The sequence below is a fragment of the Mytilus trossulus genome, chromosome 13 (assembly GCF_036588685.1).
Source record: "Mytilus trossulus isolate FHL-02 chromosome 13, PNRI_Mtr1.1.1.hap1, whole genome shotgun sequence".
In the NCBI taxonomy this organism is placed as follows: domain Eukaryota; kingdom Metazoa; phylum Mollusca; class Bivalvia; order Mytilida; family Mytilidae; genus Mytilus; species Mytilus trossulus.
The window spans coordinates 18,753,635-19,041,992 of NC_086385.1; the positions used below are offsets into that span (position 1 = coordinate 18,753,635).

The window sequence follows — 288,358 nt, forward strand, 5'->3', positions numbered from 1 at the left end:
GTGCTCAGATTTGTTGTATCATGTCACATGAGTATAGAAATGATAAAAAAAGACACAATTTTTTATTTCTTATAGCCTCAATATGCATTTTTTAATGTAAATATGTGGCACGGCCTAAATTGACCCTTATTTTTTTCCAGTCTTACTTGGCTTAAGACCCTTTTAAACTAATGTGATATGTTATTTGTGACTTTTCTTTCCATTTAAAGTACATTCAATATATATATGTAAGGATTATTTATAACCAAAAAGCTTCACAAATTTAAAATTGCTGGAAAATATTACAACTTCATGTAAGGCCCCCTTTCATTGAAAAACCTCAATTTTTAGGCTCAGGCTGATATAAATTTGACATTTGAATAATTATGCTAAGTCTGATAAATCAAATGAGTACTCTATTGCTTTTAGTACATAATAAATGATATATTAGGGCATTTAAAATGTATTTTTTTGCAATATTTTAATTTTCAAAGCCCAAAATGTTGATAGTTGAAATTATTCAATTTTAACGTCAAAATTTAACACGCAAAGATGAGTATAGAATTTAACATATTGTCTATAATATATATCCTATTGTTATGAAACTTTGCAAGCAGTGTTATAATTTATTAAGCTTTGGTCATACCAAGTTTTTTTAAGATTTGTCAACTCTTTCTATCCTATTAGGTCCGAGACCACAATTGTCGTCCCTTGATTTTCGTTGTTCACGAATATAGTCCCTAGTGTTAACAGTGGGTTACTTGCCAATAATTTTTATACCCCTTCCAAATTTATTTCTCCATGTTTAATGCCTCAAATTGTAAGTAGGGGGGTGAAACTACACTGTAAAAAAATTTGGGTCCAGAATTTTACAGGAAAGTAGTAATTTGGTCCAGCTGAAAAAGGTTAAAAATTAGCACTTCGGAAGCTGTCAAAAGATTTCAAGACACCCTAAACAGAAAATTGTCCATATTTTGAGTTAGAGGCGATGAAGTTTTCTATATTTTTGATATAATTTGTCCCAAAAGTAGTACAACACACTGTAAAAATTTCATTGAGAAAGCGCAGGTGGGATTTTTTTAATTTTCATTTATGTTCTAAAAGAAATGCACTACGAATTAATTGTGTTCTCGGACCATATTGATTTGTTCTGATATCAAGAGATGTGAGACAACTATTCTACAGAGACCAAATGATGTTAATGTAAAAAAGATTACTGTTTTGGCCAATAATGAGAAAATCCACTAACATTGAAATTTTGCAATATTCTGATTTAGAATGATTTTTTATACCTCCAACCTTTAATATCTGATATTTTTATTATCTAGAGCTCTGTAAAAAAATGAGAAAAAATATATAAAAAAGAAAATACCAAAAAATAATATGAAAACAAAATAGAAAACAGAGTTCTAGATAATAAACATTGAGGGTGGAATTATTTTGATATATTTATGACTCCTGCCTTATAGTCTTTCAAGTTGTCATATTTATAACAAACAAAAATTGAAATGGCAGTTTAAAAAGTATAGGTCCTTTCTATAGGGACAGTGCAACTCTGCACGTTAAAGAACCCTTGCCACAAATTTAACTCTTTTGAGGTGTCAGTAGGACATGGCTTGTGGCAAGGCTAACTTTCTGTCAAAAATTATCCTCCTCTCAGCTGGAAGTCAAAATTTCCCCTCTTTCATCATCGGCCCACTTGAGAGAACCTTCAAATTGATTTGTTATGATATCAAGAGATGTGAGACAACTATCCTTCAGAGACCAAATGATGTTAATGTAAAATAGGTTGCTGTATGGGCTTCAACAATGAGAAAATCCACTGAAATTTAATATTGCTTTAATATTTAGCAATATTCTAATTTAGAATGACTTTTTTATACCTCCAACCTTTAACATCTGATATTTTTATTATCTAGAGCTCTGTAAAAAAAAATAAAAAAAAATATAAAAAAGAAAATACCAAAAAATAATATGAAAACAAAATAGAAAACAGAGTTCTAGATAATAAACATTGAGGGTGGGATTAATCCGGATTATTTTGATATTTTTTATGACACCCACCTTAAAATCTTATAAAGTAATCATATTTAAAACAAACAAAAATTGAAATGGCAGTTTAAAAAGTATAGGTCCTATCTGTAGGGACAGTGAAACTCTGCATGTAAAAGAACCCTTGCTACAACTCTTTTAAGGTGTCCGTAGGACATGGCTTGTGGCAAGGCTTATTTTCTATCAAAAATTATCTTCCTCTCAGCTGGAAGTCAAAATTTCCCCTCTTTCATCATCGGCCCACTTGAGAGAACCTTCAAATTGATTTGTTATGATGATATCAAGAGATGTGAGACAACTATCCTTCAGAGACCAAATGATGTTAATGTAAAATAGGTTGCTGTATGGGCTTCAACAATGAGAAAATCCACTGAAATTTAATATTGCTTTAATATTTAGCAATATTCTAATTTAGAATGACATTTTTTATACCTCCAACCTTTTACATCTGATATTTTTATTATCTAGAGCTCTGTAAAAAAAAATTAAAAAAAATATAAAAAAGAAAATACCAAAAAATAATATGAAAACAAAATAGAAAACAGAGTTCTAGATAATAAACATTGAGGGTTGGATTATTTTGATATTTTTTATGACACCCACCTTAAAATCTTATAAAGTTATCATATTTAAAACAAACAAAAATTGGAATGGCAGTTTAAAAAGTATAGGTCCTATCTGTAGGGACAGTGCAACTCTGCATGTAAAAAGAACCCTTGCTACAACTCTTTTGAGGTGTCAGTAGGACGTGGCTTGTTGCAAGGCTTACTGTCTGTCCAACATTATCTTTCTCTCAGCTGGAAGTCAAATTTTCCACTCCCTTCACCATTGAATGGATCACTTTATGGAACCTACATATTGATTTGTTCTGATATCAAGAGATGTGAGACAACTATTCTACAGAGACCAAATGATGTTAATGTAAAAAAGATTACTGTTTTGGCCAATAATGAGAAAATCCACTAACATTGAAATTTTGCAATATTCTGATTTAGAATGATTTTTTATACCTCCAACCTTTAATATCTGATATTTTTATTATCTAGAGCTCTGTAAAAAAATGAGAAAAAATATATAAAAAAGAAAATACCAAAAAATAATATGAAAACAAAATAGAAAACAGAGTTCTAGATAATAAACATTGAGGGTGGAATTATTTTGATATATTTATGACTCCTGCCTTATAGTCTTTCAAGTTGTCATATTTATAACAAACAAAAATTGAAATGGCAGTTTAAAAAGTATAGGTCCTTTCTATAGGGACAGTGCAACTCTGCACGTTAAAGAACCCTTGCCACAAATTTAACTCTTTTGAGGTGTCAGTAGGACATGGCTTGTGGCAAGGCTAACTTTCTGTCAAAAATTATCCTCCTCTCAGCTGGAAGTCAAAATTTCCCCTCTTTCATCATCGGCCCACTTGAGAGAACCTACAAATTGATTTGTTATGATGATATCAAGAGATGTGAGACAACTATCCTTCAGAGACCAAATGATGTTAATGTAAAATAGGTTGCTGTATGGGCTTCAACAATGAGAAAATCCACTGAAATTTAATATTGCTTTAATATTTAGCAATATTCTAATTTAGAATTACTTTTTTATACCTCCAACCTTTAACATCTGATATTTTTATTATCTAGAGCTCTGTAAAAAAATTTAAAAAAAAATATAAAAAAGAAAATACCAAAAAATAATATGAAAACAAAATAGAAAACAGAGTTCTAGATAATAAACATTGAGGGTGGGATTATTTTGATATTTTTTATGACACCCACCTTAAAATCTTATAAAGTTATCATATTTAAAACAAACAAAAATTGAAATGACAGTTTAAAAAGTATAGGTCCTATCTGTAGGGACAGTGCAACTCTGCATGTAAAAGAACCCTTGCTACAACTCTTTTGAGGTGTCAGTAGGACGTGGCTTGTGGCAAGGCTTACTTTCTGTCCAACATTATCCTTCTCTCAGATGGAAGTCAAATTTTCCACTCCCTTCACCATTGAATGGATCACTTTATGGAAGCTACATATTGATTTGTTCTGATATCAAGAGATGTGAGACAACTATCCTACAGAGACCAAATGATGTTAATGTAATAAAGATTACTGTTTTGGCCAATAATGAGAAAATCCACTAACATTGAAATTTTGCAATATTCTGATGTAGAATGATTTTTTATACCTCCAACCTTTAATATCTGATATTTTTATTATCTAGAGCTCTGTAAAAAAATGAGAAAAAAATATATAAAAAAGAAAATACCAAAAAATAATATGAAAACAAAATAGAAAACAGAGTTCTAGATAATAAACATTGAGGGTGGAATTATTTTGATATATTTATGACTCCTGCCTTATAGTCTTTCAAGTTGTCATATTTATAACAAACAAAAATTGAAATGGCAGTTTAAAAAGTATAGGTCCTTTCTATAGGGACAGTGCAACTCTGCACGTTAAAGAACCCTTGCCACAAATTTAACTCTTTTAAGGTGTCCGTAGGACATGGCTTGTGGCAAGGCTTATTTTCTGTCAAAAATTATCTTCCTCTCAGCGGCCCACTTGAGAGAACCTTCAAATTGATTTGTTATAATGATATCAAGAGATGTGAGACAACTATCCTTCAGGGACCAAATGATGTTAATGTAAAATAGGTTGCTGTATGGTCTTCAACAATGAGAAAATCTACTGAAATTTAATATTGCTTTAAAACAAAAATTGAAATGGCAGTTTAAAAAGTATCACTTTAAGGAACCTACATATTGATTTGTTGTGAAATCAAGAGATGTGAGACAACTATCCTACAGAGACCAAATGATGTTAAGGTAAAAAAAGATTACTGTTTTGGCTTCAACAATGAGAAAATCCACTAACATTGAAATTTTGCAATATTCTGATTTAGAATGATTTTTTATACCTCCAACCTTTAACATCTGATATTTTTATTATCTAGAGCTCTGTGAAAAAATGAGAAAAAAAATATAAAAAAGAAAATACCAAAAAATGATATGAAAACAAAATAGAAAACAGAGTTCAAGATGATAAACATTGAGGGTGGGATTATTTTGATATTTTTAATCACTTACCGCCTTAAAGTCTTCTTAAGTTATCATATTTAAAACATAAGTTATCATATCTAAAGCATACAAAAATTGGAATGGCAGTTTAAAAGTATAGGTCTTTGTGTAGGGACAGTGCATTTCTGCACGTTAAAGAACCATTTCCACAACTCTTATGAGGTGTCAGTATGAGGGGGCTTGTTGCAAGACTATCTTTTTGTCCAACATTATCCTCCTCCTGATTGGCAGTCAAAATTTCCGCTCCCTTCACATTCAGTCCAATTTATAGAACCTACAAATTGATTTGTTGTGATATCAAGAGATGTGAGACAACTTTCCTTCAGAGACCAAATGATGTTAATGTAAAATAGGTTGCTGTATGGGCTTCAACAATGAGAAATCCACTTGCATTAAAATTTTGCAATATTCTGATTTAGAATGATTTTTTATACATCCAACCTTTAACATCTGATATTTTTATTATCTAGAGCTCTGTAAAAAAAAAGAAAAAAATATATGAAGAAAAGAAAATACCAAAAAATTATATGAAAACAAAATTGTAAACTGAGTTCTAGATAATAAACATTGAGGGTGGTATACAAAGTGGGCATTTATCAAATTTCTTTTTATTCAATATTTATGAATATAACTCTGTTGTTGGTGAATTCTTTTGTGCTGAATAGGTGTTTTCTTTCATTAGAAAGTTAACATTTTGATTTTGTAAAGCTGTATATTTTTTATGCCAAAAATGGCTTTAAAAGCGCATTTTTTTTCATCTATTAATTTGGAGACTTAACATCTATTTTCTCTGAATATTGCATGCTAACATTGTCGTTAAATTTGATTTTGACTCACTTTGTTTAAAGCTATTACCTTAAACATCTGATATTTTTATATTCTAGAGCTCTGTAAAAAAAAAATAAAAAAAAAAAATGTGAAAAAAAATAAATGACAAAAAATAATATGAAAACAAAATTGTAAACAGAGTTCTAGATAATAAACATTGAGGGTGGTATAAAAAGTGGGCATATTTAAAATTTCATTTTATACAATATTTATGAATACAACTCAGTTTTTGGTGAATTCTTTTGTGCTGAATAGGTTTTTTCTTTCATTAGTATATTTACATGTTAATTTTAAAATGGCTTTGAAAGTTCTTGTATTGAATTGGAAATACATTTTTTTCATTTTAGTAATTTGGAGACAACATCTATCTTCTCCGAATAATACAAGCTAATACTGTCTTAATTTTTTGTTTTTATTTGAATTCGAATTACTTTGTTTAAATCTATAATTTTAAACATCTGATTTTTTAATTATCTGGAGCTCTGTAAAAAAAAAAAAAAAAAAAATTGTGAAAAAAAATAATATGAAAACAAAATTGTAAACAGAGTTCTAGATAACATTGAGGGTGGTATAAAAAGTGAGCATATTTAAAATTTATTTTTAATCAATATATTTTTGAATACAACTCAGTTTTTGGTGATTTTTTTGTGTTGAATAGGTCTTTTCTTTCATTAGTATATTAACTTGTTATTTTTGTCGAGTTGTATATTTTGTATGGCAAAAATGGATTTAAAAGTTTGAATATTTTATTGGAAGTGCAATTCTTTTCATTTTAGTAATTTGGAGACAACATTTGTCTTCTTTAAATATAACTTGCTAACATAGTCCTAAAATTTTTTTTGAATTACTTTGTATAAACCTATAACCTTAAACCTTAAACATCTGATATTTTGTTATCTAGAGCTCTGTAAAAAAAAAAAAACATGTGTAAAACAATAAAGTAACTAAATAATAACATGAAAACAAAATTGTAAACAGAGTTCTAGATAATAACATTAAGGGTGGTGTAAAAAGTAGGCATATTTAAAGTTTTTGTTTATTATTATGAATAGTGCACTGTATAATTTGTAAAATATTTATTGTGAAGTCTTGGAAAATTGTGAAATTTTAGAACTGTTTATTTGAGATGTCTATATTCAATCTTCAATAATGGTCGTGGCAATGGAGGACAATTGAATATTATTGCTCTATGAAGATCCAACAACAGTTTATATCAATGATATCTGAAGAGACAAAAGACTGAGAAATACTAAAAGCTCAAATATGTTCAGTCAAACAACTGGCACACTCAAGCTAAAAGTAATAGCTTAATTAATAAGACTATATGAACTTATATAATAAAGTTTATGTTCTACATTGAAGACATGTTCCTATATACCATTCTATAGAGAAGACACCTTCCTACATAATGTTCTATAGAGAAGACGCATTCCTACATAATGTTCTGGAGAAGATGCATTCCTACATTATGTTCTAGAGAAGACATGTGCTTTACATACTGTTCTATAGTGAAAGACATGTTTCTACATACTGTTCAATTGTGAAGACACGTTCCTTGGTACATTTTTATAGTAAAGACACATTTCTACATAATGGTCTATATTGAAGACATATATTGTTCCTACATAATGTTCTATGGTGAAGAAAGATGTTCTATAGCACAAACGGATGTTCCTTAGTTGCAATGAAGTGTTCAGAAGACAGACAGAGTTTCCTTTTGCAATGAAGTATCCAGAAGATTTCCAGCTCTTCATAACATATTCTGCTGTTTTCTCAAGAAAAACACAAGGTAATGATAATTTAGGTCTGTAAAAAGTGTATTATTTGCACACAATTTAAATTTCGAATTTAAATGGCCAAACCTGTTAGTGTGGATTTATTGTGATATTCTAGTTCTAGATTTATGATCCTCTTTGAATATTTAGATTAATGTAAGGGACATTTCTCTCTTGTAATATCTTTTTGATAGTGTTTTGTAATTTTTTATTGTTCAACTGTGAAGAATTGTGAAATGTGTATGACTTGACAAGATACTGAAAAGAAAAGTTATATTAAAACTTTTGACAATTCTTTTCCTCAGTTGAAAATATTGAAAATGCCTATAAAAACAATAGCTTAATATTTCATCATAATGTATTGCAATGCAGCATGCTAATTTGAATGTTGGTTATCTGCATGATCAGCCTAAACTGATTTTGCATGTTAAAAAAAATGAATGCTAAAAAGGGGAAGTAATTTTACAAATTTTAAAAGAAAAATACCAGTAAGCACTTAAAAAAAGCGTAAAAGTAAGAACTGTACCAAGCTTACATCTTACTGCAATTTAAAGTTGGCACCAACTTCCAAACTGAGGGAATTCTATGAAAAATGCAATTCTTCTTCTAACCATTTATTAAAAACTTATAATGAACATAAGTAATATTGATAGAAAAAGAAAAAAAATATAACAATAATGCCATATCTATGACATTAAGATGATGTGGTATGATTGCCAATTGAGACATCTATATCGGAGGGACCAAATGAAATCAAATATTAAATAATTCAAAAGATTATTTTAAGTCAAGTATGTGACTGCCATTCATAAAAATGCATTATTTTAATTCCAGATTTCAATGTTCAACCTGAAAGTAGAAATTCTTAAAATTTATGCTGGACATCTCAATACTGGATATCTACAGATATAAGACTTGTGAAGAATATTCTGATAAATTAATGGTAAGTGTTTACATTAAGAAATTAGGTGTGTTGATTGTGGTCCCTTATGTATACAATCACCAGAATTAATATGGAATCGGAACCATTTTACAGCACTATAATAAAAGCCAGCATATGCATTTTAATATTCAAAATGAAAAAAAATCTTTTTAAATACCTAGTAATTTCTTGTAATTGAGTGTCAATCTGTTTGGCAAATTTGATTGGATTGATAAAAAAGTACTACTGTGGTAATTATGAGATGTATTGGACCAAATAATGAAATCAAATAGACCACTTTTGAGTTCATCCGTCACCGGTAAAAACTTGTCAATTATACACGCCTTTATGACGTCATTTACCAGATAGAGGGGGTCGCCTGTATCCCTGCACTATAGCTATTAACGTTCATCAAGGGTCTTAGTAATTGTCATTGTGCAGGATAAACTATAAATAATTGTTGTTCTGTAGGTACTTAATGACAATTCCCTAATGACAGCAGTACTGATTGTCAATTTTGAGAATTTAATTTGCCGAATAATTCGTACAATGTAGAATTATAGTTTTCCAACCACTCGCTCAACATTGGAACGGAAGTGACGACGCCCCTAAACGCACAAATGACGTTCACTAAAACCAGAGTTTTTGACGGAAATGCATCGAATTCGAAAGTTGTCTATTGTTTCAAGTATTATAAGGGTATTCTAACTGTTTTCAAAATACTGTAAAATTCTGAATGTCCTAGAGCGTGTCAAATTAATAAAGCAGATTAAATATTGGTTCCCAATTACCATCTTAACAATTGTTTTTGCTATCTTTTACTGAAGATTTCTTTTGTCTTTTCATATTGATGATATTGCCATTCCAAAACAATTAATTTTCAAGTGTATTCAGCAGATTTTGAAATATTACCTATGTATTGCAATTAAGATAGCAAGTTATATGATGTGCTAAGTAAACAATTGATGATTGGTGTATTGCTTTTTATCTATGTAAGTGGATAAAAAAATTTAACATTATTCAAATTTATCTGCCTTGCATTCATTTATTTATTGAAAATAACTGCAAAAGAAATAAAATTATTTATGTAGATGATCCCAAAAACTAAGAAATATTTTCTGTGTTTCAGATGTAAAACAAATTGTGCTACAAGTATCAAACCAGCAAAATAAATTGATGGAAGTAAAACATAAGTGCAGGATCTTACCTCATACAAGGTTGGTATTCTTGAACATTGGCAGTGAATTAATTATCTGTCCATCTGATGTAACAATGTTCATATAAAAATAAGAAGATGTGGTATGATTGCTGATAAGACAATTTCTCTCAATCAGAGATCATTTAATGAAGTTAACAAATATATCTTTCATGATTGGCAATGAGACAACTGTGTCACTCTGTCAATTTATGAACATGATGTACTGAAAAATAACCAGTTAATTTAAATAACTACTTTCATTGTTGTTCTTCATCATAACAGTGGCTAGAGTACTTCAGCTATGAACTGAAATGATTATACTTAGCAACAATGTCTTGTATACCTTACCTCTTTGTATTCAGTTCTGCATGGCTGTTTTGAGACTTTTAAATTTACCTGTGGTACTGTAAGTGTGCTTTAGGGATTAAAATCTGGGAATATATTTCTAAGGGGTAGATGTAGTTAAGTCTAAAAAATAGTACTGAACTATTCTTAATTTATTACTGTTAAACTTTGATGTTAAAAATTCAAGTGCTGTTCCCATGTTCTTTTGACATTTTTATTATCAAATTGAATTAACTAATTAAATTGTTGTTTGTAGTGAAGAGGAAGAATTGAACTGATGAACTTGAAAACATCTGAAAGATATACACAAGAAAAACAGACAACATAGAATAAGGAAATAGAACGCTTAACTCAGAGTCATAGAGTAAAGGGAAGACCTAACTAGCAACACTCTGAAATTGACAAGAGAAAAAAATCAACATACTAGCTGCCTTATTACCAACTTTATTAGAGCTGACTCGAACGATGAACATAGTCAACTGATGAACATAGTCAACTGATGAACATAGTCAACCTATGAACATAGTCAACCGATGAACAGTCAACTGATGAACATAGTCAACTGATGAACATAGTCAACTGATGAACATAGAACAAAAGTTTTACATAGTAACATCATAGTAAAACATTCAACATAACAGCTGCCTTCAATTACGAAATATTCTTGGCAACTAAAATATACGACTGAAATTAACAAGGCAAACAATCAATATAATAGCTGCTTCATCACCAACTGAGAGGTTTAATGTCTTTTTAAATTGACTCAACTGATGAACGTAGAACAAACTTTGACATATTAACAGTATAGTAAAACAATCAACATGTCTGAGACAAAATATTCTTTGCAATTAAAACATATGACTGAAATTTCTTAATTGTATACGATCAAGAATGGGAGAGAGAGAAAGATGTAGAATGGTCAGAGTGGAAGAGGGAGAGGGAGAGGGAGAACAGTTATGTTGATGAGAGAGAGAACAAATATTTCAACTGGTAAATTTGTCTTCAACCAACACATGGCTTGTGTTGATGTGTCTTACTAGACATTTGATATTTTTATTATCTACAGCTCTGTTAAAAAACAATGTGAAAAATAACATGAAAACAAAATTTAAACAGAGTTCTAGATAAACAATATTAATGGTGGTGTAAAAGGTAGGCATATTTTAAAGGAGTAGGCTCAGTAAGACCCTTTACTGGCCCCAAAATATAGCAGCTTTACAAAATTGTTAAAATGTAATCGTTCAGCTATTTATTGGAACACTCTTGTAACATAAATATGGGCTGTTTTTGACAATACAATGCACATGACTGTATCAGGTATTTGCACCATTAAGTCATGCAAAATTACTGAAATCTTCACATTATAGAATTTGAGCTAATTTTTAGACGGTTTCCGCCTCAAATGGAAGTGGCCTTATTTGTGTTCAGTCTTTAAATGTATGTTGAATTTGATGATTATACATAACATACATAAAGGTTGAGAATGAACACAGATGCAGCCACTTTCATTTTTGACCAAAAAAAACATCTGTAAAGTGACAAATTATGGCATGTTTGGTCGATTTTTCATATTTAAATTTAGTTTTGGGCATCTTAAATGACTCAAATCAGTTCCAATCTTTCACATGAACGAATTGAATTGACTGCACAAGACGTGTCTAAAAAGTGCTCAAAATTTGTCATCAGATGTTCCTGGAATTTGAGGCCAAAATTGGACCTTTTATTTTTCTGCCCCATTTATGGCCATTATGTTTTCTGGTCTGTTTTGCCATTTACTATTGACACATTCTTGTTTTTATTGTATTTATTAAATTTAAATTTTAAGTTGAGAATGTTTAATTGGATGTACAGTTCTTTAGATTTTAAATATTTAGAGATGGAACCTATTCTTCATTTATTGACACTCTAAAATATAATAAATTTGCAATATTCTTATTTTGAATGTCTCTGCTTATAACTCCAACCTTAGACATCCAATACTTTTATTATCTAGAGCTCTGTAAAAAAAATAATGTAGAAAAATAAAAAATAATATGAAAACAAAATTGTAAACAGAGCTCTAGATAATAAACATTAAGGGTGGTGTAAAAAGTGGGTATATTTTGATTTTTCAAATGGCCTTAAAGTTTGATTGTTTAAATAGAAGTAGAATTCTTTCAATTTTAGATGTTTTAAGATAAAAACCTATCATCTCTGTAAACTGTGTAACAGTGTCTTAAATATTGCAATATTGTGATTTTGAATGTCTTTGTTAACTCAAACTTTTAACATTTGAATTACATTCAGTATTAAATAATATGTGATGCAATTTTTTCTTGTTATTCTTTGTTATTAAGGATATAATTTTATTTGTATTAAATGTTTTTTTCTAACCTGCCACAAAAAGGATTCATACCATAAATACAGACAGATGCCATATGTTTGAAAGTTTCCGTCCATCACATTCACATGTTTTTTGTCCTTGATCTCATTTTCATGGTTCAGCAACACAGTAATCCTACATTCCGTCATCAGCATTGTCAGTGGTGGCGTCCACAAATATTCACTCTGTGTTTTTTTTTTAAATTTTAATAACTTTCTTAAACTAAACTGGATTTCTCTCAATCTTGTACAGAAGCCTTTTTATGATCAAAAGATGGTATCTTTGTAAAAAAAAAAATCCTGTTTCTACATATTTTACTAATAAATGGAGTTTTTCTGCCAGTTACCATTACCTTCACTCTGTTGTTAAAAGTTTTGTTGAGCCTGAAACTTTTGTCGCAGAAAGCTGGACATAGGGATAGTAATTCAGCGGCAGCGACATTAGCTAACTTCTTAAAAGATTTATATTTAAGGGGGTAGAAGACCTGGATGATTCATACTTTGTATATGGATGCCTCATGTTATGAAGTTCCTGTCAGTCACATGTCCAATGTCCTTGACCTCATTTTCATGTTTCAGTGGCTACTTGAAGAAAAAGTTATGAATTTTTGTAATGTTAATTTTCTCTTATTATAAGATATAGGATAACTATATTTGCTATGTGCGTACTTGCAAGGTCCTCATGCCTGTCAGACAGTTTCACTTGACCTTGACCTCATTTTCATGGTTCAGTAGTTAGTTAATTTTTGGGTTTTGGTCAGTTTTTTTAATACTGTATGCAATAGGTCTACTATATTTGAGTATGAAATGATTGTAAGGTGTAAATGTTTAGCTGGCAGGTGTCATCTGACCTTAACCTCATTTTCATGGTTCAGTGGTCAAAATTGAGTTTTTGAGTTTTGGTCTTTTTTTCTAATACTGTATGCAATAGGTCAACTATATTTGGTGTATGGATATATTTATGATCTATATTTCTGTCACACAGGTTTTATTTGGCCTTGACCTCATATTCATGGTTCATTTCTCAGTGTTAAGTTTTTTGTGTTTTGGTCTCTTTTTCTTACACTTTAAGCAATAGGTCAACTATGATATTAGTTGTATGGAAGAATAATTGTTAGCTGTACATGCCTCCCTGGCATGGTTCATCTGACCTTGACTTCATTTTAATGGTATTTTGGTCAATATTCGCAGTTTTCTTGCTTGTTAAGTTTGTGTGACTGTCAGACAGTTGTAATAAAGCTTTATATTTAGAACTATCAACATACTATCAATGATAAGTAAAGAAGGCGAGACATTTAAGCATGTGCACTGACTTGTTAAGATTTTAAAAACTTTCTTCAACTATCCTGGATTTGTACCAAATTTGGAAGAAAGGTTGTTTATGATAAAAAGCTGTTATTTAGAAGGAAATTTTGTCAAAAAAATGTTCTTGTTTTTCCGTAATCTACTTATATATAAATGGACTTTTTCTTCCAGTTAACATAACATAGTCTACAGTTAAATTTATGAGAACATTTATTTGATTCATAAACTATCCTGGAATTTTAACAAACTTGGACAAAAGCTTCTTACAATAAAAAAAACTGGAAAGTTTTTGTTATTTTTTTCATTCATTTTTGTTGAGCCTATGATTAACAGCAACAGTAAGCAAGACACTGGGTTCTGCAAAACCCTTACACACTTTTTTATTTAAATTTCTCAATGATGAGTATCAGGATTTGATATATTGGTCATTGCTATGTATATGTTCTTTAGACAGGGTTGGATCTGCTTCCCAGATATTGTAAGCAGAAGTTCGACTTTATTTGGTGTATGGAATGATTGTAAGGTGTACATGTCAGTCTGGCATGTTTTATCTGATCTTGTCAATGACCTCTTTTTCATTGTCTGAATGTTACTTTTAAGTTTTCCTTAAGTTATATATGAAAATAAGGGAATATGTTGAATGATTGCCAATTAACGAAACAACTATCCACTTATAAAGTTCAAATGAAGTGGATGTGAGCATTAACTGCAATTATATTACAGCCTTTGTCAGTGAGAAATACCCATACTGTGTATTTTGCTTTAAAAGGCCCTGACATAAAAATTATGAAACAATTCAAACGTCCTAATTTATAACAAAACTCTTTTTGAAAAAGAAATATGAGACATGAACCAAGTACAACATCCATAGAACTACATGTTCTTGACTTTGTCACAGGCACTTAAAGAATGAGGCTAGGATGAAATTTAAAAAAAATAGGCAAGACAGGAGTTTTGAGTAAAAAAAAAAGTCAGGATCACAATTTATATAAAAAAAGTCAGGATAAACTAAAAAAAAAAAAAAAGCAGGACCGGACAGAGTGAAAAATAAAAAGACAGGACAGAGATTACAACTAAAAAAAAAATGCAGGACAAAATTTTTCATCCTAGCCCCCCCCCCCCCCCCCCCCCCCCCCCCCCCATAAAAATCAAATGGTAGCTCCCTAAAATTGAAAGAAAAAAATTGTTTTCGACTTGTCGCGAAAAAAATATATCGTTTTTCGCCACAGGCGAAAAGAAAAAAGTTTGTCCCGAAAAAAAAATCCATAGGCCCCCAGAAAATCAAATGTTTGCTGCCTAAACAGCAAATACGAACTTGCACTGCATTAAGATAACACCTAGCAGCAGTTTTAGTGGAATTCATTGCAAGATGATCGCTTCCAATCGGGCATGATTGAAAAATGAACACACTGGTTATATGACATATATAAAACAAATAGTTACTTTACATCGGTGTAAATCCTTTAAATAATCAAACAAGCATACAACTCATGCGTAATCAATCTTAGTTAAAGGGTTTAATTGAAGTGCACATGAAAACATATTCAATGAGGTCGAATTATTCACTTGTAAGTGAATAATTCATCATTAATGTTTCTTAGCTTATTTTGACAAAATTGGATCATACTGGCTGCTAAAAGTGAATTCCACAATTTCACTTTCATTAAAGGAGCACTAGCTACGATATATATAAAAAAATAAAGTATGATTTTTTTTTAGATTAATCATTAATTAAATTGGAATAATGAAATAATAATTTGCTTTTAGCAATCAATTTGCTTTAATTTTGTTGAAATAAGCGATTATACACAATTTTTGACTGATTCACTTGCAAGTGAATACGTCATCATCATTCTAACCGGTATTCATGTGAACTTCAATTTAACCCTAGCTAGAGACTGACAACGCATGCATTGTACGTGAACTGGTTATTTACAGAAAAAAATGTCAACAATGAAAGTGAAACTACGGTAAATCATTTGATTACTTATTCGATCCACATAAATCATTCTTATACGGTTAAAAACAATGAGAAACTTATATTTTTAATCTATAAATTCAAATCAAACAGACCTATAAAAATCCAATTGCACTTGCTGGTTTAACCTATTCATATCTTTATTTGTGTTTACATCGCTTATATGGTCGTCTGAGGTCAAATCGATAGTTAATTAGATGGCATCTGGATTTAAATACACACGAAACGAATCTACATATCATCTACCCCATGCTCTGTAAACTGTTTATTTTAAACGTTTGATAGATTGGATAAATGTTTTACATTGTTATTAATCAAATATGAGAATTTGAGTCAAATTGGTGACCATGAATTTGACGGATACATGTCAACTCGTACTTTCGGCAACTCGTACTCAGCCAAATCGTACTTTCGGCAACTCGTACTTCTACCAACTCGTACTTCTACTAAGTCGTACCCTATATTTATCTCTTCTTCCTGTTGTACTAGCTGATTATACAACTCTTTATAAATGCCTATAAGAATTAAAATGTATTGGTTTAATTTTTTATAATTATGATAGATAATTTTATTTCATAATTCAATTTACTTACAATTCTATGCAAAGGCACTTGACATCACATATATTTAAACATTATTGATAATTTTTTACCCTATAAGAAATCACAAGTAATATGTGACACTTTAATAAACAAATTATGTATTGCAGTTCGCGTGCCGGTGATTCATTGATCATGCATTGTTTCACACCTGAAGCATGTCGATTACCAGTAAATCGGCCCTTATTCACACACGAAGTGTGCCATTAATTAACCGTTATCAAAACAACTTCATGTCTGATCTAATCTTTCTGCATGTACGTTTGCACAATATTTTAAAATGTATATTTCATCACAATACTACTATCATTTATATCAATTATACAGTAGCACATTTGGCTTGTAAAAATATAAAAGTTAAAACAAAAATTAAGCCAATATTTAGAAGAATTATGAGAGACGTATTAAAAAAAAACTACTAGTATCACTAATATTTACACACACATTGTAAGAGTTTTATCATAAAACATTTTTACAAGGCTTTGTTGCTATTAATAATAGTAATATGGGTTTCTCAAAACTTGATTTTTTCAACGTTTAAGCCATGCATTTTCTTTTCGGTGAGGATAGTGATTTTTTAAGTATAACTCAACGGTCTTTGATGTTCATAGTGCCGCACTTATACCGATTTTTTGTTTTCATTTACTTCTCTCTGTTTATTCGACTTTTAACAAATCCATTCTATTTTTGTAGGTATGTTATCCACTAATGACCACTGATTAGCATATTGTGTAGTCATAATTATTTTAATGTGCATATTAAATAAATTGCCGTCCAAACAATTTCAAACAATCGATTCTAAGGAATACCAAGGATTTGTATAGTCTAACTATACAAATCCTTGATATAAACTAGATAAATAATATCAAATAAAACATGGTTACGAGTTGGTATAAATAGGGTACGAGTTGGTTGAGTACGACTTGCCGAAAGTACGAGTTGTCGTGTACCCGAATTGGACAGCTAGTGCCCCTCTTTAATGTTTGAACAAAAAAAATCATATTTTATATTTTTTATGTATCTTGTAGATAATTAATGAATTCTCCGAATACGGGACCACCATATCACTAGCTAGTGATCACTAGTGGAAAGACGATAATGTTCAAGGATCTTCAATTTCTACTGAAGATTGGCTGTCAAAATGCTAACATTCCAATTTTCAATAACAGTTATCAGCAAATACATTCTCACAATATCCACGATATCAAACAGATAACAAAAAAAAGTTACTTAGTCCAAGGATTTGTATAGTTAACTATACAAATCCTTGCTTAGTCCAATAACAGCTAAAGCAAAATTTAATATCAGTTTCAGAATAACAGATTTTAACAAAAGAACAAAGAATTGAATTGCCCCCCCCCCCCCCCCCCCCAACAAAAAGGATAATAGTTAAACCACTTGCCCTTCTTATAATACTATCTTGGATAAAACGTCAAAAGATAATGAACATAGATCAACAACAATACCGAACTCCAATGAAAATTCTAATGAAAGTCCTTTATCAAATGGCAAAATAAAGAACACGTCATAAGTTGGTTCATAATAAAAAAAATTGAACGAAATAATAAACATGCATTTAGTCTGTAATGTACGACAATAAGGTACCGTGCTGAGTGATTGAAAAAGGGTAGTTTTGGATACGAAATATTGTAACGTTACGAACTGCTCCAGGTACGAAATTACCATAATATCTAGCTCGTACGTTCCTCCTCTCTGAGGAGCACCTCTAAAGGGTATCCTTTCCCCACACATCGATATACAGTAACACATACGTTAATTTATATCTACACAATCCTTATCAACTAAATTTACTATACACACTATACAATATGTTTCCAGAAACCTTTTGTAGTAATCCCTATTTATTTTGGTCTTTAGTGTTACCCGAAGATGAAGTGCCGACAACTTCCTGTTACATGTTGGGATCTTGCAAAATAACTAGATAAATAACTAAAATGGAAAGGCGTAGATATAGTTGACAATTTGATAAAAATGGAGGGCTTATCAGCCACAGAAAACCTGTTTGAAAAATGGATGTTGTTTTCGGCAAAGGTATAAATAAATAATAGTTCGAATTTTAATATGACAGTATATATGGTCGTTGACTATAGTAGTAGTAGAGCACTTCCACTTGTAAGTTATATATAAAAAGGAAGATTGCTAATGAGACAACTGTCCACAAGAGATCAAAATGACCCAGACATTAACAACTATAGGTCACCGTATGGCCTTCAACAGTGAGCAAAGCCCATACTGCATACTGCATAGTCAGCTTTTAAAAGCCCAGAAATGACAATGACAATGTAAAACATTCCTAACGAGAAAACTAACAGCCTTATTTATGTACAAAAAAAGAACAAAAAACAAATAAACACATACACTAAGGTATCACTCCACAGTTTGATGTGTAGTTTCGCATTTTGGCCCCTGTGGTTTTTCAAATATGAGAGCTAGTGTGCAATAAAATTCATTTTTGGATAGCTGAGTATTAAAATAACCTTTGTATTGGGTTTATATGAACATCAAGGTTATGTAATGTATGTAATATAGGCTGTTTTCTGTATGACAGTCCGTATTTGCATGTCCCTACCATACACTGGTCCCGCAATTATTGCAATGTTTTTTTCCAACTTTTTATCGCACGAACTTTGTGATTGGATTTTACGAAAAAATGAGGCGAAAGACACCCATTTTTTATTTGATCATTAGGAAGATTTAGGGAAACAGTTTCTGAAAAGGTATCACTCAAAGGCATTGAAATTCTAGTTTGATCCAAATTTTTGGGTGAAATGTGACATGTTCACCCCCCTTTTTGCAATATGTTATGGGAAATAAATGCAGAATGTTGCCATGGATACACATAAAAGGAATTAATTTTCACCCTTTTCACTTTTGAAAATCAAATCTATGGAAGATACTGATTACATACATATGCACATGTACAACACAAACAGTTAGGTTAATGTATTAGAAATCCAGGAATAGGAGATGATAAAACATTTTGTGGCTCATTTTTAATTTTATTTTCTAACTGTGGAGTGCTACCTAATACCAAACTACTGAATTACAGGCTCCTGACTTGGACTGGCACAGACTGAAATAATGTGGCGGAGTGAAACATGTTAGGGGGAAAATCCCAACCCTCTTCTAATTTCGTAATTTTATTCGTTACGAGGCATACAAGAAGCTTTAAAACATCCAGTATTAACATTTGATTTTTTGTTTGTTTATGGACACATACTTGTGACGTCACCTTGTTTCGTTGCCATTTCATACATTAATATCATTTCGAGGAAATTTCGTTTTATGAAAATTTATAACCATGAGGATAAAATTGAAATGGACTGATTTGTTTATTTTGCTGTAGAGTAGAGATAAATATTATTTATTGTATCTGAATCTTGGCCTTTGTAAACTTAGGTTTTGGTGTCGAAAATTGAGAATGTCTGGCAGCATAAACAAATTGGTTGTAACGCTGACCAGCCGTTTTTGTGTATTAGTGCGTTTGCCCTATACATGAAAAATAAAAAATGAAGATGTGGTATGATTGCCAATGAGAACTCTTCACAAGAGACAAAATGTGACACAAATTAAGAACTATAGGTCACTGTACATCCTTCAACAATTAGAAAATCCCATACCTCAGTCACGGTGATGACTGCTGTACCACTATTTTTCTTTACACATTGTTGTAAATATAATGGAATTTGATTTGACTGTTATACAAATTAGAGGTTTAGCGCTATAAAACAAGGTTCAATCCACCAGTTTCTACATTTGAAAATGCCTGTACCAAGTCAGGAATATATGACAATTGTCCATACGTTTGATGTGTTTTATCATTTGATTTTACCATTTGATTATGGACTTTCTGTTTTGAATTTGTTCTTGTATTTTTGTGATTTTATTTTTCACTATAAAAGTCCCTTAAATCTCAAATGTTAAACAATTCAAACGAGAAAATTAACAGCCAAATTAATGTACAAACAAGTGACAAATATGTAACACAGAAACGTCAATGGACAACCACGTGCACTGAATAACAGTCTCCTGACTTAGAACATGTACATGTTAGCAAGATCCCAACCCTCCCCTAACCTGGGACAGTAGTGTAATATATAGTACAACATTAGAATGAATTATAAACAATCAACTCATCAGATTGATACAAATAGAAATACATCTAACAAAAAACAGAGTGGATGTGGCCAGGCACTTGTACAAATATATATCCCAACAACAAAAAAGACACTAAGTACCTGGCTAAAAGACTCATGTGAATTGCTGTCTCACTAGATTATCCATGGTTTGTTTTAACCATTGAAGATGCCGAAAATTCATTGACAATATAAAAAAGAAGATGTGGTATGATTGTTAAAGTAAAAAAAATCAGAATTTTAAATGATTAGAGTTTACATAAAAACACATTGTTTCAGACTTTAATTCTATTTTCAGAATGATCGAGAAAAGTTAGCTGATTTTGTAAATTGTTTCCAGGAAACTTACAAACATTTAGTTGATTTAGAATTAACACATCTAAATGATGGGTAAGATAAAAGTCAATTATTGGACAACTGTAACCATGATAACAATGTCAGAGGAGAACATAATCTCCATACCACATGTCAAGTTCTAAATACATGTATACACAAGTCTACATACACTTAAACATTGGATTCATACCACATGTCAAGTTCCAAATACATGTATACACAAGTCTACATACACTTAAATATTGGATTCATACCACATATCAAGTTCTAAATACATTTATACACAAGTCTACATACACTTAAACATTGGATTCATTCCACATGTCAAGTTCTAAATACATGTATACACAAGTCTACACACACTTTAAAAACATTGGATTCATACCACATGTCAAGTTCTAAATACATGCAAACACAAGTCTACATACACTTTAACATTGGATTCATATCACATGTCAGGTTCTTAATTCCTACAAATCTACCAGTACATATGCTGAAACATTGAGTTAATACCACATGTCAAGCTCTAAATTACAACTATTCTAGATTCATTGTGAATAATATACGTATACCGACAGCGACTACTACAATGTACATGAAATCAGGTCTGGTTATTGTGTACCCCGACAGCGACTACTACAATGTACATGAAATCAGGTCTGGTTATTGTGTACCCCGACAGCGACTACTACAATGTACATGAAATCAGGTCTGGTTATTGTGTACCCCGACAGCGACTACTACAATGTACATGAAATCAGGTCTGGTTATTGTGTATACCGACAGCGACTACTACAATGTACATGAAATCAGGTCTGGTTATTGTGTATACCGACAGCGACTACTACAATGTACATGAAATCAGGTCTGGTTATTGTGTACCCCGACAGCGACTACTACAATGTACATGAAATCAGGTCTGGTTATTGTGTACCCCGACAGCGACTACTACAATGTACATGAAATCAGTTCTGGTTATTGTGTACCATTAGGTACTGCCAGTTTTTGGAAACTTAGAAAATAACCATATATGTGTTTCACCTCTTATGTTTTATAGGTATTCTGAGGAAGGACCACATTTTACAGTGTTACCAAATGGTGTGTTACAAGTGTTCAGTACTCAGTTGTATCAGTGTAGCGAATCAATAGCTCAATCATGTGATCTGGATACACTTCATTTTGCCAGTTCTATAATGGAATGTCTCATTATTATTACAAGGTAAAATTTCTTCTTGGAGTAAATGCCCTATAAAGATGATTTTTTATGCCCCATTTATGGGCATTATGTTTTCTGGTCTGTGCGTCTGTTTGTCCATTCGTTTGTTCATCCCTCCCGCTTTAGGTTAAAGTTTTTTGCTCGAGGTAGTTTTTGATGAAGTTGAAGTCCATTCAACCTGAAACTTAGTACACATGTTCCCTATGAAATAATTTTTCTATGAAATTATTTTTCTAATTTTAAGGCCACATTAGAAATTTCCTCCCATTTTCTCAGTCCACTGAACATAAAAAATGATGGTGCGGGTTGGCCATCTATGTACTGGGGACACATTTTTGTTTTCCTAATATTTTTTTTTACTAACATCTTGATAATTATACATGTTATAAGAGAGAGGAAAACTTTTAAAAGGCTAACATCAGTACAAGATCTACAAATAAGTGAGAATGTCTGTAATTGTTATTGAAGGCGACCTGTTGAAAGGCAAATCTATCAACTTAACCTGTATGCCCTTTGAAAGGGCAATGAGAAATTCCCTATCAGCCAGCTGGTGCTATCACTTTTAGATAAAAATGAATTCCTTTTAATTTGAGGTCCAATCGCTATGAAATTATAGGAAAATAATGCACAGTTATAGCATAATAATGATAATGGGGTATTAAAAATATTAAATATTACTTTAGAAAAGAAAATAATAAAAATGTCATGAATGTTCTATTTTCTTGAAAATTTTTGGAAATGAAGAAATTTTGAAAGACCCAAATTAGTATTAGAATACGTTGCTACTTTTAAAAGTAAAGAATGTACAGAAATTTTATAGAGAAATCAGAGCAATATTGTAAAAGGACAAATTGATATAGAAAGATTTATAACAATCACGCAGATATGACACCCAACGCCATGAGGCAATATCAGAGGAAATACATTTGATTGTCATTTCTTTTGGTGTAGAAAAAAATAAAAAAATTGTTACCTTGTGATTATGTTTTGGTCAATTTAACTTGATTGCAGTAATGCCAAAATTATACCATGCATTGAGCATCAGTACACTGTTCCATATAATGAGTTGATAGTTGTCTATTGTGTAACAGTAACCATGGTAACTTGGTGAAATGTATATTTGTGTATTTGACGATTCACTTTGTTTCAACATAACTTGTACAATAACTTTTTTACAACAAATTTTGCAGTTGTATATTGGTATCACATCATTGTTGTCTTCTGAAAACATTAGATTTTCCCAACAATAACTTCAATATAAGTAGATAGAAATCTATGAAATTTTAAGCACAAGGTTTTACCATAAAAAGAAGGTTGAGATTAGGGGTTATGGTCCCAACAGTTAAGGAATTAGGGACCAACAATGGGCCCAAATAAGCATTTTTCTAGTTTCCAGACAATAACTTGTGTATGGATCTCTCTGAAATTAAACCACAAGTTTCACACTATAAAGGGATGGAAAGAATTGGCTTTGGGGGGTTATGGCTCAAAACATTTAGGAATAAGGGGAAAAAAGGTTGGAAAAACAAGGTGGAAAATAGACAATTACCTAAGTACGAAACATAAATTAAAAGCAGTGTAAGGGAGGTTATTATGTTTTAGTACCCCTATTTGTGACATTTTATTCCTGCATCATGGTCAATATAATGGAAATTGATGTGACTGTCATACAAGTGAGAGGTTTAGTGCTTTAAAATCACGTTCAATCCACCATTTTCTACATTTGAAAATGCCTATACCAAGTCAGGAATATGACAGTTGTTGTCCATTTGTTTGATGAGTTTTACTATTTGATTTTGCCATTTGATAAGGGGTTTTCCATTTGAATTTTCTTGGAGTTTGAAGTGAGTTTTTTTGTGGTTTTACTTATATATGTATAAAGCAATGATGTTTTGTCTTGAGGTGATCAGCTGTCAATTTATTTTGATTACAGTAATTTAATTTTAGCCATGATCATGTATGTTGATTTCTATTTTGAAACTTTTATGATGTATTTAGATAGGTTATTATGGTTGCAAACTCCATTAGAAAGGACAAGGTATGATAAGGGCTATTTTTGGCCCCATCTCCAACTAAGTTTAAATTGATATCAATGATGGTCTTAGTGTAGACACTTGAAAAAATAATGATTTTATTGTGTTCCGGTGAAAGGAAGGTTGCCTAGCAACGGTTTTTATGAAGAATGAAAATTATCACATATTAATTGCTTTATCAGTAAAAATTTTAATATTTGCAAATGATATTGTTTGTCCAAGAAGAACTTGAAGTCACAAATGAAAATACCCTTTGATTTTGTTTGTTATATGCTTAAGGAGGCACGCGGGTATAAGATTTTCAGAAAAAAATTAAACATTTATTTTTTATTACAAACTTTATTTATTACCTTAAGTAGTTGTTACTATATCATATGGAACAAAACTCATTCAAAAAAATCAATTCGTGTGGACCCCAGGTGACTTTTAAAATGTAGATATGACTGAAAAAGCTCTAAATTATCTCCCTTTGGTGCAAAAATGCCACTTTTTGGCATTAAAATTGAAATATCTTTTTTAACTCATCGGTGACCTATATTTTTTATTGTTGTTTTCGAATAAGCTGTACATAAACTAAATAATTGTAAAATTTAAGCGATTTCTGTAATTTAGTTCTTTTTTTATTTCGATATTACTGCTTTTTTTCCCTATCAGTTCAACAGAAAAAAAGGACATTAACAAAAATGTATGATGCTTCTTTTGAAGGCTGATTGTGAGCGTAAATGAACGGTGACCCCATTTTTTTATTTCATTTTTCTATTAAGTATAAGATAAAGTTCATTTATAGAAAAATATAGCGAAATCCTATATTAAATAAAAAAAATGATTTAGACCCGCGAGCCCCCTTAATAACAACCTTGGCAACATAAATGTTGCCTAGCAACGGTTACAAAATTGGTGCTTGCCCCTCTTACAATGTAAGTATGAATTAAGCTGTTGTTTGAAGATTTTTTTTCCATTTGGTGTTTCATCCAATATTTTTTCATATGCATCTTTTTTTTTATTCTTTACAAATTCCATATTGAGCATAGCAACACAAGTGTTGCTTAGCAACAGCAAACCATGTTTGAATTAAAGCCAACTACAAATCAATAAGTCATTTTATTGAACAAATTAAATTGAATGCAATACGCATTGTCTTTTTCTAAACATGTTTAGTTAGAAATGAAAACTTAGTTCAATTGTAGGTCACCACACGCTGATCAACAACTAAATTACATAACAAGTGCATATCAACAATGCAATAATAGGTTCTTTATATTTTTTGAAGTATGAGCTAAGTTATTTTTTAAGAATATACTTCTTATACGGTGTTACACAATAATATACACATCTAGATTATCATTATTTTTTGGACGAATTCTATATTGAGTATAGAATCCCACATCTTACTAAGCAACATCAAACATTTTGTTTAATTTGTAGACCAGTACAAAATCTTTGTTTCAATGTGAAAGTCTTTTCATGAAAACAAGAATATATAAGATTTAATAATTTGAGATGAGTTTAAACAGTTTTTAAAGATTCTTAACAGTTAATGGAATAAAAGAGACGTGACTTGTACCACATACAGACATTGTGCGGAATAAAATGTCTAATCCAGGCAATTACGAATTAATATGATGTACACATGTAGGGGTTGGAATAAATGTGTCCTCTGCATGGGTACAAACCTATGGTGGATTAGAAACGACTTATCAAGGCAAAAAGGGGGGTGTATAAATCATTTTTGGAGTTATTAACGAGGCATTTAACCATGAAAGTTAAAGGTCAATTAATTGGACCTTGAGATCAACGGTAAATGTCATAATGATATTGAAATTGAGAATAGAAATGGAGAATGTATCAAAGAGACATCAACCCGACCAAAGAAAAAACAACAGCAGAAGGTCACCAACAGGTCTTCAATGTAACGAGAAATTCCCGCAACCGGAGGCGTCCTTCAGCTGGCCCCTAAACAAATATGTACTAGTTCAGTGATGATGAACGCCATACTAATTTCCAAATTGTACAAAAGAAATTAAAATTAAAAAAATTCAAGACTAACAAAGACCAGAGGCTCCTGATTTGGGTCAGGCGCTAACATGCGGCGGGGTTTAACATGTTTACGAGATCTCAACCCTCCCCCTATACCTCGAGCCAATGTTGAAAAGTAAATGCATAACAATACGTACATTTAAAATTCAATTCAAGAGAAGTTCGAGTCTGATGTCAGAAGATGTAACCAAAGAAAATAAACAAAATTAGACTGTTATGATATCTGAGTCATGGCTATACACTGTATGCCAAATATCACAAGTCAATGTATAAAAACTAAATAAGTGTAGACCAGGACAAGTGAAAACTGAGAACAGAATGAACTGTTTTCTTTCACGATGAAATGGACTATAGTTTGAATGGTTTTACAGTAGTAATTTTGAGGCCCTTTATAGCTTGTTGTTTGGTGTGAGCCAAGGCCCCGTGTTCAAGGCCGTACATTGATCTAAAATGGTTTACTTGTATAAATTGTTATTTGGATGGAGAGTTGTATCATTGGCACTCACATCACATCTTCCTATAACTATGGAACATTTTTGTTATCTGTAATTATGATGTGAATCCTGGCAATGACGGAAAATGGTTTCACTTTCCTGTCAGTGTCAAATGATTTGTGAAATATCATGTAAAATGCATGTATGTGACTAATTTGCATTTTGCATTTTTTCGTTTTGTTTTTGTGTTTTTGTAATTTGTTTATCAAAATGAACTACAGTTTTAATTGGACATGAAAGTTACTAATAAGAGTATACTAGTATAAGTTCGGGTTAGGGTGAAGTGTTGCCTGCGTTTGTTTGCAACTAGAAAGGAACCTGTTCAGTGGTTGTTGTGGTTCATACGTGTTCCTCGTTTAAATTTTTTTATATAAAGATTAAACCGTTGATTTTTCTGTTTGAATTGCTACATTAGCCACTTGTGTGTCCTTGATAGCTTGCAGGTTGGTGTAAGCCAAAGCTCTGTGTTAAAGGTCGTACTTTGACCTATAATTGTTTACTTTTTACATGTTGTGTCCTGGAAGGAGAGTAGTATCATTGGCACTCATACCACATCTTCTTATTTCTATAAATGTTGCAAAAGTTATTTCTTTTGGGTGGATGTGTATGTTTAAGCGCGGATTCATATAAGATGGATTCTTACAGTATGCACCCTTTTATTCATTCATTTTACAATTTTATAAATATAATAAATGAATTAAAACGCCTGGTATCGTGGGTTCTGACACCGGCCTGGTCAAACTTAAGACTTAAAAATTGGTATATTTGCTGATTTCCGTCAATCAATTGGCATTAAGGGGTAAGAACAAAAACTAGTTGGATCCGAGTGTCAAGTTAGGGTAATATGTCTTCCAACGGACTGTAACCTTTTAAGCTATAGCACACTAAAAATTAATGAAACAAACAACCCATTCAGCAACATGATGTCCAAAAGTGAGCACTTTGTGAATTATTATTGAAATAGTAACTTTTATGAATTAACTGTTAACAAAACTTTATATTGTTTGCAAAAACTACGGATAATATATTCAGGAACAAATAACCTTTATTCACAAAACATTCTGTTATTCGACCGTCACTGATGAGTCTTTTGTACGCGAAACACACGTTTTACAAGCAAGATATCTTTAATTATGATGCGTTTTTCTTCCTTTCATATTCAATACTTGTTTTATTTTCTTCGACGTGTAAATATCTGATTAAAAAATAAAAGAAGCTTTTATTCTTTTGAATATGTTTAAATTCATAATACATGAAGTGCTGTTATTTTAGAAGATATATGATTGATTGAATGTTATTTTCTGACCGTCCAGTGACAAATACTTTATGCATGCAAATTTTAACAGAAATATATAAAGAGAATGATTTGCAAACAAGAAATACGAAGTAGCACCAAGTTGTCGTCAAGACAGAACAACGGGAAGGCGGGTGACAATTACAAATAATAAGTCCAATATATTCAACGCCATGACCAAAAAAATAACTCAAGATACATAATTTAGATCATAAAAGTGTTGGATAGTTTTGTTTAATTTTGATTATTGTTACACTTACACAAATAACTAATAAAAATGGTCACATGGTGTCTTCTTATGTGAGGGGGAGGAAAGGGGGTACCCTTCTCCCTTCTCCCACCCCTCATCTCCTTTCTCCTACCAGGCCTCTTCTCCTTTCTCCTATCCCTCTTCTCCTTATTTGATTTTTTTTAATTTACCGGAAAAAAGAGAGATATTTTATTTTTTCATATTTTATTTTTTTTCTCCAACTTTTCTCCTTTCTCCCAGCCTAGAATTTAGACTAAGACCATATCTTGAGGGAAAGATTTTTTTGGGAAAAAAAGCTTAAAATAAAATTGGTTGGAGCAAGGGGGACGGACAATTTGTTCTCAAGATTTCAGAAATTAAAAAGATTTTTTTCTGCAAGAAAAAAAAACGGGGAAGGGGTCAATTAAAACAGCATAGTGTATTGCACAAAAGCAAAAAAAAATGTAATAATTCAAACCACATAACCAATTCAAGTTCTTTAACTACAGTTATACTGTGTCAGAAACCTATTATGTGTCAAATATTTAATTAAAATCCAAATTCAGACCTGTATCAAGTGAGAATATTGTGTCCATTTTTTGCCCCAACTGTTCAGGGTTGGACCTCTACTGTTGTATCCAGCTGTGCTGGGCAAAGCAATTAATTACAGATGTGAAGCATACACCTATTTTAGTGATGACTATGATATTATTATTTTTCAAGAACCAAACGACTGTTACTCACTTTCTGGAAAGGGATAGAATCTCTTATTCTTTACTTTACATGACTCAGAACTCCCGCAATGTGCATCAGTTTGAAGGGTTATTATTCATTGATGAAAGCAATAAATTTTTTACCCTCAATTAAATACATTCTAGTTTCACAAAGCTTTTAAAATAAAGTTATAACCATTATAACAGGTATGATACAAAGTGGTACATGCTACTTTCTGTTTACATGAATGTCTATACCTTATGTTTTCAGGAACTATGATAATGTCCCACTGGTAGCTTCATGTGAATTTGTCAAGTATATTGTATCAATAGCCAGTAAAGTCATCTCTAAGGTATGTGCTCAATTTATATATAAATATGCAAAAAATAACAAAATTTGTATACTTATTGACTGGGTATGAGTGGAATAGTAAATTTGTTGTCCCAAGGATCAACTATTGTCCTGAGGCGCCACGGTTGACAATGTTTTCTCAGGGTACCAATCTGCTCTATCACCTTCTCAGCTATGTGCTATTTATATATTATCATATACTTAGACTAAATAACAAATGATTTTTACTGTATGATAATAGCATTTAATTACGTAAATTCCATATTTTTCGAATTGGTGCTTAGCGGGCTGATATGAAAAGTTTATCACATGCTTCGAGTGTTAACACATGCCTTTCCGTAACGTTATCGCATGGCATTACGGTGATACTCGGCAAATTCTGGAAAATACACCTCAATGCTACGTTTTTACTGAAAAACATTACAAAGTAGTGTACAAAACAATTATTTGGATACTGGAAAGTATATTTTGTAAAATAATGAAGTAAAAAAAAAACCAAACAATCAAACTATCAAATAAATGCATTTTTAAAAGTTCCAAACATAATTTAAGAAGTTACTTAAAAAAAAGTTATCTTTTCCGAACAGTGTCCTTATGTATTCTTTAAATTATTTTTTTGTCGTTTCGTCCATATTAAAATGTTTTTCTTCTCTTTAATATGATAAAGATGTCATACCGAATGTACCAAATTTAGGATCCGAAATCCGTGAATGTTTAACTCTTTGAACTTCTATTTGGGAAACAAGTAAAAGGATCAATATATGAATCTCTGATTTTTCTCCATTGTTGAAGCATATGATAAAAAGATCATAAAATGTGATAATAGCATTAGATTAACGAAAATTTTGAAATGGTGCTTAGCTGGCTGAAAAGTTTATAACATGGTAGGATTTGTTGTTATCACATGCCTTTCCGTAACGTTATTGCATGGCATTCCGGTGATATTTGGCAAATTCAGTAAAATACACCTCAATGTTATGTTTTCAGAGAAAGACATTAATTTACAAAGTAGTGAACAAAACAATATTAAATACTTAAAAGTTTATTGTGTAAAATAATTTAAAAAAAAACAACAAAAAAAAACCCCACAAACAAATCATTCAATAAATGCATTTTTTAAAAAGTTTCAAACATAATTTAGAAAGATACTTTAGAAAACACTTGACTTTTCCAAACAGTGTTCATTATGAATATTGTTGAATAGTTTTTTTTTGTTGATTAGTCCATATTATAATATTTTTCTTCTCTGTTGAGGCATATGATAGAATGATTTCATATTGAATGATCTAAAGGAGTAGGTTCAGTAAGACCCCTTTTTAGCCCCAAAATATAGCAGTTTTAGAAAATTGTGAAAATGTAATCATTAAGCTATATCTTGGAAAGTAAAATGCTTCTGCTACATAAATAGGAGCTGTTTTTGACAATACAATGCCCAAATATGGCGTTCTAGCATCATTAAGTCATACTAAATTACTGAAATCATCACAATTTTAGCATTTTAGTAAATTTTTAGACAGTTCAGTGATATTGTTTGCCCTAAATTAATGGAGAATACAGACTTTTTCCCCTGGAGAAAAATCCCAATTTGAAAAAAAATGGCTTAAAATTATTCCCAAAAAGATATCTTTTTTCCCAAACAGTGCAGTCTCAGTAGTAATTGTGCATGAATACAAACTGAAATACAATCATTTAAATATTTTTCATGCCTAAAATGACTATATGTGCAGATTTGAGGGTCCATTTATGTATCATCACTGACAGTAAGGGGTCTTATTTCAAATGAGGGTTTACCTCTTGAAATGGGGTCTGCAAATTGAAGTTCCAGTCAAATTCATGGTTTATTATAAATTTCCCAATTTGATTAAAATGACGCATATTTTCCCAATAAAAAAGGGTAGAGGTTGTTTTGAAACAAGCCAACAATATCAGTGCAGTTGCCGTAGAAAATGAAATTGGCCGCATTCCTGTTCATTCATAATTTTGAACTGTTAGTTGAATTTATTGATAATACATATATAAAGGTTGAGGATGAACACAGATGCCGCCACTTTCATTTTTGACAAATCTGAAAAGTGACGTGTTTTTTGCATATTTGATAGATTTTTCATATTTAAGCTTGAATCAGAGCGTTTTCAATGACTAAATCAGTTAACATCGTTCACATTAACCAATCGAATTATTTGAAATAGTCATTTAAGTGTTTAAAAAGTGTCCCAAAACTTTCGTTAGATAAACCTGAAATTTGAGGCCAAAATCAGCCCTTACCGGACCTACTCCTTTGGAGTCAGATGTCCGTGAACTTTTTACTCTGAACTGCTATTTGGGAACCAGGTAAAAGGATCAATATATGATTCTAGCTGTTATTTTTCTCAATTGTTAAAGCATATCATAAAAAGATCATAAAATGTCATTTTTAGCTCACCTGGCGTCTGGCGTCCGGCGTTAGCTTTTACAAAAATCTTCTCCTCTGAAACTACTGGGCCAAATCAAACCAAACTTGGCCACAATCATCATTGGGGTATCTAGTTTAAAAAATGTGTGGCTTGACCCGGTCATCCAACCAAGATGGCCGCCACGGCTAAAAATAGAACATAGGGGTAAAATGCAGTTTTTGGCTTATAACTCAAAAACCAAAGCATTTAGAGGAAATCTGACATGGGGTAAAAATGTTTATCAGGTCAAGATCTATCTGCCCTAAAATTTTCAGATGAATCGGTTAACCTGTTGTTGGGTTGCTGCCCCTGAATTGGTAATTTTGAGGAAATTTTGCTGTTTTTGGTTATTATCTTGAATATTATGATAGATAGAGATAAACTGTACACAGTAATAATGTTCAGCAAAGTTAGATTTACAAATAAGTCAACATGACCGAAATGGTCAGTTGACCCCTCTAGGAGTTATTGCCCTTTATAGTCAATTTTTAACCATTTTTCATAAATCTAAGTAATCTTTTACAAAAATCTTCTCCTCTGAAACTACTGTGCCAAATTAATCCAAACTTGGCCACAATCATCTTTGGGGTATCTAGTTTAAAAAATGTGTGGCGTGACCCGGTCAACCAACCAAGATGGCCGCCACGGCTAAAAATAGAACATAGGGGTAAAATGCAGTTTTTGGCTTATAACTAAAAAACCAAAGCATTTTGAGGAAATTTGACATGGGATAAAAATGTTTATCAGGTCGAAATCTAACTGCCCTGAAATTTTCAGATGAATTGGACAATTGGTTGTTGGCTTGCTGCCCTCCAATTGGTAATTTTTAAAGAAATTTTGCCGTTTTTGGTTATTATCTTGAATACTATTATAGATAGAGATAAACTGTAAACAGCAATAATGTTCAGCAAAGTAAGATCTACAAATAAGTCAACATGACCTAAATGGTCAATTGACCCCTTAAGGAGTTATTGCCCTTTATAGTCAATTTTTAACAATTTTCATTAATTCGGTAAATTTATGTAAATTTTTACCAAATATTTTTCTCTGTTACTAATGGGCAAGGTTCATTATAGATATAATTGTAAGAAGCAAGAACATTCAGTAAAGTAAGAACTTCAAACACATCACCATCACCAAAATACAATTTTGTCATGAATCCATTTGTGTCCTTTGTTTAATATGCACACAGACCAAGGTGAGCGACACAGGCTCTTTAGAGCCTCTAGTTCATATTGCATGTATTATCAGCCCTTAGCCCAACAATCTCAGCCCTCGAGCTTTGCGGCTCTTGGGCTGATATTGAACCTACGGCTGGTAATACATGTGATATGAAAAATGCCATGTAATAATCTGATATTATATGCTATGATATATATCCTGATGTATGTGTATAGATTATACTTGGTTTATTTCACATTGTATATTGTATTTTAGATTAAAGACAAATCCTGTGATATTGATGACATCTGCATTTTTGTTAAGCTGGTCATTCACTTTTTTGAGTGTCTGTATGATCCTTACTTTATTTGGAGGAAAAGAATTAAAGGGTAATTAATCAAGTTTGTGTTAATTTCTCGTAATGAAAATTGTAAATGCAAAAGCCTTGTAATATTTGTCCTTTACTTTGAATCTATGAAGATGTGATCTGTTGCTTAAAATCAAAAGTAAAATCACAAAAATACTGAACTCAAAGGAAAATCCAATTGGAAAGTCCATGATCACATGGCAAAATCAATCGACAAAACACATAGAAAATGAATGGACAAGAACTGTCATATTTCTGATTTGGTGCATGCAGTTTTTGGCTTATATCTTATAAACATAAGCAGTCAAATCAAAACAGACATATTTATATATTAATCCAACTTTAAGGAGGAAGCTTTATTTAGAATTTTTTTCTGTGTAAAGTCAAACTTAAAACTGTGGAACCATGTTGCTATAAGGGGAGAACCCATATGATGAAAAAAGATCAAGTTTCTATTTTTATGAAATTGTTATGTAAATTTACTGATCTGAAGAATGGCAATACTGTAGTAAATATGCTGTATTGTTATATTATGTTTTGTTTGTATAAGGTGGTATGGGTGTCTTCCTCCATCTTGGATTGTAAAAAACAGTGAACCAAAGGTCCATATTTTCTATCAATTTAGCAAAATTTTATGCAGGAATGCAGATATTTAATATGAATTTTCATTTAAAAGAACCAATTTATAAGAAAATAACTTATAAATATTAATATTTTTGCAAAAATTGATTATTTTTGTTTGTTTTTTATTTTTTTTAAACTGCCATTTTAAGGGGAAGTAAATAGTGCATTTTTGAAGGATTCTACATGGAATTTTCCAATTTTGTATTTTAGCCAGAAAAAAACCATGGTGACCCTATCTTTTCTTTTGAAATTCTCAAATCATTGTCTGAAAGCTATCTTTTCCTTAAGTATTTAACAAATCTATCATTTTGTTTCTAACCACAAAATGGTGTTTTTTCCTGTATAATTCTTACATAATGTATCATTTTGCCGCCTCCTGTAGCTAGAGAAAATGCGCGATGACCTTTCATTTTTATTATATATTTCAACATATATCAATAGATACTACGTTTTGGCAAAGTATGAACAAATTCTATCATTTTTATTTTAGACTCCCATAGCACTTTAACACAAAACTTCAATATGGTTTGAAATTATGTACACAAGTCTTCTAAATCTTTACTCCATTGATTTCCATCACTTTAGTTTCATGTTGTCTTTTCACTCCAATGCATACTCTATTTATATATATATATATTCATACTTTGATTTGTTATTAGATGGAGTATGGACAAGAATAGAATGAAGAATAAGCCAGCTAATCTCCATGTAGAAGTTGTTCCTTTCTTTTTTGGTAAGACATGGATAATTTAACATGTTAATTGTTATGTACAGCAAACATTACTCTTTGTCTGGCAATGATTTGGTTGAAATGTGAAAAAGTATTATTTGATTGAAGTTCTTTAGAGAAGAAAAACAGAAAATGTTGACCACCAAGTAGGAATCGTTCAAGGCATGTTTTGTTCTGCAAATTTCTTCTTACTGGGGATTCATTTATTTTTCTTGGGTATCAATTTTTTCGTGGATTGATGAAAACTTGCATATATGTCATTGTGGATATTTGACTTAATGGTTTTGTCAATCGATGCCTACAAAGCCACAGAAAGTTTGTAATTTCGTTGAACATTTGAATTCGCAGTTCACTTGTACAGACGAAATCAATGAAAAAAGGTATCCAACGAATAAAAATGAATTCACAAGAAATTCATCAATTTTGGTAGCCCATTACAAATTAATAAATTATCAGTACAATAAATTATTTCTAAGAACTATAACTTCGGTTTAAATCTTAAAGTCATAAGAAACGAGTGACCGTTGAAAAAAATGTTCTTCCAATTCTTGAACCAATGCATACAAACATCATAAACTTAGTCTTTTATCATTTTTTTCGCATAAATTTTGTATAATCGTCTATTTTTTTTTCTCAATCGGTCAGTGTTGTTGTGAAAATATGGCAAGTAATTAAAGTTCTTGTTTTGAAGCCCAAGTTTAACGATTGTCACCTGTTTGTCAACAATCAACAAAAAATCAACAAAAAGCATGGAAATTGAGCACGTGTTTAACACGCTAATTCAGATAATAGTTTATTTTAAGGACATCCATGCATATTGCGATCATCAGATTTTTATAAGATGGGTCACACTGAGGTCACTTTGCATACAGAAAATATGTTGGGGGAATTGCTTCCTGGGAAGCAATTAAAATAAAGTAAACTTTTTCTAGATATGAGTAAAATAAAGAATTTTCTTCAGAAAAAAGTATATGTACATAAGTTTTATAAAGCAAACTATCCATTGAGTTATAAAAAACATATGCATTATTTTTTTTATTTGAGGTTTCTTATGACTATAATTTTAGAATAAAATAACTTTTATCAAATTAATACTTTGTTTGTATTTTCAGATTGTTTTGATAGGGGCCATTTGCCATTTGATTTGAGAATTCGTCTCCTACACATGTTTGGTGCTATCATGTGTGGTTCACAGGTATTTATATACATATAGTACACGTTTATATAGATATAAAGAATGTCATTTATATACATATAGTACATGTTTATACATGTGTTTACATAGATATAAAGAATGTCATTTATATACATATAGTACACGTTTATACATGTGTTTACATAGATATAAAGAATGTCACTTATATTCTAATTCGCCAGCTCAAACGAATATAAATTATTTAATAAATAAAACAACACGTAAAAAGGATAAGTGTGCCTACAGCTGTTGCAGCCTTTAATATTAACTTTACATTCAATATAATTCTCAAACTAAAGTCCTTCACTATAATTCAGGCACACTATCAATCCAATCATACACACAGTAATATACAGTTTACACACAATCATAAACTATCTACAAAATACAATAGCACAGTAATATACAGTTTACACACAATCATACAATAGCACAGTAATATACATTTTACACACAATCATACAATAGCACAGTAATATACAGTTTACACACAATCATACAATAGCACAGTAATATACAGTTTACACACAATCATAAATTATCTACAAAATACAATAGCACAGTAATATACAGTTTACACACAATCATACAATAGCACAGTAATATACAGTTTACACACAATCATAAATTATCTACAAAATACAATAGCACAGTAATATACAGTTTACACACAATCATACAATAGCACAGTAATATACAGTTTACACACAATCATAAACTATCTACAAAATACAATAGCACAGTAATATACAGTTTACACACAATCATAAACTATCTACAAAATACAATAGCACAGTAATATAAAGTTTACACACAATCATAAACTATCTACAAAATACAATAGCACAGTAATATACAGTTTACACACAATCATAAACTATCTACAAAATACAATAGCACAGTAATATACAGTTTACACACAATCATAAACTATCTACAAAATACAATAGCACAGTAATATACAGTTTACACACAATCATAAACTATCTACAAAATACAATAGCACAGTAATATACAGTTTACACACAATCATAAACTATCTACAAAATACAATAGCACAGTAATATACAGTTTACACACAATCATAAATTATCTACAAAATACAATAGCACAGTAATATACAGTTTACACACAATCATACCATAGCACAGTAATATACAGTTTACACACAATCATTCAATAGCACAGTAATATACAGTTTACACACAAGCATAAACTATCTACAAAATACAATAGCACAGTAATATACAGTTTACACACAATCATAAACTATCTACAAAAAACAATAGCACAGTAATATACAGTTTACACACAATCATAAACTATCTACAAAATACAATAGCACAGTAATATACAGTTTACACACAATCATACAATAGCACAGTAATATACATTTTACACACAATCATACAATAGCACAGTAATATACAGTTTACACACAATCATACAATAGCACAGTAATATACAGTTTACACACAATCATAAACTATCTACAAAATACAATAGCACAGTAATATACAGTTTACACACAATCATACAATAGCACAGTAATATACAGTTTACACACAATCATACCATAGCACAGTAATATACAGTTTACACACAATCATACCATAGCACAGTAATATACAGTTTACACACAATCATACCATAGCACAGTAATATACAGTTTACACACAATCATACAATAGCACAGTAATATACAGTTTACACACAATCATACAATAGCACAGTAATATACAGTTTACACACAATCATACCATAGCACAGTAATATACATTTTACACACAATCATACAATAGCACAGTAATATACAGTTTACACACAATCATACAATAGCACAGTAATATACAGTTTACACACAATCATAAACTATCTACAAAATACAATAGCACAGTAATATACAGTTTACACACAATCATACAGTTTACACACAATCATAAACTATCTACAAAAGAGGAAAAATTCATATTATTATAATGTAATATATGATGCATATACTCCCACTAATGATAACCATCTCATAAAAGGGTGGGTGGGTGGTAAACATAATAACGAATGCTGCTACTTTTAACTATAGGCAAATTTCGAAAATAACTTTACTTTTTCAAACTAACCCCTTAAGTAATACTTAATCATGCTTTTCACGAAAATCATTAGGGCATATACCTGTAAAACCGGCACTATGGGTATATGCCATCCAATCAAATTGAACGTAAACACACACCATGTGCTTGATATAAACACACACAAGTGTTTATAGTAAACAATCACTTGACCATTACATTGTCATGTGACCAATATCTTTAATAAATATATTTATATCCATATAGTACAAGTTTATACATGTGTTTACATAGGTATAAAGAATGTCATATACGAGAAGTTCTACAACCTGGAATAAAAGTATTATTTGTTATTCAGGTCTTAGACAGGGTATATACTGCCACATTCCCGTCTTAAAGGTTTATTCCCCTGAGCCCCTACGTCACATAGAAACAGGTTTTATGAGAATGTTTTCAAGGTTCCAATTGGGTAAAAAAAACAACATATATACCTTGGCAGTTCAGGGGTTAAGAAATCCACTAGCCCGATGCTCTGGACTTCAACATTTAGACCTCGGGCAACCAAGACTTGTAACCCAAAATGCCCGACGGACTAGTAACAAAAAATTCTTGGCGTTTATAAAATTGAAAGGGGAATATCCCCTCATCACTTTTCTATCTTATCCAATCAGATTTAACTACGTCACCCCGGATTCCAAGAATTTGAACTGATTTTGTACAAGTTTTAAAATAGAACAAATAACTCTGGGTGGATCTTGTACTTTCAATATCGATGTGTCAGTACAGGGGGTGGTATTGTACATTGCTTATGCAACCTGATTTTACCTCCTTCTGATTAATTTATTGCAATATAAATGTGAATCCCTTTTGACAGCAAAAACCTGACTTTTGTCAGATATTAATTTGAAACATGTGCTGATAATTCTTTAACACACATGTGATGATGCTATTGTATCTGATAAACCCCCTCCAATTCTTTTACATACCCACGTATAGCAGTGGTCAAGACTTGTATCAACCCCGGATTTGGTCAACTCATTATATCAGAATTTTCAGTGAATATTCAATTATTGATTAATTGAATATATATATATATACGAAATTTGTTTGACATGCACACGTATAAAAATTGCGGTTTTTATCCAACGCAGTCATAGGTTTGAACGTAGTTTTCAATTTAGACTCGTTTATATTTTTTGTTTGGGCATGTATCATATTTTCCCTCCGGTTTATATGATCCGTTCATCCTATATATTGACTCTTAAAATTCAAGAGTTAATCTAAAAATGAGGGTACTTTCTCTAAAAATGAGGGTGCTTTTTATATGGCCTTCCAAATACCGTTTCGATCCCTAACATCACTGAAGAGACATTTATTGTCGAAATCCGGATATGGTGTACTAAAGAAATATTGACACCGAATGTTTGTGGCACAACATCCTGTCCACAAGTTAACATTTTTTTATTTTTTTTTCTGTGACGTATTAAATTTATAATAAGATCCATTTTGTTACAACCTGTGATCAATTTTATTTGGCAATCGCCAATGGCAGTCAGCAGGGTTAAAGAACATCAGTTGTTCGACCTGTTAGTCAAATGCGTTTTGTTTAAATATACTTTTTCACTCTTTTGGTCTTTTGGAAAATGTTGTTTGTGCTGTTTTTAGACCCTTCTACAACGAAATTTGTTTGACATGCACACGTATAAAAATTGCGGTTTTTATCCAACGCAGTCATAGGTTTGAACGTAGTTTTCAATTTAGACTCGTATATATATATATATATATATATGCTACTGGAATATTTTTTTCTGATATAAGTTTTGAATATCAAATTTGCAAAAGCTACTGTACAATGCCATGAATGGATAAAAATGGTTAAGTTTATAGAATTCATTGTTATTGCAGCAAACTCTGAATTTGTAAGGCATACTAGGGCTAGCAGGTCAGTTTTGTTGGGCAAGAAGTTCTTCCAACAGGGCTAGTAAAATCTTGCAACCAATTAGACCTGGGCTAGTAAGCCACAACAAAATTTCTTAACCCCTGCAGTTTCCTGAATATACACTGACATCCAATTACAAAACTCTACACATTTGCAATCTGTGATATACTCACATATACACTTGCAGAATAGATGACTATCAAGTAACATACATACTATTTCTGAACTAATAAAATAATAGCGAATAATTTAAGATAAAATAAATGAACAAAACATTAACTTCAGTATTTTTTTTAGAATATCACACTGTGGATAGCAACAATGTATTCATAAGAATATGTATTTTCATGTGGTAAGATGACTTAAAATGAAGGCTTAGCATTTTTATTACAATGTAAGGTCTTCCAATTACAGAATACATAAAAATATTGTAAATAAATAATATAAATGGCACACATAAGTAATAGTTAATCCTATACATTACATGGTTCAACTATCTTATTGTAGAATAATGCATTGAAGGTGATAACCCCTGCTACTTTAGAGGTGTTACTCAAAATGTTATCAGCAGATCATGTGACTGGGCCGACCAATGAATTACGCCAGGAGTTGTTCTGTATAAAGGATCTGGTACTGAAATGTATTATATGTATGGTACATGTCATCAACTTAGCCAGTATTGACCAGGTACAAGTTATACAAACTAGGCTGCAGGAAAAAAAACAAATATATCTACTTTTTATAAAAACTGAAATTAAGGGATGAAGATTGTATTTCAAACATGGCCTTCATTAAAGTTTTTCAAACACAAAGTTTTCATGGATTCAATATGATTTGTGAGATATAACATTTTGTTGATTTCATTGGTAAAAGTACTGTTACTGTTGAACAAATTTTCTTTAGGCTTGTAATGCAGACTTTTAACATAGAACAAAATACAATATCAACAAAAATTGCAATTTTTACTCAATCCTGAATCAAGTGGGAAACTATTTTTAAAGTGGTTGTTTCATAATGTTCAGATACAAACTTTAACTAAATATTTTTAACCTTTACAATTATTGTTAGTTTATCATTTTGTGATTTCGTACCAACCTTTAGTTTTATACAGTTAATGTACTCCCGGAATCATGCAAAATGAACAAATTGTTCAACATTGAGTTGATACAAAAGTAATAAATCTTCTTTTCACTCTATATGCTGAGCTTTTGTTTGTGAGCAGTATATTATGTTGGTAGCTTCTATGCTGCATAACTATAGTATTACATAATATGTTTTTGGAAGATGGGTGAAGTTTCATCCATCTGACAAACAAGAACAAAAAATTGCATTTAATAATAAACTTATAAAGATGAGACAAAGATTTTATTGGTATGAATATTGAAATTGATTACAGAGACAGGTAGAGGTGTCCCATGTAATGGAGGATTATATAAAGATATTGTTAAAGAAAGAAGATGAACCACAGGATGAACAAGAAACACACATACAGTTAGCTATGATTGGTATGTTTATTTACCTATCACAAACACACATACAGTTAGCTATGATTGGTATGTTTATTTATCTATCACAAACACACATACAGTTAGCTATGATTGGTATGTTTATTTATCTATCACAAACACACATATAGTTAGCTATGATTGGTATGTTTATTTATCTATCACAAACACACATACAGTTAGCTATGATTGGTATGTTTATTTATCTATCACAAACACACATATAGTTAGCTATGATTGGTATGTTTATTTATCTATCACAAACACACATACAGTTAGCTATGATTGGTATGTTTATTTACCTATCACAAGCACACATACAGTTAGCTATGATTGGTATGTTTATTTATCTATCACAAACACACATACAGTTAGCTATGATTGGTATGTTTATTTATCTATCACAAACACACATATAGTTAGCTATGATTGGTATGTTTATTTACCTATCACAAACACACTTATAGTTAGCTATGATTGGTATGTTTATTTATCTATCACAAACACACATACAGTTAGCTATGATTGGTATGTTTATTTATCTATCACAAGCTCACTTATAGTTAGCTATGATTGGTATGTTTATTTACCTATCACAAACACACATATAGTTAGCTATGATTGGTATGTTTATTTATCTATCACAAGCTCACTTATAGTTAGCTATGATTGGTATGTTTATTTATCTATCACAAGCACACATACAGTTAGCTATGATTGGTATGTTTATTTATCTATCACAAACACACATACAGTTAGCTATGATTGGTATGTTTATTTATCTATCACAAGCTCACTTATAGTTAGCTATGATTGGTATGTTTATTTATCTATCACAAACACACATACAGTTAGCTATGATTGGTATGTTTATTTATCTATCACAAACACACATATAGTTAGCTATGATTGGTATGTTTATTTATCTATCACAAGCTCACTTATAGTTAGCTATGATTGGTATGTTTATTTATCTATCACAAACACACATACAGTTAGCTATGATTGGTATGTTTATTTATCTATCACAAGCTCACTTATAGTTAGCTATGATTGGTATGTTTATTTACCTATGATTGACTAAATTTGGGCCCTTACATCCTGTTTGAATGACAAATTACTTTTTTAGATACAATGTTAGCAACAAGTTATTTAAACAAAATATTTTACCATTTCAACAGTGATATTTTTATGCCCCACCTACGATAGTAGAGGGGCATTATGTTTTCTGGTCTGTGCGTCTGTTCATTTGTCTGTTCTTTCGTCCGTCTGTCCCACTTCAGGTTAAAGTTTTTGGTCGAGGTAGTTTTTGATGAAGTTGAAGTCCAATAGACTTCAAACTTAGTATACATATTCCCTATGATATGATCTTTTGAATTTTAATGCCAAATTAGAGGGTTTACCCCAATTTCACAGTCCACTGAACATGGAAAATGATAGTGCGAGTGGGGCATTCGTGTACTGGGGACACATTCTTGTTCATTTTAAATGTGAAGCTTAAAAGAATCTTATGTCAAAATGATATTATCTTTTTTGAATATGTAAATAAGAAGGTGTGGTATGATCACAAATGAGAAAACTGTCCATTAAGGTCAAGGAGATTTGTAACTAGTAGTCTACAGTTCACTGTATGACCTTCAACTAGGAACAAAACTAATAAGTAAAGTCTTCAACAAGGAGCAAATCCCATACTGTAAAGTAAGCTATAGAGGGACAAGAAAACAATTTTGAAACAAAAAACATTATACAAAAAACAATTATGGCAGATCTCAACCAAAAACAATTATGGACTACAGACTCCCCGGGCTACGAAAATATACTAGTGAATGAAGCAGGGTTAAACATGCTTGTTCAAATATCAACATATAAGTAAACTATGTTTTCTCAGACTAAAAATTCAATCATAAAATAGAGAATAGAAATGGGGACTGTGTCAAAGAGACATCAACCCGACTATAAAACAGACAACAGCAGAAGGTCACCAATAGGTCTTCAATGCAGAGAGAAACTCCTGCACCTGGAGGCTACCTTCAGCTGGCACCTTAACTAAACTCCAAATTATACACAAGAAACAAAAATTGAAAATCATGCAAGACTAACAAAGGCCAGAGGCTCCTGATGGGAACAGGCGCAAAAATGTGGTGGGGTTAAACAATTTTTTGAGATCTCAACCCTCCCCTATACTTCTAGCAAATGTAGAAAAGTAAATGCATAACAGTACACACATTAGAATTCAGTTCAAGCATACCTGTCAACTGATCCGTATTCTGCGGGTGTGACCCGAGATTTTCACAATTCTGAGGGATCACCCGGGACACCCGCCGGGTCATTGAAATAACCCGGGAATTCCGAAAATGACCCAATTTCACCCATATTTCTTAGCCTTGAGATTGATTTCATAAGTAATATTCCTTTGAAATACCGGCAAATTCGTAACTCTTCCTTGAACAGGAAGTTCATCTAGCTTTGTAAACTGGCAAATTAAGTGACCCATTAAGTGCATGGCTTCACTTGACAGCTTTGGTGGCAAACACACTTTTAATTAACACCAATTACCTTAGCTTTAGGTCGTAAATAAATTGCACTATTGGTTTACTAACATATTTCAACTACAAGTTACTCCCCCTTATTTGTCACCATTTAAAATTATTCCTTATATTTACGTTTTATGGGTGAAAAAGATTTAATCATAAAAATATAGAATTCAAATACATATTGAAAAATAACTTTTTATTATTTTTATACCTTTATACAATTTAAAAAAAAAAGTTGAAAATTATTTTTTACATTAATACTTTCTTTAACTGTATTACTTTATTTTATCATAGTCTAATTTCCTTTTCAATTGATAGATGATATGTTTATAGGCTACAAAGCCAGTTATCTCAAACATTTTAGAATTACATTTGAAATCTAAACTAAAGTATATGATGATATGATCACTATAAGTAAAGAACATATAAGTAACGACTGTGTGACACAAATTTATAAAAAAATTTAAAAGTGCAGTAAAATAATAATTAAAAAATGACTTAACCAAGTGAACATGAACTGATGTTTGGTATCTTTGATATACATTATAAGAAAATGTACCATAAATACTGAAATTCAGTTCGAAAAAGTTCGTACGCGTTATGACCTGAGATTTGATTCTTCAATTCAGGTCATGACCTGCATTTTCATCGTCACAGGTTGACAGGTATGGTTCAAGAGAAGTCCTAGTCTGATGTCTGACGTAGCAAAAGAAAATAAACAAAATGACATTAAAACATAAATAACAAGAATGTGTACAAAGTACACGGATGCCCCACTCGCACTATTATTTTACATGTTCAATGGACCATGAAATTGGGTAAAAAATCTAATTTGGCATTAAATTAGAAAGATCATATCATAAGGAACATGTGTACTAAGTTTCAAGTTTATTGGACTTCAGCTTCATCAAAAACTACCTTGACCAAAAACTTTAACCTGAAACCCACACTTTCATTTTCTATGTTCAGTGGACCGTGAAATTAAGGTCAAACATTTAATTTGGCTATAAAATTAGAAAGATCATATCATAAGGAACATGTATAATAAGTTTCAAGTTGATTGGACTTCAGCTTCATCAAAAACAACCTTGACCAAAAACTTTAACCTGAAGCGGGACAGACGGACGAACAGACGAACGGTCGCACAGACCAGAAAACATAATGCCCCTCTACTATCTTAGGTGGGGCATAACAACAGCTCCAGACCTCAATTTAACTGAAAGATTATGTCTTTGTCACATGAATATCAGGCACAATCCCTCCTGTTAGGGGTCTAGTATTATACCATGATAAAATGTGTGAAGATATTTTCTTGTAAAGAATTCATAACCAGTTAGAGAAAAGTTTGAACCTGTGCCAGGCCAAAATATAAGAATGGACAGGATGTAGGATCCCAAGTTGCACTCAATGGAAAATATTTTAGTTTAAATATTTTTTTTTTTAAATTGATTAATGAATGAAGGTGTTCTAAGAAAATGATCTCACTATGCCTGGAAGACAGTCAGTTTTTATTTATTTTGAAAATTTGATGGTAAAGTTAAGTCTAAATTATGCTAGCAAACTGATAACTGTTTTAAAGTCTTAATTATGCTAGGTAAACTTTAAGAGTAAACCTGAATTACATACCTTGTATAATAGATTTTTACTTTTTAGGTGCTATAAATGAAATGCTGTCGTGTCAGGACAAAAGCTCCTTACAAGTTATAATGGTCAGTGGTGGAACATTTGATGCATTTATTTCCTTGCTACAGAAAACTGCTGTGAGTTTACCAAATATAGTAAAAAGGGAAGATATATGGGGAATGTTCAGGAAATGTGAATGAAACAAAGATGACAAACATTAACCAATGACAACACAAGCTTCTGACTTGGAACAGTCACACATAAATTATGCCAATTTATGGTAGGGTTAAACATGTTGGCGGGATCCCCAACCCTCCCCTAACCTGGAAAGGTGACGAAACAGTACAACATAACTATAAAAATTACTTGAAAATAGCTTAACTCATCGGATGGAAACAAATAAAAATAACACCCTCTCCTCTCCTCCCTGTTAACACATGGAAATTACACCATTATATTTATTGAAGAGACCGCAAGCATCTTTGAAACAATAGAGTTCTTTACAAAGTCACTAGAGTTATCTTTCTTTGTACATTGAATTGATCATCAACATTAATTAAAATGTCTTCTTTTGTAACATAAATTAGTCTTTAAAATCATAAGAAACCTCAAATTAAAAAAAAATTATGCATATGTTTTGATAACTAAATGGATAGTTTTCATTATACAACTTATGTACATATACTTTTTTTCTGAGGAAAGTTCTGTAATTTGTCCACATTTAGAAGAAGTTTACTTATTTTTAATTGCTTGCTTCCAGGAAGCAATTTGCCAACATATTTTCTGTATGCATAGTGACCTGAGCATAAACCTCTTAGTAAAAATCTGGCATGAATCTGTCATTAAAATAAACAATTATCTGATTGTACATGTTAAACACATGCCCAATACCCATGTTTTTTGTTATTTGTTTATAATAAGGTGACAATCGGTAAACTTCGGCTTCAAAACTCAGCATTTAATGAGCAGCCATATTTCTTAAATCATTACAGACAGAGAGAGAAAAAAAATTGACGATTATACGATATATTTGCGTAAAAACCATAAAATCGTGCACAGAGGACTAAGTTTATGATATATACATACATAGGTTCAAGAATTTGATAAACATTATTCTTCAACACTCACTGGTTTCTTACAAAATAACAACACATTTTTTGAAGTGACCATCATTGGATTAGACTATCCTAAGGTCACGGGGATTATTTTGCCCCATTTCAGAAACAAAGAAAATAAAAAATATTTTTGAAGTGATCGTCATTGTATTAGACTGTCCTCAGATCACGGGGATTATTCTGCCATTTTCGGCAAACAAAGGTTAAAAATGCAAAAGTAAAATTGTCTTATTGTTTTTCACAAAAATCCTTCTGGCATTTTTCCTTTTTGCAGCATATTTAAAAGTTCAATTCCAGATGCCCCTCTCTTGGTCATTGAATTGCAAGCTGAACTTTTCCTGGACACCATTTAACTTCAACACAATTTTTCTGAATCATTTCAGATATAGATGCAATGTCAATTCTAAGCCTTTTATCTTCAACCAATTTTGTGGATTTAATTGCCTCAGTGACACTTTTGTTATCGATGAAGGCTGTTATAGGTATCTGTTCTCCACATATGTCTTCTACTATTTTCTGAAAATATAATGTGTCCAAACCCTCTTGCAAACTTAATGCTTCTGCTGGAAGACCGAACTACCCTTTCTATCTTATTGGCTTGCCATGAAGTGGGACGTTTCCATTTCGATCTTTTATCCAAACAATATGAGCTCCTGTACTTCCTTTCCTTTACCATAATTGAAATTTTCTAAAGCTGCATCACTTAAAACAAAGATTTCCCAGTCTTCTGTCACATGTCTTTTAATGATGGATATAATTGAATAGGCTTTATGTCCTTTAACTTTCCAATGTTTTTAATAGCACGTAGAAGATTGCATACTAAAGTACTAATGCACTTTTAAGTTTAGTACTTAAATCAACAAGATCAAAAGCTAAATCTGGTCTTAATCCTTGAACTGTCTAGTTCAATTGCCCTACCATTCTGCATTAATCTGTTTGCTCTTTTTGGGTAAGTTGTTTAAATTTTTGAAACGCACACTGTAGCTCTATGTGTTGGTGATCTAGTTTTTATACGACCGCAAATTTTGAAAAAATTTTCGTCGTATATTGCTATCACGTTGGCGTCGTCGTCGTCGTCGTCGTCGTCGTCGTCGTCGTCGTCGTCGTCGTCGTCGTCGTCGTCCGAATACTTTTAGTTTTCGCACTCTAACTTTAGTAAAAGTGAATAGAAATCTATGAAATTTTAACACAAGGTTTATGACCATAAAAGGAAGGCTGGTATTGATTTTGGGAGTTTTGGTCCCAACTTTTTAGGAATTAGGGGCCAAAAAGGGCCCAAATAAGCATTTTCTTGGTTTTCGCACTATAACTTTAGTTTAAGTTAATAGAAATCTACGAAATTTTGACACAAGGTTTATGACCTCAAAAGAAAGGTTGGGATTGATTTTTGGGAGTTTTGGTTTCAACAGTTTAGGAATTAGGGGCCAAAAAAGGGCCCAAATAAGCATTATTCTTGGTTTTCGCACAATAACTTTAGATAAAGTAAATAGAAATTAATGAAATTTAAACACAATGTTTGTGACCACAAAAGGAAGGTTGGTATTGATTTTGGGAGTTTCGGTCCCAACAGTTTAGGAATAAGGGGCCAAAAAGGGACCCAAATAAGCATTTTTCTTGGTTTTCGCACCATAGCGTTAGTATAAGTAAATAGAAATCTATGAAATTTAAACACAAGGTTAATGACTATAAAAGGAAGGTTGGTATTGATTTTGGGAGTTTTGGTCCCAACAGTTAAGGAAAAAGGGGCCCAAAGGGTCCAAAATTAAACTTTGTTTGATTTCATCAAAATTGAATAATTGGGGTTCTTTAATATGCCGAATCTAACTGTGTATGTAGATTCTTAATTTTTGGTGCCGTTTTCAAATTGGTCTACATTAAGGTCCAAAGGGTCCAAAATTAAACTTAGTTTGATTTTAACAAAAATTGAAACCTTGGGGTTCTTATATATGCTGAATCTAAAAATGTACTTAGATTTTTTATTATTGGCCCAGTTTTCAAGTTGGCCCAATTCGAGGTCCAAAATTAAACATTGTTTGATTTCATCAAAAATTGAATAATTGGGGTTCTTTGATATGCCAAATCTAACTGTGTATGTAGATTCTTAATTTTAGGTCCAGTTTTAACATTGGTCTAAATTAAAGTGCAAAGGGTCCAAAATTAAACTAAGTTTGATTTTAACAAAAATTAAATTCTTGGGCCTCTTTGATATGCTGAATCTAAACATGTACTTAGATTTTTGATTATGGGCCCAGTTTTCAAGTTGGTCCAAATCAGGATATAAAATTATTATATTAAGTATTGTGCAATAGCAAGTCTTATCAATTGCACAGTATTGTGCAATGGCAAGAAATATCTAATTTCACAATATTGTGAAATAGCAAATTTTTTTTTAATTAAGAGTTATCTTTCTTTGTCCAGTATAGTAAGCAAGAAATATCTGCAATAATTTTTTTTAATTGGAGTTATCTTTCTTTGTCCAGAATCAACTTAAATCTTTGTTATATACAATATACAATGTATATTCACTTTTTACTACCAACTGATAAATTTAAATAATCTTTACCATTCAGTGATAACAAGCAGTTTTTTTACATCTTAATATTTTATGATGTATTTAAATGAGTAGTAATTGTTGCAAACTCCATTAGAATATTTTAATTGAAATTAGTTTTGGAATAAGGGAAAGGGGGATGTGATTAAAAAATTGGGTTCAATTTTCTCATTTGAAATTTCATAAATAAAAAGAAAATTTCTTCAAACATTTTTTTGAGAGGATTGATATTCAACAGCATAGTGAATTGCTCTATGAGAAAACAAAAATTTTAAGTTCATTTGAATACATTCATTCTGTGTCAGAAACCTATGCTGTGTCAACTATTTAATCACAATCCAAATTTAGAGCGGAATCCAGCTTGAATGTTGTGTCCATACTTGCCCCAACCGTTCAGGGTTCAACATCTGCGGTCGTATAAAGCTACGCCCTGCGGAGCATCTGGTTCCATGTATATTGAATGATCTAGTTGTATACCTTCATTGTTTTGCTTTAGCATGAAACCAATGTAACGAAAATACACTTCTTCAATTTTTCCTGCTATGAACCTTTTCTTTAATTTTTCTATCAATTTTTCAACTTCTTTATGTCCTGCATGAAGAAAATCATCAACATGACAACAGAAAATACTATGGGCAGGTCCCTTAACTGTCAAATGTAATGAATATTCTAAAAGATCCTTTACCTATAATACGTACATCCTGTTCTAACTTGTTTCCTTGTAAAAATGCTGATTTTATGTCGGTAGTTTTTATTGTCCATTTCTTGCTTGCAGCAAATGTAAGGAATATTCTAAAAGATCCTTTACCTGTTGTAGGGCTATGTTTAGGAATGAAAGATTGTTCTTCAAAATCTCGAGCTACTAGTCTAGCTCTAGTGTCTCTCCATTTTTATTTGTAATCACCCATCTAGTAGAAATTGTCTTTTGGCCACCATCTCCAAACTTCCTCATAAGTGTTAAATTGCTTCAGCTTTTCTAGAATTAGAATTACATGTGGATATTGAGCACATGTTTAACATGTACAATCAGATAATAGTTTAATATAAGGACAGATCCATTCGTATTGCGATTACTGGATTTTTACGAGAGGGTCACGCTGAGGTCACTTTGCATACGGAAAATATATCGGCCAATTGCTTCCTTGTTTCTAGATATGAACAAATTAAAGAATTTTTTTCAGAAAAAAGTATATGTAAATAAGTTTTATAATGAAAACTATCCATTTAGCTATAAAAAAATATATACATTATTTTTTTTGATTTGAGGTTTCATATGACTTTAAGTCACAAAAACATAAACTCAGTACAATCATGAAAAATGAAGCAAGAAAAATCCTTAAAATTTTACAGTGTTTTATTTAATTTAATTTTCTTAATTTTTACTTAATTAGAATATATCTCAGTTTTTAGATGATGAAGGTTGTCAGGCTGTTTGAGCACCTATATATTAATTTTTTGGTTTATGGGTAAATCACTTGAGCAAGAAATGTATTTTCAATATTTGATGATATAGGAAAATTAACATTTTTTTTTTGCACTTTAGTTAACAGGAAGTGAAGGCCAGACTTTAGCAATGTCAGTGTTGGGAGTAATGAACTCAGTCCTGTCAGGATCTGTTAGTGCTAAGGTTTGTAGTGTCAGTGTTGGGAGTAATGAACTCAGTCCTGTCAGGATCTGTTAGTGCTAAGGTTTGTAGTGTCAGTGTTGGGAGTAGTGAACTCAGTCCTGTCAGGATCTATTAGTGCTAAGGTTTGTAGACTCGAATCAGTGTTTGGAGTAATGAACTCAGTCCTGTCAGGATCTGTTAGTGCTAAGGTTTGTAGACTCGAATCAGTGTTTGGAGTAATGAACTCAGTCCTGTCAGGATCTGTTAGTGCTAAGGTTTGTAAACTCGTGTCAGTGTTGGGAGTAATGAACTCAGTCCTGTCAGGATCTGTTAGTGCTAAGGTTTGTAGTGTCAGTGTTGGGAGTAATGAACTCAGTCCTGTCAGGATCTGTTAGTGCTAAGGTTTGTAGTGTCAGTGTTGGGAGTAGTGAACTCAGTCCTGTCAGGATCTGTTAGTGCTAAGGTTTGTAGTGTCAGTGTTGGGAGTAATGAACTCAGTCCTGTCAGGATCTGTTAGTGCTAAGGTTTGTAGACTCGAATCAGTGATTGGAGTAATGAACTCAGTCCTGTCAGGATCTGTTAGTGCTAAGGTTTGTAGTGTCAGTGTTGGGAGTAGTGAACTCAGTCCTGTCAGGATCTATTAGTGCTAAGGTTTGTAGACTTGTGTCAGTGTTGAGAGTAACAAACTCAGTCCTGTCAGGGTCTGTTAGTGCTAAGGTTTATAGATTCCTGTCAGTGTTGGGAGTAACAAACTCAGTCCTGTCAGGATCTGTTAGTGCTAAGGTTTGTAGACTCATGTCTCTTTTTTGGCTTTTAAATAAAGACTGAAGTAAACATTACAGTAATCTGGTTACTGTACAACTTGATTGTTGTGGTTTCTTATAAATTGACTGATAGATACAAGATCTAACTTAATTGTTAAGTTTATTAGTCATGTTAATTACACCTGAAAAACAAAAAGAAATGAAACAACAGAAAGGAAATAAGATTTTTATTTTCATGATTCAAACAAATTAATCCTTAATGTCAGTGTCATACATGTACACGTGTTTGATATTTAATAATTAAAGAATAAATGCCATCTGGCAATTTGATTGAGTGAAAAACAGTATAATATATTTCTCAGAAATTGAATTGTTCTCTCATTCTCAGAATATGTCCAAACACTCTTAGTAAATAGTGTGTATGTATAATAAGCAATGAAGGCTTTAAAGAATTTGTTAGTTTTTAGCTCACCTGGCCCACAGGGCCAAGTGAGCTTTTCTCATCACTTGGTGTCGTAGTCGTAGTCGTCTGTCGTCATTAACTTTTACAAAAATCTATTCCTCTGAAACTACTGGGCCAAATAAAATCAAACTTTGCTACAATCATCATTGGTGTATCTAGTTTCAAAAATGTGTCCGGTGACCTGGCAAACCAACCAAGATGGCGGCCATGTCTTAAAATATAACATAGGGGTAAAATGCAGTTTTAGGCTTATAACTCAAATACCAAAGCATTTAGAGCAAATCTGACAGAGTAAAATGGTTTATCAGGTCGAGATCTATCTGCCCTGAAATTTTCAGATGAATTGGACAACTTGTTGTTAGGTTGCTGCCCCTGAATTGGTAATTTTAAGGAAATTTTGCTGTTTTTTTGCCCCACCTACGATAGTAGAGGGACATTATGTTTTCTGGTCTGTTCAGTTGTTCGTCTGTCCGTCTGTCTGTCTGTTCGTCCGTCCGTTCGTCCGTCTGTCCCGCTTCAGGTTAAAGTTTTTGGTCAAGGTAGTTTTTGATGAAGTTGAAGTCCAATCGACTTCAAACTTAGTACACATGTTCCCTATGATATGATCTTTCTAATTTTAATGCTAAATTAGAGTTTTTACCCCAATTTCAAGGTCCAATGAACATGGGAAATGATAGTGCGAGTGGGGCATTCGTGTACTGAGGACACATTCTTGTTGGTTATTATCTTGAATATATTCATAGATAGAGATAAACTGAAAACAGCAATAATTTACAGCAAAGTAAGACCTAGAAATAAGTCAACATGACCAAAATGGTCAGTTGACCCCTTTAGGAGTACATTTGTAATTGCCCTTTATAGTCAATTTTTAACAATTTTCATAAAATTTGTTAATTTTTACTAACATTTTCCACTGCAACTACTGGGCCAATCCTGATAGATAGGGATAATTGTACGCAGCAAGAATGTTGAGTAAAGTTAGATCTACAAACACATCACCATCACCAAAACACAATTTTGTCATGAATCCATCTGTGTCTTTTGTTGAAAATGCACATAGGTTAGACCAAGGTGAGTGACACAGGCTCTTTAGAGCCTCTAGGTTTTTTGTATATTAGACATTTTGTTATATTTTACAGGAACGATTTCATTTAAGAGTTGGTTATGTGAAGTTTGTGGAGGCTTTAAAAAGTCTTGGTCAGCCTTCCATAGATCTATTGAAAGCTGTTTTAAATTTAGTGAGTAGTCTAAAAATAATCATCTATCTCCTCACTTTTACACATTTTTCTGAGAATATTTACCAGCTGAAGATAACATTTTGTAATCACTAGTCATATAATAGTTGGTGACCAATCAATTTGTTATATGTTAAATATATTGCACAGCTTGTTTGACCTAACTTTGTCTGACATCAGAAGTCAACAGATCAAGTTCTAACTAACATATACATTTATGAATAACTAATTCAACACATTACATCATCAATTTAAATTTTTGAGATAAGTTTGTAAATAATATGATATACTATGCTGATAACATTGCTAATGCAACATGTCTTGAAAAGTTGTTCTGTACATTAGAATGAAAAAAACACCTTAAAGGGGCACTAGCTACAAGATATATAAAAAATCTAATTAAGAAATAATTCATGGAAGCCATAGATTTGTTGGAAAATTTACACATGGCCTGGGCCGTGATATTCAAATTTTATCCTGAGCGTTAGTGAGGGATAAAATTAACGAATATCACGGCCAAGGCCATGTGTAAATTTACAACAAATCTATGGCTTCCATGAATTATTTCGATTCAAATAGGACAAATAAGTTCATTCAAATACTCAAGCAAGGATGGGTATGCCGTGTGTGTAGCTGTTCTTCTTTACTTCTGATTATATAGAGCTCAAATAATCACATAAATCTTTAGCTTGCATTTATTTTTTCGTAAATTATCGCTAGAAAAAAATATGTTTAATTCTCACACCCAATATTTGCGACTTTTAATTAACATGTTTTCTCGTAAGCTACCATCAAAATCAAAATTGACATGTGGTGGACTCGCTGAAATCAGTTAATATGCGAATAATGGAATAGAATAGAAAATAAAACAACACCTACCTCAGAATTCCATTTTAATACAATAGTATACAAACTTCAATGCTTACAAAACAAATTATATTGTTTTTATACTGCAACTTAAATTAGTTTATTGATAGCTTTTATAATCGTAACATAAATATCAAGATAATTTTCATCCCTTAATGAACCCCTGACTTTATAAAGAAAGCGTTCCATGATGAAATTGGCATTGCACAAAAGAAAGCTGTGTTACTATATAAAGAAATAAACACAACTAGTTGTAGTATATTATTTCTTTTTATTATGCATCCGAATAAGAATAAAAATTTGTTTGTCTTTTGTTTTATTTCGATTTTTAATACAATAAAATCGGCAATGCGTTTGCAAATAAGTTCAAATACATGTGGATTTACGTGGGAGGTATATTGTAACATCCATTATTTTGAATATTTCTGAGTGTGCGCTTAGTATAAATATTTTGAGAATTTTCACACGGCGTTTGTTTACAAAGCGAAAGGAGTCAACATATTAGAATATGTTATTTTTTTTGCTCAATCATTAATATGATGTGAATAGTGAAATAATTATTCGCTTTTAACAATCTGTATGATTCAATTTTGTCAAATAAGCTTAAAAACATTGATTAAGAATTATTCACTTGCAAGTGAGTAATTCAACCTCATTGAATCCATATTCATGTGAACTTTAGCTTGAGATGGATAACACATTAATTGTATGTGTATAGTTATTTAAAGGAAAAGAATGTCAACATTGAAAGTGAAACAAAGGTCAATCTTTTGATTGACTCATTCAATCCACAAAAAATCATTCTTACACAGGAAAAAATTATGATAAACATTTATTTTTCATCTATTATATAGAATAATTCAACAGCACAACTCTCTTAATCTTTTTACATCTATGTTTATGTTTACATCGATAATATGGTCATTGGATGACTTTAGAGGTCAACTTGATAGTTAATTACATGGTGTTTAGACTAAAATACACACACAAAAAAACTACGTATTTTCATGCCCTTGCCCTGTTAATTGTTTATTTTAGCCTTTTAAAAGTTTTGATAAATGTTTTAGTTTGTTATAATTCAAATATGAGAGAGTTTGATTAAAATTGGTGAACATGAATTTGACTGCTAGTGCCCCTTTAACGAATAAAAGGTTAGTTATTTTGGAATTAGTTAGTGGTGTTTAAATTTTTGTGGACAACTGCAGACAACTGCACGGACAACTGCACCTTGTTTATTTAGTTTCTGTCCAGAAATAATTACTAATTGTGGTTGATTGTGTCATAGATGATGTCATAGATGATGGTCAGTTATTTCATAAAGAAGATAATTTTTAACATCTCTGCTTTTGATATTAAGTTTGTATTCCTGAAACTTTGGGGATTATCTTGAAGTCAAGTTAATAAATAGGTTTGTTGTTTGAACAGGTTGTAGAGACAGAATTTGACAGTACAAAACATCTGGTGGTCCACAATACACAAGCTGCTATTATGTTACTACACTGGTTACCAGATATACAGTCACATGACTTACAGATGTGGTTGTCAGAGTGTTTAGGTACTCTATGTGCTAAATCCTACAACAAAATGAATTGCTGCAGAGATGGAATGATTGGTGCTATTCTACAGGTCCTAGAGAGGTTAAAACAGATCAATACTAAGGCTGTTGGTAGGTAAAGTTAGGTTAAAACAGATCAATACTAAGGCTGTTGGTATGTGAAGTAAGGTTAAAACAGATCAATACTAAGACTGTTGGTAAGTGAAGTTAGGTTAAAACAGATCAATACTAAGGCTGTTGGTAAGTGAAGTTAGGTTAAAACAGATCAATATTAAGGCTGTTGGTAGGTGAAGCTAGGTTAATACAGATCAATACTAATGCTGTTGGTAGGTGAAGTTAGGTTAAACCAAATCAATACTAAGGCTGTTGGTAGGTGAAGTTAGGTTAAAACAGATCAATACTTAGGCTGTTTGTATGTGTAGTTAGGTTCAAATAGATCAATACTAAGGCTGTTGGTAGGTGAAGTTAGGTTAAAACAGATCAATACTAAGGCTGTTGGTAGGTGAAGTTAGGTAAAAACAGATCAATAGTAAGGGTGTTGGGATGTGAACCAAGGTTAAAACAGATCAATACTAAGGCTGTTGGTAGGTGAAGTTAGGTTAAAACAGATCAATACTTAGGCTGTTGGTAGGTGAAGTTAGGTTAAAACAGATAAATACTAAGGCTTTGGTAGGTGAAGTTAGGTTAAAACAGATCAATACTAAGGCTGTTGGTAGGTGAAGTTAGGTTAAAACAGATCAATACTCAGGGTGTTGGAATGTGAAGTAAGGTTAAAACAGATTAATACTTAGGCTGTTGGTAGGTGAAGTTGGGTGAAATATATCAATACTAAGACTTTTGGTAGGTGGAGTAAGGTTAAAACAGATCAATAGTAAGGGTGTTATAATGTGAAGTAAGGTTTAAACAGATCAATACTTAGGCTGTTGGTAAGTGAAGTTAGGTTAAACCAGATCAATACTTAGGCTGTTGGTAGGTGAAGCTAGGTTAAAACAGATCAATACTCCGGCTGTTGGTAGGTGAAGTTAGGTTAAAATAAATCAACACTCATGCTGTTGGTAGGCGAAGTTAGGTTAAAACAGATCAATAGTATGGCTGTTGGTTGGTGAAGTTAGGTTAAGATAGATCAATACTCAGGCTGTTGGTAGGTGAAGTTAGGTTAAAATAGATCAATACTCAGGCTGTTGGTAGGTGAAGTAAGGTTAAAACAGATCAATACTAAGGCTGTTGGTAGGTCAAGTAGTTGATTGTTAGAAAGGTAAAAACATGTTAGGTAAATGGAAGGTATTATACCTATAACATATACTGGTATCATATGATGAGTCTGTGGATTCATTACTATTTCATTGGATATCCATGAAAATGAAAGTTTTTCCTCAATCCACAAAGATTGATACCCTGGAAGATAAATGAATCCAGAGTAAACTCCTAGACACCAGGATATCAGTGTAAGTTATAGTTAGTATACACTGATCTTAAGTTTTAGTGTCATAATGTATTGAAGCTATTGGTAAAAGCTTTTTCATTTTTTATAAATTTTAGAATTTACAAGTTATGGGATTCTTTTCTTTAACAAGGGAGATAATTCTAAGTTGAAATAAAAGCTGTTATATATTTGTAGGCTATTTGATAGGCTGATTAAGACAAATTTCTATATTTGTAGGTTATTTGATAGGCTGATTAAGACAAATTTCTATATTTGTAGGTTATTTGATAAGCTTATTAGAATGTTTGGGTACACAGTCAATTACAGCAACAGAACTCAAGAAACTGATTAGCCTTCTAAGACTTGACGAAGAAGAAAATCAGGTATTTCTAATTTTGGAATGAACATGGTTAACAGTTTTATATTCATGGAAAAACAAAGATGATAAAGTTTCAGGGGAGATAATCAACATTTTATGTCCTTTGTTTACTATAGTACCTAACAAGGGGAGATAATGAATAATTAATGTTCTGTGTTTACTATTATAGGGTGTGTTTGGATATACGCCTGAGGCAGCCTATGGTTACCCATAGGTATCTATGGTTACCCATAGGTACCTATGGTTTGATATGTTATACATAAAATTTCAAATTATAGGTACCAATGTGTAACCATAGGCGGCCTCAGGCATATATCCAAACACGCCCAATGTCTCTAACAAGGGGAGATAATGAATAATTAATGTCCTTTGTTTACTTTAGTGCCTAATAAGATTTTGTGGATAGATCTAATTAACCTTAAAATGATCATTTTGATTTTTTATGTCCAAAAATAAGCAGATCAGACATATGACCTTATTTACTGATTACTTTAGTTTGGGATTAATTGTAATTGATATATTCAATGAGACTGTAAAAATTATTTTTTTATTAAGGTGGTACCCAACACTTTCACTAAAATTAATTTGGCTCGTTTAATTTTTCTAAAATTTTGACAAATTATTTATTCTGACCATTTTACAAAAATATATAAAAATCAAAAAAATTGAACCAAGCGTTTTATCAGAATAATTACACTGGTTATATAGCAATTTGACAAACACCAATTTTGATCATTGTGAAGCTTTATATTGCCTTCACAAGGCAACGTAATTAAAAAGTTTAGCTGATATTACAGAGTTATCTCCCTGTAGTGTTAGGTACCACCTTAAGATAAACAATCATTTCACCTGGCATTGCTGTGTGTAAAATGTATTTCTGCAGTTTATAAAAGCCTTTCAAAAATTTGTCATTCATTGAAAATGGAACTTCATTATCCACCTAAACCTACGAAATCCACAAAAATTGGTTTCTAACGAATAATAATTAATTCACAATATAAAACAAAAAAATAGTAAATGGGGATAGACATTCACTCCACTGTAACCACAGACAAAAAACTCAGCCACTTATGTTTTTTGTGTCTGACCTCCTAAAGAAGGAAAGCATTTTAATGCCCTTCCTACGTACAATAGCAGAGCATGGTATTTATAGTTTGTGCATCTGTCTGCTGTTTTCGGTACACATGTTTATTATGATGTGAAGGTTTAAGCTAAATAAAGGTTTTGACGGGTTCACTGAACATGGAAATCAGACAAATATCCCTAACAATGTAGTTAAATGTATCTTTGTCTACTCTTGGTCAGATTGTTGTCTCTTTGACACATTCTCCATTTCCATTCTCAATTTTATTTGTATTTTAGAATCCTTACTGTAGCAGGCTTATGAGGGCAATGTCAACAATGGCTAGAAGAGAGGGAAATGAAGGGGCATTACATTTCTTAAGTCTACAGGAACATAATGATGTAAGTTTATCCACCACATTACTAGAAAACACCATCATTGTGGGGATCAAGGTTGACTTTATACTTCAATCATCTAACCTAGTACAAGGTTTCAGCATTAATGATATAGGACTAATATAGTATCTATGTTAAAGGTTAAAGGACAAGGTCATCAATTATAATAATTGAAAGACAGCTAAATCATGTTGTCTCATTGGCAGTTATACCACATCTTCTTATTTTTATAAAGAAGAGTTGTGTGAGAAAACAATCATTTAAATTTGTATGGTAATGGATTACTTTAATATATTGTGACTTGGATGGAGAGTTGTCTCATTGGCACTTGTACCACATCTTACTATATCTATGCCAAGCTTGTTAGTTTCCTTGCTTTATTGTTGATTATTGATTTTAGTGTGTTACTTTACCAGCTGGCATCAAGAAATGGCCAGGTGTGGCATTCTCATTCCATGCTTGGTTGTGTTTAGACACAGAAGTTGACCTTACCACACATAACATAGCTGGTATAACCTACAGAAGACAGCTATACAGGTACAGATTAATACAATAGACATAGGGGGTGGGGCAATTGGAGGGGCCTGATAATGAAATCCAGGGCTTAAAAACATGAAATCCCAAGTTCCTGATTTTGAATAAATGGTTTCGTAAAAAGAATTCCAAGATCCCGAAGGATCAATCCTGAAATCCGGAGCTTAAAAACACTCAATCACGTAGTCCTGATAAAGGTCCTATCCCCCCTCACATATTAACACATATAGCTGGTCTAACCAATATAAAACAGCTATACAGGTACATATTAATACAATATATATATAAATTAAACAGGTCATTCTATACTAGAAATAATTTTCAAATTGTTACCTTTCGTGTAAAGAGCTGTGATTGACTGTGTAGGCAGGTTGAAACATTATTTATATGCCTGTCCTAAGTCAATATCTTTTGGTTGCCATTGGTTGCTGTCTGACAAGCAGGGTTTTTATTTTGTATTGAAGATTACAGCAAATAAATTAAATATTTGGCAAATTCCTTATCTCAATAGTTTAAAACATATTATATTTTAATTATATTGATAAATATACTTAAGTGATAAATAAAGTTAACTTGTTTGAAATATCTTCTAAAAAAACTCATCATAGATACCAGGTCTAAATTTTGTATATACACCAGACGCGTTTTTCATCTACTAAAGACTCATCAGTGAATCCAAATAGTTAAAAAGGCCAAATAAAGTACGAAGTTAAAGAGCATTGAGGACCAAAATTCCTAAAAGTTTTGCCAAAAACAGCTTAGGTAATCCATGCCTGAAGTAGAAAAAGCCTTAGTATTTCAAAAATTTTGTAAACAGTTAATTTATAAATATAACTAAAAGGTCTTTATTGACCTACTGATGTTGTCTGTTCCATGGTGGGGTCGTTGTCTCTTTGACACATTCACCATTTCCATTCTCAATTTTACTTTGATATTTTTCAACAGCTTTATATCTAGTACTGGGTGTGGATTGGAAAGTTTTGTAACTGCAGAGTTTGACATTGTGATATCTGTATTCAACAAAAAAGAGCATTCTTCTGTTCTGGTGGCAAATACGACCATTGGAGATGGACATTGGGTAGGTTTATATATATATCAAGATACTTAACTCTGTTCTGGTGGCAAATACGACCATTGGAGATGGACATTGGGTATGGTTATAGAAATATCTTAAAAGTACTAGTATATCATGTCTATAACGGTTTTTAAGGGGATAAAGGAGTAAAGATTAGATTTTCAAATGATAATTTTGTTTTTAGTGATATTTGTTTATATAATGTAGTTTGAATAAATAACTAGCATTCTTGCATTCAACAAGTTTTATCAGGAAAATCATTTGGAAAGCTAGCAAAATGTATTAAAATAACTATGATTTTCTAAATTTTGTCTTACAGCCCATTCCAGCATGCATGTAGCTAAAGGTAGAATATTGTGTTATCAGATTCAGATAAATAATGCAGCCATGAAGAACAATTCTTATGTCTCTACTTCAGTTAGATTTAATCTGACCTCCATTGAATGATCAGGTCATATGTACTTTTGGACACCTTTCAATCTTTTTTACCTGTCCTGGTGTATTGTTAACATATGTGTATGTGTGAAGTGAATATGGTCAGCACTTGTCAACCATATCCAACTACATTTTATTAATTTGATGTAACAAATTGAACAGACAAGTAAAATCTATTATTATTTGTATTGTATAACAAAGAAGAAAAACATTAGAAATTTCAGCTTTCAGTTAACTTTCCACCATTTATCAAATAAAATTGGCAAATCAAACACACCTACAACATTTTTTGTGAATGAGCTTATAATTGTTACTAAATTTTAATTAGATTGAAAACTCATTTTTTAACTGACTTGCAAAACTAGTGTTACAATGTTTATATTCTGTCACTTAAATCTGATTGGTTCTCTGCTTGATTATTGACTCCAACCAAAGGATTGACGTACCTTACCTAATAATGATTTCATGGTTGAGCTAACAAGGAAGCTAACCAAAGATTCTACCTTTAGCTACACACCTCTTTCTGGCATGACATGATTACTTCATGCTAGAGGTTGGCAATAACGTAGTTTGTCACTACTTTAATCTAAAATCATTTCAAAAGTTTAACTACAACTGTATTTTTTTTAAATGACCATGGTAATGGCAACAGTAATTGGATTAATGAATATTTAAATAATTTAGTTAAATTCAAATAGGAAGACTAAAGAAACCAGTAAAAGTTTAAATACTAAGGAAAACTTTAATTGCTTGTCAAATTTTGCTATTTATAGATTACTGACGTAGTTGGATTAAGTTTGTAAATTTTGTATGTTTCAGCACTGTATAGACATTGTCCAAAGTAGTTCTCGACGACCATTTACAGTCAGTCAACTCAATGTTTACTTTGATGGAAAACTAGTACACAACTCACAGCTTAAGTTTCCAAGCATGACAGATGTAGGTGCAATCTTATTTCTAAATTTGGTAAAAATTACGAAAAAAAATTCCCAATTTTTAGAGAGAAAAATTCTGTCACGATATCAACTAATAATTTGTAGCTTTTTAAACATACTGAAGGCTTGTTTTGAATTATAAACACTTGTTTAATCCGGTCACATGCATTGGAGCTTATCCATGTTGAGTATCTTGTTTAAATGGTGACAGTCTCTTGTTACTTATACCATATAAGGGATTTTATAGCTGTAAATATGTTTACCCATATTCTCCCATTAAATTTCTGTCTGCAACATGGGTCACACGTGCATTTCATGATTTTGTATTTCACACATATTACAGTTGTTTGTAAAGTTTTTGAATAGCTTAATTGCTTTTAATTTATTGTGTATATATATATTTGGAAATTTATTCCCTTGTTTAGTTTTAATTTCTTAACAAAAACAAATTATTTGTGTTTTTTTTACTAAAGTAAAGTAAAATGGACTTTAATTTGAATAGTCCTTACGTTAACATTTCTGGTCCGGACTATCTCTGGATGGGTAACTTCCTTTAAGTCCCCCCAAACTACCAGTACATTAACCAAAGTTTTGACAATGGTGTCTGGTAATGGTATCAATCAGACCCTTTCACAAGGTTTGGCCATGCATTTTTTTTTGGGGGGGGGGGGGGGGGGGGGAGGTCCCTACGTCAACGTCTAGGCCTGTTAATTCATCAGGTACTAATTGTTCTGCCCCAGGTACGGCTATGGGCCACCAGTAGCAGTATCTTTGACTCCTGCAGTAGCTCCTTCTACCACACTACCTGACTCTAAGCTCAGTCTACTAGCTCTTCTTATGGTACTCAGGGTTCTGATCATGCATCACCTTTGGATGGTTTACAGAAGTTACTTTTGGACTTTGGTGAGTCTTTCAATGCTGAATTTAGTACTCTATCCAGTTGTATGACTCTACTGGAGAATAGAGTTGCTTCTAATCAACCTTCTCCAACTAAATATGTAGAATATGATGAGAGGGAGGATGATGAGCTTTCTGTTTCCCCTGGGAGTCAAGAAATGGCTTTCCTCATTTATTAGGATGTTGAAAGTTTTTCTTCTCCCAGGGTGTCAAAGAAGGCCACTGAGCCTACCTCTAAGTCAGTTCAACAACCTCCTACCAAGGTGACTGAGAATCTTCCATACTTGAAGGATCTTAGGGATAAGGTGTATTTCTTGATGAGGGATGAAGCCCATATCCCTTTTGCCTCTCCTTCTAATCCGACTAAACCCTCTTCAACTTTTAAAGCTTCCTGTGGTATTTCTCAGGATACTGTTTGTTCTCACAGTTCCTTTCCTGAATCTGGCCATATGGCTTTTGCTTTACAATTCATTAATGAAGGTATCACTTATTCTGCTAGTGGATGGTCTTCGTCTCACTCAAAACTTCATCTGCACATCTGGCTTCTCTCAGGGTTAGTCTCAGAAAGAGAGATTTTTCTGAAGGAGCAACCAAGCATCTCACAAAGTCTTGTCAGAGACTCCACTACCATTGTCTATAATGCAAAATGATCAATATCCTCAGATTGGTGTAGTGAGCGGATCCTTTCCAAGTCACTGTACAACAGTTAGCAGACTTTCTAGTTTTTCTTTTTGAATCCAAAAGATAATTACCTCTACTTTAAAGGGCTATAGATCAGCTATATCTAGAACTATTCATATTTCTGGTGGCCCAGATTTTGGAAACAATGAGCATATTTCACTTTTGGTTTCTAGTTTTAGTCTTGAAAGACCAAGACAAAAACTTTAGTTCCTAAGTGGGATCTTGGATTAGTTTTATCCTTTTTAAAACTTCCTCCTTTTGAACCAGAAGATTTATGGTTTCTTTCGTATAAATGCTGTTTTCTATAAGCTTTGGCTTCTGGTCGGAGAAGAAGTGAAGTTCATGCCTTCTCCATTTCTGATGCTTGCCTTCGATTTAACAGGGATAAATCTTCTGTAATTCTTTTAACTGATCCTGCTTTTAGGCAAAGAATCAGATTCTAGTTTAGGGTTCAGAACCAGTCGTGATTCCTGCACTCCCTAGTGATTTCATTTCTGTACTTTTATACCCAGTAAGAATCTTTTCAATTTATCTGGATAGAACGAATAGTTTAGGTTCTGTTTCTAACTCAAGACTCTTTATTCCTATTAAAAAAGGAATCTCAGATCTTTCTGTTAAATCTATTTCTACTTGGATATGTAAATAGTTCTTCAAAGGCAGAACTCTTGAAAAGTTTAAATATTAAAGCTCATGATGTTAGGGGTATCTCTACATCCTGGGCTCTGTTTAACAGTGCATCTTTAAAAGGTTTCTTTAGAAGGTCTGCAGGTTTCTGGAGAAATTAGTTTTATATCTCATTACCTTTGCTGAGAGCTTATACTCTCTTGGACCTTAGTTTCTGTACAAAGATTGAACTTTCCTCCTGTTTCTTCTGTTACAAGAGATTCAGTTACTCAGAATTTATGATGGTAATGTATTTATAGCGATAAAATATTCAAATTTTAAATGTAAAGTAAATGATTTTATTAGATAAATACTTACCATCATAAACTATAGGTCCCACCTGCCTGACCTTCATCCTCTTTCCTTACGTTTCTGTCTTGAGGAAAATGAATGGGAGAATATGGGTAAACAGAAAGATAGGGTCAGACCAGTGAGCGTACATTTATTTTTAGTCTGGGTTATTTCCATCTGACCTATGAAGCAATTGGGGTTATACTTCAATTTATGATGGTAAGTATTTATCTAATAAACATGATAAAATCCAAATTTACTTTAAAATTTGAATATTGTTTTGGTAGAATTTGTTCATTTCTGTTAGATTTGTGTCTTCTTTCAGTTTACCCTAGATTTCTGTTTATACATATTTAAATGTTTTATATTTTAGCCATTTTCATCATGCTATATAGGATCTCCTTGTCCAAAATCAGCTTTAGCTGCCATTGCTGACCAAATAGATTCTAACACAAATGCAGAGGTAAAGAAAAAGTCACCATTCAAATTCATCTTTCCTGGCCAATCAAAACCTAGTACTGAACCTGGTGTCAAAACTGTTGCTACTGGTACACAGAATGAAGAATGGGGTTCTCCTATAGTACTTTATGGACAAATAGGATCAGTTTGCTTATTTCATGATGTGATAACGCCATCTCAGATTAAAACACTTTATACATTAGGTAAGTGATGGTAATATAAATTCTCTTATGGTTGGGGCCTATTATCTATTTCTCGCATGAATAGATAATTCTCGTATCACACTGTCCGGAGTGTGATACGAAAAAGTGATACGAAAAATGCGTTAATTTGATTGGCCAACGAAACCTCCTGAAACGATATTGCGGCATTTTCATTGGCTATTCTTTAGGTCATTGTTGACAGTTAAAGGTCACAATGATGTACATTTCCTCCATTGCAACGGAGATAAGCGATTTCTTCAATAATATAGAAAATACGCACACTTTTCACCTTATTATACATTCTTATTCAAATATTATTACATTCTGAAGCGTAAAATGTTTAAAAAAGTCTAATGTTGAAGATTGACGACGAACAGGACATATGACGTCACAATGCAGTTATGTTCAAGCGACTGGGTCGACGTTTCGCGGATTTTTTTTATTAAGCACAAAAAGCATGTTTACCATAAGAGAAATAGGTTTCACAACTCGGGAGAATTAGATGTCGTTTGATATCAACTCTCTTTATTTAATTTAAATAGTAATAACAAACTCGCCACAGGCTCGTTTATTATTATATTGAAATTAAATAACTCGAGTTGATATCAAGCGATATCTAATTCTCACTCGTTATGAAACCTATAAGTATATACAGTTTGGGATCTCAGATAGTTAAAAATAGTAAGATCAACTATTGTGCATATTGTGTTAAAAAAATACTGTGCTTAACTATACCTACATTATATTCAGACGTAGATTACTTTTATTGAAGCTTGAATCCTCATATGGAATTTACTTAACCCATATATATCTAATTAGATGACTAGAACACTATGTAATGAACTTATCTTACAGACTATCTTAACATGTGATATTTAGACTAGCTGCCTAGGGAACTTATCGTACAGACTATCTTAACATGTGATATTTAGACTAGCTGCCTAGGGAACTTATCTTACAGACTATCTTAACATGTGTTATTTAGACTAGCTGCCTAGGGAACTTATCTTACAGACTATCTTAACATGTGTTATTTAGACTAGCTGCCTAGGGAACTTATCTTACAGACTATCTTAACATGTGATAAATAGACTAGCTGCCTAGGGAACTTATCTTACAGACTATCTTAACATGTGTTATTTAGACTAGCTGCCTAGGGAACTTATCTTACAGACTATCTTAACATGTGATATTTAGACTAGCTGCCTAGGGAACTTATCTTACAGACTACCTTAACATGTGTTATTTAGACTAGCTGCCTAGGGAACTTATCTTACAGACTATCTTAACATGTGATATTTAGACTAGCTGCCTAGGGAACTTATCTTACAGACTATCTTAACATGTGATATTTAGACTAGCTGCCTAGGGAACTTATCTTACAGACTATCTTAACATGTGTTATTTAGACTAGCTGCCTAGGGAACTTATCTTACAGACTATCTTAACATGTGTTATTTAGACTAGCTGCCTAGGAAACTTATCTTACAGACTATCTTAACATGTGATAAATAGACTAGCTGCCTAGGGAACTTATCTTACAGACTATCTTAACATGTGTTATTTAGACTAGCTGCCTAGGGAACTTATCTTACAGACTATCTTAAAATGTGATATTTAGACTAGCTGCCTAGGGAACTTATCTTACAGACTATCTTAACATGTGATATTTAGACTAGCTGCCTAGGAAACTTATCTTACAGACTACCTTAACATGTGTTATTTAGACTAGCTGCCTAGGGAACTTATCTTACAGACTATCTTAACATGTGATATTTAGACTAGCTGCCTAGGGAACTTATCTTACAGACTATCTTAACATGTGATATTTAGACTAGCTGCCTAGGGAACTTATCTTACAGACTATCTTAACATGTAATATTTAGACTAGCTACCTAGGAAACTTATCTTACAGACTATCTTAACATGTGATATTTAGACTAGCTGCCTAGGGAACTTATCTTACAGACTATCTTAACATGTGTTATTTAGACTAGCTGCCTAGGGAACTTATCTTACAGACTATCTTAACATGTGTTATTTAGACTAGCTGCCTAGGAAACTTATCTTACAGACTATCTTAACATGTGATATTTAGACTAGCTGCCTAGGGAACTTATCTTACAGACTATCTTAACATGTGATATTTAGACTAGCTCCCTAGGGAACTTATCTTACAGACTATCTTAACATGTGATAAATAGACTAGCTGCCTAGGGAACTTATCTTACAGACTATCTTAACATGTGATAAATAGACTAGCTGCCTAGGAAACTTTTCTAACAGTCTATCTTAACATGTGATATTTAGACTAGCTGCCTATCAAATTGATTAAGTCTTCATTACTGTTAGCATTAATCACCTACTTACATTGTTCTATCCAATAGTAAATGCCAACAATAACAACTTGTTAGCTTTAAATGTGTTTCATGAATTTATTTTAATCTTTCATCATAAATTCCATTGTCTGTTGAAACCTTTAAGAGATTTTCTCAGCACTGTGTTGTTTCTATAAAGGGATGTAACACCACTACTAACTGTGTATTGAAATAAGCCCCGCCTACCTACCAAATATGGAACCTACTAACCTAATACATGGTCTCCACTAGGTTGCTTTTAATCAATCACATTCCTAGAAATGTATAGGTGGTAAGATAAAATTGATTGATCAGTTACGCTTCAGTCTCAATCAAATACAAGCAGCAAAGCAGATTCAGGCTTGGTATTGGTCTTGTTTATATATGCTTTATCTTAACTTTTAATAGAAAACTAATCTTATATATTTAAAAATTAGGTTTGTGTAGAAACTTAAGGGCATATGATACAGTTACAGGGGATATAATGATGTTACAAACGTAAAATGTTATTTTCGCAACGTCAAACTGTGACTTATCAGGAAAAGATGCGTTTTTTCAACTGATTTTTATCATTCAAACTGATTTCATTTGAAAACTTTGGCAGGCTCTACCTTGTTTAACTATTTAGGATAGGGTGCCCTATTTTTAAATTGGTCTTCATGGACGTCCAAATAGTCCAAAAATTATTTGATTTCATCAAGAACTGAGTTATTTGGCTCTATGATACGCTGAATCATATTGTGCATTTAGAATTTTTAAAGGCAGTGCTTTAAGGCCTGACTTTTAAGTCATGAGGTTCATCTTTTCATACGCAATCCATGCTGGGGGTCTTTTGGCCAGAAATAGATCCGGAAATGTTCGAATTTCTCCTCTTCTTTTTATGGTATGATATGGTTTTTGTTTCTTTCATTTACATTGGGGACTAAAGAAACGATCAGTGTGTATTGTTCGTTTTATAGAACTTGTTATAAGTGTGTATTTTGCATTATAAGCAGTCAACCTGACTACAAACTATCATTATTTGTATATTCCGTGTGGAAAGAGATCGGGTCAATTTCAAGTGTTATCTGACATCTAAAGATTCTTTAATTAGTTCAGACGTTGATATAACAATGAAAAGTCAACTGAACATGATTAATATTGCATCTTCTATAATTCAAAGCGGAATTCGGTTTATGAACGAGAAACCGTAAAGCGTTTTCAATTTCGGTATTAGTTATGTATGTTATCTACGGTATATCCTGGTTCCCGGTACTACGTTCCGGGTATTAGCTATTTGATATATTTGATGTGTAACATTACAATCGGGTACCAGCCAATCTACGTGTGTATGTGTACATGATTTACCGCCAAAATGACCGACTTAAAAAATAGTCCATAAACGTTCCGTATAATGATATGCAAATTCATAATTAATCGTAACTTTTTTTATCTTTGTATAATTAATATAACAAAATGGATTCAACAAAATTGAAAATAGCATTATTTTACGAGGATTTCTCATATTTTTTTCACTTTCGGGCGCAGTAATACGTATGTTTTGAAGAAGCTCGAAGAATTTGACAAAGTGAATTGAGAAGGAAACGGATAGATATACGTTCTTGCTATCAGGTAAAACAATTTAAATGTACAGAACAAACACATTTACTTCACACAAATAGTACAGGCTTAAGCTTTTTATTGTCTAGCTTATACACGACTGTAGTCAAGTGTTTAAACGACGGCGGTGACATACTGGGTCAAGTCTAAATATGTAAACATATCCACGTGCTAATAGGTAGAACGCATCGTAATGCAATATCTACAATTTTTCCTCCTTTATACATCGTTTAACCAGATATATTTCTCCTTTTTACATCGTTTAACAAGATTTATTTCTCTTTCAAATACACTTAAACACGGGTTGTATGTACGTATCTTTTCTAGTGTTTTCTTGTTGTTATTAAAGTTCATTTGTTGATGTTAAGAAATTTTTGAACGACTGAACACAGGAGTGAATGAATGCAACAATTATATATAATGAAAACTTGGGCTGTACAATGATAGTGTACGTATATCATACTGATAATCATTCTAGCAGTTATTATGTTAATTTAGGATGTAATGTCTAATGACAGGAATTCATGAGCTATGCCTCAGGCTTTCTGAAAAAATATCAATGACAATGTAAACAGGAACAAAACATTGACACGAATGATGCTCTCTTCTATGTTATATAGTTATTTAGGTATATGTGTTGCACAAGTTTCAATTAAACTTAAGTTATAAAACTTTTTTTCAGGGCACAAACCCACTTTAAAGAGACTTGTCTACTGCCATACCCATCCTATTTTCATGCACCATTTGCAAGCAAGAGACTGAATGGTTTGCAAAATTAAAAATCAGGACGGTGTCCAATTAAAACAAAAGAACTAAACTGGATGAATATTGTAGGAGAAATCTAGACATGCTAGAGGAAAGTTTTGATTTGTGAAATTGGTTTTCCTGAAAAGTCATTCATCCTAGCTAGCCTGCAGAAAGGAACTATAACTGTCCACCACCAACTGACGAGCTAATGTTGAGCTTCACATATGGAATTACTCAAATACCATCAATGTCTATGTTTTCAGCACAGATTTCACAATTTATGACACAGCTGTGCTTTTTCTTATACCGTTAAAGAGTTGTATACTAAATTTTATTTTTTTATTAATAAATATATATTAAATTAATTGTGTCATCTAAGAACAAAGTCTTGTATTTTGCCAAAAGATGCATACTAGTGAATGAAAGTGGTGCAGTTCATTTTGCTTTGGTATATAGAATTGAATTACAATTGTTCATGTTATTGGAATGCATATAAAAATAAGGAGATGTGGTACAATGTATATGATATTTAGTGAGTTTATCAAGCAAAAGTGAATAAGAAATAGGTATAAGCAGTTACAGGTACTACTGTACAATCTCAAACAAGGAGAAAAACTCATACCGTAAAGAGAATTTCATATTTACAAGTAAGTTTTGTTTTTACGTTGAATAATTTTCTTCTATTGTTTTAATTGCAAATATGGGAAGTGGTTAAAATGCTAATGAGACAGCTGTTATGGCCACAGAGCCTTAATTGAAAACTTCTTTTTCATTCATACCGGTAGATTTTGCCTGGAGTTAGAAACATATCTGCCAACTTTTCAAAATGCACATGGGGGTTTAACGTGAAAGATGGTTCATATAGTCATACAAAACCCTCAAGGGGGCCTTCAAATGGAAGCAGGACAAGTCGCCCCACTGGCTAATCGGCCCACTTTTTAAAAAAACACCACAAACTGATTTATCAAATCACCCCACATGTGAAATTGGTTAAATCATGTTTAATATTACTCCTGCCAACTCGCCCCACATGTGAAATTGGTTAAATCATTTTAAATCAGGGTTCTCGCTAAGGATTTTTGAAGGCGAGTCCAGGGACTCGTCATTTTTGGCCACGGTGAGTCATGGTAACTGTGTTCAGTTTATACAAAATATTTCAATATTGATGTATTTGTGGACTCACCAGTTTTGAAAATGGTGAGTCCAGACAGATTTTGTTGAGTCCATGACTCATGGACTCGCCTTAGCGAGAACCCTGTTTAATATTACTCCTGCCAACACGCCCTACTTATAAAAAAACGGTAATTTTTAGATTAATATATATATAAAATTAAATTCCGCGAGGTGAACCAACGCCTGTGAAATCGTTTTGGTAGAGTCCCTGAAGTGGATACCTTGGTATGCCGGGTTGTCAAATCATGCAAATGAATGCAATCCTTAAATAATAATAATGATTAAAATTGACAACAACACTTCAAAAGATCTGCAATTTTATTATCTATGTCTACATGTTTCGCCTGCAAGGCAGGCTTCATCAGGACAATTTTTATACAGAAATTGAGCCCCTGAAGTACTCCAAAGTGGTGCATTGAATTTGACGTCGTCATGGTGAGAGAAACAATGAAAAGTGAAAGTAGCAATACAGAGTTATAAATAGATAAGATAAATATAGAAAATTAAAGTTTGTATACAATGTAACTTGAGTTCGTTATGCAATTGCCTAAGAATAGACTAAGATACGGCCTGCTAATCTTTGATGAACAGATGCATTGTATTGTGTATAAACTATAATTTAATAAATCAAATTTCCTTTTATACACAACACAATTTAAGAATAATGTTTATTATTAAAATATCAAAACATACTAAATCTACACATAATATTAAAATAAACTGTAACATAACAGTACATATCTTTCTACATGGAAAGACTATAAACACTATAATACATTATTGGCTTTCTTGGGGCTACTCATTCACTTAAAAAATTTGGCTTAATTTTAAAAATCTTATCAAAATATGAGAAAAAATGAATATTTCAAACTAATCAAAATATGAGAAAAATAAATTAAAAAAAATTGTTCCTGAGGCGATCCCCAGGAATGAGCCTATTGTTCCTCGGCAGGAATGAACCTATTTCCTGGGGCGACCCCCAGGAATGACTTATGTTCCTCGACAGGAATGACCTATTGTTCCTCGACAGGAATGACCTGTTGTTCCTCGACAGGAATGACCTATTGTTCCTCGACAGGAATGACCTATTGTTCCTCGACAGGAATGACCTATTGTTCCTCGACAAAACAGGAATGAGCCTATTTCCTGGGGCGACCCCCAGGAATGAGCCTATTGTTCCTCGACAGGAATGAACCTATTTCCTGGGGCGACCCCCAGGAATGAGCCTATTGTTCCTGGGGCGATCCCCAGGAATGAACCTATTTGTTCCTCGACAGGAATGAACCTAATTCCTGGGGCGACCCCCAGGAATGAACCTAATTGCTTCTGGGCGATCCCAGCGTAGTAAAAATACTACTTTAAACTACCTATTTGTTCCTCGACAGGAACCTATCTGATGTATTATTGAATTGGGGGAGTATGATTCCCCTGGAATTAAAAAGGCCAAATGAAATGAGTTCATTAATGAAAGAATGAAAGCCCCCAAGAAATAATAATGCTTAAAAACACATATGTAAAAATAAACAACATTACCAAAACATTAATTTCAAAAATGACACATTATCTGTTGTGCTTTAGAAATAACTCTCTTATCAGTACTTATATGTCTGATATAACAGTCCGATGACCAACTACCAAGTGTTTGTATGATATGATCTTCAATTCCCGCTGCTGCCGCTGAAGATTTTAAAAACAACACATTTCTGTTGTGCTTAAAAAAGGACCCTCTACCAGTTCTGAAAGAGTGATAACAGTAATAACTTCTCTCTAACCCAGACGGATAAAATAACTCTTTCTTACATAGTTAAAATTCTTGTGTTTAATGCTTAAAGAAGTGTGACTGTAGTTCTGACACATTAACTATGAATGCATGAATCAAGGTATCGTCCTCCTTATATATTCAGTTGCTATATAGTTCTGAAGTTGCTTCAAGATATTGCTGTCCTCATATTCCAGTGCTTAATAGTTCTGAATTCTGCATCCGAAAACGATAGGTTAATAAACAAAAGTTGAACTGTTGTCTAACACATTATACTATATATGAAGGCAGGCATCAGGGTATGTTTTCTATATATAACGGTGCTATAAAGTTCTGAAGTCTTCATCCGATAAAACGAAGGTTTTAATATCTGTATCTGTATTTTCCTGTAAAATAAAAGAAAAGAAACAACCTGGGAAGTCTTAGTAATCCTTAAACAAGAGAGTCTAAGTGGAAATACTAGCTGAGTTAAATATAACACATTAATACATAATAAAAGATAATATGACCTGTGGCGATCCAGCAGGCATAGTACAATACACATAATTAAATTAACCTGTAGCTATCCAGCATGCGTAGTACAGTATACATTAAGATAATGAATGATCTGTGGCGATGCAGCAAGTACCATACGACCTGTGGCGATCCAGCAGGTGTAGTACAATATACATAAAAAGAATGAAAGACCTGTAGCGATCCAGCAGGTTCGACCTGAAATATAATATATATAACTGTACTGTATGAAATGTACACCTGGAGAGATTTCTGCATGTGTGGAGCAATCTAGACTAAAGATATAAACATGATAAATACTGTGTGCTACATGTACTATGTGCTGAAATATAATACATATAAAATAAATACCTACATGTATGCATTACTATACTGAAATAATGAATGACCTGTGGCGATCCAGCAGGGGTAGTACGACCTGTGGCGATCCAGCAGGCGTAGTACAATACACATAGACAGAATGACCTGTGGCGATCCAGCAGGTGTAGTACAGTATACATAAAGAGAATGAATGACCTGTGGCGATCCAGCAGGGTAATACGACCTGTGGCGATCCAACAGGCGTAGTACAATACACATAAATAAAATTACCTGTGGCGATCCAGCAGGCGTAGTACAATATATATAAATAAAATAATATAACCTGTGGCGATCCAGCAGGCTTAGTACAATACACATAAATAAAATAACCTGTGGCGATCCAGCAGGTGTAGTGCAATATACATAAGAAAATGACCTGTGGCGATACACCTGGAGAGCCCTGCATGTGTGAAGCAATCTAGACTAAAGATATAAACACAATAAATAACTGTGTGCTACATGTACTATGTGCTGAAATATAATAGATATAAAATAAATATATACATGTATGCATAACAATACTGAGAAATGTCCATCTGGAAGATCCTGGAATGTGTAAAATAATCTAGTATAGAGATAGCAAATAGAATAGCGATATGAACATGATAAAAACTGTGTGCTTCATGTACTTTGTGCTGAAATATATATACATTTAAATTCATATAATTCTAATATACCGTACGAAATATACACCTGAAGAGATCTTGGACGGTTGTGGAACACTCAGGAATAAATATAAATATGATAAAAACTGTGCTATGTGATGAAATATCATACATATAAAATAAATACATATGACTGAGAAATGTCCTGGAAGGTGTAGAATAATCTAGAATAGAGATACATGTACATGTATCAATCTATAAAAGCAATATGAACATGATAAATACTGTTGCTTCTGTACTACATGTATGTGGAATATATACATGTACATAAAATATAAATTCATACTATATGTACGAAATGTTAACCTGAAGAGATCTCTGTCGGTGTGGAACAATCTAGAATAGAGATAAAGATACTGTGTGATACTATGTGCTAAAATATGAGACATTAATACATAGTATTACTCATTTAAATACATGTATGTGTCTGCTGTTATTACAGATGTAATTGTGCTTATCAATAAAATAAAAAAATAAAAAAAATATTACTAATATACTTAACAAAGGCAGAGTTTCCACCAATACAATACATTCAGTTGCATATCCTTAAGAAGTTCAGACATATATACGTGCTGAGTATACGTGTCTTCGAATCTCCATGCTGCTCTTCACACCCTACTCTGCAGTAGTATATGATAAACCTGTATACTAGCCTAGTATATGTAAACCCGGTGTGTCTGTATGCTCTAAGCGTTCCCTCAGTGCCCTTGGACTAGTGTTGAAGAACTGCGGAAATAATACATGTAAGGACTAAACTGGAACTATATATATCTATGTTGAAGCAAAGTGTCCACCAGACGCAGTGGTCCTGCATAAAACCATAACAAATTTGTATATATCTCATGTATCACGATCACTGACTTCCGAGCCTGGGCGGTAGAAACATGCTTATCGGCTGCTTATCAAATAAATTAAGCATTAAAGGCCGACGCAAATGGAATGTGTATGCATAGCTAGTGTGCTGATATAGCATGAGTTCAAACGTAGTGTTTATGAAATATTGAATGCCGTCGACATAGCGATAAAACTGGCGGGCATAATGTACGGGAAACTGTAATGATACTGACATTTGGAAAAAGCTGACCAACAGTTATTTATTAATTCAAGTTGTGTAGTAAATATAAAACGAACGTTTACACACTTAGTCTACTCAATCGTGGTTCTATTCCAATATTATATTGTTATTGTTTACATATATGCGTTGCATTGTGGGATCGCGCACTTGTAAATGCTGTCATGGCCGAATGTCTCCATATCGAAATAAGGTCAATCAGTCAACTCATAGCGTGAGCTGAACATCTATGTTCTTGTTCTCAACTCTACAAGAAGAGTTAATCCAGTTTCGAAATATTAAAGCTCATAATACGATATCTGTGTTTACCTGGGTGCGTACCCATAGCACACACTTGGAAAGTGACATTGAAGTGATGATAATAACTCAATCAAATGAACAATATCCAATCACTATTCCAAAGAAACGTATATCTATGTCAATATCCGTTTACATAAAAAGATTTTTTCGAATATGGTTCGAAAACAGTAAATAATAGCTAATTGTTCTTGCATCCGATACATCGATGCGTTCTCTCAATTTCATCAACAATACTCTAACCCCCCTCTAGGGCACTATTCCTAATAATCTAAAAATAAATGTTATGCAATTGCCTAAGAATAGACTAAGATACGGCCTGCTAATCTTTGATGAACAGATGCATTGTATTGTGTATAAACTATAATTTAATAAATCAAATTTCCTGGGATAACATCTTTTTCCGAGTTAGTGAAAAAGTGGGGCTATTTGCTAATGGGGCGATTGTCATGGATTCCCTTCAAATATATTCTAATGTGGTTTTTGGCTTCTTCTTGCATTAACAAGCTTATAGCCATTGTTGAATTAATTGTTTTCTTTAAATAGTCGACAAAATTGCTCTTACAAAATTTCCATTTGGGAGCCTCGAGCTCGATGGGGGAAATACTCTGCAAATACTGACAGTTGGCAGGTATGGTCATCAAAAAAGTTGACATGTTACTATGTACATTTACCATTATGTTACTAATACTTGATGTTCTTCCTATACACACAGTACAGAGACTAGTCAATCTTTGTGAACTATTTTTTTATGGGAGTCATAGAATATGCGTATACAATCAATAATTAAAAATAGTCTATTTATATTGAAAAAGAAAAGTTCTCATATGTCTAAAGAAGAGGGACGAAAGACACCAAAGGGACAGTCAAACTCATAAATTTAAAGCAAACTGACAAGGCCATGGCTAAAAATGCATTTCATGGCGAGGCACAGAAAATATACTGTAAACAGTAGACTATAGATATAGGTGAACTAAGTTACAAAAGAACTCTAAATCTTAAATTCTACAAACCACCTCTGTTCTATGGAAGATAATGATATAACTGGACTAGAAATACGCACAATCTGTAATTAACTGCCTTTACAGCGCTTTCGCGCTTTGATTTTATTTTGGACCCTGTTTTCAAATTAGTCCTTATCAAGGGTTCAAAAGTAAACTAAAATTAAATTGATGTTATATTTTTATATGCTGAATCTAACAATGTTGTTAAATTTTGGATATACACTTGGTAATTTAATTATCCAATTTTCACGATCTTTGATCACATTTATTGTGTTAGAAACCTGTTTTATGTCAAAAAATTTATCACGATTCAAATTCAGACAGTATCAAGCTTGAATATTGTGTCTCAACTTGCCACAACTGATCAGGTCTTGACCTGCAATCATATCAGGCTGCACTCAGTGAAGCATTTTATTGACAAATTCTGTACACAAAAATGACAGTAAATAGATATAGGATGATGTGGTATGATATTATGTTCTTATTTTGTTAGGGAAAGTGTACCATTGATTTAATGCAAATTCTATTTATATTAACAGGACCAAATAAGATGAATATTTTTGATGATGATGACCACACAGAACTGAATGATTTAGTCAATAAATCTGTACTCTATTACTCAGCCAAGGTCAGTGTATGATTTAGTCAATAAGTCTGTACTCTATTACTCAGCCAAGGCCAGTGAATGATTTAGTCAATAAGTCTGTACTCTATTACTCAGCCAAGGTCAGTGAATGATTTAGTCAATAAGTCTGTACTCTATTACTCAGCCAAGGTCAGTGAATGATTTAGTCAATAAGTCTGTACTCTATTACTCAGCCAAGGTCAGTTACAGATGATTTAGTCAATAAGTCTGTACTCTATTACTCAGCCAAGGTCAGTGAATGATTTAGTCAATAAGTCTGTACTCTATTACTCAGCCAAGGTCATTGAATGATTAAGTCAATAAGTCTGTACTCTATTACTCAGCCAAGGTCAGTGAATGATTTAGTCAATAAGTCTGTACTCTATTACTCAGCCAAGGTCAGTTACAATAAGTCTGTACTCTATTACTCAGGCAAGGTCAGTTACTGTACTCTATTACTCAGCCAAGGTCAGTTACAATAAGTCTGTACTCTATTACTCAGCCAAGGTCAGTAACTGTACTCTATTACTCAGCCAAGGTCAGTTACTGTACTCATTTACTCAGCCAAGGTCAGTTACAATAAGTCTGTACTCTATTACTCAGCCAAGGTCAGTTACAATAAGTCTGTACTCTATTACTCAGCCAAGGTCAGTGAATGATTTAGTCAATAAGTCTGTACTCTATTACTCAGCCAAGGTCAGTTACAATAAGTCTGTACTCTATTACTCAGCCAAGGTCAGTTACAATAAGTCTGTACTCTATTACTCAGCCAAGGTCAGTGAATGATTTAGTCAATAAGTCTGTACTCTATTACTCAGCCAAGGTCAGTTACAGATAATAGTGCAATAAACACCTTTATTGTGTTAACAAATGATTGGACAGTTCCTTTTTTAAACAGTTTTAAACTATTCAGATGATTGGATAATCATGTAAATTTGAAACACTACCTGTATCTTATATATTTGACATTAAAGAGGTTGAACTTAACTAGCGTTGTCTAGAAGTTGAGATAATTTAGTTATGTCATGCTGTCACTGAAGTTTATGCTAACACCTGCGTTTTTTATAAATGAATCAACTGATGTAAAAACTATAATTTTCTTAACTTGCTGAATGCACCCTATGTTCTTTTTGATTTTAAAGCCATCAAAAGAAACTAGCACTTTCATAATTATGTGTGATAGAATATTTGAATGAAGCCTTTAAAAATTTGTTCTAATGAATGCAAAAACCGAGTTTACAAGCTTAGTGACTATTCTTGACTGAGAATCCCAATGTTCCTATTAGCTATTCTAGAAACTTACTGATGTCTTAGTTTTTGGTGAGTGTGTTTAAAAGCATGCAACTGCTTAACTTCATTTAGGCAATGGAATTATAATCATGATTATTGTATTTTTAAGGCTCACAAAGATGGAGTAGTTGTTGATTTGACTGGAAATCAGCACCATGGACATTTGATTGGTCAGTGCTGTGTCACATGGGACATTAAGGTAAATAGTTATCAAAGGTACCAGGATTATAATTTTGTACGCCAGACGTGCGTTTCGTCTACATAAGACTCATCAGTGACGCTCATATCAAAATATTATAAAGCCAAACAAGTACAAAGTTGAAGAGCATTGAGGATCCAAAATTCCAAAAAGTTGTGCCAAATACGGCTAAGGTAATCTATGCCTGGAATAAGAAAATCCTTAGTTTTCGGAAATTTCAAAGTTTGGTAAACAGGAAATTTATAAAAATGACCACATTATTGATATTCATGTCAACACCGAAGTGTTGACTACTGGGCTGGTGATATATATGGTTAGGAGAATAAGGTAATATATGGTTAGGAGAATAAGGTTATATATGGTTAGGAGAATAAGGTAATATATGGTTAGAAGAATAAGGTAATATATGGTTAGGAGAATAAGTTAATATATGGTTAGAAGAATAGGTTAATATATGGTTAGGAGAATAAGGTAATATATGGTTAGGAGAATAAGGTAATATATGGTTAGGAGAATAAGGTAATATATGGTTAGGAGAATAAGGTAATATATGGTTAGGAGAATAGGTTAATATATGGTTAGGAGAATAAGGTAATATATGGTGAGGAGAATAAGGTAATATATGGTTAGGAGAATAAGGTAATTGTTTTTAGCAGAACCATGAAATTAAGTATCCAGGGAAATTCCATTTTTCCTGAATTCTCAAAAAGTTGATACCCATGAAAATAAATGAAATCTACAGTATTCAACTGTAGACAAGTGTCCTTGCAATATGTATGACCCAAATTATAGATAGGTTGTAAATAAATTTAATCCCATTGTTTTAAACATTTTTAAAAAAATCTTTTTTTATTAAGAAGTATTTTTTTTCTTATATGATATAACCTTTCTCATCTGATTAAGTCAAAGTCATAAGTATTAACCTTTTGATTCTTCTGGTTAGTTGCATAAAATATCATTTGAAAAAACATGTTCTCTGTATCATTTTTTTGTAGGATGTGATTAACTGTATTGGAGGAATTCAGGTTTTGTTTCCATTATTGGAGCAGGTCAACAAATCACCTATTCCTGAAAACGATGAAGTCACCACACTTTCTAATCCTGTAACCATTTCACCAACAGATGATGATTGGCTTCTGATACGTCCTAGCAGTTCTTATGCTGGTGAGTCATTAACAGATATGTGTTGTCTCCCCTGATTGGCTTCTGAAATGTCCTAGTAGTTCATATGCTGGTGAGGAATTAACAAACGTGTTGTCTCCCCTGATTGGCTCCTGATACCTCCTAGTAGTTCTCATGCTGGTGAGTCAAACAAACATGTGTTGTCTCCCCTGACTGGCTTCTGATACGTCCTAGTAATTCATATGCTGGCAAGTCATTTACAAATGGGTAGTCTTCCCTGATTGGCTTCTGATATGTCCTAGTAGTTCATATGCTGGTGAGTCATTAACAAACGTGTTGTCTCCCCTGATTGACTTCTGATACGTCCTAGTAGTTTATATGCTAGTGAGTCATAAACAAACATGTATTGTCTCCCCTGATTGGCTTCTGAAACGTCCTAGTAGTTCATATGCTGGTGAGTCATTAACAAACGTGTTGTCTTCCCTAATTGGCTTCTGATACATCCTAGTATTTCATATGCTAGTGAGTCATAAACAAAATGTGTTGTCTCCCCTGATTGGCTTCTATTACGTCAAATTAGGCAGATAATGTGTTAGTCTGATTAATAGTAGTTGTATCAATGTTTTCACATCTAATTCCCATGGTGATTTAAAATGGCTTAATGGGGAAGCAGCAAATACCAGTTTTCCAGTCTTTGATCGAGTTCTCCTTTGATGGAACCCTAGATCTCCTACATTTGAAGGGAACAGTCTACCCAGAGACTGCTCCTTTGATGGAACTCTAGATCTCCTACATTTGAAGGGAACAGTCTACCCAGAGACTGCTCCTTTGATGGAACCCTAGATCTCCTACATTTGAAGAGAACAGTCTACCCAGAGACTGCTCCTTTGATGGAACCCTAGATCTCCTACATTTGAAGGGAACAGTCTACCCAGAGACTGCTCCTTTGATGGAACTCTAGATCTCCTACATTTGAAGGGAACAGTCTACCCAGAGACTGCTCCTTTGATGGAACCCTAGATCTCCTACATTCGAAGAGAACAGTCTACCCAGAGACTGCTCCTTTGATGGAACCCTAGATCTCCTACATTTGAAGGGAACAGTCTACCCAGAGACTGCTCCTTTGATGGAACCCTAGATCTCCTACATTTGAAGGGAACAGTCTACCCAGAGACTGCTCCTTTGATGGAACCCTAGATCTCCTACATTTGAAGGGAACAGTCTACCCAGAGACTGCTCCTTTGATGGAACCCTAGATCTCCTACATTTGAAGGGAACAGTCTACCCAGAGACTGCTCCTTTGATGGAACCCTAGATCTCCTACATTCGAAGAGAACAGTCTACCCAGAGACTGCTCCTTTGATGGAACCCTAGATCTCCTACATTTGAAGGGAACAGTCTACCCGGAGACTGCTGACACAGTTGAATAAAGTATGCACTGTGAAAGTATGAAGATAAAGAGTAAAAATTGGATAGACATAGTTAGTATATTGGATAGACATAGTAAGTATATTGGATTCAATTGTATTACTATTATCTGTTTCAGATTCTAAACTAGAACAGAATCAAGCAGCAGGGTTTTTGACACTTTTAAGACATATGTTACACACAAGTTCTACAAACAGGGACACTTTCACCAGAATAAATGCGGCGGCAACAATTGGAGCAATATTACAGAAGGTAAAGCACATGTTACAGCATAAATTGTAGGTATCAAAATCCTAGTCCAAATCAAGATTTCAATATCTACTAGTAAAAACTAGGATGATTACTGGAAAAAAAATAATAAAACAGTATTTTGATTTACTTGATAATGGAATTATTTTATAATTAAACTTGTCTTGTCTTTTCTAAGACATTCCAAACATTTGAACAAACCTGTATGTGGTAAGTGTTAATGAACTTCTTGAACAACTTTACTTTGCTTCAATACATCCAAAGAAAAATATAACAAGTTACTCCTTTACTTTAAATCTATGCTAGTGAATTACTCCATAATCTCCGTTGGTAGAGTTTTAGCATGGGTACTGGGATGGATTACTCACTTTACAGTAATTAATTTGGAAAGGCAAATCATGCTCTCCTTTTAAACTTTTTTTTCTTGTTTTCTTGTAGGTGAACTGTAAGCTGATTGACGTGCATGTTCTAATGTCTGCTCAGTTATTGGTAGATATGGCCACCACCACTAGTCGTACTCTTCTGCAACACTTATACCAATACATTTTGTTTGACTTCAGAATCTGGAGCAAAAGTCATTTTCCTATACGAATAGGTAAGAAAATAACACTACCTGTCAATAGTTTGGTTGTCAAAAAATACAAGAACACTTTTTTAAACAGATATATCATGTTAAGTTGGGGTATTTGCGAAAAAATACCAGTTGAGAAAAAGAATGTTAAATTTTGCGGGCCCTAAGGTGAGGGAAATTCATTCTCAAGACTGGTATTTTCGCAAATACCCCTCAAGAACATGCTATATCTGTCTTATTACACCAAATGTTAACGTTCATAACTATGATTATGACATTACAAGAGTCCAGTCGAATAGAGTATCTTTTTTCAAATACTACAGCAGAGTAAAAAAGGCATATTCTTATTGCATATACCCCGGCACGATAATGAAATAAACAATATTCATTTGATAACAGTAAATTGGTGAAAAATACACTAGCTATCAACCAATCAAAACCCAGGATTCTTACATAAGGTGTAATTACAATAAAAATTCAAACTATATCGATATTAAAACTGTATTGAAAGTGGAACATAACCATGTCTATTGTAAATAAAACTGATCTTTTTTCATAAACTTAATCATTTTAATTATATGAAATATTGATATTTATGAGTTTTTTTACTCCCACTTTAAAAAAGGTGGTTATACACCCACTTTATAAAAGTGCTTTTGAAAAGTGGTGGTAAACTGTTTAACCTCTGTCTACGTTTGTCAGTCCATCAGTCTATCCATCTGTGTCCCATGAATATTTTTGTTGCATCTTTCTCAGCAACTGCATTACAAGGATTTATGAAAGGAGTAGGTTCAGTAAGACCCCTTTTCGGCCCAAAAATATAGCAGTTTTTCAAAATTGTGAAAATGTAATCTTTTAGCTATTTACTGGAAAGTAGAATGCTTGTACTACATAAATATGAGCTGTTTTTGACAATACAATGCACATATATTGGGTACTAACATCATTAAGGCATGCTAAATTACTGAAATCTTCACAATATTAACATTTTAGTTAAATTTTAGACGGTTTTCATTTTAGATAAAAGTGGCCGCATTCGTGTTCATTCATAATATTGAGATCTAAGTTGTATTTGATGATAATACATAACATATATAAAGGTTGAGGATGAACATGGATGGGGCCACTTTCATTTTTGATAAAAAAAACATCTGAAAAGTGATGTTTTTTTGGCATATTTCATAGATTTTTCATATTTCCGCTTGAATCAGAGCGTTTTTAATGACTTAATAAGCCAAAATCTTTCACAAAAACGAATTGAATCAATTGAAATAGACACTTAAGTGTTTAAAAGTGTCCAAAATCTTTCGATCAAGAACCTGAAATTTGAGGCCAAAATCGGCCCTTACCGTACCTACTCCTTTATTTTCAGGTTTTATACAAGTGAGATATATAATATTGTGTGATGCATTTTAAGATTCATCACTCAATTACTTCCTATTTACCAAATTAATTGGCTGGGGGTATCATCAGTAAGCAGTAGCTCGCAGTTTCACTTATTTTTGGAAAGTTTGCTATAGCTTGCTATAGCAATAAACTTTCTTAGGTCATCGGCCTCTAACCGGAGTGAAAGGTTATCTTACTTTAGGAAGTGTGTCTTTCTTCTAGACAATGTAGTTCTGGTGTTTGAAAACTAATAATAGAAACATGCTTTTGAAATTTTGAGCTTTCCAATTTTGATGGCATACAGTTTGAATTAAAATATACTGAATTTTTATCGATAAACCAAATAATCCAACTTCATTTTGACGAACAAACAATACTTCGCAGATCTGCACTTCGCGGAAAGTAAATCAATACACACACGAGACGGGAGATTCTACGTTATGCTTTTATCGGTATTCTCCAGACATGCGTCAGATCCATATATGTGTGCTTCCAGACGGGAGTACTATAATTCCGGTTTCTAAGGTTTCTCCGGTTAAAGAGAAAATTAAAACTGTGTTAAAAATATTTTATGAATGAACGTTTTTCGACGCTGATTACGATTTTTATAAATGATTATGCAATACCTAAAAGCCTGAGAGTATCGAAAGAATTATGGTATATCATCTAATTTCGTCCCACAACAACCTCGGACTATAATAAACTCGGCCTTTTACATATTCGGCATTACAAAATGGGATTACAACAGATTTCGTAAATGAACTACATTGTACTTGCTATTAAAACTCATAATAAAGTTTTTGCTCAGTCTTCTTATTTTTTCTTGGGGTTCATTTAGGTGTATTTTGAGGGGCAAACAGAAGGGAGTAACTAACTATAAAAGCCTATAGGATTTTTTTTTAAATTTTCAAATGACTTAAACTTGAAAACAGTAAGTGACGGACACATATGGTTTTCAGTAATGTTCACAGGACCATAAAATAAATCAAGTTAAATTTAGGTTGAGTCCATGGGGTCACCCAACCCAACCCGTCATGTTTGATAACTTGAAAACAGTCATGATCCCCACCCCTAAACCATATATATGCTTATACAGTACAATAAAACAAATCAAATGAAATAAAAGGTGAGTCCCCAGGGGTGACTATTTTTTGGGGTCAGCCCCACCCCCTCATGTTTGAAAACTTGGAACAGTCAAGATCCCTACCCCTAAACCATATATATTTTTGTATGGGGCATCAAAACAAATCTAATGATATATAGCGGGAGTCCCTCTGGGTCATCCCCACCCCCTTATGTTTGATAACTTTTAAACGGCTGAAATCCCCACGCCTTAGCAACATATATTCTTGTATTGGACAATAAAACAAATCAAATGAAATTAAAGGGGTATCCCTAGGGGTCACTCCCACCCCCTTGTTGTTTGAGAACTTTTACGGTTGAGATCCCCACCCATAAACCATATATATTTTTGTATGGGGCAACAAAACCAATCAATTAAAATACAATGGGAGTCCCTTTAGGTCAGCCCCACCCCTTCTACTTGAGAACTTGGAAATGGCCAAGATCCCCACCCCAAACCATATATATTCTTGTACTGGACAATAAAACAAATCAAATGAAATTGAAGGCGAGTCTCCAGGGATCACTCCCACCCCTTTGTTGTTTGAGAACTTTTAAATGGTTGAGATCCCCACCCATAAACCATATATATTTTTGTATGGGACAATAAAATAAATCAAAAGAAATATAGAATAAGTCCACCAGGGTGACCCAAACCCCCACCCCTTTTTTTTTGAAAACTAGTAAAGGGTCGAAATCCCCACCCCTAAATCATTTATATTCTTTTATGGGGCAACAAAACAAATCAAATGATATAAAGTTAGAGTCCCTCTGGGTCATCCCCACCCCCATATGTTTGAGAACTTTCAAACGGCTGAGATGCCGACCCTTTAACCATATATATTCTTGTATAGAACAATAAAACGAATAAAATGAAATACATTTATAATTAGAGTCCCTCAGTGTCACCCCACCCCATCCTGTTTTGAGAACTTGTAAATAGTCGAAATCCATCCCTTCTTTTCGAAAACTGAAAACTGTAGAAATCCCCACACTGAAACTACATATATTCTTGTACGGAATAATAAAACAAATCAGATGAAAAAATGGTAAGTCCGGGATCCCTTATGGTCACTCTTACCCCTATCTGCTGCCTGTTTAAGAACTCGTAAACTGTCTAGATCCCCACCCATAAATCATAAATATTACTGTACAGGATTTCAAGAATATTTGAATGACATACAGGTGTATTACCTAGACATCACTTTACTAGACCAGACCACTTTGCCAAATGTCAGGCGACTGTTGGAATGACTAATTTTGAGAGCTTTGTTTGGGAGACTTTCAAGCAGCATCCTGTTTATTTCTTGATAAAGTTTTTTTTTCTTTCGAAAAGTTAACCATGCAATCTACACATTTACAATCTATTTGAAATATTACAATCTACCGTTGCAAACTTTACACAGGTGCTATCCAGCTCTTTGATTTTTTATCCCTTGGGCCTTGCACGATATGGGATAGAGTAAGAGTCTCTGTTTACAGTTATTATGTCATACATTTCAAATTGTTATACTTATATGACACAGTTTATATTTGTATTCTAACAGTGCACATGTCTGTATTTTGTAGGACACAGTTTATATTTGTATTCTAACAGTGCACATGTCTGTATTTTGTAGGACACAGTTTATATTTGTATTCTAACAGTGAACATGTCTGTATTTTGTAGGACACAGTTTATATTTGTATTCTAACAGTGCACATGTCTGTATTTTGTATGAAACAGTTTATATTTGAATTCTAACAGTGAACATGTCTGTATTTTGTAGGACACAGTTTATATTTGTATTCTAACAGTGAACATGTCTGTATTTTGTAGGACACAGTTTATATTTGTATTCAAACAGTGCACATGTCTGTATTTTGTAGGACACAGTTTATATTTGTATTCTAACAGTGAACATGTCTGAATTTTGTAGGACACAGTTTATATTTGTATTCTAACAGTGCACATGTCTGTATTTTGTAGGAAACAGTTTATATTTGTATTCTAACAGTGAACATGTCTGAATTTTGTAGGACACAGTTTATATTTTTATTCTAACAGTGCACATGTCTTTATTTTGTAGGACACAGTTTATATTTGTGTTCTAACAGTGCACATGTCTGTATAAACTTGTGTTCTAACAGTGCACATGTCTGTATTTTGTAGGACACAGTTTATATTTGTATTCTAACAGTGAACATGTCTGTATTTTGTAGGACACAGTTTATATTTGTATTCTAACAGTGAACATGTCTGTATTTTGTAGGACACAGTTTATATTTGTATTCTAACAGTGCACATGTCTGTATTTTGTAGGACACAGTTTATATATTTGTGTTCTAACAGTGCACATGTCTGTATTTTGTAGGACACAGTTTATATTTGTATTCTAACAGTGCACATGTCTGTATTTTGTAGGACACAGTTTATATTTGTATTCTAACAGTGCACATGTCTGTATTTTGTAGGAAATAGTTTATATTTGTATTCTAACAGTGCACATGTCTGTATTTTGTAGGACACATCCAGTATCTCTCTACAATAATTAAAGATGACAAGAAGTACTTCAGGAAGAAGTTTGGTGTACAGTTCATATTGGATGTAATCAGAATGTATTATAGGTAAAATAACTACTTAGTTTTATTATAATAGAAAACAGGCAAGTTATTTTTTTGTGATATTTTTTTTAAACCAAAAAGGAATAAAGAAATGTATAAAACACATTATAACAATTCAACCAAGTCCAAGTTGTTTGAAAGCTAATCCCCCAGGGACATTAAAAATGTAACTTTAAAAGCTCAGTAGATTATTATACTATACAAAGTGACAGGATAATGAAATTGAGAAAGGAAATGGGGAATGTGTCAAAGCGACAACAACCCGACCATCAAGCAGACAACAGCTGAAGGCCACCAATGGGTCTTCAATGTAAGGAGAAACTCTCATACCCGTTTTTCTGACCCAAATTTTTAAATTGGTTTCTGTCATTTCAATAGACAACTTTCGAGTTCATCCGTCACCGGAAAAAACTCGTCAATTATACGCGCCTTTATCGCAGTCATCTGTGCGTTTAGGGGCGTCGTCACTTCCTTACACGGTTGAGCGAGTGGTTGGAAAATTATAATTCTATATTGTACGAATTATTCGGCAAATTGAATTCTAAAAATAGACAATCAACACTGCTGTCATTAGGGAATTGTCAGTAAGTACCTACAGAGCAACCATTATTTCTAGTTTATCCTGCACAAAAACGATCACTAAGACGCTTGATGAACGTAAATAGTGCAGGGATACAGGCGAGCCCCTCTATCTGGTAAATGACGTCATAAAGGCGTGCATAATTGACGAGTTTTTGCCGGTGACGGATGAACTCGAAAGTGGTCTATTTAGAAAAGGTCACTTATGTCAACTATGATCGTTTTCAGATCATTAGTTTAAGGTAAATTAAATATAAATATAAAATTGTCAATCCTCCACAAGACAAACAAAATAATGAACAAATGACACATAGAAATTAAAAAAAAAAACAGTTTAAGGAAACTGGCTTGTCATGTTTTGGATTTTTTGTCAGATTTTCGGAATCCTCTGGTTTTATCCATTTGTATGCCTTGAAAAAATTTGCCCGGTGACCCCCATTTTTCTTTTTATAAATCCTTTACATGTATAATGATAAGCCATCTGTAAAAGTCTTATTAAATTTTTATTACTTTTTAACAGTTTTTTAGAACTTCAATTGTCAATGATAAAGCTATGAAAAGTCAAGAGAGAATATTTTCCCGCCAATATTTCAATGGCTTATATCTCGAAAACAAGCACGGTGATCTTTATATTTTTTTTGCTCTTTGGATTCCTTTATTAATTCCCTATAAAAAAAACTAGTGTTTTGAAAAGTTAATTACTTTGAAACTGACAAGCGAACTCCCTTAAAAAAAAACAGAAAAAAAACATCAAATTTTGATGGATATTAGAATATGGAACTACATAATACTAAAGATCATATTAGACCACCAAACATTTCTATATTTCATATTTTCCAGTTCTGTACGAGATAGTGGTCTTTCATCAGAAGATTCTAAACAGATCCGTGTATCTTTATTTAGTCTGGTGAAGTTTTATATAGCAAGGGAAGTAACTGCTGATGAACTTTTACACATAATAGGTTTTCTTGTGGTGGCCAGAGAGGAAAATATGGTAGGTTCCAATATGTGTCTTTTTTTGTATCCACCAAATCAACATTTATTTTTATGATTGTTTGGCACTATATCAAAATTACAAATTACAAAAAAAAAACACTTATAAGAAAAAGAGAAAAGGCATACATTTTAAAATCTAATAGAAACAGAGTTCTGTATTGCTATTCTTTACCTTAACAACTACTAAATCACTTACAGTGATGAAATAAATTAAAGGTAATTAAACATTTTAAATGTCAACTGAATTATACCACATCTAGATTCAGGCAGACAAGAAAGGCTTGGTTAAAAACCATTGCAATTATCAGTGAAACATTTTAAGGCTTTATGACCGATGAAGCAAAAGATATTTATCTTTTGAGCCTCTGCGTCAATAAAGACGTACTGTACAGATGGATTAGTAGGACAGCTTAACTGATACAGGGTATGATGTATCACTACTAATGTTAGAGAGAGCTAGATAAACATTTTTCTAATGCAATTTGGATGTAACAATTTTTTTCATTGGCTAAAAGTTGCCGTTAAATCCACAGTTGACTAGACGTAACTAAGGAGGGACCAGCCATTTTGAATTGGTGAATCAACAAATGTTCGATTACTACTATATAATCGAAAATAAAACAACACCTACCTCGAATTCGCCGTTTTAATGTAATTTTATCCAAATTTGAAGCGTACAGGTAACGTAATAACGTCCAGTTTGCAAGTTTTCATTTGTATGACGTCACGTTTAGCCATGACGTCTTTGTGCCAAAATCATTCAAGAAGTTTCGCGGATTTTTTTTATTTGACATATTTAGACATTTTTTCAAGTTTTATCGGATTTTTTCTTTTTGTAATGCATTAGAATCGGAATAACAGTACTGTAGTTGAAGAGTTGCCACCGTCAATTTTGATTTAACGGTCGCAAATCTCCGTTTTACTGTCTCCGCTACGCGTCGCCAGTAAAACTGCATTTGCGACCATCAAATCTACAATTGACAGTGGCAACTCTTCAACTACAGTACTGTTATTCCTTAATTTGAAGAGAACTCAAACAACACAAAATATCAAAAAAATAGAATAGTCACCATAATGTTTTTATAGCAGAACAAGTGCACAGTTCCACCAGAATAGAAATACATTTTGTTAACATGTAATTAGATTCTACTGGAAGGTTTAAAATCATATGGACAATGATCTGGTTTATATCCCAGTATTATGGAAGTGGATTTTATTGAAACACTTTAGTTTCAGGGATGTTTTGTTTGTGTATACATGTGTACATACCTTTGAGATAATGTACAGTACAAAAAAATAACCAGCTTTCTTACCCTCCTTTATATAATTCTGGAACTGTCCTCAGTATTTATAGATAAGAATGAAATAAGATGTGGTCATTGATACACCAATTAAATAATATAAGTTGACACAAAAAGTAATTGAAATAAAATACCTGATGGTAACATGGATTTGAACATCATGCATATAAAGATATAGTGTGAATCATCAAACAGATTGCACAGTACAAGATACCACATCACCTCTTTGTGTGTATTCAATACTTCCTCATATAATTTGTATTTAGAAATAATTTTATTTTCTCGGATTTGTGGTACTACAATGTATTTGAAACATTCCACTTATATTTGTTTCAGATCTGTGAGATTTTAGACGTATTGATATCACTTCTAGAGAACCCCCGTAAACAGGACCAGTTATTTCTGTTGTTATTTGAGGCAGACATGGGAGAGATGTTATATGGTTTACTGGTACACCAAGGATACTCAGTTGTATTCTATGAAAAAATTGTCAAGGTCAAATTAATTTTAATGTTTCCAAGTGTACATATTTTAATGTTTACATGTGTACATATTTTAATGTTTACAAGTGTACATATGTTATTATTATACTTCATGTCAAAATGCAAGATTTTGATTGGCTTATACGAGGGTGTCAATTTACTCTATTACCCTTCATGGAGACGCTTGATCAAGTGTGCGCTTTATTAAATACGACGCTATCCTATGACAAATACTCTATCACCCTTCACAGAGACGCTTGATCAAGTGTGCGCTTTATTAAATACGACTCTATCCTATGGCAATTATTCTATTACCCTTCCCGGAGACGTTTGATCAAGTGTGCGCTTTATTAAATACAGATGGTTATGTACAAGATGTCAAAGTTTATTACTTTGAATTTTAAATTTAATCGACAGTAATAACAGAACATTCAGTATAATAAATTAAATAACACATAATAAGGCATTGTCAACCTTGGCTTCGCAGCGGTTGACAATGTTTTCTCAGGGTACCAATCTGCTCTATCACCCTCTCAGCTATGTGTTATTTATATAATGTTTACATGTGTACATATTGTAATGTTTACATGTGTACATATTTTAATGATTACAAGTGTACATATTTTAATGTTTACATGTGTACATAATTTAATGTTTACAAGTGTACATATTTTAGGAGATGTAGAGTATACATCAATCAATATTTCACTCTCCTTCCCCCCACAAAAAATAGGTAGAAGTAAACCATTATATGTCAAAAATGTACTTCCCTAGCTCCTTACCATTGGCTATGTATCTATCATGCACAGGAAGCAGGTATAGATATCAACCTCTAAATGGTCCAAAGTTAGCAATTTATTCAACAAAAAAGATTAAAGATCTTCCATCAACACTCAATTCTCAAATAAAGAAAACAATGATATATTTCTCAGACAACTGGGACAACATCCCTTATGCACCCGAAATGAGGAACTCAAAAGTCATGTGTAAAGAAAAAATCTCTGTTTAGTGATATTGGACATGTTTCTATTTTTTACAAATAACTGATCTTAACCATTTGTGGTGATTAGGAAAGTAGAGGAACATAGAATAAATGTGTAAAAACTATGGAGCTAATAAATGTGTTCAAAGTATTAAATTTTCAAAGAACTTATTGTGTTAAAAAGGGGATATTTTACCACAAGGAGCCACATCACAAAAGAATGTTTGGGATACACTAATTTACAGAAAAAGTAATCTCACCTCGTACCCAAAAAAATTTAACGACATATGTGAAAATGTCACAGCTTCGAAACGAGCTATCATACATATCCAAGTTTACAATATGGACTGAGCTACAGGGTAAAATGTTACCATTACCAGCTATGTAAAAACAATTAAAGATATTGAACCATTTTTGACAAGGTTGAAGCAAATGTCTAGTATTGAATAGCATTGGGTAAAAGAAAATATGTAGAAATATTGTATAGTTGTTAAGATTTGATACTGGCGCCTTTAAGGATCAAAGTGAAAACTGGTCGTGAAGAAAATATTTATTTGTAATAACTGATATTTATTTCATCTGTTTTATTTTACAGGTTTTATATTTATTGCTCAAGTCAGATAAAGTTTATGAAAAAAGTAAAACCCGTCTTCGGCTGGCCGAATGTGGGCATTTAGGAATTGTTGGATTGATGCAGGGCATTGATATCTCTGGGCCAATGATCAAAAGATTTTTAGAACAAGTAACTTTTAATGGTAAGTTGAGACATTTACTATTTAAACAATAAATATATCAACATATGATGACAGAAAACTAACATGGCTTTATAAAAGTGGAGGAAATCATTGTTAAACAATATAAGAATTTGAGAAAAGCCTTGGGTTCCTATCAAATTATGCCTATTTTTCAAAATAATACGGCAAAGTTAATTAGTAGTTTTTGATAAGCATTTATTTATTGAAAGTTCTTAGATTTCTTTGTACGATGTAAAAATGATTATGAATATACAATAAAATGAGTTATGTAGCATACATTTTTAATAAGAAATTCTCTTATTTTCCAATGGAAACATATCTTAAAAGAGGTCTTTTGGGAAAATTATCTTGAAATATACATATCCCTTTTCAAAGGTGTTAAATATTCTTGTGATGTTGGTATATGAAATCCAGGTATGATAAGAAGGCAAGGGGTGGATACTTGAGTGTGTCGAGGTCTGATTAGAGGACAGGGTGGATACTTTGGAGTGTGTCGAGGTCTGATTAGAGGACAGGTTGGATACTTTAAAGTGTGTTATATGAAATCCAGGTATGATTAGAGGACAGGGTGGATACTTTAGAGTGTGTTATATGAAATCGAGGTATGATAAAGAGGACAGGGTAGATACTTTAGAGTGTGGCAAGGTATGATTAGAGGACAGGGTGGATACTTTAGAGTGTGGCAAGGTATGATTAGAGGACAGGGTGGATACTTTAGAGTGTGGCAAGGTATGATTAGAGGACAGGATGGATACTTTAGAGTGTGGTAAGGTATGATTAGAGGACAGGGTGGATACTTTAGTGTGTGGCAAGTATGATTAGAGGACAGGGTGGATACTTTAGAGTGTGGCAAGGTATGATTAGAGGACAGGGTGGATACTTTAGAGTGTGGCAAGGTATGATTAGAGGACAGGGTGGATACTTTAGAGTGTGGCAAGGTATGATTAGAGGACAGGATGGATACTTTAGAGTGTGGTAAGGTATGATTAGAGGACAGGGTGGATACTTTTGAGTGTGGCAAGTATGATTAGAGGACAGGGTGGATACTTTAGAGTGTGGCAAGGTATGATTAGAAGACAGGGTGGATACTTTAGAGTGTGTCAAGTATGATTAGAGGACAGGATGGATACTTTAGAGTGTGGCAAGGTATGATTAGAGGACAGGGTGGATACTTTTGAGTGTGGCAAGTATGATTAGAGGACAGGGTGGATACTTTAGAGTGTGGCAAGGTATGATTAGAGGACAGGGTGGATACTTTAGAGTGTGGCAAGTATGATTAGAGGACAGGGTGGATACTTTAGAGTGTGGCAATGTATGATTAGAGGACAGGGTGGATACTTTAGAGTGTGGCAAGGTATGATTAGAGGACAGGGTGGATACTTTTGAGTGTGGCAAGTATGATTAGAGGACAGGGTGGATACTTTAGAGTGTGGCAAGGTATGATTAGAAGACAGGGTGGATACTTTAGAGTGTGTCAAGTATGATTAGAGGACAGGGTGGATACTTTAGAGTGTGGCAAGGTATGATTAGAGGACAGGGTGGATACTTTTGAGTGTGGCAAGTATGATTAGAGGACAGGGTGGATACTTTAGAGTGTGGCAAGGTATGATTAGAGGACAGGGTGGATACTTTAGAGTGTGGCAAGTATGATTAGAGGACAGGGTGGATACTTTAGAGTGTGGCAATGTATGATTAGAGGACAGGGTGGATACTTTAGAGTGTGGCAAGGTATGATTAGAGGACAGGGTGGATACTTTAGAGTGTGGCAAGGTATGATTAGAGGACAGGGTGGATACTTTAGAGTGTGGCAAGGTATGATAAGAGGACAGGGTGGATACTTTAGAGTGTGTGGCAAGGTATGATTAGAGGACAAGGTGGATACTTTAGAGTGTGGCAAGGTATGATTAGAGGACAGGGTGGATACTTTAGAGTGTGGCAAGGTATGATTAGAGGACAGGGTGGATACTTTAGAGTGTGGCAAGGTATGATTAGAGGACAGGGTGGATACTTTAGAGTGTGGCAAGGTATGATTAGAGGACAGGGTGGATACTTTAGAGTGTGGCAAGGTATGATAAGAGGACAGGGTGGATACTTTAGAGTGTGTGGCAAGGTATGATTAGAGGACAAGGTGGATACTTTAGAGTGTGGCAAGGTATGATTAGAGGACAGGGTGGATACTTTAGAGTGTGGCAAGGTATGATTAGAGGACAGGGTGGATACTTTAGAGTGTGGCAAGGTATGATAAGAGGACAGGGTGGATACTTTAGAGTGTGTGGCAAGGTATGATTAGAGGACAAGGTGGATATTTTAGAGTCTGGCTGACAGTTACAGTTTGTGTTATGCTTCAAGTAAGAGTTCAAGTTGCATTTCAAGTTATATTGAGTTGAAGTCACCATTCTAGTTAAAGTTGATAATTTATTTAATGGGAGTATGTTTTACGCTATTTATTAAACATTAAGCTTTTTAATACCCCCACTAAGAATAGAAGCAAATATATTGTTTTGCATCTGTGTTTTGATACATCACTGACTTGTTTTATTAGTCCCCTACTATCTGAACTGGCAAAGCTGAAAGGGACTATAGGTTTGAACTTTATCCGTCTGTTAATCCGTCAGTCCTTTGAATTAGTTGTCCACAATTTTTCTTCATTCTTGAAGTTATTGATATTTGGTATTTAGTCATATCATGGCCAGTTACAGATCAAGTTTGAGTTTTGTTCTGGTCTGTAGTTCACACGAGAAAACAGTTTCCCACACTCTTTTCTGTCATGCTTAAAGCATGGATTTGATATTTGATATATAAATTATTATAATTTACCATGACAAGCACTTCATCAAGTTCTAACTTTGTAGGTTAGGATGATTTTGTTGCTGAGTTATGGTGTTCTGACTTAAAAAATTAACATAAAAAATAAAAAAAATTATGCCCCTACATCAATGGAGGGGTATTTAGTGTTACTCTTGTTCATACATCCAAAAGTTTCTTACTTTAGTTTGTGAAACTAAGGCAAAACGCTTATTACAAAAAACGCAGATCAAGTTCAAATAGGAGCATTGTTTGTGTCCCATGGACACATTCTCCATTTATTTCATAAGATATTGATTTGATATTTGTTATAAAGTTTGACCATGACAAAGTTAACAAGCATTGGTTGACCGTTATGGAATATCAGTTTTACAGATGATAGACAATATGTCATAACAGAAGTTACGATGATTTAGCTTTTTGTAAAAATAAAGAATTAAATATAAAATGTTGCCTATATTTTGTAGATACTTCACAGAACTACAACTCCGTTTTAGCAATACTACAGTTAATACATACTTGTGGATCTGATATTAAACTGGAAGCTACAAAACAGGTTGGTATTTAAATTATTATTATTATTATTATTATTATTACAAGGCATTTTTATAGCGCATTATATAAAAATACAATTACTCTAAGTGCTTTACATGTTAAAACAAAAATACACAGGTTCGTACACACACGAAATTACAAAGTTAAAAATATACCGAAATCTGTATAAAGCATACATCAAATCAACTATAAAAAGTTAAGACTCCAGCAACTTAAAAGAATTATTAATTAATAAGTTAAAATTTGAGAATTCGTTATCTTAATTAAATATTTCTAAAATTTGCTGAATTTTGTAAACAGAACCATATTGCTCATTTATATAGGACAAAATATCAGTTAGTTCTTGTAGACATATAGACAACCTCTCTACTACACCTTTAAGATGATCAACCAGGTTTTTGTTATCTTGAGAAAAAATCTGACCAATATGTTTCTGAATGTGCATGAAATATTTATGATATCCAGCAAGTATTATTAAATCAAGTTGTTTATCACTAAAGTCTTCTCTGTAAAAAATGATGGCCCTTGTGTGTTGTTTCATGGTCTGTCTTTTGGTATGTATAAATATAAAAAAGAAGATGTGGTATGATTGCCAATGAGACAACTATCCACAAAAGACCAAAATGAAACAAACATTAACAACTATAGCATGTATAGGTCACTGTACAGCCTTCAACAATGAGCAAAGCCTATACCACATAGTCAGCTATAAAAGGCCCCGATAAGACAATGTAAAACAATTCAAACGAGCAAACTAACGGCCTTATTAATGTAAATTAAAGGAACACTCTATCTTTTGGTGTTTATAAATCACACTCATACATACTCCTTTTTTGTCCTTTCAAATTGAGAAAAAACTTTCTTCTTGTGCATAGCATGCAGAAAAAATCTGGATCACATATATACAGTCCCTTGATGCCTTCTGCAGATCAGCTAGATATATTTAGCCTACTCACAGAATTCTTTTTTGTTACTTTCTAGAGGTGTGCCTGAGAAGACGGTTTTATATATACTCCTATATATAAAATGACTGAATAAATAGTCAACGATAAATCTTACAGGGCGATGGATCATATAAACATGATGCAGTACAATACATAATATAATATATAACAAGTCTAAAAGAATACAACATCACCAAAAACATAATAAAACGAACAATATGTTAGATATTTCGGATAACAGATATCCTTCTTCGGTAATTGCACGATGACAAATGAATCATCCTATATATATATATAATCGTTGTAGAAGGGTCTAAAAACAGCACAAACAACATTTTCCAAAAGACCAAAAAAGTGAAAAAGTATATTTAAACAAAACGCATTTGACTAACAGGTGGAACAACTGATGTTCTTTAACCCTGCTGACTGCCATTGGCGATTGCCAAATAAAATTGATCACAAGATGTAACAAAATGGATCTTAATATAAATTTAATACTAAACAGATTTTTTTTTCTTTGATTTTTTTTACTTGTGGTCACAATGTTATGCCACAAAAATAAGGTGTCAATATTTTTTAGTACACCAGATCTGGATTTTGACAATAAATGTCTCTTCAGTGATGTTAGGGATCGAATAGGGTGAACGGATCATATAAACCGGAGGGAAAATATGATACAAGCCTAAACGAAAAAATATAAACGAGTCTAAATTGAAAACTACGTTCAAACCTATGATTGTGTTGGATAAAAACGGCAATTTTTATACGTGTGCATGTAAAACAAATTCCTTTTGTAGAAGGGTCTAAAAACAGCACAAACAACATTTTCCAAAAGACCAAAAAAGTGAAAAAGTATATTTCAACAAAACGCATTTGACTAACAGGTCGATCAACTGATGTTCTTTAACCCTGCTGACTGCCATTGGCGATTGCCAAATAAAATTGATCACAAGATGTAACAAATTGTGAAAACTTGTTTCTTATTTGTGTTTGTAACTATGTATACTGTATTGTTTATTATGTATGTAAAAATGATATTATAATGATAATATAGTATGCTCCTTGTGATCCCATTTGATGGAAATAAAGCATCTTCTATATACAAAGTAAATTATAAACTTGAGAAACGCTTGATTGCCACACTTCTGAGTCTCTAGTTTTGACATTATCATTTCCAGGCAGTAACTAAACACACATGAAAAAGCAAAGAACAGCTACTTTTATTTGCATATAACATTACAAATCAGATACAAGAAGGACAGATATAAAACACAACAACAATCAAGTTAATGCTTCAAAATTTGTTCATCCTGCTTTCTTAGGGGCGGATCCAGCCATTTTAAAAAAGGGGGGTCCCAACCCAGTGTAAAGGGGGGTACTAACTATGCTCCCATTCAAATGCATTGATCGGCTAAAAAAGGGTCGGGGGTGTTCCAACCCCCAGAACCCCCTGGATCTGCCACTGTTTCTTGGTTGGAATTTGGCCTAAAAAAATTCTAAAAGAACAGTGATACCATACACATTATGCACCCTCCTTTTCAGAAATTGCTGCCAGGTTAAAAACCTGTGTACTTTACACACCTATTAAACATTTTAGACATGAGAAAAAAATATTTTTAGTGACATTTAACATCAGAAGTAATAATTATCAGTTCTTATAGGTACACATATAAAGAGACTGTACATTTGAATTTGATATTTTCAGATAATTTCTCTGTTGGTTTCTAGACCCAATGCTGCCAAAAGTTTTGCCAAACAACTGGTTTGGCAAGAATCTCTAGTCAAACTGTTTATCTTCCCGACATTTGATGATGACCTTCCTGTAAATAATAGTCATCATCAACTTTCATCAAATCCCATTTCTGAGGTGACTAAAAGTGAAATGACCTCAGATTCTACTGTTGTTAACAGTACTGTAGAAAGTGATGATGTTGACAATTCTCAATGTGATGTTGCTACTGCATGTGATAATCATAAGCCAGGAAAACACCCAGATAACTTGAATTTATTTTTAGCCTGTGATAATGTTTCTTTACCTTCACCCAAGACTCCAGGGACACCTATGTTTCTTAATCACATTGAGGATTTTAATAGCAGTTCAGAAGATCTTCGACTTAGATCTATGAGTCGAAGTTCAACAGCAAGTTTAGAGGATTTGAGTTCAAGTCGTCGCTCACAGGACCGTGACAGTAGAATTTCAGGTTTTTCAATAAATGGTCCCGTAGACATGAATGCCTCAATAAGCTCTATTAGTGATTCCCGTAGAAGTTCTGGGAGCTTAGAGAATGAAGATCTACAGCAGGCACTGGATAAATTAGGTATACAATCTTACCTGAAGGACAGCGGAGAAAGACAGGAAGAAGTATGTCAGAATGTTATTGTTATCCTCCTGATGATAATGACAAAAGGTGTGGAAGGATCTAACACTGATGCATGGAAGGTAAGGATTATACAGACAATAAGTAAGCATTGTTGTGTTTTTCTATTTTTCTTCTATAACCTGTTTATGGATTATTGTTCTGAGAATATCAATAATCAAATGACTTTCTTTTGTTTGCTTCTATCTTATTGTATGAATCAATATATGATAATTATGGATTCCCAAAACAAAACATGGGATATTGCCATGTCTACAAAAGGTAGCATCTGAACCTTGACTGGATTTCAGCGACACTAAGTTCTATTGTCACTGTGTAATTCCAGCCTTGACTGGATTTCAGTGACACTAAGTTCTATTGTCACTGTGTAATTCCAGCCTTTTGTTTTCCATAGCCTTGATGCTGCCAGTTTCTAGAAGTAAGACTTAAGGTTATGTTATTTCCAGCTTTAAAAGAACATTAGCAATATTGATGAAGTTTGTGATAATGTTCTTTTAAGAACTGATAGTGTTTAGGCAATAATATCAATTATTTGACCCCTCATTCATTGTCCAATGTTTTATTAATTTTACTCTTTGGTATACTGTCAATTTACATTTTAAAGTTTGTAATTAGATATAGGAAGATGTGGTGTGAGTGCCAATGAGACAACTCTCCATCCAAATAACAATTTAAAAAGTAAACCATTATAGGTTAAAGTACGGCCTTTAACACGGAGCCTTGGCTCACACCGAACAACAAGCTATAAAGGGCCCCAAAATTACTAGTGTAAAAACTAGGTTCATTTAATGGATATTCAATGATAATTGGTATATAGAAGCATTAATATATGTATTCCATATGGGGTGGTCATAAGCTTATAGCAAGGTGCTTTTGACTGTGATCTTAATATACACTAGCATTGCAAGTTTTCCTGCAGAAGGTCTGTGGTATTCTCCAGGCTATCCTGACTTTGCCCACCAATAAAAAAACTGTCTGATATATCAATTAACCTTTTCAATATAGGTTATGTTGTCTAATGCAATTGTCATGGTCCCATTGTATGTATGAAAAGGAAACTATAAGGCAAAATGAGTTTTATGATCCATTCTGCCATCCAACATGGCTAACAAGGCTTGAAGTATAACATAGAGATAGAATGCAAGTAATGTTTAATACCTTGTAAATGTTACAAATCTATCAGAAAAAAATATACCATTTATATTGCCAAAAAAGGTAAGCAGGATCTACAAATAGGTTGACAAGGTAGAATCGTCAGTTGACTTCTTGAAGGAAAAGATATTTTTTACCTATTTTTTGTGTGTGTTTTTTGCAAAAACTATAGTAGACAGATGGAAACTGTTTCAGCAAAATTGATTAGTGAGACAATCTTCAATTTAAACAAGATGACTGAAGTTGTCAGTTTACTCATTATAAGAGTTATTTAATGATAATTTTAAACCATTGTATTCTTTTTTGCATAAATTAAAGTAGATTGATAGAAACTATTCAAAGCTAAAATTGTCAGCTCTATATGTACTACAAATCAGTCATACATTTTTTGGGGTCGTTTTCTGGAAATTGTCTGCAATATTCTCACTGCATTGCATAATATTGTCAGGTGGTCAATACAGGCTCTCAAAGTAAAGACAAATCAGTAGCTATAAAGTTTTTGTTTATTACTGCAGGAAAGAATCCAGGTGTTTACATGGATAGACAAAATAGCAGAAGACAATGAATTGATCAGGCCTGCCATATACCTCAAACGAAGATTGTTTGAAATGTTGGTAGAAGCCAATGCAACAGAAATCAGAGAATCAGGTAAACAGGTTTAAATAGAGCACAGAGAATTAGGTAAACAGGTTTAAATAGAGTACAGAGAATCAGGTAAACAGTTTTAAATAGAGTACAGAGAATCAGGTAAACAGGTTTAAATAGAGCACAGAGAATCAGGTAAACAGGTTTAAATAGAGTACAGAGAATCAGGTAAACAGGTTTAAATAGAGCACAGAGAATCAGGTGAGCAGGTTTAAATAGAGCACAGAGAATCAGGTAAACAGGTTTAAATAGAGTACAGAGAATCAGGTAAACAGTTTTAAATAGAGCACAGAGAATCAGGTAAACAGGTTTAAATAGAACACAGAGAATCAGGTAAACAGGTTTAAATAGAGCACAGAGAATCAGGTAAACAGGTTTAAATAGAGTACAGAGAATCAGGTAAACAAATTTAAATAGAGTACAGAGTATTGTATATACTTAATGTGGATTCACATGACAGTGTAGACTACAGAGTATTGTATATACTTAATGTGGATTCACATGACAATGTTAAACAGAGTACAGAGAATCAGGTAAACAGGTTTTAATAGAGTACAGAGTGTTGTACAGTGAAACCTGATTAAACCGAACCCTGAATAAACCAGAAACCTGTCTAATCCAAACTTGTTCTGAAGACCAATCATATCACATTTTATGCATTGTGAACCTGATGAAACCGAATACCTGCCAAAACCAAACAACATCTTATGTCCCGCAAGGGTTCGGTTTAGTCAGGTTTTACTGTATATACTTAATGTGGATTCACATGACAGTGTAGAGTACAGAGTATTGTATATACTTAATGTGGATTCACATGACAGTTTTTAACAGAGTATTGTATATACTTAATGTGGATTCACATGACAGTTTTTAACAGAGTACAGAGAATAAGGTAAACAGGTTTAAATAGAGTACAGAGTATTGTATATACTTAATGTGGATTCACATGACAGTGTTGCATGTATATAAAGTTGAGACATGTAATACCTTGCAGACGCATTCAGGCTTGCTAAGTTATAAACAGTGATACTTCTCTAAGTCTGTCCCTCTAAATACTGGTTCTACCTTCATAACAGCCAAATCAAGAAGTCTCAGTTGACGTGTAAATTAAAGGTGATTTTGAAGTGGCAAAATGATTAAAATATCTAAATTATTACTGACATTTTTTTCGCAATATTGGAAAATGGCGACCGTCAGCGGAAACCTTGCCTTTATGTATTACTGTATAAACTTATACTAGCTATTGTTTTATCTTGTTGGCGAACATGTTGACCAGAAAAAACTCTTACCATGAGGTAATTGATGTAAAATATTGTCTATATTATAATTTTATTTACTTATCTTGTGAAATTTCCCAAATTAGGATTATAACCCAGAATTGCTTGTATTTGTATTCTCTAGACTTTCTTGTCTGTCAATAAATGGAAGCAAACAAATAGCTATAATTTGAGAACTTTGCTCAGTAGTTTTATGTTCAATTCATAAGTTATCGAAACTCATTTCTGCTATTTCAACTCCAGCAAGATAGAGGTCTTTGTCTGAACCAACCGGCAGTTTAAAAAAGAAGATGTCGGGTAGATTGGATGAAAATTTCATTTTTTCTTCCTCATTGATATCCTAGCATTCATATGCATGTATACTGGTCATTAAAACTACAGTCACTCATTTCTAAAGAAATTATTATTTTTGTATTATTATGTTCAGCACATGTATTTGGATATGCCATGGAAATGTTTCTGTTACTACAATATGTAATTTCTCCCTCAGTTTTGTTTTCAGCACATGTATTTGGCTATGTCATCTGAGAATGCCATGGAAATGTTTCTGTTACTAATTTCTCCCTCAGTTTTGTTTTCAGCACATGTATTTGGCTATGCCATCTGAGAATGCCATGGAAATGTTTCAGTTTTTTATTTCTCCATTTTGTTTTTGTTTTCAGGACAAGCATTAGCAGGTCCATCTGAGAATGCCAGAGAATTGATAAAATTTGTACGTTATTTTATGTTAACAGAACCATCAGATGATAAATTCAGTGTCACTGTAAGTACAGACATGTTTGTTGTTTCTGTGCAAAATACTTAATTTACATAATGGGACTTTGCCTATTGTTTAAAGCAATATAAAAAAGAAGATGTGGTATGATTGCCAATGAGACAACTGTCCACAAGAGACCACAAATGACACAGACATTAACAACTATATATTCAACAATGATCAAAGCCCATACCTTATAGTCAGCTATAAAAGGCCCCAGTAAGACAATGTAAAACAATTCAAACGAGAAAACTAACGGCCTTATTTATATAAAAAAATGAATGAAAAAAAATATGTAACACATAAACAAAACGACAACCACTAAATTACAGGCTCCTGACTTGGGACAGACACATACATAGATAATGTGGCGGGGTTAAACATGTTAGCAGGATCCCAACCCTCCCCCTAAGCTTTGTAAGGACTTTAATATAATGAGTTAATACAGACATGGAGACTCACAGAACCTCATGATTTACTGGAAAACAAAGAAAAATCTCATGTATTGACGAAAACCTAAATAATCTTTATTTGGTATTTGATCTTGTAAAAATAAAGTGTAAATCCTAAATTTCAGCCTTCTAATTCACATGAGATCACACACGAATAAGCATTTTCATTGACCCTCAAAGAAATTTTGGTAGTTGTCCGAATGAGCATGAATTGACAATTACAGCATTTATGTATTATTCATTAGAAATATCTATCAATACTAGATTTTGTCCACTAAATGATGTAAGATTTCCACAAAGTAATTCAATTTCCAGTTTAAGATAACATTAATTTCGTATTTGTTTTTTGTTGTTCTTCTTTTTGGCACATTAAATCATTCTTGAAGTATTTGTAAATGCTCTGTAAGTGTAATAACTGACTGTGGTGGGATTAAACATGCTTGTAATTGCAAAACTTGGGATAGGCAAATATAGCATGCTCAACCCTTCCCCTGACTGTGGAAACTGATGGAATAGGACATCATAACATCAAACTGTAAAAATCAGTTTGAAAGGAATTATCAGATTGAAACAAAGATCAAAAACTGAAGAAAACTAAAAAAACAAAGACCACAAGTACCAATCTAAAAGCAAAGGCATATATGTTCCTTAAAAAAAAACATTAGCCTTTTTTAAATACAATAGCTTTTTATACGACCGCAAAATTTGAAATTTTTTTTCGTCGTATATTGCTATCACGTTGGCGTTGTCGTCGTCCGAATACATTTAGTTTTCGCCCTCTCACTTTAGTAAAAGTGCATAGAAATCTATGAAATTTTAACACAAGGTTTATGACCTCAAAAGGAAGGTTGGTATTGATTTTGGGAGTTTTGGTCCCAACATTTTAGGAATAAGGGGCCAAAAAGGGCCCAAATAAGCATTTTCTTGGTTTTCACACTATAACTTTAGTTTAAGTTAATAGAAATCTATGAAATTTTGACACAAGGTTTATGACTACAAAAGAAAGGTTGGGATTGATTATGGGAGTTTCGGTATCAACAGTTTAGGAATTAGGGGCCAAAAAAGGGCCCAAATAAGCATTATTCTTGGTTTTCACACAATAACTTTAGTTTAAGAAAATAGAAATCAATGAAATTTAAACACAATGTTTATGACCACAAAAGGAAGGTTGGTATTGATTTTGGGAGTTTAGGTCCCCACAGTTTAGGAATTAGGGGCCAAAAAGGGACCCAAATAAGCATTTTTCTTGGTTTTCGCACCATAACGTTAGTATAAGTAAATAGAAATCTATGAAATTTAAACACAAGGGTTATGACCATAAAAGGAAGGTTGGTATTGATTTTGGGAGTTTTGGTCCTAACAGTTTAGGAATAAGGGGCCCCAAGGGTCCAAAATTAAACTTTGTTTGATTTCATCAAAATTGAATAATTGGGGTTCTTTGATATGCCGAATCTAACTGTGTATGTAGTTTCTTAACTTTTGGTCCCGTTTTCCAATTGTTCTACATTAAGGTCCAAAGGGTCCAAAATTAAACTTAGTTTGATTTTGACAAAAAAAGAATTGGTTGGGTTCTTTGATATGCTAAATCTAAAAATGTACTTAGATTCTTGATTATTGGCCCAGTTTTCAAGTTGGTCCAAATCGGGGTCCAAAATTAAACTTTGTTTGATTTCATCAAAAATTGAATAAATGGGGTTCTTTGATATGCCAAATTAGCTGTGTATGTAGATTCTTCATTTTTGGTCCTATTTTCAAATTGGTCTACATTAAAGTCCAAAGGGTCCAAAATTAAACTTAGTTTGATTTTAACAAAAATTGAAATCTTGGGGTTCTTTGATATGCTGAATCCAAACATGTACTTAGATTTTTGATTATGGGCCCAGTTTTCAAGTTGGTTCAAATCAGGATCTAAAATTATTGTATTAAGTATTGTGCAATAGCAAGTCTTTTCAATTGCACAGTATTGCGCAATGGCAAGAAATATCTAGTTGCACAATATTGTGAAATAGCAAATTTTTTTTTAAATAGAGTTATCTTTCTTTGTCCAGAATAGTAAGCAAGAAATGTCTAATTGCACAATATTGTGCAATAGCAAGATTTTTTTTTAATGGGAGTTATCTTTTTTTGTCCAGAATCAACTTAAATCTTTGTTATATACAATATACAATGTATATAACAAAGAATATACAATGTATATTCACTTTTTACTACCAGCTGATAAATTAAAATAATCTTTACCATTCAGTGATAACAAGCAGTTTTTTTACATCTTAATATTTTATGATGTATTTAAATTAGTAGTTATTGTTGCAAACTCCATTAGAAATTTTAATTGAGATTAGTTTTGGAATAAGGGAAAGGGGGATGTGATTGAAAAAATTGGGTTAAATTTTTCTCATTTGAAATTTCATAAATAAAAAGAAAATTTCTTCAAACATTTTTTTGAGAGGATTAATATTCAACAGCATAGTGAATTGCTCTAAGAGAAAACAAAAATTTTAAGTTCATTAGAACACATTCATTCTGTGTCAGAAACCTATGCTGTGTCAACTATTTAATCACAATCCAAATTTAGAGCTGAATCCAGCTTGAATGTTGTGTCCATACTTGCCCCAACCGTTCAGGGTTCAACCTCTGCGGTCGTATAAAGCTACGCCCTGCGGAGCATCTGGTTCCAAATGCTGAAATAATTTCTGTTACTTATTTTAATCTTTGCAAGTCGGCCAGTAGTTATCTAAGACTTATTATACTTATATGTGAGAATCATGTAAAAACAAAAAGGAAAAAAATTGTGATACAATAAGGAGATGTGATGACAGACTTAAATGTATGCCCTTATATATTTCAGTTATTGGTTGTTTGCCTGTGAGAGAGCTTTCACATGTTTATATCTTTATTGTTTACGATGTTGGGATGTATTGATACTCATCCACGCCTGCTATTTTTTTTATTATTGCCCCCTGCTATGGTTTTTATTAGATTTCTTACAACCACTGTTTTTGCCCTGTGTTTGTTATACATGTCAGTTTTGTTATATTTAAGTCCATACGTCGGGCCTTTTATTACAGTTTTTGTAAGAGTTCTTTACTGCACTCCTAATTATTCCCTTTTCCGTAACTGTGATCCTCATTCAATGTTACAACCTCCGGTCTTTTGTATTGATCCTATACCCCTATTAAATTATCATGATTTTACGGAATGGAAAAAATATTATCAACAACACAACTTCTAGGTTATCTACGTGCATAAATAAACGTATTGGTAATGCCACTACAGCCAGATTATTTAACAAAAATGCACGTGGATATCCACAAATTTTCCCGTGCAATGCCAAAAAATGACTAACTTGTTTTAGATTAACTTCTCAAAATACTATAAGGTCAACAGTGAACGGGAGAACCTTTTCGCTCTCCTTTTCCTGTGATATTACCTGAAAAACTCAAAACCTAATATATGTGGTAACTTGAACCCAACCTAAGTGTGGTATTCAATATGTGGGACAGACGGGACGAGAGTATTTCAGAAGAAATCAAGAACATCTGTACCGCTTTCGTAGACCCAAAAAATTCAAAAGTTTAGTATATCAGCATTTAGATAAGCATAATCATAATCTGAAATATATAAAATTCCAACCGCTCGAAACCGTTCAAAAACAACCAGGAGAATCACACAAGCAATTTGAAAAATTTCGCGAATTGTTTTGGATAAAAAGACTTCAAACAGCTTATCCTCTCGGTCTAAATGATAAAATATTAGGGCAGGGGAACATATCTAAAACTCATATCGATGTCATTAATATTGTTGATAAACGACTTAGAAATAATAGGTCTCATGGTAAACGCAAGAACCACAATCAACGTATTAAACATCGTATAAATTATACACTTGCTGATCTGTTATCTATAATAAAGAATAATGGCAGACATCAAGTATTATGCAAACTGGGTCAGATACCTATAAGTAAATTATATGCTATTTTTCTTGAGTGTGATAAAATTTCTTTTTTTAGCCCATTTTATGAATACACCTGTATTATTACAGCCTTTTGTCATCACAGGCTTTTTCCTATTATTGATAAACCTGAAAATCGTAAACGACATTTTCTCAAATTAAAATATATAAATAGAGGTATTGATTTTATTAATTTGTCTAGCATATTCAATGACTCTTCTGTCTATAGCTTAATACCTCCATATTTTGATAATATAGAACAACCCATTATTTCGTATTCTTATAAAAAACCGAGCAGAAATTTGATTTTCAATTATACGTCAATTACAACAGACGTCAATATAGAAAATAATGTTCCTTCCACTTGAGATTGCAAAACATCTAGTTTTAAATATGTTCCCTATGGTCATGTTATCACAGGAGACCTCAACATAGTCGATGACCGTGAAGTCATAACTTTTCTAAAGAAAGGACCAAAATACCGTCCTCCATCTACAATAGATTGGAAACAGTGTCGTCAGGTCATTAAAGACGCTCTGTCTGCCTATTGTAAAAATTGGTGCAAACGTGAAAAATCCGATAAAAAATCTTTAGACAGTTATTTGAATAAAATTATGAATACTGTTGATATTCGAATATCTCATTTAGAAAACAATTCTGAAATTAATAAAAGGAACCATGATATACCCATTTCTAGAATAAAAAACAAACTCAAGGTACTCGCAGAGCGGTTTGTGTTCGTACCGGCAGACAAGGCAGCAAATAATGTAGTGGTGGTGTGACGCATATACTACACGAAAGTTCTTCAAAACGAAATAATAAATTCCTCTACATTCAGGTCAGTGCGCACCACAGAGAGTCAAATCGTTAACAAGCATACCACTGCCACTGCCCAGCTGAAAGCATCTTCCGAACATTTGAAAGTCCCTACCATGTACTGGTTACCGAAATTAAACAAAAAACCATTTAAATTCCGTTTCATCTCCGCTTCGAGTAAGTGTTCTACTACTAATCTATCAGTGCTTCTAACCACCTCCCTTACTACTATCAAAGAACTGGTTATTAACTTTTGTAATAAAGCTTATGAAAATAATGGTATTAATTATTTTTGGAGTGTTAAAAATTCTTTAGAGGTTTTAGATAAAATACATGCTTTCAATGGTCCTTACAATTCTGTTGACAGTTATGATTTTTCTACTCTGTACACTACACTTCCACACAATCTTATAAAGAAAAAGTTTTTGTATTTGATAAAATGGTCTTTCGAAAAATCTCATTGTAATTTTATTTGCTGTAACTCGTTTAAGGCCTTTTTCTGTAACGAAAAAGGAAAGTATGCTAGATACACTTACTGGAAATGTGAGGATATGATTGAAGCTTTAAACTTTCTGCTTGATAACATTTATGTATGTTTCGGCGATAAAGTGTATCGTCAGGTAGTAGGTATTCCTATGGGCACCAACTGTGCCCCTTTAATAGCAGATTTATTTCTATATTGCTATGAATCTCAGTTTATGACCAAACTCAGTAAAGACCCATCATTGTTACATTTGGTTGATACATTCAAAAATACCTACAGTTATCTGGATGATATTTTTTCGTTGAATAATCCAGAGTTCTCTAAATATACTTCAGAAATTTACCCAAACGAACTTACTTTAACTAAATCTAACATAAACAGCAGCAGTTGTCCTTTTCTAGATTTAGACATTTCAATTTCAAACGGGAAACTTCACACTAAAATTTACGACAAAAGAGACGATTTTTCATTTCCTATTGTTAATTTTCCTTTTTTAGACGGCGATGTGCCTTTGGCTCCATCATACGGTGTTTATATATCGCAACTCGTTCGGTTTGCCCGTGTGTGTTCTGATGTCATAGATTTTAACGAACGTAATCAATGCATCACTGGTAAATTGTTGTGTCAGGGATTTCGATACCATAAATTACTTAAAACTTTTACTAAATTCTTTCATAGATACAAAGATTTGATTAGTAAATTTGGCTATACCTGTAGAAAGCTTATTAATGATGGTATTTCTCATCCTAAATTTTATGGTAATATTGTACTTAAAGCGAGGAAATCACTATGTGATCCTTGTAAACTCATCGAACCTTTAAACAAACTTATAAGTAAGGGTTATCGTACCAATATTGTAATTAGATCTCTGAATATAGTTCACATTGGCACTAATATTGATTTTGTCATTAGCAAATTAAAACATAACTAAATTTCATTATCTTTTGAGGCAAGATGTATAGGGGACACAGCCACGTTAACTTTTATTTCTATAGAAGTCGCTCTTCACTATACTACTACCTGTCGATACATTTATTTTTGGCATTGCACAAGTCATGTCTTCTTTGACTATTAATGACGTTAAAATACTAAATCCCTGTGATGTGTTTTAGTCGATTTTAGTCTCTGATGCATGATTTTTTACTATTAATTGGTTTTGGCTTTTAACTAGCTGTCAGTAACTGCGAGTACTCTCAAATCGTATTTTCTTGTTAATTCGACCTGTTGATACTGTTTATAATGCTTTTTTGTCATTTTTTATTTATATGGATCTTGGCTGTATACCAGCTTTGATTATTTGTAATATCTTCAATTTTTCACTTATTCTTACAACATTTGTATAAACTTCAAGATTATAAAAAAACGTTTTTTTTCTAAAGTGAACATTGATTGGTTAAATATTTCTCAGTGTGTTTGAATTTGTTTGATAGCCTTTTGGTCATGACTGTTTGTCTCTAATATTTAATTAACTGTGCATTTGTATTCAGATATCGCAGATCAAATTTATTCGTTCTTTGTGTAATCATACGTTTTTTGATTGAGTTAAGTCTTCTAATTGATATTTTATCGTATGTTTTTATATGTTGTGATGTTATGCTATTGTTTCAGAAAAAGGGAGAAGGTTTGGGCCCATTAAAACGTTTAATCCCGCTGCAAATGTTTGCACCTGTCCTAAGTCAGGAATCTGATGTACAGTAGTTGTCGTTTGTTTATGTAATATATACGTGTTTCTCGTTTCTCGTTTTGTTTATATAGATTAGACCGTTGGTTTTCCCGTTTGAATGGTTTTACACTAGTAATTTTGGGGCCCTTTATAGCTTGTTGTTCGGTGTGAGCCAAGGCTCCGTGTTGAAGGCCGTACTTTAACCTATAATGGTTAAATTTTTAAATTGTTATTTGGATGGAGAGTTGTCTCATTGGCACTCACACCACATCTTCCTATATCTATTAAAATAAAGACAAATTCTCTAGATCTAGGTAGCAATTTATTATTATTTCTTACAGCTGATAGAGGATGTTATGTCCTTGATGGATAATCTGGCAGTCTGGGATGTAGAATCAGATGGAGGCTGGAAAGAAATGGCTCGACTGGGGTTAAATCTATTGATACTGTATGGTCAGTTTCCTGATGTTGAGGTAGGTGGCTCTACTGGGGTTAAATCTACTGAAAATGAATCGTCAGTTTTCTGATGTTGAGGTAGGTGGCTCTACTGGGGTTAAATCTACTGAAAATGAATCGTCAGTTTCCTGATGTTGAGGTAGGTGGCTCTACTGGGGTTAAATCCACTGATACTGTATGGTCAGTTTACTGATGTTGAGGTAGGTGGCTCTACTGGGGTTAAATCTACTGAAAATGAATCGTCAGTTTTCTGATGTTGAGGTAGGTGGCTGGACTGGGATTAAATCTACTAATACTGTATGGTCAGTTTTCTGATGTTGAGGTAGGTGGCTCTACTGGGGTTAAATGTACTGAAAATGAATCGTCAGTTTTCTGATGTTGAGGTAGGTGGCTCTACTGGGATTAAATCTACTGAAAATGAATCGTCAGTTTTCTGATGTTGAGGTAGGTGGCTCTACTGGGGTTAAATGTACTGAAAATGAATCGTCCGTTTTCTGATGTTGAGGTAGGTGGCTCTACTGGGGTTAAATCTACTGAAAATGAATCGTCAGTTATCTGATGTTGAGGTAGGTGGCTCTACTGGGGTTAAATCCACTGATACTGTATGGTCAGTTTCCTGATGTTGAGGTAGGTGGCTCTACTGGGGTTAAATCTACTAATACTGTTTGGTCAGTTTTAGGATGTTGATGAAGGTTGCTTCTTAGATGGTTGTAGTTCCTTGTGAAGACCTTCAAATTTCATTTATATTTACTTTGAGGTCTGTTAAATGTGGGTTTTCGATTCTTTGAATAAGATTTGAAGTAACCATTGTATTGCTGTTTTGATTATAGTAAAGATTGTTTAAACTTTAAAGACATCTCAAAAGGACAGATATTGTGTGAAAATATTTCTTGATCCTTGCTTAGTTCAAGGAAGAATGTTTTTAATAAACATTAGTATGGTATTGAGAAAGTAAAATAAAATTCTAATAAATGATTGCTTGGTAAAAAAAAATTTTGCATTCAAATACATACATACAAAATACAACTTTCTGGAAATTGTTATCAACTTCCTGTTTCCAGATAAATAAAAGCAAAGGTGTCCTTTGTGACCTCACAGTTTTACTTGTTCTTACCTTGGACACCTATCAATAATCCAATAAAACAAGTTTTTAGTTACCTGTAATGTATCTAGTTCAAACTAACTTCTAATTTTATTTTATAGTTATGTGCAGTTGCAGCTGCCAAACTTCACATGTTGGTACAAACCAAACTCATCTCTAGTTCAGCTGAAGCATCATACCTGATTGGAAATTTGAACAGCACTATTCAACAGGCAGTAAAAGGTACTTTTATACCCCATTTATGGGCATTATGTTTTTTGGTCAGTGCATCTCTGTTGTTCATGGATTTGTCCAATCTTTCAGTTTGTCGTCCTTCCAATTGTTCTTTTAGACTTTTTGGTCAAGATAGTTTTTAATGAAGTTATAGTCCAATCAACTTGAAACTTAGTACATATGTTCCCTATGATATGATCTTTCTAATTCTTATGCCAAATTGTTTCCTTTTGGATGGTCATCAATTTTATCTTTTTTATATTTGACAATAAAGAGCTAGTAGAAAAAGCAAATTTATTTTTGACTTATACGTATAATCTTTTATGGTTTTGATGTTTTTAACTGGATTTTTGTGACAAAAATGTCGGTTATTAATTTGGGGATGAATGGCTGAGAGTCGGGTGGCCGGGCGGGCGACAACCAAATGTTGGCCGTGCATTTACTCATGAACCGTTTAACCAAAGCTTTTAAAATTTTATAATATGTTGTTACTGACAACAAAATGAAGGTCAAGTTCAATAATGACGATTTTGACTTTTACTGTTCAGGAGTTATGGTTCTTGGCAGATTGAAAAATGGCATTTCCAGTCTTGTCCAGGCATTTACGCATGAACTGTTCAACCAAAGCTTCCCAAATTTAAATATGTTGTTACTGATGACAAAATGGAGGTCACCTTCAATAATGACGATTTTGACTTTTACCGTTACTGAGTGACACATATTAGTAGATCTCTATTGTTTTGCTTGACAAATTTGTTTTCTTTGTCATTAGTTTCAGACAGCAGATAGTATTTAAGGCAGAATAAAAAAAAATGTCTTTGATTCCATTAAATAGATGTTATATAAAAAAGACTTTTCAACATTGATGATGGTCTGAGAAATAATTTCCTTATCATGTAAGCAGTGATGATTTCCTTCTTTCTGTTTTAGATAAGACGGACAACTATTCCTTCCTAATCACAGTGATGATTTCCTTCTTTCTGTTTTAGATAAGACGGACAACTATTCCTTCCTAATCACAGTGATGATTTCCTTCTTTCTGTTTTAGATAAGACGGACAACTATTCCTTCCTAATCACAGTGATGAAGGCTTTAATAGAGAAAGCTCATACATTGTTATCACTGGATATGCAGCTTCCTAACCTTCCTACACTCTCCAGAAGTCCATCATTTTTCGATGATTTTAAATCTTACTGTTTCTCTGAAGAATGGAAAAATTTTATGGAAAACTATGTAAGTTTGTTTGTCAATAAAATTGAGAATGGAAATGGGGAATGTGTCAAAGAGACAACATCCCGACCATAGAAAAAACAACAGCAGAAGGTCACCAACAGGTCTTTAATGTAGCAAGAAATTCTCTCCCCTGGAGGCATCCTACAGCGGGCCCCTAAACAAATATATACTAGTTCAGTGATAATGAACGCCATACTAATTTCAAAATTGTACACAAGAAACTAAAATTAAAATAATATGAGACTAACAAAGGCCAGAGGCTCCTGACTTGGGACAGACGCAAACAAGTCTATGTGCAGGCAAACCTAAAGTTTATTATACAATAATATATGTACTTTTTTTCATGGTGTATTTATTTAAGTTTTTTATTGTTGACACAGGTAACACCACAAATGGAACACTTTACAGAAAGTGCCTTCAATGAAGTGGATCAAGATACAAAACTGTTCTGGTCAGACTGTAAACAATTGATGATGGAGAACTTTCACAAACGCAACAGGGAGCAAGGCGAAAGTAAACTCAAATTTCAGGTCAGAACATACTTAAAATTCAGGTCAGAACATACTCAAATTTCAGGTCAGAACATACTCAAATTTCAGGTCAGAACATAATCAAAATTCAGGTCAGAACATACTCAAATTTCAGGTCAGAAGATACTCAAATTTCAGGTCAGAACATACTCAAATTTCAGGTCAGAACATACTCAAATTTCAGGTCAGAACATACTCAAATTCAGGTCAGATTGTAGATCATTATAACCAGTATCATAAGAGGAATGATTAAAAAAAATAAAAAATTAAAATTTAAAATCCCTGGGGGGAAAAATTAAAAAGTAGAACTCGGGGAGAAAGAGTAAACATTTAAAACTTAAGAGAAATGGTAAACGTTATATCTTAGAAGACTTGAATCACACTCTTATATTGGAGGAGGGCTTGGGAGATTTTGAATAACTATTTATCCTGATTTTAATATCAATATGTGATACTAATGTTAGATAATGCTCCCTTGTGAATATTTCTTGTATTATGATTTAAAAACATATAAACATTAGAACTCAGGAGAAAGAGTAAACATTATCTTAGAAGAAAGATACAAATCACTCTCTGATATTGGAGGAGTGTGAAGGAGATTTTAAATAAACTATTTATCCTGATTTTAATATCAATATGTGATACTTCTGTCAGATAATGCATCCTTGTGAATATTTCTTGTATATATATTTATAGAGTCAGATATTTGATGTGTATAAGAACAAAGCTATCAACGAAGAAAGACGATTCCAAAATGTTGCCATTCACATGAAGAATCAATATTCTTCTACAGTCAGGCAGTGGAGAGCAAGTAAACGATTCTTCACTGGAGAGACTGGTGCCTGGGCCGAAAGGTGAGTAGTAGAGGCAGTGGAGAGCAAGTAAACAATTCTTCACAGGAGAGACTGGTGCCTGGGCCGAAAGGTGAGTAGGAGAGGCAGCGGAGAGCTGGTGAATGATTCTTCACAGGAGAGACTGGTGCCTGGGCCGAAAGGTGAGTAGTAGAGGCAGTTGAGAGCCAGTAAACAATTCTTCACTGGAGAGACTGGTGCCTGGGCCGAAAGGTGAGTAGGAGAGGCAGCGGAGAGCTGGTGAATGATTCTTCACAGGAGAGACTGGTGCCTGGGCCGAAAGGTGAGTAGGAGAGGCAGCGGAGAGCTGGTGAATGATTCTTCACAGGAGAGACTGGTGCCTGGGCCGAAAGGTGAGTAGTAGAGGCAGTTGAGAGCCAGTAAACAATTCTTCACTGGAGAGACTGGTGCCTGGGCCGAAAGGTGAGTAGGAGAGGCAGCGGAGAGCTGGTGAATGATTCTTCACAGGAGAGACTGGTGCCTGGGCCGAAAGGTGAGTAGTAGAGGCAGTTGAGAGCCAGTAAACAATTCTCCACTGGAGAGACTGGTGCCTGGGCCGAAAGGTGAGTAGGAGAGGCAGCGGAGAGCTGGTGAATGATTCTTCACAGGAGAGACTGGTGCCTGGGCCGAAAGGTGAGTAGGAGAGGCAGCGGAGAGCTGGTGAATGATTCTTCACAGGAGAGACTGGTGCCTGGGCTGAAAGGTGAGGAGTAGAGGCAGTGGAGAGCAAGTAAACAATTCTTTACAGGAGAGACTGGTGCCTGGGCTGAAAGGTGAGGAGGAGAGGGATAGTGGCTTTAGTTTTATTAAAGGCTTATCAAAAATGTATCAATATATCAACTAGGTAATTTAAACCATTGATGAATATGATTACTGTGAAAGTACTTTTATTCGTGGGTTACCAATTTTTGTTGTTTTCATGGATAACTTTATCCACGAATTTAAGTGTCGAACGAAATAAAAACAGCCATTATCCAAATCAAGAAATGGAAAGATCCCCATTGGTAGGTTTGACTACTGATATGATCTACAGAATACATTGAATAAAGTCAAATCTGAGAATACTTTAATAACAGTCACAGAACTACAATTAACTGCATGCAGGATTATACTCATGTAATCTTTAATAACTTAAACTGTACGTACAACTTTTGAACTTTTAATTCTAATAAAAAGTATTTATGATCGATGAAAGTCAGATTTCTGGTATTGATATGCTAGTACAATTAAATGTTCATTTTATATCCTCATAGTTCTCAAACATATGGGAAATAATAATTTCATGCTGAGCTTGATTTTGATAAGAATTATTTGACAATATTCAAGATACGTTTATAATGTAGCATTTGTTTATGTTACTGTTTTCTTTATGTGATATGTTTATGGCCTATTTAATACCTTTGATGGTCTTTAATCTGTTGATCCCTTTATCATGAGTTAATTAGTGTTATCACTACGATTTACACGGGTCAATGTTTACTTTGCAATTTCCTTCAATCCAGACTATTTGTAACCTTTGTTTCTAAAAGCTTAAATTTTTCAATTATTTTATTTTAGAAAACTAAAATGCACGAAGTTAAAAACATGTAAATATGGCTCAAACCACGAAAATTAATACCCACGAATTAAAGTACTTTCACAGTAACAGAAAGTTCTGAAATTAGGGATATTTTTTTTTTCATATTAATTCTTATTGCCTGGATAAGACCTTCATCTTTCATCAGATGGAATTCAAATGGTATGTTGGATCCTCTGATGAAGTGGATGATCTGTCTTATATTGGGTACCATTTTATTGGGAGAGGAACAAATGATGTGCTAGTGAAAAAGTGACCCATTAGTTGTTTTGTCTAGAAGTAATGCTGTATATTTGCAGGAGTCAGGGAGCACTTCAATGGAAGATGTCTAACCAAGAAAACTTTTCCAGAATGAGAGTAAAGTTAATACCTAACTATAATTTTGACCTGCATGTTGAAGCCAGCAGACAGAGAGATAATATAGGTATGGAAGCTGCTTTTGTACCAGGATCATTTTTATAAAAAGCATAAAACAATACCTGTCAAATACTTTGTATAAATTGCTTATTTCTTGATCAATTTTAATGGAGTTTGGTTTAATTCAAAGTTTTGAATTGTTGGGGTTCTTTGAAATGTTGAACCTAACCATGTGTTTAGCCTTTTAGCTCACCTGGCCCATAGGTTTAATTGAGCTTATCTCATCACTTGGCGACTGTCATCCATTGTTGTTAACTTTTACAAAGATCTTCTTCTCTAAAAGTTCTTGGCCTAAGCTAACCAATTTGTCCACCATCATCATCTTTTGGGTATCATTTATTTAGTAACATGGAGTTAACAAATTACATTGATAATATTATTGACACTGATGAAGGTTATTTGCTAAGCCGAAATATTTGTCAACATGATTTTCATCGATCCTGCAACTATTGTTGAAAAGTGAGACATAGCCATCCTATATTCCGTTGTCGTCAATTTCTGAATTTCTACCAAAATTGGACAGAAGCTTGTTTATAATCATAAGATAGTATTCAGAAGTAAATTTGATAATAAAAATGTTTATCTTTATTTTACAATAAATGTTTTTCTGCTAATTAACATTACATGCAATCTGTGGTTAAAGTTTTGAAATTTTTTATTAAGACAACACAACCTGCACAGTGTGTTCATTGTATTTGACCACTCGTCTGCTTAGGCTGAACATAATTCAGCTTTTGATGATGGCCTAGTGGTACCTTTCATTGTCAGTAGAATCTAGAGTTGTAACACTGTACATGATATATTCGAAATGAAGATGGAATTGATTTCAAATTTATACATATAATATAGATTCAGAAATTATTGCATGCATTTATTGATGCGATTTTGTCATTTTAGACTAAAATGCGATTTTAATTTTTATGATTTTGAGAAAAATCCTGTTTAATTCATATGAAATATTTCAAAAGGCAAGTTTGAATTATTGCGCTCACGAGTTTCTTGCATTTTTTACAATAATAACCACGCAATAATTTCTGAATTTACAGTACATTTAAGTACATCTAAAGTGACAACTCCACGACAGATCCATCCATTGGATCACCAGTTAAGCTAGGTGATACATATCTGAACACACATATTATGTGTATTATTACTTGTTTATTAGGTGTTAATGACTTAGATCCATCAGATCAACTGAAACAGTTAACTGTAACCAAGGAAGCCTTGGTTTCCAAGGAGAACATTGCTGATGACATCATAGGAGATGAAGAATGGACAGCAGTTAATCCAGACGGGTAAATGATTCAACTATTAAAATTGTACTTATCAGATTGTTTAGGATTTTTCATATTTAGATCTTTTATATCAAAGTACACAAGAGTATTCATCCATGTGAAACAAAAATGAACAGTGTTTTGAAGTGTATTTAAGGTTGCAAAGCAGATTGACAATACTCAATTCCTTTTATCAAGACTATACATATATATATATTGCATATACTGTACATGCAAATATAACCAAGGAATACAAAAAAATATTTAATGTGTAGAACTTATTCTTCTAACAGAAAAGAATGATTAATTGCTTTAAATTCATTGCCAAATTGAATTCTTTATTTTCTGTGCAGAACTGATGGTCCTAATGATAAAGAAAAGTTAGTGTTGTCTGAAGAATGTCAACTGATCACTATGGTAAATGTATACCAAGGTCGACTAGAGGTCACCACAACTCATGTTTATTTCTTTGATTGCAGTACAAACAAAGAAGAAGGTGGGTTAATTTATTTAGAAATATTTATAAGTACTATCTAGTTTTAATTACCTCCCTGTGAATTAAACATGTGCTTTACTTTATTTCTTAAGGAAAGGAAAAAATCTAATTTTTGACAAATTTTTATACCACTTTGCCTATATATTATTTTATTTTATAATACCTCTGATTCCTTTGGGTTAACAAGTTTATGATTTTTTTTTTATGATTTTCACTTCTTTATGTACATCTCATAATAAAACTCCACAGACATGGCATGGCATTCTCGATGAATTCTTGATCCATTGATTATTTTTCAGAACAAACACAAGGACGTGTCTGTTTACTTGTACAAATGGAACTTGTTGGGCCAAATTCGTCATGTCACAAATTTGTATCGGTTTGGGCAAGGATATAGAAATTTGGTCACACACTTTTGGTTATTTTGAGATTTCTTAAAAGTTAGTTACCTTGTTCAAATAGTCACCAGATTCATAACAACAATGAACTTGTATAATTAGACTTTTCTACCTCAGGCATAGATTACCTTAGCTGTATTTGGCAAAAATTTTAGGAATTTTGGTCCTCAATGCTCTTCAACTTAGTACTTTGTTTGGCCTTTTTAACTTTTTGGGATTCAAGCGTAACTGATGAGTCTTTTATAGATGAAACGTGCATGTAACGTATATACAAAATTTAGTCCTAGTATCTATGATGAGTTGACTGTGTAAATATGTATACCTTTAATTATAGGTGGAGAAGACTTCAAATGGGCGTTGTCTCAGTTGAGAGAGATACACTTTAGACGCTATAACTTACGCAGAAGTGCTTTAGAATTGTTTCTCATTGATCAGACCAACTATTTTCTTAACTTCCAGAAGAAGGTGAATATATTAAAAACTTAAAAGGCATTTATATGAACAACTACACAGAATAATGTAATCCAAAACAATAATGCTTGCCAAATGAATACATTTCTTTTAGTAAATGTCTGATATAATCAAACTGATCTGGACCTGCAGAATTTTTGTGATTAAGGAAACATTTGAAGTTCTTATTAGGACAAAAGATGGACCTAATACTGGCACACAATAGTTACTAAAGTGACACAGGGAGAAACTACTTTGACAACAAGAACTTAATAAATAAAGTTTCATTTCTTCCACATTAGATTAATTTACATATTCTGTCTTGTATCTGAGCTTTATTGTTGTCTAATGAACATTCTTGTCAGACAGTTATTGCATTAATACAAAGACAGCCATTAATGAATTGTTTTTCAGAGCTATCACTGTTAGTTAACTGAATTTATATAAATATGTGATTATTGTTGTTAAACAGAGCAAATGTAAAAATATGAAGTGACTTTTTATACAACCGCAAAATTGATTTTTTTTTTCGACGTATATTGCTATCACGTTGGTGTCGTCGTCTGCGTCGTTGTCATCCAAATACTTTTAGTTTTCGTACTCTAACTTAAGTAAAAGTGAATAGAAATCTATGAAATTTTAACACAAGGTTTAGATCACAATAGGAAGGTTGGGATTGATTTTGGGAGTTTTGATCCCAAAATTTTAGGAATTAGGGGCCAAAAAGGGCCCAAATAAGCATTTTCTTGGTTTTCGCACAATAACTTTAGATTAGGTCAATAGAAATCTATGAAATTTTGACACAAGGTTTATGACCACAGAAGGAAGGTTGAGATTGATTTTGGTAGTTTTGGTTCCAACAGTTTAGGAATAAGGGGGCATAAAAAGGGCCCAAATAAGCATTATTCTTGTTTTTTGCACAATAACTTTAGTTTAAGTAGATAGAAATCAATGAAATTAAAACACAAGGTTTATGACCACAAAAGAAAGGTTGATATAGATTTTGGGAGTTTTGGTCCCAATAGTTTAGGAATTAGGGTCAAAAAGGGGCCCAAATAAGCATTTTTCTTGGTTTTCGCACCATAACTTTAGTATGAGCAAATAGAAATCTATGAAATTTAAACACAAGGTTTATGACCATAAAAGGAAGGTTGGTATTGATTTTGGGAGTTTTGGTCCCAACAGTTTAAGAACAAGGGACCCAAAGGGTCCAAAATTAAACTTTGTTTGATTTCATCAAAAATTGAATAAATGGGGTTCTTTGATAATGCCAAATTTAACTGTGTATGTTGATTCTTAATTTTTGGTCCTGTTTTCAAATTGGTCTACATTAAAGTCCAAAGGGTCCAAAATTAAACTTAGTTTGATTTTAACAAAAATTGAATTATTGGGATTCTTTGATATGCTGAATCCAAACATGTACTTAGATTTTTGATTATTGGCCCAGTTTTCAAGTTGGTCCAAATCAGGATCTAAAATTATTATATTTAGTATTGTGCAATAGCAAGAAATTTTCAATTGCACAGTACTCAGCAATAACAAGAAATCTTCAATCGCACAGTATTGTGCGATAGCAAGAAATTTTCAATTGCACAGTATTGCACAATAGCAAGAAATCTTCAATTGCACAGTATTGTGCAATAGCAAGTATTTTCAATTGCACAGTATTGCACAATAGCTAGAAATATCTAATTGCACAATATTTTGCAATAGCAAGAAATTTCAATTCGAGTTATCTTTCTTTGTTCAGAATAGTAGTTGAATCAACTTAAATCATTGTTTTATTCAATATACAATGTATATTCACTTTTACTACCAACTGATAAATTAAAACAATCTTTACCATTTAGTTATAACAAGCACTTTTTTTTACATTTTGATATTTTATGATGTATTTAAATAAGTAATTATTGTTGCAAACTCCATTAGAAATTTGAATAGAGATTGGTTTTGGAATAAAGGAAAGGGGGATGTGAAAAAAAAGGGGGGGGGGGCAATTTTTCTCATTTGAAATTTCATAAATAAAAAGAAAATTTTCTTTCATTTCTTTTGAGAGGATTAATATTCTACAGCATAGTTAATTGCTCAAAGGCAAAACAAAAATTTTAAGTTCATTAGACCACATTCATTCTGTGTCAGAAACCTATGCTGTGTCAACTATTTAATCACAATCCAAATTTAGATCTGAATCCAGCTTGAATGTTGTGTCCATACTTGCCCCAACAGTTCAGGGTTCAACCTCTGCGGTTGTATAAAGCTGCGCCCTGTGGAGCATCTGGTTTAGATGTTATAAACCAAATCTTTTACCCATTAATTGCCTTTCATGGTTCATTTAATTTACCAAAATGACTTTAGGTAGGACTGTAAAAGAGCTTAAAAAGAGACAAAAAATGTTCTGCTGGAAGCCAAAACCTCTTTAAAAATAGTTGTATTGAACTAAACATAACCTTTTCATTGCTTGGTTAAAGTTTTTGAAATTTTAATAACTTTAACTTCTTTTACTATCCTGGATTTCTACCAAACTTGGACAGAAGCTTGCTTATGATCATAAGAAAGTTTCCAGAAGTAAATTTTGAAAAGAAAAACAAATCTTGTTTTTCTGTATTTTACTTAAAAATGGACTTAGGAAACATTACATTTACTCTGTGTTTGAAGTTTTTAAAAGTAAAATAACTTTATTAAACTGTCATTGGCTTTTATTAAATTTGGTCATAAGCTTGCTTATGATCATAAAAATTTTGTAAAAAAATCATGTTTTCTGTATTTTACTAATAAATGAACTTAGTTTTTCTGCCAAGAAACATTGCATTCACTCTGTAGTTTTTTTTAAATTTGAATAGCTTTCTTAAACAATCCTGGATTTATATCAAACTTGGACAGAAGCTTGTTTATGATCAAAAGATAGCATCTAGAAGAAAATTTTGTGAAGATTTTGTTCCTATTTTTTTATATTTTACTCATAAATAGACTTAGTTTCTTTTCCAGTTGAAATAACATTCAGTCTGTAGTTAAAAGTTTTTAAACTTTTTAAACTATTTTGGATTCTTACCAAACCTTACAATTAAAAGATAGTATCTAGAGGAACATTTTCATTATTTTTTTTCCTCATTTTAGTTGAGCCTGCCAATAACAGCAAAAGTAGGCAAGTTACTGGATTGGGTTCAGTGGGTTGGGTTCAGTGGGTTGCTGAATTGGGTTCAGTGGAACCTTTAAGTATTTTTTAATGAATAATCACTATACAACTGTATTTAAAAGTAACTTCATAAATTGGAGGTAGATAAAATTGGATTGCGTTTGTATTTTAAACAAATTTTTAAATCAAATTATGAACACATATTTTTACTTCACAGAATTAGAAGTAATTGATCTTGCATTTAAAAAAAAGTATCATCTTTTTTTATGTGTTTGTCAATATTAATAAATTATTAAATGGCTTACAGGTGAGGAACAAAGTTTACAGTCGGATTTTAAGTTTACGACCACCAAACTTGATTTACTTTGGCTCGAGATCACCAGCAGAATTACTGAAGTCATCAGGACTTTCTCAGGTAAACTATTGAGTACAGTACAGTATTAGCCATGGAAGAATGTTTGATGCTGAACAGAGTTCTGATGATTGTTAAATAGGTTTTCTGTATGCTCACACCTACCTATATTGGCTTCTAACATAAGGGTGATTTGTAATCAAACTTGGAGCACTTTTCTTTTGAGATTTCTTTTGAGAATTTAATAAACACCAATTTTTAAAAAACTTTACCCAGATATTGCTGTATGTACTTGCTTGTCTCTATATAATGAGCCATGCTATACTTGGGACAATAAAAGCTACTGTTCCACAGAAAAATTCCTTTTGAAACCATGTATTAACTTTTAGATTTATTCATGTAAATTATTATGAACATAATAAAATCTTTACTTACAGTTGTATAATAAGAAATGTACTTAATTTCAGAAATGGGTACATAGAGAGATAACAAACTTCGAATATCTGATGCAATTAAACACAATAGCAGGTCGAACCTACAACGATCTTAGTCAGTATCCTGTGGTAAGTAAATACAATAGCAGGTTGAACCTACAACAATCTTAGTCAGTATCCTGTGGTAAGTAAACACTTGTTATGTGTGTAAGTAAACACTTGTTATGTGTGTAAGTAAACACTTGTTATGTGTGTAAGTTATCACTTGTTTGTCGTTTATAAGTTATCACTTGTTTGTCGTTTATAAGTTATCACTTGTTTGTCGTTTATAAGTTATCACTTGTTTGTCGTTTATAAGTTATCACTTGTTTGTCGTTTATAAGTTATCACTTGTTTGTCGTTTATAAGTTATCACTTGTTTGTCGTTTATAAGTTATCACTTGTTTGTCGTTTATAAGTTATCACTTGTTTGTCGTTTATAAGTTATCACTTGTTTGTCGTTTATAAGTTATCACTTGTTTGTCGTTTATAAGTTATCACTTGTTTGTCGTTTATAAGTTATCACTTGTTTGTCGTTTATAAGTTATCACTTGTTTGTCGTGTGTTAGTAATCACTTACCAGATAGCAGGAATAGTTATCTGTTGGGAGTCAATTGATGTACTGACCAAATAAAATGGACGTGTAACCAATGCATAACGGACACACACTGGATATGCAACGAATGATAAACGGAAATGTACTAGACAGAACGGATATGGAACGAACATCCAAAAGAAGGTTACTGCATAACGCCCACCTCACGGAAGCGTAATGGATGAACAAGATATATAGAAAAATTAAAGGCGCAAATTATAATACATGTAAATCGCATAAATATTCAAAAGTTTCTGCGTAACTGGTTTTGGTTTATTTCTTCAAAATGCCACAAAGGGTAATGTCTAGTCTGAATAAGAGCTGCTTGATAGTGAAAACTTGTCCTTACTTTATGATCGATTATGAATGATAATAATTTATGACACTCCAGAAATCTGAATATACCAATAATTTGCATTCCTGGCGTTAGATTTTTAATTGGCGTTTATCCGTTTTAGATCCGTTCATATTCCGTTTTATCCATTATACTTCCGGTATAAGTCTATTACACATTCGTTAACATCCATTTTATCAGTTAAATGTCCAGTAGAAGTCTGCTGGTGAATTTGTCTTCCAGACCTCAAACTGATGTATAACAGATGATCCGTAGAAGTCTGCTGGTGAATTTGTCTTCCAGACCTCAAACTGATGTATAACAGATGATCCGTTCTGAACATGCTTAAAATTTTTCACTGGACAAAACGGACGTTGATGGATAAAAAGTATTCTAAACAGACATGAAACTGATATAGACAGACGTTTAGCAGATATGAACGGACGTCTAACAGAAATGACCTGATTGGGAAAAAAAAATCTGTTGGAGCTATCCATTAAGGTGTGATCAAGGCTTAACTTATCACTTATTGTTGTAGTATAAGCAAACAAGGATAATTTGTCTTCTACTTCATGAAAATGTATTTCCTAACTTGCTATTTAATAAAAATCAAATGTATAGTGAGTTACTCTGCCTGTTTTTATAGGTTTATTCAGGGAATAGTACACTCCTTAAGAAAGGAACCTATATGATAGAATCCCAACATAAAATAAGGACATTATGTACTTGTATACTTTGTACATTTAAAATCAATCAAAGTTTTTTTTATTGTCGATACATATCACCTTATATTAGTTAAATTCAATCTATAAGAAAAACTTGAATCAGTAATCTTTCCTTTTGACTAAATACAATTATAAGGAATCAAGTGGTAAAAATCAATAAGGTAGCTACCCAAAACACAATACATGTATTTATTTTATGTTTTTGCAATAAATGGGAAGGTTTAATGTATTTGTATTTTGAAAATTATTACAATGTATATACTTATAGTATTGCTAGGCAGGGTATTCTATTGTGAGTTCACCCACATTTTAAGGCAGAGTAACATTGTAAACTTCTTATGTCTCTTAGATATGTTTTATGTAAATAATAATTGTTTTACTATTTTAGTTTCCCTGGAAACTAAGTGATTATGAGTCTGATAGATATGCTGTATGTGAATAATAATTGTTTTACTATTTTAGTTTCCCTGGAAACTAAGTGATTATGAGTCTGATAGATATGCTTTATGTAAATAATAATTGTTTTACTATTCTAGTTTCCCTGGATACTAAGTGATTATGAGTCTGATAGATATGCTTTATGTAAATAATAATTGTTTTACTATTCTAGTTTCCCTGGATACTAAGTGATTATGAGTCTGATAGATATGCTTTATGTAAATACTAATTGTTTTACTATTCTAGTTTCCCTGGATACTAAGTGATTATGAGTCTGATAGATATGCTTTATGTAAATAATAATTGTTTTACTATTCTAGTTTCCCTGGATACTAAGTGATTATGAGTCTGATAGATATGCTTTATGTAAATACTAATTGTTTTACTATTCTAGTTTCCCTGGATACTAAGTGATTATGAGTCTGATAGATATGCTTTATGTAAATAATAATTGTTTTACTATTCTAGTTTCCCTGGATACTAAGTGAATAATAATTGTTTTACTATTCTAGTTTCCCTGGATACTAAGTGATTATGAGTCTGATAGATATGCTGTATGTAAATAATAATTGTTTTACTATTCTAGTTTCCCTGGATACTAAGTGAATAATAATTGTTTTACTATTTTAGTTTCCCTGGATACTAAGTGATTATGAGTCTGATAGATATGCTTTATGTAAATAATAATTGTTTTACTATTTTAGTTTCCCTGGATACTAAGTGATTATGAGTCTGATAGATATGCTTTATGTGAATACTAATTGTTTTACTATTTTAGTTTCCCTGGATACTAAGTGATTATGAGTCTGATAGATATGCTTTATGTGAATAATAATTGTTTTACTATTTTAGTTTCCCTGGATACTAAGTGATTATGAGTCTGATAGATATGCTTTATGTGAATACTAATTGTTTTACTATTTTAGTTTCCCTGGATACTAAGTGATTATGAGTCTGATAGATATGCTTTATGTGAATACTAATTGTTTTAATATTTTAGTTTCCCTGGATACTAAGTGATTATGAGTCTGATAGATATGCTTTATGTGAATACTAATTGTTTTACTATTTTAGTTTCCGTGGATACTAAGTGATTATGAGTCTGATACATTAAATCTGAATAGTTGTACCGTATACAGAGATCTATCCAAACCAATCGGTGCTGTTAATCCTAAAAATGAAGAAATGCTCAGAGATAAGTAAGTACCCTAGTATAATCAATTAGAAATGTATTGGGTTTTTGACAAAAGCAATATAATATTATCTTACAAAATTATATGCCACAATGCTTTTGTTTAAAATGTGACTAGTGAATTCATTTAATAATAATGGCTTTAAATAGGCAATAAAACATGTGCAAGTAATCTTCTAAATGTTAAAATGTCTAATTATGAACTGATTGCAGTGAACAAACTAATAATTGTATTGGTAGCAATTGTAAATGTTTATGTCCTTTCTTGTTGTTCTTATTTAGTATTTCTTGACTTCTGTCTGTACTACAGTAAGATTGAGGCTAAACCTAAAAAATTTAATAAAAACATCAGGCATCTCTTAAGTAAAACACTTACTTAGGAAAATTCCTGAAAGATAAACAAGAAATTTGCCATGTGTAGTTTGTTGTTTTGAAATTCAATAGAAAAGCCCTGAGAAATACAATGACATGTATTTCTTAACCCTTTCCTCTATAATGACGCCTCTTGACATACCCCCTTTACTCCATAACGACTTCTTTAAACGCCTGCATAGTCCCTCACTTGAAACGTCTCACCTACGAAAAAACTTCATCAGACTTAATAAAAGTTGTATTTAATAGCAAGAGGACATTCATGAGAATCTATGACTGGAATTTCCTTGATGAAATATTTGTTTTGTCAATGCATTAATAATTTAAATCTGCTGAATTTTTTTTTATTGAAAAAATCCTATGCAAATCAAGTATTTTAATAAAAAGTATCCATGGAGGAAAGGGTTAATGAATGATGACATTGGTAAATAACAAACTTTTTTGACCACAAATTTGTTGAAAACTATTTTGAAATTTATGCTTGGAAAAAATGTTGAAATTTGCTTACCTTTTCAGATTTGAAACATTTGAGGATCCCTCTGGAGTGATAGAGAAGTTCCACTACGGGACCCATTACTCTAATGCAGCAGGTGTCATGCACTATCTCCTCAGAATGGAACCTTTTACTGCTCTACATATAGAACTACAGGGGGACAGGTAATTAACATATACAGGGGGACAGGTAATTAACATATACAACTACAAGGGGACAGGTAATTAACATATACAACTACAGGGGACAGGTAATTAACATATACAACTACAGGGGGACAGGAAATTAACATATACAACTACAGGGGGACAGGTAATTAACATATACAACTACAGGGGGACAGGTGATTAACATATACAACTACAGGGGGACAGGTAATTAACATATACAACTACAGGGGGACAGGTAATTAACATATACAACTACAGGGGGATAGGTAATTAACATAATAATCACAGATATTTGTCAAATCAAGCTCTTTTATCTCAAAATTTGATGTTATCTCAAAAACTATAATTTTATTGTCATCTCCTTGACCTTACCAATGTCTGGTATTATTTTCATTTATTTGAATGTTTTCAGATTTGATGTAACAGATAGACAGTTCCACTCAGTTCCTGGTACATATAGAATGCTGATGGAAAACCCAAACGATGTCAAGGAACTTATTCCGGAGTTCTTTTACTTACCTGAATTTCTAGTCAATGAGAATGGTAAATGTATATTGAGTATATAATGACTTAAATATCTGAATAATCTGGTAATGTGTAATTCTGATGGATAATAAAAGGTCTTCGGAAACAACATCTGACTTTTATCCTGGCCTTATTTATGTGTATTATCTTGAAAACTATAATAAATAGACAATAATTGTATTGATCAAGATGCAATTTCTGCACAATTGACTTTTTTGTTTGAAAACATTTATTTACCTTTTATAGCAAGTTTTTCCCTCAAATGACACTTTTTATGAATTGATGAATTTTTGAAAATGTTTTAATTACTAAACAAAAATTGCAAATCAAGGATCCTGACATTTTTGTAACAGATTTTGGCCATTTGTAGGGGTCAGTTTTTTAAACTGTCAAATTCATACTGTAAGTCACTATGTAAAGAAACTTTATTTAAGAAATAATTGATGCAAGCTATACTTAATTGTAGTTTTAACATGGGTAGGCATTATATTTGTGATTATTTTTGCCTGAGCAATAGTGAGGCAAAAAGTGTTTGGTCAAGGTAGTTTTTGATGAAGTTGAAGTCCAATCAACTTGAAACTTAGTACACATGTTCCCTGTGATATGATCTTTCTAATTTTAATGCCAAATTAGAGTTTTTAATCCAATTTAAAGGTCCACTAAACATAAAAAATGATAGTGAGGATGGGGCACTTGTGTACTATGGACACATTCTTATTTGAGTAATATTATTACATTTTATAGGATTTGACCTTGGTAAACTTCAGATCACAAGAGAGCAAGTCAATGATGTTAAGCTGCCAAAGTGGGCGGAGTCTCCTGAAGATTTTGTACATAAAAATATGTTAGCCTTGGTAAGTAAGGTGAAATGATCAGTAAACATGAATCCTTTAACACAAACTAAAACTTTATAAATAAAAAAATATCCAGTTAAATGAGTTCCAGGTTAGTAAGGGATCATAGATTATTTTTTATGAGGAAGCTCTGAGTATGCTTAGAGAATGCTGGGAGCTGTTTAGGTTAGTAAGGGATCATAGATTATTTTTTATGAGGAAGCTCTGAGCATGCATAGAGAATGCTGGGAGCTGTTTCAGTAGGTGCTTTTCTACAGTTTATGTAAAAATAATTATCATGATCCATTAAGATGTCAATCAAATCTACACCACTTCTATAATAAGGAAAGAAGAGCATTATAGAGGAAGCTCAATTAACACCTGTGTAAACATCTAATCTATTCAAATATATTTTGCATGAAATTTTACAAAACTTTAGAATAGGTTAGAAAACCTTCAACAGTACTGTGTAATGGAAAGAAATCTCAAGTTCCCACAAAAAGTGAGTCATTTGACAAAAAATATATAATTATTATATTTAATAATCATTTTATCTTTTGTAATTCTCAAATTTTATAATAAGTTGATATGATTTAAATATGGTTTATATTATATAATTTGCTGCATAAAAGTTATCAAGACACAAACAACAGTCAGGGGGTGATACCAAACAAGTTATATTTTTTTTAGTTACTTAAATTAATAGGTATTTTTTAGTTTTTTTTAAATCATTTGATATAATTTCAATTGTTAAATGTCAAAAGTGGACTAAATGTAGTTTTTAAGATTTTTTATATCATTTCATTAAGTGAAATTAAGTTTTTATCCAACAAAAATATTACTTTTGTAAATTATCTTCGAAAAACTAAGTATATTTACAATTATTTAAGGAACATATTATATGTAATTGTTTTTGATAAAGACTTCAAATTATAAATAACTTCAAGTCTTAATTAATTAAATCACAATTTTCCATCCATTTATATTTTTTCCTCTCTAAGATTTTGAAGGAAAGTGTTATTTTAATAGCCCTAAGAGACCAATCTTTGACCAAGAAGTGTGGCATTAGAAAGGCAATTAGTGTTTCTGGAGGATTTGAATAGTTTATACTGCATGGGGAAAATAGCCAGATGTGAAAATTTGTTAAATTTGTAAAAACTGTATAAATGGACACCTATAGAAAAAATATTAATCGTAAGAATAAATCTATGATCCCTCAAGACACCTACCCTCATAGGACTTTCTAGAAACACACTTCTGATTCTCTGAATGCAAGTTTCATCCCTTGATTGAAATAAACAGGTTTGCTGCAATTGGGAGGAACTTAGCAAACAGTTTTACTTTAATTTACAAACATTTTCTGCTTGATAGTTTTTTTGTGAATCTTGCTCTTTGGATATCATTAAAAAGAGGGTTAGGGTATCAAATGCAAGTTATTGGTATTATCACTTCAACTTATTTATTTACTTTTTCTGTGTACTAAGTGAAGATTACTGTGACCTTTTAACATAACCCTAAAAATGGAAAGTTTTAAAACTTTTTACTATGTTAATATTCTTATAAAAAATTCTTTTAGAAGGTTCTTTTTAAAGTACAAATATAATTAAAAACCCATAGATTTTGTCTTTTTGTCGCCTCCTACAAAGCAGTGTCGGGGGATATAGAAATACCTGATGTGTCCGGTTTAGTTCTGCAAGAACTCTCGATTTTCAAAGGTTTATATCAACAATGACTTAGAAGAGTATGGATCAACTATTTTTAAAAGTGTTATTTCCCTTGGACAAAGAAATTGTATATAAGTCCTACACAGAGACTACGATATGTATGCTTCTAAAAAAAAACTTGTTGCTATTGAATTCTTGATAAATCTATCAAACTGTTCCAATTAAAAAGGACAAAAAAATAATTAAAAGAATGAAGTTTAACATTTTGGTTTTTTTTGTACAATATTTCGTGACTTAAGATTATCCAAAACTTTTGTAGGAATCCGAGTATGTCTCAGAGAACCTCCAGAATTGGATTGACCTGATATTTGGTTACAAACAAAAAGGTCCAGCAGCTGCAGAAGCTTTAAATGTTTTCTATTACTGTACATATGAAGGTAGGTTTTACTGTATTGTCTAGTTCTGTGGATATCTAAGTATTTTTTTCTGTATTGTCTAGTTCTGGGGATATCTAAGAAGTTATTACTGTATTGTCCAGTTCTGTGGATATCTAAGTAGTTTTGACTGTATTGTCTAGTTCTGTGGATATCTAAGTAGGTTTTACTGTATTGTCTAGTTCTGTGGATATCTAAGTAATTTTTACTGTATTGTCTAGTTCTGTGGATATCTAAGTAGTTTTTACTGTATTGTCTAGTTCTGTGGATATCTAAGTAGTTTTTACTGTATTGTCTAGTTCTGTGGATATCTAAGTAGTTTTTACTGTATTGTCTAGTTCTGTGGATATCTAAGTAGGTTTTACTGTATTGTCTAGTTCTGTGGATATCTAAGTAGTTTTTACTGTATTGTCTAGTTCTGTGGATATCTAAGTAGTTTTTACTGTATTGTCTAGTTCTGTGGATATCTAAGTAGGTTTTACTGTATTGTCTAGTTCTGTGGATATCTAAGTAGGTTTTACTGTATTGTCTAGTTATGTGGATATCTAAGTAGTTTTTACTGTATTGTCTAGTTCTGTGGATATCTAAGTAGTTTTTACTGTTTCCTTTAAAATTTGCTTTTGTAAATTAATTACTGTAGATTCAGAAATTAATGCGAGATTTTTATTATTGCGAAAAATGCGACTGAGTTGTAAACGCCATATTTAAACTCTCATTTTGAAATATTTTATATGAATTTAACAGGATTTTTCTCAAAACCGTAAAAAAAAATGACAAAATCGCAATAATAAATGCACGCAACAATTTCTGAATTTACAGTATTACTTGAATGTCAATGAAATCAGTGGGTTTATCTGTTGTCAGTTAGTGTGATCTCCAGTCTAAAGGCTGCTCTAAAAGGTTTGACTCCTAGATGATATTTTAAGGAGTATCAAATTGGTGGTTTCTGGTTGATTAAGAGTACAATAGAAGGTGATTAATAGGTTCATTGAAGTGAAGGATAGCAGCTGAACTTGATACTTTTGCTTGAATACATATTTAGGTAAATCAGCTTATTTTTGTTTTTATTTCACATAAGTTTAGTTATGTATGCTCCCAGTATTGAACTGGACTTTTTATGGCCCTACAACGAAGTATTCCTTAATTCTCGAAATTCTGTAATTTGGAATTCCGAATTTCTGTAATTCTAAAATGCAGTCAATCCGGCAACAAACCATTGTACAGATTTTTTTTCTTAACGCCTTCAGATATTGGGCTGATTTCTGGTATGTGAGTAACAGATCATGTTTAAATTTTGTTCCAGTCTGCTAATTTTTACCAAAATTACGGGCTTTGGACTTTGATAAATTGTTGAAAAGCACAGTTATACAGACTTTTTTTCTTAACGCTATCAGATATTGGGATAATTTTTGGCATGTGAGTTAACCAAGATGAGTTACAGATCAAGTTTAAGTTTTGTTCTGCTTGGCTGAATTGTTGAAAATCACAGTTATACAGACTTTTTTTCTAAACGCTTTCAGATATTGGGCTGAATTTTGGTATGTGAGTTACCCATGATGAGTTACAGATCAAGTTTAAATTTTGTTCCACTCTGCTAATTTTTACCAAAATTATGGGCTTTGGACTTTGATAAATTTTTGAAAAGCACAGTTATACAGACTTTTTTTCTTAATGCTATCAGATATTGGGATAATTTTTGGCATGTGAGTTAACCAAGATGAGTTACAGATCAAGTTTAAGTTTTGTTCTGCTTGGCTGAATTGTTGAAAATCACAGTTATACAGACTTTTTTTCTAAATGCTTTCAGATATTGGGCTGATTTTTTGTATGTGAGTTAACTATGATGAGTTGCATAAATTAAGGGTTAACAACTTTGAAAATTGTTGAAAATCACACTTATACACACTTTTTTTCTATACGCCTCCAGATTTTGAGCTGAATTTTGACATTAATAACGTTACTTACCATTGTAACATTGTGACGTTTAAATTTTAACAACCCGATTTTGTACTTCAACATGATTTTATGTATTGTTTTTATCCTGATGACGGTGCCCTAGGCACCGAAACTTGTCGATCAATAAATTTCTGCAGCAGTCTGTAAAGTGTTGTTGTTATAAGACTCTCTACATTTTATGTTTTTTATCATAACGACCCTGTATACCCTTGGGTATCCACTTTAAGGACTCTACCGTAGTACAGACTCACCAGGCGTTGGTTCACTTTCGTTTGTTATTGAATTAACTTTGAAAATTGTTGAAAATCACACTTATACACACTTTTTTCTATACGCCTCCAGATTTTGAGCTGAATTTGAACATGTGAGACTACCATCATGTTTGTGTCCATATGTGTTATTGAATTTGTAGATTTTTCATCATTTTGAGACGGGGCCATTTGTGTCGCTTTGAGACATCTACTTTTTTTTTGTACAAAAGTTATCATTCCTAATGTTTCATTTATCAACAAGACTTAGCTGTAGCTAAAGATACCCATGTTATGAATACACATTTTGAGCCAACAATTTTAACACTTTTACTCAGTAAGTTTAGGATTTACAATGGTTTGTCCTATTACACTTATTTGTTAAGTAAGTTTAGGATTTACAATGGTTTGTCCTATTACACTTATTTGTTAAGTAAGTTTAGGATTTACAATGGTGTGTCCTATATTTTGACAAGGTAAATAGGATGAAGCCAAATAGATGAATATCTATTGTATGGATGAGAAAAAGTCATAAACTCTCAGGTGAGCTCTCAAGGCTAAAAGAGTTTTTCTAGGTTATGAGAAAAAGTCATAAACTCTCAGGTGAGCTCTCAAGGCTAAAAGAGTTTTTCTAGGTTAAATATACCCCTGTAATACAAACCCAGATGGTATTATAAAATTGATATTGGGTTGATATCAGAAAATTTCCAGTGTCTTTAAACATTTTAATTTGATAAATATATGTTTTAATTGATTATGTTTACTTAGCTATAAATAAAATAATAATTTACTGATGTTTATTTGCCAGGCGCTGTAGACTTAGATGCCATTACAAATGAACATGACAGAAAGGCTTTAGAGGGAATGATTAATAACTTTGGACAGACACCAACACAGTTAATGAAGGTACAATCACTGGTATTAATTCTTATCATTTTAATCCTCACTTGGATTCATTTATCAGGTCAAGATCTATTTGCCCTAAAAATTTTCAGGTGGGTAGAACAACCCGTTGTTGGGTTTCTGCCTGTGAATGGTAATTTTAAGGAAATTTTGCTGTTTTTGGTTATTATTATTTTGAATAATATTATAGATAGAGATAAACTGTAAACAGCAATAATGTTCAGCAAAATAAGAATTACAAATAAGTCAACAGGACCGAAATGGTCAGTTGTCTCCTTTAGGAGTTATTGCCCTTTATAGTCGATTTTTAACCACTTTTCGTAAATCTTAGTAATCTTTTACAAAAATCTTCTCCTCTGAAATTACTTGGCCAAATTTAACAAAACTTGGCCACAATCATCACTGGGGTATCTTGTTTATAAATTGTGTCCGGTGACCTGGTCAACCTTCCAAGATGGCCGCCATGGCTAAAAATAGAACATAGGGGTAAAATGCAGTTTTTGGCTTATAACTCAAAAACCAAAGCATTTAGAGCAAATCTGACATGGGGTTAAATCGTTTATCTATCTGCCCTGAAATTTTCAGATGAATCAAACAACCCATTGTTGGGTTGCTGCCCCTGAATTGGTCATTTGAAGGAAATTTTGCTGCTTTTGGTTATTATCTTGAATATTATTATAGATAAAGACAAACTGTAAACAGCAATAATGTTCAGCAAAGTAAGATTTACAAAAAGTCAACATGACTGAAATAGTCAATTGACCCCTAAGGAGTTATTGTCCTTTATAGTCAATTTCTAACAATTTTCATAAAATTTGTAAATTTTTATTAACATTTTCCACTAAAACTACTGAGCCAAGTTCATTATAGATAGAGATAATTGTAAGCAGCAAGACTGTTTAGTAAAACACAATTTTGTCATGAATCCATCTGCTTCCTTTGTTTAATATTTACAAAGACCAAAGTGAGCGTCTGAGCGACACAACACGACAACAACAACAATACTTTATTTTAAGAGGGTTACCCAGTTAGCTATATAACAAATCTTCCCTGAGGCCCTCATAATGAAAAACCAAACAAAATGCAAACATATACATTGCATACATAAGTATAAAAAGTCAAGTATGATAATAATGTTCAATACAACTTGATAAAATGTGATGAAAAAATAAACATGATGACATGATCAGTTTTTAATATTATTTATACAGCTAGGTTGATTTCAATAAATGATCTGTTATTTTGTATTTGAAAGAACTAATATTTGTAATATTTCTTAAAGGTATTGGCATATTATTCCACAAGAATGGTCCAGAATATATAAAAGATTTTTTGAATAATTCTGTTTTGGTTTAGGGAGTATGAGGTTTCCTTGAACAGCATTTCTCAAGGGGTATGGATTTCTGTCTGAAACATAATGAAACTTGTTAGTAAGATATGATGGGGCATCATTTTTAATGCACTTAAGGAGGCTCGCGGGTATAAGATTTTCAGAAAAAAATCAAACATTTATTTTTCTTTACAAATTTTATTAATTACCTTTAGTAGTTGTTACTTTATCTTATGGTACAAGAATTTTTCAAAAAAATCAAAACATGTTGGCCCCAGGTGACTTTTAAAATTTAGATATCATTGAAAAAGCTCTAAATTATCTCCCTTTGGTGCAAAAATGCCATTTTTTTGGCTTTAAAAATGAAATATCTTTTTTAACTCATCGGTGACCTATATTTTTTATTGTTGTTTTCGAAAAGACTGTACATAAACTGAATAATTGTAAAATTTAACCAATTTCTGTAATTTAGTTCTTTTTTTATTTCGATATTTCCAATATTTCTCCTATTAGTTCAACAGAAAAAAAGGACATTAACAAAAATGTATGCTTTTTTCAAAGGCAGATTGTGAGCGTAAATGCACGGTGACCCCATTTTTTTATTTCATTTTTCCATTAGGTATGAGATAAAGTTAATTTATAGAAAAATATAGAGAAATCCTATATTAAATAAAAAAAATCATTTAGACCCGCAAGCCCCCTTAAATGTCATCACTAACTTATGATATTTTATTCTCTGTTCAACTGTCATCCAGTTTAAGTGTTTGAATAAGGGTGCAGAAGGAGCGATTTGGTCTGTTTCTAGTATTAATCTAGCAGCCCTCTTTTGTAATTTTAATATCCTTTTTAAACCCTCACTGCTACAACTACTCCACACTATACAACAATAATCAATTTATAGTGGCAAGCTATAACCATTATAGAATAATTTTCTGCAGTCTAGATTTAGAAATTTTTTAATCTTTAATAGTAGATATAGTGTAGATGATATTTTTGAGCAGATCAAGTCAATTTGGGTTGTCCATGTGAGGGAAGAGTCAATTTTAATGCCTAAAAGACTTTCGCATGTGGAAGATTGAATCACTTGATTGTTAATCGTTAAACAACTCTCATTGTAATGTGGCATTGCTCTTTGTTTCGTTCCAATAATCATATATTTTGTTTTATTTTATTTTTTTTAATTTTTATTATTTATAACTTCCAATTTACAACATAATATACACAAATATAATAGCAATATATAATATATAAATCTATAGATATTATCTAATCAAAACAACTGTCTATTAGGAAGCAATTTTTTTTTATTTTTTTTTTAAATACAAATATAAGATAAAGAGTAAAGCAGTTTGAACACCGGAGAGAGAGAGGGAGAGAGAGAGAGATTTTGTTTTATTTTTATTGATGAACATATTGTTATCATTGCACCATTCCTCTACACCATGTAAATCTTCTTGTACCTTTGACTGTAGAGTTCGATAACAATTACCAGAAAGAGGTAAAGTTGAATCATCGGCAAATAAATCAGTGCAAAAATTTTCATATAAATCGAAAGGTCGTTTATGTATAATACAAACAGAAGGTGGCCTAATATAGAGCCCTGGGGGACACCATACTTGATATGAAGTTTTTCAGAATGAGCATTACCAATTTGTACTTGTTGAGTTCTTTCATTCAAATATGATTGAAAAAAAGAAACAGCAGTATTATCAAATCCAGAAATTTCAAGTTTTTTTACAAAGGATATCATGATCTACTACATCAAAAGCTTTCTTAAAATCCAATAATTTTGATAAAACTGGAAGTACAGAAATTGGTCTATAATTTGTTGCCATGAATTTTTCACCAGCTTTAAAAACAGGGGTTACTCTTGCATTCTTTAAAACACAGGGTAATGTACTTGTATCTATTATTCTGTTAAGAATGTAAGTTAAAGATGAAGTTATGAAAAGAGTACTCCATTTTAAAATGTTTGGTCTTATGTTATCATATCTGGTGTATTTATTAATGTCAAGTTTGATCATCTCATTAAATAGACCATTTATTGTGACTGGTGGAATTGAAAATTTTACTTGAGTGTTCTGACTTAGTAAATTTCTTTGTACAAAATGATTTAATTTTGCATAATCATGATTTTTGCTCATACATCTGTCCGTCCTCAGGTTTTCAACACAAGATGTAAAAAACTTATTAAAAACATTACAAAAGACAGACCAAAGATACCAAAGGGACAGTCAAACTCGTAAATCCAAAACAAACTGACAATGCCATGGCCAAAAATGAAAAAAGCAAACAAAAAAACAATAGTACACATGACACAACATAGAAAACTAAAGAATAAACAACACGAACCCCACCAAAAACTAGGGGTGATCTCAGGTGCTCCGGAAGGGTAAGCAGATCCTGCTCCACATGCAGCACCCGTCGTGTTGCTTATGTGATTACAAATCCGGTAAATAGTCCAATTCGGTAGGTCAAATTCATGAAAGGGAAGGGGATTGTAGTTACGACGTAAGGTTCTTGACATTATTAGTTTTAATACCATCTTCATTTAAAAGTTCATATGGCTTTTCTCGTTGGGATGGGTTAAGACTGTAAATACATTTCCACAAATCTTTAGAAGCTTTTGAATCTTTTACCGTCTTTGAATAAAAATTTCTTTTTGATTCATCGATTATGTGTTTTGTCCTGTTTCGCCAAAATTTGAACTCTGACCACATTCCTAATTTATGGTATTTTTCTCTCATTTTTCTGGCATATGCAATTTCATTATTGAACCATTCAGGTTGTCTGTCTCTTTTTACTCTTTTAGTAACATTTGGTGCATGCTTATCTAGAACTGCATTAAATATGTCATACCACATCTGAATACATGTATTTGGGTGACTTTCATGTTCAATTTTATCAAAAGGTGCAATAGCTAAGTCACTTAGAAAATTAGCCTCATTGAATTTTTTTTAATTTCTGTAAGAAATGGTAGTATGAATATCTTTTTTGATATAAGTGGATTTTTTTTCTTTTCTAGTTAAACAAACTGGATAATGATCACTTATTGAAAATTTAGCAACATGTACTTTAGAGCCTCTAGTTTTGTTATGTTCAAATAAATTAGGACCAGTCACAACTTTTCCTTTATATGAGTTTTTTTAAAAACCAAAGTTTATGATTTTATTGATATGTTTTTATAGGAGCCTCATCCCAGAAGAATGACAGTAGAAGAAATAGTAGCTAGATCTATAAAGATTGATAGGCCATTAAGTATCTTTCAGTTCATCAACAATCTAAAGGTGTATTTTGTCACAGTGAGTAATACTGGATTAAATTGATTGGTACAAAATAAACTCTATATTTACTTTCTTTCTTTTTTATTGATCAATATTTCCAGATACCGGTAGATGTTATAAGAACTGTCCAAATTATGATAGGGACTCTTAATGAGAAGAAGAAAGCTTTGATGAAATTAAAGTAAACAAAAAGCTTATAATGTGTGTCCTACATTTTCATATCATTAATACTTAACATTTTTGTTCACTGCCAATATCATACTATAAATTGTCTTTAGATAACCCAGGATACAGATCCCTTAGCCTATGTGACTGTCCCAAGAAGTCAAGCTAGGTCCATTATACAGCATGGGATGCCAGATTCTATGGTAAAGTCATATAAATCAATTTTTTTATTTTCATACTTCCCAACAGATTGTAAATTCAGAGTTTTTAATATGGCAAAGCTTATAACGATAGCCAATGAAACATAGGTCTGCTGATGTAGAGGTTTAATTACAAGGCATTTAAAATAGCTGTTATTAAGTAAGAGGAAGAAGAATCACAAAAATTAGGAACAGCGAGGAAAATTCAAAACTGAAAGTCCATTATCAAATAACACTATTATCATATGTTGATTTTCATTGTCTATAGGTGTGGACAGTGTAGTATTAGCAAATATGTCTTTCCAATTTTTTCTTCATCTTTTATGCCTCAAAAAGCAAGAAATAACACTTAAAAAATATTGAATGATGAATTAATCAGTTGGCCCCATTTTCTTTCTTCTAGTCAAATTACTGTTCAAGTTTGATTTTTGTTCTGGTTTAATGATTTTGTTCAGAGTTATGGTCCTTGGACTTTGAAAATCCACTGAAATAATAAATCTTCTGCATTTACTTTCTTTATGCTCGAAGTTAATGATTTAAAAATAGGTATATAGTTTTATCATGACAAGTTGCATATCAATTAGAATTTTGTTCCTGATGATTTTATGCAAAGTTTTGGTCAATGGACAAATTATCGAGGTATTCAGTTTTCAACAATTTTTTTTGTCATGCTTTAAGATATCGACTTTGATATTTGTTATATAGTTTACACTGTGACAAGCTAGAGATCAAGTTAAAATTTGTTCCAATACAATGAAATTTTAACTGGTAGGGGATTATATGTATCGCCATGCAATACTCACAGAATGCTTGTTAACTTTAAATTCTCATTGACAGCTTGTTTATGATCTAAATAGAATATTTCTGGTAAAAATATATGAAATAAAAATCCCTCAAACTGTTCAATTCTTTCAGTAATATTTGTATTCTAATAATTCATTTATTTTTTTTTTAGGTAACAGTTTCAGAAGATGGAAAGATTGGTATGCACGGATGGTTACCATATGACAAAACCATTTCTAATTATTTCCTGTTTGAGAAAGACCCTTCAATTACCACAAACAAGTTAGTTTTTAGTAAAGACAGAATACAAAAGCATGTATTTTTTTTATTGGATGTTAGGTTAATGCATCTTGGATAACAAATTGTTTTTAAATTAATAAAAAATATGATATCCAGGACCCCATTCATTCTGTGTCAGAAACCTATGCTGTGTCAAATATTTAATCACAATCCAATTTTAGAGCTGTATCAAGCTTGAATGTTGTGTCCATACTCGCCCCAACTGTTCAGGGTTCAACCTCTATGGTGGTATCAAACTGCGCCCTGCAAAGCATTTTATTATCTATGTTGCAGATGTTACTTATGGCGTGATAACCAAGTGACAGGTCTCTTAATATTATCCCTATTTTTCAGGTGTAAAAGGCGGCTAAATGTACCATTTGCTCCTGGGGTTAAAGTTGAGCCTAAATTATTTGTGGTATCCCATGATGCCAAGTTATTGATTAGTGGAGGCCACTGGGATAACAGTCTACAAGTGTATCATCTGGGGAAGGTGAAGAAGATAAACCATATTGTCAGACATATTGGTACGTAATCTTAAAAAGAATGTCAGGGGTAAAAATCCTTTAAGTTGAAATGCTTACTACATTTATTGGAGTATGTAGGAAAAAACAAGATTAGGTTACATTGCTTGATATTTAAGCTAACTCACTTACTACTTTCCTTAAAGAGGGAATTAATCATTACACAAAGAGTCAATTAAAAAAGTAGGTACAGAGTACTGTCAGTTACATCTTGTCTCTTGGATATCAATAAAAAAAAATTAATTAAAAACGGGAAACCTGAAATTTTCATTGTACTAATGAACTCAAAATTTCTTAACTTTTTTATGTTGTGTATTGAATTCCCGCATTTGCACAGAACGCAGAAGTCTACTTCCTTCTTCTGGTCTTGTTGTTGTGAGACTTTGAGTAGTCTAGTAAAATATAGGAACTCAAGGAACACAATACCAATATTTCATTTTAAGAATTCTTTTTATCTTACCTCCTATACATTTATAGGAATATGATTGGTTATATAAAGCGACCTGGTGGAGACCCTGTATATTCAATTTTAGGTTAGTAGGGAGGCGGGGCTTATTTCAATACAGGGTTAGTAGTGGATTTACAACTTAGGCATGTTTTGATTATTAAAACAGTATTGAAAAATCTGTTTAATATTGTTATATCAAGGTTGTTGATAATAAATATTTGTCATTTACATAAGTTTTTTTAGTGCAGACCAATAGACCACTTTCAAGTTCATCCGTCACCAGAAAAAAACTCAATTATACGCGCCTTTATGACGTCATTTACCAGATAAAGGGGGTCGCCTGTATCACTGCATTATTTACGTTCATCCAGCGTCTTAGTGATCGTCATTGTGGAGGATAAACTAGAAATAATGGTTGTTCTGTAGGTACTTAATGACAATTCCCTAATGACAGCAATAGTAATTGTCAATTTTGAGAATTCAATTTGCCGAATAATTCGTACAATATAGAACTACTAATATAGTTTTCCAACCACTTGCTCAACATTGGAATGGAAGTGATGACGCCCTTAAATGCACAAATGACGTTCACTAAAACCAGAGTTTTTGACGGAAATGCATCAAACTTGAAAGTTGTCTATTGAACAAGGTTCTTACAATTGAACACTTGAACACTTTTTATACAGACATAAGAAGATGTGTTATGATAGCAAAAAAGACACCTTTAGTCTAAATTCCACAAATAAAGATAGTCGGTAAGATAAATTCGTTACATAGTGTGCTAGTGACCTAATATGATATATACAGGGTAAGATAAATACATTACATAGTGTGCTAGTGACCTAATATGATATATAAAGGGTAAGTAAATTCCATATGGGGTTCGAGCTTTACTCTCAGCCCATATGGAATTTACTGACCCTGTAGATATAATATTAGGTCACTAACATGCTATGTAACTAATAGTCTTTGATATGAATTAATGTTACCTGATGCATTCCCTTTCTTTCTTTACATTGTACATGAAGTCATAACTTTAAAAAAGTCACAAGTAAAATCCCTAACACCAGAACCAAAATCAGAAACATTACAGTATTTTTGTTTCTTTTTTAAGAGATTTTGAAGTTAAAAAAAAAATAATTCATACAGACTTTGTCCCCTTTCACAGGTAATGCCTGCCTCATATTAGTCCTAAAAGTAATGTATAATGTGTAATGTAGAAGAAAAGATTATTTTATGTTTTTATATTTCAGACATTGTAACTTGTGTGGCATTAGACTACTGTGGCAGCCATCTTGTGACTGGGTCACGTGACACAACATGTATTATTTGGCAAATACAGCAACAGGTATTACAATTGTTTATGTTATTTGATATTAACTCCAGAAAAAATACATCAGACATCCATAATGAGGATGAAGTTTATTGCTGGTAGGGATTCACAAATGAAACCTTCATTCCTATTACATCACTTCCCAGGTTAGGGGGATCATTTAGCGCTCACACCCAGGTTAAACCCAGCAACATTTTTTATTTGCGTTTCATTAAGCTGTAGTACACTTTTGTCATTGGCTTATGTCTGTCATATTTGTATTTTTCGTGAATTGTTTTGTTATTTCTTGTCACATTTTTCATGCCTGTTATAGCTGACTGTACATTAAAGCTAAATTAACCTAGTTTTATAATCCTTTGTAGCAAACTCCTCCTTTCACATCCATTTATAATTTGGTACATGTGTATGTAATAAAATGGACAGGAATACATGAATTAGAAAATATGTCAGTAATGTGACTTGACTACCCTTCATATATATGCATGCTTCAGAATTTGAATTTTCTTAATTTTCTGTACAAAATTAATTCTGCACTTAATTCTGTTATTTGTTTATGAAACAAAAAAATATTTGGGTAGCCTAGAGAATGCCATCAAGCCATAAGGGTATTATTTATATTTCCCAGTGAAAGAAACCTGTCCTACACTAGTAAGGCAAATTGAAACAAGGTCAAACTTGACTTTAAATATTTTTTATGTAATTCAAACATGAATAATTCAGTTTTCAATTTGGTTTTATATTTTTATTTTTGGGTGGGGGTGGGGAGAGGGATTCATTTCTAAGTATATCATTTGATTCATATATCAGAGGTTTACCAATATTTGGTGGAAAGACCCCTGTTTTGAGGTCATTGGTGGAAAGATCAATGTCACAGAAACACCAAACCAAATCTTTGACATATAATGTCAATATTTGAGAAAGGTGATAGATAGATGTTTAACTAATTATAATGTATTATTTATTGCAAGGGTGGATTCAGTGTTAACATTAACAACAGATTTATTATAAGGTATTATTAGCTCACCTGGCCTAAAAGGCCAAGTGCGCTTTTCTCATCACTTGGTGTCCATCATCGACGTTTGTCGTCGTTAACAATTTTTCAAACATCTTCTCCTCTGAAACTACTGAATGGATTTGAATGAAACTTAGCATGATTGTTCCTTAGATTATCCTGCACAAAGTGTGTGCTTCGATTTTTGTTCCGTCAAAAAACATGGCCGCCGTTACTTAAAATAGAACATAGGGGTCAAATGCAGTTTTTGGCTTATATCTCAAAAACGAAAGCATTTAGAGCAAATCTGACATCTTTCATTAGGTCAAGATCTATCAGCCCTGAAATTTTCAGATGAATCAAACAAACCATTGTTGGGTTGCTGCCACTTAATTGGTAATTTTAAGGAAATTTTGCAGTTTTTCGTCATTATCTTGAATATTATTATAGATAAAGATAAACTGTAAACAGCAAAAATGATCAGCAAAGTAAGATCTACAAATAAGTTAAAAAAAAGAGGGACGAAAGATACCAAAGGGACAGTCCAACTCGCAAATCTAAAACAAACCGACAACGCCATGGCTAAAAATGAAAAAGACAAACAGAAAAACAATAGTACACATGACACAACATAGAAAACTAAAGAATAAACAACACGAACCCCACCAAAAACTAGGGGTGATCTCAGGTGCTCCGGAAGGGTAAGCAGATCCTGCTCCACATGCGGCACCCGTCGTGTTGCTTATGTGATTACAAATCTGGTAAAAAGATTTATTATAAGGTATTATTTATTGACAGGGTGGATTCAGTGTTAACATTAACAACAGATTTATTATAAGGTATTATTTATTGACAGGGTGGATTCAGTGTTAACATTAACAACAGACCTCTACAAACATTGTATGGACATGAAGGGGAAGTTACTGCTGTGTACATTTCTACAGAACTTGACATGGTAGCTTCAGCATCAAGGGTATGCATACATATTTTGCTTGCAGAAAGAATATTAGATTTTTGCAATTTCGACAGGGATTCACTAAAAATGAACTGAGAAAAGGGATATGAAGGTTTACAGGAATCAAAATTTCACAATATAATCTGCAAAAATAAACTGAATCAAATAAACATAAAGGGTATTCATGTTCTCCATCTTAAATGTTGAGGATTTATTTTAAGCTCACAATTTTGTACTTCAGACATGCAGTTTGTTTTCATATGAGTCATCAGTGGAATGTTAAACGGACATAAATAAAGTACAAAGTTGGAGGGCATAATAGACCCAAAATTTCAAAAAGATTTTTTTTATAGTAAAGTTTAGAGAAAAATCATGCATATTTGAGGGTTGTAAATAAGGCTTTGATAATTGATTTATTGGTCTAACCCTAAAGCTGTTACAATTTCTTTATTGTTACTGCTTTCAAAAACATGGTAACCTGGTATATTAATATCTTGAAGCGGTGCTTTGCTTTTGCTCTAATCAGCATTTCAATTGCCCCAAAATAAAACATTTCATTTGGGCCAATAATACAGGTAAATTGTAATAAAACATATTCCCCCAAAATCAGGGATTGTAACCATAATGAAAGCACTATAAGCTGGAAATGCAAAATTACAGACTTGCATATATTTTCTTTATCAACAAATAAGGAGATATGATATGATTTCCAATGAGATAATTATCAACCGAAGTACAAATGAAATGGATAAAAGCCATGACGGACAACCATACAGCCTTCAATAACCCATGGTGTATAGTCAGCAATAAACAGCCCAAACATAAAAATATAACCAAACCATTCTAAAAAAAACTAACTTAGAATTGACATGTCCATCTTCAATGATCTTGAAACCTCAAAAATGTGAAAACTATATAATTTTAACCCTGAGTGACTCAGTTTCATATTAAAAAAGTATGAAGTTGCTTAGTTATCTGAGGGAATACTTTTTTTTTCATTTACGATGTATAGCAATAAATATTAAAAACTTTGGCTGTCTCAAAGATAAGTTCTGTTTTGTAATTGTTAGTAAATTGCACATATAGACATACTAGATTATAAACATAATATTTGGAAGGAAAAATTGTAATATGAAGGACAAAAATAAATATAATTTAAGAATCAAAAAAATATAAATACTGAAAGTTGCTTCATGATACTCAAAATATAAATTGCAAATAATGAAAAAAAAAACTTCTGTTGCAGGATGGAACCGTTATTTTACATACAGTTAGAAGGGGCCACTATATGAAAACCTTGCATCCTCCTTGTGCCATGGGATATACTTTACATATACCATTGCTAGCTGTGGACGAGATGGGGAGGATTATTCTCTACTGTCATGAGACGTTCCCTATTGATCCAAAGGTAAGGATTATTATCTTTTGTCATGAGATGTTCCCTATTGATCCAAAGTTAAGGACTATTCTCCATTGTCATGAGACATTCCCTATTGATCCAAAGGTAAGGATTATTCTCTATTGTCATGAGACATTCCCTATTGATCCAAAGGTAGGGATTATTCTCCATTGTCATGAGACATTCCCTATTGATCCAAAGGTAAGGATTATTCTCTATTGTCATGAGACGTTCCCTATTGATCCAAAGGTAGGGATTATTCTCTATTGTCATGAGACGTTCCCTTTTGATCCAAAGGTAAGGATTATTATCTACTGTCATGAGACGTTCCCTATTGATCCAAAGGTAAGGATTGTTCTCTATTGTCATGAGACATTCCCTATTGATCCAAAGGTAAGGATTATTCTCTATTGACATGAGACATTCCCTATTGATCCAAAGGTAGGGATTATTCTCTATTGTCATGAGACATTCCCTATTGATCAATCCAAAGGTAGGGATTATTCTCTATTGTCATGAGACGTTCCCTATTGATCCAAAGGTAAGGATTATTCTCTATTGTCATGAGACATTCCCTATTGATCCAAAGGTAAGGATTATTCTCTATTATCATGAGACGTTCCCTATTGATCCAAAGGTAAGGATTATTCTCTATTATCATGAGACGTTCCCTATTGATCCAAAGGTAAGGATTATTCTCTATTGTCATGAGACATTCCGTATTGATCCAAAGGTAAGGATTATTCTCTATTATCATGAGACGTTCCCTATTGATCCAAAGGTAAGGATTATTCTCTATTGTCATGAGACATTCCCTATTGATCCAAAGGTAAGGATTATTCTCTATTGTCATGAGAAGTTCCCTATTAATCCAAAGGTAAGGATTATTCTCTATTGTCATGAGATGTTCCCTATTGATCCAAAGGTAAGGATTATTCTCTATTGTCATGAGATGTTCCCTATTGATCCAAAGGTAAGGACTATTCTCTATTGTCATGATAAGTTCAATATTGATCAATAGGTAACAATATAATAAAAAAGTAAGAATGCTACAGGCCAGTATTTATGTTGACATTTAAAAACAAAATATTCATCCCCTTCAAACTGATGAAAATTAGACAAGACCAACAATTCTTATCGCTTGTTTTTCATCTTTGGTAATCATCAATGTCCTTCATCCAATACATTTTTTGAAAGTTCGCTATAACTTGCTATTGCTACTTTCCTTAGGCGTCGGCCTCAAACTTCCAGTTGACAGATTATCCCAATATGTTCTGCTCCGAGATAGTGTAGTTGTAGTACTAGTGTTTGAGTTCTGATTCTTGGCAGATTCTTTTTTAAAGTTTTGAGTAACTAGTGTTTTGACTGAAAAAATTACAGCTTGAATAAAAAAGAAATGATTATTCACTGACGATTCAGATGAATTTACTTCATTTTAAAAATGAGTATCACAAACACTACTTCGCGGATCTGCCATGCGCTGAAGAGAAAATCGCAAGAAATCTATATGCAAGATTGCGTTTTCATTCATTCATGATAATTTAATGAATGAACATTTTCCCGCTCTACTAAAAGTTTACCTGTTTACTATATGTACGTACATACATAAATATGTAAACGTGGTAAAATTCTGAGTGTATCGAAAGAATCGTGAATGACTGATTAAAATGCGAGAACAAGTTGACATTTTGACCAAGCCGTTGGATAATTGAAAAGTAATGATGGTTTGTTTAAAAAAAACACAGGTGAAAGAAAAGAAAATACTCGATAATTATATTATATGTCTAACCTCTCATGCCAAGGACGAGTGAAGGTAAATACCGGCTTTGATAAAAAAAAAAATGCATTGTTTTTGTCTATACATTGATCAGAAGATTTTGATGCAAAAATCATTTGAAAACTTAAATCCGTTATTTAAATACTGAATGTTTCACATTCCAATGTGGATATAAGGAACTTTACTTGTTCAGCATGCTAAAGTGGATCAAACTGACAGCAGAAAAACATTGACCCAACGTCAGTTCTAAGTCTTCAGTCTTCTTTCAATGATTTACATCATACCACTTCTGGTGTATTATTGTAAATTCTTATCATATATATAGCATCCATATTAAAAGCAACTGAGTCAGCATCTACTTCTTTGAATATTATAGCTCAGAGCATAGATGTTAATAACATCTATGCTCAGTGTATCAAGAAAAGTTCTGTAGAAATGATTAAGGTTCATGATGTGTACCCTTTGGTTAAAATGGCTGCATTTTCACCTCAAAATTTAGATAGATTACAGACAAACCTGTGCATCTGGAAAAGTTTTAAGGCATACCATGCCCTATATAAATAGATTTCAATTGCTTTGTCATCCAAACACAGAGGCAATGATTACCGTAATATATCAAATGAATGGCTTAAAACAAAAATTCTTAAATGTTATTAACTCATAAAACAATGTTTAATTTCACAACAGCAACTAAAATGTGTTACAGGTTATAAGCACCTCTATGAATCTAGTGTATATAAACTTTTTATTCCTGTGGTCATACTAGTGTTGTTATGCTCCCACTGTATTGAGTTTTATCCTTGTTCTGCTGTAAGTATGTACTTCGGTACATCCCAAAATTCATTTCTGTTCACTTACTTTAGTTTGAACTGAATTGTATGAAACTTATACGCAATGCCTTTAACCACAATTCACAAGACTTGTCAATGTATAAAAAAGAAGTTTTAATTTTAGTTGCGTAACTTTTACCATTCTAGTGTTTTATGCTACTTTACAAATAGGAAAGTTGATGGAAATTTTAGTTACGATTCTCTAACTTTAGTTTGTCTAAACCAAATGCCATGAATCTTATACACAATGCTCATTACCACAAACACTGATCAAGTTTGAATTTTGGTGGCAATAGTTATACCATTTTAGAGTTATGCCCCTTTATATATGTAAAAAATTGCTGAATATTTTCGTTTCAGTTATCTAACTTTAGTTTGCTCAACCAAATGTTATGAAATTTATACATTGTAATATTTTTAACAATAAAACAAAGATTTAAACTTTGAATTTTGGTGAAGTTATTTTTACTGCTCTAGGGTTGTGCCTCGTTACAAATGGAACCAGATGCTCCACTGGGCACATCTTTATACGACCACAGATGTCAAAGTCCTGAACAAGTGAGGCAAGTTTGGACACAACATTCAAGATTGATATAGCTCTGAATTTGGATTGCAATCAAGTTTTTGACATAATATATAGGTTTCTGACACAAAACAAATGTCAAAATCTTACAAATCTATTGCGCAATACTGTGTAATTAGAATGTATACAATACACAATGCTTAAAACCCCATAACTCAGACCAATTACACTTTTTGGTAGCGTCACATTTACAGTTCTTGAGTTGTGACCCTTTACGTATAACATTAATGCTAGCGGGGGCATCATTTGTGTCCCATGGACACGTTCCCTATTTTTGATAAAAGCCTTTAATATAAATTCACTTTCATTACAGTTGTATTGATTTAAGTTACTGTGACTGTCTTATTTATAAAAAAGGATGCAGTATTTTTTGCAAAGAACCAATGCTATCCAAAAGAGATCAAAGGAGGAAAATGTATTAATATAACTATAGGCCACCATCTGGTCGTCAATAATGAGAAATATTTGTACAATATACATGTACATGTAGAAAGCTATAAAAGGCCCCGATAGGAAACATTTGGAGCAATTCAAATAAAAAAACCTACTTGTTAATTTTCTAAAAACAAATATAAAGGATCTAAACCAATAGAAAAATACTAATTTATAGGCCCTTTATGTTGAGATGGCATGGGTACATAAAAGAAATTAACAGAGCTTTCTGTATATTTTAATTTTTATTTTAGATCTTTACAGTTTTAGGTTGCAATAGAAAATATTAAAACTTTTTATGGCAAACATGAAAAAAGTGATTTTTGATAATTACTGACAAGACAATCATGACAATGGTTTAGTCTAAAACATCCATTTATGATGAAATACATTTTTGAAATAATACACGTCTATAATCTTTTTGGAATAATACACAGCTACAGTTGCAAACTTTCCAGAGGTGCTATCCAGCACTTTGATTTAAAAAAAAAACAACCTTTGAACCTACTAGGCAAATTTAAACCAAACTTGGCTAAAATCATCATTGGGGTATGTGGTTTCAACAAAAATTGAATATATGGGGTTCTTCAATATGCTGATTCTAACCATGTATTTAGATTTTAATATTTGGGACCCATTATCAAATTGGTCCGCATTGAGGTATAAAGGGTCTAAAATTGATTTCATCAAAAATTGAATTCTTGGGGTTCTATGACATGCTGAATCTAACCATGTATTTAGATTTTGGAAATTAGACCATAAAAGGTAAATGTCCAATTAAAATGTTTGAAGTTTTTAAGTTTAAGTTCTTAGACCACATTTATTCTGTGTCAGAAACCTATGTTGTGTCAACTATTTACTCACAATCCAAATTCAGAGCTGTATCAAGCTTAAATCTTGTGTCATACTTGCCCCAACTGTTCAGGGTTTGACCTCTGCTGTTGTATAAAGCTGGGCCCTGTGAAGCATCTAGTTGGACATTTATCATATTCAGTTCAATAGGATGCAATCAGAGATAAGGCAAAACAAGAATATCTTTTTTAAAATGTGTAATGATAAAAATATGATTATTATTATTTTTTTCAGGAAAGATTTTCTTTACATTTATACTCCATTAATGGGAAGCACTTGTTTACAGAAAAGTTAATGTATGGATTGTGTCACATGATAATTAAGGGAGATCATGTGATCACAGGAGACATTCAGGGCCACCTTACAATTAAGGAAATATTTGGGTAAGTCCGTTTAAATGTTTGTTTGTACCAAGTCTGAGTTACATACCATCTTTCAACTTTAGAGGATATAGATGCATCAATTATTGCCATATGATGTATTATCAAAGTAGGACAAAAGTCTTATGTATTTCATTGCTCTCGGAGAAACTGTAAAATGTCATCACAATATATCTGGACTGAGTCACATTTGTTAGAGATAGATATTTTAAAATGCCCTATAATAATGTTTTGTAATTGTTATCAATGTCACTTGTTTAATATATAACATTTATATTGTAGACTAAGAACAGTCAATATGTTTCCACTCCATGTGCCTATTCATTGTTTATCAGTAACCAATAGCAACAGTCACATCTTGGCAGGAATCCGAGATGGCAAGCTTATCATTATTGGTGTTAAAAATAGAACTGATGCAAGATGACACTGACGACTCTGTTATTTAAAAAGAATTACTCAATCACCATAGAAATCCACATGGTTGACCTAAAACCAAACAAAAAGTGTTGGTGGTGGACAATTTACATTACTTATTACAAAGTGTTTATAAGTGATATTTTCAAAAGACATATTAATAGATTAAAAGATGAATGAAATTTTAATTTAAAAGTTCAGCATTTATCATTAGAATGCAAATAGGTTAATGGTGTTTGCAATATATTTGATATAAAAATGTGTATAATAAATTATATCCATATCTTTAGTCATATAACCCTAAAAAGGGTTTGAACTGTATGTTTTAATCATTTATTTAATATTATTAAGAAATGAACCTAACTTTAGATCAGTAAACCTTTTGTTTTGATGATAAATTCAACATTCATTGTAGAGACATCTCTGGGAATTTCTAACATTTTTGTTTTATTTTGAAAATTTTATATATATGTATATATGTTACAGGAAATCATTGTAAGTGGCGTTCTCACATGTAATTTGAAGCAGTGTACTAATTACATGTAATCTCTAGATATTGGAAAGGATTTCAAGAAATCCTGAGAATTTTGACCTAAAATTATACATATTCCCTAACCCTAACATGATTATAATGTTAGGAATGGGATTACATGAATTCATCAAAGTTACTAGGAATTCCATGTAAACCTTTATTATGGTTATTGACTGCAACATATATATATATATATATAAAAGATTCTACCAATATTTTTTGTTATTGTATTATCTATTCTTGCTTTAAACAAATGTATAATACCCTAGGATGATTATTTCTCGTACCTTTTGATAGTATTATGTTAACAGTAAACATGTAAAGTTGTCATTGAGTAGAAGTTACAAAGGCAAGGACCTCATTATGAATGTTATTTCTTCACTGGGAAAAACTTAAACTTTCAACATCTAAGATGATTTCATTTACAATTCAAATTGAATTCTTACAGTGGATTGATATTCCACAGAAGCAATTTTATAATGAAATTTTTACAATGTTTACTTTAATACATTTGTAACAGTACTTTCTAAGTTAAAATAAGATAGGCATTCTCATAGGCATTATTCAGTCTTTTGTTGACTAATAAATAAATTACATATGCCTCAGAAAAGTGTAAATACATATCATATTTATAAGACTGATTTTTAATAGTCAATATTTTTTTCATTTTTATTTTTGTATACATTTGTGCCTTGTTCCTAGTTACCTCAATAATTTTTTTCTGATTTTGTAATTTGATGTTAGTTGTATGCTTTTAAAAAATTGGAAGGTCATCTTTATAACTCTGTATTGATCAGCACAAATTTTGAAAATAATTAGAGTTCTGTTTTTCTGATTTGCTTTAATTATTTCAGTGCTCTACATTAGCTAAAAGTATTCTAAAACGTTGCAATATGATTTACAGCAAAATGTAAGGAGGCATTTTGGAAAACATTATTTAAATACCAATTTTGGAGTATTTTTTTAAATAAGTGCTGGTACAAACTAGATTTCAAAATGCACAATGTAGGCTCTAAACACATATTTCAAAATTATTATTGTCAGACAAAGCTTAAGGGGTCTTTAAGTTTGCACTCTGTCCCTCTGTCTATCTCTCCATCCGTCAGTCTGGCAAGTCAGTTTTTCAGACTTTTTTTTGTAATGCTTGAAGATATTGATTTGATTTTTGGTGTATTGTTTTATCATTACAAGTTCCAGGTCAAAGACGATTTTCACAATCTTTTCTCCTTGTTCAGTTAAAGCCTTTTCCATAGAATTAAATTTTTGATGAAATACTTATTGATTACTAAATTTCTGTTCAAAGGGAAATAACTCAATTTAAACTTTCCCTAGAATTGTTTTTTTTATACGACGGCAAAAATTTAAAAAAAATTGGTCATATATTGGTATCACGTTGGTTTCGTCGTCGTCGTCGTCCAAATACTTTAAAGTTTTCGCACTCTAACTTTAGTAAGAGTGAATGGAAATCTATGAAATTTTAACACAAGGTTTATGACCACAAAAGAAAGGTTGGGATTGATTTTGGGAGTTTTGGTTCCAACAGTTTAGGAATTAGGGGCCACAAAAGGGCCCTAATAAGCATTATTCTTGGTTTTCACACAATAACTTTAGTATAAGTAATTAGAAATCAATGAAATTTAAACACAAGGTCTATAACCACAAAAGGAAGCTTGGGATTGATTTTGGGAGTGGACGTCCGAACAGTTTAGGAATTAGGGGCCAAAAAGGGGCCCAAATAAGCATTTTTCTTGGTTTTGGCACTATAACTTTAGTATAAGTAAATAGAAATCTATGAAATTTTAACACAAGGTTTATAACCAAACAAGGAAGGTTGGGATTGATTTTAGGAGTTTTGGTCCTATCAGTTTAGGAATAAGGGCCCAAAGGGTCCAACATAAAACTTTGTTTGATTTCATCAAAAATTGAATAATTGGGGTTCTTTGATATGCTGAATCTAAATGTGTATGTAGATTCTAATTTTTGGTCCCATATTCAAATTGGTCTACAATAAAGTCTAAAGGGTCCAAAATTAAACTTAGTTTGATTTTAACAAAAATTAAATCTTTGGGGTTCTTTGATATGCTGAATCCAAAAATGTACTTAGATTTTTATGCCCCACCTACGATAGTAGAGGGGCATGATGTTTTCTGGTCTGTTCCTCCGTTTGTCCGTTCGTCCGTTCGTTCGTCCCGCTTCAGGTTAAAGTTTTTGGTCGAGGTAGTTTTTGATGAAGTTGAAGTCCAATCAACTTGAAACTTAGTACACATGTTCCCTATGATATGATCTTTCTAATTTTAATGTCAAATTAAAGTATTGACCCCAATTTCATGGTCCACTGAACAATGAAAAAGATAGTGTGATGCTCAGGTTAAAGTTTTTGGTCAAGGTAGTTTTTGATGAAGTTGAAGTCCAATCAACTTCGAACTTAGTACACATGTTCCCTATGATATGATCTGTCTAATTTTAATGCCAATTTTAATGTATTGACCCCAATTTCACGGTCCAGTGAACATGTAAAATGATTGTGCGAGTGGGGCATCCATGTACTATGGACACATTCTTGTTTATTATTGGCCCAGTTTTCAAGTTGGTCAAAATCAGGTCCAAAATTAAACTTTGTTTGATTTCATCAAAAATTGAATAAATGGGATTCTTTGATATATGCCAAATCTAAATGTGTATGTAGATTCTTAATTTTTGGTCCCCTTTTCAAATTGGTCTACATTAAAGTACAAAGGGTCCAAAATTCAACTAGGTTTGATTTTAACAAAAATTGAATTATTGGGCTTCTTTGAAATGCTGAATCTAAACATGTACTTATTTTTGATTATGGGACCAGTTTTCAAGTTGGTCCAAATCAGGATCCAAAATTATTATAATAAGTATTGTGCAATAGCATGAAATTTTCAATTGCACAGTATTCAGCAATAGAAAGGAATCTTCAATTGCACAGTATTGTGCAATAGCAAGAAATTTTCCATTGCACAGTATTGCCCAATAGCAAGAAATCTTCAATTGCACAGTATTGTGCAATAGCAAGTATTTTCAATTGCACAGTATTGCGCAATAGCAAGAAATACCTAATTGACCACTATTGTGCAATAGCAAGAAATTTTTTAATTGGAGTTATCTTTCTTTGTCCAGAATAGTGGTTAAATCAACTGAAATAATTGTTTTATACAATATACAATGTATATTCACTTTTACTACTAACTGATAAATTAAAACAATCTTTACCATTCAGCGATAACAAGAACTTTTTGTACATCTTAATATTGTATGATGTATTTAAATGAGTAGTTATTGTTGCAAACTCCATTAGAAATTTGAATTGAGATCAGTTTTGGAATAAGGGAAAGTTGGATATGAAAAAAAAATTGGGGGGGGGGGGGGGGGCAATTTTTCTCATTTCAGATTTCATAAATAAAAAGAAAATTTCTTCAAACATTTTTTTGAGAGGATTAATATTCAACAGCATAGTGAATTGCTCAAAGACAAAACAAAAATTTTAAATTCATTATAACACATTCATTCTGTGTCAGAAACCTGTCTGTCAACCATTTAATCACAATCCAAATTTAGAGCTAAATCCAGCTTGCCCCAACCGTTCATGGTTCAACCTCTGCGGTTGTATAAAGCTGCGCCCTGAAGAGCATCTGGTTTTAAATACTTCTAATTATTAGATTTATGTTCAAAAGAGAAATAATTCTTTTTTTTTTTAAAGATTTGTAAATGTCATTGTATTAAAGTTTGAATTTTTTTCCTTTTCTATTCTTAGTAAAATTGTTTATTATTTTATGTAGTTAACACCATGACAAGTTATAGATCAAGTAAGAATTTTGTTCCATAACAATGCATTTTATCTGGTAGGGGACTATGTATTGCCATACAATACTCACAGAATGCTTGTTTTATCTAATGTATTCTTTATCAGAGCTTACAAAATAAAAGAAATCTGATGTTTTATTACAGAAATTTCAAGTTTTAGAACATTTTAAAGATCACAATTAAGACCTCATTTTTCTTGAAAAAAGGCCCAAATTGCCTGCTATATTTTACCATTTTTCCAAGATCACATTTCAATCTATAACATATCTCAATGTAAAGGGAAACTGTATACACTCTCTATTAGTGAGTTTCTTGTTTACTACTTTATTTTGTCTGTAAAATCATTGTAAAGTATATATATGTCAGTCTAACAGGATTCATGTGACAAAGACCTCATTTTCATGGGTTTATTTAGCAAAGTTAATTTTCATGATACTTCTTCACTGATGAATGAAGTCAGACAATTATATCAAAGACTATCATCAAATTGTTCTGTCATAAAAATCACACAATAAGCTGGTCTTTACTTTGGATTCAACAATTTTACTTCAATTATGGTGGCACTAGCTGTCAAATTCATGTTCACTAGTTAGAGCCAAATTTTTGTATATGTTGTCAGGTTATATTACTGTTGGAAGTCTTCAGAGGTCATCTCAATGGATAATTAGATGGCGTCTAGTCTAAAATATGCAGCTAATGCTGATAGATTATAGTGATCCCATGCCTTGGTAATTGTTACTTTTGAATTTGATATACTTTATAAATAAGATATGGGAATTTTTAGAAACCAATAAACATGAATTAGAAAAATAAAGATTGTTTAAATGAAGCTTTATATCTTGAGGATGTGTGTTGTAATGTGTTAGATAATCATATTACATTCAAAGCAGATATTTTTACATTTCACAATAGTTTGTATGTTTTCCAAAACAAAGTAATGGGGCATTTGTGTAGAAAAATAAACAATCTGTTTTATTAAAGTCTGGGACAAAGTTGAACTCTGCTTGGTCATCATTTAATGAATGCTATCTTGTTGTCAAGGCATTCTTCTGTTTCATGTCAACATCTCTGTTTCTATGGTAATAAAATAATAGTACCCTTCTGATAACAACTAATCAATTCATCAGGGGAACTGAAAGTCTATGTATACTGAGGGGACGTCTACTTGATATCCTGTATTCTGGAGGTTGGGTTGAGATAAGATGTAAGAAATAATACTCTGCTGTACAAACAAATCAGGAAATGATTGTGTACAAAATAAAATAAGGTGAAGTAGATAGAAATGGATATTGTGTCTGCTAAGATGTCCTCCACCATATCCCCCTTTCACCTATCATCAAAAATCATGTGGTTCACCACCTATATGTATAGAAGGATGACCTTTACAAATTAAATCAATTAATTCATAATTTTTGAAAAACATATTTCATTTCCCACTTGAAAATTTTAAAAAGAATTTAAAAAAGAAAAAAATTCTCAGACTTCAGTTCTTTTCTTTTTCATGCAAGCTAAAATTATAATTAAGATTATTTACAAAATGGACATTTTCTTTAAACTTTGTTATATTTAATTTTACATTGAGAAGTTGATACACTACACAAACTATCATTTGAGATTGATTTAGTCGGAAATGCATTACATAAGTGATAATAAGACAGAACATGGCTGAGATTATACCAAGTGCAATAATTGTTTATAATTATATAATCATATGTTTTTGTATCTAGATTTTTATTTTGCTTTTCTTTCTGTTATATTTTTGTTACAATCATGTACCATTGCTGTTTCTTATGGAAATAAACATTATTTTATGCTATCAAGTTTTGTGTTTTTTTTATGGTTTTTGACATCTCTCCTTTATTACACTAAATAACTTATGTGTTGTTATTATTTGAATAATAATCATGGATAAGGAAAGGCAATTAGTTTCCAAATTAAGCTTTCACATTCTGTAAATCAACTTAATTTCGCAAACAATTTATTTTTTCGACTTTCGCGATTAGAAAAATGACGCAAATTTAAATCGTCACGAACATGTATTACTTGGGTCTTATCTTATTTAAACACCTCTAGTAAATAAGAATTTCGCGAAATTAAATAGCCCCGAAGTTGACTAGATAGGGATAAACACGAAATAAAGTATCCGCAAAAAATATGTTGGTTTACAGAAGTAGGTGTTTACAAGGTAACTGGTAACTGGTCATTAAGTCACCTCTTTCTGCAATAAGTTATTTCCCAAAATTCATCAGAAGGTACCAAGACCTTGTTGGTAAGTATTCTTATGAACTTCACAAATAAAACAGGAGGGTCTCGGTGTAAAGATTCTGTGTACTGATGTTGTTTGTCATCTTGATAAAGTGTTATATTGTTCTTTTATTTCAGAGGCGGATCTAGGGGGGGGGGGGGCCAGGCCCCCCCTTTTTTGGAAAAAAAATTGGTTGCTTATATAGGTCAGTCAGTGGGCCCCCACTTATGAAAATTTCTGGATCTGCCACTGTATTTGTCTTTGTTCTATAATTAATATAACGTTTACTGTTTGGTCTGTTTTCTGTAATATCCATTTGAGGTGTTTCTGTATTTATCCCATCAATATGTTGTTTGTATTCTCTTTCATTTTTGCTGGTGTGTTTTGTACGCGTGACTTTTTGTGTTTCTTCGGTATATATGACTAGGCTTTGTACTTCTAAACATCCGTCCATTGTGCTATTGTTCTATTATAATTTTGAAAATACTTTGAACAACAAAGTTTTTGTATATATCTCTCTGTGTGATGTTTACATTCTGATGCTGTACACACAACTCTACACTTGAGTTGATGTGAACCTTGCCATTTATTCACAGGACTTCAAATATTTCAATCATTTATGGATTGATTTAATATATATATTATATACATTGTAAGTAAGCAATGATTGCCTGTACCCAGTCAGGAATATGACAGTTGTTGTCTATTTGTTTGATCATTTGATTTTGCCATTTGATGAGGGACTTTCCGTTTTGAATTTTCCTCGGGATTCAGTATTTTTTTTACATTATCAAAAGGAGTTGGTTTTACTAACTAGTTATCACAATTTTGGCCCTTAAAATCTGATTTATTTTAACTGTGTTTTATGTTGTGAAAATTTGATGATAAAATTATATTTAAATGTCCAATTGTTTCATTCAAAAAAGATTTTAACCAATTGCATCATCATTGCTGTATTTTACAGCCTAAATCTACGTTACTATTATATGTTTTAAAGTTCTATAAATAATTTCAAAGGAAGGTGTCAAATGTGAGCCTCAGCTTCGTTTGATGACAACAGAGACATATAATACAATGATGACAAATATAATAGGTTTTTACGTAGCAGTTAAAGTAAAAACAAATGTTACTTTGCGGTTTTTATAATCAATTTGTTTGATAATCGAAGTTCCAAAACATCCCTTACTCACTTTCACAATTCGTCATGACACGGTCAAGAAAACAGTCGGCAGGTGAGATTCTTTTATGGCAGTGGCTATTTGACCGGCAACGGCAAAATAGCAAATTTGCTATTTGACCGGCACCGGCAAACTAGCAAATTTGCTATTTAGCCGGCTCTGATTAAATTATATCTAACTGGAATTAAAATTTAAGAATAATAATTAAATATCAAAATTTTATATTTAAAAACTTTTGTTACTGTTGCTCATATAAACACTCAAACTTCTTATCTAAAAAAAAAAAAAAAAAATACTGTGTACACATCGAAAATTTGACAAAAATAAAAATATGGTGAATCTATTATGAATAGAAGTGAAGTAATAAGATAAATTAAAAAGTGAAATACAAATATGATAATAGTCACTTTGTATCTATACTTCATTCCGGAAACTAGTATACCCTTTTCATTTACGGAACCAGCATTGTGGTTGTGTTGCGGATGCAATCACAGAATGGTCTTTCAGTACCATGAGAAGACTTGAGAAATACAATTATAATCAATCGATTATCTGGCATGGTCTTTTAAACAAAAACTGTGAAAAAAATAAAATTTCATCAGATGCATTTTTTTTCAGTATAAGAAGGAAATGTTCCTTGATTTTTAGAATTATATTTGAGAATGAAAAGGTGAAAAAAGACTAAAACAAAGAGAAATGTCATTGTATTTATTTATGTATTTTCTAATTTTGAAAAATAGCATGTTAGTTGCACAGACGCTGCTCCTTATTATCCAATCAAGCTCAACCCAATACACATTAGAAGTTTGTTTTTCTCTAATTATTTTTTTTCTTCAAATTATTATGTGATTTTTATGAGGTCATGTTAAGTTCCAGGAAATTGCGAGAATGCAGAATTAACACCAGAGCTTCCAGGGGCCTTGAGGGGCCCCAAGACCCCTCACCATATGACTTATTCCTGGATTTGAGTACACATAATTTTGACCTAGCTACACCCCTGGCTGTTTAGAGCGTATATAAAGAGGAGAAAAAGAACCCTATCTACATATGTAACATATGCACACAAGATGTAGATTCAAAGGAAGCCAGTGAAATGCGTAGTTCCTGTTTTGAGTGGCAACATTTATTTTGTGCTAGACTAAACAACTTCCAAAGGCAAAGAATTGGCTTTGTAACTGTTGAATTGCAAATGTTAAATCATGTGGCCATTTGAAATTCATAGCAAACAACTATTAATACTGTCTGTCATATCTGTTTTATTATGCAGTTTTGCATAACACTATTTTTATCACTGGCAGAATATTTAAACCATAGATTTTACACAAATTTAAATTTGAAAATCAACATTTTGTTATAAATATTTTAGAAAAAATAATAATGAATCAATCAATCAATCAATGAATGAATCTTTATTTCCTCCATGAATATGAAGATTTTGCATTTGCAAATGTGTTTTCATGCTTTTAATTAATATTATAAAGTTATAAATTATTTATTTATGAAAATCTTTTATTTTTTAGTGTACTGTATTTTTAGCTCACCTGGCCCAAAGGGCCAAGTGAGCTTTTCTCATCACTTGGCGTCCGGCGTCCGTCGTCGTCCGTCGTCGTCCGTCGTCCTGCGTCCGTCGTCGTTAACTTTTACAAAAATCTTCTCCTCTGAAACTGCTGGGCCAAATTAATCCAAACTTGGCCATAATCATCATTGGGGTATCTAGTTTAAAAATTGTGTCCGGTGACCCCGCAAACCAACCAAGATGGCCGCCACGGCTAAAAATAGAACATAGGGGTAAAATGCAGTTTTTGGCTTATAACTCAAAAACCAAAGCATTTAGAGCAAATCTGACGTGGGGTAAAAATTGTTCATCAGGTCAAGATCTAACTGCCCTGAAATTTTCAGATGAATCGGACAACCTGTTGTTGGGTTGCTGCCCCTGAATTGGTAATTTTAGGGAAATTTTGCTGTTTTTTGTTATTATCTTGAATATTATTATAGATAGAGATAAACTGTAAACAGCAATAATGTTCAGCAAAGTAAAATCTACAAATAAGTCAACATAACCAAAATGGTCAGTTGACCACTTTAGGAGTTATTGTCCTTTATAGTCAATTTTTAACCATTTTTCGTAAATCTTGGTAATCTTTTACAAAAATCTTCTCCTCTGAAACTACCAGGCCAAATTTAAACAATCTTGGCGGCAATCATCATTGGGGTATCTAGTTTAAAAATTGTGTGGCGTGACCCGGCCAACCAACAAAGATGGCCGCCATGGCTAAAAATAGAACATAGGGGTAAAATGCAGTTTTTTGCTTATAACTCAAAAACCAAAGCATTTAGAGCAAATCTAACAGGGAGTAAAATTGTTAATCAGGTCAAGATCTATTTGCCATGAAATTTTCAGATGGATTGGACAAACTACTGTTAGGTTGCTGCCCCTGAATTAGTCATTTTAAGGAAATTTTGCCGTTTTTTGTTATTATCTTGAATATTATTATAGATAGAGATGAACTGTAAAGGGAAACAATGTACAGCAAAGTAACACCTAAAAATAAGTCAACATGACCTAAATGGTCAATTGACCCCATAAGGAGTTATTGCCCTTTATAGTCAATTTTTAACAATTTTCATAAAATTTGTAAATTTTAACTAACATTTTCCACTGAAGCTCTTAGGCCAAGTTCAATATAGATAGAATAATTGTAAGCAGCAATAATGTTCAGTAAAGTAAGATATACAAACACATCACCATCACCAAAACACAATTTTGTCATGAATTCAAATGCGTCCTTTGTTTAATATTCACATAGACCAAGGTGAGCGACACAGGCTCTTTGGAGCCTCTAGTTAATGCTTGATATTGTGATAAAAAGATTTTAAATTATTATTAAGCGCTTTTAATCTCTACTAATCACATCAATGAACAGTTTTACTAGTGCCGGCTAAATAGCAAATTTGCCTTTTAGCCGTTGCCGGTCAAATAGCAAATTTGCTATTTAGCCGGTGCCGGTCAAATAGCAAATTTGCTATTTGCCGGTGCCGGTCAAATAGCCACTGCCTTCTTTTATAATATCCGTAATGAAAGATAGAAATACTGTTTCAAGCGAAAGGTTAGTTTATTAATTGTATCTCTGTGGTTATATTTGTTTCTCACTTGCAACCTAGATATTGAGCCGAATTCTGTACCGTATTACTGTATGCTTGGGATCCCAAGAAAATAAATATAACTGCATAAATGCATCTCATTCTGATTTTAGTTGTTTGTGGCGAACACAGTTAAGTCTGGCACGACCTTTGAAAATCAAAAAAGTAAAAAATAGATAGTATGAAAGTACTATTAAAAATCGCTGGTAAAAGTAGAAGTTTTCGTTTGAAAAATATATTGGTCAGGTGAGCAATTGTGATCTGTCTCGTCTCACTTAGTGTCCGTCTGTCCGCCCGTCTCTCTGTAGATCGTTGTCAGGTGTGCTTTAGCTTCAAACTTTAATTCCTCGCTAATTTTAACACACAATAGTTCGAGATATCTACATTTCACCCCTTTAGAGAAATATTTCAATAATTTTACCTAAAAAAAACTCAAAAATTTTTAGCCTCGCTCCGCTCGCCGAAAAATAAAAATTAGCACCCCCCTAACTGGAAATCCTGGATCCGCCTCTGTATAGTCTAACATTTTCTTACCAAAATAATGTAGGTTATGTACATATTTTTTTTCTTAACAGCAACTTTGAACCACAGCAATTCCCAAATGGTTCTGACTCCTAAAAAAATCATTTCAGAGGGGTTCCCTAAGTTATACCCTTTCATTTGAGCCATACCCGGTGGCAATTCTTACCGAATTAATGTAGATTGCATACATTATTTTTTTTCTTAACAGCAACTATGAACCACAGCAATTCCCAAATGGGACCAACTCCAAAAAATCATTTCAGTGGGGCCTTGCCCAAGTTATACCCTTTGATGAGGGGGGGGCAAGGGGTTTAACTGTTATGCTGTTATGGCCCTTTTTAATTCTTTGTTATCTGTTATTCTGAAAATATATTTACTGTTAGCTGTTATTGTCTTATTGTTTGTTAGCTGTTATAGGACTATTATCTATTTTGTTATCTGTTATTGTGAGAATCTATTTGCTGTTAACTGTTATTGAAAATTGAAATGTTGGCATTTTGACAACCAATTTTCCGTAAAGTTGAAGATAATTGAAAATTGTGATTTGAACAGTTGAATGGATAATAGTCTCATTGGCACGCTTACCACATCTTCTTACAATTTATATCTATTGGGGTCTTTCTTCTGGTAATATCGGGTGGTCCTGTATTTGCAGAAGAATTTCAGTAACATACATCACATAAAAATATTAAAATCAATTGTACCCAGGACCATTGCAGTATATATTATTATTATTCTTTGTAATACATTCTGTTGTCTGTGAACATGCAGCATTTTGTACAAATTATAATTCACTTATTACTTGTACAATAACTTATAGTATTGATTTTGTTCTAAAAAAAGCATTAGTACACCCTATAGATATTTTTATTCAATGACCACATAATAATCTTTATGCTGTACTATTACACCACTGTGCCTGATTTAGGGAGGTTTGGACACCAACTAGCATGCTTAAGTTGACGCCGTCACATTCTGTATGTGCCAAGTCAGGAGCCTGGATTCAGTGGTTGTAGTTTGTTACTGTGTAACTAAGTTTCTCGTTCACTATTTTGTGGATAAATAGCCAGTTAGTTTTTTCCTTTGAATTGTTTTACATTACCTAGTGGACTGTGGTGTGGGTTTAAATTTGGCTTTGGGAATTATACATTTTTGTATGCCCCACCTACGATAGTAGAGGGGCATTATGTTTTCTGGTATGTGCGTCCGTTCGTTCGTCCGTCCGTCCGTTCGTTCGTCCGTCCATCCGTTCGTTCGTCCGTCCGTCTGTCCCGCTTCAGGTTAAAGTTTTTGGTCAAGGTAGTTTTTGATGAAGCTGAAGTCTATTCAACTTGAAACTTAGTACATATGTTCCTTATGATATCATCTTTCTAATTTTAAAGACAAATTAAACTTTTGACCCCAATTTCACGGACCACTGAACATAGAAAATGAAAGTGCGAGTTTCAGGTTAAAGTTTTTGGTCAAGGTAGTTTTTGATGAAGTTGAAGTCCAATCAACTTGAAACTTAGTACAAATGTTCCCTATGATATGATGTTCCTAATTTTAATGCCTAATCATATTTTTTACCCATTTTCACGGTCCATTGAACATGGAAAATGATAATGCGAGCGAGGCATCCGTGTACTTTGGACACATTTTTGTTCTTTTAGCATTTATATTATAAGTGCTACTCCCTCTCTTTTCATTTACATGGAAGAGAACCCTGACCATCATAATTTTCAAAAGCTTTTTAACTGCTTCACATGGTGAAAATTGAAGCTCGGAAACCAGTGATGCAAATAAAGATGTGTCTACAGTTTAATTTTCAGTCGACAAATATCTTTTTAAAAATCCTACAGCTTCTCCAATGCTGTACCCAAATTTTTCATATTCTATAATTTCACATAAGATGCATGATTGGCGTTTCTCTTTGTGTCATCCAAATCTTCACTAGGTCCAATTTCTATTATCAGAATAACCATAACTGACATGCGTGTGTCAGTTACATGTCCTGTCTCCACTGATCTGTGTATTTTTGTATTTTGCAAGTAAGTTATATCATTAGGTCATTAAATACAAAAAATATATTATGCATCAATGTTTTTTTTTTTATAACTTGTGAAGTATATATATTGCTTTTCAGAAATAAAAAATCTAAAAATCAAATTAATAATACAGTGTCACTGGCTGCACTACTTTCAAAAATGAAATAAAAAACCTAAATCATTAAAAATTGATCCCTCAAATGTCATAGATTAAAAACATCCGTATATCAAACACAGAAACTAGTAATTTCGGTCAGAAAAATTCAACATCCAAATTATAACTTATTTTACAAGTTACGGAAAAAAAAACCAAGGCAGAACTGCCTCAACGGCCGAAACGTCTTGTTTACACAAATTACAATTTTCTAGGTCCATACCACAAGTTATATATACTAAGATCTACGAGTCATCTACTGGATTGGTCCTTGAAAGATTTATTTTCATATTTCATTTACTGTTATTGTTATTGTCCCTTTTCAATTCCTTGTTATCTGTTTTTCACCAAATCAATTTACTGTTTTGCTGTTATGGGGACCCCCTTGCCCCCCTCTTTGATGTGATGTCCGGTTGCAAACTTTGCCCTATGAAGCTGGCGAGTCTTACCAAAATAATGTAGGTTTTAAACGTGTTTTTGTTCTTAACAGCAACTATGAACCACATCAATTCCCAAATGGGCAAAACTCCCAAAAAATCATTTCAGATAGGCCTTCCCCCAGTTATACCCTTTCATTTGAGCATTGTCCGTTTGCGAACTTTGCCGTATGGAGCTGGCGAGTCTTAGCGAAATAATGTAGGTTGTATACATATTTTTTTTCTTAACAGCAACTATGAACCACAGCAATTCCCAAATGGGACTAACTCCAAAAAATCATTTCAGTGGGCCGTCCCCAAGTTATACCATTTAATGTGATCCATGTCCGGTTGCAAACTTTGCCGTACGGAGCTGGCGAGTCGTACCAAAATAATGTAGGTTGTATACATATTTTTTTTCTTAACAGCAACTCCCAAATCGGCCTAACTCCCCAAAAAAATATTTCAGTTGTAGGTTGTATACGTACTTTTTTTTCTTAATAGGAACTATGAACCACAGCAATTCCAAAATGGTATAACTCCCACAGAAATTATTTTAATGGAGCCTAACCCATGTGATACCCTTTCATTTGATCCATGTCCTGTGGGCAAAGTTTGCCGTACGGAGCTGGCGAGTCTTACTGAAATAATGTAGGTTGTATACGTATTTATTTTTTTAACACCAACTATGAACCACAGCAATTATCAAATGGGCATAACTCCCAAAAAATCATTTCAGTAGAGCCTAACCCAAGTGATACCCTTTCATTTGAGCCATGTCCGGTGGCGATCTTTGCCACACGGAGCTGACGAGTCAAACCGAAATAATGTAAGTTGTATACGTATATTTTTTTCTTAACAGCAACTATGAACCAAATCCCAAATGGGCCTAACTCCCAAAAAATCATTTTAGTTGGGCCTTCCCCCAGTAATACCCTTTCATTTGAGCCTTTTGGAAAGGACTTTCAACACTCACTGATGACATCATTTTACAATCTTGGAGGCAATGCACAGGAAAACAATATGGGAGTTATTTCAAAAGATGGATGTGTTTTTCAAATAAGAGACAAACTGATAAACTTGACCCATCTATAAACACTGTGTTGTCCTTCTCATCATCACTTTATGATAGTGGATTAAGTTAGTGCAATCAACACTGCAAAATCAGCAATATCTTCAATTTGTTCTGTGACAAGTGGGATAGACATTGGAAAACATAAACTAGTAACTCGATATATGAGGGGAATTTTCAATACTAGACCGTCTCTTCCCAAATATACAGAAACATGGGATGTAAATATAGTTTTAGATTATTTAAAACATTACCTGCAAATGATGAATTAACCGTATTACAACTATCACAAACGCTAGCATTCACTAATTGCTTATGCTGCTTAGTGCGCAACGCTTTCAAACTGTTCATTTGATAAAACTTAATAATATTACTATTTCTAATGACAACATGAACGTGTACAAAGACGATTTAGTTAAACAATCCAAACCAGGGAAGCACATTGGACCATTTGAATTTAATAGACATGATGATAATAAACTATGCGTTATTGTAGCAATGGAAGAATATTCGAAAAGAACTTCAAAACTTAGGGGACAGGAAAAGTCCCTTATCATTTCATGTGTAAAAGCTTTTAAAACTGCAACAAAAAGTACAATATCACGTTGGATATAAAACAATTATTAGGAAAGCAGGAATTGATATAAAAGTTATATATAAACTATCAAGAGGATCTATCAAGATAGTGTACAATTCCCTTTATTTATCCTAGAACGGAAACGTAAATTAATATTTTAGACTGTTATTTGACTACAAGACCGAAAAGAAATATATATCAAATGTCAAGAAATAAATATTTAAAGTTCATCATAACCTTTTGGCTAATATGACCGTATTTACACCACAAATTTGACTCTGAGTACAGACAAACATATGCACCGGCAAAAGTTTTAAGGGATGGCAGGAAGTTCCGAACTAGATATATAAATTTTAAATGCATTTTATATTTTAGAAAATTATAAACTTGACTAGATTTTGCTATCCAGTTTTTTTCGTTCCTGCAGAAGGTGCCAAAATAAAATAAGTCGGGAAAGAGGTCTGAGAATCTTCCCTCATATAATACATGTTGTGAGTAGTATTGATTTAAATGGACAATAGACATCTGCAGACAATAGGTGATTTAAACTGTGTAAATGAGTGGACCGTATCAAAGAAACTCGGGTGTTTGTTTATTTTGCTATCTTCTGCAGACTGGAAAAAACTGAATAGAAAACAAACAAACAATAGTACACATGACACCACATAGAAAACTAAAGAATAAGCAAAACGAACCCCACCAAAAACTATGGGTGATCACATGCAGGTGCTGCGGAAGGGTAAGCAGATCCTGCTTCACATGTGGCACCCGTCGTGTTGCTTATGTGATAACAAATCCGGTAAATAGTCTAATTCGATAGGTCACATTCATGAAAGGGAAGGGGATTGTAACGACGTAAGGAACATAAACTATTTCATTTGTGAAACGGTTATTCCATAACGGTCAACCAACTCGTGATATAAATTGGACAGAAACTTTTTGTACTATCAAAAGACAGCATATTTCAGAGTAACTTTTTAAAGTTTTAAGTGAGAGAAGATTTTTTTGTGTTTTTGTTTGTTTGTTGAAATTCTGTATTTGACTAAAACATTGACTACGGTTTTTGACAGTCAATATTGCACGTGTACACACTTCAAGTAAATTCACTGATTGCTGGCGAGACGCGTGGTTCCGCAGTATTCTCTATGTTTTACAGCTACCCCTGATGCATGATGCAAGTTCCATGATAAGATTCGTCACATTTACAAAAATCATAGTTAAATACAGAATAATTTCGGCTGGCTGATAAGTGAAAAAAGCATGATATAAAACTACATTTTTTTATTATTGTATAGTAGGTCTGTTGATTGCAAACTTACTTGCCATTTACATATTATATATATATATTCAAAACTTTTCTATTTGTTCGTAAGCTTTCACTGTAAACCAGTCAAAAGGATTTCAATTATCCCCATCTTCATTTAGATCTATATGATCCACGCTTCGACCAAATCGGGTTTTGGTCAAACCATAATCATAATATCGTTTCCCGAAGCGCCCACCACCTAACCAATAGTCAATTCCTCTATCTTGGACTCGTTTGTCCGTCGTCTGCTCCTCTTCTGCAGCGCCATCTTTTGTTTTTATTGCCAAGTAAACGTGATAAGGTTTAACTCCTTCATGGTCTACATTAGTGTGTTCCTTGTTCATAGACAATAAACCAGCGTCATTTGATTTAATAAGTCCATCTTTGGATGCTAGGTTTTCAAACAAATTCATGACGCTTCTCAATTCCTCCTTCGGATAACGATCGTAACTTTTTGGTAAAACGGAACAATAAGCATAACTAATACACATCAGGATATAGAGCGGAACACTGATTATTCTTCTGAAAAAAATAAATAAAGAGGTAATAGGTTAGTTTGTGTGTGATTTGTACACGTCAAACTCTGATAAATAGATAACAACTCTTTGTATTGAATAGATACGTTGCCTGGTAAATTGTTTTGAAGACTGTGCTGTGTCTTTGGTTTGTATTCTTGTAGACGTTTAATCAAACTATCCTTTTACTTTCATGCATTGAAGTTAACATTTTTGTTATACTGAAGTGAAAAGCTTTTCATAACAATAATAATGACAGTAATAAAGTCAGAAGGGCCGTCGCTTACCTGGCAAAAAAAGTTTTGATATTTGTTTTTATCTTTTCGCAATAAACATGTGTATATATGTATACGATTTTTTGTCTTTTTTTTTTACATAAAGCTCTTCGAAGGCTATAGAAAAAAAGTGGATAACCCTTTTTATTTTGTTTAAGTACAAGGATCATGATAGCTGTTTATGAACAAAATCGGGATAAATATTTTGGTAATATTTTCCAAGGTTCGTTCAACTCCTATTCTCATTGACCGCTTTCCTTCTTATGGTCGATGGTTATCTCCGGATACGCCGGCTTCCTCCGCCACTAAATAAAACTGTGATGATAGAGCAAAGAGTATAGCGAGTGGCATATACAACAACATGCAATCCAATATGTGAATTGCAAGAGTGATCATGTCAGCGCCGAGACATCTTTTTTTTTTTTTTTTTTTTTTTTTTTTTTTATAGTTTTCTTATGTAAAATGAATACGATGACACTTCACAATGCATGTCAAGAAAACTGCAAACTTACATGAACTTAACATTTCGAAAATGTTGCTTGACCCTATTGATAGTGGCAAGTGTTAACAACCTGTTCAGTCTATTGTTTTCCATCACATGGTTTAACCGACTAATTCTATTTGAAGTGATGATGCAACATTGATCAACATTGGCGGAATTTAATTGCGGTTGCAAATAGTCTACCGACCTATTAGATTCTAATTAAACTCATCATAGATACCAGAACTAAATTTAGTATATATAAGCCAGACGCACGTTTCGTCTACAAAAGACTCATCAGTGACGCTCGAATCCAAAAAAGTTAATAAAGGTCAAACAAAAGTACGAAGTTGAAGAGCATTTAGGACCAAAATTCCTAGAAGTTTTGCCAAATACATCTAAGATAATATACTGGCCACACTGCTTTAGACCAAGGATTTGTATAGTTAGATTTAACTATACAAATCCTTGTTTAGACTATCCACCTTGGTCATGTTTCTAATATCGAAATAGACAAAAAATATCATTACTTAAAAGAAACATTCATTGAAAGTTCTTTAAAAGAATTATATATCAGAAAATCATTTCTAAAGCGGCACTCTCATCAAATGAGTGGAAATGCTTTAAATTGAATGAATTCTTAACAGTCTTGTTTACTTTTTTTTTCTATTTCCCTCCGCTTCGTTAGCGAGGGTTTCTTATCGTCGAGTTGCAAGTTGCGAGTTAAGAAAGTCGAGTTGCGAGTTATAAAAGTCGAGTTGCGAGTTAAGGAAGTCGAGTTGCGAGTTGCAAAAGTCGAGTTGCGAGTTACAAAAGTCGAGTTGCGAGTTAGGAAAGTCGAGTTGCGAGTTACAAAAGTCGAGTTGCGAGTTACGAAAGTCGAGTTGCGAGTTAAGAAAGTCGAGTTGCGAGTTACGAAAGTCGAGTTGCGAGTTACAAAAGTCGAGTTGCGAGTTACAAAAGTCGAGTTGCGAGTTACAAAAGTCGAGTTGCGAGTTACAAAAGTCGAGTTGCGATTTACAAAAGTCGAGTTGCGAGTTAGGAAAGTCGAGTTGCGAGTAACGAAAGTCGAGTTGCGAGTTACAACAGTCGAGTTGCGAGTTAAGAAAGTCGAGTTGCGAGTTAAAAAAATATTGGGATTTTGACAAATTTTACGATCCCGATATCGGGATTCGGGTTAAGGGGTAAAAATCGGGATGATACCGCGAAAATCGGGATAGTTGGCAGGTCTGCATCACAAGTCATTAAACAAAGATATGTGTGTAGACTATCGCTAAATAACGAACGGCCAATGCGTTTGAAGATGAGGATTTGCAGCAAACAAATAGAACTTAATGATTTAGAAGATAATAAAAAAAAACGAATCTATGTTTACTTTTCGTATTCAATCCATCATTTTAAACACGTCGAACATGCGCAGATTTATTTTCATATCTGCATATATCATTCGATCACCTGTAAAAAGCGATCGATCTAAGCATTTACACTTGAAAAAAGATCGATTCAAATAAGATTGATCTTTATAAAACTACATCGATATCTGGAAGTAGACTTTTTAAGACCGATTGAAGATCGATCTTTTCCGTTTTCATTATTCCATCCATCGTTTTGAAAAACGTGTGTTTTTGCCGCCAAACATAGGTAGTAATTTCCATGCAATCGTAAGAGATATGTACAATAAAAGTGAATTATGTGCTAAAATAGACAATGTGTTTACTTCTAATTTTTATTCCCAAATTGGAGTAAACTAAGGGGATATTTTGAATCCCAACCTTTTCAAGATTTTTATAATTGAATTTTACCGGATGCATTTAATCAAGGATTTGTATAGTTACTATATCCTTGATTCATCCATACACATACATTATACATTTCATTACAAGTTGTCCAGCATGTACAAAGATGATCTGTAGGGAGATATTTTTCAAGGAGATATTCTTCAGTATTTTTGCTAATTTTTCATATCTCTCAAATGAGTGTTGTGTATATTTGAGAATGTGTCTGTACATGGATATTTAGGGAACTACATGTGTATATTATTACAAGTCTAGATGTTAAACGAAATGTAAATGAATATATGTTACTTAACAATGATAATTGTAATGATTTATAGTTCAGGTCCTCTCTTGAATTAAATATATGTGACTTATTTAGAATAATATTTCGTTTCAACGTATAAAATATGGCAGTGACTGTTTTGTCGACTCCCTTCGGGGCTATTTTACCAGCTCCAGCAGAAAAGCGATTTATACAGAGTTTTGCTATTTTGCCGTTTTTAATTAAGTTAAAAATAACTTATAATTGACAATATCAAACATGTGAACACTATATAACTCAAGTTTATACCTAAGTGACTCAGTTTAATAAGTTACCAAATACTTTAAAAAAAATACTTATGAAATCACGATGTAGCAATAATCATTTTATACTTTCCAATTAAATCTTGCCTGTAAAATGGCGCAAATGCAGTTTTTACAATAGTATCTTTGACAGCTACATTTATAAAATAAAGAATGAAAACGGGGAATGAGTCAAAGAGACAGCAACCAAATCAAAATATACAATTCAACCAAAGGTCATTGGGTCTACAACACAGCGAAAAATCACACACCTAGAGGGAGCCCTGAGCAGGCCCCGAAACACAATATTAGATAGATAAAGAATAGAGACGCCATTCTATGCTGCTAAATATAAAGATGAACTATAATTAAAACATATACAAGAGCAACAAAGGCTAAAGGTTCCTGACATAGGTCAGACACAAAAAATGCGGCGGGTTTAAACTGGTTTTATTCATCCCCATCATATATAATTTTCACATCCTCATGTTTGAGTGTCACTGACAAACAATAAATTTTGCGGTCCCTAACGAATCGGTATTGCCCGGCTCTGCAGCTGCCCCAAAAAGCCCACTTTAAACGAAATCTGCAGAGGGGTGTTTTACATATATGTACTATAGTTTAGTTGCTATCTCCCTTTAAGTTTAATACAACGGTGCTATGTATGAAATTTTAAAATAATTAAACTGCAAGCCATCTGTTGTATTTCAAAAGGCTATCTGCTTCTTCAGAAAATACTATACGTAGTTATTATCTAGTCCATTTTATTTTTACCAAGAGACTCAGATAAAGTCCAAACCACAAAAATAATCAACAACACTATGTACAATTCTATAAGCAATCATCATTCCAAAAGGTTATACAGTTACACCAAAAATTAAAATATTTTAGTTCCACATTTTTACGCAACACGACTTTTGTAACTCGCAACTCGACTTTCTTAACTCGCAACTCGACTTTTGTAACTCGCAACTCGACTTTCTTAACTCGCAACTCGACTTTTGTAACTCGCAACTCGACGTTCTTAACTCGCAACTCGACTTTCTTAACTCGCAACTCGACTTTCTTAACTCGCAACTCGACTTTCGTAACTCGCAACTCGACTTTTGTAACTCGCAACTCGACTTTCGTAACTCGCAACTCGACTTTCGTAACTCGCAACTCGACTTTTGTAACTCGCAACTCGACTTTCGTAACTCGCAACTCGACTTTTGTAACTCGCAACTCGACTTTTGTAACTCGCAACTCGACTTTCGTAACTCGCAACTCATTTTTCTGAACTCGATACTCGACAACAAGTGAATCTCCTTCGTTAGTACCCAATTTCCGGTGTCGATGATACACAGTGATATTGGCCGACAAATTGAATTTTTGTTTTATTGATCTTCCTTATAATATTTCCAGAAGAGGTCCAGATTACTTTGTTTTACTCTTGACCAGAATACATTCTGGAGTGTGCAGAAGAGACCAAACATGCCCCCATGTGAGCTGTGTGAACAGTTCAAGGTCAAATTCAAATGATCTTTTTAACGAATTTAAAGAGAAATAAAATGATTTAAAAAAAAAAATAAAAAAAAAATCTTTTCGTATTTTTTATGATCCAAGTTGGTTAAAATCAAAGATAATAATCAATAAAAAAAATTGTCAAATCTAGCTTCGGTCTGTCCCGTTTCGCGCCATATTGTATTCCATGATTTATACGTGGGTGCGAACTTTTTCTTCTCTAGATCTTTACACCCTTTATAGAACAAGACAAGACAAGTTTATTGATACACTCAAGCACATTGTGAAGGATGTTATTATTTCTATTGCTTCTAGATAAAAGATTTAGTGACAACTTCATATTTACAGTGAGTTTTTTTTTAGATAAAAGTGAACATTTACATTGCAACATCCAATGTATTGACAATATTGTTTATTTTTAATGTTCATATGTATACATGTATGTAAATTCAGCTGAAAGGTTTAAAGACTGAAATTGCACTCTGAGTATAGACAAACGTGTGTATCTGGAATCATTCGAATGCATGGTTCAGAAAATTGAAATACATCATGACAAGATGATTTAAAAAAAAAATTAAGGGGAAGGGGGGGGGGGGGGGGGGGGGCGTGATAATGGTGGGAACAAACATTCTAAATGGTGTTATACCTTTATAGAGGGACAATCCTTCTATAATGGGATTAAATAGAGGTTAAACTATTAATGCACAAATAATTTATGTGGCTAAAGGTTGCCTTCATGGTCGGGTTTATTTACTTTTATTAAATAACATGGAATTCCTTTTCTCCTTTTAATGGTATCCAGTTATCCCATCATATTTTTGAAGATTACTAACTGCTGCACATGTGTAGGATAATAATAAATAAATATTTACAAAAGAATTATTTAGTGCCCCCTCTTTTGTGGGAAAGTTTTTTAGTTGATTATATAGGGAATCACTGAAGCATGACTGGAACAGGCCCCCTCTTAGGTCAATCAGCGGGCCCCCTTATGAAAAGTTCTGGATCCGCCACTGATGTGGTATGATTGCCAATGAGACAACTGTCCACAAGAATCCAAAATGACAGACATACTCTAAATATACTTCAGAAATTTACCCAAACGAACTTACTTTAACTAAATCTAACATAAACAGCAGCAGTTGTCCTTTTCTAGATTTAGACATTTCAATTTCAAACGGGAAACTTCACACTAAAATTTACGACAAAAGAGACGATTTTTCATTTCCTATTGTTAATTTTCCTTTTTTAGACGGCGATGTGCCTTTGGCTCCATCATACGGTGTTTATATATCGCAACTCGTTCGGTTTGCCCGTGTGTGTTCTGATGTCATAGATTTGAACGAACGTAATCAATGCATCACTGGTAAATTGTTGTGTCAGGGATTTCGATACCATAAATTACTTAAAACTTTTACTAAATTCTTTCATAGATACAAAGATTTGATTAGTAAATTTGGCTATACCTGTAGAAAGCTTATTAAAAATGGTATTTCTCATCCTAAATTTTATGGTAATATTGTACTTAAAGCGAGGAAATCACTATGTGATCCTTGTAAACTCATCGAACCTTTAAACAAACTTATAAGTAAGGGTTATCGTACCAATATTGTAATTAGATCTCTGAATATAGTTCACATTGGCACTAATATTGATTTTGTCATTAGCAAATTAAAACATAACTAAATTTCATTATCTTTTGAGGCGAGATGTATAGGGGACACAGCCACGTTAACTTTTATTTCTATAGAAGTCGCTCTTCACTATACTACTACCTGTCGATACATTTATTTTTGGCATTGCACAAGTCATGTCTTCTTTGACTATTAATGACGTTAAAATACTAAATCCCTGTGATGTGTTTTAGTCGATTTTAGTCTCTGATGCATGATTTTTTACTATTAATTGGTTTTGGCTTTTAACTAGCTGTCAGTAACTGCGAGTACTCTCAAATCGTATTTTCTTGTTAATTCGACCTGTTGATACTGTTTATAATGCTTTTTTGTCATTTTTTATTTATATGGATCTTGGCTGTATACCAGCTTTGATTATTTGTAATATCTTCAATTTTTCACTTATTCTTACAACATTTGTATAAACTTCAAGATTATAAAAAAACGGTTTTTTTCTAAAGTGAACATTGATTGGTTAAATATTTCTCAGTGTGTTTGAATTTGTTTGATAGCCTTTTGGTCATGACTGTTTGTCTCTAATATTTAATTAACTGTGCATTTGTATTCAGATATCGCAGATCAAATTTATTCGTTCTTTGTGTAATCATACGTTTTTTGATTGAGTTAAGTCTGCTAATTGATATTTTATCGTATGTTTTTATATGTTGTGATGTTATGCTATTGTTTCAGAAAAAGGGAGAAGGTTTGGGCCCATTAAAACGTTTAATCCCGCTGCAAATGTTTGCACCTGTCCTAAGTCAGGAATCTGATGTACAGTAGTTGTCGTTTGTTTATGTAATATATACGTGTTTCTCGTTTCTCGTTTTGTTTATATAGATTAGACCGTTGGTTTTCCCGTTTGAATGGTTTTACACTAGTAATTTTGGGGCCCTTTATAGCTTGTTGTTCGGTGTGAGCCAAGGCTCCGTGTTGAAGGCCGTACTTTAACCTATAATGGTTTAATTTTTAAATTGTTATTTGGATGGAGAGTTGTCTCATTGGCACTCACACCACATCTTCCTATATCTATTAACAACGTGACTATAGGTCACCGTACGGCCTTCAACAATGAGCAAAGCCCATACCACATAGTCAGCTAAGGTAGCACTCCACAGTTAGAAAATAAAATTAAAAAAGAGCCCCAAAATGTTTTGTCATCTCCTATTTCTGGATTTCTAATACATTAACCTAACTGTTTGTGTTGTACATGTGCATATGTATGTAATCAGTATCTTCCATAGATTTGATTTTCAAAAGTTAAAAGGGTTAAAATTAATTCCTTTTCTGTGTATCCATGGCAACATTCTGCATTAATTTCCCATAAAATATTGCAAAAAGGTTTTGAACATGTCACATTTCCCCCCAAAAATTTGGATCAAACTAGAATTTCAATGCCTTTGAGTGATACCTTTTCAGAAACTGTTTCCCCAAATCTTCCTAATGATCAAATAAAAAATGGGTGTCTTTCGCCTCATTTTTTGGTAAAATCCAATCACAAAGTGTGTGCGTTAAAAAGTTGGAAAAAAACGAAAAAAACATTACAATAATTGCCGGACCAATGTATGGTAGGGACATGCAATTACGGACTGTCATACAGAAAACAGCCTATATTACATACATTGCATAACCTTGATGTTCATTTAAACCCAATACAAAGGCTATTTTAATACTCAGCTATCCAACAAAGAATTTTATTGCACACTAGCTCTCATATTTGCAGGGCCAAAATGTGAAACTACACACCTAACTATGGAGTGCTACTTTAAGGTGAAATTTTTCCCCTCCTGCCTCAATTTTTATTATATTTTCTGTGTTCTACTAGCTGTTACGATGAAAATGGTACCTTAGTTTTTAAAATTGGTTCAGTAATAAAGATTTTATGAAGGTTAGCAGTTGATGTTGCAACGTCAGACAAAAAGTGATTTAAAAATAAATGATGGATCATAGTGAAAAACTGCAAGTCCGTCTCAATTTTGGGGTAAATTTCTAAATTTTTTCCCTTTATCTTATTTAAAATCATAAAATTACCTTTGTAAAGGACAAATTGTACAATTTTTAGGTATTTTAAAGTACTTATAGGTCAATTTTGCTGTAAATAGCATACCTAACCTTGGTTTAGAAGCCATCAAGCAGGGTATAAATTTCTTGCCATACTGGCATCATTTAATGTAATTTATGCCAAATTCTAACATGACGTCCTTCAAACGCTTTGAGTACACACCTGTGGTAAAATATGAATATATTGCCAGTGCTGTTCCGATTGTAATCCCACGTCATATGCTTTTTTATGAATGAGATACCCGACGTCATAGAACAATGACGTTAGAATGTAAGCATTTTACGGGAAAATACACGCTTGCGAATCCGAAAAACATCAAAGGAAACATACACAAATGATGCTAAAATGTGGCAAAAGCCCTTTATTGTACATCATATAAGACAAATAAATAAATGAGCATTCAAATTCATCCAAAACTGTCTAAATACATTATTTTAAATAGTTTAAGCATGTCACTAATGCAGTATGCTCCGTTCTTTTACGCTAGTTTATTAGTGCGTTTATTTATGGGAACGGCAAATATTTGCCTACACCTAGAGCGCTTCGATCCAAAAGAATTGCCGTATGTGTTCTATCAGAATCGAAATAATTCATGGGGGCTTGAATATATCTAGATTTTACCACGGGTTGTCCCTTTATGCCGATATTTTAGCCCTCGCTATCGCTCAGGGGTAAAATATTTGTCATAAAGGGCCAACCTGTGGTAAAATCACTATATATATTCAAGCCCCAATGAATTATTTCTTAATTATAATATAAAATCCTGCTAAAATGTTTATTTGACTTATTCGCATTCAAAAATATAAAGCGATACATTCTGAGGATATCATATAAAGCGCAATCTTTGGTTACAAGGGCAAAGCTAATGGAGTACAAATTTAAGACCGCAACATGTTTAAGTGTCAAAATGTGTATATATATTTGGTTGCCAAGGAGAGTAAACAATAAAATAATCATAAATTGCATTCCTAGCAGATTTTTTACCTTCAAAACTAAAACAAGAACATAACAGACTAAAGATTTGTGGTATTTGTTATCTTAAAAGGTGCATTTCTGTACTTTCTGGTGTGCCGTAAGGTAGCACTCCAGTTAGAAAATAAAATTAAAAAAGAGCCCCAAAATGTTTTGTCATCTCCTATTCCTGGATTTCTAATACATTAACCTAACTGTTTGTGTTGTACATGTGCATATATATGTAATTGTGGTAGAGTGAAATTTAGCATATTTTTGATAATGTAAATTTGTATTTATATATTGGAATAAAATGATGGTCATACTATTGATATTATTAGTTACAAATTGAATGGTATTTAATTTGTCTAGTCTGAGTACTGTTAAACTGACCAGTGTACCTGTTTGTCTATGTTACCTTGATTTCTATATTTAGAATCTTAATTAAGGCTATATTTCTTATGGATAGTGATTTTGGTCACATGTTTTTTTTGGAGGGAACATTCTATTGTTCTGGTCACTTTTATTTCAACTGTCATAATGAGCAGATATATTTCACAGTTTTGGAGTTTGCAAATTGTCTTATATGAAATATTGTATAGTTATTGCTGAATCTTTTGGGAATCCACTTACATTATTACTACTTTACAGGTCAGTTGTATATACTTTTCTCACATAGTTTTAATAGTCCTAGAGTTTTTAACAGAGTATGCAAGATTTGGTTAGATTGATTGGATTGAATGGAGAAATGAATCTGTAGTATGAATATGACCTTTAATATGAATGATAAATACAATTAATTAACCATATCATGCTTTAAATCATTAAAGATTGATAAATGATTAAAATATTAAATAATTACTAAATAATAGATTATAATAGAGCATCGTAGTGAAATTATATTAAATAGAAAGAAAGAGTTTTCTTGTGTATAAATAAGAAGTAAATTAAATAGTTAAATATTCATTTTAAATCTTTATTATGTTTTAGTATCTAAGGGAACAGATTTTCTTATTTTTGGTATGTGTTCATATTATAGACATGGAACACAGAAGTTATAAATTTATATTTATCTTCAGGTTAATATTTGATGTACATGTAGCCAATACACATATGAAGTCTTGTGACCTTCAAACTAGCACTTGAGGTAAGCAAAGAGTTGTATTATGTTGTTTTATAATTTGGTTAGTTATTTGCTTATTTTGCTTACTTTGCATTGCTGAGTTGCTGCATGTAGATATGTTAATGTTTTACCGTTTTGCTTAGTTTATTACTATTTATGGAATTCATGTAGAATATATTATTTACATGGTAACAGAATATTTATTGCAATTAAGTTTATGAGATGCATAAACTAATACATGTAAGACGCAAGTTTATGTTGAGTCTTTGAGAAAGAATTATAGATGTGAAAGAGAATATTATTTTATTTAGGATGTTATACAGTGCAATGTACTTGTTCAGAAACTTGTCAGAGTTATCTATCTTTGCACCTGTATTTATAGTATTTTAAAATTATGTTTTGTAGGGTCTTTATACGAGGCAACTGATTACTAAGACCTTTAATAAAGAATCCATACATATTACAACAAGTCTTTATGATGCCCATTTCCACCCGGTTTCATATACATATCTGTCTAGCATGATTCCTCTAACCTTGACCTCATTTTCAAGGTTCATTGATCAATGCTTAGTTTTCCTTTATAAGTTTGTTTCTTAGATATGCAATTTGAATGACTAGGTCAACTCTATGTACATTTAAAGCATATTTAGTGTATGGAATGATTGTGGGTGTAGATGTATACTGTAGTTTGGCTATATCTGACATTTGACCTCATTTCCTTTGATTATGTTAAGTTTACATGTATGTGATAGTTGTAATACAGCTTTATATTTAGAACTATCAACATAATATCAATGGAAAATACAGAAGGCGAGACTGTTTCACCGTGTGCACTTTTGTTTCTGCAAGGATAGGCATAATTTTTTATCATAAAAGTATGTCGGTTTAAGAAGGATTAATGATCAATGTTGAAATACTGAAGTTATCCAACTAGGCAGGTAACACTGCATATACCACTTCTCTTGATTTTCATATTATTTTTTTTCTTATTAGGCATGTCTAGAACAATAATTTAAGTGACTCGTGATCACAGCTCAAATTGGAACACGTACCTTTTACAAGTTTTGATTATGACCATTACATATAAGTTTAACTAGGAAATTAGTATGGTGTTCATTATCACTGGACTAGTATATATTTGTTTAGGGGCCAGCTGAAGGATGCCTCCGGGTGCGGAAATTTCTCGCTACATTGAGGACCTGTTGGTGACCTTCAGCTGTTGTTTTTTATTTGGTCAGGTTGTTGCTCTTTGACACATTCCCCATTTCCATTTTCAATTTTATTAACAATTTTTTTAGCATTAACTTGGCCTGACTACTAGAAACCAGCATAAAGTACCTTGGAAATAAAACAATTCATGTGTTATTTCCCTTACTGACTTTGGTAGTATAAAGGCTCTATACGATATAGCTTAATTTAATAGTTTCAATATATCTTTAATAATTTATGTTGAGATAATTTCAAACTTGACATATATACTTTTAACTCTGTTTAAATTGAGCTTGTATTAGATGTGCTTAAGACATTATTAACATGGATAGGGATGAACATATTATTGTTTACTTAATATGATATTTATAATCAGATGCTTATATCCTAAGTTGGATATGGCACCTATTGTACAAATACAAGTACAAATATTTTTATTGGCACAAACTCATTAACAATAAATGGTTAAGACCTATGGCATTACATACAACCATAATAATTGACATGGTAGAATGAAAGGTATAATTATATCGGTATAGTTTACAAATCTAAAGTTTTCAATAATTGAATTATTTTCATATTGTAGATGATGTTTTTGGGACAGAGGGGAACTTATGATAATGGAGGGGACAGCTGTAGATGAAACTTTTGAGATAGAAGATCACATGTTGTAATGAGAAGACAGTTCTGCTGAGAGTTTTGTGATGTAGAGGTTTGAGCTTCTCTAAATTTGACTAAAAGATATTGATAATGAGTTTGGTTAAATAAGACATTTAAAAAAGAATAATGTTTTATGGGCTGATGATCCATTTCCTTTATTATCTAAATATACATGTTCACAGAAATGAAGTCTGCAGATGACTTATAACAGTTGGAACAACATCCAGAATCCTGTGAAGAGTGGACTCTCTTAGTTACTTTACTGCTAAAAAGTCCCTAATTAAAATAAAATTGATAATGGAAATGGGGAATGTGCAAAAGAGACAACAACCCGACCATAGAGCAGTCAACAGCATAAGTTCACCAACAGGTCTTTAATGCAATAAGAAATTCCTGCACCCAGAGGCATCCTTCAGCTGGCCCCGAAACAAATATATACTAGTTCAGTGATAATGAATGCCATACTAAACTCCAAATTGTACACAAGAAACTAAAAGTTAAAATAATAGAAGACTAACAAAGGTCAGAGGCTCCTGACTTGGGACAGGCGCAAAAATGTGGCAGGGTTAAACATGTTTGTGAGATCCCTCCCCTATACCTCTAGCCAATGCAGAGAAGTAAACGCATAACAATAAGCACATTAAAATTCAGTTCCAGAGAAGTCCGAGTCTGATGTCAGAAGATGTAATCAAAGAAAATAAACAAAATGACAATAATACATAAATAACATCAGACTGCTAGTAGTTAACTGACATGCCTAATTATTCATTTAAGTTTCTTTTTAAGTATAGCCACCAAAATTTAGGTGGAATTGTGCTGAAATATGGAAACATATTAGAATTTCCCAAAAAACTCTAGCCTTTATATTACACATCTTTTGTTGGGGCGGCTGTTTACTACATGAATTTAAGAAAAATGAAATTAAAAAAAAATGAGAGAAGAAAAAATATGATACTGGTGAAAACTTGTGTAATATAGAGATTTGAGTTTCTCTAAATTTGAGTTAAAATGCATTGATTATAAGATTTATCAAATAAGACCTTTATAATATGTTTTATAAGGCTAAAGATCTACTTCTTTTATTATTTAATACTCATGCTTCCAGAAATGAAGTCTGCAGATGACTTATTGCTGAATTACATCCTGAATTTAAGATCATGAATATTGGGAAGAATTGACTTTTAACTTTATCTTTTAAAACGCTAATTGTTCAGTAGATTCTTTTTAAACAGCCATTGAAATTAAGGTGAAAATTTTGAAAAAATATAAAATTTAGAATTTCCCAAGAATATCTAGCTGTTATATTGCACATCTTTATTGGTGCAGCAGTATATTTAAAAAAAAAGCAAGAGAAAAACATAATGGGAAAAAAAATTATACTGCTGAAAATTTAAGTTTTTATGAAAGATGATTTTTGAGTTTTGGTGTTTTAACGCCCCTTTCAAGCAACTAATTTATGCTATTTTGTGGCGATCAGTTTTTATTGGTGAAGGAAGCGGGTGTGCTTAGAGAAAACCTCAGACCTTTGCTAGCTACTTAGTCTGGGAAACTGACAATCCTAGTCCATTAAGATTGGAGTCAAATGCACCTGCACGAGAGGGTTAAAACTCACAACCTCAGTGTTGACTGGCTAGTGATTACAGTAGTAACTACATACATGTAGACCTCTTGGCCACCTAGACCCCTATAAAATTTGAATATAAAGATCTCTTTAGTATTAGGGATCATGTACAGTCAAGCCTGTTTTAAGTATGTCACTCATGGGAAGTATCAAAAGAAGTTCTGAAAAATTGCCAGTCCAAAAATAATGTGGCTGGGATTAAAACTTGGTTTAGTTTTATAGTTGGAAGATTTATTGTTCTGACATGTGAGCAGACAAATATTACATGGTGGACTCTTTCACTGTAAATTAGAAGAAGCCATTAATGGTGTTTATACACTTGGCTAAATAAGTCCATGAAATGCTTTTCAATGGTATTAATTGAAGGGAGAGGAATACAAGGATTCACAAATTTAATTCCTATTTCTAGATCTTTGTTTCAAACGGGTTCCTTTTCTTATTTTAATTTTGATACAGAACATATGTATTTTTCATCATGATTATAATCATGATAATTGGTAACTGAAAAACAGTACAATGATGATTTTGTGCACTAAGATAAAGGTGACCACATGTACAGGTGACCACTGAAATAGACAGAACAAATGCTTAAGATGGTATCCAAGAGACCGTTAGAGATAGTTGACCTCTTAAATAAGAGTGGTGACCTTAAGGCAGGTTTGACTGTAAATGATTATATTTTTTCACATCTAGAATTTTGGTTAACAATAAATCATGTAAAGAATGACTTTCTTTCAACTTGATCATTAACAATCCTTGTTTCAGAAGTATCTTTTTAAGCAGCAACTGTTTTTTTAAAGGAATCATAGCTACATGCATGAGATGCAAAGAGTGGAATAATTAGCAAGGAGACATGAAATTCATTTACAGGTATAATTGGATTGCTGCTACACATGGAAAGTTCACAATGGGGAAATTGAAGTCTCTTTTGTCAAATTATAGCTCTCAGCTGGTCCTTGCTGATGGCTTCTAGGCGACGGCAAGAATGAAGTACAGCGCCATATCTGTTGTATCCTTCTTCTGGTTCAGTGGGTTAGTTGGGATTTACATTTTTTTAGTTACCTTTGAAGAGATCACCTACATTGTGGAATGTGAAATTAAGGGATAATGCTTGATTCTTTTTATCCTTGATTAGTGCCTGTATGAAGTCTGCCTTAAAAGGGGCAGGGTTCCCATAGCAATGTCAACATTTTTTTATTTTAGTTCTTTTTTAAATTTTTTAATAGTTTTCTTAATAAAATTTTTTTCTGTTTTGTCCTTTTTTTTCAGATTTATCAAACTTCTTCTTCTTCAACATTATTTCATTATTTATTATTTAACTTTTCTTATTCTGAATCAGTATTAAGGTCTGCAGCAATGCTTTTAGAAATTTAAATTGTTATTTTCCTGTAAATTTACAGTTTATTAAGTATGAGATAATGATATCTCTTTTGGCTTTTTAATGATCATGTCAATTGGCTAAACAAAGTTTTAGTCTCTGGCAATCTTAATGAAGGTTATTCCACTAACCAGTTGGCTACACTGAAAATTGTAACATCCATTCATTTAAGTTTATGAAATATTTTAATTTCTTTAAAAATTATACTTATGTCCCTCCATATCTAGTACTTCATTTAAAAATCTTTTCATTCTATGAAGTATCAACACTAACCTGGGGGGTTTACTAACATGATACTTCCTAAATAGGTTGTTATGTATTTAAGTGGCATGATAGAGTGGCACAAGGGAGAGAGAGATTGGTGTATGCAATTCTAGTAAGGGATTGGGGTACTAACCAGATGGAGGGATATGGTTGCTTTTTATTCATTAAGTATGTGTGCAGAATTGAATTTATTGGGTTGAGACTGACTGTCGTTGGTAAATGACTTTCTGAAGACAAAATGCCATTAATTTAGTCTTACATATTATTATAACTTCAGATAAATACCTAATGCCTAAAATTCAGAATGGGACAGTTAAATAAGGATTTTTTTGGGGGGTGATGAAATGTAAAATTTGAAAAATGTTCTTTCTTTAGACCTATTCATGTTTACAATTTTTTTATTTCATTTCTTCTCTTCAATTTCGATTGACCATTATGATGATATTCAAATTTCAATTTGATGGGGAACAGATAAATGGCAACCTTCTTTTTAAAATCAATTAAATGTCATATTTTTGTAACACAGTTGACATTTCTATAGGAACTAATTGCTGTAAACCAACTTATTTTATGGACATTTTATTCGTGTTGCGCCATTTCTACCAATATTCGCAGCGTTTTTTTTTTTCGTGTATCACCCTTTCTATCATATTTCACATAGGATTTTTTCCTGTGTATGTACGAAAAAGAAGATGTAGTTTGATTGCCAATGAGACTTTACACTCCACAAGAGACTAAATGATACAGAAATTAACAGCTATAGGTCACTGTATGGCCTTCAACAATGAGCAAAGCAGAATAAGATGTGTTATGATTGCCAATGAAACAACTCTCCACAAGAGACTAAATAACATAAGAAATTAACAGCTATAGGTCACTTTACCGCCTTCAACAATGAGCAAAGCAGAAAAAAGATGTGTTATGATTGCCAATGAAACAACTCTCCACACAAGACTAAATAACATAGAAATTAACAGCTATAGGTCACTGTACGGCCTTCAACAATGAGGAAAGCAGAAAAAGATGTGTTATGATTGCCAATGAAACAACTCTTCAAAAGAGAATTAAATAACATAGAAATTAACAGCTTTAGGTCACTGTACGGCCTTCAACAATGAGCAAAGCAGAAATAAAAAAATGTATTTTGATTGCCAATGAAACAACTCTCCACAAGAGACTAAATGACACAAAAATTTACAGCTACATGTCACTGTACAGCCGTCCACAATGAGCAAAGCAGATACCACACAGTCAACTATAAAAAGCTCAGAAATCACAAATGAAAAAATTAACAGAAAAAGAATCCCATATTGCTGTTTTTTTTCACATATTTTGCATGGATGTGTTTCGTGACTATCTTATTTTTCGAGTTACTTCATTCTATTTTGAAATATTGTGATTTATATTCGGCTTATTTCATTTCGCTTGAAGTCTCGTTAATAAGTTGTCTGAAAAATGAGTTGGTTCACAGTATGCTCCTCTTCTAGTCTTGGTTTCCCCCTCCCTCCCCCTTGTAGCAGTCTCAATAATCCTTTATTCCCCGCCCCACCTGGGTCAAAGGCAGGGTCTTAAATTGCATATGATATGATTGCCAATAAGACAAACTCTTCATCTGAAGACCAAATGTCACAGATTGATGCAGCTGGGGTCTGTAACAAATATGGAGATGTGATATAATTGCCAATAAGACAAAGTCTTCATCAAGACCAAATGACAGAGATTGATGCAGGGTCTTTAACACTGGAGCAATGACCTTATATTTCAACACGTGACAAATATGGAGATGTGATATGATTGCCAATAAGACATTTATTAAACTCTTCATCAAGACCAAATGACAAATATTGATGCAGGGTCTTTGACAATGGAGCAATGACCTAATATTCCAACACGTAACAAATATGGAGATGTGATATGATTGCCAATAAGACATTCATTAAACTCTTTATCATGACCAAATGACCAAATGACAGAGATTGATGCAGGGTCTTTAACAATAGAGCAATGACCTAATATTTCAACAATTCAAGTATGGAGATGTGATATGATTGCCAATAAGACATTTATTAAACTCTTCACCAATACCAAATGACAGATATTAATGCAGGGTCTTTAACAATGGAGCAATGACCTAATATTTCAACAATGCAAATATGGAGATGTGATATGATTGCTAATAAGGCAAACTTTTCATCAAGACCAAATGTCAAGAGATTGATGCAGGGTCTTTAACAATGGAGCAATGACTTAATATTTCATATACAAATCCCATTTACATATAAACATCAGATGTGGTATGATTGCCATTGGTACAAGTATGTTGCTGGTTTTAGATATCCACCCCATCATTCATCTTTACATATGAAGTAGAATTGATTCAGAGGCTTGTTGGGGATAACAGAGGAACTTGCACTGTACTTTTACCTCACATTCCTCAATTTAGGTATTTCTTTTTTCAAAATTCAAAATTCCTTTTTTTTTTTTTGGGGTTTTCATTTATATAAAGATAATTCAAAGTTTGTTGACATTATTGATTTCTTTTTTCAAAATTCAAAATTACTTTTTTTTTTTTTTTTTTTTGGGGTTTTCATTTATATAAAGATATTTCAAAGTTTGTTGACATTATTGATTTCTTTTTTCAAAATTCAAAATTACTTTTTTTTTTCTTTTTTTTTTTGGTTTTCATTTATATAAAGATAATTCAAAGTTTGTGGACATTATTGATTCCTTCTGTAATTCCTACATGAATATATATATATAAAAACAGCTAGTTGTAAGGAGCATCCGATATAGGAAGACTGGCTCATATCTTGACCTTAGCCTGGGGTTGTTGGTGAGGTCAGTTGGGACCTATAAAAAAATACAACAAAGGAGACTTCTTTTTTTCTGATTGTGAACCTTCTATTATTATGTAGCAGCAATCCAGGTATACTTGTTTATATGGATTTTGTATCTCCATGTTGATTATTTTACTCCTTGCATGTGCTGTACTTGTTTCCTTAATAACATGTTTGCTGTTTTTAAAGGATATCACTGAACCAAGGGTTCCTAATGATAAAAGTTGTAAACAGAATAATTACAAGAAAATGTGGTAAGATTGCCAATAAGACAACTCTCCACAAGAGACCAAAATGAATAAAGACAACAGTAGTATACCGCTCTTAAAAAATTGTAAATTGATTGAGAGAAAAGTAAACAAAGTTGGGTAACAAACTAAAACCGAGGGAATCACATCAACTATTAGAGGAAAACATAGAAACAACAGAAACACTGAAGTGCAACAATAATAAACTGTAATGGAACATAGATAGAAACGACTAATATGACATAACAATTAAAAAACTCAGTTACTGTACGATCTTCAACAATAAGCAAAAAGCCATATGGAATAGTCAGCTAAAAAAGGCCCAAAAATGACAAATACAAAACAATTCAAATAGGGTTTACCCTAGTTTGATGGTGCCAACGCTCCCTTTACCTGTCACGACTGATTATATTTTTTTTATCTAGAGCTCTTAAACAAAAACCCCAAAAAAATAATATGAAAACAAAATTGTAAAAAAATAAATTAAAAAAAATATGAAAAAATAAAATATAAAAAAATAATATGAAAACAAAATTGTAAAAAAATAATAATAAAAAATGATATGAAAAAAACTTGTAAAAAATAAAATAAAAAAAAAATAATTAAAAATTAAATAACAAAAAATGACATGAAAACAAAATTGTACAAAAATAAATAAAAATAAAACAAAAAATAATATGAAAACAAAAAATTAAATGAAATAAAATACCAAAAAAAATATGAAAACAAAGCTGTGATTAGAATTCTAGATAATACACATGGAGCGTGTATAAAAAGTAGGAATATTTTGAATATTATTTATGCCCTGCTGTACGTTCATTCCAAAATTGGTCTCCATTCTCATAACTTAAGCTTAGCTTGAATTTAGAAACCAGTACACAATGCTGAATACTACAAATAGATATAGGAAGATGTGGTATGAGTGCCAGTGAGACAACTAACCATCCATGTAACAATTTATAAAAGTAAACCATTATAGGTCAAGGTACGGCCTTAAAAACAGAGCATTGGCTCACACCAAAACACAGATCAAGTTTAAATATGGTTGGCAACACTTTTACTTTTTTGGAATTGCGCCACTTAATATGAAATTAAGGGTATCATTTGTGTCCCATGGACACATAGTCTATTATTAATTCTTTAATAATATTAAATAAAAAACATCTGATACTAAATTTAATTATCTAGATGGAGCTTTGTAAAAAAAAAAAAACCTAAAAAAAGATAAAATGACAAAACAAATATGATAACAAAATTGTAAACACATTTCTAGATAATAAACATAAAGGGTGGTGTAAAAAGTGGGCATATTTTAAGTTTTGTAATAATTATCCAAAAATGTGACTATTTTCAACACTGAAGAAGTGGAAGGGTACTTATAAACCCTCACAACAACAAAAACACTACTGTGTAGATAGTTCATAGACAATAACAACTCATAAAAAAATGATGCTTCTAAGACTAAAATATCAATCAGCACACATCCACACCAATAAATTTAGTGTAGAGACGTCATTGACAATTGGAGAAAACAATGACCTTGTGCAAGTTCATTTCTTTGTATGATTGATTCATGATTAACCAAAATTCTAGAAATAAAAAAATATTCAAGTATGAGGGAGGGTAGGAAGGGTACTGATCCAGAAATCCAGGGCTTTAAAACACAAAACCCCAAAATCCGGGGCTTAAAAACATGAAATCCCTAGGTCCCAAAATTCAAAAAAAAAGAATTCCCTGATCCCGAAAGCGTCAATCCTGATTTCCAAAGCTTTAAAAAAAAAAAACGATCTCAGTGTCCTGATAAAGGTCTTATCCCCCCTCAAGTATTGTAAAATATTTAGAAACAGCTTTAAAGACAAATTTTTGATTTTTTTTTAATTTCTCTATATTACTGATAATAGACTCTCTCTTTTTATTTATTGTGTCTGTTTAGTAAACGCATCATTGTAAATATAACGGAATTTGATGAGACTATCATCAAAGTGAGAGTGTTAGCGCTATAGACCCAAGTCAGGAATATGACAGTTCTTGTCCATTCATTTTTGATGCGTTTTGTATTTTAATTTTGCCATGTCATTATGGACTTTCCAAATTGATTTTCCTCAGAGTTCAGTATTTTTCTGATTATACTTTTTAAATTCAATATGACACTGACAGCAGCAATAGAAGGCAAAACACTGAGGTTCGTGCTACCCCTTATGAAATTTAATCTTTGACATGAAATCAAACCGACTAAGTCAAATGGCATGTTTTTGGTTGGTTTTTTTTTAAATATTTATGTGTGCATTATGTGATATGATTATGTGATATGAACGTCTGCAGACTTCAGAGGACATCTCAAGATTTAATTTGATGGACTGGTTTTTGTCCAAAATCCATACAAATGTTTTATTTGTTTGGGGAGTCAAGAAATTTATCTGTTTGGTTTTTTTGGACTTTTTAGAATAGTTACTTCAGCAATGAGAAAATCTGCTAACATTAAAAATTTTCAATATTCTGATTAAGAATTACTTTTTTTTTTCCTCCAACCTTTAACACCTGTAATGGAAATTTTGCCGTTTTTGGTTATTATCTTGAATGTTATTACAGATAGAGATAAACTGTAAACAGCAATAATGTTCAGCAAAGTAAGATCTACAACATGTTCAGTTGACCCCTTAAGGAGTTATTGCCCTTTACAGTTAATTATTATCAATTTTCATAAATTTTGTAAATATTTTTCTTGTAACTAAAGGGCCAAATTCATTATAGATAGAGATAATTATAAGAAGCAAGAGTGAAGTAAGATCTACAAACACAACACCAAAACGCAATTTTTTCATTAATCCATCTGTCTTTTATTAAATATGCACATATAAAAAGGGGAGCCACACAGGCTCTTAAGAGCCTCTAGTTTATGACCCTGCCTTATACTCTTCTAACGTTATCATATTTAAAACAAACAAATATTGAAATGTCAGTTTAAAAAGTATAGGTCTGAAGGAACAGTGCAACTCTGCATGTTAAAGAACCCTTGCTACAACTCTTTTGGGGTGTCAGTAGGACGTGGCTAGTGGCTAACTTTCTGTCCAACATTATCCTCCTCTCAGCTGTAAGTCAAATTTTCCACTTCCTTCACCATTGAATGGATCACTTTATAGAACCTACATATTGATTTGTTGTGATATCAAGAGATGTGAGACAACTATCCTACAGAGACCAAATAATGTTAATGTAAAATAGGTTGTTGTATGGGCCAAATAACGTTAATGTAAAAAAGATAACTGTTTGGCTTCAACTATGAGAAAATCCAATAACATTGAAATTTTGCAATATTCTAATTTAGAATGACTTTTTTATACCTCCAACCTTTAACATCTGATATTTTTATTATCTAGAGCTCTGTAAAAAAATAAAAAAAAATACAAGAAAGATAATGCCAAAAAATAATATGAAAACAAAATAGAAAACACAGTTCTAGATAATAAACATTGAGGGTGGAATTATTTTGATATTTCTATGACCCTGCCTTATAGACTTCTAAAGTAATCATATTTAAAACAAATAAAATATGGAATGGCAGTTTAAAAAGTATAGTTCCGTTCTGTAGGGACAGTTCAATTCTGCATGTTAAAGAACCCTTGCCACAACTCTTTTGAGGTGTCAGTAGGACATGGCTTGTGGCAAGGTTAATTTTCTGTCCAAAATTATCCTCCTATCAGCTGGAAGTCAAAATTTCCCTTCTTTCATCATTGGCCCACTTTAGAGAACCTTCAAATTGATTTGTTATGATGATATCTAGAGATGTGAGAAAACTATCCTTCAGAGACCAAATGAAGTTAATGTAAAATAGGTTGCTGTATGGGCTTCAACAATGAGACAATCCACTAACATTTAATATTGCTTAAATATTTAGCAATATTCTAATTAAAAATGACTTTTTTTAAACCTCCAACCTTTAACATCTGATATTTTTATTATCTAGAGCTCTTTAAAAAAGAAGAAAAAAATATAAAAAAGAAAATACCAAAAAATAATTAGAAAACAGAGTTCTAGATTATAAACATTGAGGGTGGGTTTATTTTGATATTTTTTATGACACCCGCCTTAAAATCTTATAAAGTTATCATATTTAAAACAAACAAAAATTGGAATGGCAGTTTAAAAAGTATAGGTCCTTTCTGTAGGGACAGTGCAATTCTGCATGTTAAAGAACCCTTGCTACAACTCTTTTGAGGTGTCAGTAGGATGTGGCTTGTGGCAAGGCTAACTTTCTGTCCAACATTATTCTCCTCTCAGCTGGAAGTCAAATTGTTCGCTCCCTTCACCATTGAATAGATCACTTTATAGAACCTACATATTGATTTGTTGTGATATCAAGAGATGTGAGACATCTTTCCTACAGAGACCAAATGATGTTAATGTAAAAAAATTACTGTTTTGGCTTTAACAATGAGAAAATCCAATAACATTGAAATTTTGCAGTATTCTGATAAAGAATGACTTTTTTATACCTCCAACCTTTAACATCTGATATTTTTATTATCTAGAGATCTGTAAAAAAAGGAAGAAAAAAAGATATAAAAAAGAAAATACAAAATAAAAATATGAAAACAAAATAGAAAACAGAGTTCTAGATAATAAACATTGAGGGTGCGATTATTTTGATATTTGTATGACCCCGCCTTGAAGTCGTCTAAAGTTATTATATTTAAAACAAACAAAAGTTGGGAATGGCAGTTTAAGAAGTATAGATCCTTTTTGTAGGGACAGTTCAATTCTGCACGTTAAAGAAGCCTTGCCACAACTCTTTTGAGGTGTCAGTAGGACATGGCTTGTGGCAAGACTAACTTTCTGTCCAACATTATCCTCCTCTCGGCTGGCAGTCAAAATTTCCCCTACCTTTATCATTGGCCCACTTAAGAGAACCTACAAATTGATTTGTTATGATGATATCAAGAGATGTGAGACAACTATCCTTCAGAGACCAAATGAAGTTAATGTAAAATAGGTTGCTGTATGGGCTTCAACAATGAGAAAATCCACTAACATTTAATATTGCTTTAAAATTTAGCAATATTCTAATTTAGAATGACTTTGTTATACCTCCAACCTTTAAAATCTGATATTTTTATTATTTAGAGCTCTTTAAAAAAGAAGAAAAAAATATAAAAAAGAAAATACCAAAAAAGAATATGAAAACAAAATAGATAACAGAGTTCTAGATAATAAACATTGAGGGTGGGATTATTTTGATATTTTTATGACCCTGCCTTATAGACTTCTAAAGTTATCGTATTTAAAACGAACACAAAATGGAATAGCAGTTTAAAAAGTATAGGTCCTTTCTGTAGGGACAGTGCAATTCTGCACTTTAAAGAAGCCTTGTCACAACTCTTTTGAGGTGTCAGTAGGACATGGCTTGTGGCAAGGCTAATTTTCTGTCCAAAATTATCCTCCTCTCAGCTGGAAGTCAAAATGTCCCCTCCCTTCATCATTGGCCCACTTTAGAGAACCTTCAAATTGATTTATGATGATATCAAGAAATGTGAGACAACTATCCTTCAGAGACCAAATGATGTTAATGTAAAATAGGTTGCTGTATGGGCTTCAACAATGAGAATATCCTAAAACATTTATTATTGCTTTAATATTTAGCAATATTCTAATTCAAAATGACTTTTTTTATACCTCCAACCTTTAACATCTGATATTTTTATTATCTAGAGCTCTGTAAAAAAAATTAAAAAAAAAAAAAAAAGAAAATACCAAAAAATAATATGAAAACAAAATAGAAAACAGAGTTTTAGATAATAAACATTGAGGGTGGGTTTATTTTGATATTTTTTATGACACGCCTTAAATCTTATAAAGTTATCATATTTCAAACAAACAAAAATTGGAATGGCAGTTTAAAAAGTATAGGTCCTTTCTGTAGGGACAGTGCAACTCTCCATGTTAAAGAACCCTTGCTACAACTCTTTTGAGGTGTCAGTAGGACATGGCTTGTGGCAAGGCTAACTTTCTGTCCAACATTATCCTCCTCTCAGCTGGAAGTCAATTTGTTCGCTCCCTTCACCATTGAATGGATCACTTTATAGAACCTACATATTGATTTGTTGTGATATCAAGAGATGTGAGACATTTTTCCTACAGAGACCAAATGATGTTAAGGTAAAAAAGATTACTGTTTTGGCTTCAAAAATGAGAAAATCCAATAACATTGAAATTTTGCAATATTCTGATTTAGAATGAGTTTTTTTATACCTCCAACCTTTAACATCGGATATTTTTATTATCTAGAGCTCTGTAAAAAATGAAAAAAAAAATATAAGAAAGAAAATACCAAAAAATATATGAAAACAAAATAGAAAACAGAGTTCTAGATAATAAACATTGAGGGTGGGATTATTTTGATATTTTTATGACCCTGCCTTATAGACTTCTAAAGTTATCATATTTTAAACAAACAAAAAAATTAGAATGGCAGTTTAAAAAGTATAGGTCCTTTCTGTAGGGACAGTTCAATTCTGCACGTTAAAGAACCCTTGCCACAACTCTTTTGAGGTGTCAGTAGGACATGGCTTGTGGCAAGGCTAATTTTCTCTCCAAAATTATCCTCCTCTCAGCTGGAAGTCAAAATTTCCCCTCCCTTCATCATTGGCCCACTTTAGAGAACTTTCAAATTGATTTGTTATGATGATATCAAGAAATGTGAGACAACTATCCTTCAGAGACCAAATGATGTTAATGTAAAATAGGTTGCTGTATGGGCTTCAACAATGAGAATATCCACAAACATTTATTATTGCTTTAATATATAGCAATATTCTAATTCAAAATGACTTTTTTATACCTCCAACCTTTAACATCTGATATTTTTATTATCTAGAGCTCTGTAAAAAAAAATTAAAAAAAAAAAAAAAAGAAAATACCAAAAAATAATATGAAAACAAAATAGAAAACAGAGTTTTAGATAATAAACATTGAGGGTGGGTTTATTTTGATATTTTTTATGACACGCCTTAAATCTTATAAAGTTATCATATTTCAAACAAACAAAAATTGGAATGGCAGTTTAAAAAGTATAGGTCCTTTCTGTAGGGACAGTGCAACTCTCCATGTTAAAGAACCCTTGCTACAACTCTTTTGAGGTGTCAGTAGGACATGGCTTGTGGCAAGGCTAACTTTCTGTCCAACATTATCCTCCTCTCAGCTGGAAGTCAATTTGTTCGCTCCCTTCACCATTGAATGGATCACTTTATAGAACCTACATATTGATTTGTTGTGATATCAAGAGATGTGAGACATTTTTCCTACAGAGACCAAATGATGTTAAGGTAAAAAAGATTACTGTTTTGGCTTCAAAAATGAGAAAATCCAATAACATTGAAATTTTGCAATATTCTGATTTAGAATGAGTTTTTTTATACCTCCAACCTTTAACATCGGATATTTTTATTATCTAGAGCTCTGTAAAAAAAGGAAGAAAAAAAGAAATAAAAAAGAAAATACCAAAAAATAATATGGAAACAAAATAGAAAACAGAGTTCTAAATAATAAACATTGAGGGTGGGATTATTCTGATATTTTTATGACCCCGCCTTTAAGTCTTCTAAAGTTATCATATCTAAAACAAACAAAAATTGGAAATGGCAGTTTTAAAAGTATAGGTCCTTTCTGTAAGGACAGTGCAATTCTGCATGTTAAAGAACCCTTGCTACAACTCTTTTGAGGTGTCAGTAGGATGTGGCTTGTGGCAAGGCTAACTTTCTGTCCAACATTATTCTCCTCTCAGCTGGAAGTCAAATTGTTTGCTCCCTTCACCATTGAATAGATCACTTTATAGAACCTACATATTGATTTGTTGTGATATCAAGAGATGTGAGACATCTTTCCTACAGAGACCAAATGATGTTAATGTAAAAAAATTACTGTTTTGGCTTTAACAATGAGAAAATCTAATAACATTGGAATTTTGCAGTATTCTGATAAAGAATGACTTTTTTATACCTCCAACCTTTAACATCTGATATTTTTATTATCTAGAGCTCTGTAAAAAAAGGAAGAAAAAAAGATATAAAAAAGAAAATACAAAAAAAAAATGAAAACAAAATAGAAAACAGAGTTCTAGATAATAAACATTGAGGGTGCGATTATTTTGATATTTGTATGACCCCGCCTTGAAGTCGTCTAAAGTTATTATATTTAAAACAAACAAAAATTGGGAATGGCAGTTTAAGAAGTATAGATCCTTTTTGTAGGGACAGTTCAGTTCTGCACGTTAAAGAAGCCTTGCCACAACTCTTTTGAGGTAGCAGTAGGACATGGCTTGTGGCAAGACTAACTTTCTGTCCAACATTATCCTCCTCTCGGCTGGCAGTCAAAATTTCCCCTACCTTTATCATTGGCCCACTTAAGAGAACCTACAAATTGATTTGTTATGATGATATCAAGAGATGTGAGACAACTATCCTTCAGAGACCAAATGAAGTTAATGTAAAATAGGTTGCTGTATGGATTCAACAATGAGAAAATCCACTAACATTTAATATTGCTTTAAAATTTAGCAATATTCTAATTTAGAATGACTTTTTGTATACCTCCAACCTTTAACATCTGATATTTTTATTATCTAGAGCTTTGTAAAAAATATTTTAAAAAAATATAAAAAAGAAAATACCAAAAAATAATATGAAAACAAAATAGAAAACAGAGTTCTAGATAATAAACATTGAGGGGGGTTTATTTTTATATTTTTTATGACACGCGCTTAAAATCTTATAAAGTTGTCATATTTAAAACAAACAAAAATTGGAATGGCAGTTTAAAAAGTATAGGTCCTTTCTGTAGGGACAGTGCAACTCTCCATGTTAAAGAACCCTTGCTACAACTCTTTTGAGGTGTCAGTAGGACATGGCTTGTGGCAAGGCTAACTTTCTGTCCAACATTATCCTCCTCTCAGCTGGAAGTCAATTTGTTCGCTCCCTTCACCATTGAATGGATCACTTTATAGAACCTACATATTGATTCGTTGTGATATCAAGAGATGTGAGACATTTTTCCTACAGAGACCAAATGATGTTAAGGTAAAAAAGATAACTGTTTTGGCTTCAAAAATGAGAAAATCCAATAACATTAAAATTTTGCAATATTCTGATTTAGAATTAGTTTTTTTATACCTCCAACCTTTAACATCGGATATTTTTATTATCAGGAGCTCTGTAAAAAATGGAAAAAAATATAAGAAAGAAAATACCAAAAAATATATGAAAACAAAATAGAAAACAGAGTTCTAGATAATAAACATTGAGGGTGGGATTATTTTGATATTTTTATGACCCTGCCTTATAGACTTCTAAAGTTATCATATTTTAAACAAACAAAAAAATTAGAATGGCAGTTTAAAAAGTATAGGTCCTTTCTGTAGGGACAGTTCAATTCTGCACGTTAAAGAACCCTTGCCACAACTCTTTTGAGGTGTCAGTAGGACATGGCTTGTGGCAAGGCTAATTTTCTCTCCAAAATTATCCTCCTCTCAGCTGGAAGTCAAAATGTCCCCTCCCTTCATCATTGGCCCACTTTAGAGAACTTTCAAATTGATTTGTTATGATGATATCAAGAAATGTGAGACAACTATCCTTCAGAGACCAAATGATGTTAATGTAAAAAAGGTTGCTGTATGGGCTTCAACAATGAGAATATCCACAAACATTTATTATTGCTTTAATATATAGCAATATTCTAATTCAAAATGACTTTTTTATACCTCCAACCTTTAACATCTGATATTTTTATTATCTAGAGCTCTGTAAAAAAAAATTAAAAAAAAAAAAAAAAAGAAAATACCAAAAAATAATATGAAAACAAAATAGAAAACAGAGTTTTAGATAATAAACATTGAGGATGGGTTTATTTTGATATTTTTGATGACACGCCTTAAATCTTATAAAGTTATCATATTTAAAACAAACAAAAATTGGAATGGCAGTTTAAAAAGTATAGGTCCTTTTTGTAGGGACAGTGCAATTCTGCATGTTAAAGAACCCTTGCTACAACTCTTTTGAAGTGTCAGTAGGACGTGGCTTGTGGCAAGGCTAACTTTCTGTCCAACATTATCCTCCTCTCAGCTGGAAGACAAATTGTTCGCTCCCTTCACCATTGAATAGATGACTTTATAGAACCTACATATTGATTTGTTGTGATATCAAGAGATGTGAGACATCTTTCCTACTGAGACCAAATGATGTTAATGTAAATAAGATTACTGTTTTGGCTTTAACAATGAGAAAATCCAATAACATTGAAATTTTGCAATATTCTGATTTAGAATGACTTTTTTTATACCTCCAACCTTTAACATCTGATATTTTTATTATCTAGAGCTCTGTAAAAAAAATATATAAAAAGAAAATACCAAGAATGTATATGAAAACAAAATTGTAAACAGAGTTCTAGATAATAAACATTAAGGGTGGTATAAAAAGTGGGCATTTATCAAATTTCTTTTTATTCAATATTTATTATAATATGAATACATTTATTATAATATGAATATAACTCGGTTGTTGGTTAATGCTTTTGTGCTGAATAGGTGTTTTCTTTCATTAGTATATTAACGTTTCATTTAGTTAAGCTGTTTATTTTGTATGCCAAAAATGGCTTTAAAAGCGCATTTTTTTTTCCATTTCAGTAATTTGGAGACTTAACATCTATTTTCTCTGAATATTGCATGCTAAAATTGTGGTCAAATTTGATTTTGACTCACTTTGTTTGAAGCTATGACCTTAAACATCTGATATTTTTATCATCTAGAGCTCTGTTAAAAAAAAAAAAAAAAAAAAATGTGAAAAAAAAAAAATAACAAAAAATAATATGAAAACAAAATTGTAAACAGAGTTCTAGATAATAAACATTGAGGGTGGTATAAAAAGTGGGCATTTATCAAATTTCTTTTTATTCAATATTTATGAATATAACTTGGTTGTTGGTGAATGCTTTTGTGCTGAATAGGTTTTTTTCTTTAATTAGTATATTAACTTTTCATTTTGTTAAGCTGTTTATTTTGTATGCCAAAAATGGCTTTAAAAGCACATTTTTTTTTCATTTCAGTAATTTGGAGACTTAACATCTATTTTCTCTGAATATTGCATGCTAACATTGTCGCAAAATTTGATTTTGACTCACTTTGTTTGAAGCTATAACCTTAAACATCTGATATTTTTATCATCTAGAGCTCTGTTAAAAAAAAAAAAATGTGAAAAAAAAAAAAATAACAAAAAATAATATGAAAACAAAATTGTAAACAGAGTTCTAGATAATAAACATTGAGGGTGGTATAAAAAGTGGGCATATTTAAAATTTTATGTTATACAATATTTATGAATACAGCTCAGTTTTTGGTGAATTCTATTGTGCTGAATAGGTTTTTGTCTTTAATTAGTATATTAACTTTTCATTTCGTTAAGCTGTTTATTTTTAACCAAAAATGGCTTTAAAAGCGCATATTTTTTCATTTCAGTAATTTGGAGACTTAGCATGCAATTGCATGCTAACATTGTCGTAAAATTTGATTTTGACTCACTTTGTTTGAAGCTATAACCTTAAACATCTGATATGTTTATCATCTAGAGCTCTGTTAAAAAAAAAAAATGTGAAAAAAAAAAAAATAACAAAAAATAATATGAAAACAAAATTGTAAACAGAGTTCTAGATAATAAACATTGAGGGTGGTATAAAAAGTGGGCATTTATCAAATTTCTTTTTATTCAATATTTATGAATACAGCTCAGTTTTTGGTGAATTCTTTTGTGCTGAATAGGTTTTTTTCTTTAATTAGTATATTAACTTTTCATTTTGTTAAGCTGTTTATTTTTAACCAAAAATGCCTTTAAAAGCGCATTTTTTTTATCATTTCAGTAATTTGGAGACTTAACATCTTTTTTCTATGAACATTGCATGCTAACATTGTCGTAAAATTTGATTTTGACTCACTTTGTTTGAAGCTATAACCTTAAACATCTGATATTTTTATCATCTCGAGCTCTGTTAAAAAAAAAAAAAAAAAAATGTGAAAAAAAATAAATAACAAAAAATAATATGAAACAAAATTGTAAACAGAGTTCTAGATAATAAACATTGAGGGTGGTATAAAAAGTGGGCATATTTAAAATTTTATTTTATACAATATTTATGAATACAGCTCAGTTTTTGGTGAATTCTTTTGTGCTGAATAGGTTTTTTTCTTTAATTAGTATATTAACATGTTATTTTTTATGCCAAAAATGGCTTTGAAAGTTCTAATATTGAATTGGAAGTACATGTTTTTCATTTTAGTAAATTGGAGACAACATCTATCTTCTCCGAATAATACAAGCTTATACTGTCTTAGTTTTTTTTGTTTTAATTTGAATTAGAATTACTTTGTTTAAATCTATAATTTTAAACATCTGATTTGTTAATTATCTGGAGCTCTGTAAAAAAAAATTGTGAAAAAAAAATAATTTAAAAACAAGATTGTAAACAGAGTTCTAGATAATAAATATTGAGGGTGGTATAAAAAGTGAGCATATTTAAAATTTATTTTTAATCAAAATGTTTTTGAGTACAACTCAGTTTTTGGTGATTTTTTTGTGTTGAATATGTCTTTTCTTTCATTAGTATATTAACTTGTTATTTTTGTCGAGTTGTATATTTTGTATGGCAAAAATGGATTTAAAAGTTTGAATATTTTATTGGAAGTGCAATTCTTTTAATTTTAGAAATTTGGAGACAACATTTGTCTTCTCCAAATATTTCATGCTAACATAGCCCTAAAAATTTTCTAAAATTTTATTTTGAATTACTTTTTATAAACCTATAACCTTAAACATCTGATATTTTATTATCTAGAGCTCTGTGAAAAAAAAAAAAAAAAAAAACATGTGTAAAACAAAAAAGTAACTAAATAATAACATGAAAACAAAATTGTAAACAGAGTTCTAGATTATAACATCAAGGGTGGTGTAAAAAGTAGGCATGTTTAAAGTTTGTTTATTATTATGAATAGTGCACTGTATAATTTGTAAAATATTTATTGTGAAATCTTGGAAAATTGTGAAATTTTAGAACTGTGTTTATTTGAGATGTCTATATTCAATCTTCAATAATGGTCGTGGCAATGGAGGACAATTGAATATTATTGCTCTATGAAGAAACAGACTTTTTTATATCAAGAAAAATCCAACAACAGTTATCAATGATATCTAAAGAGACAAAATACTGAGAAATACTAAAAGCTCAAATATGTTCAGTCAAACTACTGGCACACTCAAGCTAAAAGTAATAGCTTAATAAAACTATAAACTTATATAATAAAATTGATGTTCTACATTGAAGACATGTTCCTACATACCATTCTATAGAGAAGACACCTTCCTACATAATGTTTTATAGAGAAGACGCATTCCTACATAATGTTCTGGAGAAGATGCATTCCTACATTATGTTCTAGAGAAGACATGTGCTTTACATACTGTTCTATAGTGAAAGACATGTTTCTACATACTGTTCAATAGTGAAGACACGTTCCTTGGTACTGTTTTATAGTGAAGACATGTTCCTTGGTACTGTTTTATAGTGAAGACACATTTCTACATAATGGTATTGAAGACATATATTGTTCCTACATAATGTTCTATGGTGAAGAAAGATGTTCTATAGCACAAACAGATGTTCCTTAGTTGCAATGAAGTGTTCAGAAGACAGACAGAGTTTTCTTTTGCAATGAAGTATCCAGAAGATTTCCAGCTCTTCATAACATATTCTGCTGTTTTCTCAAGAAAAACACAAGGTATTAATAATTTAGGTCTGTAAAAAGTGTATTATTTGCACACAATTTAAATTTTGATTTAAATGGCCAAACCTTTTAGTGTGGATTTATTGTGATATTCTAGTTCTAGATTTATGATCCTCTTTGAATATTTAGATTAATGTAAGGGACATTTCTTCCTTGTTATATCTTTTTGATAGTGTTTTGTAATTTTTTATTGTTGAATGTGAAGAATTGTGAAATGTGTTTGACTTGACAAGATACTGAAAAGAATAGTTATATTAAAACTTTTGACAATTCTTTTCCTCAGTTGAAAACATTGAAAATGCCTATAAAAACAATAGCTTAATATTTCATCAGAATGTATTGCAATGCAGCATGCTAATTTGAATGTTGGTTATCTGCTTGATTAGCCTAAACTGATTTTGCATGTTAAAAAAATGAATGCTAAAAAGGGGAAGTAATTTTACAAATTTTAAAAGAAAAATACCAGTAAGCACTTAAAAAAAGCGTAAAAGTAAGAATTGTACCAAGCTTACATCTTACTGCAAGTTAAAGTTGGCACCAACTTCCAAAATGAGGGAATTCTATGAAAAATGCAATTCTTCTTCTAACCATTTATTGAAAAACTTATAATGAACATAAGTAATATTGATAGAAGAAGAAAATGTGGTATGAGTGCCAATTGAGACATCTATATCGGAGGGACCAAATGAAATCAATTAGTTCTATATTAAATAATTCAAAAGATTATTTTAAGTCAAGTATGTGACTGCCATTCATAAAAATGCATTATTTTTATTCCAGATTTCAATGTTCAACCTGAAAGTAGAAATTCTTAAAATTTATGCTGGACATCACAATACTGGATATCTACAGATTTAAGACTTGTGGAGAATATTCTGATAAATTAATGGTAAGTGTTTACAATAAGGAATTAGGTGGGTTGATTGTGGTCCCTTATGTATACAATCACCAGAAGTAATATATTGAATCGGAACCATTTTACCGCTCTATAATAGAAGCCAGCATATGCTTTTTAATAATCAAAATTAAAAAATAATTTTTAATTCCTAGTAATTTATTGTAATTAAGTGTCAATCTGTTTGGCAAATTTGATTGGATTGACAAAAAAGTACTACTGTGGTAAATGTGAGATGAATTGGACCAAATAATGAGATCAAATTGTTTTAAGTATTATACGGATATTCTAACTGTTTTCAAAATACTGTAAAATTCTGAATATCCTAGAGCGTGTCAATCAATAAAGCAGTAAAACATGGGAGCAGGATCTCACCTCATACAAGGTTGGATACAAAAAATTCAACATCATTCACATTTATCTGCCTTAAGATGGTACTGGTCCCAAACTGCTTTACTAAAATAAGTTTAGCCAGTTTTATTTTCAGAAAATTTTATCAAAATGTTTACTTTGACCATATGACAAAAATATAAAGATTTCAAAAGACTTGGAACCACAAACTTAATCAGTACATTTTTATTAGACAAATAGCAGTTTGACCAACAATTTTAATCATAGAGACGCTTAATATTTCCTGAACAATAGGCCTTAATTAAAATGTTCAGCTAATTTTTGGCAGAGTTATCTCCCTGTAGTGTTATAAAACACCTTAAATTCATTTCTTTATGTCTTGGAATAAATAAATATTGTTAATCAGATGATCCGAAAAACTAAGAAATATTTTTTGTGTTTCAGATGTACGACAAATCCTGCCCAGCAAAACTTATCTTGATGGGAGTAAAACATACCACTGAATCTCACTTGTACAGGGTTGTTAATCAGCAAAATTATTTAATGGGAGAAAAACATGGGAGCAGGATCTCACCTCATACAAGGTTGGTATTCTTAACTTCCGTACGTAGTGAATTATTTATCTGTCCATCCAACTGATGTCGCAATGATCTAATAAATATAAGAAGATGTGATATGATTGCTGATGAGACAACTCTCTATCAGAGACCAAATGATGAAGTTAACAAAATATATATATTTCATGGTTAGCAACATTGAGTTTCAATGAGACGGAGCTGCTTAAAAAGTAGCTGTTTCACTGGGTCAACTTATATGAATATGATTGTACTAGAAAATAGCTAGTTGATTAAAGTAACTACTTTTATTGTTGTTCTTTATCATAACAGTTGCTGTAGTGTCTTCAGCAATGAACTGAACTGAAATGCTTATGCTTAACAATAGTGTCAAGACAACCCTTATTGTCAACTTGAACATTGTATGTTCAATATAAATGGTAACATTACTCCAACTGGAGGTTTCAACTGTATTCAATACCGCTACAAAATAGAAGAATATTAAAAGTGAAAAGTGTATTTCGGTTATTTTTCTCATACACTTCATCTCCTTGTATTCATATCTGCATGGCTATATTAAGACTTTAATATGCTAAGCCTGCTTGAGGAAACAAAATCAGGGAAAACATTTCTTTGGGGTTGTATTTAAGTATTAGGACTAAACTGCAAACCATTCATGCTGTAAAACCTTCCAAATTCAAGTGCTGTTCCAATTTTCTTTTACAATTTCTATTATCCAATTGAATTAACTGATTAAATTGTTGTTTGTAGTGAGGAGGAACGATTGAACTGATGAACTAAGAAACATCTGAATGGTGTACACAAGACAAACAGACCACATAGAATTAGGAAAGAGAAAGATGAGCTCATAGAGAAAAGGATAGTTGAAATTTAAAAAAAACGAATTAACCAACATACCAGGTGAATTATCACCAACTTAGAGTTTAGAGCTGGCTCAACTGATGAACATATTCAACTGATAGACATAAAACACAGAACTTCAAACATATTAACAGCATAGGAAAACAAGGAAAATGTCAGAGACTAATATTCTTGTCAATTAAAATATATGACTGAAATTTCATATTGTATATGGTCAGAGGGAGAGAGAGAAATATGTAGAATGGTCAAGAGTGGTAAAGGGAGCACACTCATGTATGATGATGAGAGAGGAGAGAGAAGAAATTTTGCAACTGGTAAATTTGTCATCAACCAAACACATGGCTTGTGATGACCTTGGACATCTGATATTTTTATTATCTACAGCTACATGAAAACAAAATTTAAACAGAATTCAAGATAATAATCATTGAGGGTGGTGTAAAAAGTGGGAATCTGATGTACAGTAGTTGTCGTTTGTTTACACAATTTATATGTGTTTCTCATGGTTTTTTTTATGTAGATTAGACTGTTGGTTTTCCCGTTTGAATAAGAACACTAGTAATTTTGGGGCCCTTCATGGCTTGTTGATTGTGTGATCCAAGGCTCCATGTTGAAGGCCGTACATTGACCTATAATGGTTTACTTTTTTAAATTGTTATTAGGATGGAGAGTTGTCTCAAAGACACTCCCACCATATCTTCCTATATTTTAAATTCTCTTTTTTTCACCAATATATTTATGAAATTCAAAACGAGAATGTTTAATTGGACATACAATTCTTTTGATTTTAGATATTTAGAGACAAAACCTATTGTTCTTTATTTATTACTGTCTAAAAGTGTCAAAGATTTGCAATATCCTTATTTTGAATGTCTTTGCTTATACCTCTAACTTTAAATATCCAATATTTTTATTATCTAGAGCTCTGTAAAAAAAAAAAAAAAAAAAAAAATGTAGAAAAATAACAAAAATAACAAAAAATAATATGAAAACAAAATTGTAAACAGAGTTCTAGATAATTAACATTAAGGATGGTGTAAAAAGAAGGTATATATTTTGAATTATCTCCACCTTCCAAATATATTTATGAAATTAAATACCAAGAGATATTTATTGGTGAATGATGGATAAGTTTTTTCTTTTCATTAGTGTACATATTTTTAAAATGTTTTTTGTAAAGCTGTACATTTTTCTGAGGCATTGAAATTGCTTTTTGGTAACTATGTTGAGTTGGAAGCATATATATCACCCTTACAGTGTCTTTAATTTGCATGCTATTCTGATTTCAAATATCCTTGCTTATACCTTGAACCTTAGACATCCAATATTTTTATTATCTGGAGCTTTGTATAAAAGAAAAATGACAAAAACGAAATATGAAAACAAAATTGTAAACAGAGTTCTAGATAATAAACATTAGGGATGGTGTAAAAAGTGGGTATATTTTGAATTTTTCAATGGCCTTAAACTTTGAATGTTTAAATGGATGTTTTGAGATAAATCCCGTCATCTCTGTTTTCTGTGTAACAGTGTTGTAAATTTTTCAATATTGTGATTTTGAATATCCTTGTTAACTGAGTTAACCCTCACTTTTATCTTTTGAATTCCATTCAGTTTTGAAATAAAATGTGATGCCAATTTTCTTGTTATTCTTTGTTATTAAGGAGGCTCGCAGGGTACAAGATTTTCAGAAAAAAATAACCATTAATTTTTCATTACAGATTTTATTTATTATCTTGAGTAGTTGTTACTTTATCATATGAAAAAATCATTCCAAAAAATCAATTCGTAATGGCTAGTGACTTTAAAAATGAAGATATCATTGAAAAAGCTCTTAATTATCTCCCTTTAATGAAAAAATGCCATTTTTAACTATACGGTGAACGTTATTTTTTTTTATTGTTGTTATGAATTAGCTGTACATAAACTAAATAATTGTAAAATTTAAGTGATTTCTGTAATTAAATTCTTTTTTTTATTTCGATATTACAGGTATTTCTCCTATTAGTTCAACAGAAAAAAGGACATTAACAAAAATGTATGCTTCTTTTGAAGACAGATTGTGAGTGTAAATGAACGGTGACCCAATTTTTTATTTCATTTTTCTATTAAGTATAATTAAAGTTCATTTATAAAAAAATATAGAGAAATATTATATTAAATAAAAAAATTGATTTAGCACCGCGAGCCCTCTTAAGGATATTTGAATGAAATGTTTTTGTCTCACCTGGTCCGAGACCACTATTGTCGTCCCTTGATTTTCGTTGTTCACAAATATAGTCCCTAGTGTTGACAGTGGGTTACTTGCCATTAATTTTTATACCTCTTCCAAATTTATTTCTCCATGTTTAATGCCTCAAATTGCAAGTAGGGGGATAAAATTACACTGTAAAAAAATTTGGGTCCAGAATTTTAAAGGAAAGTAGTGATTTGGTCCAGCTGAAAAAGGTTGAAAATGAGCACTTCGGAAGCTGTCAAAAGATTTCAAGACGCCCTAAACATAAAATTGTCCATATTTTGAGTTAGAGGCGATGAAGTTTTCTATAATTTTGATATAATTTGTCCCAAAAGTAGTACAACACACTGTAAAAGTTTCTTTGAGAAAGCGCTGGTGGGATTTTTTTTATTTTAATTTATGTTCTAAAAGAAATGCACTACGAATTAATTGTGTTCTCGGACCACCTGCCACAAAAGCTTCAGAATGCGCCGGCAGAAGCTATTTGTTACAAAGCTTTATATTTCAGAAATTGATAGGCTTGGTGGATTCGTACTGCTTGAAAAATTTCTTTTTTTTCATTTGAATTTCTCCATGATGAGTCATAGGATTTGATATATGGGTCATTGCTATGTCTGTGTTCTTCAGACAGGGTTCTAACTGACCTCAACCTCATTGATCAAGGTGCAATTTACAAGATTGACTCTACTTCTCAGATACTGTAAGCAGAAGTTCAACTTTATTTGGTGTATGGAATGATTATTAGGTGTACCTGTCAGTCTGGCAGGTTTTATCTTACCTTGACCTCATTTTCATTCTCTGTATGTGGTATGATTGTTAATGAGACAATTAACTATCCTGATAATCCACTAAGTTTACATTAAGTGGATCTAAGCGTTATAGGCAATAGAACAGCCTTCAACAGTGAGAAAAACCTAAACCTTGTAATATGCTTTAAAGGGCACTGACATGACAAATATAAAACAATTCAAACGACCTAATTTATAACAAAACTATTTGTGAAAACATGAAACAACTTAAATTAAATACAGCCATAGAACTACAGGTTCCTGACTTCGTCACAGGTACTTAAAGAATGTGGCAGGATTTAAGGAGGGCTCAACCCTCTACTTACCTGGGAAAGTCTCAAGGAAAAGAGCATTTAATGTTTTTCTTCATCTCAATCACATTAAGGCTTTAACACATAGTAAACACATATTGCACTTCAACTTTAAGATAACAACTAGCAGTATTTCGAGTAGAATACATTGCAAGATGATAGCAATCCGGCCAGATTAATTAAGAAAATGAACATACTGAAAAGTAGTACATATTTTTAAAAAACAAAACAATTCCTTTAAATTGGTGTAAATTATGTATGAAATGATTGTAAGGTGAACATATCTAGCAGATTACCTCATATTCATGATTTGGTCTGTTTCTTGTACTAGTATACTATAGACAATAGGGCCCACTCAACTATATTTGGTGTTTGTTATGATTGTTAGGTGTCATTCTGGCTGAATTTATTGTCTCGCTCGAGTTTTTTAGTTTATGGTGAATCACTAGTGGTAAGTAAAAGATATTCGTTATGCAGTGGTATTAATAATGGCACATCCATTACCATTTAGATTATTTGACCCTGTCTCCTCAGTTATGGTCTTGACTGAAATTTTGCTTAGTTTTCATGTATTAGTTTGTGATTAGGTCAATTTATAAGGAACCACTAGTGGTACCGTAAGTTAAATATAGTTGGTATGCAATTGTATCAGGATTGGCAAATATCATTTCAATGGAGATTATTTGGCTCGCCCCTCATTCATGGTTTATTGACTTTGAAATTTATGCTCAATTGTGATTTGGTCAGTTTATGGGTAACCACTAGTTTAGTTTAAACATATTTATTTAGAGTGGATTGGGAAATAAGTTTTGCAACTTATATTAATCCCTTTCCACTTTGCAGGTGCGAGTGCTGCCTTGTAGTGGCATTAGCCTACTCTTGAAATCTACAAGGGTGTCTTTAACGGGCAAGAGATATGGCTTTCTCTTAACATGGGTCAGCCATTTATCGTTTCCTTAAGATCATACTCGCTAATGGTGTCAAGGGAGAGCCGAAAATTGAGTTCCTGAAATTTTCATCCCAAATGGGAATCGAACCACTAGTAGTACTGTAAGTTCATGTTAATTGGTATAGTTGTGTAAGCATTGGCATAATCTCATTTCCATGAAGAATATTTGGCCCCTCGCCCTCAGTCATGGTCTATTGACTTTGAAACCTTTGCTTATTTTTATGTTTTAGCTTGGTTTGTGGTGAACACAATTTGTAATTTCATTATTTTTTGTATGCAGTTGTATTAGAATTGGCACATCTCATTACCATGAAGATTATTTGACCCTGCCCCCTCAGTTATATGGTTGATTGACTTGATTGACTTTGAAATTTGGCTTAGTTTACATGTATTAGTTTGTGTTTAGGTTTGTTAAAGGGAACTACTCATGATAGGTCAATAGTACTTGGTATGTGTTGTGTTGTATTAGCATTGGCACATCTCATTTCCAAGGAGATTTATTCATGAACCTTTGAATATTTGCAAATCTTACATGTTAATGTGTTGCTATGTTTATTTCAACATTTGCATTATTGAAATTACCAAAATGTGAGACATATCTCTATGATAACAGTTTATCTGAACTGTCTATGATGACCCAAAACTATCAGCATAAAATAAATTATAGTTTTTTTTTAAAGCAGGCCAAACATTTAAGCATGTGATCTCTTGTTTTCCTTATAAGGATAATAATGTTTTAAAAAATCTTCATTTGATTAAACATGTTGGATGTTTATCCTCCTTTATCGAGTTAAAAAGAAATATAAGAATAAGGAGATTTGATATGGTTATGAGACAACTACCAATAATTCCAAAGGATAAGGGCGTGAATAGTTTCCTGTAACTGCCTTCAATAATGAAAAACAACCTCTTCCATATAGTTAACTTAGCTATGGAAGATACATGTTTGACTGATACAATTCAAAAGAGAACACATCAGAGCCTTATTCATGATACAATAATCATCCAAAAACAAATACGACAGACTGTGTTGTAGGTTCCTGACTTGGGACACTACAAACACGAACAGTTGACAAAATTTTGTATTTTTGAAATACTAAGGCTTTTCTACCCCAGGCATAGATTACCTTAGCTGTATTTGGTAAAACTTTTAAGAAGTTTTGGGTCTCAATGCTCTTCAACTAAGTACTTTATTTGGATTTTTTAAAACTTTTTGGGATTCAAGCGTCACTGATGAGTCTTTTGTAGAAGAAACGTCGACTGGCCAGTATATAAAATTTAGTCCTGATATCTATGATGAGTTTATTTACAGCAGGGTTGACTATGTTTGAGAGTGCTCTCCTGTAACTTTAACAAGTGGTGTAATAACACTGGAGAAAAGAGTATAGGTAGGTTAGAAAGGGTTTGACTCATTGGATCGATTAAAAAAAACCCAGAAGATTACTATGTACTCGCCTTAACTGAAAGCTAAGTTCAAAGGAAAAATAATTAAGGAGATGTGGTATGATTGCAAATGAGACAACTATCCACCAGGGCAAAAATTATTAGAATTTAAGGAGTTATAGTTTAATGTACTTCAAATGTTAGATAAGCAAGACATAATGATGCTAATCTGATGGCCAGTCATGATGGTATAAACAAGATATTTCTTATTTTGTTTACAAGGATTTGTGGTCTGAATTTCTGTCTGTCATTTGCTTGCTGTATTTCATGTAATTTGTTCATCTGAAATGACAAAGGAAGCTTTTCTTATCCTTTTGAGCCTGTCATCCACCTAAACTTTTGCAAAAATATTTTCCTCTGAATAAGGGGCAAATTGAAACATAAATCTATAAGGACATGTTCAGAATATAAAAAAATCTACCTTTGAATAAAACTGTTAACAAAATTAGAACCCCCGAAAGTTTTGAATCCCCCATTAGAGCAATTACCCCACACTGAATCCCAGCCTATGTAGTATGGAACCTTTTAGCACAATTTTTTTAGAGAGATCCATACTTTTAAACACAAGTTATTGTCTCTTGAAACTAGAAAAAAAAAACTTGTTTTTGGCCCTTTTTTGGCCCCTTATTCCTACCTGAATTGGGCAATTACCCCAAACTCAATCCCAGCCTTCCTTTAGTTATATGGAACCTTATGGTGCAATTTTAGAGAGATCCATAAACTTACGCTTAAGTTATTGTCCAGAAACTACAAAAATGCTTGCTTTTGGCCTTTTTTTGTTCCTTAATTTCTAAATCATTGGCACCATAACCCCCTAAATAAATTCAAACCTTTAACTTGTGGTATTGAACATTGTAGTACAATTTCAAGACAATTGAAATACCCATACACAAGTAATTAACCTGAAAGTAGAATAAAAGTTTGTTTTGGCCCCTTTTTGGTTCCTAATTCCTAAACAGTAAGGACCATCAATCCCAACCTTCCTTTTGTGGTATTGAGCCTACTTCTTAATTTTCATGTGTCTTCGGGCGACGCAGATGACGACAACATACTATTTTACGATCCAAATTTTTTTTTGCGGTCATATAAATAATCAGATGGTAGACTAAATTAACAAGATTTTACTCCTTATGTATATAATCTTGAAACCTATGAAGAGAGTTCTTGGTGTAATGTGTATGTGTTGGTGTAGAAGGTCTACAGAAGTTCTGCTCCTATAATTCACAGTTGTGATATGTTTTTAGTTTGCAGAGAATGCAGCTCAAATTGGTACTAAAGACTGATTCAAACTGAAATTTACTTGATCCTTATTGCTCAATGTTGAAGGTCTCCTTTGCTTTTTTGTGTGCATACTTTTTGCTCATATGATTGCTTATGAGTCAACTCTCCACCACAAATCAATTGACGTAAAAGTAATACTTAGTAAATCAATTTCAAAAGGACTATCCAATATAAAATGTTGGATTCTGACAAATAAACACTAAGTTGATAGTAAGAATTAAGATAAAGCAGGTTATAATTTCTTGTTTATTATGTGTTTTTTTTTACATATGCCTGCAAATGAAAGACAGAATGCACCACAATTACCAGACAATAAACAGTTGACATTGATCATACATCAATATATGAGACAATATCTGAAAAAGTCTAATTTCCATGTCCCGCACTTCACCAGCAATTATTTTTTTATTCAACCATCTTTTTGGAAAATTTTAAGTTTCAGTATAAACTAAATTATATAATGCACCAACTCTTGCCAATTAAACACTCATCCTTATATTTCTTCCAATAAAATATTGTAATTTAAATGTTCAACCCCCCTAAAATCATGTTGTCCCCTGTGTTTTTTGGAAAACTAAATCATTTACTAGTAAATAATATCCGAATTAATTAAACAGGCGTCCGATTCTCACATATTTGATATATTATATAATAAACTTGCCCCTCATTTGTCTTTTTATATTATAACTATAGCATGTAATAAAATTTTGCAAATTTTAAGAGAAAAAAAAATTGTCCCAAGGGGTGATTTCCCTCCTGTTACCACTGAGGTTTTTTTTACCTGTGGAAACGTTTACAAGACCAAGAGTTATTTTCCCATTATGAATTGTGAAGAGCATAATTTCCTGAATGCATTAGTACAAAAAAAATAGTTGAAAAGGCGGCCAGGTTTGAAAATTCAAGCCCATCCAAGGTAAGAATTTATAGAAAAATACTTATTGGTGTTTTATCCTGTTATAGCCTTTTCCTACACTTTCTGGGAATATTTTTAAGTGTGCACCACAACATTAAGTGTGTTTTTATATCATCTTTTTAAAAGTTATATGTCAAACAATCCAATCCAATACAGCTCCAAATTACAATGAATATTCAAATGGCAAAATACATAATCCAAACAAATTAAAATGTACAAATGTTGATGTCCCGAACTTTGAAGATACCAACTGAGGTAGCCTCAGACTATAAATTGGACAACTTCAGATACAACGAAAATCAAAAATCTTGTTAAACAGAAAATGTATTTATTTATGATTAATATAGAAAAAAATATTGTGAAGGAAAACAGTTCTTTTTGAATATTAAAAACTTTTCCCGTTGGTAAATCGATATCTATATGAACATAATCAGCTCGCCGCGTGGACGCTCTCTTACATCGCAATGACCGTGAGGGCATTCCGATGTATTGTTGCCACAGAGATTTGACTTTCGTTTTTGACTAGCTAGTAGTATTAAATCGATCGTATAAATACGCGAACACAAATAAATAAGATGTAAATGTCTTTTGACGTTAGAAATGTGTATATATCTTTTCTCTAATTTTTGTGCTATTTTCACATTTCCTGACCGGTGTGAGAAAAATATTTCTCCTCACTAGTGAAAAATCTGTTCTCGGCAAATGATTAGTCGAAATTTGATTATGACGTCAAAATGTTTTGTTTTCTTCTCAATTTTCCTATTGTGACGTCATGAAAGAAGTCAACCTTGCCTGATGACGTCGTCAGAGACATATAATACAAACTGGTTTGGCACTTAAATGGCTTCAGGGTGCCAATAAGTCTTTCTTTTGTACATGTATTATCAAAATTTAATAAATCTTCATTTTTCAAATATAATAACACATTTCGTAACTTTAATATGAATATATGTTTTAAAGATATTTCTCTCATATATACAAACAATTATCAAAAGATTATTTCGGATTTTTTTTGTCTTGTGATTTTTTGTTCTACTAATTTTCTCTGATTTAGCATAATAAAAACCGGCAGAATGTTGTATGACATACATGTAGGAAGTAAAGTTTACAAGTAAGACAAATAGTCTATTCAACGCTATCTTTTTTTTTAATTTAGAATGCCAAAGAGGAAAAGATGTAGAAATTAACAAATGGAGTTAAAAAGAGAGTAATCCTCGACCATGAACAGCTGTTGGTACCAGTATGGAGGAGACATCTGTTCCAGTTTCAATCCACACTGAAGATGGAAAGAGAATGAAAAAATATGAACGCTTAAATTTGATTGTCATGCTGTTTCTTTTTTCTAGCACCAGTGAGAGGCACAGAGCAACTGATTGCACAAGAAATTGAGATATTTGCAGTCAATGAGACACACAATAAAGATGAAGAATCTTGCCATCTCCCTTTCACTGTATGCAATTTATTACAAGTTACCATCGCTGATGCATGTATATATCCTTAGCCGTACAGATACCGAAATTTGCATAGTTAAACTGTACCTGATCAGTTGCAGGGAAATGATCATAAAACTCTCAGTTATCATTGACAGTAACATTATGAATAAATGTTTGATAATAAAAATATTATTTATACCTGGAATTGTTTTTGTTCTCTCACATTTTGGTTTAGTTATTGAAAAAGGATGGAATAATGTGTAGTGATATTCTAGATATATTGTATACATAAATACACGTACATGTTCTGATTCTCAGTCTGACTGTAATTCACGGGTGTGTTGCTGTATATATCATATTTGGATTTTTTTCTTATTATTTTGTTCATAAATAAGACAGTGAGTTTTCTTGTTTGATGTGTTAAACCTTTTTCTTAAATAGACCTTGTATAGTTGACAGTGCAATATGAATTTTACACATTGCTTAGAGCCTTTTGGTCACCTTAAAATGTTGATGTCTGTATCATTTGGTTTCTTGTGGAGAGTTAGACATTATATTGCATATACTGTACAAAAAAAATGAATGGCATACACTCGCACATCAATATGTAAAAAAAATTATTAAATATTTGCCACTTGACGTTAAGCAAACATCAATTAAATCAACCTGATCAACAACAAAAAAAAATGAAATATTTGCCACTGGACGTTAAGCAAGAATCAATTAAATCAGCCTGATCAACAACAAAGGAGGACACATTTTCGTGCAGTTTGTATAAAGTAAACAAAAAGGGGCAATCAAGTCAAAATGATGTTTAAATATTCACACATGTCCATGTCTGTTTCAAAATTAAAAGGAGTCTAAAAGTAAAAAAAAGAAGGGAAACATGTGCATTACGCTTACAATATGGTTAATCCCTTTATATTCGAGGTCAAAAGTGAGACTTATATTGCAATTTTCTATTAAATGATCATTAAATGTAAGTCCTAACTAAATACACAATCCATGAAAAGGAGAAACCGTAAATTTACCGACAATCATAAAAACAACTGAATGCAAGCTCATAATATTTCGAAAAACACAATTAGAAAACAATTTACAGACAATCATAAAAAATCAACCCAATACAAGCCAAATTAATAATGAACCAAGGAAGTAATCATTTTTAATGATCTATACAAATTATAAATATAAGACAAAGTGTATCATGATAAACGATATTTATCAAACAAATTAAGTTTTTTTTCTACATAGAAACCGTAAATTTACCGACAATCATAAAAACAACTGAATGCAAGCTCATAATATTTCGAAAAACACAATTAGAAAACAATTTACAGACAATCATAAAAAATCAACCCAATACAAGCCAAATTAATAATGAACCAAGGAAGTAATCATTTTTAATGATCTATACAAATTATAAATATAAGACAAAGTGTATCATGATAAACGATATTTATCAAACAAATTAAGTTTTTTTTCTACACATTATTTAATTTTATAATTTGTAAATAATATTTTCGGAAGGAGTGTGTACACCTGTGGTGTAACTACTTCGTGTGTACCAGGTGTCAAATAAAACTCATTTTAACAGGTTGTGATTTACCTGACCATCGGATAATTCAAGCCGAATATACATGTCACACTGTGACATTATGTCTCCGAGACAGGTGTATATTTAATAGAAACCCATTATGAAACAATCAAATGAAATTAACTCTGATCCAAGACATAAAATTTATTACGTATTAATTATTTAATATCGTATTTTTAATACAATATCAAATAATTTCTCTTTTTCAATAATACAAATAATCAAAATTAAAATGACATTGAAATTTTTAATTACGTATGTCGGAACTAAAATTATTCAATTAATTAAGTTAAATTTACACTGAAACAGTTAATTCATGCTCCAACTTCACCATTTCTTCGAGTACCTTTAATACTTTGATAAAGCTTCTATTAACCACAGAAATCTCGCGAGATTTAAATCTGGCCGAGTGAAATCACGGGATTTCGCCGAGTTGCCAATCTCTTGTATTATATGTCTCTGACGTCGTATATAAAGAGCACAATTTTCTGAAAATCTTTGAAAAAGAACGATAAAAAGCATTAGAGAAACAGATTCCGACACTATAACTCGTGTATTACGATATTTCTCCACTCTCGACAGTTAAATTTTATTATTTAAAGGGCTCGGCAAGCCTCGCGCTTTAAATTATAAAATTTAACTGTCTCGAGTGGAGAAATATCGTAATACACTTGTTGCAGTGTAAGAATCTATATTTCTATATCTATAAATTTAGATCGTTCAGTTGGAAGACTGGAAAGCAGTTATTTATAAGGGCAAGTTTTAAAAATTTATCAATATAAGAAGATGGTGCATGAGTTCGACAACTTTCCATCAAAATAATACTTTGTTTAAAGTAAACCATTATAGATCAAAGTAGGGCCTTAAACAAGGAGCCTTGGCTCACAACAAATACCACGCTGTTTATGAACAAAAACATTACTAGTGTTAAACCATTCAAACAGGAAAACCAACGGTCTAATTTGTATTAAAAAGGAGATTCAAAAGTACAGGTCAGATTTTGTCGAATCAATCTGAACGAGGACAGTATGATTCATCTTTGTCACAAGTTAGTTTCATTGTTATCAATAAAGATATACGTGCGTTGCGAGCATATCGGATATATATTATTTCGGTGCGTTCATTATAAAATTTGCTTTAATGTTATATATATATGTAAACAATCATTTCGATACTCAGCTATTTGATTACGACATTGTTTATCAAACCCTTATTTGATTAGCTTTGCTTCCAAAACCAATTTAGAAATTGGTCAGATGTTACCAAAAACAATTTGAATTTAAGCAATGGTCTTAAAACTGTAAATACAATTCTTCTAAGAAGTAAAATCTCAAAAATACTGAACTCCGCCGAAAATTCAAAACAGAAAGTCCTTCATCAAATGGTAAAACCAAATGATAAAACATACCAAACGAATGGATAACAACTGTCATATTTCTGACTCGGTACTGGCATTTAAAATTTTTGAAAATGGTGGATTGAGCCTGGTTTTATAGCGCTTAACCTCTCAAGTGTATGACAGTCTCATCAAATTCTGTCATATTTACAACGATGCGTGAACAAAACAGACATAATAGGTGAATTTGTCAAATTATGGGTACAACAGTATAATAAAAAACTAATAAGTACTAATATTGATATAACAAAAACATCGCTATGATATTTTAAAAGTATCGCATTGATGTAAGAAATCGTATAGCATTTGTTTATTTATGTATATGTAAAAAAAAACCACAGCACTTCAAATTTTACACGGACATAAACTTTAGCTGCCGCCTTCTAACTAACTTCTGAATGTATATTTAGACTCAATTATTGTTTATATTTGAACAATAAGTTTTAAAGTTAGTATTTTCTTAATTTTTCGTTGCCGAAAACAACATTTTCAGCAAAGAATGTCTGCATATTTTCAATTGATATTATACAAATATGGCCTTTGAATGAGGTCGATACAAGGATATATTCACTTGAAAGAAGTATATTGACTGAGGACGAAGTCCGAGGTCGATATACTTCTTTGGGTCGATATATCCTGTATTGACCTCATACAAAGGCTATATTTGTTAATATCATTAATTCGTATATTTTAACAAATTTGATTCGTTTAGAGATAGTCACATGTTAAACTATATTTTCGAAGGTAGAGAAAAAACGGCGGATAGCAAAAAGCATATTGACCGGCAAAAAGCATATCGCACGGTTATTTTTAGAATATCTAAAAACCGATATACTTTGTGACGTCATGTACTGAATTTCAAGATATTGTTTAACGTTTTATTACACATGATATCTGTCATCGATTATTTGACAAAAAATCTTTAAATACATAAGATGTATAAAAAAAAAAAAAAAAAAAAAAAAGGAAATGAAATAACAACTAATATGTTGCTACTGTCAAGGAGACAATGTAATATCTATAAAATTCCAATAATCCTAAATGACGATTTTGATACAAATATGGTCGGAAATTAATAATATAACAAATATAGCCTTTGTATGAGGTCAATACAGGATATATCGACCCAAAGAAGTATATCGACCTCGGACTTCGTCCTCAGTCAATATAGCTTCTTTCAGGTCAATATTATACAATTACTGTCTTTTGATGTGGTAAATGTGTGGTTTTATTGACTTTTGAAAAACTGATATTCACTGAGGCCAACGGCCGAAGTGAATATCAGTTTTTCAAAAGTCAATAAGACCACATATTTACCGAAACAAAAGACAGTAAATGTTTTATTCCATATTCCGAAAGAAATGAATGTAATAGAAAATATTTACCAAAAGCAATTGTAAATCAAACGTTTTTTTACCAAAATTGTACACGACAAAGCACGCGACGTTTTGCGCGGTGAATATCCTTTTTCCGCAGGTGAATATGCTTATTTATTCAATATCCAATTCATATAGAAAAACCTACTAAAAGTTTATAAATATGGAATAAATCCTTGTATCGACCTCATACAAAGGCTGTATTTGTATAGAGCAGGAGTGGATCGTAAGCCTTGGCTAGCGAAGATGTAGAAAACTGGACACCTTCACAAAAGCATCTGCTTATATTATAACCTTTCAGAGTCAAGTTAAACTTTTTTTATATTTTACTTTTATATGAACTTTATTGAAAAAATATATTTTAACAGTTATCATTGTAATCTGGTCCTTAAAATACTTCAATATCAAAATGATCTTTCGAATGATATAATAGTTTATTGCATTCAGATTTGTACGGTCCACAGAGCGTCAAAAAGTGAACAATCAGATTTTAACCTTATCTGCTCTGAACATTTGACGATTGTTACTATTCATGTGTATTGGTTAGCTACACGAAAAAAAGGTAGATTTCGTTTCATCTAGGCCTCTAATAAGTTTTCTACAATTTATCTTTTAGTGCTTTTAACTAGTTCTCTATCTACTGTCATCGAACCCATCATCGATTTAATGAAAACTGATTTATATTATCTTGTTGTCGATCAGATGATTTAAGCCTTTCCAACTGATTTTAGGTTAGGGCCGAACATATATTTAACCCCGCAAAATTCTGTATGTGTCTGTACCAAGTATTTTTACATCCATCAGACTTAGTTCTCTCGTTAATACTCATTTACCATATATATTATTTTATGTCAGGTCCTTTATAGGTTGCTTTGCAGTATGGGTTTTGCTTATTGTTGAAGGTCGTTTTTTGGGTTTTTGGGGGAAATTGTCTCATTGGCCATCACTCAACATCTTATTTGTACATGAGTCCTTTTTTGGCAGTCAACATTTAAGTACGATATGTGGTTTAAGAATTTAAAACTTGAATGACTATGTCTAACCTTCATGGATTTTACCACGCTTGCAGGTACACTTCCTAATAATAAAGTTATAAAATGTTTGAGCTATTATTTATATATATTTTTCTTAGTGAGTTTCCAGTCAGAATAGTTCTATGCTGTCAAATAACATTAAACACTGACTGATGCGATCGCTGGCGAAATACAAAAATTAAAAGAATAAATGAAAAAGCACATGTTATCTCAGAAAATTTATAGCAATTTTTCTTAGATTGTTCTTTTGCTTAACAAAACTTAAACGTATATATGCAGAATCTGATTCTTAGTTTATAGGGTTTTTAAGTCGTGTGTATCCTCCAAATGCACTTTAACTGTTGATTTATAATGTTATAGTTTGTCCGATGTTGTCAGTAAGAATACGTGGTATTTTGAAGAATTCCTTGTGAAGAAATAATCGTTTGCAGAAAAAAAATAACAGTTAATGTTTGCAATTAAGGATATTTAACAGTGAGAGTATTTGTGTGATAAATGTGGTAATATTTTTTTCAACGACCCGTGTATTCACGCAATTTTGTCGTGTGACTATTTATCCGACATTCGGGATGAATTCTGCATGGTGCGAGCTACTATCCATAAACCCAATAATTTTCAGTGCCTTTCTTGGTTCCTTAGCTGATTAAGATTTCTGTTACATTTTACTGTCATGCGAAACCGAATTTGAACTAGACAATTAGCAGAAAAAATACGTTTTCAATTTTTATGCGTCAAATATGTTTATAGATTTTGCAAAACATTTTCTCATTCCTAATCGACAATATGAATTAAGTTCAATTTTTTTTTCTCAATCCTAATTAATAATGTGAATTAAGTTCAAAGTACTTTCAATTATTATTTTTTTCTTTTGCGTGCTTATCTATTCAAATTTGTATATATTGTGTTATGCATTATAATGGATGCATTCTTTATATATTTTTTAATGTAATAGTCTCTTGTAATTCTGTACAGAATGGCTCTCTTTTTATATTTATATATTTTTACATTTAATGTAATGTTGTATTATATTATTATTGAGAGATGAGGTTTAAATAAAATATTGAATTGAATTGAATTGCATTAATATTGTATTGGACTCACTATCTCTCTTAAGGGAGGTTAATAAAGATATATATATATAACATTTTCATGCCTTATATATCATGTACTGTAGTACGCCGCTAGATTAAAACTGACGAGGAAAGGTAACACACGGCCAGCGAAAGCTCTATTATTGTAGAGCCAAGGTGGTCGTGTGGTCTAGCGCAGGCGATTTGGTGTCACGATATCACAGTAGCATGAGTTTGAATCCCGGCGAGAGAACCAAAAGTTTGCGAAAGCAAATTTACAAATCTAACATTGTTGGGTTGATGATTAGACGAGTTATATATATATATACACGAGTCTAAATTGAAAACTACGTTCAAACCGCAATTTTTATACGTGTGCATGTCAAACAAATTTCGTTGTAGAAGGGTCTAAAAACAGCACAAACTGTGAAACAACATTTTCCAAAAGACCAAAACAGTGAAAAAGTATATTTAAACAAAACGCATTTGACTAACGAACAATATATATAATTTGTATATGAAATATTTTCAAACAAAAATTTAATGTTTAGTTGTCTCCTAATCAGACAAAGTTAATATGATTTTGTTTTTTTTTGTTGTTTTTTTAATCACAAACACGTTTTAATCTGTAATAAATAAATAAATAGCTTACCCCATATTATAAACGGTGTTATTTGATCTCATTTGCTTTTATCATGTGCACATTATATAGATGTCTGACCGTCTGAACCGAATATCAAAATTTCAAAAAACTATAGAACTTTAAACATATTGGCGTAGGTAACGATAAAAAATTGCTTTTATAATTATATTGGAAAAACGTCTCATTTTCAAGTGTCATTTTCACGCCCAAATTATTTTATAATCAAGTAAGGAATGTTTTTCAAGCGCTCAAACGATGATATAATCACATCATGATTATTACTGCGGCGAAGTTGATTTTGCCGTGTAAACTCATTTTGCTAGATTGAAGTACTAAACGTCAAATAATTATATTATATAGAAATATTGACGGACAATTTATGTTAGTAATAGTCCTTGCCTTTTGGGGTATTGCTATTTGCAAAGACGATTAATACAATGATACCAATTCAATCACGTCGACGTTCCCCTGAAGGAACAAAATGCGTACAAACCGATAACCACTATCGGATTAAAAATCACATACCGTGCAACTTTAATGTTCCATGTAGATAATACAAATAGTTTGATCGAATTCCATGCACACTGGTCAAATTGAAATTTTGAATTAATTGATGTTGAAAAACCAATGCATCAATCCCTCTCTTTAGCTTTCCTGACCCTCGCGTCCGTTTTCCAATAACTTTTACAAAACTCATCCCCTCAGAAAATACCAAGCCAACTGTATCAAATTTGATCACATTCACCTGGGGTATTTAGTTGAAAAACGTTGCCGGGTTTTCCCGTTTGTATAAAATCTCGTGGTGTGTATTGCTCATACTTGTTTTTCTATGTATAATTTTTCTCTGTCTTTAGCAAAACCGCAAAAAAGGTAAGGACAACCAATCAGATAAAGAGTTTACTTACGATTTCGGCTTAGTTTGACTTACTTAAAGATCATTTCTTGTAAAAAAAAAAATTGCAATTTCAAGTCGATCTCTCTTTTTATACCAATATATTAATGACGTCGCAAGACTGACTTGACAATTTTGACGCTATATATACTTGGACATTTTCTTTACAAAAGCGAATTGGCGCTATTTTTTCTGAAAAAATATTGCATCGTACCTATACTCGACCGATTTTTTCAAATAAATACCATAAGATGAAAAGATGAATCAAAAATGATTATAAGGCAATTCATTTCGTAAGGATCGTTCCTATTTTCTGATCTGTGATGAGGTGATAGGAAATGCATTTTTTTCCCAATTTCATTTTTAATAGAATATCAAACGTTTCTAAAAAAAATCTTGGTATTTATTTCATAAGTTTAGCAATATTAATGATTTTATTTGAAATTATTTCCTAAGATTGAACTTACTTTTCTCCAATATCTTTATTTGTCTGTGCGAGTTTTCAGACTATTTGAAAGGCTCTTTCTCTATCCTTTTAGCACTTATGGTTTTATTTTACAAATAAGTAGTTATATAATTGTTTAAAACTTATAAGACCATTGCACCTGCGATTCTAATTTATAAAGGTGTTTTATATTTGCGTGAAAACTTTTGTCCTTAAGAAATGATCCCTAGCTCATCTCCCCTTTTCTCCCTGTCTTTAAAATGTCTACTCCTAATGTGTGGGTTTTTTTAAAATCTGAGTGGCTATTTTGATTCAGCAAACTTTTTTGGAATGAACATTTCCCGGCATCATTTTAGCTGTCTAGACGGAATAGTGTGTTCATATAAAAGACGCCGCCGTGTAGAAGAGTTAGAAGACTCATTTGTATGAACTCAGTTATAGTTTGTATGTTTTAAATATGTTAATTATGTTTTATAAATGCACGTTTTCTACTTATATTACATATTTCATCTAAGAAATGGAAAACAATAACGTTTGGACATAATGGCTAGACATGCTATTTATCTAAATTCTGCTTCATGAAAAAGTTTTTTTTTACATTTGAAACTTTGAAAATGTTAATCTTTATCTGAACTTTCTTGTCTGAGTCGTCTGAAAAATGAAGTGCACAGTCGTTTGAGGAGTGGCCCCCTTTTTTTTTTTTTTTTAAATTTATTTGTCTTTTCAATGCGATTTAACAATATTAGTGAAAAAGAAATTTCCCTCTATCCTTATGATCCTTATATTATGGATAGAGGGGGAAATCATTTTTCACTAATATTGTTAAATCGCATTGAAAAGACTTTGAAAACCTCAAATAAGTAAAATTAAGTTAAAACTGGGACTATTTTGATATAAGTTGAGATATATGAAAAAAATATTTTCAAATAAAATATTTAAAAAAAAAAAAGAGAAAAAAGGGGGTGTCCATTCCACAAACGCTGTGAACCTGATGAACATTTTTGTCTTTTTGTCAGAAAATATTTTCAAATAAAATATTAAAAATAAGAAACTATTTTCAAATAAAATATTTAAAAAAAAACCAGAATAAAGGGGGTCCACTCCACAAAATTCCGTGAACCTGATGAATTTTTTTATCCTTTTGACAGATGAGCTAAAGAATAGGGTGCCAACAAAGCAACATTTATTTACATCATATTTTCGTATTTAACAAATCCTAAGACAAAATAATGATTATATAGGTACGTAGTGGTGCGTTACTATTACCTTAAACAGAATTGGTTTACACTACTTCCGGTTACCTGTTACAGGTATTTCTATTTACAGTTTTAAAAGAGAATACCTTATGACCAACAATACAAATGGCAAACCTTTATGTGTTAATTGTCTTTTTAGGACTACCAGCATTCAGTAAGTTAAACAGACACCTGTCTATAAATATGAATAAAGTATTTAAATGATCTTAAAATGATAAAATGTGTCTTGAATGTCTCATAAATGGCGTCTTCCAACAATCAGGAAATACATTTCGGATTTGTGAATAACACTGCTGGTCGAGGACCAGATACGTAAAAAGGTTTTAACTAACATCACTTTTCAGGTGACTTGACATAACGCAACTATATTAGGATCTCTAGTTGCTGATTGCAATAATCATGATAATGGTATGGTCCAATTTGTTGACAATACTGTTGCCAGTATTGCGAGATATTTAAAGATAATTGTCAATGTTCCTGAACATATGAGTATTAGGACCATACACTTACAGTCATGACCATATGGGATATACTCGTATCATATGGTCCATCCATACACGTATGGTCCGGGTTATTATTTTTTTTAAAACTACTTCTAAACTCTACATAATGACATATGGTATGACAGTTTTTTTTTAAAAGACGCTATCATATGAATCCGGGTCCGTCCACCCTGATTCTGGTTCGCCCTAGTTTCTGTTCGCCCTAATCCCTGTTTGCCTGGAATCTGTTCCGCCTGATTTTATTATTTAGTATAGTGTTCAGGGGCGGATCCAGACATTTAAAAAAGGGGGGGTGGGGTTCCTAACCCAGGACAAAAGGGGGGGTGGGTTCCAATTACATGTCCCCATTCAAATGCACTGATCGTCCAAAAAAAGGGGGGGTTCCAACCTCCAGAACCCCCCCCTCCCCTTTCTGGATCCGCGCCTCGTGTTGCATTGTGTGTATATAATTGAATTGAATTCAATGTTTTATTAAAGTCTCATCTCTCAACAAGTACAATCAATCTTTGGCTTTCATTTTATTAAGTGTTATCTTACAATGTACATTCTATACAGAATTATGAATTATGAGAGCCATTCTATACAGAATTATGAATTATGAGAGCCATTCTATACAGAATTATAAGAGACTATTATATAAATTTTCTACGTCTTTTTAAAATCAAATGACAGGTTTTGGCACACACACGTATCATATTAACATCAACATTCATTATCATCTGAAGTATTAAAATTTTCATTAAAAGTTCCAGCAACATAATATAAATGGTTTCTAAAATCGTCATAAAGAGGACAGCTTAATAAAACATGCGCTTCAGCTTCAATAAAATTAATGTGTTCAGTCTACAATTTCGCCGAATATATATGATGTTTCTGACATGTTATGTTTCGCTCGTGTATGTAACAATCATGACAATGTTTTAAATTTTAAAGAGAGAAATTTATGTATAACTGAAAAATTAATACACCAGGGTTTTTGATATCACAAACTAGTCAAAACGTTTACTAAATTTTATCATCGGTATAAGAACATCATTCGTAAATAAAGCTCAACATGCAGACTTCTTATACGTTCAGGTATTTCACATCCAATTTTTTATGGAAATATTCTTTATAAAGCACAAAGGTGTCAGTATTCACCTCAGAAAGTAACAAAACCTTTGAATAGACTTATTAAGAAGGGATATAGTGACGATACTGTTGTCAGGTCATTAAAGATTGCATATTTTGGCGTTAATATTGATTCACTTATAGGGTCTTTACGTCGGAACTAAACACATTTATTAAAAAAACAGTTGTTGGCATGACACAGGTTATGTTCTTATATGTTATATAACATATATGTTATGAGGGTATGATACTAAACCCCTAACGGGAAGGATTGTTGCCTGATGTTCATTTGATGAAATCATAATCTTTCAGTCAGTTTAATTGAAGTCTGGAGCTGGCATGTCAGTTAACTGCTAGTAGTCTGTTGTTAATTATGTATTATTGTCATTTTGTTTATTTTCTTTGGTTACATCTTCTGACATCAGACTCGGACTTCTCTTCAACTGAATTTTAATGTGCGTATTGTTATGCGTTTATTTTTCTACATTGGTTAGAGGTATAGGGGGAGGGTTGAGATCTCACAAACATGTTTAACCCCGCCGCATTTTTGCGCCTGTCCCAAGTCAGGAGCCTCTGGCCTTTGTTAGTCTTGTATTATTTTTATATTAGTTTCTTGTGTACAATTTGGAAATTAGTATGGCGTTCATTATCACTGAACTAGTATATATTTGTTTAGGGGCCAGCTGAAGGACGCCTCCGGGTGCGGGAATTTCTCGCTACATTGAAGACCTGTTGGTGACCTTCTGCTGTTGTTTTTTATTTGGTCGGGTTGTTGTCTCTTTGACACATTCCCCATTTCCATTCTCAATTTTATAACAAGATCAATTCGGAACTGTACTTTGCACACATTTATTTCCTAAACGAATATTTCAAAGTACTAAATAGAATTACTATTAGTGAAACAAATACCAAAAACACAGTCACACTGCTGTACATTAATCACTTGTCATCAGTGTTTTTACCCAACCTTTTTTTTAATTTTTTATATTTCAAACTGAATTTTACCCATCCAAGCTGACTATTTTATTTAAGATAAGATAAATACGTTTATTGCAATAAGCACAATTATGCTATAGCACATTTAAATAACAACGTTATCATGTGTAAGCAACATGAATTTATGTTAATACATAGGTATAAGAAAATGCAGAGAACAGTCATAATTAACAATATGAACATTTTTGTTGATATTTGAGAAAAATGTTATTCTCATTATTAATCCATCAAAGACAATTTATATAACAATCAGTGATTTCAAAAAGGACACCTAATCAGCAATCATAATTCAATCAACAGTAATTAAAAGTAATTATAAAATAAAGTGTAACAAAGCAGCCAAGAATTTGATTAAATTAATATAAATTTGGCAAATATTCTGTATTTAACTTTTAATAGATATACATTAATTTTAATATATATATATATATTTCGTTCATTGATGTAACATATACATACATCATAAATGAATATAGGGCGATATAGATCTGGATACCCAACCATATAGGTTATTTTCATAATTATATTATAATAAAAAGACTACCTAAATAAAAAAAATAGAAGTTCAAATAGTTAATTTTACTAACTTGTCAAAACTATAATAAACAAATTTTATACCAATGGTCACTACCAATTTGTTATTATGAGTGAATGGCAATATGTCAACTTAAAAAAATAATTTCCAAAAATTTCTTAATGAACTGTTACACAAGAAAGTCACTGGAAAGTAACATAGCTTATTTAAGTTGTCTTGTGAATAATGGTGTATTGTAGTCATGTTACGATATTTGAAATCTAGAGCTTCTTAAAAACATTGTAGACATATCGAAATGGCCCTAGACCTCGGTATCACTGTACGCAGCTACAAAAAGACTAGCTTGTGCACAATAAAGACTTGTAAATGCAAAAAAGCTAAGATACTGCTAGAAGTAAATGTCACTCAAAGCCTAAATGCAAGAATGTTATTAGCAATGAAAAGTTACTTTGGCATCAATATTTATTTGTAAGTAGTATTTGAAAAATATAAAAAATAATACATTGTCATATAGGTCGGCCCGTTAATAACCAAACATGTATTATATGAGTATATGCATATGGTCATGACCATACGCATATGGTCCAAATACTCATACATGTATGGTCCAGAACATATATTTTTAGGAAGCAGTATTGCTGATCAATAACAACAAGTTAGTTACTCTTTCTATGAAGGGATTCAGCAAATCAAAACAACATTTGCCTATTAGAATACCATTAATAGTTTGTAACTTTTTAACTTTAAAAATTTAATTCTTTGATTTGAGACAAAGTATAAAACCCCCTATAGTTTTATCAATGAAGTTATTAAAGGCAATTGATTTAATTTGTAGGTATAGCATTAGAGTGTTATGTATGTGAGGCACAGAACAGCAACAAGGATAAATGTGTAAAAACAACAATCCAGTGTAGGCAGGAGGAAGATACGTGTAGAACACAGATTAAATGGCAGCGTAAGTATACACATCAATCTGTGGTTCATCTCCATTAGACCAAACTAAGTGAAGCGCAAGAAATATTATCACATTTAAGGAGTGAAAAAAAATCTCAGTTCAAATAAACCAAAGCATTTAGAAAAAGATCAATAAGGATTGCATGGTTAATAATAATCTAACAAACCATAATTTATCGGCATACCATGCAGTTTTTATTTTCATACAAGCTTTATATTTCACCTTGACATTTTAATAATGTAATTAAAAAAGAAAAAAGGAAAGATATTTTTTCAACATTTAAAATTTCACTAGAGTTTAGGTTTTTCAGGACATATCCATCCTTTGGCCAGGCATATATATTGTACCTAACTTTTTTCTTTCATAAGGAAAACACAGGTGGATTTTTGTAAAGTCATTTGGAATATCTGCTCTAAATTTGTGTAAAAATTCTTTGAATATAATTAAATTCCCCTAATAATTATAGGGGAAAAATACATAATTTTGTTTATCTTTAGTAAAGAAATATCGATAGGTATTGTGTTAATGAAAATTCATACAAATAATCTTCAAACATAATCAAGCCAAATGTCATTTTGAAAAAGAGACAAAAATGCATCTTTTTCGTGATATGTCATAAATTAACATCTAAAAAATATAAATTCTTGTGGGCAATGTAATTATCTCCCCTGTAAATGCATTGAATATCCTTAACCTGTTATGCTCATGTTATATTTGTTCCATTTTCACAGAGCCTTTGTTTTGGCAGCCAAGGAGTGAAAGATATCATTACATATCTAAAACCTGTGATACATCAACCCACTGTCAGCAGGAGAGCGTTGGTCTAGGCGTCAGATGTATGAAGGATTGGTATAGAGATTGGACATGTGTAGAATGTTGTCAAGGGGATCGATGTAATTACTACACAACTGTAAGTTTAAACAATCTTTGTCTCATGTTATCTAGTATGTGAAGTCAAAATAAGGGATAACTTTGTTGTATTTAATGCTTGGCATGAATGTAAAGGATAGGTTTCAAATTCGGTTTACATAGAGTTCATCTGAATAAAAATCAGGGTCTGTCAACTATCAACATGAATAAATGGGAATACAAAACCCATTTTGAACGTATGTGTTGAAGGTCAGTAATAACATTTATTATACTTCACGTTAAAATGCCATATTTTGATTGGCTAATACGAGGGTGTCATTTTACTCTATCACATAGCTGAGAGGGTGACAATTTTTTTGAATGTTACCCTCTCGTCTAAACCAATCAAAAATCGACAATTTAAAGGACAATGGATTGAATTTACATCAAGTAGCTCTATAGATGAATACAATGCTTAAGTTTTACGTTCTGGATCAAATTTTATTATTTAACTGTCAAAATAAAAAAAAAACATCTTGTTGTTTATTTCTAATACTCGTAACGTTGTTATGTACGTGACGTCATAGAAAATCCTTTTGAAATAAAATTAATCTGTAAAAGACAAAAATGGTAGGACGTTCAGTATAATAAATTAAATAACACATAGCTGAGAGGGTGATAGAGCAGATTGGTACCCCTTGAAAAAGCATTGTCAACCTTGGCTTCGCCGCGGTTGACAATGTTTTCTCGGGGTATTAATCTGCTCTATCACCCTCTCAGCTATGTGTTATTTATATAGTGTTATCAGTAAAGTAGTTGCATTGCATCTATTAGACCATGAATGAGCTAAGCTGAAATTTTTGGAATATGATGTTTAGGCCACACCAATTTGATTCCTTGTTCGACGGACCCGCCTGCACCTATTTTTTCAAAACAGATTTTTTTTTTATATTCCCGCTTCCCGCATCCGGAAATGTAATCATGTCCATTTCCCGCACCGTTGACGGTTGTTTTTGTAAATATTATAAAAAGATATCAACTTTGTTTTAAAATCACAGTCTAACCTGTATATAACGACTTTTAACATAAAATCACCCCACCACAAGGTGTAAATATCTGTGAAAATATTTGCTTCAGCATGAAACCAATTTATCGAAAGAGGGAGTGCTCCGATATAAATTTATAACAGCGCGGAAATACCTGTAAAGAACAAACAATTGGTTTCTTTCCCCCTTACTTATGTTCCCTATCAAAACATGTTCGCTGTTAGAATAAAGTACAAAGAAATTCTGAAGGATTTGCCTTCAACTGTAATTATATTGTATGCTGGCGAAACAAAACTATCTATAGCCACTGCATGTTTATGAACCTGTCCTGATTGATTCAGGGGCCTGTCGTTCAGCAGTTATCGTTTGTTGATGTTGTTCATAATTTGGTATTTTCCTGTTTGGATAATTAAATTAGACCGTTGGTTTTCCTGTTCGAATTGTGTACGCTAATAATTTTGGGGTCCTTTATAGCTTGCTGTTTGGTCTGTATCAAAGCCCTGTGTAAAAGGCCGTACTTCGACCTGTGTTTGTTATTATCAGGTTGAGAACAAACCTCCCTCAGATAAAGGGTCATTTTATTGATGTAGAAAAGAAAACAGAAATACCAAGGATTTGTATAGTTCTTCTATACAAAACCTTTAAAAACTTAGAATTTTGTACTCAAAAAGAGGAGAGTTGCATCATATTTTAAACAACTTTTTCTAAAAGAGGGGTCCACTTATTTTGAAAAATATTAAACTGTTAAAGTAAATGTGTTAACATGGTTAAAGTCCAGGAATATTACAAAATTCTTGGACATGCTTTGACCATTTAATACCAGATAGATATATAGTTCTTTGAGAAAATATGAGCTCTTTTATACAAACAAATATATTATAACTTATATTTATCCCTCATAAAACATGTAAAAGGGATGTTTATAATATTAAGGGGTTGCCCCCAAACTGATTATGACTTGAATGGAGAATTGTCTCATTGTCAGTCACACACACATAGACCAGATGTAACTATTTCTTGGTGAACAGGGAAAAAATACATCAGAAATTAAAGAAATGTCAACTTTCAAGTGATAAATCAAGTTTTAATATTGTCAAAATCTACTTATTAATGTTTACAAAAAAAATTATAATCGCTCGCCTTTACTTTTCAAGCTTCGCCTAAAAAATTTGCAAATTAAATATTTTTTTATTAAAATTTTCAAATCGCTTGTTCGCCACATATTTTGGAGTCCAAAAAAAATCCGTAGAACAAGAAATTAAATTGGTGTGGCCTTACAAAATTTTATTTACATAGTATTTTAATACATCATCATGGAGCAGCACCAACTAAGATTAGCCTTGTATTCAGGTCATATTCGGGTAGCATTATTTTGCTAGTTAATGTATATCTGTAAAAGGCAGTGTACTGAACTAAATAAGACATGTGTTTAAAGAATTATTTTTTTATTGGGAAAGGAATAAAAGTAATTGTATGGTCAATCAAAGAATCATTGATATTTCTAAAGATTTGACTTATTTTAATGCCTGTTTTTTTTATTTTTTAAATAGCTTGGAGCAGGAACCACACAGATCAGCCTTATATTACTGGTATCGATGATTGTTGTACAGTTTTTCATCAGACACAGATAATAGATATCAAATTACATCAATGTAAACATTTATTTAGAGAAATACATATTTTTCATTTGGACATATAATCTGGTCATTGCATACATGTGTAAAAAGGAGTAGGTCCGGTAAGGACCGATTTTGGCTTCAAATTTCAGGTTCATCTGACGAAAGATTTTGACCATTTTTTAAACACTTAAGTGTCTATTTCATTTAAATCAATTAGTTGATGTGAAAGATTTTAACTGATTTTGTCATTCAAAACGACCCGATTCAAGCTCAAATATGAAAAATCTACCAAATATGCTGAAAAATGTAACTTTTCAGATGGTTTTCGTCAAAAATGAAAGTGGCCGCATCCGTGTTCATCCTCATTCTTTATATATGTTATGCAATATCATAAAATACAACTTACATTTTAATATTAAGGATGAACACGAATGCAGCCACTTTCATTTCACAAGAAAACCGTCTAAAATTTAACTAAAATGCTAGAATTGTAAAGATTTCAGTAATTTAGCTTGACATAATGGTGCTAGTACCTGATATATGCGCATTGTATTGTCAAAAACAGCCCATATTCATGTAGCAGAATCATTCTACTGTACAATAACTAACTAAAAGTTTACATTTTAACAATTTTGTAAAACTGCTATATTTTAGGGCCAAAAAGGGGTCTTACTGGACCTACTCCTTTGTTCCTGCAGAAATTTTGATCAGCTTATTGGTTTCGTTCCAGGGAATGTAATTAATCATGATTGTTTAAGCTCATATAGATATGTTGACAATTGACCAATACCAGCTCCTGGGGCCTCTTATCATAAAGATAGCACACTACACTACTCATGTTGAATCTATGTAATTCATTTCAATCACTTTTCAAGTTCAACACCTTGCAATGTGCTTAGCAATTTAGAAAACTTTAAAATGAATTACATGTAATAAGATTGATAAATATGAAAAAAAATAGATTATCATATGGACACTTTCTGAACATCTGTAATGCAGACTAAATTAAGAGAAGTAATTATGAATGTAAACCAGTATCAAAATGAAGTGCCATATGACACAATAGTTATTTTTATTATAAATTTGGATATTAACATAACAAAGCTTTCAAAATATTTGATGAACCAAGTGTTTGAATTGTTTGTAAATAGTCTGTTCATTACTGTATATTATTTCACTTAAAATTGTACAGGTTCACAGTTGTTTTATTTTCCATTAAAAATTTTGCTGATGAATGTGCACAAAGACACATTTTTACAAATTAACATTTTTTTTACAAATCTTGAACATAGTTATAAGAATTTTCATGGATTGTGTACTTCATGCAAATGATTTTGTTTAAAAAAAAATCTGATTCATTTGAAAATGTAAGTTTATATTTGTAAATTTGATTAGGAATACTTAAGGTGGTATGGGAGTCTAAAATAAGAATGATAGAATTAGTTCAAACTTTGCCAAAACGTAGTATCTATTGATATATAATGAAATATATAATAAAAAAGATAGGTCACCGGGCATTTTTTAAAGCTATAGGACGCGACAAAATGACACATTGATAGAATTGTTAAATACTAAAGGAAAAGATAGCTTTCAGACAATGTTTTGAGAATTTCAAAAGAAAAGATAGGATCACTTTAAGTTTTTTTCGTCTAAAATACAAAATAGGAGAATTCCATGTAGAATCCTTCAGAAAATGCACTATTTAGAGTTACCTTCCTTTAAAATGTCAATTTAAAAAAAAATTGAAAAAAAACCAAAAATAATCAACATTTGCAAAATATAAATATTTATAAGTTATATTCTTATAAATTGGTTCTTTTAAATGAAAATTCATATTAAATATCTGCATTCCTGCATCAAATTTTGCTGACTTGATAAAAAATCTGGACCTTTGGTTAACTGTTTTTTGCTAAAGACAACCTCACCACCTTAACATTCAATTATTTTCACACTATTTTACATGTATAACAATGATTATTGAATTATGAACTGTGTGCCTGGAAATCATTCAGCTAAATAATGTATAAAATTTAAAGATTAATAACATACATACATATTATGTTTTGTTTATATATATTTGTGTCTCCAAGATCTGTAAATATTAGGTATTTCTTCATATTTTAGTTGTTACCTATATTTTATAGAACACATAAATAGATCTGTAAGCTTAGATTTAATGTATTGTAACAATTGTTCAGCTATATATTTTATTTTGATGATGATCTATATGGCAATACAAACATTAACCAAAAAGGAAGTAAAATTTGGAAAAATTGTGCATTGGTAGAAAATTTCAATTATTTGTTTAATATTTCTATTTGGAATGGTTCATAAAGATTGAAGCTGTTTTAATCAACCGTAACAGAATGAGAGTTTTGTTGTTGGTTGAAACTTAAACCTTGTTTAAGAAGTTTTCAATATAGCTTGGTTTTAACTTATTTACTAATTATTTTATTATAATATGTAATATTATTATGTTTCCATATTACTTTTAAATTGACATTTTAAAACTTTAGAAATAATTGATTTACATTCTATTTTTATATCTATGCAACACTGTATATAGGCTGTAATCATTCCATTATGTTCATACAATTTTTTTGTATAAAATATTTTAATAAACTTTCTGAATAATTTGTTTTCCAAAAGAATTTTTATTAGTCCTCTGTGTTATTAATATGCTTTAGTCCCGTCAGCTGACTATATTTGTTTTGTAGTCCATAAAATGTATTTATCCTAAAACATTAAAAATTAAATTTTAAAATAAATATGGTATGATTGCCAATGAGACAAGTCTCTACCATAGACCAAATGACAAAGATGTTAGCAGCTATAGGTCAGTATTCAGTCCTTCAACAATAAGCAAAACCCATACAGTATAGTCAGCTGTAAAAGGCACAGAAATGCAAAAAATAAACAATTAAAACCAGAAATCTGACATGCTTATTTATGAACAAAATAATGAACCAACAGCAAATTTGATATACAACAACAAAAAATCAATTCAAAAATAATAAAATTAGACCACTGAACCATGAAAATATGGTCAAATGCAACCTACCAGATTGACATGTACTCCCTACAGACATTTCATACACCATATATAGTTGATCTACTGTTTATTGACCCTATCATATTTCTTTAACCTTGATCACAGATCCATGAAATTAGCTTTAGGTCCAGGTCAGGTCAACCATAGATGGTATTACATCTATGGGTCAACCCTGTCCAACAGATATGTAGATGTTGGACCAATATACCAAATATTGTAATCCTTTTACATTTTCTCATAATAAGTGAGAAATTCACTCAACACAATGCCTGATAGTATCCAATTATTTGTGAAATCATTGTTAACTGAGCTATTTTTAAGCTGAATAGACCTGTAAACCAGAAGCTTTTTAATTATCTCCCTTATTGCACAGATAGGAATATAAAATCATTGTTAACTAAGCTATCTCAAAGACAACTGAATAGACCTGTAAACCAGAAGCGTTTTAATTATCTCCCTTATTACACAGATAGGAATATAAAATCATTGTTAACTAAGCTACCTTTAGACAACTAAAGAGACCTGTAAACTAGAAGCTGTTTAATTATCTCCCTTATTACACAGATAGGAATATAGGGGTAAATTCAGTAAATAAATATACGTCATCAGGGACCGCCCATTTAGGGGAGAGCTTTCTGTATAACACTGAAGTTATATGGTCTTCTGATTGGCAGATAATGTTTGTAATAAATATTTTTTAGTAGATGGATCAAAACTAGAGTTGAAAAAAAATAAAAAATAAATGCTGAATGGACCAAATTTTTTCCCTTCAGGGTTGAAAAGTAATGGGGGTCAGTATGGGAATTCAGTGCGAATCTACATTGTTTGTAAACAAGGCCATATGAATGCCCAAAAATGCCGCATGACCCTATGTTTTTATTGTTGCAAAAGATAGGGCTACATTTGTACTTTCATGAATGATATATGAAAGATTTTAATTTCTAAAGGTAAATCAGGTATAAATTTATTTCCACACATAGATTAGCATTAAAGTCAATGGGAGATTTTTTACTGAATTTACCCCTATATATAGGAAAATATGTACTTTTTCACTGTACTTGTCCAAGGCCACACAATAATCACAAAACTCATTTCCTGCAAATGTTCATGTAAAGGAAGGATTTTGGAACCATTTAAAGCTGTTTTTTACACAAATTTCTATCTTTTACTGCGGCTATCCAGGATGCACTCAGTGTACAGTGAGAGAAGCATGAAGTATATTTTAAAAATCAGTTTTGTGTCCAGATTGAAAGAAACAATAGAAATTACACTTGGGAGTTATGATATCAATGAAAGGCATGAATATTCTCCCCATTTACATCACATTTTACACATATTTCTTCTCATAATGTATAAAATCATATGAAAAAAATGGATTACCTCCCTTTGACGGAGTTTTTTTTTTTTTGCTGTGTTCCCCATGTTAAGTTGTAGAACAAGTGGTAAATAAGCACTTTTCTAGTATTTTAACACTCGAATAATCTGACCGCATGAAGGTATTCATTTATTTTTACATAACGCTTTGCGTTTCTTTATTTAAAGAATATACTAGACAAGTTTTCATGATTACAGGTCCTTCATCTATGAAACAAGTGTTAAAATGTTTGTAATTGGATTTTCAAGTTAAATTATTGCTTTTAAATACTCTCAATTGTTACTTCAATCTCCCAAATGTAAATTTTGGTCATACCTAATCTTATTTTTTCATATTTGGCACTTTTTTCTACTTCAGTTCTAGCTGTCTAGTTTTGGCGAAGAACCCATCCTGATGTCCGGGTAACAGGAATTTCTGCAGAGTGATTGTCAATGACATTTTGTGAAATTTACAAGTAATTAAAACACAGATTTAGTATAATGAAACATAATTGTTGTTTTATTTGGTATGAAACTGCTTAAAAAAGCCTTTGAAAAGTCTTTTTGTGGTCTTTTCATGGTATTTAACCAAACACTTACATATAAGGAAAAAAACTAATTAAGAGTACACCAAGACTTTAGTTTCTACATGTACTTGCAATACTACTCAAAGCAAACACAGAAAACAATTCATATTTATTAAACATAGTAATTTACACCATTCTTTTAAAAACAGTCAATGCCCAACTGTATATACCAAATATACATTGGCCGCAGTATGGGCTGTAGTATAAATTTTGCTCTATCTTTACAAATTCAGCATTTTTGAAGGTGGTATTGAAACTGGAACTTGAAAATTGGATACATTACATGTTTAATACAAAAAAAGATGGAAAAGAAGTAAAGAAGTCTCTTATAGGGGTAAATTCAGTAAATAAATATACGTCATCAGGGACCGCCCATTTAGGGGAGAGCTTTCTGTATAACACTGAAGTTATATGGTCTTCTGATTGGCAGATAATGTTTGTAATAAATATTTTTTAGTAGATGGATCAAAACTAGAGTTGAAAAAAAATAAAAAATAAATGCTGAATGTACTAATTTTTTTCCCTTCAGGGTTGAAAAGTAATGGGGGTCAGTATGGGAATTCAGTGCGAATCTACATTGTTTGTAAACAAGGCCATATGAATGCCCAAAAATGCCGCATGACCCTATGTTTTTATTGTTGCAAAAGATAGGGCTACATTTGTACTTTTATGAATGATATATGAAAGATTTTAATTTCTAAAGGTAAATCAGGTATAAATTTATTTCCACACATAGATTAGCATTAAAGTCAATGGGAGATTTTTTACTGAATTTACCCCTATAAAATCATTGTAAACTAAGCTATTTTTAGACAACTGAACAAATCTGTAAACAAGAAGCTGTTTAATTATCTCCCTTATTGCACAGATAGGAATATAAAATCATTGCGAACTAAGCTATCTCAAAGACAACTGAATAGACCTTTAAACCAGAAGCTGTTTAATTATCTCTATTATTACACAGATAGGAATATAAAATCATTGTGAACTAAGCTATTTTTAGACAACTGAATAAATCTGTAAACAAGAAGCTGTTTAATTATTTCCCTTATTACACAGATAGGAATATAAAATCATTGTTAACTGAGCTATCTTTAGACAACTGAATAGACCTGTAAACAAGAAGTTTTTTTAATTATCTCCCTTTTTACACAGAAAGGAATATAAAATCATTGTAAACTAAGCTATCTTAAAGACAACTGAAGAGACCTGTAAACCAGAAGCTTTTTAATTATCTCCCTTATTACACAGATAGGAATATTAAATCATTGTTAACTAAGCTATCTTAAGACTGAAAAACAAGTACAAAAAGAGCAAAGAACTGCATACTGGGGTTACATTGAAAAAATGATATTAGACCTACCCATAAATGAACCTGACCAACAGTGCAACAATCAGTCTAAACCCAAAAAGCTATTCTCCTTTATAAAATCAATGTGCACAGATAACACGGATGTCGCACCACTGAAAAAAGAGGGACAGTTAATAGCTGATACAAAGCAAAAGACAGACATCCTCAACACACAATTCCAATCAGTGTTTACAACTGAATCAAACAACATCATTCCAGACAAAGGTCCTAGCTCACACCCTGTGATAACACCACTTGAAGTATCTTTACATGGTATCAAGAAACTCCTACACAATATAAACCCACATAAGGCAACTGACCCAGACAACATCAGCGGCAGAATGCTTAAAACAGACCAAACAGCTCCAATTCTCACACTTATGTTTAAAACATCACTTGAAACTGGCATTACACCATCAGACTGGAAACATGCCAATGTAGCACCAATATTCAAAAAAGGAGAAAAATATAAACCAGAAAATTACCGTCCTATATCATTAATAGCTGACTATGCGGTATGGGCTTTGCTCATTGTTGAAGGCCGTACGGTGACCTATAGTTGTTAATGTTTGTGTCATTTTGGTATTATGTGGATAGTTGTCTCATTGGCAGTCATACCACATCTTCTTTTTTATATTGACATGAATTTCCTGTAAACTTATGGAGCATATCATCACTAAACACATCATCAACCATCTTGAAAAGAACAATATACTGTAGGACCTCCAGCATGGCTTCCGTCAGTCCAGATCTTGGGAAACTCAACTCATTTCATTCATCCAAGAACTTGCAGAAAATAATAACACCAACACTCAAATAGACTTCATTATAATGTACTTTGACAAAGTCTTTTTAATTATCTCCATCATTACACAGAATATTAAAAGTACTTTTTAAGTTATTTTAGTCGCTTGAAATTTAGGTATACATGTTCATGAAAATGTTCTGTTAATAGATGTTGGGTTTTTAGACTAGTTGAGTGCCATTTTCAGTTTTAGGCCTACAGCATTGTTTCAAAGTGAGGTTATCTGTTATCATTTCACAGAATACTTAAATAACTGCCACAAGAATTTACTATCTGATAAGATATTCAGAGTAATAAATGACTAAAAAAGTACAATTGACCTTGTTTAAAAAAAAGATGATGTGGTATGATTGCCTATGAGACAACCCTCCACTAGAGACAAAATGACACAGAAATTAACAGTTATAGGTCACTGTATGGCCTTCAACCCTCCTTCAACCATGACCAAAGCCCACATCGCAAAATTATGTATAAAAGGGCCCAAATTTACAAATGTAAAACAATTCAAAACAAACAGCCTAATTTATGTTCCAAACTATGTAAGATATACAATGTATGTTACACAGCAACAAACAACAACCACTTATTTCTGTTTAGCACTTGAACCATTGACGTCATACATCTATCACTTTTCCAATGTGACTTCAGACATTTTCTCTTTTATTGGAACCTCTGTGATGTCCTGTAAATGTGGACAAATGTTATAAGGTGTATTCATAGAAATGTTACTTTAAATTAAAAGTTCCAGCTGCTACTGAACAAAGACAACAGCTTACTGTTACTGTACATAAAAGAGATCTCTTATATTGAACAAAAAATAATAATATCCAACTTCAGCTGTACATTAAAAACATTATATTAGATGAGGTCAAGCTAGAAGTTAACATAGAAAATAATTGGTGCTTCTGTGCATAAAAGAGATCCAAATTTTAGTGTTCATAGAAAACATCTACCTGTTACTGCCATTGGCAGATCCAAGGGGGGGGGGGGGGGGTCTGGGGGTTGGACCCCCCTTTTTTTGCCGATCAATGCATTTGAATAGGGACATATAGTTAGAACCCCCCCCTTTTTTTAAATGTCTGGATCAGCACCTGACTACATAAAAGAGCTTCTATTACTTTTGTACATTACATCTTCTATCTGTTTTAAACTTCATAATAAAGACAATATGAGTGCATATAGAAATGTTACAAGAGAGGTGTAAGATGTAAAAGGACATTTAAACTCCTAAAAAGTGATGCCCTACCCCATCCTGACCCCCACTCCACTCTGGAAGTGCTTCTCATATAGAGTTATCTCCCATTAGTTCATCAAATGGCACTTTGGATATATGGCAGACAAAAACAGAGCCGACACAACACAAACAGAACTTTGGATAAAAAAGGCATGAAAAGAAATTTAAACAGAGAGAGCTTGCTAGTAGTGGATGATTTTAGCTTTTGAAGTTTTACGTGTACATTTAATACTTCTATACTATAGAAGAAAAGAAAGGAATAGAAACACAATTTCTGAGTTCAATTATAACTTGCCAACTTTGTAAGCAGCAGTGTTTTTAAGATACTACTTAGACTTGCTACATGTTCCTTCCTAATTATGTTTTTTCTCTTTTTTTTTCAATTCTGCCCCTTTAATAATTTTACTCCTTTCTCAAAGGGCAATCAGTAGGCTGGCACTACAGTAAACATATAAATTAGTAAGAGAGAAATAATAGAAAGGGAATTGTAGCAAGTCTAGAAACTACTGTACATGTATACTTATAAGCTATTAAAATTATCACAATATCCATAATCTTTTGGTATTACATAACACTTAAATGCAATATTTCTGCACTTCCCATAATAGAAATTTTAATAATTATATTTGATTTTTTTTAGATTCAAATTACCCCATATCACATGAAACTTGCAAAACTTCCAGTGAATAAACTTATAGACAGACAAGTGGAGGTAAACAATTATAAATTCTTTAACAATATTCTAAATAATATTCTGATGAGTTAATATTTTTTATCCTAAGTTACTAAGTGAGTAGTTTCAAGTCATGCACTAGTGATTATCTTCATGGATCAATGAGTTAGGTTTGTTATAACCTCTTAGGTTTTACAAGTTTGGGGCATGACAATTAAGTCTCTCTTCTTTATAATGATTGGTTCATTTAGTCACATGTCTTTTTTTTGGAGGGAAATTCTATTGTCTTGGTTAAAATTTGCTTATACCTTGAACTGAGGGGTGCTGATATAGTTTGTACTCATATTTAATGGACATCTTTAATTTTAAAAAAGGGGTAAGTTTTCTATTATGACATTTGCAATATCTCAAATTGTAACATATAACTGATATGGTCTGATATGATTTTATTGCATAAATGGTCAAAATAAAAGATTCCAAATATTTTAAAGATTAAACATGTCAGGAATAACTATTGATTTGACGAGTTTTGTGAATCAATCACATCAATGGCGGAGAAATATAAGAAGTCATGTTCCAATATTTCTGGTAACAGGTCTGACCGTCTAGTAATTAAAAAAATGTTTATTGTGTTTATTGTATTAATATATGTTGGTCACAAACTGTAAAGTTTATATGACAATAAAATATTTGATTTGATTTGATTTGATTATTAACTTGTATGTTAAGACATTATTATAAATTGATCAAACTCTTACCCACAACAGTTATGATAATGTTTTTTATTGCAGATATTGAACCAGATTGTTCCAAGATTGTACATGATGTAATACCACATCCAGGGTCCCAGCAGTTGTGTATACAGGACAATTGTACCTCATACATGGTAAGTTTTGTATTCTGTTTAATATCTGGACTTGAAAAGTCAAAATGCAAGACAGCTATTTGTTGTAGGTGTCAACAATTATATTAGTTCGTGATTGAAGATATAGGAAGATGTGATATGAGTGCCAATGAGACAACTCGTGATTGTGTCAGTTTAAGGGGATCTACTGGTAGGATATACCTTTTTGCACCAAAAATGAACTCATTTGTGCCAATACTACCTCAGCACCTTTTCATTTAAAAGACTTTATTTGTGCCAATAAAACAATCATCTAATTGAGCCAATTCTGTAAATTTAATTATATACTGTAAATGGCATATCAGGAATGTATTCGTCAGCAAAGCTATCATTCACGTATTCTGGTTAACATATTTTATCTGAAAATAATGGTGTAACCATTTTCTTATGTCACTTCAGTTTCCTCGATATTCTTTCCCCGTTAACTTATTTCTGTTTCTTTCTCCACCAAGCCACATATCAGACATTTTTACATTTTGAAATTTTTTTTTAGTCCAAAACATGTTTAACCATAGTTTTTAAAGCTGGCATATTTTTTTTTTTTATAATGTCATATAAAATGAACAGAGTTATCTTTCTTTGTACTGTTTATTTGTAGTGCAGGGTTGACTTGTTATTCCAAAATAACCTAGCTAGTTTAATACTTAATATATATTTTCCAAAAGTATTCCTATTTGTTAATCCTAATTCATGATTTTAAATTAATGTTTTTTCAGGACAGTAATAGCAATTGAATCAAATGAAGAAAATGAGACTTAACATCATAGAAACTTAAAGAAAAGAAATATAAAGATTTATTTGCCAATGGATGAAGTTGCTTATCTTAAAGGTGAGGTCACATCAGAGAAAACTTACATTATCTTGTTGAGCCTGTGACTGTCACATATCCATTGTCCTTGACCTCCTTTTCATGGTTCAGTGACTTCTTGAAAAAAGATTTTTTGTAATGTCAATTTCTATTTTATTACGAGTATTTGGTATGTGCGTACCTTGCAAGTTTTCACTTGCCCTCAACCTCAGTTTCATTTCATGAAACAGTGAACAAGGTTAAGTTTTGGTGGTCAAATCGATATCTCAGATACTATGAGCAATAGGTCTTGCATATTTGGTGTATAAAAGGATTGTAAGGTGTGCAAGTCCTACTGGCAAGTGTCATCTGACCTTGACCTTATTTGCATAGTTCAGTGGTCAAAGTTAACTTTTTATATGAACGCAAAAGTTGAAAATGTTTTGGTCATATATTGGTATCACGTTGGCGTCATCCTCTGCATCGTCGTCTGTATACTTTTAGTTTTCGCACTCCTATAATTAATTACTTAAGTAAAACAGAATAGAAATCTATGAAATTTTAACACAAGGTTTATGACCACAAAAGGAAGGTTGGGATTGAGTTTTGGAGTTTTGGACCCAATATTTTCGGAATTAGGGGCCAAAAAGGGCCCAAATAAGCATTTTTTTTGGTTTTCGTCTTATAACTTAAGTTTAAGTAAATAGAAATATATAAAATTTTGACACAAGGTTTAGACCACAAAAGGAAGGTTGGGATTGATTTTGGGAGATTTGGCTCCAACAGTTTAGGAATTAGGGGCCAAAAAAGGGCCCAAATAAGCATTATTTTTGGTTTTCGCACAATAACTTTAGTATAAGTAAATAGAAATCAATGAAATTTATACACAAGGTTTATGACCACAAATTTAAGGAAGGTTAGGATTGATTTTGTGAGTTGAGGTCCCAACTGTTTAGGAATTAAAGGCCAAAAAGGGGCCCAAATAAGCATTTTTCTTGGTTTTCGCACTATAACTTTAGTATCAGTCAATAGAAATCTATGAAATTTAAACAAAAAGCTTTTGACCGTAAAAGGAAGGTTAGGATTGATTTGGAGTTCTGGTCCCAACAGTTTAGGAATAAGGGGCCCAAAGTAGTTTGATTTTAACAAAAATTGAATCCATGCGGTTCTTTGATATGTTGAATCTAAAAATGTACCTAGATTTTTTTATTATTAGCCCAGTTTTCAAGTTGGCCAAAATCGGGGTCTAAAATTAAACTTTGTTTGATTTCATCAAATATGGAATAATTGGGGTTCTTTGATATGCCAAATCTTACTGTGTGGGTAGATTCTTAATTTTTGGTCCCGTTTTCAAATTGGTCTACATTAAAGTACAAAGGGTCCAAATTAAACTAAGTTTGATTAAAAAAAAAAATTTTTGGGCTTCTTTGATATGCTGAAATAAACATGTACTTAGATTTTTGATTATTGGCCCAGTTTTCAAGTTGGTCCAAATCAGGATCCTAAACTAATTTTATTAAGTATTGTGCAATAGCAAGAAATTTTCAATTGCACAGTATTCAGCAATAGCAAGAAATCTTCAATTGCACAGTATTGTGCAATAGCAAAAAATTTTCATTCAAGAAATCTTCAATTGCACAGTATTGTGCAATAGCAAATATTTTCAATTGCACATTATTGCGCAATAGCAAGAAATATCTAATTGCACAATATTGTGCAATAGCAAGAAATTTTCAATTGGAGCTGTCTTTCTTTGACCAGATTTTTTTCAATTTATCTCATTTCCGATTTCATAAATAAAAAGAAAATTTCTCCAAATATTTTTTTGAGAGGATTAATATTAAACAGCATAGTGAATTGCACAACGGCAAAAGATTTTTTTTAAGTTCATTGAACCACATTCATTCTGTGTCAGAAACCTATGCTGTGTCAGCTATTTAATCACAATCCAAATTTAGAGCTGAATCCAACTTGAATGTTGTGTCCATACTTGCCCCAACCGTTCAGGGTTCAACCTTTGCCATCGTATAAAGCTGTGCCCTGTGGAGCATCTGGTTCTTAAACTATAAGCAAAAGTCAACTATATTAAGTGTATTGAATGAGTATTAGGTGTACATGTATTTCTTGTTTGATTTATGTGATAGTTGTAGTTAAGCTTTTTATTTAGGACTATCAACATAATATCAATGGTTATTAAAGAATGCCTGATACTTTAGCGTGTGCACTCTTGTTTTTTTTTAATATCTTTTAAAATTGAATTGTGTCTTCAGCAGTTTTTCAGAATAAAATATATATAAATTAAATGAAATATATGATGTTCAGTAGTTGTCATTTGTCGATGTGGTTCATAAGTGTTTGTCGTTTCTCCTTTTTGTCGAGCCTTTGACTTTAGTCGAAAAAGCGAGACTAAGTGATCCTACATTCCGTCGACATTGGTGTCTGCAGCGTCGACAAATATTCACTCTGTGGTTAAAGTTTTTGAAATTTTGATAACTTTCTTAAACCATACTGGATTTCAATCAAACTTGGACAGAAGCTTGTTTATGATCATAAGATAGTATCGGGAAGTAAATTTAGAAAAATTAAAATTCCATTTTTTCGGTATTTTACTTATAAATGGATTTAGTTTTTCTGCGGGAAAACATTACATTCACTCTGTGGATAAAGTTTTAAAAATTTCAATAACTTTCTTAAACAATCCTTGGTTTGTACCAAACTTGGACAGAAACTTGTTTATGATCATTAGATATGATCCAGAAGTAAATTTTGTAAAACGATAAATCAACTTGAACATAAGCTTGTTTATGATCAACAGCTAGTATCTAAGAAGCAAATTTTGTAAATATTTTGTACGTGTGTATCTGTATTTTACTTATAAATGGACTTTGTTTTTCTTCCAGTTAACATTACATCCATATAGTTAAGTTTTTAAAACATTTATTAGATTCATTCTGGATTTTTTCCAAACTTGGACAGAAGCTTCTTACAATCAAAAGATAGTATTTAGCGGAATATTTTTATTGATTTTTTTCCGTCATTTTTGTTGAGCCTGCAATTTAAAGCAAAAGTAGGCGACACTGAGTTCTGCGGAACCTTTACAAATTTTTTATATAGATTAGACTGTTGGTTTTCCTGTTGGAATGGTTTTACAGATGGTCATTTTTAGGGGCCTTAATAACTTGCTGTTGAGTGACAGATATATTTTTAACTTCAAATTAAAATAAGATAGGACATAAAAATACTACATTTCTCATTTACTTTGCAAGATGTATAAATCAATTAATAGGATATTGTTTTAGTTTACACAATATCTTATTTCTTTTGTAAATTTTTCAGGTGGAGGCGCCATGTTGAAGACCTGATACTTTGAACTATAATCATGTATTTATAGGTTTCATAACGAGTGAGAATTAGATATCGCTTGATATCAACTCGAGTTATTTAATTTCAATATAATAATAAACGAGCCTGTGGCGAGTTTGTTATTACTATTTAAATTAAATAAAGAGAGTTGATATCAAACGATATCTAATTCTCCCGAGTTGTGAAACCTATTTCTCTTATGGTAAACATGCTTTTTGTGCTTAATAAAAAAAATCCGCGAAACGTCGACCCAGTCGCTTGAACATAACTGCATTGTGACGTCATATGTCCTGTTCGTCGTCAATCTTCAACATAAGACTTTTTTAAACATTTTGTACGCTTCAGAATGTAATAATATTTGAATAAGAATATATAATAAGGTGAAAAGTGTGCGTATTTTCTATATTATTGAAGAAATCGCTTATCTCCGTTGCAATGGAGGAAATGTACATCAGTGTGGCCTTTAACTGTCAACAATGACCTAAAGAATAGCCAATGAAAATGCCGCAATATCGTTTCAGGAGGTTTCGTTGGCCAATCAAATTAACGCATTTTTCGTATCACTTTTTCGTATCACACTCCGGACAGTGTGATACGAGAATTATCTATTCATGCGAGAAATAGATAACAGGCCCCAACCATAAGAGAAACTTTTATAAATTGTGACTTGGATGGAGCGTTGTCTCATTGGCACATCTTCTTATATCTTATAAGCTAAACAATAACATGAGCTGTAACTAAATTCTAATTATTTATAAAATACTGTGTAAACTAAAACAATATCCTATAAATTTAATTATATATCTTGCAAAGTAAATGAGAACTATAGTACTTTTAAAAATATGATATAATTTTGTTTAAATTAAACATGATATCTTATAAAGATTATAGAATATGTTATTAATTTTCAAATTAAATAAGATATCTTATTGAGAATATGAGATATATTTAAAAAATTGTCACAAAAGCTACCCATTATGTCATCTGCTCCTTCTACAAATATTCACTCTATGGTCAGAGCTTTTGCAATTTTAATAACTTTCTTTAACTAGCCTTAAAAAATAAATTTTGTAAAATCCTTTTTATCCCTAATTTACTTAGAAACGGACTTTATTTTTCTACCAGTTAACATGACATTCACTCTGTGGTTAAAGGTTTTAAAATTTAAATAGCTTTCATAAAATAACCTGGATCATCTACTAAACATGGACAGAAGCTTAAAAATTGTTTATCATAGAAAATTAGTATCTTTGAAGATAATTTTGTCAAAACTGATTTCCTGTTTTATTATACATTATTTATAAATGGACTTAGTTTTTCTTCTAGTTTATATTACATAAAGTCTGCAGTTCAAGTTTTTAACACATTTATAAGATTCATAAATCTTCCTGGATTTTTACCAAACTTGAGAGGATTTTTTTTAAAGATATTTTTTTTGTTGAGCTTGTGACTTACAGCAAAAGTAGGTGAAACTCTTACAATTTTTTATGATATATTTTTATCATTTTGTCTAGTTCCTATGTACACATTTTTTTTAACCTTTGGCCTCTCCCTTATTCCCTTTTTGATTTATCTGACATTGACACCAGTCCAAGGTAAGGGGAGGATTGGGCATCCCCTAACATGCTTAACCCCACCACAATATGTATGAATGTGTCTGTCCCAAGTCAGGAGATGGTAATTCAGTGGTAGTTATTTGTGGCTGTCTCACGTATTTGTTTTTTGTTCCTTATTTTGTACTTATATTAATTTAAGCCATTAGTTTTCTTGTTTGAATTATTTTACAATGACCATGTGGTATGAGCTTTGCTTATTGTTGAAGGCCATACTGTGACTAATACTACAGTTGTTAATTTCTGGTCATTTGGTCTCTTGTTGAGAGTTGTCTCATTGGCAATCAAACCACATCTTTTTGTCGAGCCTTCGACTTTAGTCGAAAAAGCGAGACTAAGCGATCCTACTTTCTGTCGGCGTCGTCGTCGGCGGCGTCCACAAATATTCACTCAGTGGTTAAAGTTTTTGAAATTTTAATAACTTTCTTAAACTATACTGGATTTCTACCAAACTTGGACAGAAGCTTGTTTATGATCATAAGATAGTATCCAGAAGTAAATTTTGTAAAAATAAAATTCCATTTTTTCCGTATTTTACTTATAAATGGACTTAGTTTTTTCTGCGGGGAAACATTATATTTACTCTGTGGTTAAAGTTTTTAGAATTTTAATAACTTTCATAAACTATCCTTGGTTTGAACCAAATTTTGACAGAAGCTTGTTTATGATCATAAGATAGTATCCAGAAGTAAATTTTGTGAAAAAATAAATCCATTTTTTCCGTATTTTACTTTTAAATGGACTTAGTTTTTCTGCGGGGAAACATTACATTCACTCTGTGGTTAAAGTTTTTAAAATTTTAATTACTTTCTTAAACTATCCTGGGTTTGTACCAAACTTGAACAGAAGCTTATTTATGACCATAAGATAGTATCCAGAAGTAAATATTGTAAAAAGATAACTCCATTTTTTCTGTATTTTACTTTTAAATGGACTTAGATTTTCTTCCAGTTAACATTACATACAGTCGGCAGTTTAAGTTTTCAAAACATTAATTAGATTCATTAACTATCCTAGATTTTTACCAAACTTGGACAGAAGCTTCTTACAATCAAAAGATAGTATCAAGAGGAATTTTTTTATTGATTTTTTTCCTCATTTTTTGTTGAGCCTGCGATTTACAGCAAAAGTAGGCGAGACACTGGGTTCCGCGGAACCCTTACAAATTTTTTATAAAAATTTACCAATTCAAAATTTATCAAACTAAACTTGTCATATAAATGGCTGATTAAACTCAAACAAAATGTATAGGAAGGTGTGGTATGAGTGCCAATGAGACAACTCTCCATCCAAATAACAATTTATAAAAGTAAACCATTATAGGTCAAGAATACTTTATGAATAATAAATGTTATTTTTACTTTTCAGTATGTTGAGAGAAGTTCAGAACAAGCTATTTTGTTTGGGGAGGAGTTGTCAGCACGTCATCATTGAATAACTTAGTCAATTGTATTAGAAGTGAAGCCTAAACAGAAATGAGACAATTATCAAATAATTCAAAGACTACATGGATGTTATCTGGACTAACATTTGTATGACCCAAATGTGGTATTTTCATATGAAGACTTTCAAGGCAAATAATTGGCTGTGGCAAACATGTGTATGCATTTAACATGTTTAAAGACTTGAAGAACTTGTACTGCCTTCTTCAGATTTCACTAGAATTTGTTTAAGACAGTAAATTCTGAGTATGAATTGAAGAATTTTTGCTCATTTAAATGAATTATGAAAATGTTTTACATCTTAAATATACAAAAACAACATACCGGTAAATTATTTTTTCTTTCTTGAAACTTATTACAAAATAAATTCTTATATACTAATTCTTGAAATTAACAAGTTTATTTTTAGTCTGAACATACAACTCAATGCACTGGTTATTCACACAGAAAACTACATTTATCTCTCAGTCATATTAAAAAAAATGATATATGGTAGAATTGCCAATGAGTCAACTATCCTTAAAATAAATGCCAATGATCAAAGATAATGAATACATATATAGTGTATCATGGATTCAAAGAGAAAGAGAGATTACTATATAAGCATATTTTATATAAGATATCTTATATACTTTATAAGATATCTTATAAATTACATAAGATATCTTATAATTTACATAAGATATCTTATATACTTTATAAGATATCTTATAAATTACATAAGATATCTTATAATTTACATAAGATATCTTATAAATTACATAAGATATCTTATAAATTACATAATATATCTTATAAATTACATAAGATATCTTATAATATATATAGATATCTTATACAATTTATAAGATATCTATGATATATTCTATATTATAAAAGATATATTCTATATTATAAAAGATATCTTCTATATTATAAAAGATATCTTCTATATTATAAAAGATATCTTCTATAATTTATAAGATATCTTATAAAGAAAAGCATTTGAGATATTATAGATATATCATTAACTTTATTAGATATCTCTTTAACTTTATAAGATATCTCATTAACTTTATAAGATATTTTATAAAGTTATAAATTATCTCAAATAGTTAAAAAGATATCTTATGTAGTTCATTATATATCTTACATAATTCATTAGATATCTCATATAGTTCATGTGATATCATATATAGTTTATGAGATACCTCATATAGATAATGAGATATCACATTTAATTCATAAGATATCTTATATAAAAAATATTTATAAGATATCTAATAAACTAGGAGATAAAGTACATACCATATCTTATATATTATATAGGATATCTTATAAACTATATAAGATATCTAATATCTTCTATATCATATAAGATATCTTAGAAAAACAGATTATATAAGATATCATATTTGCTATATGAGATATCTTATTTATTATATGAGATATCGTATATAATATATAAGATATCTTATTTGTTATATGAGATATCGTATATAATAAATAAGTTATCTTATATACTATATAGGATATCTTATAAACTGTATAAGGTATCTAATATCTTCTATATCATATAAGATATCTTAGAAAACCAGATTATATAAGATATCATATTTGCTATATGAGATATCTTATTTATTATATGAGATATTGTATATAATATATAAGATATCTTATTTGTTATATGAGATATTGTATATAATAAATAAGATATCTTATTAATTATATGAGATATCTTGAAATTCGAATAAATAGTAAAACAGCTTACCATAAAAAAAATTATAACAATTCATTGTTAAATAGATATAAGAATATGTGTCAGGTATGAGTGTCAATGAGGCAATTCACCATCCAAGTCATTATTTGTATTAAACATAAAAGACTATTTTGAAATTTTCATATTTTTCTGGTTTTACTCTTTAGTTGAGTTGCTGTCACACTGTACTGTGTTTACTGGAATGCAACATCTTATTCAATCCTTACAAAAACCATCAAGGATATCAAAACTAGATATCTTGTATAGAAAAGTTATTTCACTTCTTAACACAGGCAACTTGGATTCAAGGATTTTGTTATTCTTTTAGTTGTTACATTTAAAAATGTTTTTCAGTGACTGAAAATGAAAAACATGACAACCTTATGTATCAGTTAGCATTAGATACTTGTGTACACGTATGGGAAGTTAAGTCGCCATCTGTGTTTAGGGTTCACAGATACTATACCTCTGCTCTAGGTATAGTAACGTCCCCTACCATACGTATCAAGTATCCATTCTTACTGATACAAACTGAGAGTGAGGAGGCTCAGTTCGACTGATGTGCGGTGGCTCAGTCTGACTGATGTGCGGAGGCTCAGTCAAAACATTTTTTGCTTTTACGGTACAAACTGAGAGTGAAGGGGCTCAGTCTGCATGTGAAGCTCTGTAACATGTTTTTACGATACAAACTGAGAGTGAGGGGGCTCAGTCTGCATGTGAAGCTCTGTAACATGCTTTTAAGGGGGAATGGGTATTTTAATTGTTTTTATCAAATTTTATTGGGGACATTTTACTGTTTTTATCCAAATTTTAATTGGGGGTATTTTACTGTTTTTACTGGTACAAACTGAGAGTGAGGGGGCTCAGTCTGCATGTGAAGCTCTGTAACATGCTTTTATGGGAAAAAAAGGGTATTTTATTTGTTTTTATCAAATTTTAATTGGGGGTATTTTACTGTTTTTACTAGAACAAACTGAGAGTGAGGGGGCTCAGTCTGCATGTGAAGCTCTGTAACATGCTTTTATTGGAAATGGGTATTTTATTTGTTTTTATCAAATTTTAATTGGGGGTATTTTACTGTTTTTACTAGAACAAACTGAGAGTGAGGGGGCTCAGTCTGCATGTGAAGCTCTGTAACATGCTTTTATGGGGAAAAAAGGGTATTTTATTTGTTTTTATCAAATTTTAATTGGGGGTATTTTACTGTTTTTACTAGAACAAACTGAGAGTGAGGGGGCTCAGTCTGCATGTGAAGCTCTGTAACATGCTTTTATGGGAAAAAAAGGGTATTTTATTTGTTTTTATCAAATTTTAATTGGGGGTATTTTACTGTTTTTACTAGAACAAACTGAGAGTGAGGGGGCTCAGTCTGCATGTGAAGCTCTGTAACATGCTTTTATGGGAAAAAAAGGGTATTTTATTTGTTTTTATCAAATTTTAATTGGGGGTATTTTACTGTTTTTAATAGAACAAACTGAGAGTGAGGGGGCTCAGTCTGCATGTGAAGCTCTGTAACATGCTTTTATGGGAAATGGGTATTTTATTTGTTTTTATCAAATTTTATTGGGGACATTTAACTGTTTTTATCCAAATTTTAATTGGGGGGTGTTTTACTGTTTTTACTGGTACACACTGAAAGTGAGGGGACTCAGTCTGCATGTGAAGCTCTGTAACATGCTTTTAAGGGGAAATGGGTATTTTAATTGTTTTTATCAAATTTTATTGGGGACATTTTACTGTTCTTATCCAAATTTTAATTGGGGGTATTTTACTGTTTTTACTGGTACAAACTGAGAGTGAGGGGGCTCAGTCTGCATGTGAAGCTCTGTAACATGCTTTTATGGGAAAAAAAGGGTATTTTATTTGTTTTTATCAAATTTTAATTGGGGGTATTTTACTGTTTTTACTAGAACAAACTGAGAGTGAGGGGGCTCAGTCTGCATGTGAAGCTCTGTAACATGCTTTTATGGGAAATGGGTATTTTATTTGTTTTTATCAAATTTTATTGGGGACATTTTACTGTTTTTATCCAAATTTTAATTGGGGGTATTTTACTGTTTTTACTGGAACAAACTGAGAGTGAGGGGGCTCAGTCTGCATGTGAAGCTCTGTAACCTGCTTTTAAGGGAAAAAAAGGGTATTTTATTTGTTTTTATCAAATTTTAATTGGGGGTATTTTACTGTTTTTACTAGAACCAACTGAGAGTTAGGGGGCTCAGTCTGCATGTGAAGCTCTGTAACATGCTTTTATGGGAAATGGGTATTTTATTTTGTTTTATCAAATTTTATTGGGGACATTTTACTGTTTTTATCCAAATTTTAATTGGGGGTATTTTACTGTTTTTACTGGTACAAACTGAGAGTGAGGGGGCTCAGTCTGCATGTGAAGCTCTGTAACATGCTTTTATGGGAAAAAAAGGGTATTTTATTTGTTTTTATCAAATTTTAATTGGGGGTATTTTACTGTTTTTACTAGAACAAACTGAGTGAGGGGGCTCAGTCTGCATGTGAAGCTCTGTAACATGCTTTTATGGGGAAAAAAGGGTATTTTATTTGTTTTTATCAAATTTTATTGGGGACATTTTACTGTTTTTATCCAAATTAAATTGGAGATATTTTACTGTTTTTATCTAAATTTTAATTGGAAATATCTTATTGTTTGAAAAGGGTTTGGGTATTTTATTTGATTTTATCAAATTCTAATTGGGAATGTTTTTCCAAATAGGGGATGTTTTACTGTTTTCAGCATGTGAAAGCTCTGTAACATGCTTTTAAGGGGAAAAGGGTATTTTATTTTATTTAATAATCCATTTTGGGAATGGGGGACAAAGTGAATATTCTACTTGTAACAAGAGACTTGGTTTTTTTGGGTTTTTTTTTTTATTTAGTAAAAATTTTAAGCCCCCAAGTCAAATCAAAGACTTAAAAACTGGTACTCCAAAAGGAAAAGATAAGTGACCTAACTGTGGGCTTTGTCTTGGTGAACTAGCACCTTAAAGTCCAGCTAACCCACAGGCCAGCTGGCTAGTACAAGCAGACAGGTTTTTTTAATACCATTCGGCATTTTTAAACTTTGGCATTTTTCATTTGGCTTTTTGCTTTATGTGTTTTGAACTATTTGGATTTTTATAACATTTGGCATTTTTCATGTACTTTTTTTTTCAACACACCCAAAACACTTAAATTGAGAGTTAAATATTCACTTTTGGCATTCATAATGTTTATCAATCAAGGTAGCATTCTATTTTTAAAATTTACATTACACAATTTGGCTTTCTGTAACTTTGGCTGTTAATCTTTTGTACGAATGCTATGATAACCATTATGTGTAGAAAATAAAACTACATTTCTAAAAGTGGCTCAGGATCATATTTTTATGTTTGATATCAAGTTCTAAGTTTCCATCTTATTTCTAAAATTTAAGTTCTTCCATATCTGATACATCATATAATATTGTATTTATCTACTAACCCAATTTTCTCATAGGGACTTAACACGAAGCAGAACAGAGGGGTATAGGTGGTAGGTGGTTAAGGGTGTTACGAATAGATGAAAAGGCGAGGAAGGGAGGGAGAAAAATAAAATGATTGAGAGGGTGAGGGTATATGATTGTGAGTGGAATTTGGAGAGGGAGGAAATCTGTGAGAGAATGGAATTTCATGGTAAGGGCAGGATGTACTGGTCTGGAAGTTCAGTTTTCTGTTTTGTCTCATGTAGTTTCTATTTTCTTCATCAATTCTATAAGTTTAAATATTGAAATTGCTGCCGTCTAAAATTTAACAGGGTTAACAGCCTTTCTTGTTACTGTTTATGTGCTGCTTATTTATTAAACTATTGTAGCACTTCTCAGTTACTAGATAGAGTTGTAGCTTTTCATCAGTTTTAGAAGCAGCTAAGTGTATCCTGTCTATTTCGGATTGACACAAGAATAACCAGGTTGTGAGACTCCAAAGTTTTTTTGATGAGTGTTTTCTCTTGTGATGACAGGTGTCATCTGACCTTGACCTCATTTTCATGGTTCATTGGTCAATGTTTAGTTTTCTTGGTTACTGTTAACTTTATGTGACAGTTGTAATAAAGCTTTGTATTAAAACTAGTATATTTTTGTTCAGGGACCAGCTGTAAAAAGGACGCCTTCGGGTGCAGAAATGTCTTGCTACATTGAAGACCTGTTGGTGACCTTCTGCTGTTGTTTTTTCTATGGTTCGGTTGTTGTCTCTTTGACACATTCCCCATTTCCATACTCAATTTTATTATATTTAGGACTATCAAAATAAAATCAATGATTAGTAAAGAAGGCAGGACATTTCAGTGTGTGCACTCTTGTTAAGTTATTTTAGTTGCTTGAAGTTGAAATTTAGGTATACCAGAAAATGTTTTTTAAACAGATGTTGGATTGAGTGCCATTTTCAGTTTTAGTCATACAGTTGTTTTTGATCGGGTATTTATTTTTGTAAACTAAGAGGACAGATTTTTCATTTTCATTAAAGCAAGATTATTCATTTTCATTAAAGCAAGATTATTCATTTTCACAACTATATTTATGATATTCGATAAAACATACAATTTTGAAATGATTTGTTTATTATAAATGTTACATGTATAGTCAAGTGATTATATACCATTTAACTAGAATTAATCATCATCCTCTGCAGAAATGAATCTTTTATATATCCAAACTGCATTCAAAGTATTAAAGTTTGGTTGTAACTATCCTCTTTTAAAAGTATTGTGAAACCATGATATTTGGCCGAGCGGAGCGAGGTCAATTTTTTTAAAGGGTTTTGAAGCCACTGAAGGTCGAAGAAGCTATAGACCAAAGGATGCAATTCATGCTTTCTGGGTGCCATAATCTGAAAATGCAATTTTAATAATTTTTTGACAATATTTTGGTATTCTATATAAATGTATAAATTCAGTGAAAGCTGACTTAATTTTCTAGGGACAACATCAAAAGACCAATGTGCATGATAAAGCAAAAATGGAATTCACATCGTAAAACATTTTTTTTCTTTCAATTTTAGCACTATATATATTGGCAGCTGAGGGTGAAACAAACAAATTTTTTTTCTCAGGGTCCAAAACAAATTATTTTTTTCACCAAAACCTGGAAACAAACTTTTTTTTCCAAAAAAAAACCATAGCCCCCCCCCCCCCCCACCCCCCCCCCCCCCCCAGAAAATCAAATGGTTGCTGCCTAAACTCATGATCAAAGACAAATAAATAAGAAACATCCCAAAAAATCAGGGCTACATGTACATCTGAGCAGAGGGAAAGCATGAAATGTAATTACGGCCCTGTTAAAGGTTTCCTGAGACAATATACCATCATTTTAGGAAACCAATTTTCAGACATTTCAAGTATATTTAAATAGACTATACTTTCATTGTTAAAAAAATTGGGAAGTGTTTCCCGATTTTTTGTTGGAAATAAGATGAATTTATGAAGAATCTGGTGCCATCTCATACTTTCGATTAGACCTGTTGAGTTATTTATGGGACTTCAGACATTTTCTCTTTTATTGGAACCTCTGTGATGTCCTGTAAATGTGGACAAATAGTGATTAGGTGTATTCATAGAAATGATACTTTACATTAAGGATTATGTACCCTTGTGTTGCTTCAATGTTAAACATGTGGAAATTTTATAGAAAATCCACAGCCTTTAACCTTGTACTCTCATATTTGGCAATTTGATGACTATTTGATAGATATAGGAAAAGTGAATGCAGTGCTAGCATTGATTTCCTTCAAACAAGTTTTTTTTTAAATATATAATTGGTAGTTTGATAATAAATAACCTGACTTGCAATGTGTTGAAAATAAATAACTCAGCAGGTCTATAGCTTCTTGGGCCTTCAGCGGTTCCAAAACCCTTAAAAAAAAAATTTGCCAATACTTTTGAAAGAGGCTAGGTAAAACCAAACTAAATTTTCTTTAATACTATGTATGTATGTATGCAATACATGTATATTGCTTGGGAAACAAATGATTCATTTCGATCGGGTGACATAATAAAGAGATATAAAATTAAGTTGAAAATTTTAATTTGATAACATCAATAACAAAACAATTCAATAAATACATTAATGTCTTTTTTCGGCTCTTTCTGTTCTTTGTCTCTTTCTCTGCATAGGTTTCTTGGCTATTGACTTAGCCTTGTTCACAACAGAGTAGAGTCCATCGGATGAAGTTATGATATTTTCGTGTTTTCTTTTTTTATTGTCCTGCAGGAAATTATTAAAGAGTTTTCGTTTTTCCTTGTCTGATTTTGTTTTCCAGATGGCATCTGCTATAGTGTACTGTTTGTATGAGTTGACCAGCATGTAGTCCCCAGAATGTTTTGAACCTTTTTTGGCTTAAAAACATAAAATAACAGAGAATTGCACTAATGGAACGGTTCCTGACTTGGAGCATGTATATTTTATAGTTAAAGTGTCAGGGTGTGACATTTTTTATGCCGAGTTCTCTCCATGTATTGTCTATGGTATATTAAAATGATTGGATGGATCTTAACAGCAGTAGACCAATAACGAGAAATTCCAAACTCAAGGGTATAAGGAGTTACTTAACATTTCAATTCCAATGTAGGACTTCTTTTAAATTTCCATTTCTTTTGACAGCGTGGTTGAATTATAGAAGCCATCCGTTCTTTTTAAATTTTGACATAGACCTCATTATATAGTGGGTTGTGTTTGTTTAATTACTCTTAATAATGACCATACATGCATACACTGCATAACATAGACTTTTGTTTTACAAGCATTATTTTAAAAAAAAGCGATTTATAAAATTATATAAGTATGTCAAAAGGAAACCCATTCAAAGATATTGCATGATAATTGATTAAAATCGTGCTAAAGGAACTTTATGCATTTCAAATAGAATTTAAATATATTCATAATATTAAAGTAATCAGTCAAAGTCCTCGATCTCTTTCCGTCGGTTAGATTTTGATATTTGTCTCTTGTCTTATTTTTGGTAAAAATATTTTATATATTAAGAAGAAGAAAGAAATGAATACAATATATATATATATTTGGTGGTTTGCGGAGTTGCCATGTTATAGACATTCCTTTCCTGTTTGGCGTGTTCAATGTAGATCTATATATTTGATATTTACACTTTAATTCAATATGATTTGTTGCATTAATAACTGAAATAATATATTAAGGTCACAATTAATACAATTAAACAAAAAAAAACAAAAAAAAAATTGCGCTGTTTAGCGATATGCGGTTTGCGATCGATGATGAAATTTAGATTTCCCGTCTAATTAATATTAGTTCATGGATTTTTTAAGTTATATTTTAATGTTATGTTGCATATTTTAGTTGTTTTGTTTTTTGTTTTTATGTTCTGTGGTATATTTTGAGTGTTCTGTGGTGTTCTGTGGTGTTCTGTGGTAAAAAGACGCTCCGGTGAAAATGGTCTTGTTTTGGGTTTCTAGTATGTGGTTGCTATGGAAACCACACATTCATAATATCTGCTGCAAAAGGGTGATCTACAAGTTCAAAAGTGGACCGACTTCATGAGTTTTGTATATGATATATAGTGTGGTCATATTTTCAAAATCCAACTTGGATTTTTAAAAAATACATATTTAAGGTTTCTCCTCTTGATGGAATATCAATAAAATTCTGTTTTTAAAATATGTAAAAAAAAAATGGACAAAAATAGAAAAAAATCAGGATTCTGAAAATTGAGATTGATAGCAATTTTTAAAATTCTTTCAACCAAAAATGCAGGCATCAAGAAATGCATAGTATATCTCCCCGTTAACTTTTACCCCTTTTTTAAAATGTGTAAAAAAATTGGAGATGGTATATTTTTGGTAAAAAAGATATTTTCATTTAAAAGTGGTTACCTTAGCAGCAATTGATGAAAAGGGTGCTATGACAAAATCATATTTGTCTGATGCAGGCCAATTATTTACTTCTTTTTAGCATTACATTTTGTATCTCAATATGTGTGCAACTATTTATATGACAATTTGCAGTTATCCCAATTTACTGTTGCTATGGCAACATTTTTCATCATAACATTTTCATATAGTCAAGCAAAATTTTATAATTTTTTTTTAAAAATTGCAGTTTCTAGTTTTGTTTTCTTATTTAAAATCTTGCCTGTTATATATCTTTATGTTTAGTTTGTCTGTTTTGTAATCATCAAATAGGTTCTCCGATATTAGGAGAAATAAAGATAATAGCTTAAAACAGATATGACTAAAGCTCATTCCCCTCCCCTACCTTAATATTCTCTTTTCTTCTGCACAAACAATAACAATTGTTACAATGACAATTATGGTAACCACAAGTTATTCCTACAGACCCTAGATTATCTAATGATTAAGAATTTTAAAGCATGGTTTGACATATTCATAGATACCATTCTGATGTAGAATGCTCACCTTTTTATCATGACTTTGTACATTTTTTTAAGTAAAGAGGAAATTCATATTGTTTTGACGGAAAGTGGTGGATAATACATACCAAAGAAGAAGAAGGGGCATTATACCAACAGCGGAAAATTGTGGTGTATTGACAAGAACTTATGAAGTATATGAGGGTAATTTCAAGCATCTTCTCTCCCTTGATTTGAAAAGAAGTCGAAGAAGGCTGTGCTTGCTCCCCAGTTTTATAAGCTCACATTCTGATATAGACCACAGTATTAATCAGGATATCCATGCTAAAAGTAAAAGGAAGAGAGTAGATAGGACCTTATCCATTGACCATATCAGAGTGATCCAAGACAGGAATTGTCCTTGCTGTCAACACTCGTAAGTTTAACTTTATAAATTATTGCCTAGTGCCTGAAAAATATTATAGTGTTATTAACTGGCTGTTTCTGTATTGGCACTGGTATAGATTCAAGGTTTGCTGTATTGGCCTCGAGACCCGTAGGGTCGAGGGCCAATACAGCTGACCGAGAATCTATACCAGTGCCAATACAGAAACAGCCAGTTCATAACACTTTTATTAAATGATTGTAAGAGAATTAAAACCGGAAGTGAACGTCCGGTATTAGCCCATGGGCCAATACAGCTTTTTTCCTGCTTTTTTCTGTATTGGCCCTGTTTTTTCCGTTTCAAAACTTTAAGACGTTACAAAACATTGCACATCATTAAACTTGTTTATTTTATGACTTTAATTTAAAAAATATTATAAAAATGTTTTTATGCATAACGATACTTCCAAAGTTAAGAAATGGCGCAAGAAAATTGAAAACCGGAAGTGAACGTCCTGTATTAGCCCTAGGGCTAATACGGCTTTTTTCCCGCTTTTTTCTGTATTGCCCTGTTTTCTTCCGTATTGGCCCTGTTCGAAGAGCAATATTAAATCTTGATTTATATCGACAGTGGAACGTTTTTAGAATTGCACATGCTGATTTATCCGTATTAGGGCTTATTTGCTCATATCATTTAATAAATATCTATACATGTATTTCTGCTATCCGACCATGCAGAGGTCACTTTCAACTGTACCTTAATCTTTATATATTTTGGCAATTATCGATTGGAACTATAATTATTCAGGGTGCATTCATCATGTTCATATTGCAACCTAATTGAAATATTATAGTGTTACCTAGTTTACTGTTTCTGCATGGGTCCTGTTATAAATTGTCAGCAGCTGTATTAGCCCTTGGCACCACATGTTTTGGGTAAATACAGAACCCATTCAATCTTTTTTTTTAATTAAATAATCTGTGTTTATCGTTCCCTTGTACGACAAACTCAAAATTGTTCCAATAAATCCTTAATGACCCTGTATTTTAATCTGGGCTTTAAAACGTTTGAAAGGCAAATACATGTATGCAGAGGTATTAGTTGGGACATAAGACATGTAAGAGCTGTATTGCACATGCTGATTTAATCACATAGGCCCATTTCAAATGTATTATTTGATAAATAGGTGTATAACATGTAATTATAAAAAAGAAGACGTGGTATGATTGCCAATGACATTAACAACTAAAGGTCACCGTACGGCCTTCAACAATGAGCAAACCACATACCGCATAGTCAGCTATAAAAGGCCCTGATATGACAATGTAAAACAATTCAAACAAGAAAACTAACGGCCTTAATTATATAAAAAAATTAACGAAAATTTTTTTTTTAACACCATGAACACATGAATAAACAACAACCACTCCTGACTTGGGACAGGCACATACATAAATAATGTGGCGGGATTAAACATATTAGCCATAACCCAACCCTTTCCTAACCTAATTTGACATTAATACAAAGAATATAACAGGACATGTTAACAATGATAGACCATACATTGTACAACAATAGGAAAAACAAACCACTATTTGCAAATTGTACACAACATATATGGGAGCTCGAGTGAGCATAAAGACAGGTTTTTTGCTGAAAAGAGGTGACAGTGACAGGTTTTACTGTATGTAGTTACTTTGATGTTTTCACTCATTTTATAGTTGTTTTCTTTTTTTCAGCTGTTTGCCTTAATTGCAAACTCAGAGTTTGCAAAATATCACAAGAGACATGTACAGATGTAAGCAGCAGTGTACAGACTTTTACTGAAAACCAATCAAAGGTATGCGAGTTTATTCAGGAAAAATTGAACACTATTTCACATGTCGTAAAATGTATGATTATGAATAACTCAAGTTAAGACAAGTTTGGCATAACCAACTCTCAAACTTAAACTGAAACACAATGTCAATATAAATAACAGGAAGCTCCTGGTTGTCATGGTTGTTTTTGTCAATAATACCCCCATTAAAGGGGGGGGGGGTACATGTACTTATAGTGATCATGTTACTGTACATGTAAGTCCTCAATAACTACAGCTATACCAGTACATGAACCTCATTAAAACTTTTACAGATTATTGGTTCCCAGTCATGTGTACCTGCTATAGGTGTAATACCACCATTGATTTTCCCCTATTAGTCTTTGTTAAATTTGCACTTTTCAAAAAATTGTGCAGAATTTATCTTTGTTTCAAATAAAGAATAACTTGGCATGAGTAAAGTTTTATCCTGTCCAGTTCTATAGAAAAAGTTTCACATAACATTTCATTGCATATAAGAAAATAACCATCATTGGAAGTTAACCAATCAAATTTCTCCCCTTATTCTATCTGTGTACAAGGTTTAGGCACCATGTAACCTCAAAATTACAAAATTTTCTATAGAAATCACAAATAAAAAATAATGGTGTTTTGAAATACCCAAGACATATGTTTATGACACAGAAATAGTTTTACTGCAATAAAATGAATGATTAATTACCTACAACGGTCAAATTCAAGGGAATATTTTTTTAGACCTACTTTCGTATGCAACCGGATGTTACGTACCATGATTTGGTGGTATTACACCTTTATATTAGGTGTAATACCACCATTGATTTTCCCCTATTAGTCTTTGTTAAATTTGCACTTTTCAAAAAATTGTGCAGAATTTATCTTTGTTTCAAATAAAGAATAACTTGGCATGAGTAAAGTTTTATCCTGTCCAGTTCTATAGAAAAAGTTTCACATAACATTTCATTGCATATAAGAAAATAACCATCATTGGAAGTTAACCAATCAAATTTCTCCCCTTATTCTATCTGTGTACAAGGTTTAGGCACCATGTAACCTCAAAATTACAAAATTTTCTATAGAAATCACAAATAAAAAATAATGGTGTTTTGAAATACCCAAGACATATGTTTATGACACAGAAATAGTTTTACTGCAATAAAATGAAGGATTAATTACCTACAATGGTCAAATTCAAGGGAATATTTTTTTAGACCTACTTTCGTATGCAACCGGATGTTACGTACCATGATTTGGTGGTATTACACCTTTATATTAGGTGTAATACCACCATTGATTTTCCCCTATTAGTCTTTGTTAAATTTGCACTTTTCAAAAAATTGTGCAGAATTTATCTTTGTTTCAAATAAAGAATAACTTGGCATGAGTAAAGTTTTATCCTGTCCAGTTCTATAGAAAAAGTTTCACATAACATTTCATTGCATATAAGAAAATAACCATCATTGGAAGTTAACCAATCAAATTTCTCCCTTTATTCTATCTGTGTACAAGGTTTAGGCACCATGTAACCTCAAAATTACAAAATTTTCTATAGAAATCACAAATAAAAAATAATGGTGTTTTGAAATACCCAAGACATATGTTTATGACACAGAAATAGTTTTACCGCAATAAAATGAAGGATTAATTACCTACAACGGTCAAATTCAAGGGAATATTTTTTTAGACCTACTTTCGTATGCAACCGGATGTTACGTACCATGATTTGGTGGTATTACACCTTTATATTAGGTGTAATACCACCATTGATTTTCCCCTATTAGTCTTTGTTAAATTTGCACTTTTCAAAAAATTTTGCAGAATTTATCTTTGTTTCAAATAAAGAATAACTTGGCATGAGTAAAGTTTTATCCTGTCCAGTTCTATAGAAAAAGTTTCACATAACATTTCATTGCATATAAGAAAATAACCATCATTGGAAGTTAACCAATCAAATTTCTCCCCTTATTCTATCTGTGTACAAGGTTTAGGCACCATGTAACCTCAAAATTACAAAACTTTCTATAGAAATCACAAATAAAAAATAATGGTGTTTTGAAATACCCAAGACATATGTTTATGACACAGAAATAGTTTTACTGCAATAAAATGAAGGATTAATTACCTACAACGGTCAAATTCAAGGGAATATTTTTTTAGACCTACTTTCGTATGCAACCGGATGTTACGTACCATGATTTGGTGGTATTACACCTTTATATTAGGTGTAATACCACCATTGATTTTCCCCTATTAGTCTTTGTTAAATTTGCACTTTTCAAAAAATTTTGCAGAATTTATCTTTGTTTCAAATAAAGAATAACTTGGCATGAGTAAAGTTTTATCCTGTCCAGTTCTATAGAAAAAGTTTCACATAACATTTCATTGCATATAAGAAAATAACCATCATTGGAAGTTAACCAATCAAATTTCTCCCCTTATTCTATCTGTGTACAAGGTTTAGGCACCATGTAACCTCAAAATTACAAAACTTTCTATAGAAATCACAAATAAAAAATAATGGTGTTTTGAAATACCCAAGACATATGTTTATGACACAGAAATAGTTTTACTGCAATAAAATGAAGGATTAATTACCTACAACGGTCAAATTCAAGGGAATATTTTTTTAGACCTACTTTCGTATGCAACCGGATGTTACATTCCATGATTTGGTGGTATTACACCTAAATCACTTCATGATCAGAATAATATTTAGGGTTTTCCTGTAGCAAAACATGGTCTTCGACAAATTTCTAAAGGGGTTCACAATCATATTCCACAACTCCTAAACCAATGTATTTCTGGATTTCCATGAAACTTTTAGGGAATTTTCATTACATGAAGCCTTTGTGCACCTCCTATTATCTTATTGTATTTGGTTTTAAAGAAACCACCATTGTATGTACCTCATCAAACTTTCACACAAAAAATCTTTTTTATATACCATTCACTTTTGACAAGGCTGATTCAGCATAAATTTCTTTTTTTCAGACAGTAGCAATGGAGTACAATGAAGATGTTGGAATTGACTTAACTGAAACTGTTGATCATGTAAATATTCTAGCATATATAGTACAGTGTATACCCTATCAGCCTATGTTTTTATTAATACATGCAATTATAAATGTAATGCTTCATAATTGGATTCAAAAGTCAAAATTTTTTTTTATGGTTCAATGAATTCAAAATAAATTATTGCCATTAAAAATTGCTGAAATGCATCAAGTAATACTAATAGAATATTTTTTCCAATAAAAAAGGGGGGGTGTCGCCATTAAAGTTGACTGCATTAAAAATAAAAGTAAAACTTTTAACCAATTAGAAGACAGCAATATCACAAAATTTATTTATAAATTTTTGTAATAATTTCACTATATATTTTCCAAGTGATGGATGCAGTTGTACTTGATTTTTCACTTGATTTGGGAATTTTATAAACATTTTCTTCTTAGCAGTCAAGAGCAAAAAGAAAACAAGACGATGCCTATAGTCATCCAGAAATATCTGAAGATGAGTTTCATTTTTCTGCATTTTCACAGGTAATATGATATAATCAGCTACATGTATGACTGTATGTTTTCCAGTTTTATATTTAATGTTTGCATTGTTTAAGAAATAATTCTATCAGATCATGGTTTATGCTCATTTCAACATGGGTAGGCATTAAATTTGTTAATATCTTTACCATGGGCATTAGCAAGGTCATCATCGCTAGCCAAGGGTTATGTTAAAATGAGCATGAAGCAAATGTTTTGTGGGACATTTTTTTTTGCTGAATGTGTTATTATACGGCTGCAATTTTTAGCTCACCTGTCCTAAAAGGCCATGTGAGCTTTTCTCATCACTTGGCGTCCATCGTCTGTCGTCGTTAACAATTTTTCAAACATCTTCTCATCTGAAACTACTGAATGGATTTGAATGAAACTTAATATAATTGTTCCTTAGTATATCCTGCACAAAATGTGCGCTTTGATTTTTGATCCATCAAAAAAACATGGCCGCCGTTACTTTAAATAGAACATAGGGGTCAAATGCAGTTTTTGGCTTATATCTCAAAAACGAAAGAACTTAGAGCAAATCTGACGTGGGGTAAAAATGTTCATTAGGTCAAGATCTATCAGCCCTGAAATTTTCAGATGAATCAAACAAACCATTGTTGGGTTGCTGCCACTTAATTGGTAATTTTAAGGAAATTTTGCAGTTTTTGGTCATTATCTTGAATATTATTATAGATAAAGATAAACTGTAAACAGCAAAAATGATCAGCAAAGTAAGATCTACAAATAAGTTAATATTACCAAAATTGTCAATTGACCCCTTAAGGGGTTATTGTCCTTTAATGACAATTTTTAATTGTGCTTCATATTTGCTAACTTTAAAAAATCTTCTCCTCTAAAACTGCTCAACTAAATTCAACCAAACTTCAACTGAATGATCAGTAGGGTGTATAAAATAAAGTTTGTGCTTTATTTTTTATTTTGTCAAAAAACATGGCCGTCATGGCTAAAAATAGATCACAGGGTAAAATGCAGTTTTTGGCTTATATCTCAAAAACTCCAGCATTTAGAGCAAATAAGACAAGATGTTAAAGTATTTATTAGGTCAAGGTCTACCTGTCCTGAAATTTTCAGCCTAATTGGGTAACTGGTTTTTCAGGTATAATGCCCCTGAACTGATGATTTTAAAGAAATTTTGCAGTTTTTGGTTATTACCTTGAATACTATTATAGATACAGATAAACTGTTAATAGCAAAAATGTTAAGCAAAGTAAGATCTACAAATAAGTCAATTTGACCAAAATTGTCAATTGACCCTTTAAGAAGTTATTGCCCTTTAAAGACTTTTTTCACAATTTGTTCATCATTTTGACTTCCTTTAAAAAATCTTCTCCTTTGAAACTGCTGTATCAATTTCAGCCAAACTTAGGCTAAATGAGTTTCAGAGTATCTAGTATAAATTTTATATTTCATTTCCTTGTATGTCAAGAAACATAGCTCCTATGGCTAAAATAGAACATAGGAGAAAATGATTTTTTTGCTTTTGAAGAAAATAGGACGATTCAAAGAACATTTAAATAAATTGAAAAGCCACAATAATCATTGATGAGAGATTTAACCAAAAAAATTAAGGTGAGCGATTCAGGCTCTTGAGAGCCTCTTGTTTTATTTCCAGTCTATTAATTTTGATTGTGTTTTTTTTCCATTGTGTAAAATGGGTCCAAAGGGGCCAAAAGTCACACTTTTACATGCTAGGAATTTACATGTTCCATCCAACAAATGCCTGTGTCTAGTAAACTTTTGTGTCCACATTTGCTCTAAATATTTTTCTTTCTTTCAGGAAACACAGATGAGTAGTCAAAATAACAGTCAGAGTAGTCAAAGAACTGTTCATCAGATAGAAAGTTTGGAGAAATTAAATTCATTTCTACTTTGTGAGGGATTAGATACAATATCTTTGCCAACAAGTCTATGGGCCTCGTATTCGAGGAAAACACAGTTGAGTTATATGAAAAAAATAAGTGCATGCATCAGGCCTCAGGGCAATTGTAATGACTATTTTTGAAGAGGATGTAGACATTATCTTGCAACAGTTAGCATCACATGATTCCGGTAATTATGAAAGCAGTTCCACCAATACAAATGAAACTGATACAGAACTGTTAAGATCACTAGCAGATTCTTATTCAAAGGCAGAGTCATGGCAAATAAGAAGACAGATTTTGTCTGTCATTTCGGTACAATTAAATTATAATGAGACAGAACAATTAATACCAGGCCTTTCAGAGTACAGATATTATGCAGCTAAGAAACATTCTAGCAAAGAAGGATGTGGAATGCCACCCAAGAATAGAAGAGATACTCGAAATAGAATGGATCATGCAAAACTAGATTCCTTCCTGGACTTTATAACATCTTCTCATGTTATCAAGGACCTCCCTTTTGGAGAGAGAAAATTAAAGCTACAAGATGGTAAAAAAATCAAGACTCTCAATATAATCAGATGTATGGGGCCAGCAGCAATATTTGATCAATATAAACAGTACTGCAAAGAAAATGATTTCCACCCATTAGGTATTTGACTTGACTTTTGGTGATTGGCTGAGTTGCATTTAGTGGAATTCCAGTATGGTTATGTTTGGGGGATTGATAGTCTGCCATCAACCCTTCCTACAGTTTTCAACCCACCTTCTTCAAATTTACAGGCTGATAGTACATGTAGTGAAGTGCTATTATTGAATTGTTTTTTTTTCCCAATTTTTCTTGACATTGTAAGTTAGTTTTTTTTCCATCAAAATCATTTTGTGTCAAAGACAGTTTAAAGACAGAGGTAATAAACTATATGGTAACAAGGTCAGAACTTATAGACTTTTTAAAAGCAGATTTTGCTTAGAAAATTACCTTTTGCAGGAAAATTTTAGATATAGACATCATTTAACAAAATTCCGTATCAGTGCTCATGATTTAGAGATTGAGAGGGACAGGTACAAAAATGTGACGGTGTCAGAACGTATCTGTAAATTGTGTGGTACTGAGGTTGAGGATGAAATTCATTTTCTTCTTCAGTGCCACAAACTTTCAAATATTCGTTTCAACTTTTTAAATGAAATAAAACAACGGTTTTAAAATTTTAGTGGTTTAGATATTAATGGACAATTTATTTGGCTAATGTCCTCTGAAGATACTTTCACACTCCAGAAACTCAGAGAATTATTGGAAAATTTATCCTCATATAGGAAAGTTTCTTTAAATAATATATAGATATAGAAATGCCCATCAAACAATATATCAATATTATTCTGATCAATCCAAATATAGTTCATTCCAAGACTAAATAAAAAATCACGCACATTAGATGCCCAATTAATTTTACCATAATTTGCATTGTCATATAAAATTTTATATACATCATATACAAAAGCTGGTTTATATGTTACAATACGTAACAAATATTTTAAGATTAATTGTTTTCTCAAAACATACATAGGTAGATGACCAAGTTCGCCACAAAGAAAACTAATAGGAGCACGTTTACTTAATTTTAAAACAAACCTACAAAAACAGTTATGAATAATCTCTATGTCGTTGGCACGGTGAAAACCCCATATTTCGGAAGAATAGTTCAGTACCGATCCAACCATACTGTCATAAAGAAGACATTGTTGCTTTATAGAAATGTAAATATTATCTAAACATTTTAAGAGTGGTGCATGTGGTGAGAGAGCTCTTGATCCTTGTTGGGATAGTCGCTTTTGCGTGTGTAAGAATTTCCCGTTAAAGTGCATCAACATTCCATATTGAATCACTTGTAATCATTTGTATGTAATTAATGTTGATTGTTCTGCTCCTTGTGGGCGCTTTGATGAGCAATAAAATATATTTGAATTTGAATTTGTGGCTTACATGATTTGTCTCTCATTTACAGTCATTCATTTTCAATTTTGTAATGATAAATGCATTTTTCACATGAGAATTTCTGTTTGCAGGAAAGTATTTAGTAAATTTTTACAAATGTTAAAACTATGCTTTTAGATGTGAATTGTTATGATTTACCATATTAAAACATTTTTAATCTTTTTATTATTAGAAGACAGTACTATGTTCAAGATTCTATCTGAATGCACTGCTACAATGAGAAAGTTTCTTGAAGGTTTAGATTACAACCTAGCAGAAGGAGTAAGAGTGTTTAAGGTAAGTTGCACCTACATTTGTAGTGTTTTGAACATTTTTAGCTCACCTGGCCCTTTGGGCCAAGTGAGCTTTTCTCATCACTTGGCGTCCGGTGTCCGTCGTCGTCGTCGTCCTGCGTCCCGCGTTAACTTTTACAAAAATCTTCTTCTCTGAAACTACTGGGCCAAATTTAACCAAACTTGGCCACAATCATCTTTGGGGTATCTAGTTTAAAAATTGTGTCCGGTGACCCGGCCAACCATGGCTGCCATGGCTAAAAATAGAACATAGGGGTAAAATGCAGTTTTTGGCTTATATCTCAAAAACCAAAGCATTTAGAGAAAATCTGACATGGGTAAAATTCTTTATCAGGTGAAGATCTATCTGCCCTGAAATTTTCAGATGAATCCGACATTTCGTTGTTAGGTTGCTGCCCCTGAATTTGTAATTTTAAGGAATTTTTGCTGTTTTTGTTTATTATCTTGAATATTATTATAGATAGAGATAAACTGAAAAGATCAATAATGTTCAGCAAAGTAAGATCTACAAATAAGTCAACATGACCAAAATGGTCAGTTGACCACTTTAGGAGTTATTGCCCTTTATAGTCCATTTTTAACCATTTTCGTAAATCTTAGTAATCTTTTAGAAAAATTTTCTCCTCTGAACCTACTGGGCCAAATTAATTGAAACTTGGCCACAATCATCTTTGGGGTATCTAGTTTAAAAAGTGTGTCCGGTGACCGGGCCAACCAACCAAGATGGACGCAATGGCTAAAAATAGAACATAGGGGTAAAATGCAGTTTTTGGCTCATAACTCAAAAACCAAAGCATTAAGAGGAAATCTGACAGGAAGTAAAATTGTTGATCAGGTCAAGATCTATCTGCCCTGGAATTTTCAGATGAATTGGATCATCGGTCATTAGGTTCCTGCCCCTGAATTGGTAATTTTGAGGAAATTTTGCTGTTTTTTTGTTATTATCTTGAATATTGGTATAGATAGAGATAAACTGTAAACATCAATAATGTACAGCAAAGTAAGAACTAAAAATAAGTCAACATGACCAAAATAGTCAATTGACCCCCATAAGGAGTTATTGCCCTTCATAGTTAATTTTTAACATTTTTCACAAAATTTGTAGATTTTCACTAACATTTTCCACAGAAACTACTGTTATATATAGAGATAATTGTAAGCAGCAAAAATGTTTAGTAAAGTAAGATCTACAAACACATCACCATCACCAAAACACAATTTTGTCATGAATCCATCTGTGTACAATATTTAATATAAACATAGACCAAGGTGAGCGACACAGGCTCTTTAGAGCCTCTAGTTTTTATAGACCCCATAAAATAAAACCCCATGAAACACTTATTTTCAGTTGCATGTTATTATGGTTATGGGAAATGTGCGATTGTGAAACAACAAATTTAAGTACCAATGAACCAACAATTTTTCATGAAACCAAGAAAATTGAGATCCATGAATCAAAATACTTCCACAGTGAGACAACTTTGCTTTGTTTTTGTGACACCATAAACTTAAAAGTCATATGTAAGTCTTTCATTTTCTTGTTTGTTTTATACTTGTGTCATGATAGGCTATGCCTTCTATCCTTTGACATAATATCAAATTCAATCTTCTACATTGCAGGAGTTAGAGGATATGTTCTAGCAGAACTTCACAAAATGGGATCTATCAGCCTTTCAGATAAAATTTTTAAACAACATAAAGAGTTTTTGCTAGAATGTAAACATTACTTGAAAGTAGATTATAAGGTACTACCTGCTCTGATTTATTAATCTTCACCTGACCAAAATCTATACCAATAAGCTTGAACAAAAAAACATCACATCAATACACTTTGAACGGAAATAAAAGATGACACTTCCACTTAAAAAATGTGGCGAAGGTAGTTTTATTTAATGATTTATACAAAAAGAGATTGCAGGAAGAATACACAATGAAAAACACTGGAACAAAAGGCAAATAACAAACCACTAAGGTAGATAAAACATAACATATTGAAAAAAAATAACAAACATAAAATCAACAGACTTGGTACAGACACTGGTTTATGAGCGCCTAAAAAGCGTGTCTAAATTATTTTTTTTTATTTAATATAAGATTTCACTATATTTTTCTATAAATAAATTTTATGTTATTCTTAATAGAAAAATGAAATAAAAAAAAGGGGTCACCGTTCATTTACGCTCACAATCTGCCTTCGAAAGAAGCATTCATTTTTGTTAATGTAACTTTTTTCTGTTGAACTAATGGGGGAAATAGCGGTAATATCGAAATAATAAAAGAACTGAATTACAGAAATCGCTAAAATTTTACAATTATTTAGTTTTATGTACAGCTTATTCGAAAACAAGAATAAAAAATATAGGTCACCGATGAGTTAAAAAAGATATTTCAATTTCAATTTCAATGACAAAAAAATGGCATTTTTGCACCAAAGGGAGATAATTTTGAGCTTTTTCAATGATATCTACATTTTCAAGTCACCTGGGGCCAACACCAATCATTTTTTTGGAATGATTCTTGTACCATATGATAAAGTAACAACTACTAAATGTAATTAATAAAACTTGTAATGAAAAATAATTGTTTAATTTTTTTCTGAAAATCTTATACCCGCGAGCCTCCTTAACCTCCCTTTTCTCTATCATGTGACTCTGGTGTTAAAACACACATTACATGCACAAAAGGATTGACCTAAATGCAAAATTTACAATTCCTGTATCTCTAAAAAATGAATTAAAAATTCATGAATATGATATATTTTAGGTACACATCTCAGAAACATCCAATATTTCGGACCATAGCAGGAAGTATGCTCTTTCCAGTCAGGACCAGGACCACTTTCAGTCATGTTGTGATCATGATTTAAAATACTAAATCCCTGTGATGTGTTTTAGTCGATTTTAGTCTCTGATGCATGATTTTTTACTATTAATTGGTTTTGGCTTTTAACTAGCTGTCAGTAACTGCGAGTACTCTCAAATCGTATTTTCTTGTTAATTCGACCTGTTGATACTGTTTATAATGCTTTTTTGTCATTTTTTATTTATATGGATCTTGGCTGTATACCAGCTTTGATTATTTGTAATATCTTCAATTTTTCACTTATTCTTACAACATTTGTATAAACTTCAAGATTATAAAAAAACGGTTTTTTTCTAAAGTGAACATTGATTGGTTAAATATTTCTCAGTGTGTTTGAATTTATTTGATAGCCTTTTGGTCATGACTGTTTGTCTCTAATATTTAATTAACTGTGCATTTGTATTCAGATATCGCAGATCAAATTTATTCGTTCTTTGTGTAATCATACGTTTTTTGATTGAGTTAAGTCTGTTAATTGATATTTTATCGTATGTTTTTATATGTTGTGATGTTATGCTATTGTTTCAGAAAAAGGGAGAAGGTTTGGGCCCATTAAAACGTTTAATCCCGCTGCAAATGTTTGCACATGTCCTAAGTCAGGAATCTGATGTACAGTAGTTGTCGTTTGTTTATGTAATATATACGTGTTTCTCGTTTCTCGTTTTGTTTATATAGATTAGACCGTTGGTTTTCCCGTTTGAATGGTTTTACACTAGTAATTTTGGGGCCCTTTATAGCTTGTTGTTCGGTGTGAGCCAAGGCTCCGTGTTGAAGGCCGTACTTTAACCTATAATGGTTTAATTTTTAAATTGTTATTTGGATGGAGAGTTGTCTCATTGGCACTCACACCACATCTTCCTATATCTATGATCATGATCATGTTTGTGAGCACTGTGAACAGATTTCAATACTACTGCATGCAATAAGTAAGCTATTGAATGAATGCCAGGTCCCAGATAAAGATATTTACCTGTATAAATTTTCTCAGGCAAAAGAGAAGATACTTAATTGGAAATGCCATATAATCAGATCTAGGAACCAGGGTGCTGCAAAATCAGATCTTCTTGATTTATTGGAAGAATCTGAGGTTGTAATTGTCCTTGATTGGGCCATGAAGAACTTGCGAAGACGGTACATGTACAGGGAAGACCAATCAAACTGGTATGCCAAGAGAGGAATTTCCTGGCATATAGGTGTCGCTTTCCGGAGAACAGGAGGAAACCTACAGAGTCTTACATTTGTCCATATATTTCATAGCCAGATTTCACAAGATTCAGTAACAACAACATCTGTTATTTTACATAGTTGAGGACCTGCATACAAAATATGAAGACATTTCTAAGGTTTACTTGTGGTCTGACAATGCAGGCTGTTACAAGTGAACAGATACTATAAATGCAATAGCATCGAGTGGAAAAATAGCAGCCTATAATTTTTGTGAAGCGCAAGATGGTAAGGGAGCTTGTGATAGGACAGCAGCAACCCTATAGGCAGGCATAAGAAGACATATTAACGAGGGCAATGATGTTACTTCTGCTTCACAGATGAAGAAGGTAATCTTGTTTGAAATATAATTTGTTGTGTCCCTTATTACTACTTGTCAATAGCGGCAGGGTTGACAAGTTGTGTAAAAGCTTTATATTTTAGAAATTACAAGACACACAACATATAAATAGAAAAATTCCGCAACAAACCATTATAGAGTTTTTTTCTAAACGCCTTCAGATATTGGGCTGATTTTTGGTATGTGAGTTAACCATGATTAGTTACAGATCAACTTTAAGTTTCATTCCACTCCACTATTTTTTGCCAAAATTACGGACTTTGGACTTTGAGAAATTGTTGGAAATCACAGTTATACAGACTTTTTTTCTAAACGCCTTCAGAAATTGGGCTGATTTTTGGTATGTGAGTTAACCATGATGAGTTACAGATCAAATATAGTTTTGTTCTACTGCCTTAATTTTTGCCAAAATTACGGGCTTTGCACTTTTAGAAATTGTTGAAAATCCCAGGTATACAGACTTTTTTATAAACGCCTTCAGATATTGGGCTGATTTGTGATTTGCGATTTTACCATGATAAGTTTCGGGACAAGTTTAAGTTTCATTCTGCTCTGCTTATTTTTGCTGAAATAAAGGTTTTTGGACTTTGATAAATTATTAAAAATTACAGTTATAGTTTTTTTTCTATACGCCTCCAGATTTTGAGCTAGCTATACGCCTCCAGATTTTGAGCTGTGTGTTTTTGTTTCCGGGTTTGGGTGTTCCTTTAAGTTGACTTCGGTTAGCTATATATATATATATATATATATATATATATAGAGAGAGTTTGGTTAGTTTCTCTTAAGAAATTAGTAAATTTGTCTTTGATAAATTGACATGTTTGTATTCTTGTAATTTCAGGCAATTGAATCCACAGTAAAAAATGTTAAGTACATTGTCAAAGTGAAAGTGATTGATTCCAAGACAGCTGTCAAAGAAAAATCATGTCTAATCAACATTCCTGCAATTTCATCTTTAAATAATTTTTTGTTTCTTGATGAAGGAATAAAAGTTTGGAGGCATTTTAACATTGGAGAAGGTAAGAGTTACATGATTGACGGTAAATATAATGAATAAAAGACTGTCAGGTATTGTCTTAGAGTATGCATTGACCTAAGGTTGTTTTTTCGTTCATAAATTAATTGGTTGTCTCTTTGATATTGATTATAGTATTCCTCTGTTGCAATTCTTGCACAGACAACATTGTTTTAAGTTGATTGTATTTCATATGAGGTGTTGCTTATTTATGATGTATTGTCTTCTGGAATTAATACAAAGAAGATAACAGGACATGCCAACAATGACTGACCATACAACAATGAATCTTACTAATAAGCTAAATATCTATATAGCTTATCAGAGCTCCAGATAAGAATTCACAAATTGGGGTTTTTACCCCTCCATTTTTTATTTAATTGAGTGAAATAGTTTTTTAATTGCATTATTAATTCCAGTTCACCCCTCAAACAAATATCAAATTGGGTTTTTCACCACCAAGCTCCTTAATGTATTGGTTTTTTTATTAACAGGAATCGATATTGAAGATGTTGAATGTGTGTGTTAACTCATTAACTAAAATGAAATAAATATATACTCTTGAACTAAAAATAAACAATTTTGTTGTCTAATTTTATTTACATAAATCTGAATGTACTTGTCACTTTAATATCAGAACTTTTGGTTTCCGATGCTGACTTCATATAAGTAATTTAAGCACGCAAACACGCCTGGATTCGCCATTGCATGACCACGTGCATTCAAGCGACGCTTCCTGACAACACTAGCTGAGTCTTGTTATCATCATAATCCTCTCAAAAAGAAACTAAAACATGCTTGAACAGCTTCTATTCAATATCTTTACCGGAAATTTACTTTCGTTTTAATTCATTGCTAAGTCAGTGTTATGTTCAATCCCGAGGAGTACGAAAAGAATTATGACGCAATGGCTAACGATAATTAGATAAAGACAGAGAAGATCGAAATGTTTTCATCACCATGTGTACCTTTAACAACGCTCTATTTTTAGAACAAAAGGACATTTCCAATTTTCAATATAAAATAAATAGATTAACGCGACGACTATGTAATAGAATTTAGATAAGGGTAAATGACGCATACAATATCGACTTAAAGCTTTAAGAGCAATTCTACATAACTGTCAAAGAGATATCAAAGTTCTCAGAAATGGCATGTCTCAGAATTAATTGAAATTCATATCACATGTTTGCTTAGTAATACTAATTTATAAAATAAAGTTATTTTTTCTAAATTCAATTCATGGTTGCCATGGGTGACGGGCAACCATTTTTTGATATTTCTGCTCATTTTCTGGAAAAAATAGTAAGATTTTGTCAAATTTGAAACCTTTATTTTAGAGCATAAATACAAAACAATAAGTATTGAATGACATTTATGTTCATAAACTGCATTTCTGTTACTATAAAATAAAAAGTATAAAGTGTCAAGTCCAATAAAAAAAAAAAATTAATGGTATCTAAATAGGGTACTTTCTCCAAAACTCCATTTCTGGAAAAAAGTGATTTTCATCATTTTTCAAATTATTCTCCAAGAAAATTGCAGTGTAGAAAAATCTTAAAACTTGTTATCATGTTTCATTTATATATGTTAAAGAATTTATTAAAAAATTGGATCGGGTAATTTGGGGGATTTATAGAAAAATCATTCCGAAGATGAGACAAAATTCAATATCTGGAAAAAACCCATATTTTCACCAATTTTCAAAATATTTTTTTAAAAACCCAAAGGGTAGCATATTTCTGAAACTTTGCTAAGGGTTAAAGTAACTTATGTTGAACATTTCTGCTAAAAATTAAATTGGGTATTTTTTTCTCGGTTTATAGAAAAATCGTTCCAATGTGGAGGCAAAATTTGATTCTGGAAAACCCATATTTTTACTTTTTTCAAATAATCCTGTAAAAAAAGCAACAGTTAGAGTATTATTGAAACTTTGCTTAATGTTTTAGTAAGTTATGTTGAACATCTCAGAAAAAAATGGATTGGGTAGTTTTTTTCTTAATTTTAGAAAAATCATTCCGAAATTTAGGCAAAATTTGATTCTGGAAAACCCAAATTTTTACAATTTTTTTAAATTGTTTTTTTAAAACCCCACAGGGTAGTGTATTTCTGACACTTTGCTTAATGTTAAAGTAAATTAAATTGAAATTTTCTAAAACAAAATTGGTTTGGGTATTTTTTTCTGTTTTATAGAAAAATTGTTCTGAAATTCAAGCATAACTCCATTTCTGGAAAAATCAAAATTTTGACTATTTTTCAAATTATTCTCGAAAAAGGCCACAGGGTCATGTATTTCTGAACTCTACTTAATGTTCAAGAACCTTAACTTGAACATTTCATAAAACAATTGGATTGGATATTTTTTTCCAATTTATCATGTTTGTAGAATAGTATCTTAGAATAGTTTAACAGTTTGGTCAAAATTCTATTTTGGGTTTTTTTTCCTGCAAAATTTTATTATTTTTTCAAATTATTCTTAAAAAAAATCCCACATGATAGTGCATGCATTCCTGAAACTTTCCTTAATGTTAAGTAACTTCAGTTAAATATTTCAGAAAAAAAATTGAATGGGTATTTTTTCTAATTTATAGGGTCCTAGTTCTGAAGTTTGATTGAAATTCCATTTATTGAAAAATTTTTGTCTATAAAGTTCTTCAGCACTCCCAAAAAGGGTAGAATATTTCTGTAAATTCTGTCTAGGTGGAAGTTTCTGAGGTTGATCATTTCATAAAATCACTATAGACCAGGATTTTTATCTATTTATAGTAACATAGTTTCAAAGTTCAGTCAAAATTCTATATAGCTTGAAGAAGAAATAAAAAATGTTCAGGTTTTCAAATTATTCAAAAAAAAAAGGTTAGGAGGATATTCCTGAAACTTGTCTTAATGTCGATTCTACAATAGTGTTAAATTTCATGGGAAAAAAATGGTATTGTCTTTTTATAGTTAACACAGTTCAAAGTAAAAATTCATGAGTATCTGTTCAATCAGTTTAGCAAAGAACTCTCAATGTCAGAAATTGCTTGTTCCCTCAATGCTCCATTCTTTCTACAGTGTCTAGAGAAAAAACTTGTTATTTGCTGTGGAGTGAGAAACTCATCAATTGAAAATCTTCTGGTCCCATCTGCCTTTTTCACGCTCCTCATAACTACGGCAACATTTTCAGGGTCTTCCTTATGCCCTGTTTGAAGTCCTACGTTAAACCTTTCTATCAAAAAGTTCTTCTGATTGTCACTAAATCTCTTATTTTTTCTGTCAGTTTTTATTGCCCAACCACGAGATAGATGGTGTTCTCCTTCCATTTCACCACAGTTTCCTGTAAGAGTAATTTCTTTTGAATTTACTTGGGATTCTGCTAATTTGTCAACATATTTAGTCTTCAGCACATCTGCTTTACTGACTCTTTCTGAATGAATTTCACAGTTGTCCAGAATTAAATGGTTGTTAAAGTCCTGATGGGAGTTAAAAGATGCAGTGCATCCATCATTAGTACATGTAAATATATCTTCACTTTGTTGGGTTGATGAAGATGATGCAGATGCTGCTGCTGCTGTTGTTGATGATGATGATACTGATGATGACGTCTGTACAAGAGGATGGAAGTCAACTATTTCACTTGGGTTTTCAATGATTCTCAATTTCGGCACAATGACATCTGCTAGGTTTAATGGTACAAGTTTACCTGCAAAGGATAAAGCAAAAAATGCAAAAAGGCCTAAAAAATTGATAAAAGATACACATTATACAGACAATTATATTCTACTATCAACCTTTAAACTATACTAATACAGGTGTACAGATAATATGAAGTAGTATATGTGTAGTAGATGACAATGTGGTCTCTTTGTATCCTGCTCCTGTCGTGAATGAATGGTTATGACCAATTACTGTTAACATTACAGTTCAATTTGCGGTCCTAATTGTGGAACGTGTTTAAGTCATATTGATTTCATAGCAAATCCAATGATTGGATTAGAAAAAAAAGTATCAAATTAAATGCAGGATAAAATCTGGCAAGAATCAGGATCTGCTTATTTTCCTGCAACACCTAAGGTTGTTCCCATTTATTTTAAGGACACAACTACAGTCCCTTTACTTTAAACCACCTACTACAAAAAGCAGAGGATGAAAAGGCACACTTAACATAAATACTTCAATATTGAACCTAGCCTCATTCCCCAAGATTTTTTTATGGGACTGTGTTACTTTGGCACTTATTCAATTCTAAATTACCTGTTCCAAGCTTGTAGTGTCTCCAGACTTTTACACCATTTTCAACAAACTCAAAGTTATTCATGGCTGATATAGATGGAATTTGAACTTTCTGGTGAGGATGTGTAGCACTAGTGTCAGTTTCAACTACTTTAACTACATAGCGCACTTTTTTGGATGTTTTTTCTATTGCCTACAATATAAAATTGAATAAAATAAGTAAACCAAATTGTGTTGTGCACTTATATAACCAAATACAACAAGTGAAACTGCGATCTACTGCTCACTGATGTTACCCCCGCCGCAAGTGGATAATATAAATAGTGTAAAAATATACAAGTGTTTGGTAAACAGGAAGTTGTTGAGTGATGAATCTGAAAACGCATCACACGGTAAAGCTGACTAATATAAATCCTGAAACCAAATTTCAGAAATCCTTGTATTGTAGTTCCTGAGAAAAGTGTGACGACAATTTTCAACTTGGCTATCATGTGTAAAATCATACAAGTGTTCGGTAAACAGGAAGTTGTCAAGTGATCAATCTGAAAACGCATCACACGGTATAGCTGACTTAGATAAACCCTAAAACCAAATTTCAGAAATCCTTGTATTGTAGTTCCTGAGAAAAATGTGACGAAAAATATTCATGGGACGGACTGACTGACGGACAGAGGTAAAACAGTAAAAAAAAACTTTTTTAAAGCGGGGGTATAAGAGTATACCCCCCCCCTCTTTTTTAAAGCGGGGGTATAATTATTTGAAACAAAATGTTAAAACAAGAAATTAGTAAAGTTCCAGCTACAAATCAAAATCTAGATATGACAAACTAAAGCTATTTTTGTGAAGCAACACAACCTGTCAGACTGAAGTTAAATAATATTCTTATAATACATGTATGGAGATTTAATAAAAAAAAGTGTAATAGGTGAACTAAAATTTGTTAACAGTTCTAATTAAATTATGTCAACAATATAACAGTATATATATACAAGGTTGATGCTGTTGTAGAAATCATGCATACAGAGTTCATGACCTTGTATTTAAAAAAAATAATGTAGACATTGCATTAGAATGAAGATAACAGAATGATATTTAACTATAGATATGATACTTCCAGTCCACATGTTACATGATAATTAAATAAGACCATGCACATCTTTACAAATTATGATGAAACCACACTGATTTATTAGGGTTAAAGTCTAAAATTGCAAATAATATTTTAACAGATCCAATCATATTTGAACAGCTGCGTATAAGATTTCCTGTTTCATATAAAACTACTAGAAACCAAAGCTTTCAAGTGATTGTAGGCTTGGCATACTTATTGTGTAATTCATTCACTCGTAGAAACAATGTTTTACAAAATAAGTAAAATACACTGCAATGTAATGCAATGTAATGCAATGTAATGCAATGTTATGCAATGACATGTTATGTAGACATTTACTTACTTCTTTCATCTGTGTTGCTGTCAAGACATCATTCCCTTGGTTAATGTATCTCCTTATGCTTGATTTCAGTGTTGCTGCTGTACGGTCACATGCTCCCTTTCCACTCTGTGCTTCACAGAAGTCATATGAAGTTACAAACTTGCTACAATACAAAGCATATATTGTCTCTGAGCTTTTGTAACAGCCAGCATTGTCTGACCAGAGATGGATTTTGTCTATGCTGTTGTCTTGTTCTTTCAGGTCATTGACTATATCAAGGATGACTGCAGATGTTGCATACGAGTCTTGTGGTATTTGACCATTGAAAATATGGTTGAAAGCTAAACTTTCAATAACATTTCTTCGACGAAAAGCTACACCTATATGCCAAGAAAGACCTCGTTTAGCAAACCAATTGCTCTGGTCTTCTCTGTACCTTCGTGGGAGGAACTTCATCGCCCAATCAAGAACTATCAAAATGTCATTTGGACCCATGGTGTTCATTATTTCTGTTTTGGCTTTCTCTTGATGGCAAGTTCTTATAATATGTGTCTTCCAGCTGAAAATATTGGTTTGAGCCTGGGATAGTTTGTATTGGTAATCATCCCTGCAGTCTTCTTTTTCTTTCAGATCACTGTTAGCAATCAAGCTATTTAATGATGACAGCAATTCAGAAATTTGCTCACAGTTGCAGCAAACCATTTCATGATTATGACCACATAAGCAACTAAATGCTTCTTCTTTGTCGCTAAGTGCAAATATTCTGCAATGATCAGGAACAGTTGCCAGTTCAGAAATGTGAACCTGAAATACAAATTTTTTTTTTCATACCTTGCCAAATGCCTGTGAAGTATATAAAGGTAATTTTTGTCCCTTTTTCATGTTTTTATGAAGCCATTACTGATTTATCTAATCTGTCTAAACTCATTATAATAGTTAAGAAGAAATCACAAAACACGAACTCAATCAAAAATGTAATGCAATGTTGATCCACATAAAAAATGTATTAATATATATATATATCATAAATTATTTCATAAATGTAGTTACATGCCATTGTATAAGCATTTTTACCCTTTTGATTATGATGAGTTGTGTGGTATTTTTTGGCATCTGTTTATAAATGGCCACTTCCAATTTTGCGTACTCTCAAAAACCTTTTTCTTCAAGAGAAACAAAAATGGAAAATTTACAAATAAAAATATGTTCAGATACTTTGACATGGTGCTGTTCCCTTTTGTTTGATTGATATTTTTATGTTCTATACATTATTAGCAGGCTGCATATATTGGAGAACATGTGGCGGGAGTTGGATATCTTTTGTTTTTGTTGCAATTTGTGATTATTTTATTATATTCCCTTTAGGCATACATTGGTTCGAATCCCAGCAAGGAAAGAACAAAACATTTGCGAAAGCAAATTTAAAGATCTATCATTGTTGGGTTGATGTCCAGACGAGTTGTATATATATATCATTGATTTTTCACATTTATGCACATTTCTAATATTTACAGTTTCTGCGGTTCAATTATGGGTCTCTGTGTCTTTGACACATATCCCGATCATTTCTTTAAAAATGTTGATTAATATTTTTTTACCTTGAAATCTGTTTTCAAATATCTTTTACATTCTTGAACAATGTCTGCATAATCCTTTGCTCTTTGATCTGTCAGTGCACCGACTTGACACAACTCTTGGACAACATTACAGATATCCTATAAAGATGAAGCAAAACCATCAACAAAGCCAGACTGCAAATTTGGATATTGATAGGCAGAAGAAAGTTATTTTGTGAGAATTATCCAACAAAAATGTTTTTAAATATCAAAATATATAAGAATATGAATGAAAACCTAAGAAGTTTTCAATTAATTCCCATGAGTAGTATAGGTGGAGCTGTGAAAACAATTGGGTATTCTTTAAAAAAAAGACAAAGTCCATGACTAGAACACCCCTAAAACAATTTATTCAAAAAAATAGTTAGAAAGATGAAAAAGATGGAATTAAAATTGCACAATTCTGTCAACTACATTTAAGAGAATTTGCGGATATAAAAATTGTACAGGAGGACGGACCGATTTCCTCAGTCATTATGATGAACATGTATTTTGTAGTTCAAATGTTTAATATTATTAGTCCCAACTATATTAAACAGGGTCCATTAATCCCATATTTCATATTATCATTGCTTATAAGTCCCACTATAATATAACAGGTCCATGCATTGAAATCAAAGTAATGTGATTATGGTATACTAACCTGAAAAGCCCTTCCTCCTTCAGCAATAAAGTAATCTATTCCTTCAAAAGCTTTTCTTACATTTGCTGTACATTCAGTTAGAATTTTAAACATTGTACTGTCTCCTGAAAAGTAATAGAGTTTTATAATATAAATTAAACGAATGTCCCACAACAAACAAATGTGATGCATAAAAAATCATTTGTATTGCTTTTCATATCTTTTACTAAAGATTCACTCACTATTCTAAATTAAAAATCAGTCTCTTGCATAATTTTTATTTTTAGCAATCAAGTCACAATAGTTGAGGGCTATGGATAGTTTGAGAGATTATATTATTTCTTTAAGTCTTTTTTGTGTTACGAACTTTAAAATACTAGTTTTAGATAAATTGATAACATATACATTGTTTACAGATGAAATAATATAAATGGGTACATTTACAAAAACAATGTGATTCAAGCTGTCATGGCAAAAAAAAACAGGTATTAAAAAAAACCCTCACCTAATGGTATCTCTTCATTTTCAGCACAATACTGTTTGAACTGCTGAATAATTGCAGCTGGTGCCATGCATCGTATCACATTGGGTGTTTCAATAATTTTCCCACTAGACAATCTCATTTTTCTCTCACCAAATGGCAAATCTTTTATGATGTGGGATGATGTTATAAAATCTAAAAAAGAATCAAGCTTGTGTGGGTCCATTTTCTGTCTGTGATGCTCTGTAATAGGTGGAGGTAAAGCACATCCGTAAACTGCTGAGTGTTTTTTGGCGATGTAATATCTATACTCTGTGATGCCAGGAATCTTTTGAGACATCCCTTGAAATGACAAAGTTTTTGACAAGACTGATAATATCTGTCTCTTCAATTGCCATGACTCTGCTTTGCTATAAGATTCAGTCAAAGCATCTACTATTATACAATCTGTCTCAGTTTCAGCTGGTTGAATATTGCACCCATTAACTGATGAATAAACATCTTGAAGAACAACTTCTGTTTCATTCCTGAATAGAGTATCCACGACAGCTTGAACAACTTCTTTTATCTTCTGAATGTACCCTTTTTTTGTTTTATCTGTATATGAGGCCCATGTATAAACTGGTATGTTGACATTGGCAACACCACACAAACTTAGAAAATGGTTTAAACTTTCCAACTTGCCACAGCACTCATAACTGTTTTGACTGGATTGCTAAAAATAGAAATGCAATAGATTCATAGATATATATACAAGTTAATCATGTCAATTGGAATTATGTCCCTTATTTATTACGTCAATTGGAATTATCTCCCTTATTTATTACGTCAATTGAAATTATCTCCCTTATACCACTGACCTAATAAAAAAAATATAATTTGAGTTGCTTTAAATAGTCCTAATATTTGAACAAATTTACAGTTTTAGATTAAATATCTTTAATATATTTGGTTGATATTATCCTATTATTGAATTTGAATATGGCAATGCTAATAACAAAATCAGGATAAATTCGTTACACAGTGTATTACCATTGTTATTCCAACTGATCCAGCGGAGCTTACGTTTTAATTTGCATAAGGACAGTCTATTTTAAGATGTGTTTGATAAGGATGATTGCCGTTATAATTATAACTGATTTCTAATCACCTATCAGTGTCATCAAAGGAATTTTCAAAAGAATAACTGGACACTTCATTGATGAGTTTATTCTAAAACACCTATCTCTAGTTGGATTGGTTTATTGTGAGCGAAACGGCTAAACTCCTCCCAGTCAAGTGAAATAAATTGAGTAATACAACTGTCTTAATACAGAATTTATCGGGTCAATTCTCGTATTCTCTGTAATTGATGCCAAGTGATGGCATTAGCTCAATAAACCTTAATTCCAGGTGAGCTTAAGTGCAATTTTTTATGTGTTGTTTTCCTATGATTTATTATAAGGTAAAGGTCAAAGCCACTCAAAATGTAATCTTTCAATAAGATATAGTTACAAACTTTTTTTAATGCAATAAAAATGTTGAAAGAGAGATAACTGTGACAATGAGGATTCAAGTTACAATGTGTGAGGAACTTTACCTGTGACATATCAGCTTGCTCACATGTAGAGGGAAATGAGTCTGTCTCAAACATTTCCTGAAAAAAAAATATTCATAAAGTTATCCTGTTTTCTACAAAAAATGTAAGTGGTCTGATTGGTTATAGAGAGATTTCTACAATATGCAACTTTAGAAACAATAAATCAAAAAGGTTATTAATAGCATAACCAAATCTTTCGACCCTAAATCAAACTTTAAAATTTATTCATGAAACATTAAACCAATAATATCAGAGAGATATGTCTCACCTTTTTTGTAATTTTGATACTGCAAATGTTGAAATTAAAATACCAATAATTTAGCCTGTTTACAAGTTATGCAAATATTTAAAGTAAATGGACCATAACTGAAGGTACATAATGCTAAACAATTTCCATGGAAATAGAATGTGCCAATGCTAGTACAACTTCATACCAAGTACCATTGACTTATCATGAGTCGTTGCCTTTATACCAACCTAAACACAAACCTTAACTTGTAGACTGTGTAAAAGTTTTAAAGTCAATCAACCATGAGGAGGGTGCAGCTATATAATCTCCATAGAAACAAGATTTGCAAATACCAATATATTTGTATACCAAATATTATTGACTTAGCTGACCTAGCCACAAACCAATACATGTGATGTAAGCACTAGTAGTTCCACATAAACTGACCCAATTACAAACTTATACATGTATGTAAATTAAGCAGAAGTTTTTAAGTCAATAGACCATAACTGCATGAACTGATTGGGAGGGGTTGAATTATCGCCAAGGAAATGAGATATGGCAATGCTAATACAACTGAATACAAGATATCATGACCTTCCTCTAGTGGTTCACCACAAAATAAACGTATACATTGTTGATGCTGTCGCCACATGGAACAGCACATGATAATGATTGTAAGCATTTTACCTGCATTGGATCATCATTATAGAAGCTTTTGCTGTTATATGTATTCACATTTCTTCTGTGATTGTCCTTTTCATTCTGCAATAAATAACAATAAACAATTCAAATATTCTTTCAGTTGATGATGCTTTTAATGTACAAAGCATATATAGCATATATAGCACATAAAAATTTATAAGCAATAAGAGTATTCAATGGCAATAGATAATCCTGTACGAAAATAATCATGTGAATGGACAGACAGACGGACGGACGGGACAGAGGAGACAGACAGACAGACAGACAGACAGACAGACAGACAGACAGACAGACAGACAGACAGACAGACAGACAGACAGACAGACAGACAGACAGACAGACAGACAGACAGACAGACAGACAGACCAGACAGACCAGACAGAGAACAAAACACGTCTGAAAAGGGGGAAAATAAGTATAGTGATACATGTAGTGATACATACCAAGAATGCTGTACATGAAATCTCTTTTTCTTCTTCATTATCAATCTTCTCCTCAGGAACAGGTGAACATATGCTTCGTCTGCAGTTGGCACAAACAGCTAAATTTTAAAATAAACAAAATTATGAATATAATGGCATGACTAACAGAATATTGGAAAATAAAACAAAATAATTATCTTATATAAGAGAAATGTGACTGAAGACACTATTTTTTCGCTCAAGCTTAACAATTGCAAATGGTGCGACAGGATGAAAAGACAGAATGATGAATAGACAGACGTTTAGAATATCATTCATCCCACAATTTTTCTAGTATTAGAACATATTCAATAGTATGTTCCTTAATGGAATTATGAAAACAATGAAATTATCTTATTATAATATCATGATTTTAACCCAAAGTAGTTATCTTATCATTGCATTATATACATTATTTAACATCACACTCACAGTATTCTGTATGTGTCTGTCTCAAGTCAGTAGCCTGTAATTCAGGGGTTGTGATTTGTTGCTGTTTGACATATTTGATTTACATTCACAAATTGAAATAAAAATTAAGCCATTATTTTTCTTGTTCGAATTGTTTTTAATTTGTTGATGTTTTGGAGACTTCCCTCTATGCAATAGGAGCTTTGCTCATTGTTGGAGGCATTATGATATGACATTTAGTTTTTACTGTTTTTGTCATTTTGTGGAGAGTTATTTGTTTGGCAATAATACATCATCTTCTTGTTTAAATTCTTCACAAATATATCAAATGTATTTTTTTGGTAGATTCGAAGCGATTTGGCTTATAGCGTTCTTTATGTTTGATTAAGATCATAATTGGGTGAGACAGTCTTGACAATGTTTTATCATTTTCTTGATTCATGTTTTATCGTTTGATTTGTATGCATGAGCAGAAAATTTCTAAGAGACATGCGGACATGGTGAATATAAATATATATGAGTCATGCATAAACGGAGAATAGGGAAGGTACTTGTACATATATCTACATGTACAGTATACATTTTGTACAATTATCATTATTGAATTTAAAACTGCAAATGTCTGGACTTATATTGTGCAGACATTGTCATTATAAAATTGAATCCAATTCTGTGATACAGTTTGTTCATGATTTTATTGAAGGTTTATAGCCCTTTCTTCTTGGATAGACAGGGAATTTTTATTTTTGATTGCCAAATTGAATAATATGTGTAGGTTAGGATCCTATTATTTCTTGAGTAAAAATAAATATACATTAAGACAATTGAAAGGACATTTTGACATAAACAGTACATATTGTATAATCAGTCCACAAAAGCAATAGTTGAGTACAGGCTATATGTATATATAAATTTATAGTTTAATATGAATACTCAGCATACTTACCAACTGTCAATATTTGCGGGGGATTTCCCCTATGGAAGCTCCCAAATGAAAAATTGAGCAATTTTGTCCTCTATTTCAAAGAAAACAATTAATTTAACAATGGCTATGAACTTGTCAAAGCACGAAGAAGCAAACAAACACATAAGAATATATTTGAAGGCCCCCATTTTGTAGGACTATAAGAACCATCTTTCAAGTAAAACACCCATGGGCATTTTGAAAAGTTGGCAGGTGTGAATACTGTAAATTCTAAAATTATTGTGTGCATTTATTATTGCAATTTTTGAAGAATGAACAAGACAAAGAGATAGATTATTTATTGTGATTTCAAGAAGATGTGAATAAAGACATTTGTACCTTGCAGATATTGAAATGCGAGTTTAGAGGCGGATATTTAGGGGGGGGGGGGGGGCGGGCCCCCTCTTTTTGGGAAAAAAAATGGTTGCTTATATAGGGAATCACTGAAGCTTGACTGGAGCAGGCCCCCTCTTAGGTCAGTCAGTGGGTCCCCACTTATGAAAAATCCTTGATCCGCCACTGGAGTTATTATTATTGTGATTCTCACTCAGTCGCATTATTCTCATTTATATAATAAAAACCTCACATTAATTTCTGAATTTACAGTATTTTTTTTGTAATATTTTGCTTTTTTATAAATAATAATAAAACTTACAAGTCCCAACAGGAATAACTATGCCAATTTTATTCCTAATGGTGACCACATTTGCAAAAGTCAGTTGCCTTTCCTTCTTCCTAGTATTCTTGGACCTGAACTTGGTGATGTCTGATGTTGTGGTGTCTGGGTGGGTACTGGCTAGTGGTGGAATTTCACAGTACACCCGCTTTCTTCTGTTGGCATTTCTCTCAAGGAGATGGGAAAAGTGCCGGGAACATATATCATATACAGTGTTGCTGATATGGTTGGGGAAAATACCGCATTCAGTCAAAACTATTATTATATCATTTTCACTGCAATTACTCAAAGAAACTGTGTCATCTGAGCACTCAACCTGGCTTACTACATTACTGAACTTGCAAGTCATATCAAAATCTCTTCAATCCATCATAAAAAAAACTGTGTCAATGTATAATAATATCTATCAAAACTCGTCTGCTATCAATATTGTATGTCCTTCACCTACCTCCTTTTTAGGAGAACTACATCCTTGGTAAAAAGAGAGATAACCCTTGCCCAAAAAAGAAAATTCAAAGCTATCAAGTACTAAAAGCATGACAAAAAAAGACTTTTTGTTAATTTCAACTATTTTGATATATAACAAGATGATGAAAGTGACTGCAATGTGTAGTTTAGGAAAATACCTGTCAAATGTGGGTTTCCATTTTTCTAAAAATAGATTCCAATAAGCCATATTGACAGAATTTATATTTCAAATATCTTTGTTGTATCAAAAATACCCATCCCGATTTTTTGGTGAAAAAAACAAATACGTTTCAAATAAAATTATATAAAAATTTCTGAAAAATTGTACACTGCGTTTTGAAATGATTTAATGGTGAAATTGGTATGCATTTGGTTTATTTCCACCTGGTTGGCTATTAAAACAAGCTAAAACACAATTAATTTGACCAAAATTTTGAACATGAAATTGAAATCAGATATCTGTATATGTATACATCATTGTTTGATATAAAAAAATTAAAAGTAAATCAAGTTAATAGGCAAAAAGAGCAAAATTGTTAAAATAGGTGATTTTTTGATAAAAATCACATGTTTTTAATAACAAGGCCGTTGTCATGGAAACAAAAGCAAAATTTTGCAAAATAATGATTTTTTTTTACTTTGTTAGGGTGGACCTTTAATGTGACCAAATATTTTTAAAATTCATGGTACACCATTTCCAGACAACTTTGATGCTTACAGAGAATAGCTCTTAAGAACTCATGGTTTTGACAAATAATTGGGTTTTTCTTTGAATGAATTGGGTTTAAGAACGCAGCAATGAACACTTGCATTGGGTTTTCAATTATTTTTATTGCGTGATCACGCAAATACGCAGCTTATCTGGAGCTCTGGCTTATTTTTATAGTAATTTTCATGCTATTTATGAATGACATTACTGGCAAAATTGACATTCATTTACTGTTTGAATCCCTATGATTTTGAATGGCAGCAAAAATGAAAAAACAATAAAACAATTATAACCATTATATTATTTCAGGGGTCAAATGCAGTTTTTGGCTTATATCTCAAAAACGAAAGCATTTCGAGCAAATCTGACATGGGGTAAATATGTTCATTAGGTTAAGATCTATCAGCCCTGAAATTTTCAGATGAATCAAACAAACCATTGTTGTGTTGCTGCCACTTAATAGGTAATTTTAAGGAAATTTTGCAGTTTTTGGTCATTATCTAGAATATCATTATAGATAAAGATAAACTGTAAACAGCAAAAATGATCAGCAAAGTAAGATCTACAAATAAGTTAATATGACCAAAATTGTCAATTGACCCCTTAAGGGGTTATTGTCCTTTAATGACAATTTTTCACAATTTGTTCATCATATTTGCTAACTTTAAAAAATCTTCTCCTCTAAAACTACTCAACTAAATTCAACCAAACTTCAACTGAATGATCAGTAGTGTGTATAAAATAAAGTTTGTGCTTTATTTTTTATTTCGTCAAAAAACATGGCCGTCATGGCTAAAAATAGATCACAGGGTAAAATGCAGTTTTTGGCTTATATCTCAAAAACTCCAGCATTTAGAGCAAATAAGACAAGATGTTAAAGTATTTATTAGCTCAAGGTCTACTTGTCCTGTAATTTTCAGCCG

At 32.0% G+C, this 288,358-nt stretch overlaps 5 protein-coding genes and 5 long non-coding RNA genes across 13 annotated transcripts; 7 read left to right on the plus strand and 3 right to left on the minus strand.

Moving 5' to 3' along the window:
• Positions 1-2,041: 2,041 nt before the first annotated feature.
• Positions 2,042-12,783, plus strand: LOC134695209 (uncharacterized). The gene is made up of 4 exons (XR_010102733.1): positions 2,042-7,721; positions 8,542-8,650; positions 9,759-9,846; positions 10,429-12,783. It is a non-coding gene; the product is annotated as an uncharacterized LOC134695209 (long non-coding RNA).
• A 5,421-nt stretch (positions 12,784-18,204) lies between these two features.
• On the plus strand, positions 18,205-154,870 carry LOC134695187 (neurobeachin-like protein 1). Its single transcript, XM_063556397.1, has 58 exons — positions 18,205-18,467; positions 20,871-20,962; positions 21,966-22,127; positions 29,196-29,277; positions 33,146-33,258; positions 34,520-34,593; positions 35,703-35,785; positions 40,298-40,477; positions 41,187-41,295; positions 45,483-45,589; positions 50,662-50,745; positions 53,091-53,189; positions 55,479-55,719; positions 57,311-57,414; positions 58,773-58,874; positions 59,269-59,405; positions 60,348-60,480; positions 61,732-61,851; positions 64,753-65,041; positions 77,127-77,215; positions 78,612-78,701; positions 79,697-79,865; positions 81,370-81,503; positions 81,939-82,095; positions 87,084-87,186; positions 88,603-88,756; positions 90,396-90,554; positions 92,119-92,278; positions 95,551-95,639; positions 98,288-99,022; positions 100,628-100,760; positions 102,697-102,797; positions 110,499-110,630; positions 111,817-111,937; positions 112,977-113,161; positions 113,542-113,691; positions 114,388-114,545; positions 116,418-116,542; positions 117,701-117,830; positions 118,163-118,305; positions 119,038-119,168; positions 122,594-122,701; positions 123,106-123,201; positions 126,278-126,402; positions 127,284-127,424; positions 127,843-127,973; positions 128,700-128,809; positions 130,772-130,889; positions 133,899-133,996; positions 138,512-138,625; positions 138,886-138,975; positions 139,928-140,037; positions 140,389-140,561; positions 142,260-142,354; positions 144,187-144,303; positions 145,532-145,693; positions 150,393-150,541; positions 150,821-154,870. Exons 1-58 carry the CDS (start codon positions 18,408-18,410, stop codon positions 150,960-150,962), a joined length of 7,998 nt encoding a protein of 2,665 aa, XP_063412467.1. The 5' UTR covers positions 18,205-18,407; the 3' UTR covers positions 150,963-154,870.
• On the minus strand, positions 72,087-75,965 carry LOC134695188 (uncharacterized). 3 transcript variants are annotated; one of them, XR_010102727.1, is made up of 2 exons: positions 75,356-75,965; positions 72,087-73,062 (listed from the first exon to the last, which is right to left on the minus strand). It is a non-coding gene; the product is annotated as an uncharacterized LOC134695188 (long non-coding RNA). The 3 variants fall into 3 exon arrangements; XR_010102726.1 differs by lacking the exon at positions 75,356-75,965 and adding an exon at positions 74,712-75,349; XR_010102725.1 differs by lacking the exon at positions 75,356-75,965 and adding an exon at positions 74,704-75,349.
• A 13,096-nt stretch (positions 154,871-167,966) lies between the features above and the next one.
• LOC134694670 (uncharacterized) lies at positions 167,967-220,129 on the minus strand. The gene is made up of 2 exons (XM_063555714.1): positions 220,061-220,129; positions 167,967-168,472 (listed from the first exon to the last, which is right to left on the minus strand). The coding sequence occupies exons 1-2, from the start codon at positions 220,090-220,092 to the stop codon at positions 168,046-168,048; spliced, it is 459 nt and encodes a 152-aa protein (XP_063411784.1). The 5' UTR covers positions 220,093-220,129; the 3' UTR covers positions 167,967-168,045.
• LOC134694672 (uncharacterized) lies at positions 172,874-186,560 on the plus strand. 2 transcript variants are annotated; one of them, XR_010102578.1, is made up of 3 exons: positions 172,874-173,410; positions 178,823-178,890; positions 180,662-186,560. It is a non-coding gene; the product is annotated as an uncharacterized LOC134694672 (long non-coding RNA). The 2 variants fall into 2 exon arrangements; XR_010102579.1 differs by lacking the exon at positions 172,874-173,410 and adding an exon at positions 176,081-178,394.
• LOC134694671 (uncharacterized) lies at positions 196,929-205,219 on the plus strand. The gene is made up of 4 exons (XR_010102577.1): positions 196,929-200,893; positions 201,680-201,788; positions 202,590-202,729; positions 203,471-205,219. It is a non-coding gene; the product is annotated as an uncharacterized LOC134694671 (long non-coding RNA).
• Positions 220,130-222,660: 2,531 nt separating the features above from the next.
• On the plus strand, positions 222,661-231,783 carry LOC134695433 (uncharacterized). Its single transcript, XM_063556681.1, has 4 exons — positions 222,661-222,798; positions 226,624-226,743; positions 227,475-227,653; positions 230,189-231,783. Exons 1-4 carry the CDS (start codon positions 222,750-222,752, stop codon positions 230,267-230,269), a joined length of 429 nt encoding a protein of 142 aa, XP_063412751.1. The 5' UTR covers positions 222,661-222,749; the 3' UTR covers positions 230,270-231,783.
• A 6,883-nt stretch (positions 231,784-238,666) lies between these two features.
• On the plus strand, positions 238,667-247,689 carry LOC134694822 (uncharacterized). The gene is made up of 5 exons (XR_010102618.1): positions 238,667-238,858; positions 239,280-239,351; positions 240,104-240,198; positions 240,933-241,045; positions 247,348-247,689. It is a non-coding gene; the product is annotated as an uncharacterized LOC134694822 (long non-coding RNA).
• A 15,491-nt stretch (positions 247,690-263,180) lies between these two features.
• On the plus strand, positions 263,181-266,007 carry LOC134695447 (uncharacterized). Its single transcript, XM_063556700.1, has 2 exons — positions 263,181-263,262; positions 265,061-266,007. The coding sequence occupies exon 2, from the start codon at positions 265,272-265,274 to the stop codon at positions 265,800-265,802; it is 531 nt and encodes a 176-aa protein (XP_063412770.1). The 5' UTR covers positions 263,181-263,262; positions 265,061-265,271; the 3' UTR covers positions 265,803-266,007.
• Positions 266,008-276,912: 10,905 nt separating this feature from the next.
• LOC134694720 (uncharacterized) lies at positions 276,913-287,212 on the minus strand. The gene is made up of 9 exons (XM_063555761.1): positions 286,238-287,212; positions 284,190-284,287; positions 283,732-283,806; positions 282,813-282,869; positions 281,258-281,948; positions 280,774-280,877; positions 280,113-280,229; positions 278,536-279,318; positions 276,913-277,274 (listed from the first exon to the last, which is right to left on the minus strand). Exons 1-9 carry the CDS (start codon positions 286,605-286,607, stop codon positions 277,059-277,061), a joined length of 2,511 nt encoding a protein of 836 aa, XP_063411831.1. The 5' UTR covers positions 286,608-287,212; the 3' UTR covers positions 276,913-277,058.
• Positions 287,213-288,358: the final 1,146 nt, after the last annotated feature.

Bases quoted from the DNA above. Each gene is read 5' to 3' on its own strand.
- LOC134694720 (XM_063555761.1), bottom strand. From the start codon at position 286,607: ATGACTTGCAAGTTCAGTAATGTAGTAAGCCAGGTTGAGTGCTCAGAT. The intron at 283,807-284,189 runs GTATGTATCACT...TATTTATTGCAG, and splicing joins TTTCATGTACAGCATTCTTG to AATGAAAAGGACAATCACAG. The intron at 280,878-281,257 runs GTGAGGGTTTTT...ATTACTTTTCAG, and splicing joins AAATGAAGAGATACCATTAG to GAGACAGTACAATGTTTAAA.
- LOC134694670 (XM_063555714.1), bottom strand. From the start codon at position 220,092: ATGAGATCAAATAACACCGTTTATAATATGGG. The intron at 168,473-220,060 runs GTAAGCTATTTA...TATTTTTTTCAG, and splicing joins AACACCGTTTATAATATGGG to AAGAATAATCAGTGTTCCGC.
- LOC134695433 (XM_063556681.1), top strand. From the start codon at position 222,750: ATGGCAAACCTTTATGTGTTAATTGTCTTTTTAGGACTACCAGCATTC. The intron at 222,799-226,623 runs GTAAGTTAAACA...TTTAATTTGTAG, and splicing joins TTTAGGACTACCAGCATTCA to GTATAGCATTAGAGTGTTAT. The intron at 227,654-230,188 runs GTAAGTTTAAAC...TTTTTTAAATAG, and splicing joins GATGTAATTACTACACAACT to CTTGGAGCAGGAACCACACA.
- LOC134695187 (XM_063556397.1), top strand. From the start codon at position 18,408: ATGGAGGGCTTATCAGCCACAGAAAACCTGTTTGAAAAATGGATGTTG. The intron at 140,562-142,259 runs GTACGTAATCTT...TTTATATTTCAG, and splicing joins CCATATTGTCAGACATATTG to ACATTGTAACTTGTGTGGCA. The intron at 142,355-144,186 runs GTATTACAATTG...ATTTATTGACAG, and splicing joins TTTGGCAAATACAGCAACAG to GGTGGATTCAGTGTTAACAT.
- LOC134695447 (XM_063556700.1), top strand. From the start codon at position 265,272: ATGACTATTTTTGAAGAGGATGTAGACATTATCTTGCAACAGTTAGCA.